We start from the raw sequence: 261787 nt of genomic DNA on the forward strand, positions 1-261787 counted from the left end.
TTTTGATATAGTTGATTATTTTTACAACGTATGATTATACACATTTCTGACATTCAAGAACCCTAGAATATCTGAACAAAAACTTTTACAAAATTCCATTTTTACAAATATGTAACAAGTCAAATAAAAGTGCTTAAAAGTAATTTAAATGCAGTTTCAAATATTTTCAATATAACCTAATGAATAAATATATAGACATAAATAAGCTCCAATGAATTGCAATAATTGTAATGAATATATTCATAAGGTAAATCTGTTGTTGTTTTTTTGTAAAAATGCTTAATTAATTCGTTAAATTAGTCATTTCATTAAACGTTTACATTTTTCAGAAAATTACAACAATTCTGACAACATGGTACAATGCTGTCAATAAGAATTCATTATGCATTTCATTCACGCGTTAATTCATATTTATCCTTGTCTAGACGCTGAAACTTAATTATGAATTTACTGACATTAGCTGTCTAGAATAATGATGGAACTTTATTAGCTTAAAGGAAAAAAAATTGTATTTGGATAAAGCCACTAAACAAGTTTATTTTAAAAGAAATCTTCATTATTAAACAAATTGATGTATGTTTACTTCTTTAGATCTCGAGAAAAAAATATGACTAATAAAGGGAAAGTTTATTATAAGATGAATTATTTGTAAATAGTAAAACTAATGTAATTAATAGAAAATTCTGATTTTATTTAAACAATTGTACTCTATAAGAAGTTTATATTAAATCCATATATATATATCACTAAGAAGTAGATGGTAAAATAATAATGCCATATTGGCTTTAAAATTTATTTTGCATGAATTTTTAAATATAATAAATAAATAACATGATGGATAATTAAAGGAGATATTTTCATTCTTCATATTAAACAGATAATGATGATTTATCAATTGCCATTTATTAAATCAAAATCCATTTTCTAATTTTCAACACCCAGAATGCCGTAAAAGCTGTTCCTAGTTACATTCATCGACGGATGCAATTAGAGCGAAATTAATTTAATAGTTCTATGATAAATGATTGCTAAATGAGATTTTCGTCCTACAGTCTAAATATTCAATTGAAAAGCATCATTTGAATCATAGTTGCTTTTTTATTGGTAACATGTATTTAAAATGAAAGTCACACAATTACTGAATTTTTGTTTCTCGTTCAGTATCTTATAATAGAGAGTGTTTATAATGCTACGATAAACATTAACTGACTAATTATAAATCTTATCAAAAACTTCATTACATCCATGTATTACATGCAATTAAGGAAAAATAATATTAATAATAAATAAAAAATAAATAAAAAAATCTTGGCAGTTTTCTCTCCAAAACATTAACTGTTACTCGCCTTGCATGGCGTTGGCATACAATAACTACAAAATATTAACTTTTGGCGCAAATTGAGCTTTTTACAGAATCTTTCGCTTTATCCTTGACGAGTTATTTGATGATTAATATCTGGCATGCGGTTAATAGCATCCAAAAATCAAATTTCTGTTTTAGACGCGTTTTTTCCACAGCCGATTGAAAAAAAATTGACAGAGAACTAACTGCAATTTCAGTCACAAAATCCCATGCCAAATGTGATATATTTAAGTCATTACAACTCTGAGTTAACCCATTTATTCGTCTCTAAAATTATAGACCGACAGACGATCAATTCCTGGTTGGATTTGATTAAAAATTTGATAGGTGTCTAAATTATAGATTTTAAATATGTGTATTGAATTTTATTTATCTAGCTCTCTTCATTTTGTTATTATCAGCGTTAGGTTATATTCGAAACGCCGGACAGATACACTTCCTATGAACATAATTTACTGAAAATTTGATAGAAAACTGCATATTTAGTGTAAATACCGAATACCAAAATAGCTCAGATTGTTTTAAAACTATCTTTGTCACAGACAGACAGACGGACGGGCATTTCCCAAAAATGTGTTTTTCGAACTCAGGGAGTTCTAAAATGTATAGATTCATCAAAATCTGGAGTTCGAATTTTTTTTGAAAATTCACTATACATTCTCTATACTACGTACACGAGAAGGTAAAAAGATACAATATTATGATTTTTTTTCGTTATTAGCTTCAAGAGAAATCTAAATGTTTTTGAAAAAAATTGTCATTGAAATTAAATAAATTATCATGTTAATTTTATTTTTAATTTATCAATTCTTTCATAAAATCCTAAACGGGCAACTTTCCTAACATGTCTTAATATCATTAACATAATCAAATTTTTAAATTTATGAAAGTATTTTAAATAAACAAATTTTGATGTAAGATATGAGTTTAAAACCAAAGTTCAATTCACTTAACACCAACTGATTAGAGTAACGTAAAACACTTTGCATTAAACTAAAACGTTAGACAAAACGTTTCAAAAACCGCATTGTTTCTGTAAAATAGTAGTTAAATATCAGCGAAATTCTTATTCTAATAATAATTTAAATAATTAATTTAGCTAAGAATATAGGAAATGCGGAAACTCACATCCCAAATAAATTTATTTTTGGTTCATTTAATGATTTTTTCGTAAGACAATACAAAATAGCTGAAAAGTATTTCTAAGTGAATGCAAATATAAATAATAATGTATCCAGGCAAACGAAAAAAAGAATTATTCAACTACTAAAAATGCAAAATGATGTAGAAATAATGCATATTCTGCAATTTTCTTCTAAAATTACGAAGGAAAAGACATATATAATAAAAAAAAATCCGTTAAAAGAGAAATGAAAAGTTATATCAAAAGTTAAATTTAATTAAATCCTGAAAATGCATTTTAAGAAAAGTTGCTGACAAAGACAAATTCCATCGAGAATGACAACAAATAAAATGTGCGAGCAAAGAGAAAATGGTTGAAGGTAAGACTTTTAAGTTGTTGTCGTAGGCTGCATTTGATGAAATTTTTGCTCGCCAAGTGGCGCCAATCTGTAATTCGTCTCGTGTATCATACTTTTCTCGTCTTCAGATTCGCTAGAACTTCGCTGTTGCCAACGTCGTTGGTAAATTTCTCCGGTGATTTGAAAACGATCTAATGAAATGTGCGTTATTTAATTGCAAATTTGATTGAAAAGTGTGTTTTAGGTTTTTGCGAAGTATAATTAAACATAAATAAAATCAACCTTTAGAACTATGTGATTGTCATTTTTAGAAGCATTACATTATACAAAACATTTATTTTCTCTTGTGTGAACGCATTTCGGAAATGATTTACTGTTTCGAAACTTGAAATAGCAAAACGATGTGGTCAAAAGTTAAGGTAAGTAGATGTTTTATTCAAAATATTCTTTAGTGAAGTTATTTCATCTTATAAATATGACTTAAATATCAATTCATCATTAAGAAATATTACTGAACAGATGATGTGCAGAAATAAAGGAAAAAATTTTCAAAACAGAATAAATATTTTATACATTAATCGTTTGTTAAATGAAATACATAAATATTTTATGAAATATATTTATATATTTCATAAAAATATAAATATAAAAGAAAAATATAAATATTTTTATATATTTCTTTTATATGAATATTATTACTAACAATTAATTTTTATTTTATATATTAAAAACTGCAAAAAAGTTTCATTTTATGATAAAGAAACAATGATGTTAAACATTAATGATTTGGAATTATTCTAATATACATTCATTTCAGGTTTTAATGAAAACAATAATAACGAACACAAATGTATAAATATTATTTTAATAAAAACATTTCAAAAGTATTTATAAATACAAAAATGAAATAATTGCCGTTTATCACATTTTTGATATTTGTAATAAAAATTACTTTTCATTTTAATTATTATGTTATTTTCTGTACTTATGTTATTAATGGATTTTAAATAATTATATTTATTTGTATTTTTGATTTCCCATCAGAAATATTTAATTTATTGATTATTTAAAAAAAAAATATTTTTACTAACAAAACGAGTTTAAAGATTTTTTTTTTCTTAATTTCATACGTAATTTGAATCCTTTATTGTTAATTCGGATTATCGGAATAATATTATTTTCAACAAGAGCTGATGTTTAAACTAACAAAATATGCAAGTAGAACATATTAACTGAGAAATATTTCTCTTATTATCAAGCAAAACTTTTATTATTAAGTTGTATATATTTTCCTTATATGTGCAATAATAAGGAAAAAACATTTTGAGAAAAGAGTAGAGATTAAATAAAGGTAATTAAAAAGCCTATTATTGAAAATGTATGTTTTAAATATTTTTTTTAAAAGAACAATAATAAAGAAAAGATAATTTCAATAGTGAAATAAAAAATAACTTATAAATGAAAAGTAAAATTGATACAAGTATTGATGAAGTTGACAAATTTTGTGAAAAAATCGTTCAGATACATTTTGAATAAATTGATAAAAACATTTTTATAAATTAAAAATAATAAACATTTTAAAATAATTTTTATTGTTTTTTTTGTATTTTTTTAACAAAAAAAAATGCAAGTAAAAAAAATTGAAAATTTCTTTAAACATTTTTGACGTCTATTTATATTCTGATAAAAGTATTATTTAAATTTTTTTGTTGGTGGTGGTCTAGAGAAAAACATATTTCATAACTGTCTATAAAACATTCAAAATGCTACTGAGTTTTTTTATTATTATTATTACGTGGGACATTCCTTTACTGCTTTAATATTTCAAAGCAATCTTTCTTCTATTCTTGTTTATAGATATCTGAATTCGCAATGCAAAAATATAGCGCACTTTCTCGTCGAAAGGAATCTGTCGGGACGCATCAATCTAAAATAAGCCTCTTTCAGATTCGTTCGTGCGTTGCTATTTTCGAAATATTTTCCGAAAATATATTATTTAAAAATGATAGTCTGCTTCCGATTGTTTTCAAAGAAAATAAAATGTCAGAGCCTCCTTTTCGTTTTGCTTTAGCTTAAATAACGTACAATTTTCAAAATAAACTATGTTAATTTTGGAATGGATTCCATCTTTTCTATATTTGAACAGATAATTTTGATGTCACCTGAACCAATATTCCCCTCTATAAACTTTTGCATCCCACTAAAGGTTTATATTGATTGCATATTTATAAACAATGCAATCAATAATAGTTCTCAGTCTTTTAGTATACATGTCTCGGATTGCAATAAAGTTTGATGTACAGAATGTTAGCCTCTAACGCGTTTTGCGTTTATAGTTTATTTTTGTACGAGTAATTAGAATATTTCTAAAAGGCGCATTATCATGGACAATTATTTCCTCTAAAGTTGTCATTCCACTTAACCTTCGAGAAGTTAATTTCTAATTTTATATTATAAGAATTTTTATATTAATCGCATGTTATAATTACATATTTTATTCATTGTTTGAACTTTAGTTTCATGTTTTCGTCGATTATTGATATATTTTGTAGTGTCTTGTTTGTCGAATAAATTAATTATGACTCGCGAATCTAAGGAAAATGTTTAAATTCTGTGATATCAGTGAATATAAAATTTTGGAGATCGTCTTATAATTGATCGTTGGTTGATTAACGTTTGAAGATAATTCTTACATGTAGAATTTAAAAAGTTAATTCAGATTTTCTTATTAATTATAAATTCCTTTTTATATCGAATATAATTGACAAATTTTAAAAGACTTATTTTTCTTTTGCTGAAATACAATATTTATAATTCTAGTTTCTGTCAAAATTAGGGCATATTATTGGTTACTTTTCAATCATAAAATTAGTTATATCACGTTTGTGGGGTTTAATACATTTGAAAAATAACTTATTTTGCGAACACGTTTATGTAACGATTTCCTTTATTTATATATTTCAGTTTTAAGAGTGCAAAGGTTTATTTTTGTTTTTTTTCTTTGATTAAAATAAAATGTAATGCTACATAAGGTATCATTTGGAAGACATCTATGTATTGTGCACTGAATGGAATATGAACTGGAACCCTCATCCTCAAACTTCAATATCAGAAAGGCATTTTACAATTTGTGGATTTAGAAAAAGTATTTTTTCTGTATATGATGTTTATTATTCATAAATTTGTCTCTTGCACTCTCGATTCACTGGTTGGAAGAAAATGATCAAAAGTGATGCTACCAAGGATCCAAAAATTTATTAGAAACAAAACTGTTTTCACATCAGTGGCCACTATGAAAAGATGATCAAAATATTTATCTAAAAATATTTCATTTTAAAAATTATCATCTATATACAATAATGCATAAATTTATTTCAAAGTTTTCAATCAAAAATTCAATTACCATTCAAATTGTAACAGTAAAAAATGCAATATAAGTAATATTTTCAAAATAAGTAATAGAGTTAGTTGTTGATTTCATTGCTTGGGGTAAATCGAAATATTTCATATTTGTTCTCATATATTATAATATAGAGAGGAAGTCGCTTCTTTCATCATAGAATGAGCAAACTAAAATTTTTAATTCTCATCCAATATACCTAAAGACTATGATCTGTTTGTTTTGATTATTATGTAATAAAAAATATGTAAAATAGAAAATTTTTCACTCATATCATAATATGAAGTCTTGATACAGCCAATATACCCATCAACGCTGAACGAAGCAGAAGTGGCATATAATATGGAATCTATAAGAGCAAAAGCATTTAAAGTCATATCTATTTTTTTTCTGTAAAATATAAGTATTTCAAAGTGCGCGTTTTTGCTATATTTTCATTATATCCTTCAAAACTTTTTGATATATCAATTATTTTACCTTTTGAAGTAATATTTAAATTAAATATTTTTTCTAAAAATTAATGAAACTTTTTTTTAAAAAAAAATTCAAAATCATCTTCATTTTTGTTTATTATTTTATACGAAATAGACAATGATTTTGAATATAAAGTGACTTTTGAATTCGAAAGAGATATTTATGTAGTTTCTATGGATATTTATAAAATCCTACTGTCTAAAGTGATTTTTCTTGAGGAAAATATCATTAGAAATTCAATCAAAACTAAATCTTTCTAGTATTTATCATATTGAAAAACTCAAGACCAAGTATCATATGACTTTGTACATTCTCATAACATTTCTATTTTTATGCTTCTGAATACCTCAAGTGTTTCGTTTCGAATTTCTGGAAATATATTTGGAAAAAGTAGTCCAATTTAACTAACCAGTACTAATTTTATTCAGTTGTGTTGCATATTGAAACTCACAAAATATAATTGATACTTCAATCTACAATACAAATTTTACTTTGTGATTTAGGAAAATAATCATATGAAGTAAAAGCATTCGGAAATCAGAAATGGTTGCATTAATCATATCAAATGTTTCAAAAACAAATACTTTTTTTCATAAAGAACATGATATTTTTAAGAAATCAAATTACATTTAAAAGTTAAACTCAAATATTTTCATTCTATTATTGAAGGATTTGTGTACTTAGAAACCTTAAATTCTGATGATACATTCTCTGTTAGTTAATAGCTGATTGAAAAAGTAATAAAAATGAGCAAATTTAGTAAAAAAGTAAAGCTACAAGATTCAGAACAGTAAATAAAAAAAATTCAGTTACATGAATATTTCAAGAAATATATTTTATAAAATCTTGACATATCTATTATGTAATTCCTCTTCATATGGAAATATTTATTTGAATAGAAAATCATTCCAGATTTAATACTCTTAATATTAAAAATATTTTGATATGTACACTACTCTAGAACTAGTTTGTCTAGATTTATTCATCCCCCAAATAAAAGCTCTCTTTTGAAACAACAAAAAAATATTCCACAAAATATTTTCATCAACTTTGCTGCACCATTCCTTTATATTTAAATAAGAATATATGACCAACAACCACCGACATTGAAATTGGCACTGAAACTGCCTCCGGATATTTGCTGAAGCGCGGTTACAGTAAACGTAAATCCAGGTTACTGATGTTGCTGAATGTATTTTTGATCGGCCATAAACTGTTCCAGAAGATTACACAGGGGCAACCGTAGGCAACATAAATCTAGATTACTGGCTTGCATCAACAAATTTTTGATTTACCATCAAATTATTATAATGGATTCGCCTATCGATATTCAACACAGCATGTTGGAATCCATTATTTATTTAACATAATGGCATTTGATTTGTTGCTGATATTAAAATGAAACAAATTTATTGAGTTAATTTATATGAGAATCTTTAGTATCTATTATAAAAGTTTATCAATTATCACTCATTATGGCTTTTTTTGTTTATCATAAACATTTAGAGAAATTATCATTATATTTACATTATCATGCATATCAACTTCTTATGTTATTCTTATACAATTAATATGTATGATAATTTACATTATCATACATATTTGAATTGAAATATTTAAATTCAAATGACATTTAATGTTATGCTGGAAATAATGAAAAATACGAAGAAAAAAATTGAAATCAACCTTATTTGACATGAAACACTTTCGCCTGACGTTTTAAAATTTTAATATGGATATCACGTAAACCTTTCCGGAAAAAAATAGGAAAATGAATCATTAAGATCCATTATAAAAGTTATTATTCACTATCAGTTATCATTCATTACGATTTTGTTTATCACTCAAATTTATAATTTTGCATGTTAATCACACAAAATTATAATTTTGGAATCAGATTTCATTTTAGATATGATATTTCATGTTATGTTTGCACTAATAAAAAATAGAAAGAATTGAAATCCACCTTATTTGACATGAAACCCTTTTGTTTGACATTTTAAAATATCCAAGTTGGATTTTACATAAATTTTGATGTTCCTCTGAAAAATTTGAAAACAAAACTTTAGTAATAATTCATACTTTGAAAAAATTTAAAAATGAATCTGGAGATATCTTTTTAAAATGATTATTATCATTTAAAACTTTTCGATTAAGCTTAAATATTTAAATCTGAGATAAGAGTTGTTTTCTGGTATTTCTGTAAATTAAGTAATTAGAGTATTAATAATTAGCTAATTTCGAGGTTAAATATTAAATTTTAATGATTTACAGATATAAAATGTGTATTATAATTTACACAAAAACATTATATTAATGTACTTTTGTGTGATTTGTAAGAGAAAATGGTAATGCAAAAATGTTTTTGAATGATTTTCTAAGTTTCAATTTGCATTTTTTTCAGATTAAATTGAATATATCCGAATTGTATATAACCAAAATATTTTACATTGCATTAATATAAATCTTTATCCAATTTGAATTAAAAGATCACAAATAAAGTTTGGTAGAGATATTCCTAAATCTAGTATTGAAGAATAATTCACAATATTTACAGATTTCTTTTATAAAATAATAGACCCATAACACACAATTTCATCATTCGTACTTTTTAATGGCATTTATAATAGATACATGTGAAATTTCCTAAACATGAAGTTGTATGTATTATCTGTAAATATTAAACTGTAGGTCATCAAAATGCTTTATTGATACATGTCTGATGCTAATTTATATCTGTGTCAAATTTTAGTTACTTCTTTTCTTTAATCTTCTATTTTTTACGATATAAAATGCAAAACAAGTTCTCACTTTGTCGAACACATTAAGTTCATAAATTGAAATAAGGGAAATCAAAAACTTGAAAAATCAAAGCAAGCACTGAAGATTTAAGTCATAGTCATAGTTAAAAAATGGTAACTTTTGATAAAATAAAAAAAAATCATCAAAAAGCAATAATATTCATTTAATATTTCTTTATTTTCCCCAAATATTTAATTATATTAAAAATGTGAATAAAAAATACTTTGATATTTTCATGTTATTTTATTTCTTCTTATTAAACAAATTATGGGATCAAGTTTGAAGGTGGGCAATCCCTTGTTTAAAATTATTATTAACACAATTTGCAAGAATAGTTGAAGAACTAGAATTATTTCTCATGTGAAATTAAAAAATAAGACATGTTTGTTACAAAAAAGATAAAAGCTCCTTATTGAAAGATTATACTCTTTCTAAAAATTGATAGCCCACGCATTATCAATGTTAATATTCTTTTTTACAGAATGGATAATGCTACTGTTACTTTTATTTTTAATATTGGAAGAAAAATGAAATCGTAATGATTTTGACTATTAATTCCATTACAATTTCGTTAATGGATGCGCTTATCAAAGCTTGTATCATGTCATTTAAATTTGGATGCTTATAATAAAACATTTGAAATTTTTCTTCCATGCTTGCTTTTAAAATTATCCGGAAAGAAATTTATTTTATGCTAAGAATAAATATATTTCTTTCAAAACTTTTATACAAAAATAAACAGAGTTAAGAAATATATTGGAATAGTGGACTTTTTCATCAATTCGATAAATGGAAATTAATGGATTTTTTTTCTATCCCTTACGGTTTCCATTCAGGCTTGTGAAATATGAAGAATAAATTCATTCTGTCATTAGAATACATTATCAGATTACTATTCGTTCCATATAATGGCAGATATATTAAACTAACGAAAAACAAAATTAAGACGAACATAACATTATTAAGGTAGAAATTTATTAAAAGTGGAACATTAGTTGCGCTTTTTTTTCTTTTAATACATTAATGATTTTTCAGTAACTACGTTTCAGTTTAATTCCGTTCTTGTAATTTAATCGATAATCATTAAAATGCTGATTTTAAAAGTATATACATTTCCTAAATTGAATTCTTGATAAATCACGATTTTACATGCTTACATTTTGATAACTAAAGGCATTTTAGAGTTTATAGATAGAAACAAAAGTAGGAAGCAATGAAAAGCCTTTGTTTTTTTCGCAAAGGTTTGAAGCTTAAAAATTATTATAGGTTTCCTTTTTAAGCTACCGAGTTTACTTAAATTATTAACTTCAATTTTCCACATATGAAAAAAAAATATTTCAAATAATTAAAATCACATAGATTAAAAAAAAAAACATAACGATACAAATTTGAGATAAGATCAAATCAATAGGCGTTGTGAATATGTGATAAGTTTGAATTAAACCAGCTAAAAAATGTTTTCACACATATGGCCTGGAAATTTATATGCTGTGATGTCAATTTAGGTATAGTATTTTCCATTATAAATGGATCAAAACTTTTACTTTTGTCACAAAATATATAGTTATATTATCGTTACTTCCTAATAGTTACAAATTTATGTAATAAATCAGAAAAGTATATTCAATAAACAATTGTTTATAAATTTCTTAAAATAAAAGGCAACACACAAGAATCACAAAATTGCACATCATATTAGCATATGATATTGTATGATATCTCTAAGATACAGTTTAAGATTTTGAAAAATTGTGAAAATAATCGTTTGTCATTTTTCTCTGCAAATAAATGTAATTGTGTTTAAAAATAAAATTAATATTTTCAGCAAACTTAAATAAATATTCAGCATTATTCTCAGATGAAAGCGGTGGTTTATTTTTAGAAGATTAGATTTCTTTGTGTGAAATTAGATTTCAATATTTGTTTGGAATTAACTAATTTTTAACAATTACAACATTTTTAGAATTCTTTCTAAAATTTATAAAACACGTATCTTACTTTTACTTATCATTTTTTAGTTAAATCAAGATATTTCAATCAACAATAGGGATGAAAATTATGTATATTTCATAACGACTAAAACAATTATCGCTTTACCATTAACATTATCTCCATAATACCAAAAATCATATTGTAATACTAGATGTTTTCATATAATTCATTGAAATATTTATATCGCATATCATTTGGTGATATAAAATCTGCAGCCCAATTAATTGGTAAATTAGTAAGTAATTTTTGGAAAGAATTTATCTTCATAAATAGCATTTTTTTTTTTTTTGCCAAAGGTCAGATGTAGCAAGTAAAGCATTTCCTCGTGAAAGCTACAACTTTAGAAGTCTTGATTTAACTCACTGCTAATTCAATAACTATATTGAGATGCAATTAAAATTCCAAGTCCCTCTTTTATTGATCTAAAAGATTTCAGCTTTACTGATCTAAAAGGTAACTTTATTCCCCTATTTTACATAGTTACATACTGATACTTAAAAATGTATAAATAGAAACTCCATTAGTAATAATCTCAACCACAATTATTAGATTTCACTTTTCCATTAATGAGAGATAATTTCTCCTCTTTTTCTTTAAAAATCAGCATCATAAAAGAATAAAACGCCTTCATTTTCTAATTCTATTTGCAAAATCAAATAATTTGCATTGCTATAATTTCTGATTAAATTTAAAATTATTAAAATGTTGCAAACTTGCATATTGTAAATCGAACGTCTGTACAGTTTTTTTATTTAAAAAAATCTGAATAAGCGAAAATTTCTTATATATATATATATATACCTCTCAAGCATTCCTCTTTTACATGCTTTATCTAAATTCATTTCTTTCATTCATTATAAAGAAATGTGTCTTCAGAAAACATACACCATTATAAGAAAATGGATTTTATTTCTTTTATATAGAATTTTACTGTCCAATTCATTAAGTCCGATAATATTTTTATGTTTTACCCATTTATACTTTTCTTTCATCGTGACCATTCATCAGTTTCCTTTTTTTTCAGTATAGACACTTTTTCTACAAAGGAATCGAAAATCCTACTGACTGAACGACAAGAGATAAGTCTGTGGTATTGAGATAGTAACCACGGTAACGAAAGAGATCAGTTTCATTAGACGGAAGAGATTTCTACCTTTTTTTTTAAGTTTTCCCTTTTTAGTTCTTTTAATTCCTTTTGTCCAAAGTTACAATTTTTTTTCTATTTTTTTGCTAAGAACAAAGTATAGTGCTTTGAAATGAAGTGATTTTAGTCTTCTTTTCGAGTTCTTTTTCATTTCTTCCATTGTTATGATCCTTGATTTAAAGCTTGAAGCACACGATAACAGAAATACGAAAGTTGGAAGTCAATAAAATGTATTATTAGAGATCTTGCTGATAAGTCTTTTGTCCAAGTAATTAGTCGTATTCTATTGATTGTAAAGAACTAAGAGAAAGTGCAGACTTTTCATTGATGTTAATAGAATTAAAAAAGAAAAGTGAAAATGTTAGTGATATTTATTTTAATGAGGATCGTTTGAATACAGAATATAAGAAACTGTCAAAAGTAATGTCAATAAAATTAAAACAATAAAAACTTACATTAGAGTTCATATATTTCTCTGCGGATGTTTAAATTTACTCAGCGTAAATAAACAAATAAAATTGAAATACTATAAAACCTGAGATAAATTACAAAAAAAAAAATGGAAGAAATGATATCTGAATATTTAAAATAATAAATCGATGTTCTGAAATCGTAATCAAACTTTTGATTTGATAGATTTTAAGAAAATAACTGTTATAATTTATATGCATGTTTTTGATATGCAATATGTTGATATCAAAAATGTGTGAAAAATAATATGAAGAAATTCTGTTTCCAACCTTAATGAAGTTTTATTCAATTCATCATCGTAAGTTTTCAAAAAAGTGAAAAGTGAGTTTGAATTCTGTTATAATGAGGTCAGATAGAATTTTATATTTATTCCTTTTATAAGTCCTGCTTTTTAAAAAATAATAGCGTGTATATTTTCATACATCAAATAAGAAATAAATTCTTAATCACATAACAAACGTAAACGTAATAAAGAGTAATTTTAAAATTTGAATCTATAACGCATGATGCATTTGCTACTTCAATGGGAGTGAAAATTATTTTATTCAATGAAATAATTGCTTCATTTTATTAAATTTTAGTCGAATATATAAATTTTAAATTAGAATTCTATTTTTTTAAATTTATATCTTTGAATTTGCCCAGTATATTTAATGTAGTATTCTGATGGTATTAGTATAATTTTTGTTTATTTTAAGTTAACACACACAATATAAATTACATAATATTTTAGAACGATGTAAATTGTATTTAATAAATCATTGCAGAAAGTTTCTTGAATTATTTGAAGAAAAAAATTATTTTTTTATAAAACTGTATATTGAGTGTTATCAGTGTACTGCTTAACATTATTTTGACTAAACATTATATTAACTAAAGGAAGACCGTGAAAAAAAATATGCTATCAATTAAATCACATGGACCCTGCCTTTAATATTGCAAGGATGTTAAGTGTAAAATTGAAAGAGGTTTTTGCGCAGCAATTCTGTACTTCTGGCATAAACACAATTAAATTCCAAATCATAAATCATTCTTCTATTCAAAATGTAAATGAAGCACAAACTCCTAACCAACCACATCTGAATTATAGGATACAGATGGATATTTAGGTTGCAATTACATTTGTAATAGTATTCATATTTCTCATATATGTTTTAATTAGTATTAATACTTCTTTGTTTGATTTTATTTTTTTAAATAATATATTAAATTCCATTTTTTTAAAAATTATCATAATTATTTTTGAATTTTTTTTTAATATTTTAAACTTAAATTCCATTTTTAAAAATTTACCATAATTTTTTTTTTTAGAAAAAATAATTTTCTTCTATTTTGAATTTATTTTCTTTTGCAAGCTTAAATATATAAAAATGAATCTACTATTTAATATCACATTATAAAGCAAAATATTAACAAATCTAAGAATCAAATCATAATAATAATAGTTCTGGATAGTTATAAAAGGCATCAGCATCTAAAACTGGCACACGGAATGAAATCAGAGTTTATATACATACTATCGAAAAAATAATGGGAATGAGATGAAAGAGGATGACGAAAAAAAGAAGTTGGCGACGGAAAAAAAAATGGGCAAAGAAAAAAAAAGTCACAAAAGTCGCCGGTAAAATAAATTTCGTAGTCGTTGTTGCTGGTAATATCGAAATCGATAATTACAAAGAACATACTGAAAATGAGTTACGTATTATTTCATTAATGTTCAAATGACAAGGCATACACATGCAAGAATAATTGAAATTTATTATAATTGGTTGATTTTGTTGAATTTTTTGATTGAAGAGCCATTCTGTTAACTATATTGGGTCAAGCCAAATAGTAAAATTAAGTAGAATTTAAATATAATGATGTTGTAATAAATAACAAGTAGCTTTCAATGAAAACTAAATAATGTTTAAACTAAATTCTATAGATTTAAACAATTCTAAAGGTTACGCAATAAGACGTTTTTACAAGTAATTCAGGTAACATACTTTTTTTTAATGTTCAAATGACAAAATACACAAAGACAGAAATTATTTACATGTAGTGTGAGGAAAATATCCGGAGAAAATATTTTTTGTTAATTCGCATTAAGGTTACATTTTCAATGTACTTTATCTTATTTATGAGACTTATTGTGTCCAGATATTTTTTTGTGGATTTCCATTTTTAACATACATTCTCTACCTGCAAATGAAATTTGATTTCATCCCGTTTTTTAGTTTCCATTTCAAGTGCTTCCATGTAGGAAACTTACATAATCTACTCCTTCTGTGCAAGAATATGTAATTCGAGTATAAAAATATACATGCGTATATAAATTTTTTAAAAGTAGACAATTGTACTAATAAATTGAGAAAAAAAATTATTTCGACCTCCCTATTGTCCTGAGTACAAAAAAAGATACTTTAGAGAAGATTTTTTTTTTTTTTACTTTTTACCACAAGCTACAATGGAAGAAGTATGGCTTTGGGTATTCTTTGAGTTCTTTTAGATAAAGTTGAAAGCTTTAGATAAAGTTCTTTAGAACTCCCCGAAACTGCAACTTGTATTTCAGAGATGCTTCACTAAGCTAAATTTAAGGTTATATCGTTTATTGTTATAAACAATTCAATGTTATCGTTTCATTAATCTTACACTTTATTGTTATCATTTCATTATTCTTAAAGCAGTTAATTATTATCGTTTCATTATTTTTAAAACAATTCATTGTTATTATTTCGTTATTTCTAAAACAATTAAATTTTGTCGTTTCTTTATTCTTAAAACAATTCATTGTTATCATTACGTCATTTTTAAAACAATTCATTGTTATCGTTTCATTATTCTTAAAACAATTCATTGTTATCATTACGTCATTTTTAAAACAATTCATTGTTATCGTTTCATTATTCTTAAAACAATTCATTGTTATCATTACGTCATTTTTAAAACAATTCATTGTTATCGTTTCATTATTCTTAAAATAATCCATTGTTAAATTTTCATTATTTTTAAAACAATTAATTGTTATCGTTTTATTAATTCTAAAACAATTAGTTGTTTTAAAAATAATAAAACATAACAAGCAGCTACATTATTCATTCGGCAGACAATGAAAAATTAGCTATTTACAAGGAAATGTTTACGAAAGCTAAGGAATGTTCTTATAAAACCATGAGTTGAATTATCGCATCTTATCGTTTTATAAAGTGAGCTAAAATCAGAAACATCCAAAGGAAAAAGAATAAGGTTGAAGAAGTGAACAAAGACTCATTAGGTAAAAAGTAATTACATTAAAAGTGTTTAATTACAACCTAATTTTAATAATTAACGTTTTAAACACTTATATTTTATAACTATGAAATATCCACAGCTTTTTATGTTAGCATAGAAGGCGTGCTTTTAGAAAGATTCATTTAACACAAGCACCTATGGTATAAAAGATATTTAGGACGCGATATAGTTTTAATCTGTTTGCAATACAGAAGGAAAATTTCTCAAAGCCTTTGGTTTGAACAGAACATTTCCTTTGTTAATTTACACAGAACACTTGATTGCAGATTCGCTAAATAAACCATAGTTACTGTAGAAATAAGTGCTACGGACTGGTAAAGAATTAAGCACTTAAGCAGAAATAAACATTCAACACACGTTCGTACTATTGACGGTGAATAGTAGAGCATGCAGTTTATTCAGCGGGAAATTTTTCTCGGCAGAATCTTAATCGTGAGTTGAAGCAGGTAGGTGAAAGGAATGTTCACGAAAGGTGTAGTTTAGCGCAGTATGTTCTTGTTGAAGAAGATTAAGAAAGTTTATCACGATTCGGAAGGAACTATTTCCAGATTCCTGTTTCGGAAGAGTGAATTTATCGACTTAATAAAGATCATTTGATGAATACACGGAAATATTTAGTAGAACATAAGTGAAGAGAACAGAGATGCCTTTTCAGAAAATTTATGTATTTAACAGAAATATAACTCTCTAATTACCGATGACACATATACTTAAGAAAATACACGAAATACATGAAATAATTTTTATTTTTAAGGAAATTTTAAGGATATGCCGCGTACCTGAATTGCCAATAATATTGATTACGTTTGATTTTAATCAAATTCCTTAAGCATGAATTCATATTTACGATTTAAATAAAAGAACTTTTACGCATTAAATTCTGAAAGACTTAATTGCTCTGTTATTTTAATAGCCATATACCTATTTTGTTTTTGAGCAAATAAGGAGTCAGATTTAATTATATCATAGCTTCATTAATACTGTTTTTGGTTGTTCTTTTTCAATTCCACGTTATCTTTTAAGATTATATTGGATTTTTTTTATTCCTTGTATAAACTGCGCATATAATTCGCAAAATCTTTCTTCTTTACCTTCTCTAGTTAAATATCTTTACAATAATGAAAAATATTGGAGAAAATCATGCAGGATATTATAACATTTAGAAAAGAAAACATTACTCAAGAAATATATTGTCAGCAATAGAAAAAGTAATTTTTTTTTTAATTTTAAAAAGGTGAAAAAAATAAAAGTTTAAAGTTTATTGTAGAAACCGTCTAAATTTTGCCTAACTTTTAATTAATTAAAATTTATAACGCGCTTTTAGATTTTGTCATTACGATAAAGAAAATACATTATGCTTCTCAAAGAATATTTTTATGAAATTTGGTAGCTTTAAAGGAAATGGTCTGGCCTATACAACTTGAACATATACACGCACGTATCCATATGCACACATGCATTATTATTAGTTGAAATAACAGAAGTATTTACAAGTCAGAATAGCGTACAACTACTGTGGAAGGAATACAAATAGTTAATTTTTTTTCATATTTTGTACAAGGGCACTAAAATTAATGCTTGCAAGATTAGAAAATTTTACAATATTGAATTATATTAAATCTTGATATTGGGAAAAAATATTTCATATTTTATAAAAACTGTATATTCTACCTATGAAAAAATATATGGAATGAAGCATTTTTTTAAGATTCGATTAATTCTTTTATCAAGAGCATTCTGAAATTGAACATTAATTAGAATTCCAAAAACTCAAGGAAAATTTACATTACAAAATACACTAGTGATCTTAAAAAAGAATTAACATTTTTTTTTAAATTTTAAAACGATGTAAGAATTAATTTTATATAATAATACTTTTTTTGAAATTATCGTAGTGAAACGTCAAAATATAGAAAACCAAAAAATAGAAATATTTCTTTTTTTTTCAAAAGAATTAGAATAGTTTGATGATAATCGAGATTTCATCGGAATATCCTGCATACATTTACTGATTAATTGGTTTGCTTACTAATTAGGTCGTAGATGATTAAGGATTCAAGAAATTTAGATAAAAATACTTTGTCTTATATGAGCTTAAAAGAAAAGAACATTAGTTCTAAATTTTTTTTTTTTTTTTTTACATTTGTAACACACAACTTTTGGTTTCGTTACGAGATAAAATAGTTATTTACTTCATTTATCTAAAAGGGAATTTCTTCGAGACTGAAATTCATTTTTATAAAAATATAAAATAGAGTAATTTCAGGAAAAGATTTATTTTTATTATTTAATTTTATAACAAATGTCAACAATTAGCATATTCTGATTATTTAAAATAAGATAATTACATTATAATTGCAAGATCGAAATTGAATTCCGGATTAACTTAAGCAAATTTCTAATAAGAATTATCTAATATATAAAAATGAATTTTTATTTGTTTGTACCTTATGCGCTACCCTGCCGTTCTACCAATTATGGTGAAACTTAGTTAACTTATTGCTTGAATCAGCGTGAAGGTTCTAGGAATAGTACAATCATCATATCTAATATATAAAATTGATTAGATATGATGATTGTACTATTCCTATAATTTATTTGGTCGTTCTTTATACAGTGCCGTACCGTTCAACCGATTATGCTGAAAGTTGATCAAATTATTTCTTGCAATTGCGCGAAAGTTATATTTTAAAATTGACAATTGACAAAAGACAAACAGTAAATGGCAAACGTCATTCGGAGTTAATCGCACATATATGAAACAAAATAAAATTATTATGATTTATGTCAATCAATGTGAGTGAAATAAAATTTAGTGCAAGTGCTAATTCTTTTCTTCTCATTAATGAATAGTCATCTATACAGGACAAAATACAGGACCTGTATAGTACCTAAGAACCTGTATAGTACCTGTAATCTATACAGGACCTGTATAGTCATCTATACAGGATGTTGTCATTCAGCGTGGACAATATTTTGTCTGCAGCAAACCACAAATATTACTCAGAGTTTATGTCACGCTTACGAAATAGAATTATTACTATTGATACCGATCAAGTTAAATTATATATATAATGGTAATTTTCCAGTGCAAACAGAAAGATTTTTTATTTATTCAATGAATCTGCAAACAATATTTCCTTTATAAAAGCGTACACCATGTTGACTGCTTCGACAAAAAATTTGCAACCAAACGTTTGTAACTTAATATATCTACCAGAGCAGCATGCAGAAATAAGCTGATTCGAGCTTTTCAGACAAAAGAGGAACGACAAGCGAGCAATAAAGTTGATCGTTTATGAAGAATCGAAAGACAACGTTTATATGTTACCTGATCACTCGCATCAGAATCAAAAAAGCAATATGCGACAAAAAGCGAGACATGTATTCTTAGAAGAAAATCCATCGGAGAAGATGTGCTCATTCCACGCATTCCCATTAGTCCCACCGACATGCTTTTTGATATCAAATGACAATTCCTGTGTCATTTGATATCAAAAAGGATTTATCAAGTGTGTGGATTGAACCTAGAAAATCCATGTTTTTCTCATGGCCAGTTGTAAGCTGGGTGCTTAAGAGTAGGACAGCCAAGAAATTTATTTGCTTTTGCTACAGACAGAAAAACAAAAACATATTGTCCACTCTAAAGCCCTTGAATAATAAAGTAAAAAAAACATAGTAAATATTATTTGTATTTCTCCTTTAAATATCATTAAATTTCTATGAATGTATTCATTGCCGATAAGAAAATAAATATAATTCTTTCTATCATTCAGAATTAAACAAGATAGCTACTTCAAATTTCAAATGATATTTCCAAAATTAATTCTTCAGGGCAGCAACGTGCCGTGTACAAGCTAGTAAAATAATAAAAAAGTAAAATTTTAACTTTGTTGCAATATTTCACATGAAAGCTGCTTTTGTCTGTGTAGAGAAACAGTGAGATTTCTTTATTAATAAAAGGAAGGCTTGTGTGTTTTTAGCTACCGTTTATATTATATATATATATATATATATATATATATATATATATATATATAGAAGAAAGGAGGCTCTTGTAATATGTCATTTTTTTAAAAATTATGATGTTGATAAAATATATCGTCCGATAAAATTTAAGAAATAACTGAATTATATATTGCAATTTTGTATAAAATATTATAATTTTATTTTGCTCCTATAATAGTTATTCTCCTCTTTAAACATCTTTCATTATTTTGCTTTTGCGAGGAATCTTTATTCGGCAAATTTAATTGAAAGTGAATATAAAAATATAAACTTTTGTTGTTTTATATTCCCTTTATCTCTTTGTCAAAACATAAAAGACAGTAATTTTTAGTAAGCCATAATATTTACTTATTTTGAAATCAAGAAATAATGAAAATATGACCAAACAATTCTTTTTTCAATAAGGAAACGCACAAAAAAAGTTCAAAATACATAAAATGTAGGGTACAATCAACTTAGAATTTTGCATGTTATCATCTTGCCTTCAAAGAAAAAATTAAAAAAAAAACTGTATAATGGCAAGAAAGAAACTTTGAAAGGTTAAGATGAAATTTTAGACTATTGCATAAAAATAAAAAATATATATATCATTTCAGACAAAAAAAGAAACTAAATGGTAAATATCAAGTGTCTTAAGAAAATCGACATACCCTAGAAACATTGCTAGCTTTAACAAAATTAATATGTCATTTCATTATGGACATTTAGTTGAAAAAATTCAACTTAATGCAAATTAGAGATGTCTTCATTACTTTTCCTATCGGGTTATGTTTTCGTGTAACCATGGAAACGGGGTAATTTAATCCCCTTCAAAACAGAAATGAATGATGATGCTAACAGTATGGAAACTCAAAATTAACTTCCAATTCAATAGATTCAAAATGTCACAAAAATGAGCTTAATTTAAACCCACAAATATATATTAACAGATGCCAAGAGGCATTTTATCACAAATGGAATTATCATCAATTGAATCAGATGTGGTAAGGTTGAAATTAATTCATTAGATTAGGCTTTTTTTGAATTTTTTGGGGTAACTCGAGCTACTTTTTGAATTTTTTTCGTACATTTGTATGATAATTATACATTTAAATTAATTATTTTGGATGTAGAAATTTTACATATAAGGCACTTTCCTATCTAACATTTTAATGACGAAATGAATAATGAAAATTTTTGAATTAGTTTACCGGTTATCATGGGTATTTTAATCTGTAAAAAACACCGATTTTTAAAAACATTTCGTATAGTATTAGTACGAACATTCTAAATAATTACCTGCAGGAAGTAATATCCTTCTTAATAATTTTTCTCGTTTAATTTCAAAAGAGAATTTCTATTAAAACCATTGAAACCCTTACATATATAATAGTAATTTTTTCTTTGTTGTAATGAACCAATTAAACATTAGTTTTTAATTTAACTATATTTACTTCCCGTTTGAAAACAACGCCAGAACTATTTTAAAACGGATCTCAAAATTTAAAAAACTGACCAATTGATAATGACGAAACCTGATTAGGCACTCCACTCCAAATCCCGCCCTCACTAGTGGGAGGACATTTGGTTGATGACGTCAGAATTACCTTTCATTAAATCATATACATAACGAATCTTTAATGTAACCTGGTTAACAAACCTTTAGCCCTAAAAACACGAAGTCAAGACCTTACCACTAGGTCAAATGAAATTCAGTTATAAGTATTGTAACTAGAGCTGGACGATCTCCGAACTTCATCATTGGATATATCGTGCACCATGTATCGATATATCGTGATATCTTTATTTATTTGTAGCTATTGTAAGTTATAATTAGCATCTCTTAACATATCAGAACGACTCCAAATAAAAGGAAGTTTCAATTTACATAATAAAAATATTCGTTTACTTTTGAATAAAAATAGTTAGAAAATAATTGTGTTAAAACCCTTTTAATAAAGTGTGTCAAGTGCTGAAGAAATGTCTGCATGTTACAATTTAAAATATTGTGTTATTTCAATATATTTGTTTTTAAAATTTTACCCTTTTTCACTGCTGACTTAAAAGAAATTCAAGTGAACTAAATTGGAATAAATAAAGTGAAATAAATTGGAGTAATGAAATTTATCCATTATAGATAATCTTTATCTTAAATAAAAAAACAATATATTATAATGAAACAAAAAAAAGAACTTTAAAAAAATATAAAACAAGAAAAATTGTACACTTTTAGAAAATAAAAGCGCATACTACATCATACAGAGCATACTGTACTAAAAGCGCATACAGTACAGATTAAAAAGATAAAGAAAAGAACAATACATGTTTTCCACCGATATGCAAGACAATGCTTTGAAATCCCCCAAAAATATTTGTTTGTAAAAATTGCCAGGACTGATTCTCAATAATCTTGTAAATTCGATCACTATCGAAATCTCGAAATTACCCAAAATTCGGTAAGTATCGAAAATACAACATATATCGGAAATTGGATAAGTATGGAAAATTCGATAAATATCGGCAATTCGATATATATCAGTACGCTTGAGTGCGAAAATGCGAGCTGCAAATAAGATTGTGATTTAATCTGAATTCATCCTTTTGGTTTTTATTTCTGAAGGTGAATATTTAGCGAATAAACAAAGGACAGTCAACAAGTTTTTGATAACGGCAATTCTTTTTTTTTTCCATATTGATATCATTCAGTTAGGGAACAGAAAACGGTTTATTCCAAAATGACATGCTTGAAGCGAGTATTTTTATATATTAGAATATAGCAGTATTTATAGAAATATTGACAGAAATTATGTATGAAGTTAAAAAAGAATGAAGAGGAACAAAATAACCAATAATCAAAACGAAATAAAAAACGCAAATTAATTGTGAATATTTATTTATAGTATCGTGATTCATCGTGAATCATCATTATTCATGATTATGATACCGATAGATCGATATTTTTCAAAAACTTGCATTAAAAAAATCGATTTTTCAAAAATATTGATTTTTTTCGTTAAATCGAAAATCGGAGCATCTCTAATAGTAGCAGCTATAATTTGCAGATAACGTATGTATGAAGTAATGCATTGTTAAGTTTTTCTTATAAACGGAGATCTTGAAATTGAATTTCTTGGTCTTATCTCTAATTTTTTGTCAGTACTTTAATTTTGATCAAACATGTATTAAACATTATATTTCTGATTGCGTCATTTAGCGAAGTCTATTTTACCGATATAACTATTGTTTCTAGTAAAAAAAAAATAGAGTTTTTATCATGTATGATTTGTTAATAGTATAATTGATATTTCATGATTATTATTTCTAATAATAACTTATTATTATCCTAGCGTCATTTATTTTGATTTAGATTAATATTTTTGAAGTTCATGTCCATGTCATGTGCTTCATCTCTGTAAAAGAAATCCCTTCGCCTGTTTAAAGTAGATTCTTGTTCAATTAATTTTGATTTCAGAATAAACAATTGAATATATCTATACTTATAATAAAGCTCAATGTGTGTGTGTGTGTGTGTTGGCGCTCTACAGGCCAGGTCATTTGACATACAGCTATCAAATTTGGTACATGTATACCTTAGAGGTCGGGAATGTGCACCTGGGTTCCCTTTTTTTTGAAATTTTAATTAGAATTTTAATTATTAATTAAAAACTAACTTTCCCGCCAAAAAAATCTTCCATTTTCCCCACCGCCAACTTTTCCGCCAAAAAAATCTTCCATTTTCCCCACCGCCAAATGAGTAAGGCTCCAGTTTCTTTTTTCTCCCAACAGTAATGAGGCTAGGGTTAATATTTTTCGGCGGATTATTTTAAACGATTCTGTTTATTTTTTTAATGTTTTATGCATTTAAAATTAAACATTGTTAATTAATCCATGTTTCAGATTCATTCTGAAGTACTTTTGAATTAAAATAACACAGAATAAAGGAAATTAAAAGTGTATAATCTGCATAGCGTTACCCCAACTGGCGTAGAAAAATTCACCATTTGCGTTACCTAACTGGCGAAGAAAATTCACGCATGCGCATTGTTCTGATTGTTGTCATGACAACCACTTTCAACGGATTATTTAAATTATTTTTAGGTTAGTTGCATGCTTTTGTAAGTAAATTGTATTTATGTTAGTTATATATTTTTTGTATATGCTTATAGTTTTAAGTACATCGTTTTTTAAGTAGTTTTTTTTAACCTGTTTTCAATGATTTAAATTATTTTTAGGTTAGTTGCATGCTTTTGTAATTATATTTATTTTAGTTATATATTTTTGTATATGCTTATAGTTTTAAGTACATCGTTTTTGAAGTAGTTTTTTTAAACCTGTTTTCGACCGATTATTTTAAACGATTCATTTTATTTTCTTAGTGTTTGATGCATTTAAAATTAAACATTGTTAATGAATCAATCTGTTCCTGATGAATCTGAGAAAATTTTGTTGACAAATTCTTGAGATATTACATAAATTAAGAAAGATATTCTTTAGTGCCCATAAAGTTTAAAAGCTCAGTGACTCTGTTATCAGTAATCATATTATAAAAAAATGCTTTGTTCCAGTAAAAAATATTATTATATTAATTGCAGATTAATTCTTTCCATTTTAATTTAAAGCATAAATTCTAAGAGAGGCAACAGAAAATTAGAAAGATACATATCACGTTATGACTGAAGGCCTTTATAATATTATGAGTGAATTATATGACTATCAAAATTTGAAGTTTTAATATATTTTGATGAAGAATCTATTAAAGTTGGAATTGCGTAAAACATTTAATTATTAAAATTTAAACGAACATTAAGATTGGCGAACCGGCTGGTCGCCAAAGGCGGCTGGTACTAAATAATTACCAAAAGGCAAGTCAATGAAACATGTTTATATGAATCATCTATGAAAAAGAGAATTTATTTTAAGTTAAGTAAAAGATAAATTTAGAGGAAAAAAACTAAAAATTTAATCTTTATATTATTTTTACTATTAGAAATTTAGAATTCATTAAAAAAAAATCAATAAAAATCGGGACGCTAATACTTTATGAAGACTTTTCAGAAGATATTGGAAAGAAGCTAACCTTTCTGTCAGTTCTGCTCAAGTCATTAGCATGTCAGTTAGTAAATTAATTTTTAGAATATTTTTTTTGTAAATCTTTAGCATTCTTGGAATAAAAATCAAATATAGGGCTCTAACATTTTTTTCAACATTAATTATTTTTGTGTGAAAGACTTCTCTTAAATATGTATATGATCCAGTTTTTTCGTTAGACTGATACTTTTATGTTTGCTCCAAAGGCTTCTGATGCCAAGAAAAATAGTAATTAACAGACAGCTCATGGACGAAATACTGATAATAATTGTTTTATCATTAATTTAATTAACTAAATTGTAATCATTAGATTTGCTTTTGGTTCATGTTTCAAAATTAATTATCCAAAAAAATTCCGGATGTTCCGAGAATAATATTTAGATTATAATTTTATTATAATGTTTTATTATGTCATTTTTAAGCGAGTTATTAGCACGTTTCAATTTTGTGTTCCTAATAAGTCTCCAAAAGTACAATTATAACTTTCAAATAAAATAGCAATTTTGTTCCAAAATTTAAGAAAAAAGCTTTAATAATTAAAAAATTTATATAATCAGAATCAAAAATTAACACAACCATAAAATATATTTCAATATAAAAAAAAGATTTTTTTTAAAAACCTAAAACACTCGTTTTTGTGCTTTCGAAAGTATTTTAGCTGAATAGAAGAAACATTTACTTTCTCTTAATGTGTTTTGAAATCCCAATAACCTAGATATGTGACTGTGTTTGAGATGATTTTTTTTAAATGACATAGGATATTAAAAAAGCATTCATGAAATAAAGATATAATAGTTAAAATCTAAATTCTTCGGAAATAAGTAAAAATAAGGATTTTACACGATATAAAGCTCTAAAAAGTGATATAAATCAAAAATCTTCTAGTAAAAATATGATTAAATATTTCTACAAAACTTTAATAAATATTAATTTAAGAAATATATTAAGACAATTTAAGAAATATATTGAATTGTTCCTGAATTGAACAAGTAAGTAACATTTTAATCCAGTTTTTAAATACTGAGATTTGGCTGACAAACAATGCACACATTTTCTATACATTTTCATTAAGAAGCATTAAAGCTCTTTAACATATTGATAAAGTGCTATGCTAGTTTGAGCCAAACAGACAACTTAAATTTCAATTCAGGAGTTTAGTTAAATTAACGTCCTGTTTTAAAGAAACACTAGGGCTATTTTGAGACTAATCTTGTAATTTTGAATCGCGGTGAAATGATGAGGATGTCACCTGAGCTGGCACCCGCTCTCCAACTTTCTACACCACACTACACTAGCTGGAGGAGGCATGCCCCCGATGGATTTAAATTGGAACAGGCCCTCTTACATTACGATTCTCTGGTGGAATCAGTCTCGAACCTGAAACCCTCCGGATCCTAAGCCTAGACCTTACCTCTAAGCCAGCGAGGCCCTTCACCTTAGCAGATGTTTTTGTAAAAAAGACTTTACAGAATAGAAGAATTTGAAAAAACAGCGCTTAAAGAAAATGTATTATAACTAAAACGCTAATTTTACATAAAAAGATAAGGATAAAAGATACATTTCTAAAGAAAGCAGCACAGAAAATAAGAATATTGTAGAATTAAAAAAAATTGATATTTTAGGCAGATACAAAAATTAGATATTTGGCTAAGAAATCGAGTTTTTAACGCTATCACCTACCTCAATGAGAAGTTTTTCTACATATATATAAATATTCTTATCCTTTATATTGTGAATAATAAGTCACTGAAGGTGCATGAAGTGAGAATTCTTGTTCAAAGTATCATTGAATTAAAATAAAATACCCAATATCATAAATTTCGAGGTATCAAAGATCAAGAAGGGACTCTAAAATAGCTAAAAAATAGGCTTAAATGTAATTTTCTAAGTAAATGTGTCAGTAGTTGAGCATCAAGCATTTATTAAACTTACGTAGATCCATAAAACGGAAATCATACCACTAATGACCGTCGCAAGCATTTATTTTATTTATAATCAACTTCGTTGTTTGATTTATTATTTTGTTCTAGAAACAGATTATTCTATTTTTACAGAGCTGGGAATTCGATGAAGCAATTCTTTAGAAGTTCTTCAACCAATAATATAATTAATTTATGATTAAAAATTTAAATATTTTTCATAAATAGACTAATTTGAAGTAACCATGAATGAAATCAATTGGTTAACCTTTTAAAGGGCCATTTTTTTCTAATAATATTATGTTGAAATATTTTTTAGGCTTCAAATTAGAATAAGAAAAGGGATTCATTTAGCTTATTAGATAAATTTAATTTGATTAATTAATTAATTGGTTAATTAATAATTTAGTGACAAACCAAGACACATCATTTTGTTTAAGATAAAGAACTGAAGCATCTAAGTTTCTGTCTTTCTAAAAAATTTGTCATTTGGTTAAGGTGATAAAGTTTTGTATCAGCTTTACTTGTCTATCCAAAATAAATTATATTTTCTTTTCAGATTAATGTTGAAATGTTTCTTCCTTTGGTGGAGAAATGAATTTAAGTGAAAAATTTTGACACCAAATTAAAGAATTTTAAATAGCGATTAGTTTTAATGAAGTTCAAATATTTCAACTTAGCTATAGTTGAAACTCAGTTTAAGGAAGTAAACAGGCAAACGTAAAATGAAGAATAACAAATTGTGTTTTATTTGACAAGAACTTTTTAAATTTTTGTGAAGTAAAAGTTTTATATCATTCATTAAATGAAATATATTTTTCTCAGTACACTATACTCAGCAGCTTTTATTTGTCATTAATTTGTAGCTGATAAAAAGTTTCATTTTAATATGAAATAAAAACTTTTGGGATTAATATATTATATACTCTGGTGACTAAATGCTATAAATGCTGAAGCTAAATAGCTACTAAATTCTATATCTTTTTTTATCCAGATGGGATGTGAAATTACTTATTGCCTTTAGTTCAAATCCTTCTATTCAACATAAATTAAATAACCTAGAATAACTAGATTGTAACTAAGTATCTATTTAATCCCTTCCATTTTTCTAAAGATTATTTAAACATTTTATATGAGGAAACAAAATTTCTGTTTTACATGCACATTTCGTTATGAAATATCATCTGGTTGTATGTCTATAAATATTGCTGAAAGCTAATTTAAAAACTTACCATGTATCACTAAATTAATTATTAAGCATATATGCTAACTTATTATTTAATTTTTGAAGTAGAATACATTTTGAAATGGATCAATAAATAAATATTAACATGATTATGCTTTCACGAAGTCTTGAGTCTGTTTATAATTACACAATAATAGGTTATTTTCTGCTAATTTTTTAAAATCAGAAAAAAATGCTTGTTTAAATTATCAAAATAATTACCGATTTTTTAAAAGCAAATATAAAAGCATATATTACACTTAAGAAATCTGCTATCTCTAAAAGTTGGTGTACCAAATGAGCAAAATAATTATTTATATTTTATTTAATTTTCTATATGACAACCCTGAAATGATTGTGCGCTTAAAATTAAACATTATGACTGAATAAAATCAAATGATTATTAATCTATTTTTTGTTAATGCAGCTTTGTCACTTTCTCAAATATTTGGTTTAACTTTACTCCATAAAAGGGAAAGACAGAAAAAGTATCAAATTATTTACATTTTTTTTTAAATTCCAACAATTAATTAATGTTTATTTAATCTTTATAAATCAAAATAAATAATTTTGACCAAATCTAAATTAACCTGAAAACGATTAAATTCACTTCCTTTTATGTTTAGTACACAGTTTTAAAGAATTTTAACGTTTATCTAAATAATTTCGAGTATTTACTCATTTAATTAGCATCAAACTCTTTATCTTATTTTAATGTAGACTACGCGAAAAGAATAATAGAAATAATGAGTTTCTAGCAATTATAATCTGTACTTTCTTCTTCTTTTATATACATTTACAGAGTAGTTGTTAATTATACTTTACATGATCCCCCGGATGTGAGCGATATGTTTCCTCACATCATTTTCAAATATTACTACAACTTTCTTCTCGTCCGTATAAGCAGAGATACATGTTCAGAAATATGCAAAAGATATTAGAAACTACATTTAATTTGAAAATGCTCTTGTATATTGTACTTTAGTTGCGCATGTTATTTCAGATATTGGTTATTCGATCTTCATTCAACAATAAAAAGTATGTAAATAAAATAAAACTGCTTTTCTTTTAACTAAAACCAATAAATTTAGTGGTGAGGGAAAAGATAGCAATTTTTAAAGATTAACAATATATAGTTTACCATTTATCGATGAATTTTTTTTTGAAAATTCATGATAACACATCAAAATGTATTATATTTTTATTATTAATGATTAAAATTATTTTTTATTATGAAACCGGTAACCAACTAAAATTTTAATACTTCAAAAAAATTTAAACGAGTATTCAGGCTGTTAATTACGAAGGATCAAAAAGCAATGTTTGGTTCCTTTCCACGTGCGCTTTAGTAAATTCTATATGTTTGAAATTAATTTTATGCGTATAGCTTTAAATTTATATACCTAAATAGAGACATAAATTCCTTCGTTTTCTCTTTTATAAATATCTATAATACTGCTATTAAAAATATTTTTTTTTTCGTGGGACCAACATCTTTTTCAAAATATTTATTTCATGAATCTATTTAGCTGAACACTGCTTTCCTCAATTTTTTTCCAAACCAGAATTTCAATTCATAATATCCTGTTCATGAAATTTACTACACTGTGAACATAAGTTATGAATCTGAAGCTTAAATGTTACATTGGAAATAGAGTCATAAATATTTGTTTTACATCTAATTTAATTAGCATGTTTTACTGTAATATTTTATTAATTCATTTCCGTAAAGGTATACAAAATATTCAGATGTTTATTGATTTCACACTGACGTGTTACGGAATTAGCAACATAAATAACAGTTTTACATTTTACACTGCCAGTCTATAAATATTACAATTAGCAGTATATATGACGCATGAATTAAGAATTTAATATGAAAAATAATATCACGCTATCATTATTTTATCAGGAACTTATCAAAAATTCATTCACTTTCCCTTATTTGCTCCGCTAAGACAAACTTTCAGGAAATGGAATATTCTGTATTAACTTGTTTTTATATTCAAAGAAATATACTTTATCCTCACTGGTGTATGATAATGAAACGAATGATTGTTAGCGTTTTTCATAAATATTTATGAATTCTTCCAGGTAAATTGATTTTTTCCTCGAAACCCATACATAATGAAGTAAAAATGAATATTATTTTCTTAGAAAAAATCGTTTTTTTCTTCAGTAACGGAGATCTATTTCCCTTTCTATTTTTATTCGCATAATCATCTTTTATTGGAAAGCTCCCTCAGAGAAAAATGTTTTATCTTTCCTTTTTATATATTTAATTATTTTTTATAAATCATTTTTACATAGTACTGACTGGGTAAATAAGTTAAAGATAGAACTGAAATCTAAATCTCTATAAAATACCACCTATACATATAATATAATATTATTTTGTTACATTTCATGTTTCTGAAAACTTAGAGTACTTGTTTTCATATTTATATATTCCATTTTAATGTATTTCTCATGAATTTATTTTTGATATTATACTTATTTTTTTATATAAGTTGTAAACATTAGTATTAATAAAATAAGAAAGCATTTCACATAAATCTACAATTCGGCTTCAATTGCCATTTAGCTTTGAAACAAATATCCAATTCACATTTCAGGATCCTTTTATGTTTTTTTATAAACGTTTTAAGCATCTATTAAACAGTGGAGTAAAAAAAAACTTCGCGAAAATCATTTATTAAAGATTATAAGATATTTATTATTTGCATAAGGAATCTTGGGAAGATGTACTTCAAATTCAATAGACATAAGTTCATTAATGTAACAAATGTAGATAGGATATTATTGGTGAAAACGCTTATACGCTTCAAATATATTAAATAGTTTTAGAAATAATTCGTAATCAGGAAAACACTTACCTATCATTTTCTATTGTCTGCCATGTTGATATTTTGGCATTACGTTGTTACCTCTTAAGGTCCAAGGATCTAATATATTGAAATGGAGATTTTCACTTTTGTAAATTCAAACATGTATTCACATCAGACACTTTATAATCTCTATATTTAAAGCATGCATTTCTTTATGCAATAGCATTGATAATTAAGCGCATTTTTTTATTATGAGAATATTTATAAGATTGCAGAATACTTAAAAAGAACCGTTCACGTTTTATTTTCTAAATGTTTTACCTGTCTATTGAATCAAGAATCAAGTTGGAGAGGAAACTATTTATATGAAATATTTAAGAAGTTTTTTCAAGGATTACATCCTTGCTATCTGGAGAATCTTGTTTTGGATTGGAAGATTCTTCCATTGAAGGTATAAAATATCAAGCTATTATCAATAACATAGAAAGTTAAGTATAGGCTTTAAATTTTAATTTTTTTACATAAGACATACTTTATAAATTATTTTATCTAAAATATTGTTAAAAAGAATTTAAAAAACGATATTCTCTTTCATGTAGAAATAAATTTTTCTCAAGAATAACAAGTCTCAAATTTTATTCAGAAAACTCACCACTTAAAGCTTTTAAGTGGAAAATACTAACTTATATTACATATATTATTGTTTTAGGAAAATTGAAATCACTTTTATTGAATACATAATTATTTCAGAGAAACACTATCATAAATTATATATAACATATATTTATAATACCCAAATTGTTATTTTAGAAATTATTCAATTTATTTCAGCCCTACCCGAACTATAGAATCGATGTCCGAAAACACTTAGCATACATATTGCTTGCTCTTTTTCAAAAAAAAAAAAAAAAACAAACAACTGTTAAAGTTTCCCGAAAGCTTCCAGGGAACGAATTTTCGGTGAAACATTTCTCAACATTTGTTTCTCATGTTGAGTTCTAGGAAATTGGAATTTTTTGTAAAAGTGTGAAAACCAAGTACGAACGCAAAGGACTTCGAGAAGCAAAATTTCCCTTTAGGGGAAATCTTACATGGAGGTTTGACGAAACTAATTTTTGAATGTTATCTGTCTGCATAAAATTATCATATTGCAAATATATACGATGCTATAATACATTAAGATGCCACAAATTAAAAACCTTATCTTTTTTCTTTATCTTTAAAATTTCATCTTAAAGTTTCTAAGAAAATTTTAAAATTATCCATGAATTTGTTTGTCATTGAACTGCAACGAAATGTCCAAAGAATATAACATGAATAGTATTTTTGTTCATACATATTTTATAGTTTAAAATTTCAATTTAAAAAAAATTATTTGATAATAATTCCAAAATTTAGTTTTTCTATACAAAGTTAACATTTAATTAATCACTGATTATCATAATATAATTATTTAAATAATTTATTAATCACATTATGCATACACTTTCAATTTAGAATTCTATGAGTTCAGTTTTGAGATTTTTCATAACCAAAATAAATCCTGGCAAAATTCTTTTTTAATGTGATAAGAAACAATAGACACAATTCAGAATTGTAAACCAAGATCATCTGTTTAAGATACAAACAATTAAATGACATATTTACTTCGGATTTAAGAACTTATAAAAGACGTGCAGAGATTGATTGATATAGGAAGAAAGAAGAAGCATTTGACTAAATTGCTAAATGTCAATTTCAAGGTCATATAATAAAAATAAATAGCAACTAGCTCAAATATTTTCATAATCCGTATTAAAAACACAATTCAAAACTCAAACAAGATATTAAAAATTAATGCAAATAATATTTGCTTAATCTAAAAAAAATAACGAAAAGTTTGAGCAATCTCAGAAGACAGAAAATTAATTTCATGACAAAAATATCGAAAAAATGTAAAACATTTTAATAACTATAGTTTAGAATTTAATTATGAATAATTATAAAAATAATTATTTAGAATAATTATAGTTTAGGTATATATTTTTTAAATAATTATAGTAAAATAATTTACTTTGTTATTATTCATCAGATTATATAAGTGAATAATGTTTTATCATACTCCATTCGATATCTCAAATGAGAAAAATCTATTTTTATCTTATCAAACAAGAAGAATCAAGAAACAATCAACAACGAATCGTCAACAAACAAGAATCTTTAAAAAGATAATTTAATATTTGATGATAAAAGATACTAGAAAATACTTTTCAAGAAAAGTACCCAAACAGCAGTAATTCAGTTAGTAGTTTCATCAAAATACAACTTAGAAAGAGCTTTTAGCACTCTTTCTGTTTGCAGTTATTTTCGAATCTCAAACGATTTATTTTTAAGGATGACATTTCAAGATAGTTGAAAGAAGAAAACTTATTCCTTTTACCAGTATCTATTTGTAAGGCGAATCTGAATGTTTCGGTAAATGTAGGCTGATGCTTTTAAAGGTCCTCTTTCAACAGCAGTTAAATAGAGATAAAAATATTTTCTTATACCAATCTCTACTTTAAGTACAAATGTAAAATGTTTCAGTAAATATAAACTGACAGATGAAATGCAAGCGTTTCAGATATAAAAGATCGTATGACAGAAATAGTGATGTCTGTATGCGTTTTTATTTTATTGAAATGGAGAAATATTTTTAGATAATAGAAAAAAATGATATACAAAAGGAAGTTAACTGAATAGAAAAAAATCGTTTTAAAATCTGTAATATGATTTTTTTTGGTTCAAACATTTATTGATGATTTTCAAATATTTATTTAAAGTCAATTTTGCTTTCGCTTATATGAATAAAATTTTATCCTAATGAACTAAAAAATAAAAAATAAAAATATTTTTAAAAAATGTATTGAATATTATTATCATACTAAGTAATTTACTTTTTAAATATTATAGCTTTTATTAATCCTTTTATTATTCAGGACATTCTATGTTTAAAAATCTTTGATATTGAGGATATATATTAATTTCTTTTATTGAAATTTATCAAGTTTAAAAACATATCAAAACGTTCCAAAAATTTCAAAACATTTTTGTAGCTTTTTTTATGATTTGGTATTTGAATCATTATTTATATCTAAATACAATTCCAAACTTCGTTACTTTTTTCTTGTTTATGAAATAATATAAACGTTACATGTCGGATATTATATTAAATGTTATCTTTTAGTTTCTTGTATGAATATTTTGTAAACCAAACCTGATAAATTTTAAATTGGTTTATATTTATTCATTTTAACTGCTGATGGAAAAATAAATCTAAATAATCTAACTCAGTTTTTTTTAATCTTGGGAAGAAATGGTGATAAATTCCTAATACACAAGACAGAAATTCTGAATTTCTACTCATATATAGAAGTCCATCGTTATTTCCATAACAACAATGTTTTTTTTTTTTTTTTTTTTTTTTGCACTAGCAGTAATTTTTTCAGAAATGCTGTAATAATATAGAAACAAATCAAAACAAGAAGTTGAATGAATTCTGTATAATCTTCATTTAGTCTCGATGTTGCACTCCAATGCAATCAGATATCCTCATTTTGTTTTTTTAAATTTGATTGTTGATTTCCTGTCTACGCCATAAAAGACTCATCTAGCTCCATTATAAGCAGATATAGCATTCTAGCAGAATTGGTATTAAAACACACCTTTTATATTTACTGTTATTTATAAGCGCTATTGAAAAATAACATGCATTTACGAAGGATTATATGTGTGTTTATTTCTATATTTATAGATCAGTAAATAAATAGACATATTTATGGAAAAGTAAACCTGTTAAATAGATGCCTTTTCATTGTAATTAGATTAAGCAGATTAAGCAGACGAGACTACGGGGAATTAAAGGCACCAGTAGTTCAATAGACACACTTTTGGGGAATTAGTTGCATTAGAAGGTAAACTGATGAGCTTATGGATAATTAATCAAAAATTCAAGATTTTGTATCTTACAGTTTCTAAAGTAGGAGGGAAAATAGATTGACTAGGAGTATTAAGTTAAAACGTAGAAGTATAAACCAAAAATGTATCTACATATTAGCAGTGAAAAAAACTAATATACTTCAATTTAGATTTAGAAAATAAGAATTGGGCCTGGAAAAGAAAATGCAATTCATATCAAACTCTTTCAGCATATTAAGAAAATAATATATATCCACCCAATTAAAATAGTGAAAGATTAAAAACAAACAATACGCAAAATCACCCATTTTAGAGACTTAAAAATACTTAAGAACACACAAAAAGTAAAAGTTCCAGTAAACTTGAACTAACTCTCAAGGTGTCAAAAAGCTAAACGAGTTCATTCTTACAAGAACTTTAAAAGCATTTAGGCCCTTTCAATATCTGGTATACAATATGCATAAGAAGGATACAGCATTAAAAAAATCAAATAGAGTAACTCATAACACTACCTTTAAATGAATTAGATCAAATTCCAGATTCTCCAAAAGTTCAGTCCATATAAGTACATTCATCGTTCAGTGTTGAAGACTGCTGTCTGACGCATCCTTTCGGCCAAACAAACTTAGGCTGCAAAGGATAATAGTTCATGAAGACGAGTTTACTATTCAAACCAAGGGCATTTTTACTACATTAGTCAAAAGTAAAATAAACACCAAAGAACATAATCAAGTTGTATTAAAAACTCCAAGGAGGCGTCTCTTTAATAGTATGTCAAATTTTCTAAACATTTACAAATTTTATTCCAGGAATTCATTAGTGGCCGCGAAGTGAATACATTCATATAATGTATTCCAGCAAATTCGGTTCATCATATAAACTGGAGTCCAGTCATTGTCTTTTTGTGAAACGCCCGTTACCTGTATTTATATCATTTACAATAATCAAAAATATCTGTCCTTTATTTTCGCTTCTATCGTTTTTACGAAGGATCATAGAAGCCTCATAGCAAAGTCTTGGATTCATTCTTTGAGATCATTGGATCTTCTTAGATTGTATCAATGTCTTGGATGCATTCATTTTGTGTAAGATCACCATGATTACAAATCTAATACTAAGATCGGCAATCTGAGGAATACGATGTACTCGGACCTAAGATCCTCAGATGGCTATCATGACCTCGTGAAGAAGCATTTTAAATAATATTTAAAATGCTTCTTTTTATTAACATTCTTAAAAATATAAGATTATATAACAAGGTTTTTCTGATTAGGTTATAATCCAAATACACATGTGGAAAGGAACCTAACATAAGGTTATTGTTAGAGGATGTGATAAACGTATAGTCAGAAAGTGGATCACCTTCACATTCGATCAGTGATTTTGATCCAGATGACTCGTTTCCATGATAGTTACAACTTTATATGACACTTCTTTGGCACATTTGAGGATAACAATACTGAATTATTAAATTGTGTGTGAATAACACTTTTTAAGAACACAATATTAAAAAATAAAGGTATATCAAAAAGCAAATTTTCGCACTTGGTTCCGTCGCGTGTTCTATAACTTTAAAAGCAATAAATTGATAATATTTTATAATTATAATGCTTCAGACGTCTCAAGCCTTAAAAGTCGTGCACTTCAAAAATCCAATATAAAAAATATTTAAAAATTATATATTTCATCAAATTTGTTGATTTTGATCCGTTTTATTTTTATCTTTGAAAAAAAAATTAGGACTCCAAAGATTTTTTTGTACCCTGGTCCTTTTATAAAGATTGCCCTTTCTGCCTGGTACATATAAAATATTTCAAAATTCAAGCTAGCTCCTGCTCTGTAGTGAAAAATTTTGAAGGGAGGACTAAGTTTCAGAGGAGATCACGTGTAACACTTATCATTTGAACGAGATTCAGATTTAAAATATCCCTCTCAAGATATCCATTGCGAAGATCCAAGAAAGTTTCGGGGAGCAAACTAATTAAACTAACTACAATAAACTAACTAAATTCTTAAACTAACTTTTTAGAAAGATGGCATAATTATTATAGATTATATATTAGAAAAATCTTCTACTGAACTACTTTTTTCATCATTTATTTTATTCAATTCGATTTTCTTTATTACAGGACGATGGTTTATCTATTTTAGTTTGGTACACCTTACCATCTTATAGCTTTCTTTTGTTTGAAAAATTAATTTTTTTTTATTGAATTAGAAATCCATCGATTTCATCTTATCATTTTGATAAACTTTTAGGAGAGTGAATAACTTTATTTTAAGTTATAAATTTCATATAACAATACCATCACTGCAAGAGTTGTGGATAGGAAATATCAGCCAAAGGATTACAGTGTCTGTACATACTCAGAAGTAGTCCTCATAGTTCTCTAAAATATTTAAGAACTTCATTTATAGTCTAATTAATGTGTATATTTTTTTTATATGTTTTAAATTATTTTTTAATAGCGAAAGTGGCCTACAGAAAAAGGATATTTACAAAAATTCAATAAAATGCTATAGAAATTCTGTGTTCATCTACTGAATGTTTTTTATGAAACTGTCAAATTTTCGTATTTCTGCCTCTAACGATGACAGGTCTTGAAGCAGCTTTAATAAGCAATGTTATAAAAAGACGAGGCTATTATTTATAATGATTTCAGGTATATCATAATTTTTTTATGAATATTTGATTAAAAATTCATATTAATTGATCTATAAACTAATAATCAAACTTCATTCAAAATACTTAATTAGATTTAAAGAAGAAGAAAAGATTAGATTTGTCATCGCATAAATCATTAAACTAAATTTTATTCAAATTGAAGGCAATCTCTATTTTATAAAAATTCCATACACATTGCTTCATTTTTCATGCTCTAAAATATTGTTTAACTTTTCAGAACTGCATGAAGGGCGCCTTATTTTTTGTTAAAAATTTCTAATTTTTACTATCAACAAATAACTGAAACAAAATATCGAAGACTGTTTCGCGCATACCTTCTTTAGTAAAAAAGGGACAGTATTTTAAAGAAAATGTCTGGATCTAATCGGTTTTTCTTCTCCGTTGAACACTTTGACACGGACGGAATTTTTTCTACAGTATTTTCTGTAGGAGAATTTCGAGGGCGTAATAAGGACATTACGAAGAGTCCTTTGTGGCATTTTCGAATGCGTCGCGTGACTGTTTTCTACTATTTTGGTTGCAAGAAAGACCTCTTTTCTAGGATTATTGCACTTATTCTGGGGAATAAAAGGAAAGGAGTTTGCGGAACAACTTGGCACATTTCTGTTTTTATTATCCATTATTGCACTTTAGCCGTGCTTTTTCCGATGATGCATTTTATTTAATATTTTTTGTGCCACTTGTTTAAAATAAAAAGAACTTACAACTTACTTTCATCGATAAAGAGACACGTTTTGGGGATAAGAGTTCGACATATAACTACACGTATTCTGAAACCTCTCTACCTCAGTATTTGTGAGCTAAATATTTCATTTTTAAAGTTTTAAACAGAAAATAACATTTTCTCTTTCTGATTTCAATGTATAATATAATTTTATTTCCGCTGATTAAAAATTCGAGCGTTGATTTGTGAATCTTCCTGAAAGAAGTAATTGACACGGTTTAACCCCTTAACCGGTTTGCCCGTACGTATGCGTGCATCAATTAAGCTCATTTTTACTCATTCAAACAACAAATAAACTATTCCTAATTGTTTTAAGGATATACAAATATTACATAGAATAAATAAATATCCCAAGCGTTCTTTTTTATTTTTTTAAATGAACCGAAACTACAAAACATTCAAAAATTGAAGACCTCATCTAATTTCATATTAAAGAAAATAAATCAGTGAAGGGGTTCAGATTCTCTAAAATGAGATTTACATTTTAGAGAAAACATTCTCGAGTCGAAAAAGTGTTTATCTCTTATGATTTAAAAAATTAGTTTATGGATCAGTTACATATTTTTCTTGGGTTGTAAAGTAGTATACGAAAAAGGTCAATAACGAATAACGATAATTATTCTATATGAAAACGTGAATATAAAGTAACAGTACACAGCTGAAGCATACACTAGAATAACTACACTTGGAGTAAATAACAGCACACAAGCAGTAGTTTCTATTGAAACAATCGTAACGACATTGGAAATTCAGATATTTTATTTCGACTCGATTATTCGATCATTGACTGATAACCTCAGCTCTGTTTCTCTGCTTTTTGTAATTTCTGTTATAGAGCAATTCGAGTCCTAATAAAAACATTATCAAAATTTTGAGATATTCTGAGTCATGCAATTTTTCCCCAAAATGTGTTTGCAAATGGTTGCTAAGTGCAATTCAGAGATCGTTAATCATTACTTGGAATCCATTCAGGGACATTTTTTTTGTGTAAAACTGTCTTCCTTATTAAGAGAGTTACTGCTTATAGAAGACCTTTTTGATATTGCAAATTTGAAAAAACTTTCTGGCTAACGGTGTTAAACTAATAAAAACATCTGTTATATTTAACCATCTCATTTCTTTGTGCATTTTATTTCAAATATCTCAGAATACTGAGAGCCCAAGCATCAGTCTCAAAGATAAGAAAAACTGACAGCCCCTATTCTTAAGTCGTTGTTATGCAAAAGAGGTTTAGCTGATTATTATTAATCAAATGTATGTATGGACATTCCCTTATTTGTTCTTATAAAACATCCCTGTCCCCTTAAATTCATTTGGGCGAGCATCTCTAACGAACAAAGTAAACTTTGGCAGATATATTCAATCAATCACACTTAAAGAAAAGATGAGGAATTTAACATTGACATTTTAGCAGCTCGGACGATCTCCCTGCTTCGTTAATGGGAATTTGTGGCCTATTCTTATTTACGGAGTTAATAAACCACTTAAATTACAAATTTCATCTAAATATTTACTCTCTCTAAATACAATTTCTTAGTACAATAAGTTTCATTGCAGTATCTATAAACAAATTTTTGATTCCTTTAACAATATAATAACCTTACAATCTTAAAGCCTTTAAGCAGGATTAGAATAGCAAAATCACGTTCTGTATATTAAAATATTCAGTAAGTATAAATAAAAAAAAATATCTTAGAATTATAAACGTGAACTGAAGCAGGTAAATAAAAATGAATATTCTTGAGAAGGGAATTTTAGTATAATATCTTCTTGCTATAGAAGATCAAAAAAATGTTCAGAACAATGTATCAAAACGATTTTGAACTTCGCATTTTAACCAACTGAATTTAACCAAACACCAAATAACAAAAAAAAATAAAATATTATTGCTTATTTTTAAGACTAGAATTTTTATATAAAAACAATTTAACACAATGTATTATAAGTAGGAAAGAAATTCTCTAAGCACTCTTTTCACTTAAAAGTTCAAAAAGTAACATTTCTAATCTTCTACTTCGTGAGCTACTTTTCAATTAAGAACATTCTTTTTTCACTAAGAATGAGCGTTAAATCAGAATAAAGAACCATGATGTCATAAATTTAAAGGTATCAGAGGAATAAAAAGGACTTTGAAATCGGTAAAAGAAGCTTGAAAAATGACTTTCTAAATAAAATGCATCATTTGTTGAGCTTCGAACATTCCTTAAGGTCTCAGAAGACCTATAAAAAAGGGGTATTCTTAAGATACCAGCCATTGGTACATTTTCAGTTTACTGTAGATTTTTTTTGTTTGTTTTATCTAATGTTTTCGGCTTTAGATTCTTTGTTTTGCTTTTGAGATACTTGGAAATCGATAAAGAAAGAATGCTTGAAGAATCGAAAATGTGAGATTTTCTTCTCAAAAACACCACATTTAATTATTGCATTCAAAGAAATTTGAATCAAAGTACCAAAAATATTATAGATAATGATTAAAAATGGAAACTTAGAAATTTATAGATACTCATCGATGAATGTTTCTCTTAAATTGGTTAATATAGAAGGATATTGTTACGAAATTTCCGGCTTCGTTTGGATAGTGGAAGTGATATGGTGTGGAGAACGCTCAATCAGCAGCGGCAGTAGAAAATAAAACAACGATGTTTATTTACACGAAGACACACAGGACAGCACAAAGACGACAACTATATACAGCACAACAGACGATTATCTTCAGCCGAGACTTGCAGCATACAACAGCATACACTGCAGCATACAAAACAGCAACATACAACAAGTCTCTACTGTAGACAGTAGCGCACAGCTTAGTTCAGTACTAGCTTCACTCCGTCGCAGCTCCGCGTATCTCTGGAAGGCCAATTCTTAACCCTCGATCCCGACTACTCTACCCTAGCAGCAGCTGCCTCCTCCTTTTATAGGTCCCAGGAGGCGGGGCTTAGAAGCCTCTCAACTAATCAGGAACGTTCGAGGCATATCTCGGTTCCTACTGGACGGATCGGGAGAATTCTATTTTGGGTATAATCTATTTTGACGCCAAATTCGCCAAATTCGTCGCCAAGTTTGTTGCCAAGCTCTGGAGCCTCCGACGCGACACCGGGCTCCGTCCAGTAGAGATGACTGTAAAACATTCTTTCCGATGGTGGAACCAACTATGCTGGGAAGCAGCATTACAGATTCATAACAATATGAATATTTACTGCAAAGTTAAAAAATATTTTCATTGAAAAATAATGATTATTTATTTTCAAGCCCTTTACACTTTATAAGTTACTTTTGCTATCTAAATATTTGTGCATAAAGAAAAAAAAACAAAAATTCTTAATGGAGGAAATACATCCACAGAAATACAAGGCTTTAATTATAGGGGCCGGGATAGCCTGGTTTGTATGGAGTTGGATTCGCATGCCTTGGGTTGCGAGTTTGAACTCCTCCTGCCGAAGCCTCCCCGTGTGTGTGGTGGCTGACGCACTTATAAATCTGTTATGGTCACAAAGTCCTCCATATCGAGAGTAATACCACTGGGGCTACTGGTATTAATTAATATTTAATTAATGGTAATATTAATATATCATGTCAATAACAACGTTACAACAAAATACGTTATTATTATATTCTCAGAGCTGTAGAGTAATATTTCAATTATTTAAATTTTGATTCCTTTGACTAGAACTGAATTTAGTAACAAATTTATTTCAAAATTTACTAATATTTTGAAATAAATAAATTGATAATTAAATGAAAAAACTAAAGAGTAAAAACTCATTAAAATAGAAGAATTATGCTTCCGATTATACAACTAAAATTGTGTTTTCATTAAAGATGAAGACTAGTAAAATCCCAAAGGAATTAAATTTTTAATTTCACAATGTATTGAAACAATAGCCTGTCATTATAAAAAATGATGTTAGTTTTGTTTTTTATTTAAATTAATCGAAATTTTCATCTGATTTTTATAAGCGCACTTATCATTTATGATGTTGAAGTATTTCAAAACACTTTTGAAACTCTTCCCCATTTCATATTTTCAATCTTTCTAAAAGTAATATGAAACATCGAATTCGAAGTATGCGAGAAGTACAAAGGAGTTAATGAAATTTACTTTTCGAATTAATTTAATTAAAACTCCAAGCTTCTTCCCTGTCAGCATGAATTCACCGTATCAGCATTAATTAAACTTTAAATGATCCTTTAATAGAAACTAAATGCTTCGAATCACGATTCTTAAACATTAGTACAGCTTCCCCCTCTTTAGCTTTATCATTGATTCATGTTCGGAAACTCGTAAAATAAACGTTTACAACAGTCTTTTGTTTGTTTATATTTTTACTCCGCACTCATTTCATTGTTTGCATTGCTTCGAACATATGGTTATTGGATGTTCAGAAAGTATGTATTTGTTTCGATTAAACGAAAGAATAATAAAAATAAACTTTCCTTTAACTGAAATCGATAAATTTAATGTTGGAAAAAGAATAATAAATTTTGAGGAATAACTGAAGAAAGTTTAGCATTTTCTGAAAGATAAAAATAAATAAAATCATAACCAAAGTGAATTGTAGTGTTATTCGGCATGTATGAGAAAAATATTTTATGATGGATTACCTTTAGCTTTTCTTTTTCTTGAGAAATAATATTATTTTAATGTCATTTACTTCTTTTATTCTGTGGTTTAATGAAGCAAAAGAACTAATTAAAAAATAATTACCCATATCTGCTTAAAGTAATCATATGTAGATACTTTTCTAGATTTTAAAATATTTTTGTATTTAATATACACAGACAGATCGTTTGGCAGGAACTTTAATTTATTTTATAAAAAAATGACAAACGATTTTAGTAATTTATTTGGTTGAATATAGGCATATGATCTAAAATTCAAGCAAAATATAATCATATCTGAGAACTAATAATTTCTAGCAAAGCTGGACTAAAATTTTTGATTAAAAATTCGTGAATCATGATTTTTGTTCTATACCAATTCTTTTTAACCTATTTTTTATTTTTACACCCGAACTCGGAATATCTAAGGGCATTTTTCATCTGAATGCATACACAGTTCTTCCATGTATAAAAAATACTCTTAATTTTTAAAGTCTTTATTAAATTAATAATAATTTTTTTATCTTCTTTTCAAGATTAGTATTAAATCTCACAAACTATCAGACTTCTTTATTTTAACTTTTATTTCTTTTGATTTCTATTGTCGTTTTTGTCAATTATTTGCCGATATGATGGTATTTTTAACAAGAAAGAAAATTTCTAGGAAAGCAGAATAAATCCATAAAATCTCATGATTTATACAAAACAGAAACATTTTAAATAAATTTTATAACATATAAAATAGTCAATTATTAATTTTAGAGAGAAAAATTAATATGTTGACAACACTCACAGTGTAAGTTCAAATTAGAGACATAAAAGTAAATTAAGCAATTTGAAGTAATATTGAAAAGGAGAGTTAAAATATGCACTAGTAATAATCACAACAAAATTCTACTATTTTGGGAGGTGGTCTGAAAAACACAAATAACTGCATATTTTTTTTAAAAAAAAGAATAGCTTGTTTGCTTTTTTCCGAAGTTTATCTGAATTTTATTCTACGAAGATCTTATGTTACTGATATATTACAATCTCATTATTATAGTTATGTACGTAATTTTCTTTACATCTTCTAAATATAAATTCAGAATATTTTTTTTTCGATTTTTAAATTCGCATAGGTATCAGAATATTCTTAATATATACATATTGCTTCAGGTACATAGACTAATAATATCTTTAATTTCTAAGAACACATTACAGCGAGAAAGATATTTTATTTTTTTGCAATGTAGAGTTCAAGAGAAATTGAAACTCTCTTCTAAGAGTTGAAATTTCACATACAAGATTCAAACTATACCCAAGTCGAAGCTAAACGAGAAAAAAGGGCTTCTTCGAAGCAGTAGAAAAATGCCAAAAGAAATGGCAGGCTAACAAAGGTTAAAACTGAGGAGCGACAGCCGGCTAGCTCATACTTAGGCCCTTTGAAAAGTTGAACAATGGAATCAAGCAGTAGATAATTAAAATAAATACTAAAAATAAGAAAATAAAAAAAAGTAGGAAAACAAAATAGTAAAAGGAAATAGAAATAGCAAACAATTGTAAAAAAAAAATATTTAAAATATATACATAAAGCAACGCATTATTTGAAAAAAATCGTAAGGGTGACGATATTTATTGATGATTAATAATTGTGTAATTTTTTGTTCGATAGTTTCTCCATAATCGCTAAGGCAGAGTCGCTAACAATTTGAAATTTCAGAAAGGTGTTCGGTTCCAATCTCAATCAATCAGAGGGTCATTGTTTAAGTTCATTATTATAAATAATCACACACTTCGATAATGTGTGGAATTGTCCATACTGCTTCTCCTACAGAAATACTTATCATCTCTGCCAAAATCTCTGATCTGATGAAAATTAAACCACAATCAGTGATTATTTTGTTAAAGTAAAAGGTTCCCAGAACCTTTTGACATTGGCGCTATTGAAAAACGCTTTCTAATCTGACATTGAGACATCTGTTTTGGCTTGAAATTGCCATTTTCACATTGTCTTCATTTTTAATTTGAATACACTGTTTATGGAAATTGATATATATTAGTTTTTTTTAGAATAGTTCTTTCTAGGGTATCTACTCCTTCATTTATAAAAAATACCATATGAGCATTCATACAGAATAGTTTGAAATTTCATATGCAATGTAAAAAGACATCGAACAGCAATATTTTCTATTAGAAGACCATACAATTCATGAATTTCTAAAAAAAAAAAAAAAAAAACCCAAGAAAAGAAAAGCAAATCCTTCACCAGTGATTTCAATGCAGCATCTTTTTGGGTATCACAAACATTTGAAATATTGTATATGAAATACAACAGACACTTCAAATAAAATTTCTTCCGCTTCCTCTAGGAATTTAAATTTTAAATTCAATAAAAAAGAATATATAAGGTATGATATATATCATATTTCTGATATATTATACTACTTGACCAATATGTCATAAAAATTTCATATTTTATTTTTCATGCTGAAAAAGTAGATAAATATGTATCTCATGTAGATTAAACATTTAAACATCTGGATCAGAAAAATTTCTATTTTGAAGTTGAAGAATTTCATGTCAGAATAGAAATTTTGAAGTTGATATACTTGACTTTCTGCTAGGTGACTTTCTGCTTTCTAGGCTAAAAGCCAGAAAACTTATCACTATTGCATTATAATATTTCAACATTTTGGCTCAGGAAATATTACATATTCGTCTTCATGCATTTAGAATAAAAAATTGTTAACAGATTTAATGCACATTTCATTTAATTAAAAACTGAATATTCCATTTTCTTAATAACTACATGAAGGCTTATATAAACATTGCTATTGAAATAATTTTTAAATTTTAAATATATTTATTATTTACATTAAAATAACAATTAGCATTTACATTAAAATAATAATTAGTATTTACATTAAAATGATAATTAGTATTTACATTAAAATAATAATTATTTTTATTAAAATATTATTATTTGTTATTTACATTAAAATAATAAAAGAAAATTAAAAAACATATAAAAAATTGAATATAATAGCTCTTGAAGGAAAATAACAGATAGCTCTCTTTTCTTTCACAAAATAAAGCTTGTACAATAACTTTTTAAAAAGTAAGAAAAAAAAATCAAAGAATTCTTATTTTTTTATAATCTCAAATGTAGCTTTTAAAACCAAAAGCTTAAAAAAAATTTTTTTAGTATAAATAAGTCATTTTTTCTAATCAAAATGTAGAAATGCTAATGCTTTATTTGTGCTGGATATTTGAAATCATTTTTAGTACAAATGAAGTTATTTCCGTAATCGAAAGCCAAATTTGTTCAAGTAAATGAAAAGAAATCTTTATTAATACTTTTAATATTTCTTACTCCTCATTACTTTATATTTAACTGCTGGAAAAATTAGGATAAATGGGTTCTGATTCTATAATTCTCATGAAATGAAATGTATTCTTAAACAACTTAAGAATGTAATTCATGCTTGAATTGTGTATTTGCAATAAGAATTTTATCAATGAGATTCGGATAAGAATATTAAATATAAAAAATTTGGTTACCTCTTTCTCTAGAAATTTAATTACTTGCACATTGAAATACTATTGCTCAATATAAAATAAAATTAGAATAAATATACTCATTTTATTTTTTACAAAAAATTAATTATTATCTGAAAGTAAATAGTGTTTAATAAAACTGACAGTAAAAGCAATCATATATTTTCATAAAGAATATAAATAACTGCATTATTACGTGCGTTTCTGGATACTGATTAAACTATTAGAAAATTATTTTGTCCAACATTTGTTTAAGTATAAAATAAAATTAAGTATAAAATTTTATTCAATATGCACGAATAACTTATATAGAATTTTTGTTTCAAAAAGCTGTCGAATATTTATTTTGATACTATTGCATTAATATATTTTGTTAAATTTTGAACATTTTGTCGTAGACATTCCTCATTTTGTACTTTATTTTTATTCCTAAATTAAACATTATAAATGATATTTTATCTTTCTCTGTAACATAAAATTATCCTAGTATTTAAATAAGCTAATTTCAAAAACTAATTAGAAGCAAAGTGTTTTGAAGATATTTCTTATACGTTCCATTTACGTAAATTTGTAATTTTTTTTAATGCCTTGCTTTGAAAATCCATCCATTCGCATGCATATTTGTATTGTTCATTAGAATAATCTCAAATTACTACTACAAATACATCACCCGAAAGCATACGGGGTTTGATGAATGAATTATCTGGACGTCGCAACAGCAATAGTGGAGTAAATGTTGAGTCATAAGCGCCTTCACCGATCAGGAGAGAAACCTCCCACAAGAGGTGCGCTCCGTCATTGGTAGGGGGAACCAACCCCACATCATTATATATCTATTAAGGTCGTGAGCCCCAGTCCCTATACAAAAATATTCTCATCCAGTATTTGAGTCACCCCCCCCCCGGTTGATTGCTTAATACAGAAAGTTTCAATCTAGTGTTTACCAGTCAAGCTTTTTTGATTAAAAAAATCTCAGACATTTATTTGATATTTAGAACTGGTCGAAATTGATGCAAAATAACATTAAAATTCTGAAATTCATATTTTGCAACATTTAAGCTTTATAATTCTGTTACTAAAGTGAATAAAGTTTGAAACCAGTATTTTATAAATTAAATTTTGCTGATGAAATAAACTTAACCTGAGTAAACGAATCTTATAAAATATATAAATTGATCATTTTAAATACTTATTTTATTGAATGAATTCATCTTTGAGGAAAAACGAAGATGAATATTTCACATCTTCTTTCTTTAATAGACCTTGTCAACATTTCCATTGACGATTTATTTGACCTAATGTGTATTTCTCCACTATCAGATTGTTTAGCTTTGCCAAAAAACTCTTCTTTACTGTCATTGTGACATTTGACATCTTTTTAACAAGGACGTTACTCAGAGCTCTGTGTGGTCGGAATTTGACTCTAATCGTCTAGTTCGGGTGGGAAAAAATCCTATGTTGGATTATTAAAGAATTTTACGAAGCAGAACGAGAAAAAATTGTTGAATATCTGAACCTTTACTGTCCTTAACGCACATTAGGGTCGTTTTTATCATGGCATTTCCGTGACAGGTGTGTGTAGTTCCTTTTTTTATTTTGTTACTTTATTTGTTTATTCTTCTCGCTTAGTCTATTGCAAAGTGAAAATATTATATATATAAAACACAACACTAGCTATCTTAAGGAAAGAAGATATATTAATTCCAGATAAATTATATACTCAGATATAAAAAAAATATATATATTTTTAGACCGAGACAATTCGCAATATTTTGTATTTTAATTATAAAATATAAAAATTGATGCAACTTTTTGATTGCATTGTATTGTTATTATAATTAAACTTTTTGACTTTAAAGTATATTCAAAACTCTGGCTTCAATCGAAGGTTCTGGCTTCCTGTAGAAAATTGTTTTACTATTTGAAAACAAGTTTTGACTCGTATCATAAGAAAAATACTTAAATGTAAAGCATAACTGCTTGAATGAAAGTAATAGAAAATGGATTTATCCTGATGCTAAATATAACATGGAGAATAACATGGTAAAATCGATACTTTCAAATAAATGGCATTGAAATTTTTCTTAACACCCTATATTTCACAACTTGATTCTTATAATTATTGAATAAATGCGCAGGAGTGATGTGACGAAAATTAAAATAAGGAATTCTCCTTTCGTAAAACTGATATAGAAAATTAGAAATGGATCTCGATATAAATTGCTAGAAATTATTTAGTGAATTTTAGCTTCAAGATTTGCCAAAATTTTTGGCAATACAAGTACATTTTTAGGATTTTAGAAAACTTCTTAAGGAAGATTAGGTTATCTTTGTTATATTATTTTTTAAATAAGAACATAAGAGTGTGGGTAACATTTTTTTTTTCTTTCTCAAATTTATTGAAATAGCAAACTATATGGTTGTCACTTTTTTCTCTGATCAAGAGCTGGCAAATTAAATATAATGTATGTAAATTATTGCATATAATGCATTTTAAGTTGCATATATCTTGTAGTTTCTATATTACGTTTTCTTATGAAATGCTATAATTGTATTGATGGAGTTCTAATAGATATTGCATAATTTCACGCAATTTAAGAAAAATTAATATGTTGCCTTTAAAATATATATAATTTCTTTCATTCCTCTTGAATGGCGATGCTAAATTTATCATAGTGAATTATGAATAATGTTTCTGAATTTTCCTTATGACTAAACGAACACAACATTTCTTGTTAAAAGAATTTAATTGAAGTCGCATGAATAGTTTTGTCTTGATTGAAAAAGTCCGTTATTTTAATTTTTGTTATTCAATGAATTTTTAATACGAAATTATTAAAGATTCTAAAGATAAGAATTACAAAATAAAGAAATGCTAGAAAATGAAAGCATTTATTATTTTGGGCAATAGAGAAATTTCTGTTAGATGGTTTGTAGTATCCAATTTTTAATGAATAAGTATAAAAAAATAACGAATTGTGACATAAATTTTTATCAAAGTAAAGAATAAAATTTAAAAAAAGGAGATATTGGAACATATTAGAAAATTATTTAGTTTTGCAGTTCAAAAAATTATTTTGATGCCTGCATTCTTATAACGCATGCATTATTCCATTTCAATAAAATAGTAAATATCGTTTTTATAAAATGATGATATAAAATTTATAAAATAGACTAAGATCATGAAGCTCAAACAAGTTATGCGTATAGTTTATATTTATTAATAGAATTTAAATAAAAGCGTGCTAAGAATTTAGTTTTTAGTTAAATTATACTCAACAAACACATTTTCCCAGTCAATTATCGAATTAATTTTATCAGTTTTATTTTCCTTAAACATTTTGTGCTCTCTCTTTTAAAATTTCAAACAAAAGGAATATCTCTTTTAAGAATTAAACATTGTTGAATTTGAAGGATTTTGATAGAAATCAAAAATATTTTGTTAATATTGATAAATAATTCAATTTTTTAATGTTAATTCTAAGTGAGGATTTTAAATTCTTGATATAAGTCTTTTCTTTTTATTACCTTTTCCGTTATTTTATTTCATTTCTATATGCTATTATACCCACACGAAATGATATTTCTTTTTCAAAAATTTAGAAAAATCAACATTTTCTCCGAGCAAAAAATAATTTGTTTTGCTCGGAACGTTTGCGTTTAACAAAGAGTTTATGTAATTGCTTTCATATTTCAATTCCAGATAAATATAAAGACTTAAATGTTTCAAATGAATCTTTTAATATTGTAAACTATTAGAATATTTATTTTATTTCATTTTTTTAACATTTATTTGATTCATTTTTCTAATTTAATTTTTCTTTGTAAGATACTTTAGAATAAGCGATTGTTAATATCCCAAAGGAGTAAATATTACCAAATTGAACTGCATTTTTCGAAAAGAATATTTCTTAATTTGAACTGTAAAGAACCATGCCTTTCTTATTTTTAAGTGAATATTTTAGAAAACATGTTACATTTCAAATGATTTAGCAGAAATAAAATAAAATTTTATTTTTTTTAATTTAAATGTTCTTTGCAAACTAATTATGTTTACATATTTACAACAAAGATACAAGCTAAAATATATTGAAAAAAAAAGATAAGAAACTATAATTCAGAAAGTGTAATATCATCTATAATACCAATTTCAACAGTACCAATACCAATACATACCAAAACAGTACCGATACAGTAACAATACCAATTTTCATCTATAATACCAATTTTTTTAGAAATATAAAATTTCTAAAAAAGATTAATTTGGAAATTTGAATTTATTGTACTAAAAAAAATTCTTCCAAATTATTTTTCAGCTTTGTAAATATTCGGAACTATTTTATTTTAAATAAAAATATTTTAGAATTCTATTTGTAATAGAAAATATAAATCAATAGAAACAGGAATATTTTATGATGTATCGAATATTCCACGGATTTTTTTCCGTTTTGATTATAAGTTCCTTGAAATGTAAATCTCTTATTTTTCTTTAAAAAAAATAAAATACGCCATTTTGAAAAAAATCAAAAGTTTAAATCACGTGTATTATTTATAAATGTGAGAAACTGAATAACAGTAAACCTCATTATTATAGCCAACAATATTTAATTGTTAACTCAAAACGCCTGTAAACCTTTGATGTTTTCGCCAATAATGCGTGTATCATGTTTTTAACAATTTCAAAAATCCAAAATACTTACAACAATGCAAGTGTACTCAATTTTTTGTATAAAGCTGTCTATCTAATTAAAAATTTCGAGAAAAAATTAGGTTAAAATATCAATAAAGTAACTCTACCTTTGAAATTAACTCACAATTAGGAGGCTAAGTAACTTCTAAACTAAAGAAGCTTACACACACAGGGAGCAAAAATTTATCACAAGTTAGTAACAAACTTTTACACAGAATATTAAAGTAAAAGATTGCTCCATTCAAGCCTGCATAAGAACAGGTAACGCTTTAGGTAAGTTATGACTTCGTTGGTATTATATATCGCTATGTACCTAGTTGCACATTATGCTAAGACTGAATTGAAGGACTATGGAAATATATTTCTGGTACTACCAATGGATTGCAGTAATTATATGGTTTTTACTATTTAATTTCCAACTTCTTTGAATTTTTAAAACAGCCCATTTTATATAGAGAAATAGAATTCTTCTCGGCAATCAATCTTCGTTTAATGTTTTTTTTTTCATAAAAACTTTGAAAACTCTATAAAAATAAAATCTAGAACGAAAAAAATATAGGCAAATGTTGTTCTTTTAGTTTTTTTAGTAAATAAAAAATAATATTTATTTATGCTTTAGACAACTTGGAATGTCATTAATATCATCTGTCATCTGTTTTCTGAGATAAATCTTTACTTTACATATTAGAAATACTGATGGACGATGCAATGAACCAAAATTTTAACATTATAAAGATTGGGAAATTTTAATATTTATGTATTTTTACATCTTTGTCTGTCTACGATGAAGAGACAAAAACACCTTCAGCCACTATATTTAATAGTTCTAAACGTTAGTCAAAATAAAAATTGTAAGTAACTTTTTTGCCCATTTTATACATTTATTTGTCTTTCATTTACTATCATAAATTCTATCTTTATTGAATTTACCTATTTATTAAATTTAAATAATAAAAACCGTCATATTATTATATATATATATATATATATATATATATATATATATATATATATATATATATATATATATATATATATATATATATATATATATATATATATATATGCAAAATCATGCAAGATATCCATACAATAGTGCAAATTTTATAGGATTATTGATGATCATATTAATACTTATTTTTATTATTTGCATTCATATATAATAATGATTATTACTAATAATTTATATTATTAATACTTCATACTTTTATAGTTCTAAAAATAATAAAATTACTGCATAATTTCGATCATTGTAAGAATCTATTTGTATGTTTTAAAATTAAGAACTGACTCATATTTTGCATTCATCATTTTACTAGTTACATTTATATAAAAAATTCAAATACTTATTTCAGTTATTTTATTATGAGTTAAATACTTATTTAAGTTATTTATAAAGGATAATTTAGCTGAAAGATTCCAGATGACTTTAATTAAAGGACAATATGATTAACAAGGAAAATTTTGTTATCCTACTCTTACAATACTTTCTGCGGTCGGCAGAAAGATAAAAGCATCTAGTATATGTCGAGCAACATTTATCAGATGGAAATGTTGAAACTCTGCATTGCGTAAGTTGAATAAACAGAATTTCATTTGGAACTTAACCAATATTAATTAAGAGTGGGAGTCACAATCTGCATAAATAAACCTTGCTCACTTGTAACAGGTTTACTTACTGAATATTCAGGTTGTCTGGTGCTGGAATTACGAAATGAGCACAGTTGAATTTCAAATTCCTTCCAGAGTGCTATCAGTGAGAGCACAGGAGTTTGTTATTAAATAAATGAGAAGCGTGATGAAGGAATTCGATAAAGAAAAAGCAAAATTGAATTATTTTAAAAAGATTGGTTTTATTTTTTATTATATTATAATTTTTTGTTTCATGTGCGATATTCAATTACATTCATTATTTTTAAAGTAATCAATTTTAAACATCAAAACATCATAAAAGATTCGGTAAAACAAATAATGAAGTTCTGATAAATATAATTGAGATTTAATACGTGTTATTTTACTCGTTTTTTTCTTTTTATTAACATAAATTCAAAAGCATATGTTTAGACTTTATTGTGCTAATTTTATAGTGATGGTAATTGCAAGAATGTATATCATTATTTACGACTTATTATATAATTTAAATAAACTCCCCACTGAAATCGGAATACTTTTATAGCAAATTCTGTGATTATTTTATTTAAATAAAATAATCACAGCAATTTTCTTTCTTAACCCTTTAAACGACCATTTTTTTCTATTTTATTAAAACATTTTTAGGCTTGAAATTAAAATAAGAAAAGGGATTCATTTAGCTTATTAGATAAATTTAATTTGATTACTTAATTAATTTGGTTAATTAATAATTTAGTAACAAATCAAGACACATCACTTTGTGTAAGATAAAGAACTAAAGCATCTAAATTTCTGTCTTTCTGAAAAAAATTTGTCAGAACTGATGCCAACCTACATAAATTCATACAAAGATTGATAAAGTTGGTGGGAAGCATATTTCCCACGGCCCTAGAAAGGGTTAAAATGTTAATATTAAGATAAAACGAATAATCAAAGATGAAATTTAATTTCTCCTTTTATATTTCATCATAATAATCATAGTAATTTATTTTGCCAATTAAATACCGAATGTAACGATAGAATACAAATATGTGAAGCAATGAATAAGGCTAGCACTGTTACAACATATCTATGTACAATTTCAAATATAAATATAATATTTTTACTCGGCTTTCATAATCATAAAGAAGACTCTGCCTAGCCACAAGAACATTAAGAAAATCTGAATAGTACAAGCACCACAGATAGCAATACGATAATTTTGAACATCTCATCATATGACTTTCACTTGAGTGGAAACAATTTGTCAATACTTCCATTAATAAACCGCGAAGATAATTGAGAATTCGTTTACATGACGATTTCTCATCCTCGAATTCTTAATGGACCTGCCTGCTCTCAAAAGTATTTTTTCTTTTACAATAACAAAGATATGATTATTACTCGTTTCAGGAACCTTCTTGCTATTTTGAAATGTACTTAAATAGGAAACTAGAAGATGGGAATACATGTTGCATAGATTAATTCAAAAGTTCCAGATGACAAAACGTCTAATAATTTTGACATCAGAACGCTTATTAATATTTCTCTCCAGGCATTCTTTAAGTAAAAGATTAAAAGTCTTAGATGATGTTTGAATGTATGAGAATTGCTTTAAAACGAATTGTGAAGATGTTACAATTTTGATAATTAATGATTGAATTTGTATAAAAGAAGTAAATCTTCTTAATCCATTTTCTTCTTTAATTATTTTTGCTGATCCTAAAAATGCTGTTCTAGCTGTGAATTAAAATATTTATTGCAGTTGTTATTCTTATTCTTCGTATATCTTGATTTTCGAATTCAGATCCACATATAAAAATTGGTATACCGGATTTTACTTGTTTTAGAGTGTGATTGTGCTGCTTCAAGAACTTCTGATTAAAAATGTTATTTGCAATATAATAATAAATAGAGTTAGCTTAAATTCAAATAATGTACGAAATTTAACTTAAATTCATGTTTCTTTGAGAATAAAATTTAAATCAAGAACAAAGTTCAGTTTCTATAATCAGCATAAAAACTCTCGAACAATTTATAAGAGTTTTATGTAGTTCCAAAGTCATTTCATAAATTTTATTTTCTTCGAATTTATTTGATTAAAACGCACTCTGCCATTAAAATAATAGGCAACTATCTTGCAAGCAAGAATTAAGTTTGGAATACTTCGTGAATGGAGAAAGAAATAGGTTGACGCACGAATTTTATATATTAGCTTATTTTTTATTTTTTCCTTTAACATAAGCGTTTTCAAGCTTAATGAACTTTCATAACCGTTTTTATTAGCAAATATTTTCCTTCCCTGAACATTATATGGCTACTTTAGTCAAAGCAAATGGTTATTGAATGCTCTGAAAATGTGTTCTCCTGGTATAAAATAATATACCAATAAAGTGAAGGTAAATTTGTTTAGATGTAACGATAAAATGGATGGTAAAAAGCTTTAAAAATTTAGGTGGATTAAAAGGCACTTAATAAGTTAGTTGTCGGAGTATTAAAGATTCTGTAAATTAAAAAATATATATAATTTACTTGCATTTTTTTAAAATGCCATTATAACAATGAGACTAAAAATGATGAGAATAAATATGCAGAAAAGAATATATTCATAGATTTTTAAAATTAATTCCTTGGTAACTGAGCGTGTAATATTACGGTTAGTCATTAGCCAATTAATATGAACAATTACCGGCAAAATTATTAATTGATTTATCGTATTTAATTAATAATTCAATAATAATAGTCCATATAACTTAATAATTCATATTAACCCATTAGTCATATCATATAAATTTCTTTCTTTTTTTTCATTTTCATTACTTTTTCTATATGTCTTGAGAAATAGCATACAAAAATTCAAATTTCTTTAAATAAATATCATACATAAGAGTGTTTATATCATATTCTGGATTTAAACTTTGCGTAAAGTTCGTTATTAAATAATAGTAAATACAATTTGAATTATTTTTTTCGTTATTATCATTTTTCATATCCTGTAAAATTTTAGATTTGAATTACTTTAAATATAAAATGCAAGAACCTTAAGAAAATTTTAGAAATCAATGCATACTATATCATAATCTGAGCGGAAAATCAAACCAAGCTTTTTTTTCTTTATTCTGATTCTTTTTTTTTTTTGTATAAATTATTCATTTTTTGATATATTTTCTAATTTTTCCTTCATAATGTATTAGAAGAAAATGTCAGCTACAGAATTACACTTGACCCCTAAAGTTAGGGTAAATATTTGATTATAAAACATACGGAGCAATATCTGTAGTTCTCCTTAATGTGTTCAATATATTTAGAGTAGCTATAAACAGCCACTATCATCAAATTATGTCCTGTCTGAACATAAAATTAAATCTGTTTGTTAAAGTAACCTCCAGTTCATCTCTTCTTCTTTTCATTTTCATCCAATTTGACAGTTATGCTCTATCACAGTAAATCCCTATCACTTCTTCAAAGCTGATCACTTTAACAGCTGTCACGTTTATGAAAAATTACGATCATGAAGTAGACACAAAAGATATGTCATAGCTTTCTAATTATCTCTCTTTGTCTAAAAAAACATACGTGTATTTCTCCAATAGTAACCAAGACGTTTCAAGAATCTGATACACATCCTTCATAAAATCTAGTCATTAATTATAGTTTTAAGCTATGTTTCATCTCCCCTTAAAAAGTAATACTATATATTTGTTATATATGTTTCATTTTTAAAGAAATTTGTAAAAGATAAATTTTTAATGTTTGCCACTGTTATTTTTCACTGTCCTACCAACCAAGTGATCATTGTTCAATACTAAGTTTCAGGTCTAAGCAGCTAAAAGAATGGAAAAGGTGTAAAATTAATATATATGATAATGACAAATATACTAAAGAGTTACTAGGTTGCAAAAAACCTTTTCCTGTAAAAATTGGATATTAATTTCTGATCCAAAAATTAAGTTCAAACTATGAAGATTCCAAAGTGATCATTATTTTTAATTTATGTAAGATAGAACTGTAGATACAACAATTACAATAACACTTAACTTATGAAATCAAAACAGGGAATAACGATATTACAAATTGATAATGAATAATTAATATTATTTTTTTCAACAAAATTCATTTAAAAATAATAAAATGTGCATGTGTACTTTCTACTGACCCAGCCAAAATTTGCTTATTTCAAGCAGTTCCTTAAAAACCTTGGTTAAACTAGCAAACCTTAATTAAATCTTGAAAGTAGCATTTGTATTTATTAGATTAATTGAAGTGCAAGTGCACTTTTTAATGTGTATTCTAAAAATTGTGTAGTTCGTAGTGATTATCTCATGAAAAATATGAATTTAGTATGCATATAGACTGCGGATTTTAAAACAACTTCATTTAATTATATTATACAGTTACTTATAGTTAGAAACAAAGATCAGTGTTTGCAAAAATTTTTATTAACAGCAAATTCGAATTTGCACAAATTATTTAAGTGAAAATTTTATTACTATATTCTTCATTTCTCTGTGATCTCCATTAATGGCTGTTGTGTAATCTACAATTTGATAGATTAATATCAGCGTGAAATTTATAACACTGATATCAATATGAAATTTTCTTTAGAAAAGCGCATTCATAAATTAGTTAAAATATTTAGAAAATAAAACTGTACAAAATACACAATCGATAAAAAAACGATTCAAATTAACTTGATTCGAACTTTCAATTTACTGAATTATGTGCCAATTATTTTTTTATATAAAAGAAATCGAGAAAACACTTTCGCTGCGATAGGATAAATTAAAAGCATTTTATATAATTATTAAAATTCTGAATATGTATTTCAAAAATTTTAATTCCTCTTCATTTTATACAATTGATAAACTAAATGCGTTTCCAAAGCATAAAAAATATTATGTATTATTTTTATCGCATTTTATATCAAGATTGTGTAATGTGTCTTTATATGTTGCTAATTTGGTGATCGCTAAGCCTTTAGAGGTCAGAATGTCAATGCATTGCTATTAGATTATGTAAATAATTGCACTTAATTGAGGAGAAAATTAGTCTTTCTGAAAATTAGATTTATTTTTATCAAGTTAACGATTGTTGACCTAGATTGTCAGGACTAATGGGATTTCGAATTCATCTACGCTATCGATTTATGAATATTGCGTAAATTTGGCTAGTCATTTTTGGCATCCTAAATTTAATTATAATTATATTAATGTTTTTTTTTACATTTTTAGGAACATGACATAGAAAATAAACATTTGATTAAAAATTGTCAGAGTCCGGCAAGTCAAACAATAAGCAAAACAAGAACAAAATTAGAGAAAAAGAAAACTGAAGTCTTCTATCACAAACTTCATATTATCATGTGGGAACGTCATTATTTTTAAGTCCTTACTGGTATTAATTAATTTAAGTCAGTAACCAGTTGAAACTGGTTAGAAAGAATCACGTGACTACGAGATTATGCATGTGTCAATTGTTAAAAAACGATGTGTTTTTTTTCTTTCCCGAAACATTTTCTCAAGGCATATATATATGTTTTAAACTGGTTCTCAATGATCACATAATTATTACATTGCCCAAAAAAATATTTAAAAAAAACGATATTTTTTTTAAATTTCAAAATCTTTTTTTTTCTATTAAAAAATTTGAGCTCTATTTTTTGCGAATTAAAAAAAGTAATGAAATTTTTAAAAAAATATTATTATATTATATACCTTTTGATACCTCGTCTCGCTGTTTCGTGTTGATTCCAGTATTCCCGTTTAATTCTCTATGCTTCTTCGGGCGATAACTTCTTACGGCCCGGCCCTTTATTGGCCAAATAAAAGAATCGGGTACATGCCGGACATTTACGCCACGTAGTTACTTTTCGTTGGCGATAAGTTGCCAAATTTAACAACCATCTTTATAATATTCTAATAACCCTAAAAGTGAAAAATTAATGCCTCAAATCGATAAATCGTCAATTTTGTGCCCATGCATTTTGTGGCTTCAAAAACCTCAAACCAAAACATCATTCTATCACATGATAATATGTTTTCGAAAGAACCAATGTTTTTCATTTGATGGTTTTTACTACCAACAACTACAGTGACAAGTGCAATATCAAATTTGGAATAAATGTAAGGTAAATAAAATAAAATTTAATATAAAACCTTCTAGTTTTTAAATTTAAGCAATTTTTATCAAAATACTCGAGTTTTAAATAATCATTTTTATTAATTTAAAAAAGAATTAAATTCGAAAATCATATGGATAAATGTTTTTGGGGAATGTCAAAAAACGCTAAATTTGTATTTTAACTCTTTGAAAAGCTATTTATTGCTGAGAATAATTGATATAAAATTTTAAAAAAAGCTGTGCAAAATTATTTTCTTATTGAATACATTTTTCGTTTCCTCTTTTATTCTGAACTAGTTTCAATAAAAGTAAACATTCGAAATACATGGTAGGTTTTATATAAAATAAAATTTAATATAAAACCTTCTAGTTTTTAAATTTAAGCAATTTTTATCAAAATACTCGAGTTTTAAATAATAATTTTTATTAATTTAAAAAAGAATTAAATTCGAAAATCATATGGATAAATGTTTTTGGAGAATGTCAAAAAACGCTAAATTTGTATTTTAACTCTTTGAAAAGCTATTTATTGCTGAGATTAATTGATATAAAATTTTTTTAAAAAAAGCTGTGCAAAATTATTTTCTTATTGAATACATTTTTCGTTTCCTCTTTTATTCTGAACTAGTTTCAATAAAAGTAAACATTCGAAATACATGGAAGGTTCTGCGCACAAATGTCAACATTCCAAATCGAAATCTTTCACGTCTGACAAGTTTGCTTTATATCCTTAGGATTTAAACTACAGTATAATCTTCTTGAAACATTCGCATTCTTTTGACAAACAAATCTTGGGGGAAAAAAAGGCGAAAACTTCCTGCAAAGCTGTTTGTTTAACAACCTTTTAGAGTGGATCTTTAAGTATACAAGATGTGCTTCAACTCAGGAGAGTCGAACTAAATCTAACGTTAAAAGCTTTATCTGAGTTTACATGTAGGTTGGGATTTTAAGCTTCTTTAAAGTGGGTATGAAAGAAGAAATATAAAACCTTTATTCAGTACAACATGGTGGATGTATTTCTCATATAACTTTATTCAAATGTCAGTCTTGAAGCAATCGTTTAAACTTTTTTCAACATCATGTTAGTAGAGATAGCATACTGCAGAGTATTTTTTTTTTTTTTAATTTTGCAAATTCAGATTTTATTTCCTCGCAGGGATAATCTTTTTGACTTCCAAATGATTCACCACATAGGTTTGTTGGTTATCGAACTGCGACGCTAAATACTTGATGGCAATGGTTAATTGTAATGAAAAAAAAAGTAACTTCAGTGCTATAGAAAGGAACTTTTAATTCTATCTCTTAGTTGTTTGAAATGGATCAAACCACAATCTGTTTCTCCATTAGAATTTCATATTTTAATGCGTACTTTGAGACCTCATATAATAATGAACTAACGATATCAATTGACAATCTATAATGTTACAAACCTGTTATTTCGCTTCCCAGCACGGTTAGTTCAATCAATGGAAAGACCGTTTTATGATCAACTCTGTTGGGTGCTGATCGGGTGCCGCATCAGTGATCTCATAGCATTCCGACAAACTTGGCAACCATTTGGTGATTTGGCAACGAATTCGGTGACTTTGACAACAAAATAGGTATTACTGGAAACTTCAAGAATTTCAACGATTCATCCAATAGAATCCGATATTCACCTGATTGGTCCAGATCCTTCTTTGTCCAAGTCCCAGGAATTCAACGTCCCAGGCCGGCAGTCTCAAGCTGCAATTAGTCGCAGTCATGAAACGAGTCGTCGAGAGGATAACGAAGCAACGGCGGAATATTCCAGCAAAGGAACAAGCGCTGTGTGGAGCTCAAGCGATTGTTAAACTGAGCTGTGTGCCGAGCCCTGGTGTTTATTGTGGAAACAGCCTCGAATCCTCTGAGGAGTAGCCAATCGCACAGTAGTGTGTTGGCAGTTGGTTACAACTAAAGCGGGAAGACAGTGGAGAATTGCAGACATTTGGAGAGGCTACGTAGATTATTTCCTTCTGATGAATCCTGTCTGGTCGCTTTGCTTGCTGTGGTCGTTATTACTATCGATTATTACTTGTGGGCTACTGTTTGTTGCAGTGTGCTGCTGTGTATTGCCTGTGTTCGTCTTGACTGTATATATCTGTCGCCTTTGTTTTCGCGTCCTTCGTGTTTAATAAAAATCGTCGTTCGTTATTGAGGTATGCCGATTGTTTTTACACCATACAAGCTACATTTACCACTACAAGCGACTTTAGACTTAGTGGAATTGAAGTTCAGTATCATTTGGAGTAAAAAGGAGCTAAAATTCTCGAAGTTTCTAGTAATATCTATTTTGTCGCTGAATCTGTCACCAAGTAATATTAAATATACGATGAAAAGCATTAAAACACGTGTAGCTACTGAAAATTTCTTATCAAGTTTTACATAATGTTAACAATAAATATTTCTGTTCTTTCATTTATATTTATTTGACAGGTTTTTATTAAACTATCCAGGTGCATTTAATCACTTTCGAAATAAGGAAATGAAGAAGATATTTATTATTTTTTTCTTTTTTTTAATAAATAATAAATAAGACGATATTTAAACGATAAATTTATTTCATAAAAGCTAAAACGCCATAAAAGGTCTTGTTACCTTATTGAAATTTTTTCATCCTATTTCGATATAACATATGAACTAAACGAATGTAGTAATGTAATGAATGCATTAAAATGTAACAAAACTACAAATATGTATAAAATAGCACAGCGTATTATTTTGTACACAAGAATTAAATGATTAAAGAAGTACACATATTTTCGTTTACTGTTACATTTTAATTCGCTACATTTAGCTGTTTAACTGATTTGCAGGTACGGATAACAACAATTTGGATGTTTCTGTAATATTTTGTCTATACCTTTCTTTATTTGACTTATTAACCTTCCAAGAAATACCACTAAAAATAGATAATATTTCTCAGGTTTAAATGATTCGAGAAATATCGTATTTTCCAGATTTAATTTGTTACATAATATTAGTGAGCCATATGAGTGACTATATTTCGTATTCTAAGGAAATTATATGGGCTAGTCGTCTTTGGTGACCAGTTTATTCGCACAGATTGACTTTTTAAGCTATTAAATAATTTATGGATTGCATTTTTAAAAGAAAATATTTCACCTTGTTATTTGGTTGATGGAACTAAAAGAATATAAATCCATTTGAAGCAGCTTACTTCAAATTAAAAATTGTATATATTGCGAAATAAAAGAGCGGCAAAAATTATATTACAAAGTTAACATTGACAAAAATACGCAATTGAATATTTTTTTATCCACGCTTTACAGTATTTGAGTAACAAAATAACAGGAGTTTATGATAAGTCTTACCGTAGAGTATCCATAGAAATATTGCTTAGTATCACGTTAAAGTATCTTTGATTCAGTCGGTACTTTTTTCATTATCGCCTTACGAGAAGCTAATGTAAAAAATATTGGTTGGTATCTTCTTTACGGAGCCATTTGAAGCTTCATGGAAGGAGCGTTGGTAAGCATTTTTTGCGGTATTTACTGTTACATCACATGACCATGATCTCCTGTTCCGTTGGAGGAAAGGTTTTTCCTCAGGATATCATTGAAGCCACTCTAGAGAAGGGTATGTTGAAAATCATATTAAATTAGCTGAATTTAGTGATTATTTTTTCTTTCTTCCGGAAATTATTTGCATTGCAGTATTTGTGTCTAATTGCTGTGCTTTTTCTCTTATAATTATTTTTTGAATCAACATCAAAATAAAATAGTTAGAAGTCATAATAAAAAGCTAATTCTAAGTTGAAAAACTATAAGGAGAAACGTATATCATTAGCCAGGTAGCACAGTCAGTAGCACAATTTTGTATGATATCATATGACATTATTCAATGTTAAACTATATTATACAATATTGCGAATGTTGTTTTATATCATAAAATATTATACACTATATGTGTACTACTAAAGTAGCTGATCTTTAGGTAACAAATAATAAACAAAAATATTTTTCCAATAAGTAATAAATACAAATAGCATTGCAGCAAAATTCAATTAAACTTTAGCATTAATTTCTCATTCTCTTTGTAATCAATAGATATTTTCAGTTCTAGCTTTTAATGATTTTAATGAATTGATGCTTTCGAACTATAAAGTAAAAAAAATGAATGATTGTAGATATTCTTTTTTTTTTTATTTCAATCATTAAAATGGGTAATAGTGAAAATGCTTTTAGTATTTTGTTTGCAATACAAAAAAAAAATACTAAATACTAAAGAATACTATTTAAATGTTTTTTTAACAAAGAAAATTCGTAATATAAAAAATCAATATTGCAATTGTAGTATGAAATGCGTCTCTTTACTTTTGAAGCTTTTTATATTTACTAATTAATTATGAAATTCAATTTCAGTTAATTCGAAATCTAAAGTTTTATTTCTTAACAAATTAAAAACCTTTAAAAATCTAAATGAAGCAACTGCACATTGCCTAAAATTTTTATAAAATATTTCCTTTCACCATTTCTTACAACAGAATACACAGACAAAATCTGATTGATTTCTAGTAATCTCTCTATTTATAGTCACTATTTCAATTTAAATAGTGAAATGAAAATAACTTTGACGTATTCTCTAATTTTGGAAAATTTCAGCCTTTAAGAAAGTTTTTTAGTTTAAATCAGTTTTTTTCTCATAATTCAGAATTTGAAACAGCTCCACAGGAAGATCAAAACTAAAGAGGTTTTTTTATAAGCCAGTATTTCCTATTACATAAAAGAGTAAATTTAATATATTTCGAAGCATTTTTGGACGTTTATATTTAATCTGACGTTCATTTCTATTGGAATGTATGTACTTTTTAAAATTCTGAAGTTAATTCAAAGTTATTACTTTATTTAATTGAAAAAAATATTAAAAAAGTATTCCCGAATATTTTTGTCCATTTCTTCTGTTTGATTTCTCTTATCATTCATTAGAAAATTTATAGCCCATAACCTTTGAGTTCAATTATCGTCTTTTTTATTAAAAATATTTATACAAAATTATATTCTCAAATAGAAGTGTGGTTTTTGTCGAAATGAAAATAGTCAATTTTATAAAAAAGTTGGTTAAATAATTAACATTTAAAAATAATTATATGAAGAAAACTTCTATAATTAATGGACTGCAGCTCATAAGCATTCCACTAAACAGTTTCAGAACTAGAAAGCGTAATAAAAATATAAAAAAAATATGCGAATGATTAATCTCTTCCCTAAATTATGTACACATAAATTACATGTTTGTTTCATAATTAATTTCTATAATTTTTATCATCTTACAATCATTCATTGTTTAAGTAAGATGCTATATGTTGAGAATTCTCAGTGTCTATCTCCAAAGAAAAATAGTTTGTATGCATGTCTCATATGAAAATTTCTACTCTGTAAATAATTCCTTTGAAAAACCCATCAATTATGAGGACATTAAAGCAGTCTATATTCTAGCAAAAAAAGGTTATGCAGCAAGAAAAATGTATTCCTTGAAGACAGTTAAAATTATTTTTTCAATCACTTTCACCTAATACATTTTTAGATTCAATTTGAAGAACGTGGTGAAAGGCTGTTGATTAGATGAGGCATTTGCCTCATAGATTCATCACCACCAAATGGAACCATTTCTTGACCGTTTTTTTATATGTGATGAGAAGTGGCCCTTAGACAGAAATCCAAAAACATCGCATCATTGATTGTCATCCCCTGAGGCTGTGCCACAGACCAGCAAACCGAATATCCATCTGCAGAAGGTTTTATTGTGTGTATAGTGGCTTGCAAATTGAATTATTCACTATAAAATTTTACCATATGGCCAGAGTTTTAATGCTAAAGTCTACAGTATTTAACTAAGTCGAGTTCACTAATCGTTTTTGAAATAAAAGCCAGCTTTAGCAAGACGTAAAGGCGTCCTATTCTACACGACTATGTGCGTGTGATCTCTAACTCAGTTCAAACTTTTGGATGGAAACTTTTTGCACCTACCTTATTCCCTTGACATTAAATCATCAGACTATCACTCCTTTTAAAGTTTAGATAATCATTTGCAAAATCGACCCTTCAGAAATATCTAGGCTATCGAAACTGAATTAGAGAACTTTTTCACCTTTTCTAAAGATCGCGCCTTTTTATAAAAATGGAATTTATAAGCTTTTTTCCCATTGGGAAAAGGTTACTCAATGCGAGAATGGTCATTTTGATAAACGAATTGTGTTATTTTCTATTTGTTTCCTATCTGCTTTCTTTCTACAAATAATGATAAAACCTTTTTGGTTACCTGATGCATCTTCTTCAGAATGAGAAAGACATTTTCAAAGCTCAATCTAGATCTAACTAACTTGCACCACATTATTCAACATATAGTTTCATATAAATAATGACTATTTTTAAAGCCTCATAAACTTTAACTATTTCACATCTTTTCAATATTTTATTGTCTTTTTTTTCAATTTGCGTATTTTTAATTTTAATTTTAATTTTTTTAAGTGTAATGAATTCCTTTTTCCTTGTTTGTTTATTTTTTCAAGTTGAGTATAAGAATTCTTTTTCAGTTATAATTATGCACATTTTTTACATTCTACATGCTTCCTATTTATGATTCTTTTTATATTAATTTTGCTATTATATTTGCATTCATTTTTTTATTTTTATATTAAATTTCCCAGATTAGGTTTTTTTTATATTTATGTTTTTTACATATATACATTTTCTTTCAATTTCTTTTATATTAGTTTCTTCAACTTCGTGCTCACTTAAATAATCAGGAGTCTGAATGATTCGTGCACAAAGTTTTTTTTGATTTATTTGAGAACCTCATTGCGAAAATAATCCTCTTTCTCCATGCTATAGCAAACAAATATAAAAATGCCCACAGTATTAATAAGAACAGACATATGAAGAATTTTTTCTTTTCTTATATAAGGTATATAAAGATATACAATTTATTGCGCATATTTAAAGTGTTTAGAAATAGAATCCAAAGAAGCTTAACAATCTCTCTTAGTTAAATATCATTTCAACCACATATCACTAAAAATTACTTAATTATTAAATTTATTTTTAAAAAATAAAATGGACTTCCATGCACATAAAATTACGATTGCTACTTAGAAAATTTGCATTGAAATTCTTAGGAGGAGGCGTTATTATTAGAGTCGCTGTATATAAATGAAAATGGCTATTTCATTTATCAAATATTTTACAAATTGAATCGATATATATTTAATTATTGATGTTATAAAATGTCAAACAGAGGATAAAACAAAATTCATGGCATGAAAGACCACACAAAACAAGATTTAAAGATCTTTGGATTAATTCCACGTTCTGTCCCTCTTCCTTTTATCTCAAAGCGAAACAAAAGGAATTTCTAACATTTCTTCCCCAAGGGCAGAATCTTCTTAAGAACTGCAGAATATCTCACAAAAAAGTTTCTTTGCTCCAATCAGTATTTCTTCATCATCGCACCTTTTGAGACAGCTCCGCTATCAGAGAAAATCTTCTTCGGCATTTTCTTTACGGCGCTATTTGGAGCTACATAAAAGGAAAGTCGCTAAGCATCTTTTGCGGTATTTCTCGAATGATCACCTGAACTTCGGATCCTATTTTTATTGGATAATATAGTTTTCCTGGAATATTATTGCAGTTATTCCATAAGTAATTTGCTGGACATCTTATCTGAAATGCTATACTTAATGTCTCTTATCATCTCTTCGGTAGCTCATCAAGTAACAGATTTACTCTAAATGCAGATGCATTTATTATCAATGTTTATCAGGGGCAGAGATTTTGGGATTCTTTTTTTAACCATGTGAGAACATGAAGTTGTTTTAGTTTGGGATTTTGAATCCTTAAAATACACGAGCGGAAAAGTGGCGATTTATCCTTTTGAGGCATCAATTTTTCACTTTTAGGGTTATTAGAAGATGACAAAAAATTTTGTCACATTTGGCAACTTATAACCAACAAAAAGTCACAGCTTGGCACGAATGTCCGTCATTTATCCGATTCTTCTTTCTGGCCAGTAAAAGGCAGGTCCGTAAGAAGTTATCGCCTGAAGAAGCACTGAGAAGAAATTGCAAATGAGTGCAAAACAGCGAGAAGAGTTATCAGAGAATTATCAAAAACTCTCTCTCTATATATATTTTTTTAAATTTTCAATTTTTCTAGACGTTTTGGGAATCAAACGATCTGAGATGGAGAGAGAGAAAAAAAACCATCGCTTTTTTAAAAATTGACGATTGCACAATACAATAGTCATGTGATTATTCCAAACCAGTTTAAATCGGATTTTCAAAAATAAATAAATAAATGGCCTTGAAATAAAGTTTTAGAGCTCGAATGATTTTTAGATAATAATAATAAAAAACATCGTTTTTTTAAATATCGGCGCATGCGTAATCTGATAGTCACGTGACTGCGTAAATCCAGTTTAAACTGTTTAATGACTTAAATTAATTAAGACAAACAATGACTTAAAATATTAATGTTTTTAAATGATAACATAAAATTTGCTACAGCAAATTTCAATTTTTTGTGTTCATTTATTTATTTTTACTCTTGGAATAAATCGAAAAAATGCAAATCATAGCCAACTGAAGTCGCCAGTCATCGTAGAAGAACTTGTTATCCTATATATATAAAGGAAGTTTTTGCTATTATTTGAAAAGCACTAAGTAAACCGGAAAGCAACCATACTGCCAAAATCTGAGCATCTTATGTATAAGAGAACTTGGCAATCTATGCGTAATCTGAAAATACATCAAATAAACCCGTGGACTTGGAATCCTTAGCGTAATCTGAAAATTGTCTAGTAAACAAATGAATCTTACAAATTAAAAATTACTTTTCTAAAATTACAAAAAAGTTTTTTCTAGTCGATATCGAAACATAGTTCCTTAAATCCTCGAATAAAGAAAAACATACATTTGAGATTTATAGATCAATGGGATTTTATTTATCTGATTAAGTTAACGGAATTCTATATTTACACAATACACCTCATTTTGTTTTAGTCTGAAAAGTGTGATAAGGAATATTGATTATGGATATTGTAACTAATTTTTCTAAACAACTAAGCCCTGAATTTCATACAGATTTTGAATATCGCGTCAAGATCATTTACCAAATTTCTTTTACCAATGTTGCGTTTTTCCTTAACGTTCTCAAATATAAAAAAGTAGATCAAAATGTTGTTCATAGGATGTTTTTTAAAAACGACTAATTTATATTAAATACAAATTAAACATAATCGCACAATGTTTTTACTAAGATGATATACAAAGGTTAAAGGTCTAAGTTATTATCATCTTTGTCAGAAAGATGATAATAAGAAAGGAAATAACAATAGCTATTTCTTAGAGGTATTTAAACCAAATTTTGACACATATTAGTCGCTCTTATATGAGTAAATCCTTGCGACATATCTCTTATGCACTTCCACTTGTTTTTATTTATTTTCCTAGTTCAAATATACATACATGAGTAAACAGATTGGGTCGTTGTTTTTTTTCAAATCAGAATATATTCGAAATATTTAAATAAGTATTTGACCAAGATTAGGATTTCATTCGAACTATGTAAAGTGTCAAACGATTTATTAATAATATAGTGTGACAATTTGAAAGAGAAGATTAGTGATGAAGCTATAAAAAGATATAAACTTATCATAAAATATATTATTTATCCTTATTTGACCTTTAAATATTTATCTATTTTCAGGATCAAGTCACACTATCAGTTCAAAATCATTTTAATTTATTCAGTTCTAAAATTGATGTTCTACGGGAACTAAAATGATATTTAACTCTCTTGGTCAATGTAAGAACATCAGAATATTTTTATAAAATTTAATTTTTTGTAGATTTTGAATACATGTATAAGGCTTCAAGTAAGAAACTACAGGTTCATATATTATAACTTTGAGATAAGCATCGACTTTTAATGCAAGTGGAAAATGCGGTAAGAAATAATGACTGAAATCCATCATCGACCAAATTTATCTCTCGCTACACTAAATCAAACTGCTGGTCGATTACAATAGTTTATTATACTTCACTAGATGGCGTAGTTATCAAGATACTTTATAATTATTCAGAAGTAATCTGGCAATGTTAACTTCCGATTGTTTAAAAATTTTTACGCGTAACTGGATTTCAATTCTGGTCCGATATGAGCCTCCTTTACATGCGAAAGAAACGTAAAAGTAGAGCTAGAAAAATTATCATTTTTCTAATATTAAAATGATTTCTATAAATACTCAGATCCCATAAGATTTTTAAAAAAAAGAAATCAAACTTTTTACAAATAAATATATTTGAAAATTTCCAAAACAAATAAAAAATAGCCTTTTTTTTCTCTTTGTATAAAATAATTAAATAATAATTATATTTTAATTTCAAGTATTTCCTGTAAGATTGCAAAAAATATATGTTTAAATTCAAGGCAATGTGTACTACTTCAACGTTCTATCTTGGCGAGTGTAAAATTACGCAGACACATCTTTTACTATTACTTGAGATTTGAAATGATTTACCTGATATTAAATATTCAATATGGATTCGAGTACAAATGCATCTGGAATTTTATAATTATTTTGTGTCAAATAAATTTCTCCAACTTCTATTTATTGGCTTTCAATCTGTTTCTAAAGAGAAATATTAAAAGGATTTATCATACTGAAAGTCTCCACTGTATCTGAATAATAAGTTTGATTAGATGGAGAAATATGATGAATCAATAAACGACCAATTGAAATTAGATATGAAACTTAACTCAACATTCTGAATGAAATTTGCAATTAATTTTATTCTCGAAGAAAGTACTGAACGACCTGAACTATATGAATCACGAATAAATAATTTAATCGATGAAATATTTACTAGTTAAGTTATATTCATCACTAAATCAAATATGCAATTGAACTTTATTTAAAGTTTTGTTAAAAGAGAAAATGTGAAATCATTAAAAGATTTAATTTGTATTGTAATTTAACTTAATTTCAGATAATTTTAAATCAAGTCATCATGATACTCTGAAGAATAAGAAAAACATTTAATGCAAGATTTGTGTTAAAACTTTTGAGTTGATTCATCTTAATCAATTTGTTTTTAATTTGTGAGTTCAATTAATCTCAATTGATATATTTAATAATAAGTTCTCAATTAATATAATATTTGATCTATAATTTTTTTGTATTATCTTATAATTTGAAACAAAATTAAAAAAGTGCTAATTATTGAATTGTCATGAGGGGAAATATTGTAATGGAAAATTGAGAATATTTACTTGAAAAAGTTTAATTTAAAACAAGGTACGATTTCATCTATTTTATACTTTATAAACAAAGCGAAACATGAAAAATTAATTTGTTTGATCTAGGAAAAATGAATATTAATATAATGTAACTTTAACAAATTAAATAAAATTTTTATTATTTTTTTTATTGTTTTTAACCAAGATTTTTTTCATATCATCATAATTTAATTTTATAACTAGAAATCTTTTCTCCTACTTTTGAAAATCAGTTTTTTATTAATGACGAATATATCAAACTTTTCTTTAAAAATATTTTTCATATAATGTCAAAATTCTGGTGCGCATAAAAGAATAACAGATGAATTTCCATATGTTATCGAGAGTATTGTGCAAAATAACTAAGCTTGGTTCTTATGTCAAAAATGTTAAACATTATCTCCGAAAATATTACAAAAGAATAAAATATATTTATTTTCTTTACAACAAATTATTTAACTATTCATTAATGCGCTTTATTCATAAGCTTAATATTATAGACTTTTATTTTAGAGTTTTAGCAAGAATATTTCATAAATAATATAGTTAATAATGTTATTGCTATTTACAGGTTAAAATATTTCAGCAAAGTGTTAAAGTAATATTAAGAAATTATTTTTAATTTTACATTATTTAGTGTCAAAGTAATACTTTTTATTTTACACAGAAAACGACAATATAATTTCATAAGCTTAATCACCCTACTGATACATCCTACCTACATGTCTTTTTAAAAAACTACTATATTACTTTGAATTTAGTTTCTGTTTAGAAGTAAGTAATGTTTAAAAGTATTTCCATGTCTTACTTCTTAGATTATATGCCATGAGCTTAAATTATATTGCAAAGATTATATTAATATATCGAATAGAGAAAAGGAAAATATTTAAAGTTTATACATAGCTGAAGATAGTGATGTTTTAAGATTTTGAAAATGCTAAATTTTGCCCATAAATAAACGGTATTTCCTATATCATTATTTTTTTCCCCTTTCAGTTTAAATACTTTAGCAAGACATATAAAAGCATATTTTATTTAATGTATTCAAATTAATGGATAATTTTCTAATGCAATTAATACATTGTCAATAAAAGCTAAAAGTTTTTTTTTTTTTTTTTTTTTTTTTTTTTTTTTTTTTTTTAAGTTAAAAAGGATTTATCGTTTGATACTTGATCTATACAATCAAATATTTTATGTTATTGATAATCTGACAACTTCTGCTTTGTTTCTTTTTTTAATGCAACTAAAGTATGTGCAACTTTTAATTTAATGTTTCTAAAAATTATTTTTTTAAAAAATATTTTACTAATTTCTTGTGATTAGCATTTTTATAAAAAAATATTTGAAAAAAAAAGATTAAAGGAATATCATTAAACTTTATTTCAATAAAAATACTTAATAATTGGTTTAATATTGAAATTTTCTGCTCTGAAGTTTGTATTTGCTAATTTATGCAAGTGGTTCAATTCCTTCAGTTTTTGTTTTCGTTTTTCTATTATTATATTGGTGATTTCTATGATCCGATTTGAAATAAAGAATCTGCAATGAAATAATTTTAAATGAATGTTTTCTTTTCCTTAATTATGTTTTAAATAAATAAATGTGTTAAAAAGTCGAATTTTGTTCAGCATATCGAATGCTTTTTTAATTCAATAAACATGCGTTATTTAACATGTTAATTAATTTAATTTTAATTAATTAATTCTTAATTTATAAACATGTTTTTATAAAAGCTTTTGAATTTAGTTTTTATGTTCATTCTTTGAGCTTTATTTATTTATTTTTTATTTTTGGATCATTTGCAATTAGTTCCTTTATATTTTTAAATACTATTTTCACAAATTATAAATTTTATTTCAATATTTTCTTGTTTGAAAATGAAAAAAATAAAAAAAATCTTACCTAACTTGGTACAGCAGTTTTTAAAGATTTTCCGAATTTCTCGCAAAATTGTAAAATGTTTTAAAATTAAAAATGTTTTTACACTATTTTAGAATTTCATAATGTGATAAAAATTAATTATCACACCAGCATTTAAAGATTGAATAAAAATATTTTTTTTTCCTTACATCAAGATCTAAGGTAATGCGCTTCTTAAAATATCTAAAAACTTTGCAGAAATGATTGAGAAAGATTGTTATATATTTTTCTTTAAGCTAAGAAATAAATACTTATATCATTTTATAACTACTTTTAGCTCGTAATTGATATGTTTTGTATCATATGTATTATATCTGGAATTTAAAAGCAAAAAAAAAAAAATGTTTATATTTCTCAAAACATTCATTCCAAATTTAACCGCATACCTTAATGCAATATTTGATAATTATTTTCGAGTCATTACCAAGAAACAATTGATATCAAGTACTCTAAAAACTAATATCAATATTTTGTTTAGATGGTAAAAAAAATGTTCTAAGTTAGTGGATTAAATTTAAAATAAAGCGAAAAATGATTCATGATTTCCTTTCAAAAATGACTTGTACATTATTACTGAGTTCATTGAAAATTTATTAATCTATTACCAAGTTCGATTTTAAACTTGTTTATTCTGTTCAAAGCGCCTGTACTTGCTCCGGTGCTATCTGCAGCAATCGAACGCGAATCTGCAAACATGTGTTACAATAATGAAGCGAAGTATGGCTGATTAAAGCGTAATTACATATGCTGTTACTCGGCACAGGTATTAATGTGAATGTAACAGAACTCTCTGCCCGCATCATCAAGTGGCATGTTCTTGGATGAATAATCCAGGTTATCAGATTTCTGGTAGCTACATCAATCAATATCTTGCGTAAATATCCATGCGTAGGATTGCTGTGAAATATCAATATGAGTAATTTAATTGTTAATTCGCATATTCTCATATGAAATAAAATGGTGTGCAAATGAAGTAAATTCGCCAAAACATATTAGACATAAAAATTATAACTATAAAAGAAAATAAAGGATATTTCGCTTACGATCTATTAATTGATAAAATAATATTTATGGGTAATTTTGCATAGTTTTCATTTTACGAAATTTTTATAAACCTCATCATTTAAGACAAGATATCAATAAGTTTCATATTTACAAAGACGTAATTTAATAGTTGGTTTTATATTCATTTCCTAATATGATGGATATTTTACTTGTTATCGAATTAATTTTAATGTTTTCAGGAATTTATTATAAGTTAATTTATTTATTTAATTACCCTTAAGCGTGAAGGTATGTGGTAATGAGAAACATTTATTTCGAAATGTCATAATATTAATCAAAATGAATTATAAATTATATATTAAGAATATGAATAATAAATAAAATAAAAATATTAATGTACAAATATAAGATTTTGTCAACAACAAATATTTTACTTAAAAGTGTTATTATTTGTCATCCAATAAATGTTTTAAATGAATATATCTGTTACGAATAAATAAATTGATATAAAAAAATGGTATGGTATTGTCTTATATTCTTGTCTGTTTTAAAAAAATAAACAATTAAAAAGAACTTTGTAATCAAGATAACAAAATGAAAAAAAAGGACAAATAAAATCTGTTTAATCTCAAGTAATATTCCTTTACTATTATATGCTCTTATAAATTTGAAAATGTTAATAGCTGCACTCGTCTCCGATGCGGAATAAATATTTCGCCTTTGAAACATATCGCATCATCATTTAATAGTTACTATTACTTGGAAATGAGATAAATCAATCCTGGCTCCAAAGGTTAATTGTTTTTAATTTGGATTTTATAAATTTAAAAATAAATCTGAAATCTAAAATGATCAAGTATGAAACTAAATTCTTACTGTGAAAATTTGCTGCCCGACGCAATCTGACCTACTTTGTAATGACATGTGACTATGACATTTTGCAATGGCATAGTGTTTGAGTTTGGAAACAATTGTTTGACAGAAAATAAATTTCTTACTTATTTATTTTAAATAGATGGGGATGAGAAGATATAATTATAAGTTATAAGGTAGTTTTAATAATATTATATATATATATATAGTAGAAATATCAAAGAATTGGATTCCCGCCCTATTCTTCTGTTCGATTGATAATTTTTTTTTCAAATTTTACATGGAAACTTATAAGCCCGGGCTTAAATATTAATGATAATCTGTCTTCCACTTTCACTCATTATTCAAGAAAAATTTCTTCTTTATTATACATTCTTTATGGGGAAACTTTCTTGAAAAATTTTGTTTCATATGAAAGATCATGAAGCTCAAATGAGTTATCCTCCTAAGTTCATATCTCCCTTTTCTAGTGATATAATAAAATAAAGCACAGATCCTACTTCCAACCCTCATAACTGTTCGAATTTGCCGATTTTATGCGTTAACTAATTTCCTTAATTTGTGAGCATAGCTAAACTATCAGAATTGCTATATATTTATCGTGCAGATATAAATTTCATTCATTGTAATAAAACATAGTTTGAAAATTCATAGACATTTCTAATGTAATTCTATTACTGAGGCTACTGAAACTCTCCAAACTCCGAATCAGATGAAGTGGGTACACGATGAGAAAAGTCCACTAGGATCAACAACAAATAACGACTCTTTTTTTTCTGTACAAAATCACGAGTAGAAATACAAAGCACATAGCTAACACATACACCAGGACAGTACTTGAAATAAATAGCAGCACACAAAAAGCAAATCAATAATAAAATAAAACTATAACAACACAAAGCACTCAGAGAAAACATGCAGAAAAGAGACTTCGCTCAACTATCCATCTATCTAATCGTCTTCTACTCTCGGCTGACTATTCGCTAGAGTTGAACTCAAATTACGACTCATTATCGATTCAATATTCGACTGAATATTTCGTCTTTCCCCTTTCTATATTTGTGGGCAGTGTATAGACATTTAGGCATAACTATAGTCCTAAGATTGCTTCAATAGGACGATAACTCGAGTCCTATTGAAGCAATCGCCAAGGTTCTTGTACTTTCTGAAATTTTAGATTTTTCACCGAAATCACAAGATGGCTGTCAAGTTTATCTCCAAAGGCCGGAGGTAATTGTGTCAACACTCAGTAATCACCCAAAAGAACTATCTAGGAAACTGCCTTCAATACTAATTGAGCTGGGAAGCAAAATTGCAACTTCATAACAAAATTGTGGTTGAGCAACAGTTACCTAAACGTTTAATATTTCAAAAATTGTGTATGGCATGTTATGCCTAGCCGATTGAGCATGTATTTAGAAATATCATTCTTTCAAAACACGGGCAAAGCTTTCATCCAAGAGAAAAATCGAAAGTTGAAGAATTAACAGAAACGATAGGTGTTTTATTCTTATTAAATTAATTAATTGGAGATGTGTCAATAAGAATAGATAAAGCTAACTTTTTAAGATGAACAGTATTTAATCTAAGCTATGGAATCACTGACGACGACAATGATATAATGTATGCAAAGGACCAGTGCATAGATTTTTGAAAATTTCGTTCCAAATTTTTTATATCCCCTGATAAAATAAATGCAAACCATTTTTATGTTCTTCCATAAATCTGAAATGCTTTCCAAACCAATAAAGGAATGAAAAGTTACATACTTTTTATGAAGGGAGTGAATACATAAAAAAAAGAGTATTCCTCATGTGTGTAAAAAAAGGAATGGGACTTGATGTCGTAAATTTCCAAAGCACCAAAATTTACTTTTTTACTTGTTCATCTTAAGATTTGAAATCTTTTCATAAATACTACCTGTAAGCTTACTTTATATCTAAATCTAAGTACCATTTCGTGAATTTTCTAAAAGCATTATGCTTTAAAACGTTCTCAACTGAACAATATTTAATTTTAAAAAAATATCAAGCAATATTTAATTTAAAAAAATATCAAGCAATATTTAATTTAAAAAAAATATCAAGCAATATTTAATTTTAAAAAACATCAGGTTTTATTCAAAAATTCTCTAAGAAGTTTCAGAAATATTTTGCACTGATTTTCAATTTTTACGATTTTAAGAATTTTTTTGCAACATGATCCAAGTAATCCTAGTGAAAGTGCAGCAAATAAATAAATAGATTCCAAATTGATGTTCCCAATAGAAAATTTAGCTAAGTTGCCATTTATAATCGTTTTCATTTCTAAAAAAAAATATTTGATTTCGTTTCAAAATTATGGCATCCATTATAAAATAGATTTAGTGTAATTTCAAAATAATTATATTTAAGAAAACGATTTAAATTAATTTAAAGTTTTTAAATAGTTTCATTATAAGTTTTTTTAATACAGTCATTACATACCAATAAATAAATTAAATAAAAACAACATATTTTGTTTAGTAGCATTTTGCATCCATGGTCCAGATATCGTTTAGTGATTAAGCATCACATTTCATGATATATTAAAAATCCTTTCTTGTGATAAGACAGATTATTAGTTAAAAAATTTCACTTACTGTTTCTCATTGGAAATCCTGACAGGTAGATGATACATATTATACGTTAAACCTCTTTACTTCATTATTCCAATGAATTATTGTAACCTCTGCAACATACAGCTCTTGAAACTGAAAAAAAAATGATATTTTAAATAATACACTATACACTATTCGATTACCAGCTATTAAAAAAAATGAGGCTATATCATACACGATTGTCAGGTGATGATATCATATTTCCCGAAGCATAAAACAACATGTTTGAATATTTAACAGATAATGACGCAGAAATGATTGTTATTTTTAAGAAAAGTATGTTTCTTGTGAACACTTGTATTCCCTATTGGAAAAAGGCATATTAAACATTTAAAAACACTATTCCAATGAAAGTCTTATCCTAAAAGAGTGCATTTCCAAAAATATATGTTGTTTTAAATTTTATATTATGCTAAAACTATATTTCGATTAACTAAAAAAATAAATTTATGTCACACACGAATGTCAGGCGTGGATATAGTATATTTCGTAACTGGAAAATACTATTTCTAATGATGTGGGAAATATAATTACTTTCGTGATAAAGTATATTTTTCATCTGAACTTCTGTTCCTGGATGTTAAACTTTTCTATGTGACTAATCCGATGATTGTCTTACATTGAAAAGTGTAGCTGAAAAAATACAAGGATGTTTAAGTTGAAAGCTATGCTGCAAATAAATTGTTTATTTCATTATAAAGATGTGTGCTTTCAATTCAGTCTTTTTTATGCAAATGGCATAATCCTACCTTCCTTCATTTCACAATTACTGATTTTTAAAATTTTTCTAAGCTTTTGAATCATTATACGCTTAAACTCTAATAACAAAGATAGAAGTTTATATAATGCCAAATAAATTTGTTTTAATTTATCATTCGAAATTATAGAATTCGTGGGAAGTATTTGAAGCAACAGATGGTTTTGAAATGGAATTTTTGAGAGATCAATCAAAAAGAGAAATTCAATTTTAGAAGCAGAAGACTAAAATGACAGATAAGATAGTACTATAAGGAATTTCAGCTAAGTTGATCTATTTTTGAATATTTGGTTATGCACCTGAAGTATAATATTTGGAAGAAAATAAGAGTTTCGAAACTAAATTATCGGGAAAATGCTATTTTATGAGATCATACATATAATGAAGAATATAATAGAAAATTTTAGTTCCTCAAATAAAATTTTTAAAGAATTTTGATATGAAATATTATTTTAAAGAAATTTTTCAATAACTAACACTTTTTTTCTTATAAAGTTCATAGGAAACAAATCAGCTTTCCGTATTTGAAAAATTGGATATATTGTGTCATTTTCCTTATTCTATTAATTTTTATAGTAACACATTTTATTGCTCTAAATGTGATTATTATTTAAATTTTGTATTATCTTAGTTTTGGAATGTTTCATAAAAATGTATTAACATTTTTGAATACAATGTTAGAATATTTTCTAAGCCAGTCTGAATTCTGAAATGCGTTTTTTAATTGAAAAAGATATTTAAAAGAAAGATAAATTATCTGATTTGTTAATAATGATTAAATAATGCATTAATGATAAATTTAATAATGCATTAAGATAAGTGCTGAGCACTCACTATCATTTTATACTATGCCAATGAAGTCATGTATTTTAAAATGTAATATTACTGAGGGAACACCAGAATTGGCATGGTGGATATCGCAAAGCTGGATTTCTAACTTGCTAATTCCTCGCAGTTTATGCTAACAAATTATTCACTGAATGCTGTGCTAGATTCTACCATTAATTTCCAGTCTGATTGGTTGGAAGAAAAAAGGGGATGTCTTAATGCTCTATCCTTTCATTGGGATGATGTGAAGAAAACTTACCATGGTATAAACAGGGTATGTGGAGAAAACATGGGGAAAATTGGTATGATATAGTGTACTGATTTTTCATCGGTAGGGCATGGAGTAATCGTGAAAGACCTAAAACCTAAAACAATGGGTAAAGAAATGGAATGGCATGGATTTCCTCCAATCAAGTAGTCAACTGGTGTGGAGTGTAAATGGTTAGGAGGAAAATACAGAAAGACTTAGAGTGCCACTATTCCATTGACGTAGTTGGGAGTAATTTAGAGATAGAATTTTGAGGGCATGCTCCCACTTTTCTATATTAATTTTTGCTCTGTTGTACAGATTTTTTATTTTTTAAGTCCACATGATGTTTTGTTTGTTTGTTTCTTATGGCACTTGCCACTGACAAGCCCGCTGTTACGAAGACAGCGATTTAAGCCTGAGGTGGAACGTCTCTTATTTTTTATAGCAGCGCCAACTAGGGCCAAGAGTACGACTTTGCCACTCACGCATCACTCATTCGCTTGCACAACCCCTTTTTACAGGAGGGCACATTCACACATCTCACAGATAGAACAACAGAAGAACAACCATGCCCAAACCGGGACTCGAACCCGGGACGACCAGATCACGGGGAAGACGCGCTACCCCTATGCCAGGACGCCGGCAGTCCACATGATAACCATCAACATTATTTATTCACTATGAATGATTTGGTTTAGTCCAGTCTTTGGAATATCTATAATAATTTTAATATAATCCAAATTATACACATAAAAATATTGCAAAATATGGCATTCATTAATTAACTTCTATTTGTACAAGATTATATTAAAATTATATCACACAATATTATATCACATTTTTTACCAATTTTTCTTCAATATATTATCCACAATATATTTCATTTATTCATACATCGCAATATATTACATATATTGCGATGATTACTTGCCATTCCGGACAGCTTTTAGTTATAAAACTTTGATAAGAGAAAATATGACCTTTGAGATCATATTATTAAAAATATCGCAATAATGCTCATTTCATTGTTGGAATAATTATCTTCTAATATTTTAGAAACATGATTCAAATTCAGTTTACCAAGAACACGTTATTTTTTCAACTTTCATAAAAAAAATCATTTTATGTTATTCATTAATATAAGAAAGAAGTACCAGAACGTATGTAAAAATGACAGAACAAAACGCCATCTCATACCCACGTATCCATGACTATTCTGGTCACTGAACGGTTTGGTGGGCATGTAAAGAGAATTTTATTTAATTAACAAAATATTTACAGTAGAAAAACGAAACAAAAATAACTATTTACAATTATATAAGAAATTATATTAAGCTGAAACCGTTTACAAACTTTTTCAACTTAGAAATATAATCTGTTCTGTTACAGCGTTCTGTTTTATCATTCTTATATTAATGAATAACATAAAATGAATTTTTATATTTATTTTCAGTTTTAATTATGGACATTTTTTTTAAAGAAAGACATACATTTTATTTTCCCGAGTTTTGTTTATCTTACAAGGTGATAAGATATTTGAACATAAACACACTTTTGAAAGCAGAGTATTAAGGTAATGTGCGTTTCTCGCTGGTTATCGTTTTATTCTAAGAAGAACAGAAGCGTATAATTCGAATAAATTCTAAAAAATCCCATGAACTGACGTAGTTTATCTTCCGAAATTCAGAAAATTGAAAATAAAAGGAACTGTGCAAAATAGTTAAAAACAACATTTTCTACAAACTAATTGCGTGAAAAGGAAGCAAAAAATTTCCAAATTAAATAAACAAGCTTCGTTTATTGGAAAGATTATATCCTTCTACCATTCTGAAGATCGAAATATTTTTACTGATTGTAGTTCTGCTTTTTTTATTAAGAGCAAACATCAGAATCATTTTCTTATAATAGTTGGATATTCTATATGCACTGAGACATGAGAAAAGAAAGCATTTAAAATAAGTGATATATTATTTTTCTATGTATACAAAAATAAATCTTCATATTGTGATTCCTGTATACAATGGAAATTATATGAAGTAGGAACTCTACATGAGGCAATCTTTTATGTTTCAGCCATACTTTCATACGTTGAATTAAAGATGAGTTTCTTCAGAAGAATTTATAGGAAGAGAAACACTCTTATTGTTTTCTTCTCTTTATTTTTATCATAAAAAGAAAGAAAAATACTGCGTTTGGATTTTCTAACAATCTATTTTCCGTTAATTATTCTTCACTCGTATCTAAGAAAAATCAGAAAAATATGAATAAAATTAGCAAAACTTTTCCTAATATCTCCCAAATTTATCGTTTATCATCCTAAATAATGAATACTAAGCATCATAAAAAGGCAATGAATGCTATTAAATTATTAAAATCATCAATCATTTCATAGACTAATTATTTCAGCAGATTGATGAATCATCATGTTTTCCATGCCCATGAGATCGAAAAATATATTTTTTTCTTAGCTCTATGAAAACGATAATAAAAATACAGAACAAGCTACAAAGATGTAATTTTATGCTTTTCCTATAACGACTATATATATATATATATATATATATATATATATATATATATATATTTGGTGTAATCTGTTAGCAAGAGCGTTGTTTAACTATTCATGTGCATTTGAAAATTATAATTTAAAAATCCCACAAGCTAAAAAATTCTTGGAGAAGTTTGAAATCATAAACAAATAAAACGTTGAAGAATTTAAACTCAAATGGTAACATTGGCAAATTATTTAAATTGTGCTTGACGCATAACAGGTTTTCGAATTTAATCATTGTTTTGGATTCTTACACCAAAAGAATAAATTAACGTAAAATCTATCTATACACATTTTAAGAGAAATTTAAAGTCCCACTTCCTCAATATTTTTTCTGTCCCATTTTCAATATTTAAAATATAATAAAATCTAGATTTAGTATTAAACTTGTTCTCATTTTCTTAATCAATTCATGAATATTTATTTCTACAAGCATAAGATTGTTTCCAGTCCGGCATATACTCCCATTAATAAACAAAACTGTGAATCTTTAACTTATTATTAATAAGACGGATTGACAAATAAAATGGGACCATATGGAATGTATTGATATTTCCCGACGCCCTTTGCTATTTGCCGTAAAAGACAAAGTATTTCGCTTATCTGTAGAATTATCTTCCATCAGTTGCACCCCGGAAGCAATATTGAGAATAAATACAATAATCAACTCTCCGCTCCTATGCGAAAAAAAAAAAAAAAATACAAGCACTCCAGGTTATTGTTTTTCCAGTTATCCTGTGTTGAAGATATGATTTCTTTTTCTGGGGCGTCAGATTCAGAGAGGAATCTTTACTTATCAGAATAGGGTAATAAACTTGTATTTTATCAGTCGTGAGATGTTACAGTGTACGCCTGCTGTTTGTGAAGAAATATCGTTTCCAGCAATTGGTGAGAATATTCCTTGTCATGATAATATCCAAACATTATTTCTGCCAGGAAAAAAGTATCTGTTAGAGGAAATGTGCAAAAATTTCATTTTTATACTATATTTTTTAAAATTCTTTTTTCTCTTTCTTTTGCTAATTCGTATTGACAAAACAAACCATAATCCTTTTGTCATTCAGACATATTCTGTATTGTTATAATATTTTCTTTTAATACTAAACAATATAATAGAAAAGAGCAAAATATATTTTTAAATAAAATTCATTTAAGGTGTTTTATTTCTATTTTTAGACATATATATTGAGCAAAAAAATATTATTTCAACCTAATCTAGATTTATTTATTAATCCGGAAATATAGTATCTGAAACTTCATCAAATTTAGGATCTTCTAACAAAAATAAACTCAATCATTGTTTTGTATGGAAATTTGAATGTAATTATTTTTCTGACGTAATAAATATACATCATGATGAAATTTTCCATACCATTAGAATAATTCATCAAGATTATCAATTCGTAAAATATTCTTTATAATATGGAAATTAAAATATCAGCTACATATGACTTCTATCGGAATCCCATTTTCGATTTTATGAAATACTGAATTTTTTTTTTTTTTTTTTTGAGAAAAGGATTCTTAATGCTAAATAATCTTTAACAGAATTATCTTGGAAAAACCTCATTTTTTCTTTTCATAAAAAATTCGATGTTGTCGCAATAAAAAGTTTTTTTCCTCTCTTTTCAAGTAATTAGAAGATAATGTATTGTATTTATCAACTGCTTATTGAGTTACTCTTCCCTTTTCTTTCATTCATGGCAAATTGCTTAAAGCATATTACGATGTGTGTATGTGAAAAAGAGAATAAACATGCGTGTGTATATAGTGTATTGCTTCTACTACAATTTTACCTGACACTAACAAAAATTAAAAAAAAAAATATCGATAGAGTATTTATTCCCTCCGTAAGAAGAATGCGTAACTTTTTCCGGTGGACTTAAAAATATTCTACTAAGAGAATAAATTTTTGAAATACTATTCAAAATGTTTTGGACTGTAAATTTGTAAGATTTGATTTTCTATGTGGAATTAATTGGCTTCCTTCCACTTTTTACACTCTTTGTCCAATAAAAGTCCCGCATGATATAAATTTTATTTGTAAATACAGTGTTGGTAATAATGGGCGAACTAAAAAATGGGTGATTTAATTGATGTGTTCTACTTTTTACTAAAGAAACTTATATAATTCTAATATTTGTAACAGACAAAAATATTTTTCTACTTCTACAATAAATTAAGTTTATTCTAAATACTGTATTCTGATTTCAGAAACCAGAATAAATTATTTTAATATTAAAATTCCAGTTTGTAATTATTAAGCAAGAGCCGATATTTATTTTTATTGAAGATGATTCCTTTCTAAGTGAATAAGTTGTGCATATTTAATTACATAATCATTATAAGTAAAATAATTATTTTACAAAATTCATGATAAGTGTAATCATGATGTACCTTAAATATTTTTTTTTAAATACTGGGATCGAAATTTTATTTAATTATCTTGGATGCTTTTCAATTTTATTCATTTAATAGTCGTAGTCAGAAAGCATTTTTTTTTTAATTCTAAGTCCCTTCAATTTTTATGCTTGGTTTTCAGAGTGGAATTTTAATTAAATATGAACGTTTGGTTTCTCAATTTTGTTAAAGGAATATTAATGTGAAGAGGATAACCTTGGTAACACACAAATACTGTATAATATTGTACGACATTGATCAATATTCGCAATAATGTATAAAATTGTGAAATATTATTTGATATAATTTCGCACAATATTGCTCATCAGGCTGCGCTACATGGGAAGCTCGTTCTCAAAATGAAAATGGGTAATTTGAATTAAAATATCAAAAGTATAGGTAGCATTTTTTTATTATCTACTAAATTTGGGGTATAGTCACCAAAAGATCACAAATTGATGGTTATATTATTTAAAATTGAAAAACCATGAAAAATAACCAAGTTATATTTCAAATATTTAAGGAATCTAAAAGATGAGATATTTTCGAAAATTTTATTTAGTGGAATAAACGTAAAGGACAGAATATTTAATCGAGTCATAACGAACAGGAAACGTCATTGAGAATACAGGTATAGAATATATTTCTCAAACGTAGTATTTCTGCACTGTTTCTGAGCACATCCCCCATGCCCCTGATTGTAAATAAATAGAAGTTTCTACGCAAGAAAAATCAGGAAACAGTTTTCTTAACTAGTCATCTATTTATTCACATCGATCCACATTTTATTTTTATACATTTTTCCAATAAGCAATTCCATATCACGGTTACGAATATTTCTTACAGACAATCAAAATTATTTTTTTTCATAAACCACTATTTTCACAAGATGCTCGCTGGGTTTCCGTGTGATCATTAAAATGAATTTGCTCTGCTTTTTCTCACGACCTTCTGATAGCTCACACTCCACGTGAACGTCTACATTTCTTGACTGCCAAGCAAAAAATAAATCATGACTACCAAACAGATAATAAATCTTTTCTGAATAACTTTCAAGACAACGGGAATGCACTGCCATCTGGGATTAGGAAGGGAAACTAATCATGACAACATGTACAAAATCTTCATCAAATGAAAGGACAAATTATTTTAAAATATAATTTTCTGCTTTATGACACTATTTCACTTGAAAAATTATTCTCTCTTCTAGGCATGAAAAGAAACCTGTCGATATTAAACAGTTAGGAATACTTTTTCATTTTTAACATTGATTAACTTAGAATTAAATTTTTATGTGCTTTTATATTTATATTCAAGCTTTAAATTTTCTAATAAATCATTATAGGAATTATAATCTCTATAGGTGTAAAATATCATAGATGATGATCGAATAACAACAATAATAATACAATTCTACCATTTAGTACTTAAATTTGAATACTTGATAGAATTCTAATATGTAACTATTATAAAATGTGACGCTATTATTATAATTCCAGCATGGAACTTTCCATCAAGAAGTTTTGAGTTTGGTATCTTTGTCTTAGATTTTAATTAGAAGTGATGGGATTATCATTATAATTATCAGCTACATACAATAATCGAATCGTGATATTTATAAAAGTATAACGTTATCCATTTTGAATGTGAAAATACATGTTTATTAGCCTTTTCCTTTAGAGAGTATAAATAATGTATCAACAATTTATTTTTGTTACATAGAAACTAGTTTACATGTAATATGCTAATTTCTGTATCATTTATATGAAAAGCAGAAATAAAGGAATAGGTGTACTGCAAAACTTATTTAAAAAGACATTTGAATTCAAGATCAAATTACTTTCTTCACATACTGTATATTCACATAAAAATATTCATTTACAAAACCAATAATTGTGTGATGAAGAGAGAATTAGATGGCACATAATTTCTGCTTTCATGGGAAAAAAATAATGCTTTTATATTTCGATAATAAAAATAGACGAAACTATACTACTATAAATACCATGTATTATTTCAGATACAATGAGCAGTTTATAATTATATCCTAAATCCATTGCTTTTAATTTGGAGTCAGTCTCATTATGTCATCGTGCATAAAAGTTTAAAAATGCAATTGTTTTCTATTAGAAATTGTATTTCAGACATAACCTTAATTCATTTCTATTTTGCTTGACTGTAGAAATTTAAAGTATGAAATAACGATTGAAATTTCATTTTGAAAATCCTATGATACAAAAGTAATCTTATATAATACACAACAAGCAAATAACAATTATAGTAAATATTAAAATACACATAAGTTATATGAGTAGTAAAAATAATGACACATAAATTATATGCGGATATAATTATACGATCTATAGAGTCTTAAATCTAAAATTTTATTCATAAAATATCTAATAACCTTTCTAAAATTTTTATTATAAAATATTTAATAACCTTGTTAAAATACGTATCATAAAATAACTAATATATATTTATTAACCTTTTCCTTTAGAAAGTATAAATAATATATCAACAATTTATTTTTGTTACATAGAAGCTAGTATACATGTGATATGCTACTTTCTAAATTCTGTACATTCTGTATCTGTTCTGTATATGCATCTTCAAGATATTATCCTACATTCAAAATATCGGACAGCAACGTGTTGATATCATAAAAAATATGTTAGGACATTAAGATAATTCAAAATTTATTGAAGATAAAAAGAATAGGTTCATTTCATGGATACGATATAAAAGTCTATTGATTTATTTAAAAGAGGAAAACAAATCTTGTTTTTCCATCAAATTTACCGTTTTCAAAATAATAATTCATTTAAATTATACACATAATTTGATAATTATACATCGACATAATTCTACAATAATTTTTTATAAGAATATAATGATAATGTCATTAACGAAACTTTTATTGGGATGGCAATAGGATTTTTAAAGTATAAATTTCCTTTCACTTTCTACAAAGCTCAGTGTAAAGGAAATGCCATTTGAAATTCTTTAAATAAATGAACTTTTACAACACATCTGAAATCACTCCATCACGATTAACAAAGAAACAAGGACACCTCAATATCAAAAAGATCTTTTACTAAAAAAACTTCTACATAACAAGATATTATTACTTATTTTATCAAACGCATGATTAAGTTTTAGTTTTATTTTGTGGGCTACCTAAGGACCAAGTGAAATTTCGATACATAATATTTTCATCTGGGAATTTTGTTAGATATATTTAAAAAGATTTTTTTTTCAGTTGTACTTTTTGAGAATAATCATTTAAAAAAATGCACGCATTCTTTCAGTGCCGTTTTATTATTATGAAATTATAGGGGAATATACCAGAAAAAAAACACGATTTCACATGAATAAAAAAATAATTTTATTTAGATAAACTGTCAAAACAATTTGACATGTGAAACTTAAATATGATATCAAACCAGCTTTTACATTTTATATAATTTAGCCTGAAATAATACAGAGTGTCTCTGATATATAAATTTGATTTTAAAAGAATTTTCGAAAACTATATTCCAATATTCCTTGATTGATTGAAAGTTTTGGTATTTTTGAAGAGATAATTTAATACATCACATATTTTTGAATCTATCATCTTTATAATCGGTTCAATAAATTTATGAAATTAAAAAAAGTGACTCTTTAGTTTTCGAAGACCTCCTCACTTCCATCTCCAATTTTCAATAATTCAAAATAATGTATATTATGTATTTTCCAGTATCAACTAAATAAAGGAAAAAGAACTTTTTTTCCATCCTATAAAAAGTCATATTGTGGTATTGTTACTGCCTTTTTTTTTACACTTTAACCATTCGTGTTAAAATAACACATTCTGGTTTCATTTTTTTTATATCTTCTATCATTACTGAAAATATCAACAACTTAAATTATAAAAGCTACTCGTTTCCAATTTTTCAGCAAAAGCAACTCAAAATAAATAAATAGAAAAAAACTTCCGGTGTTCTCACATTTACCAAAAGAATCAACAACTTAAATTTAAAAAGACGTTTTTCACTCTCCTCAAGAAAAGCAAAAGATCTATTAGATATTACATTCCAAGTCTAAAAACAAATTTAATGTGGCCATTCTTTTCCTACGTCGGACAGCCCATAGACAGACAGAAAAGAAATAATCCATTCTTCTCAAAACAAACCCCTCGTTGCGGTGTTGGTCACATCGATTCAAGACTTTGAAATCATACACCATAAGCCCTCGCATCGCTACCACCCACGCAAGAATGGGATCGTATCCAGGACGACGTATTTCACCATCCTTCCTTCGTGGTAGGTAAAGGGGGTGGTCGAGGGACTGTGCGATGGCCTATCATCTCGGCGCTCCCGCCAATGCCCAATCAGCAGACTCGGAAAAATAACACACTTCTGAGATGAGGTACCGCTTTATGAAATGATGAAAGAGACCGGAATTCCAAGGAAAAGTCTTCACGGCATTCTCTCGTGTTCGCTGTTTTAAGAAGGAAGACTTTTTTGGCCTCCGGAAAAGTAAGTGTTGATTTTTCTCCCTGATTGCATGTTAGTGGTAGAAAAGGGCAAGGTTCTGTAACTTGAAGCTGAAGATGCGTCAGTTGCGAAATTCAAGCATTTATTTTGCTTCCCTTGTAGTTCCTTGTGATTAGTGATTAATGAGTATGAGAATTAAATAAGAGGTTTTTGTTTTTTATTTGAATGAATTTATTTGAATTTATTCAATATGGCGTCTGCGTTCTATGAGTTTTTATTTCTTTTTTATTCTCTACACAGAAATAAAAAGCAAAATTTTTGTTGAAATATACATATATAAATATAAGGTTTCTTTTTATCATTCTAAAGAACAAAAGATTAGTTTTTATAAACTTTTGAGTCTCATAGAAGGTCTTTTTTTGAAACTTGAAAAGGAGGAAACGACAGTTTCCAATAACTTAACTGGTATAAGTTTATTGTTTTTGTTTGAAGAAAAATGCAATTTAAGCCGTTTCATTAATTTATTTTTTAATACTTTTTTTCTTTCTATAATATGAAATCAAAGGTAGATTTTAGCTGGTGTTTAATTAATATTTTTAAATTAAAATATATAGATGTAGGTTACAGTTAAAATTATCTTGAGAGCCTAAAATAGATTCCTTTTGGTTGAGGAAGAAAAGAATTTATTTAATTGCATACGATATTTTTCTAAATACCGTATTCTATTTTTTGTTGGTGTTATTCAAAAGAATGAATAAATTCTGCATTTTAAACTATAATAACGAATTTAATTTGGATTTAAAGAACTGCGAAGAGATTCAAACATTGTTGCTATTAGAATTAGATTTTATTTCGTAGAGACATTCAGTGGTGTGTTACATTTTTTTTTTAATTTTATCATTATTCTCTGAAATATCTGAAGACATTTATTTTAATGGACATAGGTTTCTAAATAAATGTATAATGTTGGATTTATGTTGGATTAAATATGTTATCTGACATTCTTTCTCTAAGATCTTTAAGTTGTTTGAAGTGGAAACGAAAAAAATAATACAATTAATCATTTTAAATACTGAATGAAATGATCATAGAAAATACTGAATGTTGATTTAAAACAACTTGAGTGAATTAGTTGTGATTAGTTTATCTCTAAATAATCTTTATATATATATATATTATTCGGAAAGGACAGAAGTAATGTAGAAACATTCGCAAAAAACTTATGGAGATAATAGTTTAATCTTCACTTCAAAGTCGAAATTCTACTTATAGAATTATAAAATAAATGTTGCTCATGAAGGGACTTCAGTGACCTTTAAATATATGATGTTAAAAATTCTGATGTCCAGTTGTAATTCAAAACATATATTTGTAATATATATTAATGTATATATTATTATTATTACTTTCTATTTACTATTATTATTTCTATTTATTATCAAAAATTTGTTAATTATTGTCAAGTAACAAAACAATTAAGATAATCAAGGGAATTTAACATTTGGATTTTATTAATAATATACAAGATTTATTTAATGATACTATATTGGATTAGTTATATTTTAAACTAACTATATCTTAACGGATGTGGGTTTTTTGGAATATTAGGCAATTGATTAAGCACATGGAACGCAATAAACACTTTTTGCTAATAAAATATCGCTTACACCAAAAATAAACTTCAGTTTGTTAAAAAGGAATATAAATGAAATCATTATATTCGACATGGATTATTTTCGTTCTTTTATCGAACATTAATAATGTAGGGTATTAATAATAAAAAACGCTGAATGCATCATGCGGGGTGCATTAAATCTGATGTGAAAGCTCACAGTTACGATTACAGTGATCAAATTTCAAAATTTTGAAATGGCCGATTCTATATATTTTACTATTAAACTCTTATTTTCCCCAAGGAATTTATAACATGCGATCCTTGAATTTAACCCGCGAGCACTCGCACCCATTTTCGAACACGAGAACTCGCTCCGGGTATCTCATACCCTAATTCATTTCTGCTATTTAAATATTAATTAATACTGTTTATAAGCAAACCTTAGGTAGTTAAATATTACAAAACAATGCATTTAAGAATTTAAGTGAATTTAATAATAATTACTTACATGTTTAGAGACATTTTTTACAAATTACATACTGATGCTCTACACAGAGACTCCTTTCACATTTTTGGCACATAAACCTTGATTTTCTGTCTTTATTACATGGACAAAATGCACATCGTTTATAGTTTCCTTTGAGCTTTTTTGCAGGCGGTTCACTATTAGTAAATCCCAATTCCTTAGAAATGCTTGAATTTGTTATTATTCCTTGAGGCTTACGGTTTCTGTGTTGTTCTGAAACAGCGAGTCCCAGTGTTTTCAGAAGCGACATTTCTTGAATAAGGTGTATTACCTAGAAGCTTGCTAATTATATTCCTTGAAGGCTTCCTAACATTTTGCCGATATTTTGTCTTTTCCTATTTTGTTACTTTATCTTTATCTATATAACAATCTGTTGTTGACAGTGAACATTCATCTTCTATTTCTGTCTCAATTTCAGTGGAAGAATCGTGATCGCTGCAGTATTTTTCATCCTCAGAGGCAACACTATCGTCAGATAACGGTTCATCGTCACTAGAAACAGTTTCTATAAGATGTCGTAACTATTCACTTTCTTCCTCGTAATTCATATAGCGCGTCATACTGTACTAAACTAAGAGACAGAAATGGAAACGTTTGACGAACACGAGGACTCGCATGGGTATGACATGCCCCCAACCCCTCTTTCTCAAAATCTATTTTTAGAACAGAACTCGTTTTTCCCCTAATGAAAGAATGTGGCCTTGGATGCAGCTACATGAAATTCTGGCCTAATCCGAAAAACAGGAAGTAACAAAATCGCTGAATGAAAATGGATCGGGCATGTCATACCCGGTGCGAGTGCTCGCGGGTTAAGAATTTAAAATGGAGGTCGTACGGTATTTTTATCGCGAAAAGAATAATAGCCTAGTAAATAATGGGGAGATCTAATGTGGAAGAAAATACAGATTGCTTTTCCATCAGTGTCATAGTCGACATCTTATCCTTTCCTCTATTTTTAATTTACTGATTCTCTCAGGAATCTAATAAAAGGTACGAAGGTATCCAATTTTCCAGATCTGACGAAGGATACTATAATAGCTAATGTCATCGAGTTTCGTATCTTGCTATCTTGTCCTTTAATTTAAACAACGTATTTCCTACAAAGAACAGCAAAATCTTTAATAACAACTGAAAAAATACCTCAAAGACATCGCGTGTCAACTATAGAAAACATTAAGGATCACCATCCTCTCAACTAGATTTATATTCAAAACAATCTACAAAGAATTTGGTACACAAATTTGAAAAAAAGAACCCTAGTTATGAATGTAATTTTTTATCCTGTACGAACCTTCGTTACATACCATAACTAGGGGTAAAGAACGCATTGCAAATGCAGGAGAAATTTCACACCTGCTGAATACGACGAATAGAATCAAAATTTTGCGTTCTATTTGACATATATCTCAACAGTAGTTTCAGTGTAATCGGACGTTGCAAGCAGATGGTCGGTTACCATTGAAATTTAAAATCAATCATTTTGCTTTATTTTTATGACAGCTACTTCTACACATTCTTTGAACTCGGGAAGTTTATTTCTCGACGGCGGTAACCTTAATTCAAAGAACTGCAAGAACATTAGATTTAACCTAAGAAAATTGGGAACGCAATCGGATTGATATCCATATGATGTGGTCACAAGAATATACTTTTGTGTATTATTCATTGAGCAACTTGTTGAAAAGATTATTTTCCAAGATTTATATCTTGGAAAGTAGATATAAATCTACTTTCCAAGTTGTAGTTGTACAGTAACAAGTTGGGGTGTAAATAAACAATCACCTTATTTTCGGTTTGAAACTGCGCAATATTCTGATTGGCACTCTGTGGATACAAAATTGTGCTGTCCAAAATGTTGAGTCGTTTAAATAATTTGTGAGAAAAAAATTTAGAGACTGGATTATCACTCGCCATTTCATGGGGCCTTAAACATCCAAGTCCCTAATATCTCTTTAGAAGATTACTTATTGTAGATATACACGGAATCCAAAATGTATGCAACAAATCCACAAACTGTGCTTTTTTTTTCGAGGTACTTTCATTGAATTTGAGTTTTCTTTCCCCTTATGCATGAGGTACTAGTGTCACAATGGTCTACTATATCAAAATGCTATCATATTAAGATGAGCGAAAAGGATGTTGGAACTTTGTAGCACAGAAATACTTGTCTTACTATTTCTTCCCTAACTTTTATGGCTGTATTTGCTTTTATATTTGTCTCTACTTAAAGGATTTCTTTTTCACGTCAAACACACATTCCAGCTCCACTATGAGTTTGTTTTTTCGTATGAGGAACATACGAAAAAATCCTAAAAAATCGATGTTTCCTTTCTAAAATTTCAAAATTGCGTCTCTTTAACCGTAACTATTTGAGATTTGGAGTTTCTTCAGCATTCTTTTCATAGGCATATTATATAACACCTGCATGTAAATTTATATTTTTTCCCAGCAGTTTGCTTTCCAGGATAAGAAGAAATAGTGTGTCTATAAAGTTCATTTTATAGTCACTTTGCAAATTGTTTTTTTTTTTTAATAATTTTTAGGATTTATTTGGTTGAATGAATTCATTTTTAAAACCCCCAAAATAGAAAAATATTAGTAAGACTATATTAAGAGCTTAAAAAAAAAATGTTCGACAGAATTATGGCTCAGTCGCTGCAATGGAATATTGAATTTTATCTTCTCTATAGTTATTTACAGAACTGAATTCTGTTTTTGTAATTTAAATATGAATTGTTAAATTGCATTTTGACAAATATGTTGAAATTTGGCTCTAATACAGCTTAGTCTTTCATATGCGATCCAGTTCATAAGCTTAGAATCTGTTGAAAAACAAATGTATCATCTTTCATTGGTCAAAGTGACACGAATAGTTATATAATATCTGAAGTATAATATATGGATCCAATAGATGGATATTCTAAAGGTCTTTCAGAAGAAATTGATTATCTTTTATGTTTAGTGTGGAGAAAATCCACAATTCGGACGTACAATATTCTAATTTTAATAAATTTTAAAATTAATATACCATTCTATTGGGTATAAATTTTCTTCTTCCACTTAAAATTACATTATTGGGTTAAAAATATTAAAGCTAAAATATATTTGCAAAAAATTACATCATTGGAAATTTAGAAAAATCTTTTTACAATTAACTTTCTCAAATTAGTTCAAATGTTTCTTTCAAATAACTTGTATTACATCCGGGTCACCACTATGGAGTTTGGTAATTATGATCTCCATATTAGATATTAAATACATATCTCTATATTAAAGCTTCATAAAATGTAGTTCGCAGTGAAGAATTAACTTGTTTAAGGAAATTGCATTTCCATCATTTTAACTACAAGTTTATTTATTATTATCATCTCCGAAGAACATCGTGCATATAAGAACTCCACAGAGAATAAGAATAAAATACAGGCGAAGCTGAAAAAAAGGGAAAACGTTCTGTGTCACAGTTAATCAATTGCTTGTGTAGAAATAATAATAATACAGTTAAGAATAAAAAAATAGTAAAATAAAATCTATATAAAAGAGTTAATAAATTAAATATTTTTCAATTTTGTTGTTGTCAATCAACTAAATAAGCAATTATTTTAAAATGTACTTCAATAAGTTATAATTTTATAAAAACTATAAGTTATTGTATATTTTAGAAAGATTTCCCCCGAAAAAATATTTAAATAAATAATTTCCAGTTTAACTTAGCAATAGTTATATACCAAATGTTTTACCAACTTTAAAAAATACATCATTTTGTTGAAAGTTATTTAGAAATCCATATATACAGTAATGTTTAAAATAAAATTGCTTATTGAACCACAGTATTTACATCTGTATATTCATTTTGTATTATTTTCCTTGGAATTGGAAAAGCCATAATTATCCCAAAACATTTATCTAAAGCTATTTAATTAAAAGTCTGTAAGAGAAGCTCTGAAACTCAATTTGTTTTATTTCATTTTCAAATAAATAAGAGAAGTTCTAATTTATAAAACTGAAAGAGGAACGACAATTAGATGGAACTATAATGAAAACAATAACAATGGGCTTAAAACAAACCTTTGTTATTATGAATTGAAGTTTAAAATAACAACTGTGTAGAACTTTCAGTCTAAAACGATTTATAGAACAAAGCAAATAAATACGAAAGGAACTTTCTAATCTAATTTTAATTGGCATCAATTGTAAACAAGTGTCTTGTCTTAGAAAGGTAGAACCTCAAAATAATGAGTTATTTTAAGTATCAATAAAATAGTAGTAGCTCTTTAGAAAGAGATTTTTGTTATTTTAAATTAATTTTTCCACTAATTATTTATGGATTATATTAAAACATGAAAAATAATTCAAGACTTAAGGAATTTTAATGAGATCTTATTTATTGTCTTCAAAATGCAAGCTCCATTCCAGCAATGCTATTTTTGTTAATTGAGATACAAGCACTGGATTATATTTAAATATAATTGCAGTATATTTATAATTATGCATGTATGTTCTATGACTCTGGTTATAATGAGCCATCATATTTTATATCATCGTTTTGAAAACAATACCACCTGTGATATGGTAACAACTTATTTAAAAGCCTTCGCCATTGAGGAATGTTTTGAAAGGAAAGTCTTTAGCCGTCAAAAAATAAAAATGGGAGATGAATAAATCTGGATTCTAAAGGGGTGGAGGAAATAAATATTTCTCAACTGAAACTTTTTTTTTTGTATTTTTTCCTCTATAAAATTGAACTTCGTTGTAGATTAAAAGAAGCCTTACATCTCGCCAGTGATACAGTCGTGATTTACTCACAATGCGTGTTAATGTTATACGTTACTCATTATTGATACGTTCTGGATATCCAAATTCTTTCTCTCAGCAGTTTTCAATTCAATTTTATCGAAACTCAATATTATTATCAATGTTTGCTTTCGTCCCTACCAACTCTCATCAGAAGGCCAATCAGAAAAGAAGATGAGAAACTTCTTGTATTTTGGTTGTTACTCGTCAACCTGGTAGATACAGAAAGGACGAGGGTCGGCTACCTTCTATCGATGACGGAACATGCTTTCCACGGAAAGTGTTGTACCGTAGCTGGTGATGGCTCTTAGGACTCAGCCATTGTTCCCATTAGTGTTGCTATAGCGGCGGTCCGGTCATTCAGATTTTTCCGTGTGCCTTCAGGTGGCTTGGAACAATCGGTTATGGTCATCTCTAGCATTTAATAATCTCTGTATTGGAGTTTATTTGAGCTGATTGGTGCTTGTGCGTAATGCATGACGAACGCAATCGATAATAGAACTTTTTATCTAGAATACCATGTACTTGCTGGAGTGATAACATAATCACGTAATGTAGTACCAAATCCGTATTTGAAATTTTGATATGTACTTTCTAACGTAAAATAATTTCATAAAAACTCAAATTATTAATTATTAAAAAATAATTATTCCATTATCAGAAACTTCGCAGTTGGAAAATGTCAACAAGCACCATTCTGAATGGCCTAATAAACCTTTATATATACATAAATATTTCAAGGTTTCAAGGTTATATATATATATATATATATATATATATATATTAAATGTTTAATTTGCCATTCTGTAAATCCAAAATCTTAAAAATTGTAATGGTGCTGTAAAACAATTTAGTAGTATATTTTTCCAAAATTAGATAGAGCTTTATCAGAAATGTCTTATATAAAAAGTTGAAAATAGTAATATGGACAGTAGCTGTATAAAAAAAATTAAACTTTAACATGAAGTCGAGAAACAAAACAAAAAAAATATGGATAATTTTTAATGATAATATCTAATTTTCACGTATAAGCTGCAGGATATAGATAATACAATAATATAATTAAATTTCACAAGATGATACAGGGCTTATTAACTCATTTTATTAATGTATGATATAAGGCAGTGTTATTGAAGGTACTAATTCTTTTCAAATGGACACAAACAATTTAATACCTCACAACATATTACTAAACAAAATTTGCAAGATAATACTTATTTTCATGAGACAATTTCAAATAAGAAAAAAAAATATGACTGCAAAGTAAAAATTCTTGCATTATTTATCAGTATATCAAAATGTTTCATATATTTTCTGATTTTAAAATTAAATCTAAAGAATTCAATAATAAGATAATATCTTGATATGTATCTGAGCAAAATATTTTCGAATGTTATTGAAAATATCATACTTTGATATATAATACGTTGCTTATTTTCTATTTTCTTGAATTTTATGTTTATGCAGATATTTCTATTTTGTATGAAACATTGAATCCCTCTTGGCCTCGAATTTCAATGCTAGCATGATACTCTAAAAACACTCCCTTTCCCATTTCTTTGTTTTCAATATTTTAACATGCACTTTGGGAAGACTTTTAAGATTTACGATGCCTATATTGCTAGATTTAGCAGTAAAGATTTAAATAAGAAAGTTTGAACCACGTGATAAATAAATATTGCCATAAGTAAATGTTATGTATTTTGCTAAATTTTATTTAGTTTGATATGTCATTCATATAAAGATTGAATTTTTTTATCGCATTTTCAATCAACTGCGTATAAGCGAAAACACTGAAAAAAAATTCACTTATAGTCAATGATACTTTTTTAATTTTTCAGAAATTAAATGCCAATTTATTGATTTACTTAATAAACTTTAATTCTCTAATGATATTAGAATCTGCTAATGAATTAGGGAATGTACTGATTTTAAGATTTATTAACGTTTACACTAATAAATAGCGATTAAAGACGAATTTGTAGAAAATAACTGAAACTTTTACATAATGTGTACTTATAAAATTCCATTCTTTATTTCTACTTGGATTATTTGACTTAAAAGTATAAATTCATCTATTACTTCTCGATTGTTTCTAATAATTTAAATTTAATTAATTTTTAACAAATTTAATTTTTATTAATAAATTTTAATGAATGATAATGTAAAAGCATTTTATTTCCTAACAGTTACCCTGCATATGGCATTATGAAATTTCACATTGAGTATTATAGACTTAAGATATCGGGAAATATTAAACATTGTTATTTATTTATAATATTGCTTCCAGGACAGTTTCTTTCATAATAAGGAAGATAGTTTTACAGACAGCCCTAACGGAATTTGAATGGATGTCGAGTCAATGACCCTAGCATTTAAAAAAAAAAAAATGGCAATTTTGGTGAAAAAAAAATAATTTCAAAATATGCAAAGTTTTTTTTTTTTTTTTTCTTTTTTTTGCGATATATTTATTAAGAATGAAAATACGATACCCTTCTATTAGCGTCTTTATCATACCACGGAAACTAGAAAGAGCCGCGAGCCAGAGCTGACTGTCAAGCGTAGAGATCAACTGAAATATGTAAACAGTTGAATTAAGCTCAAGCAAGTAGTTGAGCGAGTTCGCCCTAAGCAATTTTTCCTATTTCAATTGTTTGCTATCGATTTGCTACTTGACGGTTACTGCAAGTGCTGTTCCTGTTTTGTTGCTTGTGTATCTTGTCTTCAGAATAAAATGTCGATTTTTGTTATTGGGCCTGTTTGGCGTTTTACTTATAATCCACGAATGGAGTTCTGGAAATATTTTCCGTTAAAGTGTGAAATAATAATTTCTTATATTGAATAAACTATTTATAAATTTGCAATTTAAGGCTATATTATTTACATTTTGAATTTTATAACTGTTGTATCTGCTATTTCGTGTTAATATTTTATTTGAATAAGAATTTCGTTGACAATAAAAAGTTTTGTCTTTCTTAAAACTTCATTAATTATTCTTCTCCTTTTTAAACTACCTGAATTAAAGCATTATAATGCTATATTATTACAGTAGGAAGAATATCATTACTTTGATTGATTTATTAGTATATCAATATTTATTTCATTGAATTATTAGTATATCAATATTAATTTCATTGAATTATTAGTATATCAATATTTATTTCATTGAATTATTAGTATATCAATATTTATTTCATTGAATTATTAGTATATCAATATTTATTTCATTGAATTATTAGTATATAATATTTATATGCTAATGAATCAATGAAATAATCCCAACTCAGATATTGCCTTCTCTCGATAGGATACCAAAGTTTAAAGGTCGATAACGATATAATTTAACAGTTATTTAATAAAAATTCTAGAGATTAAAGATACACAAAAAAAATTTCAGTATCAGCATTATTTGAAGATAATCAAAGAGCAGCTTTCTAAATTCCACAATAAATGTTAATTACGAATTTTAAAAAAAATAGAATTTTCAGCATTGAAACAGTGAATTCAGAAACGTATTCACGAAAGCATCCGAATCCTCCTATGAGCTTAGAAACTTGAAGGGATTAAAGTGGATTATGGTGATAAAGAGTGCTTTTAAGCGAATCAGTTTCGAAAGCGGATTTTGTTAAGTTAGTTTAACTAATTAACATAATATGAATTGCCCTTTCTCATTTAAAAACAAATAAAACATTGGGAACAGAAAAAATTAAATAATATTTTTCTAACAATATAAACATAGTGTTGAAGCATCGGAATTATTTACCCAATTTCAAATACATAATTTTCTTTTCAACAATCTGTTTTCACATGAATATTAGAATTATTATTATCACTTATCATTATTTCATATGTTATATTTCAATACTAAATGTTAAAGGATTATTTTTTCTAAAATAAACCGAATAAAACTTATTGTACGATAGGTATAGTTAATTATTTCCAACTTTAATAAAGTTATATTTAAATAATTGAGCTCTTTCTACTCTAGATTTTTATACGTTTATGATCTAACTTTTTGCATTTTTTTTTAATTTAGAAGTCTGCATATAGAGCATCATTAACTTAATGAATAGTATGGTTGGTTCAATGAATAGATTATATGAGGAATTATTTTTTTCATCTGCTTTAAATTTTTATGGAATTTATATATTTATTAAAATGTTGGATTTACAGTGAGTATTGTTGTTATCAGCTAATTATTATTAAATAGGTTTTATAACATATACGTTAAAAAGTGCTAACCTAACGGAGGACGTGATTGTGAAATGTATTTCATTGTACGACTTCTCTTAAAGACCTCATATGGCATTTCTTGCTTTAAAACATATTCAAGCTTTAGTTGTTATAAAGAACATATAACTAATCCTCGATAATATTATATGTTTTGTATAATTGTATTTATGAATAGTAAACAAGGAGAAAATAATCTACTGAAGTTCTCTCTTATTTTTCATGTATTACTATATATTATTTTATAGAGGAATAAAAAAATCTCTAATTCCTTATAAATTCTGGTAAAATAATGATATTTCTAAGAAAACAAAATATCATAATCTTTTCATTCGTCTTTTCTGTATAAATCTACTGCATTCAATATACTAATGGAATAGATAATATGTTTCATAGATACGTATAGTTATTAGCTAACAGAGAAAAAGGCATTTCTTTCAATGGTTGTCGAAGCCTCGTAATAATTGTTTAATTTATCTAGCTGTTAATAAGCTGATATTTCTAGCTAAAAAAGACGATTCGTCAATAAATCTGCAATTATCTCATTACTGTTATTTATTTCTATATAATGGTTTTGGAACAAGGCTAAGGAAATATTATGTGACCTAAAATTTCATTTTCGAACTTTTCAATATTCTGATTTGCATTTTCATTCAGTTTTTTACCTATACCTTTTGCAATTAAAACGATATTATTCTCGGAAATATTAAAATATTTAATCCAAATACCTAAAATATTTAATTTTTATATGAGATATATTTTTTACTTCTAAATAAAATTTCATTTATTTATTGAAGTACATCTCTGATTTAACGCAAAGAAAGCAATGGTAATGTGGTGGTAGACGTTCGACTTCAAAATTTTATTTTTAAAAATGTTCTTCGTATGCGTGACGTCCCTCTTATTTATTAGAATAAGTAAAATACTTTGCTTCCTTCTTAGCTAATTGGAAGGGATACACATACAAAACTTATAAATAATTTATATATGAAATGAAAATATTTATATTATAATTAACGAGAATACAAAAATGTATATGATAAATAATAAGGAAATTGAGATTTTTCTTTTTTACCTAATTGAAAGGCGATGAAATTTATTTGATAGTAATTGATTTATTCCCAAGACGAAAATTCATCCAATTAACGTCAGATTTCCATCTTAACATCATCCCTTAGATTTGGGGAATAATTGAGCAATAATATATTTTATAAAAACTGTTTTTAAAAGTACACGTATATATTAGTATTCCAAAAAGTATTTTTTATTTCAATTTCTTTTAATTTTCGTATCTTTTCTTATTCGTTATTAAAATATAATCGTCTTTGTCGATCAGCTGTTCCACCGGCGATATTAGAATTATTTAACTTTAATTAAATCTGATAGACATAATACCATGGCCAAGATTCCAACAACAAATGGATTTTGAACCAGAAAGGATCAGAAAAATTAAACTAGTGACATTTTAATAGTCTTGCACATATTTAGTTTACCCTTAACTAATCATATCATATTATATTATAGTGCTAGATGGATGGATCAAATGTAATTACTTGGTCTTTCTATCTTCATGTAGTTTCACTTTTTCATTCTTCTAGCAAACGATACAGATAATCAGAAACATAATACTTCTTTAGTTTTCAACAGTGGTAGAAAACACACGTCAAAATGCTTAATTAAAAATAACATTTTGAATTTTCGGTCAATAATATAATCTATTGTTCGAAGTTTGTCAAAAACGATTTCTAACAAATTGCAAATATTTTAAGAAAAATTTTCACAGTTTCTAAATTAATGCACTGATTTTTTTTTTTAAATTTTGAAAAGGTGATTCATTTGTCTTTATGTTCAATAATAAATTTGAATGTTATTGCTGAAAAAGCACAAAATTCAGCTTAATATTTAATTAGTTAAAATTTTCACATTTTCAACTTCCATGGAATATATGTTACAAATTTTGTAGCTATAGATCAAACGTTCTGGTCTGTAGAGAGTCAGCACATTCACATACAGAAACGCTAATATTAATATTTCTCCTTGGAGATAGATATGGATTACGGGAGACGAGTTACCCCTCATATGGATTACGGGAGTCTCATAAATATATCCGATTTTAAAGAGAACCTTTCTTTCTTAATTTTCAAAAATGGAAGAAAATCACGTGATCAGTCAATTCATAAAACATTGAAACTGTTTGAATTACATGCCAACGATGTAATGCTCGACAAAAATTAGACAAATATTTTTAAAAATGCCGAAATTCAGAAACAAAATTTCATGATTATAAAATGCATATTATTAAAAAGGCAATGTTTTAAATTTTGAAATGGTGTAAAAAATCATTTTTCTGTAATAATAATTTAAGAAGGTATCGCAGAATTCACCTTAAATTTTAATTAACTAAAATTTGAATTAAATTTTGAAAACATTGCTTCGAGATGCACATTCTCTATCCTGCAAAGCATATATGTGCAAAATATGATAGCTATAGGTCAAATGGTTTGGTCCTCAGAGAGCCATTACACACACACACACACACAGCATAAGTAGATATAATGGTTTGTTAGCCTAGCTACAAGATGGCGCTTCTCATACAATGATACACCTTGATTAGTTTATGGAATAACTGATAAATTAATAATGAACATGGCTACCTGATGGGTAAAAATGCAGTTCATTTACTCTGCTTTTTGAAGTTCGTCCCAAAATAGCCCAAGTGTTGATTTAAAACGGGACGTTAATAAAACTAAACTAAACGATAAATTAAATCCTAAATACATTAAGATAGTGTATTGTCATTTAAAATTCACAAGTGTTCTAAAGTCTAGCACGTCAAATAGCCACTAACAAATCGATTACAAAATTTTCTTCTTAAATGCATCAAACATTTCAAATAAAAAATTGTAATAAAATGATCAAACATAGCAGCATACTATATGGCTTAAAATAACGAAAATTATTATTAGAATCGTTTCTGTAAATGACAGCATCTGTGTCTTTCTCAATAGATGCTAAAAATATAGTATTACGTCGCAGAAACGAGTAAACATCTCATAAAGAAATTCCTATAAGACTGCTGAAAAAACGTGACTAGAATACTGTTTCGAAAAGAAGGAAATATTTTGCTTCGTGTTCTTCTTCACAAAAATTCGAATAGATTTAGGTGCTTTAAGCTCTTTTTCTTTTTTTATTTGCAACTGCGTAGGAAGAAATTCTTTAGAATTTTCTTTCCTTTGTACGAGCTAGTAATTTATATTATCGTTTTGTTCTTAAATCATCAGCAATATAGAAAGAATACCGATATTAGTTTCTGGGTACTAAATACTGTTATTATATTGAGTTTTTATTTAGAACATTGTAGCATTGTAGAACAAACCAGGAGCATTTCCGATATGTGTATGGCATTGCAATTAATAGTATATTAGGATTGTGCGTTCAAATTACCTACACTTCCATGATGAGATAGATCTCCCATGAAATGGATTGTAACGTGACCAGTGACAATCATTAGAACTCAACTTTAATTTTCGTCTCAATGTTGAAGCGAAGCAACCGTTCAGATTACACGGAATGCTTTGACAGGGCGAGGGCAGTCCCGAACTGCTAGTTGGAATTATATTATCTTTAATAATTAAAATTTTATTTCCCTCAAAATACACTTTTTTATTTTTGAAATACTTATGATATATTTTTCACAAAAATGATGTACAGATATTGATTTTTGAAATAATTCGAGAGCATGAAAATAACTTTTTTTATGTATACATAATCGAATATGTGTAAGGACAATTCACATATACTATTAAACCCCTTGTACACTTTTGAAAGGACCAAGAAATAATGGTATAAACAGGAAAAAAACATAAACAGCATGGAAACCACAATTGAACTTCACTTGATTCAATCAACAGATAATGCTATAAATGTCTAGAAACCTTTGAAGTATTACCCAATTAGTATAATTTTCGAAAGACCAGAAAAAGAGTGGTGTAAATGGGGGAAAGCATATACCGCATGTAAACTATTTCCTTAATGACTTATAAAACTTACTTTCAGGAGATTAATAAAAGGTATTTAAATGATATTAAAACTTTTATAAAGTTACAGATGGTAAAATTTTCAATGAACAGAACATTAGTGTCGCAGATAGTTATAAACCTGAAAAGAGAGAAGTAAAATTAATTATAAGATAAAAGCGAAAGAATATCGTAAACGATGGGGAAAGAATAGAACGTACATAAGTGGGTTAATGCTGTATTTGAATTGGCGAAGTGAAACCATAATAATTGATTTCTCAAACCATTTTATTATAAAATCTGAAAGTAACACTTCAGAATTGATGGAAGCACATTAATTATCTTATCACCATGTTAGTGAGAGACATATTTAAATTATAATATCCTTTTATTCTGATTTGTAAGTTGTTACATAGTATTCAGTTTCTATAATTACATTCTTGTACATGAAGTATTGTAAAAGTACTGTCAAAGAATTATCAAAAAAAAATTTTAAATACGATTTTAACTTTTTTTCCCATTTTTCAACTAATAAAGTTGGAAAAATTTGTAGAATTTTGTGTTTTTTTTTCGAGTATGATAATTTAAAAACACAATGAGATAGATAATTCAAATTTGTGGCGTTATCATTATGCTAAATTTGTGGATTATTTTTTAAAATTTTGAACGAAATTTCCTCTCAGAAAATTGTTTATCTGAATTTAAATGATCACGCTAGCCATAAAAACGATTTAAAATAGAAGATAGATAAATAAAATAATGTAGGTAGTTTTAGCATCGTAAATGTAGAATTTTCTGTATATATGTATATAAGCCAATATGTATGAAAACGCGAAAACCGCAAAGCATAAATCATTAAATAAAAAGAAAGCGTTATGCGATAAACTGATTGTTCATAAACTAAAAAACTGGTTTCATGCCAAATTTTGGTTTCAAAATGTTGATGAAAAGGCATCCAAAAATCCATACTCGAACTTTTTTACGACATCACAAAGCACAAAGGCATCATGCTCCGTATTCTAAAACTAAATATCTCAGCACTCATTACATTCACGACATAATCATAGTACATATTTTTTAAGCTGCCGCCGGCAGGGAAACACTTTTATTCAGGAGTATGAGTGAAAATTTTGGAGAGACCTCTCCTGCTGATTTTTTGGTTATTAAAATTGAAACAATACACATTTTAATTTAAAGTAATTAAATTCATAATTAAAATAGATAAAAATTTAAATTTTATCAGAGAATTTCTCGATATATGATGGAAACCGATGCATTTCCAAACATTTTATTGAAGTTTTAGGAAAACACGTAATTTGAGATAAAAATAACTGAAATACGTCCATCCTTAAATTTGCACATTATTTGAAACGTTCTTTGGAATTGCACTTAAACATTAACTGCAGAGTTGTCTGGGCGAAATAATCTCCCTCATTTAGTGACTTGACTAGAATTCCCTAATGAGATGCACACGCAAATAATGAAAATGCAAATTGAAACTGAGACATGCGAAAACACGCGGAAATGAGCATTCTAGTATGTGCATTATTCGAGAGTGTTTGTGTAACAAAATTTGTTTGAAGCAGTAATTGCAAAAATATATTAAAACTCAATTGAGATTATTATTAAAAACTTTATTTCAATAGGCATACATTATTATCAACTGAAATTATTTCAATTGACTTTAATTATTATCAAATGAAATTATCTCAATTGGCATTAATTATATATGCAGATATAATGTTCTATTTGTCAAAATTTATTATCTTCTTTTGCTTATTTTATTATCAATTATATCATAGCAAAAGTAAGAATATTGGTATTGTCCTAAAGTTAAGATATTTTTTTTTTCAAAAAATTGCATCCTTTTCTATGTGAACTCGAACATATATTAGAGATGTGATTATTGTTTTTGGATAGTGTTATTTCAGAATACATTAATTTCTTTAAAAAAATTAAATTTATTTATAATTAATGTACATTCTGTACAATTTAGTTTTTCACTCATAAGATCAAATAAGTAGATCTCGAAAAAAATATACAGGATATCCTAAATAAATGTACGCACTTTTCAGTGGGTTGTGAATTATATTAAGTAGCATCTCAAAAAGCAAAATATTTAACAAAGTATCTCTACAGTATCATCGTGATGTAATAGTACATCTTGATGAGAATTTGCAAACAGATGGCTTGAACGATAATGTCCCTTAAAATACCCTTCCCATTTTCCGACCTGACACCACATTATTATTTTTTCCTTTGGGAATACTTTAAAAATTTCTATGCCAGAAAACAGGTCGATTAGGATTAGAAGCAGTAATTTATCAAGAAGGCTCAGTTCACAAAATGAACATTTTGATGAAGTTTGTATTTTAATTAACTACCATCACCAGTAGTGTATTGACCAGAAAAGTAAAAATGTAAATGTCTGAAGAAATGCTATGCCTTTTATATAGATTCTTTTGCAACGTAAATAATAGTTTTATGTTCACAAAACCAAAATGATAACGATTCAAACAGAGCATACATGTTTTGTGTTACCTTTTATATATTTACTAGCCGCCTTTGGCGACCAGCCGGTTCGCCAATCTTAATGTTTGTTAAAATTTTAATAACTAAATATTTTATGCAATTCCTACTTTAATAGCTTCTTCATCAAAATATTTTAAAACTTCAAATTTTGATAGTCATATAATTCTCTCATAATATTATAAACCACTTCAGTCATAACATAATATGTATATCTCTAATTTTCTGTTAGTTCCCGTTGAATTTGTACTATAAATTAAAGTGGAAAGGATTAATCTGCAATTAATATAATAATATTTTTTACTGATACAAAGTATTTTTTTTGTAATATGATTACTCAAAACAGTCACTGAGCGTTTAAACTTTATCGGCAGTAAAGAATATCTTTCCTAATTTATGTAATATTTCAAGAATTTGTCAACAAAATATTCTCAGATTCATTATGACCAGAACGATTAATTGACAATGTTTAATTTTAAATGCATCAAACACTAAGAAAATAAAACGAATCGTTTAAAATAATCGGTTGAAAACAGGTTAAAAAACTTAAAAAACGATGTACTTAAAACCATAAGCGTATACAAAATATATATAACTAACATAAATACAATTTAATTACAAAAACATGCAACTAACCTAAAAATAATTTAAATCGTCCGTTGATAATGGTTGTCATGTCAACAATCAGAACACAATGCGCATGCGTGAATTTTCAACGCCAGTTACGGTAACACAAATGCGTGAGTTTTTCTACGCCAGTTGGGCGTTTTAATTTCCCTTATTCTGTTTTATTTTAATTCAAAAGTACTTAAGAATGAATCTGAAAGATCGATTAATTAACAATGTTTAATTTTAAATGCATCAAACATTAAGAAAATAAATAGAATGTTTCAAATAATCAGCCGAAAAATTTTAAGCCTAGCCTCATAACTGTTGGGGAAAAACACTGAAGCCGTACTCATTTGGCGGTGGGGAAAATGAAAAGATTTTTTTGGCGGGAAAGTTAGTTTTTAATTAATAATTAAAATTCTAATTAAAAATTCAAAAAAATGGCTATCCTATCTTTTAAGTTAGATCAAACTGCACACGGTGAGCAAATTTGATTAAAATCGGTTAAGTAGTTTAGGAGTCCATCGCGGACAAACAACGTGACACGTAATTTATATATATTAAGATATGTATATAATCTTAAATACAAGTAATGTGGAAAAGGGGGGAATAATAGGAGTTTTGAAAGAAGAATCTGAAAACGAAATACCTATGGTGAAAGCATCAAAATCTAATAAAATACTGAATTTTACAAGCATGACTTTTAAAAATAACTAAAAATACGACTTTTTAAAGAGATTTGTCTATTATTTGTGAGAAGAATAAAAGTACTCATGTTGGTGGCTGAAATAAAGCCTTTGACCTCCATGCAATTAAGCCTTCATTACTGATTATGTCATATATTACTGATAGTAAAAGGCAAGATGTTATTTAGTTTTCATCTATACTTCTCTCGTTTTCTAAAATTTTTATTTTTACTAACAGAGCATTTTTTCTGTTAGAAAAAGTTCTTTATCTACGGTATTATACGCGCATTTAAATTATTAACATTGTATTTCATTAACTACGAAGAGATGTTAAAAGTTTCATGGCAAAATATTTAAGATTATGCATATCGTCAGAAATGGAATTTTTATTTCTATCTATAGCAGACCAAAAAGTTCAACCTTAACGTTCGATGATCCAATAAAAGTATAGTAAATAAAATTAAATGAAGAAATACTAATTACTAAAACCGAATTAAATGAGAATCAAAAGAGTCGAATATCTTCTACGTTTAGTTTAGTTATATTAACATCCCGTTTTAAAGCAACAATATGGCTATTTTGGGACGGACCTCGTCATTTTGAACCGAGGTCAGATGATGAGGACGACACCTGATCTGGCACTCGCTTTCCAAACTTCCACACCAAATCAGCGGGAGAGCGTCTGGCTTCGACGGATGTAACGCACACCAGACCTCTTACACGACGGTTCTTCGTTGGAATCGGGTCTTACCTTACCACCAGGCCACGGTGGCCCCAAATATTTTCTAAGAGATGCTGACACATCTGGTTAAAGTAGCATTAACCTTTCTTTTAATAAGCTGATGAATCTTAAGTTCAAAAGAATTATTTCCTATAGTTAAAATGCACTTTCTTTCTTCCCCAATGAAAAGCTTCTTCCATTGATTTTATTTATAAATACCTTTTTTATATATTTATAATTTATTTTTCAGTTTCTTTGGTAAGATGACATTTGGCTACAAGGGTCATTTACAAACAAGGCTAGAAATTTTATTTTATACAAAAAAATAACACTCACTAGCAATAGATAAATTCTCATTATTGGAATTCCATTGCATAAAACAGTGAAAATATTTCATATTAAATTCATTTTTAGTATGATATTGTTCTCAATGTAATTAAAAGAGATATACCCGTGTCTCAATGTAATTAAAAGAGATATACCCGTGTCTCAATGTAATTAACTTATAAATATACTGATAACAATTCAATTAATTGATTATTGCAATTCACACGAATGAATTGATACTAACACGTTTAGCCCCACAGCACCAATATATATATATTAATTTACAGAAAATCAGGAAAAATCTGATTCATTTTAAGTATTTATTATACGTATCATATTCATTATATTTGTATATGAAGCATATACGATTCATAATGTCTGATTACACGCTTAAACTGCAAAACACACGTGCATCAAGTGACGATTCTCTGATAATAAAACTTTATTCTTAAATATTTTTTTAGAGAATCCAATATATATCTTTACTAAAGTGTGATTATTTTTTGAAATCAGCAATCCATAATCCATCCAATTTCGGCACTACATAATGATTTGTTAAATAAAAGTTTTGCAAATATTTATCCCATGCTTTGACTTAATAGAGTCTTGAAAAATACCGTCTTCTATATGCAACAGTTTCTAAAATTGCTGAGAAAACATCCATTCTCTTGGAGAAAATAGGAAAAGAAAATTACTATTTTTAGACAGAGAAACTTTATTTCTAGAACAAGAGAAAAAGAATGGCGTTAAAGTAATAAGTTTCTTTCACAAAGCTGGGGAGTACCATACGCTATAAATCTTTCGTTTGTATTGAACAAAAGCCATCAATGTTGAAATAATCGATATTTACGAATGTTTCTATAGCAACAATTCCCTCGAGTTGCCTGGAATCCGACATTTTACAAAAATATATATAAAAAAATCATCCACTGTTATCAACTAATACTATTTTTGATCATCATTTCTCAATTGAATTCATAAAAATGTTCTTATTTAGTGAGAAAAAAATTGCTTCGAAGTAGTTGATTTCATATTTTATCTGATATCTTCCTAAATTTCGTAACATTTTTTATTAGTCGATAGAATATGGCATAGAGATTATGTAATATAATCATTAATAAATAGAAATAACTGAGGATTTGTTGCATTTGTATTCTAATAGATTAAAATAAATTCTTCTTACATTTGTTTGAACATAAAAATGTATATTCAAATTTTACAGTTAATGTTTTATACGTATATTTGGAAGTGCATTTCAGGAAAATCGAAATCATGATAAAAAAAAGTTAATATCAAATCAATGCGTGTTTATGAGGTGATTCATGAATTTCTTTAAATCGAAATTAGTGTTATAACCTTTAAAACCAGCTTTAAGTTCCACGTTACTACCTCCTTAAATTGTTAACGGATATAGCAAATCAATTCTACTATATTTTATTTCAATTCAAATAATAAACGGCATTCAAAAGAAGACTATAATATGTAATAAAAATATAAAGTTACCTTTGTTTCTTACAATAAATTAAAAGTACTATGTAGAAATTTTTATATTAAAATACTATAGGGTATAAATGGAAATAATTTTAACACTTTCATAAAAATACAATTTTTTGTATTTTTATATGTGTATTACAATATATTACAGAGATAAAGAAAGATACAAATCAATAAATGATTTATATGAAAATCATACATAAATCGAAAAAAGAAATTGGCACCCAAATGTATTTTCGAGAAAAACTTTCCGAAAACTTCATTACAAGAAATTTTTCTAAAATTTCTCAATCCTGGAGGTAGTATTGAAAAATAAATTAAAACTGTTCATTTGCATTTCAATTCATAAATTGATTTTTCTATTCGAAAATTTTCTATACCAAATAAAAATATATAAAAGTATCCAACTTTAGACAATTAGAGAGAATATATCTTGACAAATATTATTCGTTCTGATAGATGAGAAATTCAGGATTATTCGATTTGATATCTGGAAAATCCGAATACCTTACTGAGAATATCTTAATATTTTCTGAATCCTTTTAATAGTTTGAACCATTCGGTGTTCAGCAGAATATTTTGATTCGATATGCAATAAATATGATATTATGAACAACACGAAATATTCCATTTCAGTAAAAATAGCTTTTGTACATTGCAAATTTAAAAAAAAAAAACGTTTACAACAATCTTGAAAAGCGTAAAAAAAACGTAGACTAAATAAATAAATAAATAATAAACAATTGCAACATTATTTGAATAAATATTTCCAACAATCACCATGATTGAGAAATATAAAGCAAAACATTTTTTGTGGCATTCTTGAAAACACAATATATTGATTTTATTTTTCTGTATATTAATTAAAGAATAGTAAAATTTTGAATTAAACCAAGACATAACAAATATTCATTCATTCCGATTTATTAATGGAACCTCTTCTCAAATATTTGCTGGGAATATTGCTTTCAAACTTTTGATTAAATTTAAAGTTAATTTTATAGTTATCAAAGGAGTAACTCTTAATTAATTTTGATATGCTTATTATTTTTTTGAGAAATCCATTTTTATGCTAATAATTTCTTTTAACTATCAGACTTCTTTTTTTCATTCAGTGTAAATATTCATAAAATGAAAAACAAATAGTTGTTTTTCTATAAATACATCATTATGAAAAGATCTGCATATTTTTTATTATTTCTCTGAAATACTTTTTTTTTAAATAGGCAACATAAAAAGAACTTCAAAGATATTTGAATAACATTTGCCTTTGAAATAATGACTGAGTTATAATTAATACTTTAATGATTTTTTTTCCATTTTTTTTAATTCAATCCATTATATAACTAACTATTTTGGCTATTAATTTCTTTACCTGAATGATGGCTTTCGTAGCTATATATAATTAATATGGAAAACATTTATACAAAATTTAACTTTTTTGTTTGATAATATTGAAATGTAAGGATAATTAAAACAACAGAATTAATGAGTAAATAAATTAGTGTCTCAAGAACTGATTTAGAAATAAAATATTTTATTATTAAATTTACATATGACATTTTCTTATCCATGTAATAATTTACATTTACTGGCATTTTCATGTTCAAATTCCGTCCCTAGTTACTAAATGGTTACATCCATTAGAAATTTTCATTTGAATATTATCAAAATTTCAGTTTAATTTTTTAATTAAGTCATTAATTTAGTCAGTTTCATTTTGATTTGAGTTTTTGAAATACGAGTACAACTATTCATGGAAGTTTGATTATGAATGAAACAGTGAAGTCTTATTTAATAACCAATAAAGTCAATTTCCTAATAAAGTCAGTCAATTGTTTAATTAAATCATTAATTTAGTCAGTTTCATTTTGATTTGAGTTCTTGAAATACGAGCACAACTATTCATGGAAATTTGCTTATGAATGAAATGAGCTGAACATTTCCCTTTCTTATTCCAATATGGAATGGTGCAAAAACTAGAACATATTAACTAATTGACTGATACAGATTTGTATTCAGTTTCAACAGGTACTAATCTTCTTTAAGCAGAAGAAGATGCGCTAGAATGGAGAAAAACAATTCAGCACTATTAAATGCGAATGAGACTCTTCGACACTTGAATTCTGTTTGGGAAAATCAAAATTCCGATTAACTTAACAAATTCCAAATTTGACCAGTATACCAAGAAGACTAGTGACGGGTAGACATCAAAGTATTATAGCAGTTGAAATACTAACTAACTGGGGTTAATCTCTATTTGGATTATCGAAGAAATTCGTTAAGATTAATCTTGGTATACCATATTCAAGAGAATAGACAACGGTTGCTTTGTAAAAAAAAGTGGAAGAACTGCGGATATTCCTGTATATTCTAAGCTGTCCTATAGTCTATTAATCTTGGTATACCATATTCAAGAGAATAGACAACGGTTGCTTTGTAAAAAAAAGTGGAGGAACTGCGGATATTCCTGTATATTCTAAGCTGTCCTATAGTCTATTAATCTTGGTATACCATATTCAAGAGAATAGACAATGGTTGCTTTGTAAAAAAAAGTGGAAGAACTGCGGATATTCATGTATATTCTAAGCTGTCCTATAGTCTATTAATCTTGGTATACCATATTCAAGAGAATAGACAACGGTTGCTTTGTAAAAAAAAGTGGAAGAACTGCGGATATTCCTGTATATTCTAAGCTGTCCTATAGTCTATTAATCTTGGTATACCATATTCAAGAGAATAGACAACGGTTGCTTTGTAAAAAAAAGTGGAGGAACTGCGGATATTCCTGTATATTCTAAGCTGTCCTATAGTCTATTAATCTTGGTATACCATATTCAAGAGAATAGACAATGGTTGCTTTGTAAAAAAAAGTGGAGGAACTGCGGATATTCCTGTATATTCTAAGCTGTCCTATAGTCTATTAATCTTGGTATACTATATTCAAGAGAATAGACAATGGTTGCTTTGTAAAAAAAAGTGGAAGAACTGCGGATATTCCTGTATATTCTAAGCTGGCCTATAGTCTATTAATCTTGGTATACCATATTCAAGAGAATAGACAACGGTTGCTTTGTAAAAAAAAGTGGAGGAACTGCGGATATTCCTGTATATTCTAAGCTGTCCTATAGTCTATTAATCTTGGTATACCATATTCAAGAGAATAGACAATGGTGGCTTTGTAAAAAAAAGTGGAAGAACTGCGGATATTCCTGTATATTCTAAGCTGTCCTATAGTCTATTAATCTTGGTATACCATATTCAAGAGAATAGACAACGGTTGCTTTGTAAAAAAAAGTGGAGGAACTGCGGATATTCCTGTATATTCTAAGCTGTCCTATAGTCTATTAATCTTGGTATACCATATTCAAGAGAATAGACAATGGTTGCTTTGTAAAAAAAAGTGGAAGAACTGCGGATATTCCTGTATATTCTAAGCTGTCCTATAGTCTATTAATCTTGGTATACCATATTCAAGAGAATAGACAACGGTTGCTTTGTAAAAAAAAGTGGAAGAACTGCGGATATTCCTGTATATTCTAAGCTGTCCTATAGTCTATTAATCTTGGTATACCATATTCAAGAGAATAGACAACGGTTGCTTTGTAAAAAAAAGTGGAAGAACTGCGGATATTCCTGTATATTCTAAGCTGTCCTATAGTCTATATAATAGAACTGTAAGCAATCTAATTGTGATAGTGGTTTCTCCTGGTGATTATTATGATAATACATGCTTTATTAAAAGTAGCAGTGTTTCTTTTACTTGTCTAGTCTGCTTAAGTCAAAGCAGTATTTATTTCACCAATCTGATAATACAGTATTTATTCTCAAATAGCTATTCAAATGTTGATTTCCTTTAAACTAGGAATACATATTAAACTCCCTTCTGATTTTTAATTACTGCTTTTCATTAAATTCAAATAAAATATTTCAAAAACATAAAAATGATAATTGGGTTATTTCAATATTTAGAATCCTTCAATACTCTTTACTTTGTCTCATACATATAGAAAGTCTTCTAATTGACAAAAATTGAATCTCGAGATTTGGACGAATCTCTACGTTCCAGGCCTCCCAGAATCAGAAAAATGAATTTTTGGAATTATGTCTGCTTACGATAATTAATGAAAAATATTGAAAGATAACTATTATTATTGAAATAACTTAAAAATGTGTCCGATTTAGACTTATAACATTTAATATAGGATGGTGATGTCGTGTCCGCGTTACCACGGAAAGGGGTTGCAGTAGCTTCTGAGGGTAAAGACCCCTGAGCATCCGAGGGCAGAAGTCTGACTTCTAGCTCATATGAAGATGAAACTCACATATTCGCTTGCACAACCCCTTTTTGCAGGAGGGCACATTCACACACCTCACAGACAGAACACAGATGAAGAATAACCATGCCCGAACCGCGATTCGAACCCTGGACAGCCAGATCACGGGGAAGATTCGCTACCCCTATGCAAGGACGCCGGCGCATTTAATATATGTTCTTTAGAACAAATTGGTAGACTTCTATCTAACATGAATCGAAATCAGTTCCAATGTCTGTCTGTCTTTGTGTCTGAATACGAGTTAACACGATAACAGCAAAACTAAGAAAGTCGGAATGTAATTTCTTTCTTAGATATGTGTCGAATTAGGAACCAAATTCGTCAAACAATTGACCATCTTTCAGTTTGCTTCTTTACTACCATATAAAAATATAAATGCAATTTGGTTCTCAGGCTTAGCATTTAATGTTCAGATATTTGCCGAATTTTAAACTACATCTGTCAAAAGGTTGACCATCTGTCGATCTGTACCATCATAAAATCATACGCTATAACTAAAAAAAACTGTCCCTTAAATCTATGAAATTCGGTATGTGAACTTGTGAATGCAACTATAAGAGGTCTGGTAAAATTTTTGTTTCAATCGGTTTAAAAAAGACCTCCAAAATACGTATAATGATATGTAAATAAAGACAAATACAATTTGTCTTTATGGTACTTATGCATTAACCGTATCCCAGGATTGCACTTATGAGGTGCCTTTTTAAATATTGATCACTAATCATACTCGATTAATTATGTATTTATTAGAGAATATGTCAGAAAATGGTAGGGAGGTTAGTTATGGTTACTAGAATTTATTAAATTGCTGCTAATCATTTTTGCATATATAATAATTCTTGTTGCAGGCCGGTGTGTGATGGGCTGCTGCGGCCGGCTATGGACTTGGAAGAGCTGCATTTTGCGGACGACTCTGCAGACGAGCCTTACGAGGTCATCCTGTTACCAGAAAATAATCGCAAAATAGCACCAGAGAATAGACTCTCGCCGGCACATGCCTGCTTACCTCTGAAAGGTAAGCACATTCTTTTTATAGAAGATCGAAAATTCTGTTGATAGTTGAAATTAATTTGATTTCAAATGCTTAAAAATAGTTGGGATATTTCTATTTCTGGTTTTATTTCTTAGTTTATACACTTTTTAATTTACACTCACTGTAATTTGAGCAGATAGATTAAATCCAATTCATGTTTTTCAGCCACAACAAATAAGATGAAATTTCTTTTAAATTTATTTTTTTTTTGTATATTAATCATTTAACAATCTAAAAAGTCAATAATCTTTGGGGCAAGTTGGTCATTATTGCATATTTTATGATCATTTGTCATATGGGAGAAGCCTTTTTTTATGAAAGTAAAATTAAAAATAATCGTTTATAGAAAAAATAAATATTCCATTTTAATATAAATGAAATGTTAATAGAGCATTAATAATAAATATAATATGATGTACTAACAATATATGTTGCTAAATTTTACATGCATTATTAATTATCAAAAATCCCAAATGCACTGCTGTTACCGCGTTTGATGAAAAGCATAAGTAACAAAGCTATTTCATGAAAAAAATAAGAATAGCTACTTTAATTATTCCTGTAATTATAAATATAGGGTGGTTATTATTCAATTTAAATGATTCTTTAAAAATATAAAGTTTTTTCAACGATATTTGCAGAAACTTCAACGTTTCCAGTATTTGTATGTAAAAATTTTAAAAAAATACTTTTCCTTGAAATTTGTTGCAAATATTTAACTCCGAATAACTGAACTGTTCAACGTGAGCTGAGAATTTCCAAAGTGGTCCAGTAAATTCTAAGACGCTCTTTCCACCCCACCCCACCTCCCACAACAGAAATTTATAGGTTCTCGATTTGCCAGAGGACTCCTTGTTCAAGTACAGCCCATCTCATTAAATTAGTCCATAAATCCTACATTGTATCCATGTCTGTAAGATAAGTTGACTACTCCATATGTTTGATACTCTGTTCAGAAAGTCAGTGACTATCTCTGAAGTAGATGATACTTGTTATATCTGGAATAGCAGTGCATTAAAATAAACATATGAATCGCCAGTAATTACAGCATATGGTAAAGCAAAGGCCTAGGAAATACGTTCTTTGAAAGTCTGTCCAACTAATAGTTATTCTGAACGACTTATAGGAATATAGATATATTTGAAATTATTTCCAAGCAAATCATTAACTTAAAGAATTTATTCCGTTTTCAATCACGCAACACAAATTATTTGTCCTTCAATTCTCTCTGAACAACAACAACAGCAACAAAATACAATGATTACCTGGTTCTGAATAGAATTTCGAAAAAGGGCACTATGGAGGCAATTGTAATCTTCATCTGACGTTTCTGAAAAAAACATTTTGTCTTCCCGCTAAAGAATTACAACCAAAAGATATAAATGTATATAGGCCATACCTTTATCACATTGATTTAGATAATTTTATACAGGTTGTATTGGCACGTTTCGATCTGCAACCCGGAAAAAGTCCCTTTGCAAATTACCTTTTTGATATGGGTCTATTCAAGCTATAGCATGAATGATTTGTCTTTCTACGAATAATGTAATTAGGTTCAGTTCGCATCCAAATTACATTTTGAAACACATTTGTGAAGTATCGTACTTTTTTTTTTCTGTTAAGTATTTTTTTCTAGTTGACCGGTCTTTCATGAGCTATTCACACTGGCATATCGTGGAATTGAGATATTGTTTGAGATCTTTCGGTAAAATGTATCAAAGAATTGGAATATTGTAGCGGATTGTGATGAGCGAGGGTAGAACCTGGACTTTGTTTTTTCTCAGCCGAGTAACATGACCACAATACAAAAGCAATTGCCCATGTAGCGTAGATGTTAACTGGCTTATAAGCTATTCACTATAGATTCTCCTTCCAGTGAGTCGGAGGTTAGACGAACGATATGGTTGTTGAGTGGTGAACTATTAGCTGTTGATTCTAATGCACCTGTACCCATTTGAGCAGCGCCAAGCGTTATGGTGAGCGTGTGTGTGGTGGTTGCTGCGTCAAGTGAGTCTGACGACTTTGGTTTGCTGTGGGTAGATGATTCCACAACAGCTGTGCGGAGGTTGAAGGATCATCGTCCGAGGTCACTAATGTGCAGGATTGGTATGAGCGAGGATAGAACCTGGGACCTCGTGGTTCGCAGCCTAGTAACATGACCACAATACAAAAGCAATTGCCCGTGTAGCGTAGCTGTTAACTGGCTTATAAGCTATTCACTACAATATATATAAAAGAATTCTGACAAATGTTTTAATACGGCAGATTCTAACAAATATTTTTTTTGTTTATATTAACTTCTTTAATGTAAAAGAAATTCTTTTTTAATTCTAAAATTTATATTTGTTCCCAACGATGCTAAAATCACTTCCCTTCATGGCTTGATTTAAAGTTGATCTGTGTTTGTTTCTTAATAAAACACTAAATGGTATAAGCTTGGGAAGAAGATGAAGAAAATTTCGATTTCTTATTCTGTCCTTCATTACAGCATAAAATGATGAATATTTTTCCAGAAATTTTAATATAAAAATGGGGATATATAAGCTTTTAAATCAATTCCAATTCTTATATTAGCTTCTGAATACAGTATTCAAATGAATAATAAATTATACAACTTATGAAAGATGATTTTTCTAAAAAATATTCCTTCCTTAGAAAAGGCATCAAATTTTTTTTTTTTATAAATTAAGCTAACTTTCAAATTTTGACTTGGGAAAAAATGTGAAAAACATGCTACTCATACTTCAATGGAAGATAAAGTAAATTGATTTGCATTAAGTTGTATCAGTAAAGAATATACGAATAAGTAATAAAAAAATGTTTCCCATTCATATTTTATATTCTCTTCCCATTTGTATATTTCATTATAATGGTATTAAATATTGATGATTTGAAAATTTTATATGCTTAAATTTTGATATTAGTTTAATATTTATGAAAAATATCAGGAATTTTTTTGTCATGTAAGCGAATTAAAAACTGAATAAAATAGAGAATTTTTCAATTTCTTTACATTCGAACATTTTTTTTATAAAAATTACTCTAAATTATCTTAACTTGATGAAATTTATTTTGCTCAACAAAAAGTCTGAATTTAAAATATCTGTTTTTCTGAAGTAAAAACTATTACATATGTTCATAATCATGCATGCTTCATTTATGCATATTATTAAAATATAAATACATTAAATATATGTAAAGAAAAAACTCTTCGAAAAGGAATTTATTGAAAATAGTAAAATATTTATAATTTTTAATAATTTTAAATTATCCCATGTGACTTAATTGATTCCAAGTCACCTTATGAACTTAATTTAAATATATTAATGATGTCCTAATTTTTTATAAATTTTCCCCTTAAATTTCTATATATATTTATATGGAATAAAATTATCTTTGTTTTCGCGATTCGAATTAAATAATAAGTTTTTAGAAATATTTTAATGCCCACGCTGTATTTTCATAAGAATTTTATGTATTTCTGAACTAAATTTGACTTTTAAATATCTAAAAAATTGATAAAAAATGCATACCCTGCTTTCTTTTAATATTTAGCTGATATCTTTATAATGAATTTAATTTAATTTCTACCAAAATTAGGATTTTTGGTACATTTCAATCTAATTAGAATATCGTCTTGAGAAAACTCCTTAAAACGCACTTATATTCCATTCACCCTTCAAATATTCATTTTATTAAACAATACATTTATATGCTATTTCGTTGAAAATAAACATATATCTAAAAAAAAAAAAAAAATATTTTTTAAAAAAATTTCATGTTTTCATCATTTATTTTGTATGTATTTCATAGAAAATTGCTATCCTCTTAAAATAGAAATAGTATATATTAGTAAAGGTTTAAATCAAGTTTTATTTCTGCAACAGATTTTGAAGAAAGCTGCAACATTTGTAATTTGACAATTTTTGTCTCTCACAATAAAAAAACACTATTTTTCCTTTTTAAGTATTTCCACTTTTTAAAATTATTCTTTACCGTTTTTCAAATTATTAGTTATAAGATACAGACCAAAATATCTTCCAAAAAATTCCTCCTTCTTATATAAAAAATATGTATTTAATCTGTATTTCTTCTACGCTTTTAAAAAGGAGAAAGAAAAATACCATTTACTATTGTTAGTATTTAAAAATGCCACCTTTATTACTTCCTATGGCTATCACAACACCGTAGCAATAAGAAAGTAATTAGAAGAAAAGAGGAAACTTGAAAAGTTTACCACTTTCCCCAGGTAATAAACAATGAATTAGTTTTCTCTTTTGAAACACTATGTCACTTCATTTGATGCAAATTCGAACACTGAAGCAAAGAAAAGAAATCAGAAAAAGAACTTTGCCGGTTAGTTTCTTCAGTGAATTAGAAGAGAAGATTATTGAGCTTTCAAACAGAACTAAGCAAATCAATGCATTCTTAATCTGATTAAGGATAATCATTTTCGGCACAGTATATCGAAAGTTGTATTGTTTCTGTAATTACTTTTCGTCTTTGAATCTGTCGAAACATTATCCGATTTCTACAGAGTTATTATTAGTTTTCTTCTTTAAAACCTAATTGAAAGCACAACAATGCAATGAAAAGAAAGTAATCTTTCCAATTCATTTGAGGGTGTCAGTGGAATCTAAGGACTTTAATTAATTTATGATTGTGAACTTTCTTTGCCGCATAGAACATATACATTGTACAAAAGATTTAAGTTGAAGAGTAATTATCACTATCAATTAAACCACCAAAATCTATTTCAATTTGAAAATGTTCCAAACACGTAATAAACCAATTAATCGTGGAATCTGCCAATCGGCATAGTTAAATGAATAATATTGTACATCGCACAAGATATTTGAAATTGCGTATAGGTAATGATATGTCATAATTTAATCTAAATCTTAATTTCCTAATTTTTCTCTTAATTTATCCCATATTAACTTTATTCTAAATTGTTCTCTTATTTCCTGATCCAATTCCCACTTTATTTATTTCTAACACGAGCTTAAAAAAGTTGCTTATTCTGTGGTTCCCCAGACAGGAATAAAGGCATAAAAATCCTTAACATTTGCTCATCTATTTTTTCTTTCTTGTTTCTTTTTTGCCTAAATTGACATGGCGTCCCTATCAGGATTTCATGATAAAATCACTGGGGGGGAAATATTTCTACCACTTTTTGCTTATATCACGATGTAAATAGACATCATTTTGTTATCGCCTATCTCTTTTATACAAATTGTGACTCCATGTAAAAGGTATTAAAGTTGAATTTCCATAAGTTTGTAAGTATTGTTCAAAACATTTTCAAATTTATGCTTACATATTTATATATATATATATAGTATATATAAAGTTATGTATATGGGATTGATTATGTCTAGAGTGTATGAAATAATAATGGAAAAAGAATAATCGCTAAAATCAAATACAGACAAGGCTCCCTTCTTGAAACTTTTCTATCCAATATTTAATATCACATTTGCTTATATACTGTTAACAAAAAAGAGTATTTCTGGATTTGGAAAGAAAATAATTATTATTACAGTTTCAGTTAGTAACAATAATTTGAACAATCTAGAAGAAAGAGAATTTTTTGGCAACTAGCTATAGCCGAATAAGAACTAACGGCCTTTCGCTTCCAAGTCAGCGCGCTGTTGACAAAGTCATGGCTTTATAAATGAAAAAAAAACAAGGATAAATTTTTCTGCGGTATGTTTAGGATAAGCAAAACTTGACCACAATCCAAATTTTCTTTAATACCGTTAGACTGAACTGTTTAGTGTGGTGACAAAATTTAGTGTGATAAAGTTTAAAAAATTTACTATATATGCAATGCAATTTGATAATATCACGTGCGTGCACAGAAAAATATTGCTCAGAAAATCTTGCGAATGTATGCGATATTTCGATAGGCTTCTTTCACGAATTCCCCGACATGTATATAGTCTTCATCCACACCGTCTTTTCAACTACAAAACTTTTCTTCTTTCTTTCGTCATATTCAATAATTCCGTCATCACAAAGAAAGATATAACAAAAATAAAATTCCCATCATCTCCACAAGCTTGTGCCTTCTTGATACAACAGTACTAAATTTCTCCGAAAATAAAATTAAATTTAAGGTAAAGGACATGGACACAAACGTATTCTTATACAAAAAAATAGCAATCCTTGATCATTGTCATGTTGTTAGATTATTATTAATTTGTATCTCATATTTTTTTTTTCAAATTCAAATCTAGACTTTCAAAAGGGTTGTTATTTTGATATTGTTATTTATTTGAAGACCGATTTCAAAAAATTTTATGAATGAAATTTCAAAAAAATTTTTGTAAGTGAGTGAGAGAAAATATAATTTTCTTCGTGTAATTACTCTGTCAATTAGCGCAATGTTTGTTTCTTCATATGCCTTGTATATATATTTATTTTACTAGTTAGTTATTGTAGCAATAAAAATATGTTGCAAAAATAACTTAATTTGAAAAAAATAATGTTTAAAATTTAAATAAGTCTAATTTAGATAATAATTTACACGCTTTATTAGCGCATGAATATTTAAGTAATCTGAAAGGAACGGCTCATTTTGAGAAGTGAAATTGATTCCAATTTTGCCACTTTCTATAGTAATTAATTATTAACATTCAAGAATCACTTTACTAACAAATATCAAGCATTTAACTTTGAAGGAATTCCTGCTTTTTAAAAAGTACATATTATTTTAGTTTCTTTAAAGAAAAATGCTTATCGGACTTGCACTACTTTTAAATAAAATCATATTAAATAATCACATATGAAGCTTATACATTCCTTAGAAATGGAATCACAGTTTAGTTTTCACGCATCTACCATTTATCTTGCTCAATTTGAATAATTATATTTTCCTTTTTCCGAACTTCTCCTATTCTATTCGAACTTATCTGAACATTTATTTCTGTACAGAGAGTAAACCAAACTCATTTTCCATAAATAAAATTCATTTCTTCAAAAAATGTTTTTGAAGAAATGAATTCATTCCAATTTTAAAAGAGAAAGAAATCTTTACTATTAATGCGAAACTTAACATCAGCGTCCCCTATTGGATCAGCACTGTTATAACGTAAATAATTGGAAGAAAAGACCCAAAAAGTTTTACCACTTTTCTCTGCTCATTAACTAGACCTTGAGTTTCTACTTTAAAACATTATGGCAGTTTCCTTTTAGTGGAAATCTCAGTATTGGAATAATGAAGAAAAATCAACAAAGAAAATACTGTTCTTGGTTAGTCGTTACTGCGAACGAAAAGTGATGATAATTACACTCCCAAACTTCATTAGACAAACCAATGCATTCGTAATATAATCAAGGGAAAACTTTATACATCTATTGCATCGGAAATTGTATTGTTTCTGTAATTACATTTCACCTTTAAACTTGCAGAACCATTATCTCGTTTGTGCTTCGGGGTGATTTTTTACCCCGTCGATCTGATCACCGAACTGCATTAGAATTACAAGTACCAACCCTACAGTTTCCATTCTAACCGTCTGTGGTTTCTCAAACCAATAATACAATTACTATTATAAAATTAACATCGGCAGATTGAAATAGATTCTGTATAATAATTATTTGGCGAACTTTGTTATGCTATAGGAATACATGTTAATATTAAATTTATTGAAAGTACTCTTTACTATGAGTTTAAAAATGTTATTTTAATCATTTGATACTGATTATCAATAATATAGCACCGTTTTTTTTTACCTCTACAATGGATTGAAATGTTGCAACATTCTCTCACTAAAACAAACTTTAATCAACATTATTACTAGGTACATGTTTCCCCATTTGATGGAATTATTTTTAAAAAACATGAAACTAGAACTAAGTAAATATGCAAGACGGATTAAATAAACGAAAAATTATTAAATATTGTTAAAATATTGTTATTAACTTGTTGTAGAAAGTTTTAATTAATTTAGAGGAAAATTTATTATTAAATATAAAATATATAAATTAATATATGAAATTAAAATTAAATTTAATACTAAAATTTAGAGGAAAAATATTATTTCAATGTTACAAAATTATTTCTATTTTAAAGAAGAATTTTATTTAAAAGCGTTAATATTTTTTTAATTATCTGATAAGATGACACTTCCCATTTCGGAAAAAATTGTCTTCTGGATTTGACATAAAGAATATTCGAAATGGAATTATGCATAACTTTTCATCGAACTAAAGCGACTTTGAATATTTTCAATTTTCTCAAAATTGAAAGTCAATAATTCGATATTCGTATAACACATTGGTGCAAAGATTAAAATCTTAAAGGTTTTTCTTTTTAATACCCCGTGTCCTTAAATCCAAGAAGGTAACCTACTTAATGGAATATGAATGGAAGGAAGATGGGCATGAGTTTATATGCACTGTGTCAGTGTTTACCACTCATATGTAAATAGATATATCATTAAAAATCACATTATTTATATGAATAGCTGCTGGAAATTTCCTGATTTTCCTCCAAATAAATATAAATGTTATCCATTTTTCTTGAATCCTAAAGGAAGCGATGCCAAGTCTAGGAAGAAGTACTATGATCATACAGCCTCCACTAAAGTTAAACTGCAATACCAAATCCACAAAAAATATTATGTTTGTTCTAAATCTACTTTATTTTTAGTAAAAAGTGGCAACATTGCTTTTTCTGCTGACGAAAATTATCCCGCTTTTGTAAAAATAAATGAGAAGTCGATTGGTCAAATGTGGGTGTTACTGACCTCGAATCTTATAAACGTGTTATTATTTTTTTTTCTATTTTTATGCATTGATTATAAAAATTCATAAACGGTTTTCGTTTATAAAGATACTCCTTTTCTATTTTAGTATCTGGATCAGGAGACAAACTTTTTAATATATTAAACACATGTTACGAGAATCATCTTCTTGAAAATAATGCATCCATCACTACTTAATAGATACATGTGGGAAGCTTACTGTGGGAAATATAGATGAAGGAATTATCAGAAATCTAATCTAAAATTTTTATGGTCTTATAATCCTTAAACCAAAATCCAGAATTCTTCATTGTGGGAAAGCAATCGCTTCTATTTTATATTTTCCATTAATAAAAGATCACTTACGAAAAAGTGTTAATTAATTGTTGTTAATCAATGCCATTACTGGATTTCGATACGATTTCTTGCTATTCAGAATAATATAATGCAAACCATTATATTTCCCAACTTTTCACAATTATTTTTTTCTTAAGTAAATCAATCAAATACTATTTTTTCAAAACAAAATTTTGTTTACTGAATAGGGGTACATTTCCAACTCATTTTCGAAATAGAAAGAAAAAAAGATATACTGAAAAAGGAAATTCAATTATTTCTCCAAACTTCACGATAAGCAGCTTTTCTGAGTAGTTCGATCAACGTCGATATAAAATGAATAACTAGAAGGGAAGAAAAACCTGGAAAGTTTTACCATAATTCTCTTCTAATAATCCACACCCTAGTTCTCTGCCTTCAAACATTTCTCGTCCGTTTAATGCAAATTCTCGTATTATAACAATTAAGAGGATTCAAGAAAAGAAAAAGAACTATCCTGCGATAGTATTTTTCTTTTTTTTTTTTTTACGTGAATAAAGGGAAAAGATCATTAGTGCTTCCAAACAGCATTAGGCAAACGAATGTACTCTGAATCTGATTAAGAACAAACTTAATCTGTCTATTGCAACGGAAGCTGTATTGCTTCAGTAATTACGTTTCCCCTTTAAACATCACCTCATTTGCGCTTAGGGGCATTTTTTTTACGCGAAACAAAACTTTAATTAAAACCTTGGATCAGCAATCGAATTATAGACATCGTAGATCTTTCCTTTAGATGATCTGAAGCTCTACAAATCTATAATCCATTCACCATTATAAAGTTAACTTCGGCAGAGTGATTGAAAATTATTACGGCAGAATTATAATTTTATCGAAAAACCCAATTTATTACTTTTATAATCTCTCTCCAGTAAAATCAGTAATTATTTTGAATCTGTTCTTATACCAATTAGCTGTTATATTCATTCTTGGAGCGAAGAATATCATGTCACACTCTGTGCGACTCCAGCTAAAGGGTTTGAAACAATTTTAAAGATTTTATACTAATTTTGATTTTTTTGTTACATTTAATATCACAAATTTGTAAAATCTTGATATATTTGTTTTGAGAACTAAGCATAGAATGAAAAATAAATCTACTTATCAGCAAATCTTTGCTGATCATCGTTAAAAATATTGTTAATTCTACCCTATTTTTACAGATGATTCTAGATGTTTCGATCATACTTCTTGTCATACTTGTTCGATCATACTTCGATCATACTTGTTCGATCGCTTGTCACATTTCCACAATATTTCAAATTCTACAATAGCTTATAAAATTCTCATTTATTTTGTTTCACTTTTACAGCAGAAGTAACTGCTATTTTAAAAGCTTTATCATTTATTTCAGATTGTTCTGTAGATAGCTATATAATATACACTGACTCACTGAGCGCTCTGGAATCCCTCTCATCTTTACATGCACGCAGCCATCTTTTGCTTTTCAACATTTTAAACTTGTATGATAAGATTATTTGGAAGTACTTCCAAATTATTTTATGCTGGGTCCCCGCACGTGGTGGAATTCCGAGAAATGAAAAGGCTGATATGGCAGCTAAATTAGCTACTATTTTCTTGCCAACTCAGATTTCTCTTTCTGATTATAAGAAATACATTTGACATTTTGCATTCCAAATGGGAAATTGAATGGGACGCGCAGATTCGTAATAAGCTTCATACAGTTAAGCCTACAATAGGTTTCTGGCCCACTTTACACAGCATAAAACTGGACACAATTTTAAAGGATTGGGGACACTCGATTCACACACAGACATCTGTTGATGGGCGAGCCAACACCATTTTGCTCAATTTGTAATAGAACTATGTCTATTTTACACATTCTTGTAGAATGTCCATGGTTTTCTTTTCAGCGTCTTGCATATTTTCAGAAATCTCACCCTAATTTGTGAGGGTTGTTTTCCAAAACACCGCATGTTAAGTTTTGTATTTTTTTTTTTAAATATTGGTTTTTATAATCATATATAAACATTAGATGCGCTTTTCATGACAGTCCCATCCCTTATATCATTGTTGCGCTTTTTCATGACTCACAGTTTTATGTTTTTAGACATCTGGAGTTTGTAAATATTCCATGTATTGGTTTTATTAAAAATTGATAAATATTTTAATCTCGTGAATTTGGCGCAGCTTAGCCAAAGATGCCTTTGTGCCATAAAAAACCCAACTCAAGTCCATTCAACTCTATCTAAAGATTTAACACTCATACAATAGACTGATCCATGGATTAAATGGAGAAAAAGAAAAAAAAAATATTGTTTATATACTCTCGCTTGAAACTTACTATTAATTTACTCAGAACTACAAACCCATATCTAATAATTTATACAGGTTGAATTTATACATAATTAATACATAATAACTTAATTAATAATTTAAAAATCGTACTTGTGCATGAATTTTTCAAACTTTTTTTTAACCCAAAACTGCAAACACATGAATCTAATAACTTATACTCTCCTTAAAAATTATCCGAAGTAAGTTTTCTTTTAATGCAATGCTTTTTTATTATGAATCTTTGATTAAAAATTTAAATAAATGTATTATATCATGTAGGAATAAAAGTATCAAAACCGAAATTGAAATTCGGATTGAACCCTTGAGTAATGTATCCAGTTGTCAATTTAATTCTCATAATTTTTTTAACTGATTGCATCATGAGAAATACCTCCGCCTTATCAGTATCATTCAAGCGAAATCGAAGAAGCTAGACAAAAAAAAAATGTTGCTCCTTTATTTTATTGCCTTAACAGTTTTTGATGGCACAGAATAGCATAAACAATACCGGTAGCGTTACGCAGTATTTATCGGATCACATGGTAAACAATCAAATGGTCGAAATGATCCCAGTCAAGCATAAATTATACTGGCAGCCTTTAAAGCTAAAGTATTCAGTTCTGTCCTTTTGACGTTTACCATAAGGACTTGTATTTGTGCTGAAGGCAAAAATAGTAAGGAGTCCGGGTATCGTTTTCAAATATGCGCTTCTCATTTTGTATTAACTCAAGTTATACAAAATATATTTTATATTTGTGAAAATGCATTAATGTTACTTGCATTTAAAAATGTTTAAAAGTAATATAAATACATATATTTGCATTAGAAATGCATGCTCCTTAATCTTCTATTATCAGTACCATTCGTGTGAAATCTTTACAGAAGCTGGGCAAATGCCTGTTATGATCAGAATTTTTTGCCCCTTATTTTTATTGGTCAGCTTTTTTTAGGGCACAAAATAACATAACAATACTGATGATGACTTTCTGATGAAGGCTGATGATGATGATTACTTTCTATCACCCCACATGCCGAACAATCGAATTGTTGAATTCATCTTGAACAAGTATGACGAAGTGCACAATTCTACCTTTCTGAAGTTTTCCGTAAGGACTTTGTATCTATGCCGGAGACAAAAATAGTGTTAAGTCATTATCGTTTGCGAATCTATGATTCTCATTTTGCATTAATTCAAGTTTTCATATTTGTGAAAATGCATTAATATTACATGTATTTCAAAATGTTTTAAAATGATATGAATACGGATATTTGCATTATAAATAAATGCTCTTTAACCTTCTATTATCAGTACCATTCGTGTGAAACTTTAACAGAAGCTGGGCAAATACCTGTTATGATCAGAATTTTTAGCCCCTTTATCTTATTGTTCAACATTTTTTTAAAAAAAATTATAGAATACACAACAATATCGGTGCTTTTCTTCAATTTTTATCATCCCACATGGCAAACAATCGAATTGTCGAATTCATCTCAAACAGGTATAAACTGTATTGACAATGGTTGCGACTGAAGAGTACAATTCTGACTTTCTGACGTTTACTGTAAGAACTTTGTATCTATGCCGGAGACAAAAATAGTATTAAGTTGTGTTGTGTGTGAATCTGGGATTCTCATTTTCATTAACTCAAAGTTTACATATTTCTAAATCCATTAATATTGCATGCATTTCAAAATGTTTTAAAGTAACATGAAAATGGTTATTTGCATTATCCAATCACATATATTAAGTAATCCAATTGAAAATATAAAATAATGTATATGTAGTAGCCATATAATGTTCATTACCGTTAAGTATGAATGTTGGTAGTTATAGTTGTCTAAATGTCTAATCGGTCATTTGAAAAATAATAAACATAAGAAATATAAATTTACTGATTCATTTAATAGACAAATACAGCATAAACAATTTCATTAATTCAGTGGTAACTAATCATTTGCTTTTGAACAGATTATTAAGATTGATCCAGAAGGGCACCACAATGCCAGTTCATGATTAATAAATATTTTTATTAATGATAATATTTTCTGTTATTAATACATATTTAAAACTTGACTTAATACAATAAATCCATAGGTTTCACGGACAAAGTACGTATGTCTCGTGAAAACTATGCATGCATTTTTAATCAATTTCACAGCTAGTAGATAATGATTATCTTAAAAAGTAAGATCGATTTAAAACTTTCACTGTGTCTTTCACGAATTAATGCTTTCTTCATTGAAAATAAACAACATTTCCCGACTCAATTTCTTCCCATTCTCATTCAGAAAATACGTATACTTATCAAAACATTCTGCTTGTAAACTTCATCTCTTTCAATTTCTGAGTCCCACTTCAGCATTGATTGGGTTGCTTTTAAACAAAACACTTTTGCCTTCAGGCCCTGCTTCCGCTCAAAGCTGAGCCTTCATTATAATGAAGAACCTCCAAGGTTTGTTCAAATGAAACCACAAACGACAAAAGAGATATGACTTAATTAAAGATAACCAAAGCAGTGTCAGGGTTTGTGAATGACAACCTCACTCAAAAAGCATAATTTCATTTTGAAGGGGCACGTTTTCTTTAAAAGAATTCTTTGAGCGTGATTCAAGTAATGGAGAACTGAGAGCTCTTTTCATGAAACTCAAAATGGATCGCAAATGACTAATGACTTTACCTAACGAGGAAAAGGTTTGTTATAGGGAGAGCAGAATATTATGATTCGATGCCAGAAACACTTGAGAATATATTACGAAGATGAAATAGCTATGGGTTATTAGAAAAAACAGTTTTAAACATTTATTTGAAAACGTATGTGTTTTTGACATTAGATGCTTAGTAAATATTCTTAAGAGAAATTTTATGCTTTTATATTTTACAGGTATAGTGTGGATATACAAAGTAAAAAGTAAACATGTTTCCTTGCAAATATTAATGCTATTACAAGTAACAATTTAAAATATACATAATTATTAGAATATATATCATTGTTGTTAAAATAAATTGTTATTGTTGTAATTATATATGTTTGACTATCAATTGATTCATCGTAATAAATGGCTGTTATAAATGTGTTTGGTGTATATTGGTCTTGATAGCTTCTTAACAAATAATTTTAAAACTACGGATTTTAATGTAATTCATAGCATTTTAGAACCATTTAGACACTGTTCTGTTCATTGTGCTATGCATTCCCACATTTTTTTTCTTTATATCTGTATATGAAATAGAACATTACCACTGAAATAGCATGAATGTTCAAAAACGAATGCATCTTAAAACTTCTTCACGATTTTCTAATTCTGAAGGTAAACTGTAATTATAAGTGTAACTGAATTTCAATAATGTTATCAATCGCATACCTTACATTGAAATTTACATAGAGAAATAAGGCAAATATTCGCAAGTTAAGCCTCATCAACAGAAAAAAGCCAGGACGAACTATTAATACAATAATGAAAAAAAAAATTACAACTAGTAAACTCTATTGTGGTGAAATACACTTTAAATCACTTTAAATATTTTTTAAAAATGTATAAAAAAACAGGAACTTATATGACAAAAACTGATCTTATTGAAAACAACCTTTTTAAAATGTAAGAGGATATAATTTTTTTTATTTAAAATTTTTAAAAATCGGAGAGGAAAAACTCTACAAATTTCACATATATTTTAATAAATTAAAATACAATTTATTTATTTTTTTAAAATCACATTAAAATATATTTTAACAACCCTCCAAAGTATACAAGTGTCACGCTTGGGTACATACACATATTAATTATTATCATTATAAAAGGCAGAGTTTTCTAAATTATAAAGGCAGAGTTTTATCCATTTTATATCACTGTAACTTCCTTGCTCAAATTACTCACATACTTTAAATTCTGAGAGTTTTCTTTATGCATTTTGCTCAATTCTGACTTTTAAAGTAATTTTAAAATAAGACTGAATATCTGTCAATAGGATTCATATAAAAATGTTATTACTTTTCTTCATATACATGACATTACGAATGAAAAACAAAGAATAAATTGAAATTATTTTATATGAGACAGTATGCTATTTTTGTCTCATTCCTGTGATTACGAACAATATATTTTATACACTAGTGTTTCAATTAGTGTCGGGCTTGAGAAATGTCATTTAATTTAAATTAATCATTAAAGATAAATTTTTATGCAAATTAGACCTAACGTTATGGATTGATAACAAGCTGTTTTTATTTCCTCAACCACTGTTTCCCCTTATTTATTTAAAGGAACAACAACATTATAATCAATTAAAAAACAAATATTTAAGGTTAACAGAGTTTTAAATGCAATTGAAAGTGTATTAAAGATGTATATAGCTTTCGAGTTATAGAGTGCATGACTGGAACATATTTTCAACTTCAATTGAAAAATTATTACATTTCTTAATATAAATGATTTATACTAATATTTGAGTCTACTCCCTTCGGGTACAGCTAAAGCAAACATCAATATGTGACATATCTTTTTAGGATCTTTACTTATTTAAACCATCAGTTTGATCCAGACAAAGTAAATTACTTTAAGGCATAACTTACAATTATTTACCTAAGAAATTCAAAATAAATACAAAAGATGAGAAATAATTTTGTTAGTCACTCGCTTAAGTAAACAACATACCGTGAGTTTTCATGCTATAAAGTGCAATAGACCGAACGTTTATATAATGCACATTAAATAAAAATTACTAGTGCTGAAATTACAGACAATTTTCGAGAAGTAAATTAATTAGTTACATAATATGCGTACAGATATAGTGAGCAAAAGTAATAATGATATTTATTTTTTGTGAATAAGCACTAATATAAAAATTACAATCTGATATTAGAATATTAATTTCTGTTTAATCACCTATAATCATGAAGAAATCTCTCTTTAATCGAGATGAAATAGTTAATTTCTAATTCTTGAGAGATAATGATTTCCAAATAGAAAAATGCTTTTAATGACATAAAACAATTATACTATGTTGCTTGATCCAATAAATTAATTTTTGCTTAGCTACAATTAAATTTTATACAAATCATCATTTCTATTAATTATATTCAAGAAACAAATTCCTGACACAATAATATTTGAAACAAAATAAATCACATTTTTTTATCACACGAATTGAAGAAGTTATGATGCCTGCAATACTTACATTTTAGACAATTTCAGTCCACTTCAGTGGCTGTCTGGAGGAAATTTAACAATTCAACTAGCGATTCTTGCACAATTTGTTGATTTGCCTAAAATTTAAAAAAAGAATAAATTAAGGCTTCAAAATTTTATCAGTTTGGGTTGCAGAAGAGTTAGACTTTTCTTATTTAAAGTGTAATTGGTCAATCAACATAATATATAATTTTTTGCTTCAATTAAAGTATTATTAAAGGCAAAATCCATTGTTGGCCACGATAAAAGTGAATACTCTCTGATATATAATTATATATAACTGCTTCAAGTATTATTAAATTTATTAAGTTTTTTTATAACATACCGTAAGTCATACATTTAAAGTAATCAAAATGCAAATGTCAACCATTCTCGAGTAAAATGCCGGAAATTACCAGGAAATTGAGTTATTATTTCTTCTACTCTCGACCCCGATGCTCGTCCATGAGAAATAGAAAGTTCGATTTAATGTTTGTGAAATAACTTTTTGTCTACATCAGTGAGTTTATACTGTTTGTCATACTAACTTACAGTTTTTGAAATATAAAATCAAAATATTTGAGAACTAGTAGCAAACTCGAGCCACAACATCAATGAAAGAAAGAAATACTAATGAATATATAAGGCTATAATAAATATATCATTTAATTATTACCTTTATTTACTGCTTCTTATTTCTCAATGGGGGGTATAACATTTATTACATATTTGAGAGTTAATCGTTAAATTTAAATCGCCTAGAATACTTGTTTTTAAAAATATTTCCTGATTCTACCATAGGATATCGATATTTTCTCTATTTAGTTGTTTTATTTTTTTAAAAATTATTGAATGCTTAAAATATTTGTAAAGAAACCTGTTGAAAAAGAGCTACTAAGTTTGTAAAGAATCTCATTGTCTGATAAAAAAATTATTTTCCCTATTTTTTTCACTTTATAATATTTTGTTTATTAATAAAAATTAACAATTTCTTCATAAAGTATTTGTAAACATTATTTTAAAATTTTCTTTTCTATATCCACATTATTTTACTTCTGAGTAATTGACATTTACTCTTTGAGTCCTTTAAATACACGTGCATAACATTTTACAAGAAGCAATAACTTTTTATTTATCACTGAAAACAGAAAAATTAAAATGTATTGAAAGGCTTTGTCTATTTCCATTTAAAATAAAAAAAAAGAACATTGCGTAACAATTTGTAAATCTTGTGAAAGAACAATTATAAAGAGAAGAAGTGAAACAAAAATTAAATGATATTGAGCGCAGTTAATAAGGATTGCAAAATAAGCACATAATCATCTGATATTTCTGGTTTACTACAAAAGATGATTGATATTATTGAATTACTTATATTATATGTATCTTAATATCGTTTCTGTGATTTAGCACTGCCATGGTAAATTATATTTGAACTTTCTAAGTAATTAAGCAAATGGTCCCCAGACTTTCTTGTCTGACAAGAATGCATAAAATCTGCATCTCCAAATAACCTATTTTTGAATGATGTATGCGCATTAAATGTTCTAAAACGATGGCAAATATTTGGAGATCTTTCTCGAAAACTCTTACCTATATAAAACTATATTTGGAGGGAGTGTCTAAAAGCTTTGATTAATGATAATTTATGAGGCTAGGAGAAATTATATCGTCCATGAATTATTTGTGACATAAAAATAATAGCAAAGATAATTTGTTTCTGATTACAAAATGAAAGTAAATCCTCTTTGCTAGTATTAAACAATTTAAAAAATATGTATATTTAAACAAATTATTATTGTCTAACTTTATTTTTTCTATTCCAAAAACATGAAAAGTACAATTCTTATTAATGACTGTATTTTTTAAAAATACTTATAATAATCGTCATATCAACCAATTAATTTTAGATATTTCCTAATAATCAACATTATACATTAAAAAAACTTTTAAAAACATACTTTATACATATTTTAACATTAAATAAACAAAAGAAACTTTATGAAAACTTTATATTTTAACAACAAAAACATACTTTATACATATGTTAACATTAAACAAAACAAAATAAACTTTACGAAAACTTTATATTTTAATGAAAAAAACCACACTTCATACATTAAAAAACGCTGTATTACTACTCTGCAGTATTGTTATGGGATAGAACTGAGTTGTATTGGCATAAAAATGAAAATGTGCAATGCTGCAACAATGAATACGTCAGCCCACACCCGTTCTATTACAACAAGATTTGGTTAAACATTCAATCAAATTATATTGGTAATTTTAATTCATAATAGATATATTTTCACATTCAGAAATGTTTCTTTTTTCCCTCTGAACACAAATAAATATTGAGCTTTATGTATTAAACCAAGTATTATTTTATCAATCTCAGTTTAATTTTAATGCAATTAATCTTATGATGATTAACACATAACAGTTAATTCATATAAAATGAGATAAGGGATATAATAATGCATATAACAGCAATATAGGTAATTTATGTATTACGGACCCTGAAAAATTGTAGAGCAGTAAACATATGTGACATATATATTTTTGATTAACACCTTAGAAGCTGTTGCTTAAATCTATGGTTGATTCAATGCAATTCTATGATTCCTATGTTTTACACGTGAAACTTGTGCAAATGTAATAATAATTCTCTTTTTTTTCTTAAATAAAAATTTTAAGTTAAATAAATAAAAGATTAAATAAATAAAAGTTAAATAAAAATAAAAAATTTTATTTAAGAAAATTTTCTATAGCTAGCTATAGCTAAAAATCTATTTAATAAATAGCTATAGCTAAAAAATCTATTTAATAAAAGTGTTTTTAAAATTTTATTTATGGGTGCTTAAAAATCAACAAAAAAAATTATAACACTTTTCGTTTATATAAAGTTTTACTAATGCAATAACACATTTTTAATAAAAATGACATTCATAAGGAATAAATTATATATATGTTTTTCTCTTCCTAATTTTTAGTTAAAAAAATTATTTCAGATTTGTGACATCGCAAAACAAAGAATTATGATTAATAAAACCCACACAAGCCCTACTTGACTGCTTTAAAAAAAATCTTGACCAGGAAAAATAAATTTAAAAAAAATACATAGTAATCATGCACAGCTGCTGTCCATGCATTAATGAAAGAACTTCTTGAGTATTGCACTGAAACTTCAAATAAAATGGATTTCATGTCAAGCGTCAAATTAAAAAGAGAAAAAAATATTATAAAAAAATTGTTGTTGAACTTTTAGAACGACGTAATCGTCTTTCCTAACAATGATAGCATGGTTCTTGAAGATATGCAAATGAGATTTTAGCCTAAAGCTTCTTGTCGAAAAACATCCATCGTCCTCTTTTTCAAGAATAATAAAGGGAAAGAAAAGAAATATTTGATGAAGGATATAAAATGTAAGATTAATAAGAGAAAAATATTTAAAAATTTAAATTTTGACTTTTAGAAATATTCTTAATTTTTTATTGCAAAAATCATTTATAATATTTTCTCTCTAATTCATAGTTTTGAAAATGTTTTTTCTACTACTGAAAGTGAAAAAGTAAAAAAGAGAAAAATACGGCTCATTGTGCTGAATTTATTTTTAAATGTTTATTCTTAAATCAAAAACCGTACATATCAATATATTTGAAGTATATATTGTTGGATGGTTTTTGCATTGTTATGCGTGGTTTTTCTTATTATAGAAATGGCATTAATCATTGGTACAGCCTCAATATTTTTTACTATTTTTCTCTTCTCCGTTGATAGGATTTAATTTTGTACAAATGATTTAATTTTTCGAAATTTTTTAAAATTAACTTTGAAAATTATACCCAAAATCTTTATGAAAAAATATTTCTAGTTTTTTTTAATCTATTAGTCAAATATAGTGCTTCAAACTACTATTTTTTTAAGGAATTTTGTATTATTTAACTTAAATTTTCTGAAAGAATATTCAAAATTTTAGAGAAGAATACGAAATCTCTTTCAAAAATTAAAGAACAAAGCATGTTTAAATTTTATATATATTTGACTCTAATTCCTTTTCGTTAATATTTTCTATTTCATAAAATAAAGTAATGTTAAGTTACAAAATAATTATTGATATTATATTATAAATTATTATTATTATTATTATTGAAAAGTTATAATTTATTGATATTGGAGCAAGTCTTTGTGTTTCATCATCTAGTGCATTTTTTGATAGTGAAAAAAATTAATTAATAAGCCGCAATCAGAAATATTTTTTTCTTCGGAATTTGTTAGAAAAAAAATTTGACAAGGAACCTTGCATCTTTAATTTTTTGCTCTAATTGTCTATCAATTAGTATATTCTTCTGATAGATTTTTTTTCGAAATTTTTAATTCTAACACTCCAAAACTCTTTTACTGATATTCTACAAATTTCCATCCGAAACTATATTACCTACAGAAATATTGCAAATTTTCAATGTAATCATTTATTTCACTGCTTCATTCATCTTTTTTTCTTCTCAAATATCGTTTTAAAAAGTAATTCCAGATATTCTTGCCGATGATCGAAAATTTCTCAAACTTTTTTTATAGTTAAATGTAGTATTAAAAGTCAATCAAGGCATCAATACAAGAGATTTGCACATAAAAACTTAAGTTTGAAACTTAACTTTGGTAGAACAATAAATCTTCCGCTCTTTTCTGAACATGGATAAAACTTGATCAATCCCTTAGTTTTATTTTGACTCACTTCGATGTGTTTCTACTTTTTTTTGTAGTTTCTGGGTTACGTATTCTCATTTTTTATGTTCCTGATTGATGTTAGTACATTATGCAGATTAACTTTAAGTTTCTAAATTCTCTTCTGTTAAACGTTTTCTAATTTTTAAACATTTAGCAAGGAAATTAAGAGGTATATAAGTTTGCGTTGCTAAAATTAAATACAACAAAACAGTAAAATGTTTAAATTCTCTTTAAATAAATGTTAATATGTCTCATAATTCGAAACCTTCCTATTTAGATAGATCACACTTCATTTTGAAAATTTATTGTTCACTTTTTTTTAAACTTAAATATTACGCCAATCGAATGATGAATAAATAAACGCATTATTCATTAATTTATGCTCATCAGCAGTGAAAATCAGTAATGGTCTCACCAAACTTTCTTCCCCTAATAAAGATGTTATCTTGGAATTCTCCTTGTATGGCTTTGGCGAACAATAGGTACGAAATATTAACTATTTGTGTGAATTTAGCCAATACTAAATCAATTGAGTGATTCTTAGGACAATTTTTGGAGTTTAATTCCTGACATCCTTTATAGTTCCCGAAAATCAAATTTGTGTTTTAGACTCGCCTTTTCAGCCGATTGAATCCAAAATTTGGCATTCACAAAATTGCATACCAAATTTGATATATTTAAGTCATTGGGTTTCCGATTTATCGTGGTTGGATGTTTCTGAAAGTACAGATAGACAGACCTCTTATTGGATTTGACACAAAATTTGATAGGCGTCTTCAATGTAACAATATATACCGAGTGATATCCAATATAAAAGTATATATAATATAACAATTCTGTGTACCGAGTATAATCCATCTAGCTCTTTTGGTTTTGTAATTTTTCTGTTAACTTGTATTTGAGGAGCCGGGCAAACAAATTTCCTCCGGATGGATTTTGCTCAGTATTTAATAGAAATCTATATATTTGTGAAAGATTTTATACCAAATTATATCGGTCTATTTCAAAGTGTTTGAGTTATTTGTCACAGGCAAGTAAACGGTTAAGTGGACATTTTTATAATGTTATTTTAAAGCTCAATGTATTCTATTCTTTAAAGATTCGCCAAAACCTCGAGTTGGAATTTTTTCGACGATTACAACATTTTGTCTATATTTTGGATATGCGAGAAAGTAAAAATGTAAGTTTAATTTTATAGCCCAGTAATTTCAAACTATGATTTTCTTCAAAAACATGATTTTCATTTTGGAACCACGATTTTCAATTTTATTTTATAAGAACTTGAACAGAGAACTGTCCATTTAAAATATTGTAAACATGATGAATTCACTAAGATTAAATTTCCCCACTCGCTTTGTTTGGGTTGTTATTAAGATTATTTCTGACTGTAAATTGGCTTATCTCTTTTAGCCTTTTTGAATTATCAAAGGTATTTTTTTCTCTTTTGTTTGGAAAACAATAGTACTTAAATGGTAAAATGATTTCAGGTAGGAATAAAATTTTTAAAAACAGCTACATATATTCAACTTAGAAAATCTTCAGTTAAATTTCCGGAATTATCTTAATATCAATAGTTTTAATATTTCAAAGTATTCCTACTCTTTTACCAATTTATAAATCTATACTACTTACTGACACTTATCGAATTTGAAACAACTCAAGGAAAGAAAACACAAATAATCCATTAAGTATAATAATAATATCTTCACGATTTAATAATTAATTTGTTTTTATATCCATTTCTTCAAGAAATCATTCTAAAAGAAACTCAACGTATAAATGGAAAATCTAGTTTTAAAATTTAGTAATCATAATTTCAAATCATAACTTTGAATTAATTACTAAGTACAAATTTACTTTGAGTTAAACTTCTGTTAGGCACTGCGATATATAAGGTACGCTTATTTTTACTAATTAATTTTATAAAAATTAGCCACATTAATAGCCTATACACCTATAATTAATATAATTTTTTTAATTTTTATAATTAAATGCATAAAATGTGATTTTTTCGCAACATTGATTACATTGTTATAATTTTATGAAAATAGCAATATTTCAGAATTAATGATAATAAAGTAACTTCAAAAACTTTTAAGTAAATAGGACGTAAATAAGTAAAGTTTAAGTAAGATACGCCAAGTAATATTGAAAAAAAAATCTTAATTATGGAGTCTAAAAGTCTTTAAAATATGTTAGAAAATTATTTTCAGTTTTAAATTTAATACATATTTTGTAATTTACACCTTACACTTACATAATACATATCTTGTATTTTTGTTTTTATATCTACATATTTTGTCAATTTCACTTAGGGTAATAATTATATTGGTATTGCAGATAATAAAATGATAGATCTCTTAAAGCATATTAATTTTATTAAGCTTATTATTAAATTGAAGGGTGGAAAAGTAGAAAATATTTACAATGAAAATTATATGGAGGAGAGGTTAGACGAAAATATCAATGGCAATTTTTCGTTACTCAGGTGCATTAATTGGTGATGGTTAATTTCCCCCTATAATTAATATTTATGAATATTTCAAAATTATTTGATTTTAAACAGCAAATCCTGAATAGTTACAGAGCATTCATCTTTATTTTTAGACAAATTTGTACTTTCATCAAACACACACTAATCATTCTTTTGATGACCCTGCTGTCTATTGCTGTAGATACAAGTAATAATAATTAATAACTCTGATTATTAAAATAATGTATTTTTTTTCTTCTGGGATTTAAAAAAATATTTAAAATGTAAATGAAATATGATGTCATAATTTTCACACAATAGATCCTGTTATCATACATGAATAAATAGCTTATTCCTCCAACTTTTTTCCACAGACTAAGACACAATATGGAAGCCCAAATATTTCAGTAGATACCCAAAACGCCACGAATAATTTCTGCTTTAATGATAATTCAGCATTTCCACGCGAAACTCCATTAGCAGTTGTTCTAATGAAGCTAAAGGTAATTAAAAGGCGATTCAAATTATCTTTTCGACAAATTCATGGAAAATTAACAAGGCTTTGACCTATAAATTAAGATATGCAACGGGGCACGTAAAACGAAATTAATTTTAAAGCTTTTAGCTGTTTGATAACGCTCTACGGAGTGCAATTAAAGTTCCTAGATTAAGCTCCCAGAAAATTTAATTAAATGTACAATTGCCAAGAAATTTTCTCCATAAAGAGATTAGGAATTAATTTTCATTCCGAATAAAAGGATTAAGAGGAATTATCTTAAACTTATAACAGACTTTAAACTCTATATTAAATGTCATTATGTGAGTTTCGCAAATTAAAAAAAAATTGATGATTTTTCGTTGTTTTAATTATGTTGTGTGTTTTTTCGTTGATGTGGAGGAAATAATTTTAATCAAACAATATGTCAAAGCCATGTGTCAACATGTAATATTGAAAATTCAATCAATATAAATTATAAAACAAGAATGTAGAAAATTTCAGTTTTATTTTTTAGTATAAAATCATTGTGATGCAATACAACACGGAGATTTTTGAAAAACAGCCAATTAATTTTCCATTTAATTTGCATAATTAACTAAAAATCTGATTTCAAATTCAGTCATATTGTTCAAGGAATACTTTTCTCAACATTTCAAGATTGAATATACAATTAAAATATACCAAAAAATTAAATAAAAATATTATTTGAATCTTAGAGTATAAAGATAACTTTAAACAATTCATTTTAATTATTAGAAAATCATAATAATGAATATAATCAGAATTTAAAAAAACTATTTTAAGAAGTATTTACTCATTAAAAGTATCAAAAAATAGATAAATCGAAAGTAATTGAACCTTATTATGGCCATAATATATGTAGGAAAAAAGTTCTTTTTAATATCTAATTTTATTATTATGCCAGAAAATATTTTATATGATGCATATTCAACGTCATTTAAATACCATTTTCACAATTACTTTATCTTTTAGACATTTAACTGACTTCTTCAAAATATTACACGCTATTGAAGATTTGATTATCTTTGTTTTTTATTGACTATCTTTTGTTTACTGATGTTTAATTGTGTATTACTAATGATGAAGTTTTGACTGATATTGTCTATTACTTTCATCTTTATCATGAAGCAGTTTTTTCTCACCTTTTAATGATAACCCTATATCTGGCTTCCCTATATTGCATTTAATTATGATGTGTAATGTTAATAAGCTATAAAATTTCTTGCCAATGGAACTCTTTTACAAGCACTTCATAATTTCTGGTCAACGAATAACTTATGATGATGAATCCTTACGTAGCCACATCTGATTTCTCCGTTACCTGCTGTATTATCTTCTAAAAAGTAACAACTTATAGAGAAGTCTTTTAGGGAAGATGAAATATGCATTATAAATTTGAAACCAGTCTTTATCGATATAATATTACACAAATTTATTCGAAATACAGTAAACTAGCCTTGAAACCGTAAGATATTTGTAAGGTGCATACATAAGCTTTCAATCAAAATTCCATATCATGTATTGCACTAGTAGAATTTCGATATTTATTAGAAAGATTCAAATTATCGAACTTTAATGACCAGATGTTTTAGATCCAGCCAATCGTAGGAGCTGCAAAGGGTGCTAAATATGTCATTATCGTTGGATATTTTCAATTTGTTGTCTTAGATACGTATATGATCATATAAATAAGATATGAGAATTATATTCCAAATACTTCCGCAAAAGGCAAACAATGAGCGTTTAAATGAAAGCTAGGATGTTCAATATTACGTTTACATTTTAATCATCATGAAGATACGTACTTATAACGCTATAATTGTGTGTAATAATAAATTTTGTTAAATTTTCTAAAAATTAAGTTTGCTTAAATAAACTAAATAATGAATTTATGAATGAATTTTAACACTGAATTTACCACGATCGTCAAATTATCTCTTTTAAAAAGTAAGTTTAATTTATCGGAAAAATTAAATTGATTCTTAGCAATATATCTAAAAATGAAAACAATCTGCAAATGCAACATTCTTTTTCAAAGGAATTGAAATATACCCTTAAACAAAAACCTCTTACTAAATAATATGGAAAATGTTGCTGTAGAAAAGCTTTCTATTTTTATTAAAAGTATAACTCACTTTCTCTAGACCAATTTTCTGAAATAATACAAAATTTAATCATTAGATTTGAAATTATCATTTCAACATTCACTTAAAAAAACTTAGCAATGTTTTATTATTTGAATTAATTATTAGTTATATTCAAAAAATAACATATAAGCATTTAAATTAATGAATAAATCCTTAGATGCTAAATTATCATTTCAATAAATATGAGGAATGATCTAAAAACTTTAAAAAATTATTGTTGAGGAATGGCGTTAAGGAAAGATTTCATGTAGGCTTTTATGTTATAAAAATAAAATAGAAATATCTATCAATATGAATCGGTTTTACATAAATATCATCCCAATTGTTGAAAGGTACATACTTAAAATATTACTTCCTTTGCATTTTTCGATTCAATACCATCAATATATCACTCAATAACCTGTAAATAATCTCATTTTGGTCGAATAATCACGAATTCCTCAACATTATTCGTCTCGTGATCATATTTGAAGCACTCTCCACATCTAAATACCGATTTCAATCTTCCGAATCAGCAGCATGCCACTCGAAAATCTTTCCTCATCATTGGAATACCTCTTTGCATATGCGATTGCGCGCAGACGATTTTGAGATGATTGCCAAATACTCGCTGCTAAAAACAACATAAGATATCTGGGAGCACATAACAGCATATTTCAGATAATGGATTTCCACCTGCTTTTGAAATCCTATGAAGACTTGCATTAGAATCCCGATCAGACCTTAGAGATGTTGGATATGCACTGATGAAATGTCGTTGGCAAGCACGCTTTCATTATGGAGAATTAAAAGGAATGTTAAGTGTGGCCTACAATCTGGAATCCAATAGGTTTTGAGAACTAATTTCAATAGGAATGACAAATATGGGTTTGAAGTATGATAAAATCTTATCAGGATAAAATTCACTAAGATAACTTAAAAAATAATTCAATTAATATTTTGAAACTGGAATTTTAGTATATTTTTAAATTATAGATAAGAAAATTTAATGAAAAAAATAATGAGATATATAAGATTTAACAAACTACATGTAATGGTATGTTTCGGCTTTCTAAGAATAAGATGTGCCATTCCGTTAGTATAATATTAAAAATAATTGTCTTATTTTTGAAAATTTATAAATATGAGGTCTTGTATTTTATGTATAAACAACAAAGAAGCATAATTTTATTTTCTTTAAAATACTAAGCATGCGTATAAGCTCTCCAATCTCAGTATTCCAATATATCTCATTTATTTCATAAAAAAAAATTTCATTCATAACTCCTTTCTGTTATCAAATGCTGATAAAATATAATAGTTTTAAAACTTCTGTATAAAAATTAAATTTCTTGGATTTCAAAAATCTTTACTTTTTCAAAATATGTTTTTTTAGTTTCATATATTTTAGCTTTCTTTTTTTATATTCATACATTTTTATCTCATTAAATATTTTTTTCTATATATATATATTTATCTTTAAAAAATTGATTCTATCTTTTCTTGAGATGCATCAATTTTTGAAAAAAAAAATAAGACAGTGTCATCTAAAATCCGTTAGCTTTTATAACAGCAAATAAGTGATTTTGCAATCATTGAATTTCAAAAGATTCCACCGCTGATGTTGTGCTAAATTTGAAATGCTTTTTTTTGGGGGGGGGGATTGCAACTCAGATGTTATCCTCATCATCATATTGAAATTCGAAATTGCGAAGTTCGTCCGAAAAAAGCTAACCCTTTATGCTGCTACGAATTCGAGCATTAAAAATATAAAAATTCATTAAACTAAGCTTTCAAAAACTGATAAAAGTACTAATCATTATTTAATATCTGGAATTACAGAATTATATCTATATCGTTCAAACGCATAGACTTATATCTATGACACTCCTTGGTTTAAGTATCTTAAGTATACAAACATGTCTTTTGTCTTCATTTGTCTCTAAAATCTATTTTTGAGAACCCAATGTATTATTTGCATATTCTTATTATAACTAAATTATTTCTTAGATTGTCCTGACTGTTGCTGGATAGTTTAATTTTAAAAACACTGAAGAGATTTATTTTCCACATAAGTAATTGTTAGAATCTGTATAAGAGGAAAAATTTTTTATCGAAAAAGCACTTTTCCAAAGTGTCGTCATTAAATCGCATGTTATGCCAAAAAATTCAAAATCACAATAGAAAACTCAAAACAATGAAAGTAAGGAAAAAAATAGAGAAATAAATAAAACAAGGAGACTTTTTTTAAGTTTTGCCATTTATGGATGAATGCCAAAGTGGGTCCATTAACGAAAATAATTCGTAAAAATAAAGAAAAATATACTTTGTCTTCTTTTTCCTGGAGTACTAATTTAATTTTCTAAAGAAACATAGGGAAGATAATAAATTTCCGGTTGTCCCGCTGATACCTTTATCACCTAATTTATCTCATTGTTAAAAGAACTGTTTTTCATCAAGGCTATCTGATTGTTTGATAGATTATTAAAGACAGCTGGGTAACTGGGAAATGTCTTAACTAATGGAGTATCTTTTTTAACGTTAAAACTCATTATGTTAACGTTAAACTATTTCTTAATTCTACATCACTTATAAAAAGATATTTTTCCGTGATCGTCAGTTTTTAAAATCTTCCAAATCTTTAAGATTTTTCTTGTTTTATTGCTGCTCTAAATAATTTTTTTACTTTTAAGAATTTGAAAAAAAAATTTTATCATCATCATGACGGAACAATAAATAACCATTGTGAGGTAGGATATTTTTTCTAAACCAATTTTACTTAAGAGAAAGAAAATTCCATGGGAAAATTTTACTCTGTTTCTGCACCATTTTGTTGGATTGTAGAACAAATTACAATCAATGTATTATTTTTTGTTATCGAATTTTAAATGTAAAATGACATTGCTCCGAAAATTCATTTCTTAATATTTCCTTTTCATGATAGAGAAAATTGTATATTAAATTTCGACAGATTATAACAATTACTTAATTTAAAAATATAAAATGACAATAAATAAATTCATTTTGAAATTAGAACTATGTAACAAAACTAATTATTATTGGCCATTTTTGACTACAAGCTGGTACCCTAGAAATATTGATCGAGTTTAATTTCAATTTACTTTTTTACGCAAAACATAAAATTCATGATCCTTCAATAAAATAATACTTTTATGCATCAAATTGTGGAAGATATAATTTTCCTGTTATTATATCAACATATTCAGAAATGTTCATCAGATTGTTTTCCTCCTAACTGAATAGTCACATGACATTATAATGTCATTAAATACCTAAGTTTATATATAATCTTCTTCAAAGTGATCGTTGTCTTTTGCATCAATATAATTTCACTTTCAGATTTCTCATGCAAACTGCATTGACAGGTACTAAAATTTATCTTCATAAATTTACAATAATGAAAGAAATTACCGTGATTAAAGATATGATGAAACAATGAAAATAATTAGCAGTATAAATTATGCAAAAATTACTTTTTTAAAAAAATTTGAAATTCAGGGAAATAATGCGCAGCATTATATTTTTGTAATAATTTTTGAAATCAGCTTGAACGAATTTAAAGAATAACACAAATAAAAGTGAAAAAATGATCAAAGAATAAAAGATATCAAAGAATGTTTTCAATAAACAGATTCAATTACAAAATTAAAAAGAATATAAAAGTATTTTTAACCACTTAACTGTTTTACCCGAGTGTCGTACGTGCTTCGATTTATCGAATTTTGATAGTTGTAAGCAAAAATTAAACAATTCATAACGATTTTAATTCAAAATTAAAATTATTATTCAATAGATTTCCATTTGAATCAAAATAAGAAAATATTCCCAAAACAGAAGGTGTCATCTTATTAGATAGCAAAGAAAACAGTTAAGGGGTTAAAAGATGTATGAAATAAAGATACAATAATAAGATTAAGATATATGAAACGTAGAAGATTAATGTACCTAAAAAATGATTTTCATTTCTGGTATTTTCTTATTGTGAGTAAGTAATTTCTTTCACTTTAATGCTTAATATATATATATATATATATATATATATATATATATATATATATATATATATATATATATATATATATATATTTTAACTTACAAAAATAATGTTTTCTGTAAAACCTAATTAAGTTGCTTTGATTAATATAAAAGTGATACCAAAATAAGTTACTTGAAAAAGATATAATAAAACATTTAAAAAATAATGAATTTTCGTCTTATAAAAGTTGAGAAAAAAAAGCAAAGAAAATGTGAAATACTTAGTGGAATTTCATTTTAAAGAAAGCGGAAATGTTATCTAATTCTAACACTGAATAAAGTTTTAAGAAATATTTTGAAATAGAAGAAAAGAAATGTTCACTCAGAAGAAGAAAAGAAATTTTCACTCAAAAGAAGAAATGGAATCTTCACTATTTCATAACATTCTTTAGAAACTCTTTCTCAATTCAGTGACGAAAATATTTTTTCCTCTTAAAAGTTAAAATAATTATAATGTTTCATTTTACTTTGTTCCGAAGATATGGTTTTGGAAAAAGAGCTTTATATTGCGCTATTTCTGTTTCTTAACTTCCCTTATTCCATTTTTCTTATAAAACAGTTTCCTAACGTAATGAAACATAGAGATAAAAAGATTATTTTTGTGTATGTATGAAAATAATTATATTTATGAGATGTTGGTAAAGCAAACTAAGTTATTTAAAGATTAAAGGTTTAAATAAAAAAGTGTTAAATAATCTTCTAATATTTAAACGAAAAATATAACCGATAGTAAAAAGTGCAGTTTTTTTTCTCCCTCTCTCTTTTCTTTCTGATATCACTTATTGACCAAAATTGTTTTTCCTCTCTATGTAGCCGAAGAAGCTCTTCTCTTTTTTTATTATTTAATTTAGAGTTTTATTCTAGGCATGAAATTTTCTTTAGATTTCAAATATTTGATCAATTCCAATATCGTTTAGTTTAGACATTAGTTTTTTTAGAACTCAAAATTATGATCAGATTATTCGAGCTCGCATATCAAAATTTACTTTCAAATAAAATTTAACGTGTTCATAATATTTAACCCTTTTGCACTTGGAAAAGCAACTAGATGCATAATTATTCATATAATACAAAGATTAGTTTATTGCTCTGAAATATGAATATACATAATTGTTTAAAGAGGAATTTCTCTGAAAAACTAATCTACATCTTTTTCCCCTATTGAAGGCATTTTTAGCAGTCAAAATTGAAAAATAAATAAAACGTCAAAATGATGCACCCTCTTAAATTATGAGCGATAGACACCATCCTATTACAAAGAGTTAATATTATTTAATATTTAGTTTTTCTTCAAATAACCGAAAGCACTTTCAAAAATATCAATATCTGTGTTCAATAAATTCATAGTTTTTGTAAGATTGTGAAAAAAAAAGCATTTAATTTTAGTCCTTCTTCCAATCCTTTTTTGAGAATTATTCTTTACAAATCAGAAGAGGGTTCCTTATTATTAACACCTTTGCTTATAAAATGGGAAATTGAGAATCTTTCTGAATGGTTACAAAACCTTTTATTTTAACGCTAAAAACTATTGAGTAAAAAGTACTCATCGAATCATATTCAAAAAGTTTATATCACATTTTTTTTTATAATTCTTGTGGTTAAATAGAATTCGCACACATATGTTATATAAAATTCCAGATCAATCAACAAATGCTAATTCAACCGCATGTTATTCTTAGTATACTGATTAGTTCATAATTTGTTGGTACCTCTATAACAGATCATAAAATGCAATTCCCTCCTATCCCAGAGACAGAGTAAAAAAACGAAATGCTCTATTACTGCAAGTAACAATATGATGTCTACGAACTATTACAGTAGTGTCACACACACCCTCCATTATAAGAGTTCGTGTGAGGAATTCTAATAAGAGAGTACGCACCGCTATCAGCAGTCGGAATGCTAATCATTTTAACTCTCCATTATAAGTTGCAAATTTCTTTCTTGTAAGAGATTCTTCTCATTTATACAAGAATTACTCACATATGATTCTCTAGATGTCTTATCTCTCCTTATCCTATGTGGGCAATTTTATTGGATGTATAAATATGGCTTCTTTTTTTTATAAGTCAGAAAATTACATTTGTTTATTATAAAAATTTAAGATTTATTTATTTAATATACTTAACCTAAATAAACTACTATATATTTCTCTCTTTCGGGCAAAAAACAAACTTCACGTAGAAATATCTGCGTTTTTTTTAAAGTCAAATCAATTTTTATATTTGATTATAAGTGGAATCCTTTTTAGACAAGACACTGCATAGAGACAAATAGTAGCCTGAAAGAGTAATATTTGATGAATATGGTAGATAAGACATCACATCTCATCGAAGTGATTTTAAAATTTCTTTTACCGACTAAGCAATATGTGGTTGAGTATTGCAATATTGAAAAATAACCTTGTCATGTCTTCAGCCATTTTCTCATACAATGATTGATTAATTGCTCAACTTTTTCGAAATTATCAACTGTTTCATAGATTATCCACCATTAATGATTGTTTTAAATAATCCTTCCAAATTTGCATCTCTTTAGCATGCGTGATGAAATCTTCCTTTTGAAATCGTTTACACCACTCTTTGCAAGTTAATTTGCATGGAGCATATTGACCATAAATACCCAGCAGAAGACATTGTGTTTCTACAATAAGATTCTTTGCAATCAAATAATGCAACACAGCTTCGCGTAAATGTCGTTCATTTAGCACAAAACTTGATATGTTTTCTAAGCTAAAAATTGACCATAGCCATATTAGATGTACATAATTAACTATTTTTTAAAAGTTGACATCAAATCTTTCAAACACAGCTTTCTGAATTTTTTTACATGCAAGCAATATTACTATCGTTATTATTTAAAAATTAATGGATTCATATTTATACAGCGAATAGTCATTATACACAGAATACATTTGGAGCATGCTGTATTCAAATTGACTAAAATATTTCACTTCTTTTACTGTTGAATTAATATATACATTCAATTTACTGCTATTTCAAATGTAGTACTTTTGGAAAATGCACACCCATCCAATAGTTATTCCAATCGATAGTGGTTCTTTTGGTATTCTGAAAAAAGCCTTATATAGCGTCTTGAAGGTTGTGAATCCCAAACTCGATTACACATAATTTTAGCTAATGTGGAAGTTTACATAATATATTATTTTATAATACACAATATTTGAGTGGTGATTTGCCTAAATCCTTCAATGGCCAAGTTTTCTCCTGCTAATGTGATTTGGAAATTCAGAGAGTGTACTTCGTTTCAAATATCCCTCTTCTGACAACCGATCAAAACTAAGATATCTGCACCAAAATAAACCTCGAATAGATTCAAAATAGAACCTTAATCAAACTAAAGTGATTGTTTTGCATGCAAATTCTTTTCACTTATCAATAAAAATACATTTTTTTTTTACCTTATCTAATTCAACAAATGTTTTTAAAAATTATTCTATTCATTAAACGTTCTAATAATTTTAACAAATTTCCAAAGTATTTAATTTCTTTTTCTTATGCTCATTTTTACACTGATTGAAAAATTATTAAAAAACTATCTAACAAATAGTTTTCAATAAAACAGTCATATTTAAATACAAGTTAATAAAGCATTATTCTCTTTCTTCATATCCCTGAAATAAGGAAAAGTTTCTGATAAAAAACATAGTTCGGATAAATGACGACTGGAAAATTGTAATAAATGAGTATAATATTTTAAAAATTAAAATAATATTTAGTTTTAAATGTTTGCTTTCCCTCTACTTAGATTTTAAGATAAAAATATATTTCCTAAAGCTTTATTTTCAAATTTTAATGTGCTACTATAAAAAAAAAACAACATACAAATATCTTCCAATTCTTTACTTTATGTAATATTTATAAATATTATCATTATATATATGTTATAGTATCTTTATATATAGTATATATAGATAATATAAATAAATAGTATCCTTCTATATAGTATATATAGATAATATTAATAAATAGTATCCTTCTATATAGTATATATAGATAATATTTATAAATAGTATCCTTCTATATAGTATATATAGATAATATTTATAAATAGTATCCTTCTATATAGTATATATAGATAATATTAATAAATAGTATCCTTCTATATAATATATATAGATAATATTTATAAATAGTATCCCTTCTGTATAGTATATATAGATAATATTAATAAATAGTATCCTTCTATATAGTATATATAGATAATATTAATAAATAGTATCCTTCTATATAGTATATATAGATAATATTTATAAATAGTATCCTTCTATATAGTATATATAGATATTTATAAATAGTATCCTTCTATATAATATATATAGATAATATTTATAAATAGAATCCTTCTGTATAGTATATATAGATAATATTTATAAATAGTATCGCTTCTTTATAGTATATATAGATAATATTTATAAATAGTATCGCTTCTTTATAGTATATATAGATAATATTTATAAATAGTATACTTCTGTATAGTATATATAGATAATATTTATAAATAGTATCCTTCTATATAGATAATATTTATGAATAGTATCTTTAAAAAAAGAATATTTATTTTAAGTTCTTTCTGGAATAAAAACAACACTTTATTTCCAGGAAAGTTATAATTGTAACGTAAAATTAAAAATAAATTCTTTAATATACAAAATTGCATGTATAAGTTAAATGTATAAGTAATGTATAAGTAATTCAATTTTGTTATGTGTCCTATATGTAACTATCTAGAAACAATGTAACTAAAAGCAATTTTGTTACACTTTAGCTTTGTTTAAGCTGTAAATTTTTAAAGAAAGTAATAAAACTCTTTTGCACATGATAATAAAAATGGGCTTTCGAAGCTAAAGCAAAAAAGTAAAATGCTAAGATATTTTTATATAAATTTTCTTTAAATAAAAGAACTACTCCTAAGTAGTTATTTAAATATTTAAGCATCCCAATTACATCGCATTATCTGGATTTTAAGTAAACGTTATCAATGCACTTTCAAGAAAAGAAAAGAAAATTTTCTACGAAAATATATATAAGTACTGAAAGAAGGAATGTTCTTAAATCCTTCTAAAGAAAAGGAAGTGATAACGCCTTGGGCATAGAAAGTGCGAAATGCTTTGTTTTTTAAGCAATTTAAACTTCTTTCTCTATTCCCTTGAAACAAAAGCCATATACTTTTAGTACTCGAAGCGCTTCAGTTTCGAAATTGTTGAAGCATGGATTTTGAGCGCATAGCATTAAGTGTTTTTCAAAGTATTAACACTCAAACGAAAATATGATAACTAAAATAAAATTCGCTGAGTTTTTATCTGAATAATTAAATACACTGCAAAATACTTTAAATGTCTGAAATATTTAAATTAGTTTTTTTTCTTAAAGATCCTGTTAGCTATCTGATTTCAAATGGTTATACTTTTTTTGCTGAAATACATACTAAATTGCTTGGATTTTAAATAAATTCACTGTAATTAATTTTTCTGTTTATTTAATCTTCATATGACACTATTGGATTAAACAGAATTCAATAAGAACTGAATTTTTTCCCCAAATGCTCATCTAAACTTTTTATTTCAATACAACCAAGAAAATTAACTTGTAATCCATTAGAGATAAAAGTTCCGCCCATTAGAGATAAAAGTTCTTTATTATATATTAGTAGAGATTTAAATTATATATTTATAAAATTAAAATACATAAATTTAATACAAGCATACTGTTACATGTTTAATATAGCATTTATATAAAAGTTTTAATACATTCATACATATAAGTTTTGTATAATCTTTCAGATCATTTAAATTCCTTAAGTCGTCTGTACTGTAATATGTAACATCAGAACTCCTAATATGGAATCATAATTTTACTAATCGATTTTTGTAGATACCTTGTTTTATCAGCAATCGTATATTTTATGTCGTATTCTCTTCATCGTATCTCTTGCAGGGTGCCATTAACGGCTATGCATCTTACGTGACTGACATGTTAACTGAAATTTAATGATTTATATTATCAGAACCAAGCATTATATACTAACGTTGTTAAATATTATCTCAAGTTCACGTTATGTCATCAACGTAAGAGGTGATCTCGGAATTTTTTTAAAAATCTTTACCTGAAGAAGTAATAAGCCTGATGTCATTAACAGCTACGCATAGTATGTTATCGATATGCATGATCTGGTTACCATTAACAGTAACAATTCGCAAAGGTATTTTTACCACCTCATACGCATATTAAGTGACAGACTTGTAAGATAATTTAAAAAAAAATTTCTAAAGCTATATGTGATGATACAAGCCTGGAAGTAAAACATCCTCCTGGTCTTTCAATCAAATAGAAAATATTATATTCATATAAAAAATTAACATTATGTTACAGATCTACCACAGGGACTTACAGATGTGTCTTTATTGACATTGAATTTAGACAGTATTTTAAATTTTGTAACAGACTGCCATTTCTTAAATATCTAGTGTACCTCAGATTATTTGTTTCACTCTTATACGTCACATAGTACACATTACTAAACCAATCTGTTGGAGAAGCGTGGGTTGATATGGTCGGCCAACCGAATATATGTATTTTAACAGATTTTATGTGCGTTCGCCTAACGGTCAGAACAATATGTAGAAAAGACATTTGCTAAATCATTCGTAAATACAATAGGCTTGTACCATTGGTATGCTGATGTACCATTGGTACCATTTCCCAATATTGGTATGCTGATAACATTTTTAAATAATGTATATACCATAAATAACTTTAATTATTTTTGAATTTTTATTAATTACTTTCGAAGATATAAATAAAATATGTAGCAATAAAATACCCGATTCCATTTCTTTTCAACGTCGTTCACATCAAGAGAAAAAAAGTATAACGCTAAAGAATATAAGCATTATTGGTAAATCAAAACTTAAAAGTAAAGGAAAGTATTTTAATATCATTTATAAAAGGAAAATTGCACTGACAAAATTGGTGATATTTTTTTTATAGAAAGAAAATATTTTTACAAAAATAATATAAAGCCCGTATAGTAAGAAAAAAAAAGAAACTATAAATCCTAACTAAACCTTAATATCTTTCTGATCCAATTCTTAAAGATATCAAATGTCTTTCTTTTGAAATGAATGCTAATTTTTGACATTTCTGAAGGTGGTATTTGTAACCTTTATTTTCAGTCGCGAATCTCAATTCTGCACAAAAGGGAGAAAGGGAAAAAATGTACCTAATTGTTATGATAACCTTCTGATAGATTCCATTCCAAAGAGGTTTTTCACAGAATTCAGATCAAGAATTCTGGTTAGGCTTGAAGTTTTAAGATTCTCAATAAGGAACTATTGTTTGGTTAAATAAATTTCATGTATAGGTACATTATTTTTTTGCTGGATAGCAAAATCACTTGCTTGATGCAACTTTAGTTTTTTAAGTGTAGTTATATTAACGTCTCGTTTTAAAGCAACACTAGGTCTATTTTGGGACTGATTTCGAAATTTTAAACCGCTTTCAGATGACACCTAGCTGACTCCTTTCCTCCTCTCCAAACTTCCACACCACAGCAGCAGGAGGACGACGTTTTGTCCCGATGGATTTAGCGTGCACCAGACCCGCTTACACGACGATTCTCTGGTGGAATCGGGTCGTGAACCCGAAACCCTCTTGTTCCGAAGCCGAGACATTACCACTAGGTCATCACGGCCTTTGGTGCAGCTTTAACTTCGTGTTTTTTAAAAGTACTTTTGTATAAATGTGTATTCCGTTCTTCAGAAAATAATGCAAGAGTCTATATAAAATTAAGAGATACGCAGCTCTCTGTCATGATACTTTTAATACCTAATGAATTTCAGAGAACACTTCATTTATCTTTTTTAAATAACACTATTAATATGAAAGAATTCCATACGAATAGCTATTAATATGAAGGAATTTCAATAATAGGAAGATAATTTTCCACACAATAATAAAAAAAATCAATGAATGATAAAATGAAACAGAAATTAAATTATTACTAATATATTACTTTCCCATTTAAATGCTATGCATGTTGAGGCATTTATCTTAGCTGAAGATCAACCTGAAAATCTCAGTTTCACAAACCACCCTTAGAAGAAGTCATTGTCGATTCATACTTCTGACCATCTAGAAACTTCTTGGATCCAAGGAAATGAAAATCTGAGGGTTCCAAGTCCGTGCTGGAGGATGAGTGCTTCCAAACTTCTCAACTGAATCCTTTTGTTCTTTCCCCTTCATTTTTGTAGTTTTAAAATACTTTCATTTGTATTTTATATTGTCATTCATTGCAATTTTTATTATTTTCAAAACAAATATTTTCATTCAAAATTATTTGCATTGCTTATTGACAATCCGTCGTATTTCCAGCCATCAGGGAAGCCATTTTTTCCCTCACCTCAGAGGCATTCACTATCAACCATTTATCTTCTCGTAAAATTAAAGGCATTGCGCTTGATATCTGGTTAGTGCACGACGTTAACACATATATACTCTGTACTAGAAATTCCCAGCTAGTATTATTTTATTAAATAGTTTTCTTGCAAATATTTCAGTCAGTGAATTGCATATTTTTTGTATCCGTGAATTTTCTTCCTAATAACAACAACAAAAGTTTCTTTTCATTTCTGAATGATAATATTTTGTCTATATCCATTATGCACTTTTTCCTGTATTCTTAGTTTATTATTTAGTTTGTTGATAATATCGTTTCAGGTGTTTCATGCTGCAATGATTCTCTTTGATTTTCATATTCCTCTTGAAGGTTATTTTCTATTCTTTGGTGTTTATTAAATCTGTGTATTTAATTATTTTTTATGTGTTTTAGTATTTAATTATTTTCAAATGAAAATAATTAAAAAAATGCAATCTTTAAAATTGTATTGAAAGAATTAAAAATGAAGTGATCTGAAAGTATTTTGTATAAATCTGCAGCACACACATATTTGGAAGTGACTAAAATAAAAATAACAAAATTCCATCTGTATGAAAAAAGAAACCAAGTTTAATAAAAATATGACAAAGTGCAAGCAATCAACGGCAGCTTAAATTGAATTATATTTAAAAGATAATATTTTCATAACGCAATTATCCTCTATATGAATATTATTCTATTAAATATGATTCAATCATACTTAAAAGAATATATTTTCAAAGTATGAAAAATACTTATTATAATACTGCATAAAATTCAATTTTTTAATTATATTTTCCAATCAATTGTTAAACTAAATTCGGTGATTTTAAACCTTTTGAGATATATTTAATATACAAATTTACGAACAGACATGCATTTATCTGATTTAAAGGATTGCTTGTAAATTCTCAAACATTTATATAAATAAAATTATTAAGGTATTTATTATAAACCCTAATTTACCCTATTTAGCAATTAATGAAACTTTAAATCTATAACATTTAATTATTATAATAAGTTAATGGAATTAATTTTATTAATTTAGAAAACAATGGAATTATATGAATATAATTAAATATTTGCATTTTTTAATCTTTATGTTTAATTAATGATTCAATACTTTTATTAAAAGTTTTGAAACATCACTTTTGAGTTTTTACTTTATATTGTGCAGTGATTTTCATTTAAAAAATATCGAACTTGCATTTTATACATGCTTTAAAAAAAATTAAATTAAGGCTCTAAGTAAAAAAGCTAAATTAAAGCATATATATTACACTAAGAGAAAAAGAAATAAATTCCATATTAATTTCAACATTTTATCCATATATTATTAAATTTGAGCAATATATAAGGGTATAGGTGGCAAAAAATATTAATAAAATAATTTGAGTTCATTGTTTCCTTTTTGTAAGCAATTAGTATTATATTTAAATACTGTCTAGACAGTTCATTATTTTTCTTGGAGTAATATTTGTTCTCAGAATCCTCACTAAGTTGTCATTATATATTCATTTTTTTTATTTTGTATATCGGATTAAATTTCGCTTTAGAAACCATTCAAAATTTTTTTACTAATTTAATGCTATTTTCAAGGGAATAAAACTACAAATTAAAAATCAAATTAAAGGTCTTACGCATTACGAACAATAAACTAAACAATTATTTATTGGAATTAAGCATTTTGAAAGTGTCTGTGGTATTTAAGATTTAAAGAAATTTTATTTAAGATTTTCCAAGTAATCTGAAACTGCATTCTTTGATAAAATCCATGTATTATTTCTTCCAGAAATACGCGATTAGTTCTTTTTCAAGGTAAACTAACATATAAATTATAGCATGCGATTTTTTTTGCATTGTTAACTAAAAAATTTTGAAAGGGAAAAAAATTAATTGAAATAAACGAATGTAAAAGATGACAATGTCAAAAACAATACTTTTGCAGAATTTGATTTTGGCCGATTAGTTTATAAAACATTATTTTTATCATTCATAAATATAAGAAATTCCATTTTATTCTGATGAAGTTAATTATCACCACTTCATTTTATTACATTATTTTATTGAATTTTCTTTTGATTTCGTTTGATCTGAAGAAAAAAATAATTGTGAATTTTAAAAATAAAACAAGAATTAATAATTTAATTTCCAGCTTATTAAGTGTTTAAGATTTTTTTAAAAATTTTTTAAGCAGTTGCACCAATCATTTTAAAATAGAAAAAAAAGTTGTTTTTCTCTTTATATGTTTTTAAAAACATATTGTGCCTGGACTCAGGTTTTTATTCGATGCTATTTTAATTAAATCAAAAATAATTAATCAATAATCAAGAAATAATTAAGGATAAATAAAGGAAATGTAGTTATTCATAAGCAAGTGTTATTTCGGAGATATTATCAGAAATCTACAAGTTTTAACAATACAAAATCCTTAATTATTCATAATAAAAAAAATTAAATGAATTAAAAGATTGCTTCGGGATTTTTTTTTAATTTTTTTATTTTGGGATTATTATTATGAATACGTAATGAAAGTAAACACTACTGTCAATAAACTAAGAAGAATAAGGTTTAAAAGTTTACTATAAACGAACTATTAACTTCACATTATTAAATTCAATAACCTTATCAAAGCCATAATTTTGACGCATATGGCATATACTAATAGATACAAGACTTTTGAAAATTATTTAATTTAGTTTGACGTCTGAGTATATTAACGAAAATGCCTCAGATTGGAAATATTTTTATACATCTAGGTATTATATAAAATTACTCTACAACAGCATCACATATATGGTAGAATATTATACGATATTTCAAAAGTATTATCAATAATGTACATTAGTATGGAATATAATATAAAGTAAAGCAATATAATATTTGTGCAATATTGTACAACATGTTGGGCTACCTTGGAAAATTCACATAATTCATTACTTAACAAAATATAGGATTTATTGCGTCACGTTCTCAAACCTGAGATTTTGAAATTATGAACTTAAAAACAAAAATTGGGAATATTGTATGATAATTATCTTTCAGAATTTAATAAAATATGAGGTAGTCGAATCTAATTCATAACGTAATTAACTCTTCATATCATTTTTTTTTAATTTATAAAAAAATAAGCATGCGAAGAATTTGATGAATATATAATTAATTGAAGGTTCACCTCTTTAGAATAAACATTATCTTCTTTGTATTGAATTCACAGAATATTACAAGTAACGCAAGAATAGTTATATGATAATAATTCTTAAATGCAAAATAAATAAGTGTATTCAATATATCATAATCATTTCAATGCGATTTGACGCAATTGTATTAATTAATAATGCGATTCTAACGAATACTAGTATCTTATCGATATTCCTGTATTGATCCAAGAATATCAATTTAGCCTAATATCGTTAGTAATATAAATATGAATCGAACGGAGATGAATATGACCATTTTTTAAAAATAATTCTACTTTGATCAATTCTAGAATTTTTGATTTAAACAATACAGTCAATGTAACAAAGCCTACATATGGTAAATTTTATTTAAAAAAAAAAGACATAAAAAACGCTTTTATTGCTTTACTGAAAAATAGAATTTTTATAATAAGGATTTAAATTCAATTTTTTATTTCTAATTCAGTTTCATTTATGAATTAACAATTCGAGGAATGAATTATACAAAAATAATATTTAGAAAAAAAATACAAATATCTGCTACCGTTTTTGATTATTACTTTCTTTGCCAATTTTTATATGATGTACATTACGTAAGTGGTGTTCGCTTCTTTTTTTATAGTTGAATTTGTATCTCATTACGGTAACGCATACCAGTACGGAAAAGAAAGAAAATCCCAGTTTTAGATTTATTTTGGACGATTATTTCTTTCATTAAATCAATATTTCAAATATATGTAATCTGATAATCATATTTTTTTTTCAAATTCATAATAAAGTGGCGCCACGCATGAAGTGTAAAAATTTCATTATATTAGGATCTAAAAATATTAATATAAAGAATTAGCATCAAGGACGGAGAAATATAAAGCATTTAAAAACTCGTTATTACTTATATTGGAAAGAAAAATAAAATTCGACTTCAAATTCTAATCTTTAAAATTACGAAATAAGTCGAGTTAAATAAAAATGATACAAAGTAAATCGAAATTTCGCATTTTCTGCGACATATTTCCTCTAATTTATAATCAAAATTAAATTTTTCTCTTGGAATATAAAAGCGTTTCATACATTAAGAGTTTTTACTAATAATAAAATGTTATTTTATTATTAAATTTGTGAGGCATGGGTAATTCTCAAAAGAAAATTACTCGTTTCTCACTTTACCTTATAAAGTAGGAAATAAGTAAATATTAAATAATTGTTAAAAACTTTATTTAAATAAATGAATTATTTTCAGTTTACAAAAGGGCCAGTAATCATTCAATGTATTTCACCTACTTATTTATTTTATGTTAATACATCATATAGAGAGCCCATCCAGTACAGATTTCTATAGCTTTTCGAAAAAATATCATTTTTTTAATTAATGAATAAATTTATATGTGATCAATTAGAGTATTTACTCAAAACGTTAAAAAGAAATTTCTAACTGAATATAAGATCTTGACGTAGAGCTTTTCGTATCGTAGAAACCATTTCTGCCGCATGGGAATGGGAAATAATATTGAATCCCAAACGGCATGAAGTATTAGCATGGATGATATATTGAATGAATTTCAAGTGTTAGCATTTTCACACTTATCGTCTTAGAAGAGAAATGTTTCCGAACAAATGGATCTGAATCCAACGTTGGTAGTTTGAATAAATATATATATAATTTTTCATTTTTGCAATTTGAACATAAAAATGAAAGACTTATTTTATCTTAAGAAAAATGTTTGCCTAGTGCATATTTTTTCAAATAGCTGACTTAAATATGTGTTTGCATTCTTCATGAGAATGCTCAATATTAGTGAAATAAGTATCAGGCTATTGATTGTATGAACTAAGGAACTAATAAGACAGTATAAGAAGAAATATAAAGGAGGATTCTCAACCCTTATGTTTAAAGCATTAAAAATTCTTGGCATGCTAAGGTATTTAGTGCTTGAAATACGGAGCAAATATGTCCTTATGCAAATACGTTCATTTATAAGTATTGATCAAACTACAGAATTCAGTAATTTTACAAATATTAATTTTTCTTTTATATATAAGTCTGAAAAAGATTTAAAAATTTGTTGCTTAAATTCAAAACATCAACATAAAATATAATGACTGAGTGAATGTAAAATTTTTAAATTCATATTTCTCTCTAATTTTTTTCCTGCCAAATATGTAGAATAAATCAAATATAAACGCGAGCAGAAAATAGAAAAAAAAAAAAAAACCTTTTTGTTACGAATAGAAAACCATTCAAGTTTCAGCCATGAAAGTTAAAACAAAGTATCTAATTACATTTATATAAAAGTCACTATCATTGAGGAAATACTCAATAAATTACTACACTATAAGCAAAATAATTAGTTTATTGATAATATCAATTAACCAATAATTTTTAGTTTAAAAGGTTTGGTATTGAAGGAATAAGCAAAGAAAATGCATATCAATTTTGAATACATCTTCTCACTTATGAAGATGCTTCTATAGTAGTTATATTAGATTTCAAAATTTATTTAATCACAAAAACCTAGCATACATTATAAATATAAAAAATTGTTAGAATTGTTAATGTTCTAACATTATCTACAATCATTTGCCATCATTTCCAAGTGGAAATTATTATAAAGGTGGAAGTGTTATGCCTCAATTTATTTTCGTCATTACGAATATAGCTAAAGTTTTTTATTGTGTCTATCGTTAGATTTAGCTATGCGAGAATAAATTTAAGCATGAATAACAATTAATTGCTAGATTATAAACTATCCATTCTATACACATAATTTTTACTTTGAATTGTAGCAAACATTTCCTGAACTGAGGTCTGCCATATATTATATATCAAAAATATAAAATTGTAATATATATATGTTTATTTATTATATTCTAGTTTCAAGCCAAGTTCGAAATTATTGCTAATAGTTTCCTTCGGCATTTTTTTTTAAAATTTGGTATATAGCAATACATCTTTTTATTGTTATTGAATCACTTTTGTTTTCTATTTGATTTTAAAGATTAGTTTTAATCCGAATCTTCATAAACATTACATACAAAAAAGATGCAACAAGAAAGGGATTTGTACAATGGAGAACAAAAAAAAAAAACGAATGTTATTTAATCGGTTTGGTTTGGTTATATTAAGTCCCGTTTGAAGCAACACTAGGGCTATTTTGGGACGGACCTCGTAATTTTGAACCGCGGTCAGATGACGAGGACGACACCTGAGCTGGCACCCCCCTCTCCACACCACGCCACACCAGTGGGAGGACATTTGGTCATGACGGATTTCGGTGGAATCGGGTCACGAACCTGAAACCCTCCGGTTCCGAAGCCGTGTTATTTAATCGGATTTGAGATCTTGATAATAATCTGACATTCAAGTCTTTTAATTAATGGAAAAACAATTGTATAACATTTACAATTTTGTTTCATTTCAGCCTTAAGTAATATTCAGGAGTTCGTAGAGACGACAATAGTATTGAAGAAGGATAAGAAAAACGAACTGGGAATCAGCATAGCTGGTGGGCATGACTCTTATTTAGTAAGTAAACTTTCTCTTTTGAAAAATTATCAACTTATGATCTTATATTCTTTTTAATTTTTCAATTATGTAAAAAATATTATTTCAATTTTTTTTTAATGTTTTGTCTAAAAGAGTCTGAAAGTGATGGAAGAGTTTCAACTTTTCATAATTTGAAAAAAAAAGTGAAAGAATTCGCAAAATAAAGTTCTTTGTAACATAATACACAGTTAACATATGTTTTCCAACTTCTCTGAAAATAGTGTTTATTAATTACTAGTTTCTTCTTTTAGCATAAATTATTTAATTTAAAGAAACTTTAAACATTTTAATTATTACCCGAATTATTTGAGATCTAAATTAATAGAATTGTTAATACAAATATACAATTTACTCCAAAAAAAGAGGAATAAGTGTTTATTTCTTAAATATTGAATTTAGATGTATATTTCATGTTATTTTATTAAATAAAATAGGCAATTATATGTTTTATTAATTATATTATTTAATTAGTAATATATTATATATTACATTCATCTATTCACGCATAAGGTTTCACGCCTCTATTAATAAAATTACAAAACTATTACAAGCAAATTTGATGATTCAGGCCACTTTCTCCTACTTCTGGCATGTATTTAAAAAAGTCTTACAATACAATTCAGAAATAATACACATATTACAGTTCATTATTTAAAGGGTAGAATCAAGAAACTCATTTATTATTTTTTATTGAATTTTTTAAATTAAATATTTGATCGTTTTTTCAAAATCTTCACAAAACTTGTTCAAAATGAGCAATTTTGATACCTCACAAAGTTGCATTCTTTTACAATACTTGCATATACATATAACTGTATGATATTACATAGAATACAAATCATCAGAATTTCAAAATTGTTCTAATTATAAGATGCAATTATCTTCTTAGAAATGTGCAATATCAGGCAAATGATTGCGAGCAAGGAATTTTCTTTGTTCGGAATTGTACTTTTTGTCTGAGACACAAAAAATTTACAATTTCTCAAGTTCCTCTTCACTTTTTAATTAAAAATTAAAAACTTAAAAAATGTCGAAATTACAACCGTCGTCCGTTCAACATTCCGAGTCATAAGAAAATTTCTATCACATCATGATTTTAAAATGATATATTACTTTGCATATAATTGCATATGACAATTTTATTTTTTACATTTTATGATTTTGTATTCCTAAAATAAATGTTTCCATTTGCGATGAATCTCTCTAATTAGTAAAATTAAAATATTTCTCAAGATATTATCGGTAGAAACTTTAAACTTTTTTTTGTATATAAATTAATGTATAATTTTATTCTAAGTATATTTAGAAAATTTAATTCTAATTATATTTGGAATTTCTTTTTGCTAATATCACTTTTATACCATGACACTGAATACAAATTTAACTTTTAATTTTCTTTGAAGCCAAAATATTCAAATACAATTGCTTATCTTATTTAACCCTTTCTAAAGCCATGGGAAGTATCCTTCCCACCAAATTTATCAATCTTTGTATGAAATTACGTAGGTTGGCATAAGTTCTGACACATTTTTTTAGAAAGACAGAAACTTAGATGCTTCAGTTCTTTATCTCACACAAAATGACGTGTCTTGGTTTGTCTCTTAATTATTAATTAACCAAATTAAATAATTAATCAAATTATATTTATCTAATAAGCTAAATGAATCTCTTTTCTTATTTCAATTTCAAGCCAAAAAATATTTTAACATAAAATGACTAGAAAAAAAATGGCCGTTTAAAGGGTAAAAAGAATTTTGTTATTGAAATATTTAACAGTGCAACATTTACAGAAAAAAAAACCACTTGTTCCACTTTATAGTCCATTCGGTATCTTTCTATGTATATTGATTTCTCTTTTATGCTGAATGAAAGTGATATGTTTAAGACGAATAAAACTGTAACGAAAGCATACATTAAGCAAAATGTATATATATTTTTTTTAAATATGAATAGATAGAAATGGCTGTATTGAAAAGTGAATTGAACAAACTCGCTCTGAAAAAATTCTGAAATCCATCCCAATATATGCATTTAAGTCTTCATTTTAAATTCCTTTTCTTATTTTAAATGAATTTCGAAGTGAAATTTTAATGGAGGCTATTAAAATAAGTTTCCTTTTAGTCTTTTCTTTTTATTCGTATGCAAAGTAATAAATCATATGACTTTTTAATTGGAAAAACCTTTTAGACGAGATTAAAACGTCATTTTAAATATAGATGAACTTAGAATGGTGAAGTACTTCCGTCAAAAAATGTACATCCCTTTTAAACTTTTTTTAATAGAACACAAGAAAATGGTATTATAAAGGAAAAACTTTTATATTTTTTCAAAAGTTTTATCAAATTTTTTTGATGGAAATAGTTTTTCTTTTACAACATTTTCGTCGGAAAGTGTCAGTTTTAATTGAGACTTTTCTCTAGACAATATATTATTTTTTCATTGTTTTTGAATAAAAATCAATAACAGATTATTTTTCAATATATAGTATTTTAGATTTTTTACTTTCATTCCAGGAATTTTTCAAAGAGAAACGATTGTTTATTCATTAAACGCATCGCTTTTCAGCTTGTGAGGTTAAAGCTGCATTTAGTTTTTATCATTTTAAATAATATATATAAGTTCGGAACAAAAATCATTAAAATGTCTTCAAAGCCTTTGTCGTTCAATACCTGATTATTTATAAACCTTTAATAAACAAATTACAGTTATTTTTTTATTACTGTAGTTATAGTTAATTTTTTTGTAAAATTATTAAAAGCAGCTTTTTTTTCATTTTTCACAATATTTAAGTAAAATCTACCCATACTGTTTTCCTTTTTAAAAAAACCCACACTTATGTTAAAGTTATATTCGAGATGCTTTAAACAATAATAGAGCAACTTTTTATAAGCAATTTCCTCCGGTGATAATCTCAAGCACTAGGACGGGAAATCAACATATAAAAGATTAGGTTTCTTGTATAGGGTAAAATATGTAAGTGATGAACTGTTTAAAAAGGCTTTATCAGAAGATGCTTCAATAAACCTATTTGAAAGGTACGCATTTTGCAATTGTGTCAGAAGTTACATTTATAATATGGAGAATAACATCAAAATCTTAGTTCTATTGCATATCAGTTTACTTTTTAGTATTTAACTATAGTTGGGTTAATATTAGATGGAGAGTTAACTTACAACTATATTATAAGAAATATGACATTGATATTCATAACAAAATGAACATCTAAATATTGTTTTCAGTGAAAACGTTCATAATTAGCCTGGATCAAAAGTATTTCTTCTGCAATTATCGTACCATTTGAAGTGTGTTCTATGTCAAATCATTAAAAATGTTTTGATAACTAATATTCATTTAGTTCTAATTATTTTAATATAAAAATCAAATTATTTGTAGAACAATTACTTCAAATATTGAGTTTACCAGTTATTTTCAAATATTTCATAAAAGATACTATTTGGAATTTTTCCAAACAAATTACTTGATTAATCACTTAATAATCATCTTAAAACAATATATTTCGATGCAAGCTTTTAGAATTAGTACACCGGTTATTCGTTTATATATTAGAATAAAAATATATTGAATCGCATGGAAATTCAAGAGAGTACATATATATGTTTTCTGTTCATTCTTCTCATATTTTAAAAATATTCTGCATCTGAAACTAATGACAAACTACGGAAATTTTGAAATATATTTTTATTAGAATAATATAATAATGATTAATGCTATTTTAATCGGATGTTTTTTCTGCCTGTATTCATAGTTTACAAAAACGGAATATAGTTACATATGTAAATTCTATTATATCCTTATTACAGCTTCGAAAAATTATGGCATTATTCGTTTCAGGCAATTTGTAGTTTCTTGAAAATATCATGTATGTACAACGAATGGAATTAAAAATGCAGCTTTTTGAAAATTGAAGGATTAAGCCTATTTTCCACGTGACAGATGATGAGTAAAAAATAATGCCAATCCATCACCTCATTATTTGTGAATTATTACCAATTGTAATAATTTGAATATAAAATAAATAACTACATTCATTGATATTTATTTAATTTAATTGGAAAAATTTCTGATCATCTTTTGAGAAAGCAAAATGTTAGAATGTTTCCCATTTATCATTTTTTGTCACTTAAAAGTTCGTTTTAAAAGCAATATAATGAATATAATACATTAAATCCATTATAGCTTTGTTTTACATTCGAACTTATTGAAAATTCTGATTTGCTTTTGATTCTGTATGAAAAAATCTTTAAATAAATAAAGATTTTTCTTTGTCACTTTAAATGAAAACTGCAAAAATGCAAGAAGAATTTGAAGGGACGGGCTCATTTGAAAAGACTTTATCTTTCATCGATTATTTCTTTCCAATAATTATTTACTCCTTAAGGCAGTTGGCAGATATAAACTACTGAAATCGTTAATGCATTATTTGTTCCTGAAATTGCTGTATTTATTTACGATAAAGTGATGACAATCAACTTTATGTAGCTTTGTTTGTTCCGATATTTCCCCATTGATTATCGTTATCCATGTTTTATTTCCTGTTATTATTACTACACAAAACAGATTCTTTATATTTCAGGAGCAAATATGTGTCATAGAAGTCCATAGAGACGGCATAGCTTATTCGGATGGTCGGTTGAGGAAAGGTGACGTCATACTGGCAGTAAGTATAGCAGAATTTTTCAATAAAAATTTATAAATACGCGTAAATATTCTACAATGAGAATTTATAACTTTAGAGAAGATTATAATAAGAAATAAAATAAAATATTTAAAGTACTTATTTCTTACAATACGTTATCTATTAAATTTCTATTTAATTTTCGAAGTCTAAGATTTTATTATTATAAAAATATGTTGATGATTACGATCAGTTATGGTATTTGGGATTTTCTAAAAATTTTTTTCCCTTCAGTTTGAAATTATGAGATAAAAAATAGACCTATAATTTATATGAGTGTCTAATCATATTCTAAATAGATCATTAAACATCGTCTTTTTTAATGGAAGAAAAATAAGTTTTTATTGCTATAAAAGTATGCTCTAATTTTTCGATGATGGAAATAGTCAAAGGTAATTAAGAAAATTATCCTGTTTCTTTGGTGACAATCCAAATATAAAAAAATGAATTTTTCTCTATTAATCATTATATCCTAGAAATCGACGATATGTATAACTTTGCAAATTATCTTGAAATAACCGATGTAAGGAATAAAAAATGACTTAAGAATCTTGAAATTTTTTCCCTCTTTAGGTAGATTCCTGTAGAAACTACCTATTTCAATTGTTCTCATGACAGGACTTCGGGAAAAATTTCTTCCCTTCTTTAACGATCATGGTCCCTAGAATTCAAAATCACCCTTTCTTTCAAAATCTTATATATACATATTAGTATAATTCTTTGCCCAAGTTATCTTCTGAACAGGATAACTAGAGTAATTTTGTTTAAATTTTACCTGGCTCTGAATATGTTTTTATAAATGTAAAAATATAGGACGGGTTCGTAAATGGCTCATCTAGTTCAAAGGCGGGAGGGGGGGGAGTGAAATTTCACATTCGCTACAATTATATTGAAAATGGGAAAATATATCGAAATAGCCAAATTAGAGCCTCATTAAGACAAACAACTTTGGGATTTCAAGTTTTTTGATAACTGCAATGTCTTAGAAGTTAGAGGCAGAAAAGTGATTTTCAAGCTCTAGCTTTGATTGTTTCTAATATCAATAATTTATGTCACTAGATAGCAACTTGGATGTAAATTAATCTACCATTGCCTTCCAGCTTGCCGAAAGGAATTTTAAGATATGGTTGCAATTAAATTAATCAAACTTTTAAAAGCTGGGGAAAGCCTGAGAAAAGCGGGAACATATTGGAAAGTAAATATTCTCAGTGCACTAAGATTTTACTGGTTTGCTGTGTAGTCGTCGTTCGTAATTACTCTTTAATCCTAATTACCTTTTTAAACACTATACCAAGATCAGATGTTACTTGTATATCGCAAAGGATAGAAAATGTTTTTTCAAACCTAAAAGCTAAAATGAATGCTTATTTTATTTTTGAGTATCTATGTCAAAGAATCATACATTAATAAAAATATTGAAATAATACAACTGCAAACTCCTAACTTTAAAAAAATGCTAAAATAATTATAATAAGTTCTATAAATTTACCATAATAACGAATGACACTTTCTAGTATATAGTAATATTTGCAAATGCTATTCACTTTTACATCATCCCTCCGTCCCTAAAAAAAGTTTTTTTAATATATCACAAACTAAATCTAATTGGGACATTTTGTTTTAAAAGTTTATATAGAGTTCAAGATTTTGATCAAAATGGTAAAATTTATCGATCGTTTTCTTTGTTTTGGGAAGAATTTATCACTGTATAAATAACCTTTAAGTAAAGAAAAGTTGAATATATTTCTTTTGACTCTTAAATTAATATATTGTAAAATATATCAAGAAGAAATATATTTTTCATCAGAGCATATTCATGCCTGAAAAAATCATTCATAGAAAATTCATTGGACCTTTCATATTCATTGATTTCATTTGACCTTTTTGATTTCATTGGACCTTTCATATTCATTGATTTCATTTGACCTTTTTGATTTCATTGGACCTTTCATATTCATTTCGATATTCATTGGACCTTTTGTTTTAAGAAAAGTATTTTTTGTTCTTCCTTAGTACAAAATAAAAATAAAAATTACTTTTCTTTTTCTAAAATAAATGTTACCAATATTTAAAGCAGGAGTTCTAGTTTGAAATATGTTCAAGTATTTAAAAAATTATATTTTTCCTGTTATGTATGAAAAATCATTGTCTTATAAACATTAGTCAACATTCAGCAATCCTAGAAGTTTTATTTTCTCAGATTTATAATTTTTCTACGATAAATGGTTTCATGTGAAAAAAGCCGAAATACTAAAGGGCGATGTCTTGTGTTAAGAAAGTCACGGTTCTAAGGTATTTGTTTAAGTGAAAAAGGAATTTCTTCACAAAATTTGGAATTATATAATATAGAAATCCTTTTTAATATTTAAAGAAACCACGTTAAAAATTATTACTTTGTCTTCTGTCACTTCCAAATTAGTTCCAATTAGTTCCAAACAAGTTATAATGAAATTATTTCCTTTACTTAGGGCATCTAAACATGAAGCATCTTCCATAAAATACTACTTAATCTCTTCCTCTCTTCTTATTCAGCGGTTTTTTTTTTCGCATTCTTCATATGAGAATTACTTTCAAAAATATTAATAAACGATTATATTATATGATAAATTTCAAATATGCTTTTAAAATTTTTGTCTTTAAGTTGACTTGTCTTTTTTATGGTATACTGCAACTAAGAATCAATTTTCATTTTTATTGCATTTATGCGATTTCGACATGTACAAATACAATGACTGAAAGCAATAAATTCATGAGCATATATTATTTTTCGACTCAAAATGAACTTACGTAATTGCTAAATTCCTTGCCGTAGAATTACTTCATTTAAATCCTCTTCCCCGCATCGCATCTTAATTAAAAGAAATATGTTTTCTTCTGCATATTACTTAGGAAATGTTTTTAAAACATACATCATTATTAAGCATATATAATTCCCACTTTATGCTTAAACATATATGGTATAACGTCTGTAAATAATTCCTATGGATAATCATGTCTTGTGGTATGGAAACTATTATTTTATTTAAACTTAATTAACAGTGTTATTACCAATATTTTTCAATGCCTAGATTTTACTTTACTATCTTTTTTCTTTTTATCGCAACTGTAAGGAATTATTTTAAACACTTCTTACAAGCATTGTCGTCTATGATCCGAAATACTAATGGCGCATATACCGATAAAGATAGATTACGTGTTCATCGTATATTCCGCAATATAATCTCAATAGCATAGACTTTTACTAGATTCAGGCTGATTCACGATAAAAGAATATAAATCCACCCTTAAGTTTTAATTTAATTAAGCACAAACACAATTTAATAAAGTAGTTTTTTTATAAGTTTATATTTTTGAAGGAATTAATTTCTTTAATGTATCGCATATGAATATTTCAGCATTGTATACGTCACTGATTAGTTGCTGGATGCTCCTTTCATTTATTTGTTGTTAGGCATATATAACAGAAATGGGAAATGCTATCTTAATTATTATTTCTTTAAAATTTTAGGGTCACTTGTGATTTCGTATTAAGATAGCAATTTCCAGATCCAAGCCCCACCCCAATTCCATTGAAAAGATACTGCATAAATTGGCTTGGTGTACGTTAAACCAGTTGGTTTCCAAATGTTTTCCTCTAATGGGTTACGGAAGTATGAAGTGAAAGGTGTGCCAGCTTAGGCATCGTGTTGGTCATATGATCGCTGCTCAAAATTCAACATCCATCAACTGATTAGAAAGTTCGTCTAAAATAGGCCTAGTATTGCTTCTTAACGGAATGTTAACATGGCTGAATAGAACTAAGTTAACTAACTTTGCAATTTAAATCATTTCACTCATGTTAACACTATTGAGTTTATTTATTGATAGTACATTTCTGACAAATATTACAGCTACCAAATGATTATATTATCAAATTTTCAGAAGATATATATTGAAAGCTATAAATTTGGCAAAAATAAAACAAAGAAGCAGAAAAATGGCAATTGGATAATAAAAGTGGTCAAATTAAATGCAGTTGAATAAAAAGTCTTTGTAAGATAGTAATACAATAGACAGTCAAACATAAATAATTTAAATCTTTTCACGTCAGATAAATGATAAAGTTTCTTTTAACATCAAGAATATACATCTTACCTTTTATAGTCTGGCTGAATTGATATAGTTTATTTATGTTTTTAATAATAAACTACCCAGAATTAACGTAAATTCTTTTAGATCAAAGTTTAAACAATTAACCAAAATACTTCATACAAAATTTCATAAATCAGACAGTAAAATATGTAAAAATATTTCAAAAACTAAATATGAAGTGTCACAGCACAATGAATGTACATCGCCACTCGATTATCCATCACCCAGAGCAGCAACCAGAAATGATTGTAATTGAGCAAATCCTTTCTTAGAATTTGTTCTATTACGATCATAATTAATTATGCTCCTGAGAAAATTGCATAAAAGAAGCAAAATGATTTTTACTGGGCTATAAAATTTATCAATGTCTTACGATACAGAAAATAGTCTTGAACATTCTTAAATATATAAGTGAGATACGCATAATCATTTCAACGATTATACAGATGTTAAATTTCAAAAAAAAAATTAACTTTTTACTTTTTACCTTTTTTTACGGGATTGTACATCTTCTAAATCAATAAACAAGCCACTCCTCCCATTTAAACAATCTATCTCATTACCAATACATTCAGCTGATCGTTCTGCTCCCAGAACCTATTAAACACTAGGTAAGTTATCAGCTCAGAAACGAGTTCAACAGAACAGAAATTTCCCTCAATAGAATAGGTTACAATTTAATCTTTTGAAAAATTCAACGAAAGAGGTATCATTGATACTGTATGGTATGCTCTCTAGTAAAGTTTTATTCCTTTTTCTCCCCATAAAAAATTCTGGAACGTGAGAAATACCTAGAATGCCATCAATCCCACACATTCTATTTTCTAAATACCGGACAATAGAATTTAGTTTTTTTTTTTTTTTTGGTAATGTAATGAAAACCGAAAAACATTTTGGACACCTTTCTAACTACTTGGTAAAACCAAAAATTAGTCTAGAATTATAGTTTTTACACTAAGATTATGAATAAAATTTTATTTAATTACGCTATTGCATTTTTGAATTATCGCTTTTCCGTGCGTAAATACAGACAAATGGTCGATTTTATGACAAATTTGGTCCAAAATTTGGATGTACCGGAGTTTAATCCCCTTCTTCGCCAAGTTGCGATAACGCGCCAAAGCTGGCAATCTTTATTATGCGCTATGATTGGACATCTGCTCCCTCGCTTTTAAAGATCGTTGTTGGCGATTTTTGAAAATTGCGCCAAGCAGGGGATTAAACTCCGTAAGCGCACCCATAATTTGATATGAATCTCCCTTTTAGATGTTTAATATGTGTACAAATTTCTTGTATCTTTTTTGTTGCATTTTTAGTTATTGCGTTTACATGCATATGAAAGTACAGATAGACAGCTTCTTTAGGAACTTCGTTATACATTTGATATGGGTCTTCATTTGGAATGTTTAATTTCAGAAAGAAATATGCATTTTGTAATTTCCTCTTAATTTATTTCGCTTAAATTTTGGCAGGACGTAAGCATTTAATGTAAAGACTATATATCAAATTTTAGCCATGTTTATAAGTTATCGTTTTCTCACACAGACGCAATTCCAGAAACATGTTTTTCAGACACAGTAAAATTTAGAACTTTGAAATTCGTCGGGTTTATTTTTTTTTCGGTTATAATACTTTTTCTCTGTATTTCAACAATTACAAACAGTAACTTTCCCTTCTAAATAATACTCGATTTTCAATTTAGATATTTGAATTTTATTTAAGAATATTATTGAGGTTTCTATTTCCTACGAGTGAACTCCAAGAAAAGAAAATTAATGCCTATTGAAATCAGATGCAATTTATATATGAGAAGTATGAAAGCAGAACAAAAATTGTTAAATAGTGAATGAGAAAAAGTGAAAGAAAAAGATTAAACTACTTCGAATGAGAGAGAAAAATTCGATTTCTTAGCCAATTCTTCACTTTGCTAAGGTATTTTTTGAAGAATGTATGTGTATCAAATTATCAGTACTAATATTATAGAAAAACAAATATCACAAACAAGCCATAAAAAAGGATCTATTTATATAAATTTATCCTATGAAGCTTTAACAAATATCGCTTATATACGGGGTATCCACTAAAATCCTTCTTCTCACACATTAACTTGAGAATGGCGAAAACAATTGTCATAAGGCAGGTAAAAATGATTCTGGTAATAAAAAGTGCGATCAGTTACTATACAGTACTATATACGGAGGAAAAAATCCATTACCAAATTGTAGAGTTTTTATTTTGCACCAAAGGTAACTTGAGTAATATAATAACAAAGCGTGTAATACACGTATTTGTTTGGGAGCAAATGCCAACGCTGTTACGCCAGTAACGCTTTAGAAATAAAATATTAGAAATAAAGCATTTATTTCCTGCTGGCGCCAAAGACTACGACAATAGGTCGACGTTTATAGCTCAAAATATTTTCTTTTCTCCGGTAATCGATTGTTATGTCACAGGTGCGGAAAATAGTGACCAAAATAATGAGAATTTCAGAGGTTTTGCGCTCTTATCCTAATTACGCTCAAAATGTCTTTTCGCACTAAATTGAAAGCGTTCTACAAATTTGTAATTAATTATTTCCCTTACTTCATACCATTTTCGATATAGGAACATTAACTCTTCTGTTTGCCGCTAAATGACGTTGTACCCCATTTCATTGTGAAGCGCTGAAATACTTTATTATAACTACACAACATTTTTTTGCAAAATTTGTTGCCGTTCTCATATGTATGAGGTGCAAATTTTACACCATAGGACACCAAATTAGGTACACCATATATGGCTTATTTATTTTTAGTATCATGCCTTTAACTAATTCCAGTTAATTTACGCTAAGAAGTGGGGGGAAATACTATAAAAGTATAAATTAGCTATAAGCTGTTTCCCAGTAACTTATTAATAATATATTTGCTTGCTGTAGATTGCCTCAGTCCGTACATGAAAAAATAAACCAGACAGTGAAATGGGTTTATATAAATTGCTTATTAAATAAGTTTGTATTGTAAAAAAGAAATACATTTTTATAGTAATAAAATCTATGCTTATTTGGTCTTTAAGTATCGTATTAAGGTAAACTGACTACATTAAAGATTCGTTTTTAATGAAATTATCAAAAAAAATTTCATTCAAAATCTTTACTATTTGAACAGGTCTTTTCTTATGTAACTACTTGGATTTCGTTTATATGTTCGTTCTTTGGAAAGTTATATTTTAATTTTTGCTTTTAAATACATTAAGTTTTTAACTCTATTTTAAATTCTGAAATGCTATTTTACATCTTTAAATGCTATTTTCCACAACTCTAAATTTTGGTAATTTCTTTTCACGGTAAACTTCATAAAATAAAATATGATGCACATTTTTTTCAAATTGAAATTCTATATAATGTTCTCAAACTATCTTTTGCTCTTCTTAAATTACAGAGAAAACAATATGTCCATTTGAAAAATGTTAGATTTTTATATAATAATGTTTCGATTATTTGATATTTTTAATGCTTAATTATCTCTCAGTCGTTCCACAGTATTTAAAGATTGGATCTAAGTATTATTTATTTCTTACATTAAGAATTAGGTCATGCATTTCTTAAGTGATCTGCGAAATTTTGAAGAAATTCTTTGATAAATTTCCAAACTATCAAATTATTGCTTTCTATTAGAATTTAATCAAAAATGACCAAATTCTTTTAATTTTTAAGACATCCCCTCCCATTTTAAATAATATATTTATTCCATAGATGTTTTTTCAATTCCATTTTGTGCAAAAAAAAATTTAAAAAATAATGTTTTATGATATTTTATAAAATAATTAATCCCTCAACCGCGGTCACATACCTTCATTTATCGGTACTAAATTTCCAGGTGAACGACATCTCGTTCCGGGAGGCCAACCTGGCCGACGCCGTGCGCTGCCTGAAGGAGACCCCTTCCCCCGTCCGCCTGATCATCCTGAGGGAGAATCCACAGGCCCTGTTCACCACCAACGAGAGTACGTGTTCAGGATCGAGGCAAGACTTGCTACTCTCTCGATACTGTAAACAACCTGATCCCTTATATTCAACTTGTACTATCTCATGTAAATCACATTTAATATGAAAAATGCCGGGCTCATATCACGATCTTTCTTTATGGGGGAAATATTTTAATACTTAATGACACAGCCCATTTCAATCGACAGAGTGATATTTTTCAGTCTACTTATACACTAATTCAAGCAAATTCTGGGAGTGTTGGGCTCATATCATAATTTTTCTTTTGGGGGAAGTGTTTTAACTCTTTTAATATATTATCTTCCACTCTCACAATACTATAAGCATTTTTATTTGTTTCTTCTTTGCGTTACTTTTACACTATCTCGCGCATTTTGCACTTTCTTGGGTATATATCGGGTTTGTTTCACATATTTTTTTTCTTTTGATGGACGTGTCTTAGTTGTCATATAACAAGCATTCATTCCTTTTAAAAAATTACATCCCATAAATGTAGCAAATAAAATTTAATAGTATTAACCATATAACAATATAATACGATTTCAAAAATAAAATCAGCCTTGATATTCTGATAAGAAAGATTTCACTTACCCTCGAATAAAACTTACAATAGACTTTTGAATATAATTGAATTTATTGGATAACATAAATTTATAGACCTATTAATGTATCTGATTCCTAATGAATAATTTGAATTTCATTATGTCATTTAGAAACAAAGCCCCAATGCTTTAGATTAAAAAAATCCACTATTTTTATTCCGCGTTAAATTGAACTCATACACAGCAGTTTTAATAAGACACAATAGATAGAATTAAAATGGGAAGAAATGATATTTTAAACCCATGATGAAGGATTTAATCATTTCTAACTTCACAATAAAATTTCCCATTTATAATATTTAAAATGTTTATATTCAAACTTTCTGCCTACCCTGCCTCGGTGAGCTTTCTTCGATCATTTCTGTTAAAAAGGACTAGAAACCATATTTTTCTGCTATGTTTAGTATAAACTATCTTGAAAATAAAATGTTTTGAAGAAAAAAATATTTCATGAAAACCAGATGAGAAAAATAAAAAACGAGAACAGAGGAGTATTTATATCTCGATAAAATGTAATAAAATTTGCTATGCAGGCATCAAAATCTTGTATGGATATAATAGATAACAGATTTTAAGATATATTCATTTTATCATATTTTACAATCAATTTCAGCTTCAAACAAATTAGCCTTGTCAAAAAAAAACATCATTAAGGACAACTTGGAATATTCATAATACACTTATTCATAAAAAATTTTATGTTATGGCTTATTGCATTTTTATAATATTGAGAAGTACTAGTATTAAGAGGTATTGTATTATATTGAGAAGTACTTAATGAAAGTTAAATACGCCGACCATCATCTTGAAAATGTTGTTTCCTTCTTACTATGAAATTTTTTGCTGAAGTTTCTTTAAGTACTTTCTTCAAATAAAAAAAATAATAAAAAACCCCTTGAAATACAATTTTTTTTCTAATTTCGATTTTATTTTTTAGCATAATAGGTTTTGTTATACATTATTTTAATTGAATTTTACACTTTTTTTAATTGGAAGAGTTGAATAAATTTGTGAAGTTTGAGCCGTTGGTTATTTAGTATAATAAACAAAGATATTTTTCTTCTCATTTATCAATGCTTTTCCATATTCATAACTAGTTTAGCGTTTATCTTGTTTCAGCAAATGATTAGAAACAATTTAGAAAGGTTTATAAGAACAACAAAGATTTAAAGAACATACAATGTTTCATCGTTATATTATTAAAAATAAGATCAATTAGAATAAATCAGAATTTTCTTAGGCTGAATTAAGGTAACGTTTTCTTTAAAACAGGCAAATAGTGACTTTTTTTTCCATCTCAAATAGTCCTTATAATTTGTGTTATTAGATTTTAAATTCTAATATATGTATATCACATGACATATAAGAAAACTTTTAAAATAGTTGATATTAATTTTCATTTTTATTAATTACATATAATAATATCCAAAATATTCTTTGTCTAATTCTACAGGAGAATATAATTCATGATTGAAATATACTAAACTCAGAAAAATTCAGATATTTTTACAAATATTTTACTATAAATACTTTTTTTATTTGCACAATTATTTCAGAATTTTTATGCTCTGCTCAAACAAATTGATAATATATTTTTTCTTATCGACTCAAGAATTAGCATAATACAATTTATATTAATAAAAAAATGTATTAGTTCTAAGCATTTTTTAACAAAAAGAACTAGTACTTGTCCCCAATTTACGAAATCTAGCATTTATAACGAATGAGATTCTAAAGTAATTGCCTAGAATTTTAAAGAAAAATCTAAGATTGTCGAAAGCATAAATAAATAATATTTTGAATTAAAAAGGTAATATCGATAGAATGCGCTAATATGGGCGGAACTCGAGTAAAAAAAACAGACTGCTACTCTGTGAATTAAGTATATTTACGAAAACTGATAGTTATACTTCGGATAAGAGATTTTTTTGAAATATTTGAAAATCTATTAAATGCACACCATCCGAGCAATTTTTTTCTTCGTTTCTCAAGGTAAGGAATTTTTAAGAGATTAAAATTTTTAAAAACATTAAGAGATTTAAAAGATTGAACTTATTAAGGCTTTACTATTTTTTTTTATAAAATTAAAAAAAAAAATAAACTGAATATTTGATACGCATTTATCAAAAACTTTGATCTATTCTAGAAAATTTTTAAAATGAGCTAAGCATCTTAATTATTTTAGAACAGATTGTATTTAATTTAAATATAGTTCATAAGAATTCTTATTAATTGTATTCAATCTACATCTCATGACCCACATAACTTCCAACTAGTGGTATTTATTCTACATCTTACAGCTCATCTTTTCATACTAATTGGTTTTCGATATCAGCATCCTTGCAATTTACATGAATTATCTGTAACTGTAATTTTTCAACAGCTCCCACGAAATTCATCACAGTGGAACTGAGAAAATTCAGCATCAAAGACAGCATTGGAATCAGTATCATGCAAAGGACGTAAGTTTCTATGTATATCTCCTTTTTTTCAACTATATCGAATTACTTTTATTATTTAATAATATTTGTTAACGTTTCAATCAAACATTTTGAGCATTCTTTAAAATAACTTTTTACTGCTATAAATTTGTCGTTACTACAAATTAAATTAATACAGTTCATTTCAAAACTTATTCGTTATACTTTCAAGTCTGAAAGAGTGAACCGAAAGAAGCTCTATTAATCATTCAATGCATGATCCATGCAAGATATAAAAAATGGGTTTTTTCCTGTGTGAAATATAAAAAGGTGGTAGGTGTCACACTCAAAATCTTTCTAAACTTGGAACGTACCCATAATTCAGTATGAGCAAGAAGAACATACATACTGATTCTTTATCAGTAAATCTGCCAATATTGTTCCAATATAATAGGGATAAATTATCTGTTTGTCCTATTTCAAAGACAATACATCGATCGATTGAATTCCAGATCCAATTATGTTTTTTTATATAGAATTATCTCATGATATTTATATATTGCACTAGCATTGTCCGAATGAGTAGCCAGTTGACTAAATTTTCGTGGAGAGAAAAGTCTAGGAAGCATTTAAAAATTAAAAATGAATAGTAATTTTAGTTTCAACGATGTTATACTTTTGTCAAAAGAGGAATAGTTCTTCAAATAATTGGTAATAAAGTAGACATTGAATATAAGTTGATAGTTTCTTGCGTACTTTGTTCTCGTGCATCGGTCAGGTCATACATACTTTGGTTACCTTGTAGTCTATGGTAAGAAGTAAATGTTTCAATATTTTTTCCAATAGTGTAAAATGTTTTTGTTTGCCTCAATTATGAATCATCTCCTCGGTATTTTAATACAAGCAGCTACATTACATCATATGTATTGTACTAAAGTTCTGCCCCTTTAAATCCTTTGTCATCAATAAAAAAAGATTGTATGCTATTATAAAAATATTGTATCAATATTAAAATTATTTTAATAGGCTTTAATAATTTTCCATTTCAAGTGAACAATTTATAAAGAAACGACATTTGCATCATAATATTAAAATATTCAATGAATTGTACAAGTGTTTAATGACTACTGAAGAAGAGAAAAATGCATTTTCAGAAGAAACGAATTTCCGTCAGATAATAATATTTATTCTTGAAAGATTTAAATAATTCCTTTTTTTATACTGCTTAATAAATTGGTGTGCAAGCTGACACTATATGTCAGTTCCATTTACAATTGCTTACACGATAATTGAAAAAAATCAGTCATAATTCTGTTTTAGTTATTTATTAAAATTATTTCTTTAAAAATTCAAAAGAAAAAAATGTAAAAATAAAATTTATTTTTTTAATATGCTCTTTACTATTTAACTCTTACAATTTTTAGTACAATTTCTTTACATATTTTTTTTTCAGGAACGGCCGAGGTGTCTTTGTCACTTATGTGGTAGGTATTATTTTTATATTACTGGGAAAATGTACAGTTTTCAATAATTTCATTTTAGAAAAACGTATTGATACTTTTATATTTGTATTGAAGGCAAAATCTTTGCATCCATGTACTTCTTATAACTTACCCTGAATCCTCAATTTCAATTTCACAGAATAAAATATTAATTGCAGCTATCTAATCTGCTATTTCAATAGGAAATAAAAACATATAAAAAAACTGCACTGGAATCATTAACTTAATTTTAGTGATATTTTTCTCTATCCCAGAAGTTTTCGACAGTTAATGGATTCCGCCAAAGGACCCATACTTGCTTTGAAATGATTAACTAAGAATGCGGTACGTACTTTATTTGTTAAGAAAAGGAACAACCCAGCATCTGTCAAGAGAAAGAGCTCTTAATTCATTTTAAAATCATTTATAAGTCTCACCAGAATGCAAGTGATTCTTTGGTTCTTTCGGCTTATTCCATGAGGTAGATTTTAGATTTATTAAGTGAATGAATGGATGTTTCAGAATAAATATGGAATAATGTGAGTAATTGTGACTGGTTTTTAAGTAATAGTAAAATCAACAAAACAAATATCATCGTATAGTAATTCTGTTTAAAAGGCTTTGAGCTCAACAATCCTATTCTTCTAGAAAGAAGTTATAAGTAAACAAATGAATGGATATCATGTATGATATTGAAAATAATTCACATAGTGCAATTTGACAATGGTGCTAGTATTTCTGTAATAGTGATTAAGTCTAATTATCATGGGGACTTCAATTATATTACTCATCCAGAGTATCCACGAAAAATGCCACTACATGGCATAATTATCATGGGGACGTCAACTATGTTACTGATCCAGAGTATCCACGAAAAATTCCACTACATGGCATAATTATCATGGGGATGTCAACTGTATTACTCATCCAGAGTACTCACGAAAAATTCCACTACATGGCATTTATTCAGTCCCATACACACTTTTCGGTCATTTCTAAATATTCATTAGAAGCTATTCCATCTACAAATTCTAACTACAAAAAAATGGTTATGACGTATTAATCCAGTTTGCATCTATTGAACAATCCGGTAAACAATCTTGATCCGTTGTTGGGCGACTTCCGCACTTTCGGTGATGACATCATTTACTAAATTGGAGACAGCTAAAAATTCTACCAAACTTTCTCACTGCCTTTGGCTTACACTTCGTCGTTTCGGACTGTACATCCAAACTTGATCCCTTTCTTTAAAATGTAAGGTATCCCATGCAGCCACTTTTTGTATCGTAACAAATCTCTGAAACGAATTCTAACCATGCTGTCTATTACTCACTTGAAACTTTTTCTATCGAATTCTACGAATATCAGGATGGTCCAAAGGTTCCTTCGGGAGTTCACTTGAAAACTAAGGATTCGCCTTCATCGCCAAAGCTTCCACGGTAATATTTCTACCTATTCCCGGCTTATTCTCGACACTTGAGAATTGTCGAACTGCCAATTCGTCACAAAGCTGTCGCGAAGTCAGTCGCCAAGCTCTCAGATTACTGACGCGGCACCCGATCAGCACCCACAGGGCTGATCGTAAATCGGTCTTTCCAGTGATTCAACTAACCGTGCTGGGAAGCAACTTTACAGGTTTGTAACAATATTTTCTTGAATATTTATTTCGTATATGGCAGATGCCGCATCGATAGATACTCCTGTAGAAATAGCACAGAATAGTGAAGCAAGAAGTATATAGCATCTTGTATATGAGTGTAACTACCGCAAAAGATCACTACTCTTTAAAAACCTATTTTTCACACCGAGATATCCATATTCAAATAGCAGTTTCAGGAGCTATTAAACAAAGAAGTTGAAAGTTGCTGCTTTAAACACAAAGACATTTGTTCGGATGTCTTCTCCAAAGGGACACATTCGAAAATAACAGCATAAATCTCATAACAATGTTATTTTCACACGCGTTTCTCTTAAACATATTTATTTAACAAAGAGTTTCAAAAGTATTCTTCCAATAAATGTATCAAATGGGTCTTTCATTCACAGAATTTCTATTATAATATCGTTCTTCACTCCTCCAGCACGCACAATCAATTAATTAATCCATCGTTGCCTTTAATGAAGGGTTTCCCCGAATCTTCGATTAAACTGTTGTGAAAGAGAACTGGATTTATTGTCAGAGTAATTAATTCCATTGAGAGTTATTGCATGACAATAAAATCTGTTTGGTTACGGATTTCGCAGAATAGTCACAAATTTGGAGGAAAATTGTGAAACTGTTAATTATTTATTCAAATAGGGAGAGTTTTCAATTAAATCGTTCCGAACTTAGTTCTGTAGTAATGGACCCATGTAATATTTTTCATTTATTATAATAAAGGAAATATATTTATAGGTAACTGAAACTATAATTTTAGAAATAAATGTTATAAAAGGTCAATTTTTTTATTATTTTGTTAAAATAATTAATTCGAAGAAAGTTTATTACAAAAGTTAAAAAGTTCTATGTAAAAAATTATTTCATGATTGAAATTATAATACTATGGTTATTATTTTTACATGTGAGTGGTTTTCTTAAAAATTAACTTGAAATATAATAATGGATTTTACTATCTTGATAAAATGCTAATTTAATTTTCAAAGTTATAATGTTATTTGTAAAAACTATAAAATATAATGTAAACTAAATAATGGATCCTGTAATTAAGAGATTTTTTTTGAGAGTGAAATATTTTATTTTAGTGTCTTAATAATATTAAAGGTTTGAAAGTACTTTCAAACAATTATAATTTATTGCAAATTACAAATTTACTTTTTTTATAAGACTTCTAACAATTTACATGATCCAAAAATTTCATCTCTCAGAAATTCAGTACATGACTGAAAAATTTCAGCATTTATCCATTGGCTCTAATAAGATTTTAAATTTTAACTCCAATTATTGATTTATTGATTTTGTTAGTCAATTTTTATCCTTACTGTGTACACCCAGGTCATTTAATATATTGGCACCGAATTTGAATCAGCAATAAATTATTGCTGATTAAATAAGTGGAAGATAGCGCCGTAAAAATTTTGTAATTTGTAACTATTTTTTTTAAATTTTATACCATAAATCCGTTTGCTGTTGTAGATTTACACATATTTTCCTCGTGTATCCTAATTGAATAAATACGATTCCTTTTTATCATCGCAAAATTTAAAAAAAAATCCTTTCTAAACTTAAAGTTCAAGTATGTAACGTTTCTGCTTTTTAAATATCCTTTTTTTATTTTTACGAAGTAACTTCCTTTCTCAAACATTTACATTATAAGGAATTATTTCCATGCTGGGAAAACGATTTACATAATAATTATTGCCGCATCAGATAATAAATTATCTGTGATTTAATTTTTTTTTCGGGTTATTCATTTTGCCATTCCGTGCTTTATTTTTCATTGTTTTATGCCCTGACCCATATTATTTAACAACGTTTTGCTGATTCGAATGATTTTTTAAAAATTTATCATCCGAAATAAGCTCTGATGTTATATTGCTAATGCCTAATACTTAGTCATTTATTAATGTGTTTTTACATATAAGAGAAATGGTAATATTAAATCTTGAATCTATTGAAAAATTTTTGGTAAATATTCAGTAATTCAAGTTAAACAATTTAAATCAATCATCCGAAGCGGATAAACAAAGCAGAAAAAAAATCGAACAAAAACTGAGAAAAAAAAGTGATTCAAAGATAGCGATATATTTCCCAAGAGACACAGGAAAATGTAAAGAGCGATATATTTCCTAAGAAACAGAGAAAAATGTAAAGAGTGGACAGTTTAGAGAGATTCTCTGCATTCCTTTTAGATGTACTTTAAAAGAAATGTAGAGAGGACAGTTAGAGACTGCAGAAGAACAAGAATACAGAAAATGCAGGAAGAGCAACTGATTGAAAATAGCGAGTGAAACTGATGAACAACATAATATATGAATTCAGACTGAAAGATGCTAGAAGTGCTTACCTGTGAATTCTATCTAAGCCCACTTTAAACGTTGAATGCCCTGCAAGCTCATTTTAAGTATGAATACTTTGCGATGAAATATGAATGATAACTATCAAATCAATTCTACTTATGAATATGAAAGAAGTAAATATACTGATGTCAAGTGTTATTTCATTTTCAGTATTACAGAATTACAATTTACCTCCTTTGCAAGAAAAGAAAAATGTATTTGCGACTTCCACTGTAATTGCCTGAACCTTTAAAAATTTATTGAAAGGAATGTTTTGATAAGTTGAATTGAACAAGAAAGAATTCAAAGAAGTTTCATACTTTTTGGAGAAAGCGAAGGACATATTTGTAGAAAACGAATGATTTATAAAAAATGTTAAATTTCGAGAAACATACATGAACTAAAAAATTCATAAAAGGTGTTATCATATTTTAGATCAGAACGTCATTAAAATTCAACATTTACTATATCAAAATTTTCAGTTTTGTTTCCGTGTGAATGTTTTGAAACGTTTTAATATATAGTTCGCAATTTATTAATATTTAAATTTACGATTCGCTCATAATCAGGTTATTATAATTAGGCTTCTTATACCCAAAAGAATTTGAATGTTTTTCCTATCCTTATAGAAAATATCAAATCGTGTTTTCTCGGAAAAAATAAGATTGAAATAATTTCTATGGGTATTAGAAGGGATTTTAATTGAATGCAGACTCTTCTAATGCTTTATTACTCTAATAATAATGTATTTGGACATAATTTATCTCTAAGGATGCTTTAATGGAATTTTGTAAACAGGAAACAACTTCAATATGCATTCAAAATTACGTTTTCTTCGTTAAGAAGTGAATAAAGTATTTGGACAATAATAGGGAATAACTAGGATATATTTGAAATGTTTGTAGAGTGGGAAGATTCCGATATGAATAATTTATAAGGAATGGATCTCTAGTGGCTAATTCTTTTCTATATCTTCAGAATATTCACTTAATATTACAGAAATACATATTATTTTTAATTGTTCCTGGAAATTACTTTTGAATATATATTTCTCTGGTATATAAATTAGTCTTATTACATTAAAAGCTTTTGCATTCTTATTACTTATTCACTTTTATTATAATCAGTTAAATTTACTTTTTCACAAGTAATGTTATTCGTTACGATATTTCCACTTTATTTCTCGTTATCCAGAATGACTCACACTATTGTCACGTAGATACTTTAGTGTGGAACTCAATGACGCCCATAAGAAGTAGAGCTAAATCAATTTATTAACTCAACTCTGAACACCGTGACTGACAGATCTTCTGCTTTTATACTAACAGGAAAAGTTCCAGAATACTTTTCTGGAGACAGTAAGCAAAGTCCAGAACAGTTATCTGGTAAACTAAAGAAAGGTCCAGAATCTTCTGTAACACGAAATAAAGTAAGATATAAAATCAAGGAATTAAATATTTACACAAACTGTTCAATACATTGCCGCTAGCGGGATTCTAACACACGATCTTTTGATTATGAGACCAGTGCTATGACCATTCGGCCATGGAGAGTCAACTGCCTCTTTTCAATGCGGCAATATACTGAAGAAAGTGTAACAATATTGGCCAATTTATGTTAAAAAGTAATAATTGTTTTAAAAAGGTAAGTTAGATCAGAGCTTGCTTTTTGACTACAGTGTAGTTGTTCGTTGCAGCAGCCGGGAAGTATCGCCGCCAGACATGGGCGCCGAATCTCACAGGGGGACCAAATTCTCGAGATCAACGGACACAATGTGAGGGAGAGCAACCAGAAGGATGTGGCCCATATGATACAGGTAGGTTTTTTAACTCTAGAATGTTTTTTCTCAACAAAATAATTATATATGTTTCACGATAGTTACAGTAGAAAGGTATAAACCCATGGTCTTAAAGCATTCTCAGGAAAGACAATCCAGCAGCTTAAAGCATTGCAAAGAATTTAGACACAAGTTGAGGAAGTCTAATCTTTGCGCATGCCTGTTTTTTTTTTTTTTTTTTTTTTTTTTTTTTAGTTTGAGATAATTTTATTGATACATTACTTCGTAAATTGATAGTTATAAAAATGTATTAAACTTTATCTCACATTTAGACAAGTGAGAATATATACTGGGAAAAATATGAATGGAAAGAGAAAATCATTTTCAATCAAGCGAAAAAAGGTTCTGATAATTATCTCAATAATTCATGAAATTTTATTCATGTTAGGTTTATTATTTATTATTTGGTTCATTACAACCAATCTAGATTGTGAATTGGATAATCTGTCAATTAAATTAAAACTTTCATGTCTCTTCAATGTAGTAAAGGAGTCCTCTAATTAGAAAGAAGGTATTAATTCAGACATTTCGTAAAGAAGTGCATATTTAAATTTAGCAATAAAAGCTTCAATTTTTTTTTTTTTTTCCATTTCATATGACCGCATTTAAGAATCTTTGAACATTTATTTTAAAATTGCACTTTAATTGTATTTTATCTTAAATCATAATTTAAAGCGTAATTATCCATCTCAAAATAAGCGACTAAATTCTATAAAAACTAGGTAAACATGCTTTATAGTTTATTAAATAGGCATAAAATATTATAAGTCTACATCACAAAATAAATAGAAAAAAAGCGGAAAATCCATTTTCAAAATAATTTTTTTTCGAAATGAAAGCTGTGTTCAAAAACAAATTTCAAAATTAAAGTTCTATTGAAATAAATACAGAAAAAATTAATGCTAATTTTAAACAAAACGCGATAATTCCATGATATGGAAAAAAAAAGTCTGAAAATAATTGTTCACATATCGAATGTTTTGATAATGTAATCCTAGAACAAAACCGTTGTTCTATTTTGAAATATAAATTTTAAATATCACTTTTTCTCTGTATTTTATCGTAAAGGACGTAAATATATGTTATCGTAAATTATGTTTAAATGTGTTTAAATTGTGAGAAGGCAAAATTTACGAATCTAGAAATTCCTAGTTAAAGTTAAAACTAGCCATCTCTACTAGATCTTTAGGATTATAGAAATTAGAAAAACCATATAATTTTTAATTGATTTTGATTTCGGTTGATAAATATTCTATACCATGGGCTTTAATTCATATTGTTATGGAATTTATGCCGACTTTCAATCTATTTATGAGTATATGGTGAAGACTAAATAATAATATAGTTAATATTGAAAGAGAATTTTTAGTTTATTTCGAATTGTTGTTTATAAAAAGCGTATCTTTTTATATGTTTTAGAACCTCGATGGTGCAATTGTCTTGCTCCTGGGTAGAGTTCCTGCCTTGCACAGCTCTATACAGGAGTGGGTAAAGTGGAAAGCTCAGCAGTGCTTAAGGACCAGGACTTCTACCTGGTCTTCATACACCGCCAACACGAAAGAGAAACTTCAAGTGCAAAGACCCAGGTAACGAATAACATATTAAATTCGCATTAATTAAAATGTTATGATATTTAAAAGATTTCTTTTGTTTGAAATCTCATTTTTGTTAAGATTTAGGTATCTTCACGGCGATAATATCGAAAAGAGATATCATAGCATCCACAAGAAAACAATGAAATTTTGGTTCAAGATTCATATGAGAAACAGTGAAGCTCTAACAGTGACGGTGACAGTGACAAAATTTCGAAATTTTTAAACAGCAACACAAACTTTTTTTTTTTATTGGAATGTGTTCACCATAGCAAAAAGCGATAAAAATGTTTTCAAACGATACCTGTAGCATGAAAATCACCAGCGCTATATAGATTAAAAAGAAAAGAGAAAACAATAGACGTGTGCTTATCAGAGACATGAAGTTCAGCAGGATTCCTTTCAGTATGGTACATGCTTTGGTTCCCGACACCATTTTCAGCATGTAAATTGTCAGCGTGGCTGAAGTAGGTCAAGTAAAAAATTTGTGAAACATAATAAAACGTTTTCATTTCTGTTGCTTCTCTTCTATTATTTTCTCTTTTCTTCTTAGTCTATCTACCGCTGATAATTTTCGTGCTACAGGTACTGTACCAAAGCGATTAATTGTTTTTTTTCTATGGAGAAAACATTCCAATAAAAAAAAGTTTGTGTTGTTATTTGAAAATTTTGCCATTGTAACCATAACGTTAGAATTTAACTGCTGTTCTTAATATGATTTTTCAGCGTATACCTTAAAATACTTTGAACCAAAACTTTATACTGTTCCTGTAAACGATATGATAATTACGATCACTTATATCAGTATAGGTTTTCTTTAACAATCACTCAGAAAATTTCTCATAACCTTTCATAAGATTTCATTTCATTCTCTGCGCTTTTCATTAGGCCCTTAGGAACTTGAAAAAAATGAATGGCCTTCACAGATTATAGTGGGTATATTATAACTGGGAAAATAATTAGAAACATCTTTTTTACTAAACGATCAATATGGTTTATTTTCTTTTCAGTTTACCTGTCAGCAAAGAAAGTCCTGCTTTGGGTTTCGCGAATACCATCGCTACAGTGATCGCAACCGTGATGCCAGACCTCTCCAACGTGATGAAAAGTCCGTGTCACAGCCCCAGTTCCAGTCTCAGACGATCAAGACTGAGCATACCAGAAGACACTTCAAAATTCAAAAGAGATGGACAAAGATTGATTGAGGAATTCAAACCTTCCCAAGCAACGGAGAAACCAAAAGTGCCAAGCATTTTGGTGACCAGTTTCTAGACTCATACTCCCTTGGGTCCTTGTTATCAAGACGCGTTTTAATAAAACTATGCATCATGAACAAATGCAGGAATACGTCTGAACTGTTGTGGTGAGAGTTTCACCTTTTCAGTGATTTTATTAATGGCATAACTTTGATAGTAGCCATTGCTTTATAAAAACGTATTTTTAATCAAACTTTTATAGCGCTGGTGACAGACAAAGTGATTTTCTCAGCATGGGTTTATAAACCTACATAATTGTAGTATTTACTTCTTTAAAAAGATAAACTTTTAGTTAGATTGAGAAAAATGGTTTATTTCTTTCTTAATTTGTGAAATCATTTTAAGTAGATTGAACTTCAAAAAAAATTTAATGTTTAAAAAGTATTCATTCATTCATTAAAGTATCATACAGATACTTTAGTATCCAGTATCAAATATCATATGGGATATATAAGTAAATTCAAATTACATTCTATAGTAGCACTTCAGAACATAATATTTATTTATTTGCTATTACCGTATTAAAAATAATAAACTTTCCTAAATTTATAGAACTGCATGATAAATTCTTTGTATTCTTATAAAAATATCTTAAGAGATTATTACAGTATATGGTCCCTAAGAAACAGTTTTTTTAAAGCCTATGTAGGAAATATCCAGACATTATTGAAAATAAGCATTTTATATTTCAGCTTTAATAGTTCAGTACAATAAAAAATGTAAAAATTTAGTTTTTTTTTTAAACAAAATATAATTGATTTTCTTTATAAATTAATTTTAGAAACAAGAAACAAGTAAAATTAATTAAAAAATCGTTTATCAGTTATCAAGAATTATATCAAGAAATCAGTTATTAAGTTTATTATAATTGAAAATTAAATTTCACGATTTAAAAATTTTGCAATTATTTTTTTAATTTCTATGTGGGATGCCACTTTATTGCATTATATTTCAGAACTATTCATATTATAGTATTTTTAGAAATTTCATTTCACCTCCGTTCTTTCTGCATCCAAAATTATATCCAGATATTAAATTTCTAACTAATAAAAATAAACTAATAAAATCACTGAAAAATTAAAAAAAATATCTGATAATTCTTTTGATTTTCCATTAATATGCCACAAATGAGGAAAAATTTAAATTATCAAATGATTTTCTGTTTAGAATGAGGTCCTAAACGGACAATTATATGAAATAAATTTGGATCTAACAGATTCGGAGATAGAGACATTTCAAAGATTTTATAAAGTTCAAGAATTATCTGAAAAAACTTCAGACACAGAGAAGCGTTTTTAAATTATCAATTTATAAATGATAAAGTTCACATGAAATTAAAACTATGTTTTTAATTCATAAATAATTATGTTTTATTCTTGAATAAAAAAAACATTTTACAGAAAACAATTAATACTGTAAGTTTTCATAGAAAAGAAACCCAAAAAATTATTTATAAAAGGTTAATACAAAAAAAAGGTATAACAATTATATATTTTGCACAAAATTCGTATAATTGGACAGTCAGTAGTTGGAGATTGATAAAATTAAGTATAAGATAATTTCAGTTATGTGTAAATTAAGTTTCTAATAAATGAACATTAAATAATTTGAAATACAGATAACTGGACTTCGAATAACATAAGATTCTTGCATAAATAACAGGAGACTTTCGGATAGTTGGAGATTTTTTAAATTGGAATTTGTAAAAATCAAAGTTTTACCATAATGAAATTGTTTAAATAACAGTTTGAAATTTTACATTGTCTTTTTTATGCTAAAAAAATATTTATTAGCTACAGAAAACCAATCGTATATAAAAACTACCTAGAAAATATTTTGAACTTAAAATATAAATTCGCTTTTTGAAATATGCTTTTATTAGAAGTTAGAAGTTTTAGTAGCAACTTGTAGCTGAATCGGTTACAGTGAATCATATGTGCATAACCTCATAACAGTAATGACGCGTTTTATCGTGTGATATTGCGACATTTTAATTTAATATTTCGCATACTTTAACACGACATATCCTTAAACGAAAACTGTTGTTTGAAACATGTTTTTGTCAGACTTCAAGACTTTTCATACTTTTGCTCGGAACTTTCATATAAAGTCGTGACTGCTCCTTGACTATCAGAAAAAAGAGGAAAAGGTAGAACGAAAAATACAGAAACTTATTTTCTTCGGAAGTTTCCATTCTTGTGGTGGATATCAATTTAAATGCAAACAAGGTATTTAACTGTATATTTTCATAAAAATACATAAATAGTCCAAAATTTGAAAATGTCGGTAGTGTGAAATCCTCTAAATAATAGTAAGTAGATTATTCATTAAAATGTTTTGACTTTAGTCTTTCAGTCATTTAACTTAAAATAAACTTCTGCAATACGAATTCCATGGCACTTCTAAGAGGCAGAAAAGGAGCTTACATTTTCTACACAATATTTGATCTTTGATTCTATTATGAGAATCCTTTGTAAATTTTGGAGTTGCAAATTTGGGATTACAATTATTTTAGAATATTACATGTCGTAACTATATTATTTCAAGTTTAACTCTATCAATACTGAACGATTCCACAAATATATAGTCAACGAAATTATGGCTATGACTGTGCAATTTCCTCCCTCATTTGTTAGTTATGATTGATTAAATACCTGTAGTGCATGCTTTCTCCGCCGGAAACGCTCTCCCAGATAATTGTGGTGATAGGGAAGTTTCCTGAGAAATTTCAAAGGAAATCTAATTATATATTTGCTTAGCATGCATCTTGTAGTGGGTTCCTCCTTTTTACATCAATCCCTTAAGTATGGTCTATTATTGAAGTTTTTGAAGAGGGAAAGAATTCTTATCATTGAAAGAAAAAAACGTGCATATTCCAGTATTCTGTGGTATTGAATATCTTTTGAACGAGAGGCTAAATAAACTATATGAATGAAATGTAAAAGAAAAATCTGTTCTGAAAAGTTTTGAGTAAAATTCAAATTAGTTTGAATAGTCTTTAAGAATTGATTTTTGGAAGTGTTGTTGAGAATATTTTGTAAAATTTTATATGTTTTATAATATTTTTTTATTTATTATTATTTCGTTCTAAACAATTTTCGGGCATTATGAAACATTTCGCTATGAAATAAGTTGAATAAACGTTAAATATTTCTATTATTATATTAAAAATTTTATAAGTCATCTTGCTCAATGATGCAATAGAAGCAATTACCTTCAATCAAATGCCAATAAAAAAATATAATTTGCACCTTCTAAGATTTTAATTATATTTTCAAAGAAAGATATCAAATATGCACTTATGCTCTAAAACAAATATAAAGTATATTTAAATTTTACAACTGAATTTTTTTAAATATATTTTTAACAACAGTTTTTCAAAGTGAATAAAGTTTAATTATTATCAATTATATTAATCTTTTGAAATTTTGTATTTTTTCATTTAAAAACCTAAATCATGTTTTTTAGATTGATTAATTCCGTTTTAAAAGTTTTCAAACCCCAGTAAAACCATCATATATTTATAATAGGAAGTATAAAAATAATTTCAATAAATTATCTTTACGTGACACTGATTTTTTTTCATATAATAAAGAGAACTTTTGCGACCAAAAGGTTCAAATAAATAGTTTTTTTCGAATTTGAAACTCCAAAGTATCTATGAGAGAAATACTTGAGAAAAAATATTATAATACCATAAGAATTCATAACAATTCTCAGTGTAGTTACTTATATGAATTAATCATTTGCATATATTTATAGATCATGATTCATTTATTAGAATACTATGTTCAATGTGTGTTATTGCTGTATTTGCGAAAAATGCGTTCAAAGTAATTTGTAGTGATATGTCTGTATTTTTCTTGTTTAGTATAGTTTTGAGTGCAATATGTTCGAGATGTAATAAATATTTCAACAATGATTTCCGTAGCCAGTCTGTTCAATTTTGTATTGATTTCCAGAACATAATTTTTTTCACTCACATACAGATAACATTTTAAATATCACTTACTGCATTTTTATAAATCTTTTTATTTCACTTTCAACTCATTATTTCTTATTGAAAAATAATTTAATTAAAATAATATCCTGAAATTTGAAACGAATTGCAAAATAAATTTCTCGTGTTATTGAAGACTACAAACCCTATTCAGGATAAGCTATTTAATAAAAAGATAGGAAATTAAAATTGATAAACTATAATATCATCAGCAATTGCTACTCATCAAAATACTTTTATAAATCCTTTATAAAATTTGCATATTAGTTCAGAAAAAAATAGAATTTTCAACATTAAATCAGCTCATTTCAAAACTCATTCGAGAAAGTTTATTAATATTTTTTAGAAACTTTGAAAGTTGAGAAAATTAAAGTATAATTTTATGATAAAAATTCAAATAATGATGTGGGCGAAATTTTCCAGAATATTTTAGTAACGTCTTCTCTTATTAATACCAGATGGATTTTGTTTTTTAAAATATTGATAGATTTGCATTTTTTAATGACAAATCACTTTTCTTAAAGGTTTTTGATCATGGCATTTAAAAATTTTATGCATGTAATAATTTCTTTTTGTCAGCAATTTAATTTTTTTTTTCTAATCATTCGAATTTAAGCTACGCTTTGAATTCGGAAAGCACTAATTTTTTCAAAGTAATCGACACTATTGTCATCCGAAAATGCCCCTTCTGTAAAATTTCATTCTCAAACTACAAAAATTCAAAATATTTTCGCGTCGTCCTTTTATAACTTTCTGCTTTTCTATTCTATGCATGATTTTTCCAAAGTAATCGCCACTGACGTGAACCAAAAATAATAAAAATTATCTGCAAAATTTCATTCTAAACCAATAAAAATTCCAAATATTTGTACACGTATATGTGAAAGAATAGTGAAAGTCATGAAATGTCATGAAAGTCATGAATAATGTGAAAGTCATGAAAGAATGTGAAAGTCATGAATAATGTGAAAGTCATGAATAATGTGAAAGTCATGAAATGTCATGAAAGTCATGAATAATGTGAAAGTCATGAAATGTCATGAAAGTCATGAATAATGTGAAAGTCATGAATAATGTGAAAGTCATGAATAATGTGAAAGTCATGAAATGTCATGAAAGTCATGAATAATGTGAAAGTCATGAATAATGTGAAAGTCATGAATAATGTGAAAGTCATGAATAATGTGAAAGTCATGAAATGTCATGAAAGTCATGAATAATGTGAAAGTCATGAAATGTCATGAAAGTCATGAATAATGTGAAAGTCATGAAAGAATGTGATATATTTTGTAATAATATATCACATTCTTTCATGACTTTCCGCTTTTCTATTTCATCAACAATCATGTCTGGCTAGGCCTGTTCCATTAAAAATTGAGTTCATTCCGCCACATTCTGAAGAATAAATAATATTGTTAAAAGAACTCAATACCTGTTTTTCTTTCATTCAAAAAAATTTTACAATCATTCTTTATATATATATATATATATATATATATATATATATATATATATATTGAGTCCGGATTTATAACTGGTTGTTGTTCTTATTAGAATATGAGAAACAGAGATACAGGACTGGTTAACTTGAACACCATCATCACTTGAGACAAAATGCCTGATCTGCCCTCGTTTTTACATTTTAAAAAAGGGAATAAAATGTCGTCAGTTGAGCTATCCAATTAATACCGACAGGTGTTAATTGGATACTATAAATTAGATAGAAAAGTAAAGGTTATTTAAACTAAGTACATCAAACGATGCCAAAATGGGAAGAACAATAGAGAATTAGATGTTGAGATTGACTAGAGACAGAAAGTAAATCCCAAGAGAATTGAAGTTTAGACTATCTCAAATTGAAATAAAAATTTCAGGAAAAAACATTCATGCCATGCTATGTTAATTTTCAACGATAACACGAGTTCGTTATTTGTGTTCTCGAATTTTCATTTTTTTTATATGAGATTTTTTTCTTTATTTATATGAACAATCAATTCATTTCAATAGATGAATTTAAAAAAAAAGACATATTTGCCTTGTTGGAAAACACCACATAAGAAACATCACGTTTCAAAATGTATTAAGCGCATTAATGTCAAAAATAGAAGCAATTCCTTTGAATTTAAGTGCTATACTTCGATATGAAAAACATTCTATGCCATAAAAATGGCCATAAATTTAAAAATATTTTATTATCATTATTAATATTAGTTTTCAAAATTTTTTGAAGATTTAAAATATATTTTCTAGTTGACTCCTTTTTGGTAATATCACTAAGTGTTTCAATTAAACTATAATAACAGTAAGGAGTGCGTTTTTCTTTTCTAAAAATTTGTATGCCATTGCATGCAAATTATTTCTACTCTTTAGAAAACATAAATGAAATACAAGCAAAACAAACTAACACCAATTATAATGCATTGAGAAACTAAGAGTGCAATCTATGTAAAATTTGTAGCAAATTGGTTTGAGCGAGGATAGAACCTGGGACATTGTGCTTTGCAGCCCAGTAACATGACCACGATACAAAAGCAATTGCTCGAGTGGCGTAGTTGTTAACTGGCTTATAAGCTATTCACCACAAATTTAATTTGTTCAATTTTACATTTAGGCTAAATATGCATATGACAAAGGAAAAAAAACTGAACTGAAGAAAAAAAGGACTTTTCTATGCCACAGAATTTTTTCTTTTTACATTTTACATTAAAGAGACCAATAGTAATTTCTACAAAATCCTCTTCGCAACAGACTTTTTTTTTTTTTTTTGCTTTGTAGTCATCCGGTAGTTTATTTTATCATTCTGTACTGTTTAGAATCCAGTGTGGTAAATGTTATTCTGTTACTAATAAATTAAGAGCGGGTTACCTAGAACAGCGATAAACAAGGACAGAGAACCAATAATTTTATGGCTGTTTAAACCTTTAATTATAATTCCTGTTTAATGGTAATATTTTGAGTTTTCTGTCTCTTGCATTCTAAAATTTATTTTGTTAGATTATTTTTACTTTAAATGACTGTTGCACGCCATATTTCTTTATAAATATTAAAAAAATTCAAAATGAGAGCAATATTGAATGAATGAAATCATTTTTCTTGTTTAACATAATGAATAAATATTTAATTAAAGATATATCGCATTAAAGAGAGATTAATATATAATTAGTTAAATATTTTATGCCAATCAATAAAAATCTTACAGGTAAAGGGGAAAGATCAGGAGCATGTGAATGATAAGTTGCCAGACTGAATTTCCATGCTTTTGTCTCTACCGGAGATACAACAATTATGGCGACGTTGATAAACATTTCCATTGCTGGCAGTGCGATATACTGCTTTAGAACATCGTAATCAACTGATCGTAATGGAGTTGTTTCGCCCGAATATATTTATCAGTATTATTATCTATGCGGTTAGGATCATTAAGATTGTAGCAGGAAACAGTGTTAGATAGAACATTTCTTAATGATACTTAAGCTAGAAAAAAAATCTTTAAAAGTGTTAAAAAAAATCTTAAGTGTTTTTATCAAAAAGTAAAATTGCTTTCGAATTCCTAATTCGATTTTCTAATTTTAAAACAAAGCCAAAATATTGGGAAAATGGAACAAATTTGTGAGATAAGAAATACTTTTAATTTTTGTGCAAGGAATATCCACTGATACAAAAAAAATGGTAAGAAATTATACAGAGTTTTATATCAGAGATATTCAGTATTCATTCCAGAATTAAAGACAGAACATACAAAATAACGAAATTAGTAATATTTCTTCAAGACGGAAAAGTTTCACATTTATAATATTAAATTATTACTTTAAAATTCTATTTCATTTGGATAAAATTCGATGAGTATTGCAATAGGTCTAAATTTTGAATATTTAAATCTTGCATGGGTGGCAGTGGCATGAAAAAAAATATTTCGAAAGGCAACTAAATTTCGTACTCGAAATTTTTATAAAAAGAAATAATATTTTAATATATGTTAATTGAAATCACAGTTACTTCTTATTTAGCCTTAAAACAAAGTAACTTGCACATTTATAATTACTGATTAATATAGAAATAAAAAGGCACTTGAATCATTCATTTATTAGTTATTTGTTATTTTATCTTATTATTTTTCAAAATATACAATAAAGATTCAAATCTTTTTATTCTCAATGTAAGTGATTTCAATACATAGAAGTTATCAAATAATTTTCCAAAACTATCTGAAATGTTTATTTGAGCTTAGTAATAGCCATCTTCCATGAGATAAAAATTTCCTATAGATATGCCGGAAATTTAAAAAAATTTCAGTAGTTTATTCTTCTGGTATACTTATGTTGAATACTTTTTCAAGTTATAAATATTCTATATCTGATTCAAACTCGCTAACACGATAAAGATTGAAGCAAATAAAAGTATCCAAAGATATAGATGAAAATAAGAATTTTGATAGCTTAAATTAGTCATAATTTATAATCAGCTATTGAAAGTGAGTGCAACAACAAATTTAATTTGCCATATTAATGTCAAATTTCTTAATGTCCTTAAAATAGCCATAAAGGCTTTTTTTAGATAACCAACATTTTTTATTTTTCGCAGAATAATCATTTTTTGGTAAACAATCGTTAATTTCCCAATTCAGAAAAATCGAATTCCAATCAGAATTTTCAAACGTTCTTAATCGGCTTATAATGCGGTAAATAACATAATTGGTATTTCATCACTCTTGTCTTCTTATTTCAAGCTCTGGGATTGCTAGAATCATTTTACCTTATAATTAACTACATATAATTAGCAATTAGAAAGGGACAGCATGTCTTAAAATATTTATTCAAGATATTGAATTAATATAATTGCTGCCAGTTGCAGGATTCGGTCTACAAACGCTGTGGCATATACCTATCTTAAATTTTCATTTTCTTCTTTAATTAATCAGTCCTTAACAGGAATTTTATATCTATATCTTTTTATGTTTACCTTTTCTTGAGAATAATTACAAAAATACGTTTTTGTAATTCGTATGCATCATATAAGAATAAATTCAAAAATACATCGTCATTTCATATTATTTTCACTTCGGCTGCAGAAGATTTTTTTTTTTTTTTGCTTAAGGAATATGAAACTATATTAGATAAAGATAAAATCAATCCGCCAGGTCCTCTTACTTCTAACAATGTTATTAATTAGAATATAAAATAAATTTTTCCGGTATTCTTTTTTATCTGATATTTTTTTTTACATATTTGATTCTTGAATGTATATTTAAAAAAAATAATTCCTTAATAGATAAAACTTATGGTAAATAAAGAGTATCTTAAGAAGAGTCTCTTCAAGCCAAAAAAATAGGCAATGTCTTGGGAGACATATTATAGATATTCTGTTTATAGTATATCGATCCAAAAGACTGACTATAAGAGAAAATTCCCGTTGTGAAGCTTAAGTTATCAAATAAGATATAAAAAGCCATTTTATTTTCCAGTAATATCTAAAGCCCCGAGATATTTCAAATTTTCAAATCCAATGGTAGTTTAATAATATTCCTAAGACCAGTAAAATACTATTTATAGTATCGATACCATATAAATAATTGTCCCATAAGCTTTATTTATCGACCTTCAAAACCAACAGCTTTTATGGCAAGTTAACAGATACCATACGGCGCATTCCGTGACATGATGAATGTTGACAAATCAAAATGGCAAGAAATAATCATGACATAAAAACAAATATAGGAAAAACAAGTCGAGAAATAATCATGACATAAAAACAAATATAGGAAAAACAAGTCGAGAAATAATCATGACATAAAAACAAATATAGGAAAAATAAGTCGAGAAATAATCATGACTAAAACAAATATAGGAAAAGAAGTCAATTCCAAAAAACAATGATGTAGAATGTTTAGTTTTCTTCCCGACATGTAAGAAATATAATTCAAATAAATATCTTCTGAAAGCGAAAACATTTAGAATTTAACTATTAATACTTAAAGTCACCAAACACCTGTCTAACGAAACTACGGCGGACACCCAAGACACCTGAATATCACTGAAAATTCTCTCTCTTGAGTTAAGCATGACTGATTGAAAACACCCAGAGCATCCTGTCTGATACGCTTGCTCAGACATATTTAATAAATAGGAAAGTTTTCTGAGAACTTTAAAAAAAAATGTTTTGGCAGGATTTGCTTAAGTCATCAAATATGCCTGATCTTGTATTATACATTAACCCCTTAAGAACAAGGGTCGTTATTATAGTTTTTTAGGGGAGGAGTTATTATGAAATGCTTTTATTCTTCGGAAGAAAAACTCTAGCATACTTTTATTTTGCAATACTGAACTCAACTGATCTTAAAGATAAGAGTTCAATCAGGTAGAAATAATTTTCAAATTTCTTGGGAATATCAATAAATTAATTCCTTAAAAACTGCTAAATGATTCACTTTAAGTTTATTAAATAAAACCCTTAGTCTTTTCTACAAATGATGATTACTATTTCTGGCATCAGTTATTTTTAGTTAAAGCCAACAAAAAGAATAACATAAAAAGATAGTTTTGCACCAATTATTTTTGAAATATTATAATACAAATATAATTATTTTTCCAATTATATTTGCTCCATTATTTTTCATAAAAGGAAACAAAGATTTGTAAGAACAAAATTAGAAACCAAATCAAATATTCAAAAAAAAAACAATTTAATAAAATTTTGAATGGGTTCAAACGAATCATTATATATCACAAAGCTAAAATGGCATAAATTCTATAAAATTCATATAAATCCAATATCAATCCCAAAAAATAATAGGTGAAATGCTTGGATTGATCAGTTTAAATCTTCATTATGTAAATAGGAGGATTTTGTTTTCTTACTTATCTTTGACTATTAACTTTTTTCCAATTTATATTAAATGCATATTTTTCTGCCGTATCATAAATCAAAAGTGCAAACTTTTATAGTTGTATATTAGAAATTAAAAGTTAGCAACCAAGTCAAGTGGCATTCCTAATGAACACATTTGTCGAAAACGACGGCAAGTATTTTATAAAACTTTATTTAGATCATGACACAATTTCCTTTAAGGGTGTGAGAGCATAATTTCACCATAAAGTAGCTCATCCATAATCATATAACATTTAAAACAAAAATCATATAACAAATGTGTTTATTTTGCATATTATTTAATACCTTCTTCCTTAGTGCAGTAAAGCAGAGATTTCAGAATTTTCTGGTAGAAAATTGCTCTTCTCATTAAAGGGACTTTGCTGGATTTTGGGATTTAAAATGACGGATACATATGCGATAATGAAATGCAAATCCAGAATTAAACTAGAGAAGCTTGCGCCCTAGTAGCGATTTTAGTTCTCCTGTCATTCTAGAATATTTCTATAACAAAGCTTATTTGAAGCAGCCGTGGAGGCAGTATACTAAAATGCGATTAAATTTCTAATTAACATTGAATACTGTTTTGATTATAGCATTATTTCTTCACATAAATTGGTATTTATCACTATCCAATGTCTATTATACACCTCTTTTTCGTTTTATAATGCATATAATTTTTCTAAACTAAAAAACATTGTTAAGAACAAATATCAAACTTATGTGGGTTAAAGTCCATAAAGGTATCAGAGAGGCAGTAGGTATTATGGCTACTAAAAAGGTAGCAGATATTATGACTACAAAAAAGGTAGCAGGTATTATAACTACAAAAAAGGTAGCAGGTATTATGGCTACAAAAAAGGTAGCAGGTATTATGGCTACAAAAAATGTAGCAGGTATTATGGCTACAAAAAAGGTAGCAGGTATTATGGCTACAAAAAAAGGTAGCAGGTATTATGGCTACAAAAAAGGTAGCAGGTATTATGGCTACAAAAAAGGTAGCAGGTATTATGGCTACAAAAAAGGTAGCAGGTATTATGGCTACAAAAAAGGACGATATTAATTGCGTGTTCAATCCTGGCGACAAAGGATTCAAACAAAACTTTAAAAAAATTGATTAACAAGCAATGGCAAAGTAGAAAAATTCAGAATACTTTCAGTATTTTATATGGACTTACAGCAGAAATTAAGGTGGAAGGTGTTTTGGAGATTTTTGCTTGAATCGAATACTTATTTCACGAACATTCTCCCACTTTATCAAAAAAAAATTCTTTTAAAAATGGAAAATGCAGATGGGGATTAGTTAATGATACCCACGATACACCTATATCCATAAAGAATACTTTCCGAAACATTTCCACCAGCTCTTAAATCTTTATTAAATCTGATGGTTCATACCATGTCAAAAAAAAAAGGATTTAATTTTATAATTCGGGACCTGTAAAAGGATTGCTTACATGACTTATATTTTTGGACAGCTTGAAGAAAGGATTGTAAATTATAGAATATTTATTGTTTGAGACCATTTAATCAGTTTATTTTCTTTGGGATTAGTTTTATAAATGGAAAGAAAGCATACGGTCTGATAAGGTGTGATTTTTTTTTCTGACTTACTATGGCAGTTTACTGAAGTTAGAGGTATTTCTTTCAGAAAATAACTTTACCATGCTCATTTAGTAACCACATTAAAGATCTGTTCCTCGATAAGTCTTCACAGAACTCGGATGCCATGGCTGGAAGGGATCTTATCTTTCTCGATATGACATTTTTCTATTAATAAGAAAAATGACTTAAGGCTATTAAGTTAATTTAAACTTTAAAAATTGCGACATTTTAAAAAATACCAATATATTGGAATAGAAAAGATGAATAGTGCACTTTCATCCGTTTATTTCTCATTGAAAACAATATGTTTTAAAGGTTCTAAATTAAGATTCGAAATATTTTTAACTGCTATTAATTTGGAATTCCGATGTTAGAGAATTTAAATTTCATTAAATGGTGTCATGCTACTACTTTCATATTGATTTAGTAGCATCATTTTAAACATAATAGATTAAACAAATTAGACGTTCGAAAATTTGATATAAAGCAAATCTATTTTGAAGAGTAAAAAACCATTGCATTCTGTTAAAATGTGTTTTTTTCAGTAAAATAATTTAGCTTAAATTAGAATGTTTATTATATGATTTAAAATAAAATTTAAAAAATCTAAGAAAGCGCACATTAATAATCCATTATTTTAATATTAGTTAGCATTAATGTATTTCTTAAATCAATGAATAGAAAAATATATTTTACTTTCATTGATATTAAATTTTATAATATTCCTTTGATTTACGAAATATAAAAATTTACTGAAATGGGAATATTTCCATGAGATTTTATATACATTTTATTCATTTTTACGTCACTTCGTTTTATAATATGTGAATAATCTTTCCAAGATCAATATTTATGAAATTGAACAATTGAAACAATAAACAATTGAGTACAATAAAGCTTCTCAAATTTCATTCATAGAATGAAAAATTTCATTCATAGAATGAAATTTGAGTAGTTTTATAAATGCCTTATTTTTATATATGGAATTTTAAATATTCCCTTATTTTTATATATGAAAAATGCATTAACAGAACATTTTTCACAAATCTGGAGAACACCAAATATTATAAATGTGATTTTATTGGGCTAATCGAAAGCCATCAGTGCATAAATAATTGATATTTAGACGTTTCTATAGCGATGATTCCCTCGACCCTTCTGGAATATTACATTTCACAAAAATATGCAAAAAAATTTATTATACACCTAATATTTATTTAGTTCATCTTTTCCCTTATTATATAAATGAGAATATTTTATCAAACAAGAAAAAAGTGTTTCCTACGTTGTGTATCTCAGTTTATTTTATGTTCTTTTAAGTGCTTTGGCATAAATTTAATAATCTATGACACACAACATATATTTCAGGCTGTAAAATTAAATTTAATAACTGTAAAATTTTCTAACTACAGTTACAGTTACTAAATTTTTAAAAAAATTAAAATTAAAATTTAGTAATTGTAATAAATTGATTGTTTTTGTTTTCTAATACGGAAGAAAGGAAAACATTTCATATATACATATTTTTTTCAATTTGAAGAAGCGATAGCAAGATTTTAGTATTCCCAATTTCCCACATTATTTCGGCATAATTAGAATCTGATTAGCTAACTGATAAAACATATTGTAGCAAAAAAGTGAATTAAAATAATAATTGAGCAATTCATTAAAATTTAAACTAAACAGGAATTTTAAGAAATGTTACCTCCCACAATGAACAGTATTGTAATTACTGGGCTCTATACAAACTTTAAAATATACGATGTAGTTCAGTTACAGAATCGTTTGCTTATTTTATTGGGAATAATAAAATAATGCCACAGCGTAGAACAAGACATAGATTAAAAGACAATATTACACTGTTAAATATATCGTGCTATTAAACTGGCTAACATGTGAAACAAAGTTATGATTATTATTATTTTGTTAGATCTAGAAAAATGTTGTAACTTAATTTTTGCTGAGCAATGCAAATGCTAATAAAAAATTAATTAATCCAAATGTTCAACTATTTTTATTATATTTGAAAGGTTCTGTCATGAATCATAAAATAAAGATTTCTTTCATAAATAACAGAAATAGGCTCTTTCATATTTCAATTTACATATTTATCTTGCATTGTTGAATGGAAAAGACAATTATACGCATTTTTTCATTATTTGCTTCTCAATGTGCTTGGTTTAAATAATATCAAAACTAGCATAACTATTTATGTGCAGGTTCCTTTAAACTGAAAAACAATGATAAGTGAAAACTGTAGTTATTTTAAAGTTGCAATATCAAAGTATATAGCACTTATTCAAATCTTATATTATATTAATGGCAACAACTAAACGAATAGTTTAATTTAGAAACTTGAATTTGCATTAAATTGATAATTTGAATGTTTTAAGTTCTATGAAACAAGTTTTCTTCAGTCTTTCAAATTATATAAAGTAACTTTAAATGGGTGGTAGAAAAGAAAGTAATGATTAAAAATATATTACTTAGATATTTTTTCTTTAATTTAAAAAAATTATATTGCTCAAAATTACTATTTTTTCAATAAGTAACGCATATGTAAAAATCTACGTAGCAAAAAAAATTGATGTATAAAATATTTAAAGAAGCATATGATAAGAATACATTGGATTTTCTCATCTCATTTTACTTTTTTAATATTATTTTAAATCAGAAATTTAATATATTTAAAAGAAAGTATCATATTTCTTAAGAACTTTTGGACCTTACAGATATTGAGATAAAGAAAAGATAATTTTGAAGATTTCACCTCTTTACTACATGAACAGCATTCCACAAAAAGAAATTAAAAGAGATTTTTTTCCAAGCATTGAATAATTTTACTAAAACTTTAAAGAAGTTCATTTAAGTTTCCATTAGCAAGCAGTTGTTTAATGTGAAGTTCTCAACTCAGCTGTTTTTTTACGAACTATAATATGCAGAATGGACATTTAAAAGTGAAGAAAAATTGGTGGATCATTTCCTGTTTCCATCGAAAAATTACTAAAAGCAGTTTTATCCTTACAGAAATATATTCATTTTAAAGTTCTTAAAACATCAACTTAGATTTACAGTAATCAAATTAATGATGCGATAAGAAGAAAGAATTTAATGTTTAACTTCCATCTATAGAAAGGAAAGAGAACATGCATCGATAAAATTTCCGTTGGGAAAATTAGGATTTGGAAGTAATCACTACCTGCAATACCATTTATTTTTTCTCGTAAAAATGGAAATTAAAGTAAAAAAGACCATTGAAATATATGTGGCATGACAATTCATACAGAAGAAAGTTCCAAACCCAGCATTATTTTTGTTGAATCGGAAGGATAATTTTCGAATTATCTTTAAAACTTTTTAGAGTGTGTTAAGGAAAAACAGCAACAAAAAAAATTGAATTGCTTTCTGTATAAGTAGTATGAGTTGTCGGTATTTTGTACGTAATCAATTTCATGAAACATATCTTCTCCTTGAATCGAGTTTTATTTCATTATCAATCAAATGTTATAAAAAGTGTCATTATGATTTAAAAAACATATGCGAACCAAGATATTTCGAATATTTGTGAAACGTATAAAAAAATGGAAATTTATTATTCTTCATTACTTTGATATATTGCACTGATTATAATTAAAAAAGAATTAAAAACACAATATACACAGAACATGATAGCGTTAAAAAAAACAGATGAAGAGATAAAGATATAAAATGGCCCTGTATAAAATATTTTCCAAAGTAAAAGATAAATTTCAGGATACGACTTCATTAAAGATAGAATAATCTCAAATTTATTCAGAGCTAGAAAGTTTTATTCGTATAGATCTTAAGAATAGTTCCATAAATAATTCAGAATAATGAATATTCATTCTGAAATCATAATTACATTCTGTACTCAATAACACATTTTAGTTCTAAATTATCAGAACAAATGTTAATTTATAATGAAGAATGTTTTGTAAACATAAACTTTAGGAATGGAATTTTCGATAAAAAACATCTTCTTAAGGATAATTAAATGCAGCTCAGTTAATATATTTTACAAAATATTTCTTGCAAAATCCGACAGTCCGTTAAAGTAAGAGTTTCGTTGTAGTGGGCACAAGGTGAAATAGTCCAAAAAGCTCAATAACATATAATATCGACGAAGAAATGAACATGAAGTATTCAGCAGAAACATTAAAAAAAGAACAAAGAGCAAACTTATAGTAAACAGCAACACACAATTAGCAAATCATTATTAAGCAATCGTAACAGGACAAACCATCCTAGGCGGTCCACAGGAAGATAGAATTTATAAGATAATTCATGTCTATCAACCCCCTGCTAATCTTTACTGTCTACTCACTTTTGCTGAACTTGATTCCCGATACATTATTGACTTCACTATACAGTTGGTTACTCAGCACATGGCTTGATGCTGCCCCAGTAATTGAATGCGTGATTCAGCACACAACTCAACATTCAACTCATGACTGACAAATCGCTTAAGATCAACTGAATTGACTAAATACCAGCTAGGTCTCCCGGCTTATTATAGATTACGAAACAGTGTATAGAAAATTCTAGATGGATTGGCACACTTAGAGTCCTAATAGTTCTTTCATCAGCATTCCTATTAACTAGAATCTTACATTTCATCGCCAAGTCTTCAAATCTCGTTAAGCAACATTACAAATGAAACGATATACGGGTTCAACGATCTGACACCGTTAGAGCTCCCCAATAAAAGGCCACCCTTACAATGAGATTCAATGGACTGAAAAAAAAACATTAAAAATTCGCAACATTGCCCCACTCTTCAAGGACTGATTCCCCCTCAGTCTCATTACGTAAGCAAATAAATAGTAAAATGTATGGTGCTAGCCGGTCTCTGTGAATAACTCCGTGATTCACTTTTTTTGTGCGTGTTTTGTCCCCTTTCTTGGCGATAACAATTTCCTTCCCAAGCCTTTCGCAACTTCGGTCTCACTTCTGTTCGTCGATTCTGTTTTTATATCCAGACTAGACACATAAGGATTCCAAAAGAAACAAGCAATGGACCGTAACAGGACATTCCGTAGTGAAATTTTGCCAAGATGATTGGTCATCTGGATTCAGCGTCATTCACAGAACCATTCTTCAATATCAAGATGCTCGAACATTTCCTTCCGGGCATCACTCAGGCTGCCGTCGACCCATCACTGTCATCGCGAATTCACGGAACCTCACGTCCACAAAAAACAAAATATCAAAGGCTTAAAACATTATAAAAATTGTTTTCACAATCAAAGTTTCAATATTATTTCTCATATATTTAATGACTGACCATCGAAATGTTTGATTCAATATTGTGAAAAGTTATTATAGTTATATATTTTATTGAAAATTTTTTATCAGATTTATTTATGATCTCATTGATAAAGATATTAACAAGATTGATTAAATTAGTTATTATATATGGATGATGTATATATATGGTTATTATATATGGATGATGTATATATTTGGATGATATGAAAATAAGTTTTGACTATACAAACTACCTTTGAGTATCAAAAATCAGAAAAAAAAAATGTGTTACAAAAAATCATTTGCGTATATACAAAGAATTGTATAGAATGTTCAAGTAACCATTTAAACAAAAAGTAACGCCGTTTTAAAAAAGAAAGTAAGACGCCAAGAAAACACGAAACATAGGTAGTAAAACAGTAGAAACGTATATAGACAACACTTGCACAAAGGAATAGTAAATTGTTACTGAGACATGATCAAAAACTCCCAAGAGAAAATTCATTTAAATATTTCCTTCCGCTCTGGATTTGGTATCTGGTTTTTATAGTCTGTGGAACATATCATCGATTTTTTCTATTAGGCCCGGATATTACCTCCGAATAAGTATATCACGAAATTTCCTGTATATTCCTGAATTTTCTTTTTTTTTTTTTTGCCAAAGTCATCGAATTTGTCGCCAAGTCTAGGAATCATTGATCTGGCATCTGTTCAATATCCATTAAAATTATATTTGAATCTATCTTTCCAGGAGCTGGACTAATTTTGCATGAAAGCAAAATTACAGATTTGGAAAAGTGCTACACTAATATGTGAAAAAATAGTTTGAATTTATCTTAGCAGGAAATTAAAAAAACAGTTACATGAATGAAATATTTATGAAAAAATTTTGCTCAAAAAGATTTATTTATTGTACAGAATCAAATGTTGAAATCCTCTGATTATAATATTCCAAGAAGTAATTTATCCTAATTTTTTTTCATCAAAATGAGGTAAGAACATTAAAAACTGCAGAAGCATATAAAATCCAGATTATTTATAAAAAACATAGGAAAGTCAAATTAAATACAAAAATTCTAAGCTTGCATTAATAATGAAAGCAGAAAGAATTGAAATAGATTTCACGGAACATAAACTAGATTCTGATTTTGAATAGCATTATGTTTACTCCTTTTGAATGCTATTCCGAGAATATTTCAAAATAAAGCATTGATACAAAACATATAAAGCATAAACAAATAAAACAAACAAATAAATAAAGCATTGAAACATATTTTCATCATGCGAAAATATACATATTTTCATCATGCGAAAATATACATATTTTCATTTATTCAATAATTTTCAGAGGTTTTCTTTTTCATAAAATTAATCTTCAGTGATTAAAATTTATAAAAAAGAAGAAATCGTATTACGAAATTGGATATAAAGTATCAAAATTTTTATTAACTTTCCATTTTTTTTTCTGCTAATAAAGATAAAGCTTTCTGATTTCATATTAAATTTAAATATTTTAAGAAAAAAAAAATTGTTAAACTTAAAATTTCATGTTGTAACTTGTATATATTCCTAAAGTTTCCTACTATTCTTTTTTACTTAAATAATGAATTTCCATGCAATTAAGAAATTATTTAATAAAGTTTCCATTTAATTAGCAATAATGAACATTACTTCAAGTTAATATATTTAATTTTAAACCGGTTCATTTCTGTTTTTTTTTTCCTATTTTTTTTCCTATTATTTCCTATTTCCTATTTTTTTTTCCTATTTTCCTATTTTTTTTTCCTATTTTCCTATTTTTTTTCCTATTTTCCTATTTTTTTCCTATTTTCCTATTTTTTTCCCTATTTTCCTATTTTTTTCCTATTTTCCTATTTTTTTCCTATTTTCCTATTTTTTTCCTATTTTCCTATTTTTTTCCTATTTTCCTATTTTTTTCCTATTTTCCTATTTTTTTCCTATTTTCCTAATTTTTTTCCTATTTTCCTAATTTTTTTCCTATTTTCCTAATTTTTTTTCCTATTTTCCTAATTTTTTTTCCTATTTTCCTAATTTTTTTTCCTATTTTCCTAATTTTTTTTCCTATTTTCCTAATTTTTTTTCCTATTTTCCTAATTTTTTTTCCTATTTTCCTATTTTTTTTCCTATTTTCCTATTTTTTTTCCTATTTTTCCGATTCCTATTTTTTTTTCCTATTTCCTATTATTTTTTTTTTCCTATTCCTAAAGATGAATATAGAAAGAGTCGATGTCAATATGTTTCAGTTTGTTGCTACTTGCCAGAAAATATTTGTATCTGAAAATGAATAACCGATTTAATGTTTAGTAAATTCTCTTTAAATAAAATTCATTTAAGGAGAGTATTCTAATTCATTTGAACAAAGCAGCGTTATATGCATTCTGAGCAGATTAATTATATGTTAAATAAGAATTTTTTTTAGGTCTTTTAAACTCAAAATATTTTATCAGTTTCATAAGGTCATATCCTTACAACTTAATTAAAATTACATTTTAAGAAAAACTAAGCAGTGTAATCTAAATAGTATAAATATATAAAAGACTTTCATTTATTATCTGGTATTGTCACCAAATTTATACTCAGAAACTCCTGAACGATTTTCTCCCTTTAATTTAAATGATTAATGCTTCCCTTTTCTGCTATTTTTTTTTCCGAAATTCCTATCATCTCTTCTGATAGATACGTACGTCAGGCAAACAACACATTTTCTTAAAACTGTTTCGTTTTCTGAAATAAAGAAATGTATTTATCCATTCCTAAATTAGAGACAAACGCATTATTTTTTTTCGTTGTATTTAAATATTAAACTTTCACTTTCACTTCTTGTTAATTCAGAGTAAATGATGGAAATGTAATCAGATTAAAGTAAGAAACACAAAATAATTCAACACATTACTCTATTGATTAGTCATCTAGGAAATATTAAGAAACATTTAGGCTTAACGCTTCAGCACACGCATCCAATCTTTTTTAAACAGTAGGATTATCGTGGAGTCATTTTGACCCCAAATTGTCATGCATTTACTCATTATTGGCTATTGGTATAAAAATGAATTGATTAGATTATACAAATATTTTCCCATGGAAATAGGCTCTTATTTAAGATAATGTGATTTTTAATAAGAAAAACCTAACTTGAACGTATCCCCTTTTTTCCATACTTTTTCTACATTCGTTTCCTTTTTTCCCCATTCCATTCATATAAAACTTATTTTTAATATATAAGTAGACTTTTCACGTATAAAAATAAGAAGATCTACATTTTACATGTAGTTTACATTTGAAATTTCTTTAGAAAAAGAAGTTTATAACCCATACCACTTTGAAAATTTATATCTTTTATATATATATATATATATATATATATATATATATATATATATATATATATATATATATATATATATATATATATATATATATATAATACTGAAAAATTGTTTAGTTATTTCTCATTCAGAATAAAAGAAATTGTTAATATAAATTTTAAGATAATTTATTCATATTATAAAAGAATGCTTTTTTATATATTTATTTGATACCTTTTACAGGCAAGAAAAGATAAGATCAGATTATCTGGAATAATCAGAATCTGCATATTATTTCGATTCTTTATCATGATCTCATTCCAGAATTTCATGAATATATGATGAATCTGAGCTATCATCATTTATCGATAAAATCACTGAACATATTCATAACATTAAAAGAATCTGAAACGCTAACACACGCAGGGGTCAATTTGACCTCAACTTTTTTGTAAAAAATAAAAACGAGGTACATCATTTAATTGATTTCTGTTTTTCTAATCTACTTCTTCTAGTTCCCATGAAGGTATAGATAGTAACAAGTATAAACCTTTATAAATTCCTAGAATTTCTCAACAAAAGAGAAAAGTCGGGGTCAAAAAGACCCCGTGCCTGTGCTGACGTGTTAATGTTGTTATAGTTCGGACAGTTTCATGTATTATTCATTTTATTTACAATAGCTATCTACGAATATTTGCAGTAGTAGAGAAAACGAAATTCAACCTCCAGTAGGTTACAACATTTATGCACTACCTCACTCACAGATCAAAAGAAAATCTTAAGACGCCACAGTCAAATCGGCTCCGCTTTTAGCTAAATTCAGTAATCTTAAAGAAGTATCACCAGATATACCGAATACAGCCAAATGTAGCCAAAAATACCGAAAATCGCTTGCCACACTTGCTCAATGAAAGACCAATGGTGACTCCTTCAGAGGCAATGGCATTGCTTTTATGTACTCACTGAAGCCGGCTGAATATTATAGAAAATAGAAAACATTTTTAAAAGCCAAGTTTCTAAATAATTCGAAATAATTTCGATTTGTAGAATTCGTAACATTGCAGAAAGAAATTCTGGAAATATTCAGAAAAATAATTCAAAACATCAACCCAAATCTGATTTTTAAAAAATAAATCATTGCTCTGCTTCTAAAGAATATTAAACACATCTCTGGGCTCTGACTGATATTAAACATTGTTTCTCGAATTTGTTTTTTTCTTACCTTTGAAGTTGCTAGTAATCTATTATATCTTTAGATGTTTATCAACTTTAATTATTCAAAGTGGAATTAGTTAATTATCATAATTCTCTTAATTATCAAGCAAGTTCAAGCAACACTTTATACTTTGCTAACGATATTCTAAATTAATTTATTTTACGTTCTACCTTTGTAATGTTTTCTAGTAAGGAATTTCATCTTGAAATATTAACGAAATATATTTGAAAAGACTTATGGTCTAACTGAGATCAGATGGCTGAAGTAGGATAAAGAAATAAGAAGCGAAACAATAGACATGTTTTTGTCGGAAATTAATTGATTTCAGAATTTATCATTAAAATTGTCCTATAAACACCTGTAGTCTGTAAGAATCATAATTTTTGACTTGACTGCAATAAATATTTTACACTGAAAAAATTATCCCAGAAGATTTATTTTTTAAAACTTTATCTAAAATACTAATAAGTTTGCACTGGCATTAAAAATGAAGAGAATGAAAGAATTATAGCACAATAATTAAGGAAAAAAGATATTTAAATAATTAAAGAAGTACTATTTCGTTTTTAATATTTTAAACACAAATTAAAACAGAATGAATGTATTCATGATATTTTTCTCGCAATTCATGCATATCTATTCTGCTGTGTTTCCTCTTAGACCTTTTCCATTCTTCTAAATTTATTCTTCATTCTTTCTGCTATTCCAAATTCATTCTTTTTATTATCTTTTTGTCAGGCATTTTCTTAAAGAGAATAAATCAAAATTTTTCTTCCAGCAGATGTTAAATTTCTAAACAAATTCGCACATTACAACGAAAACACCATTTACCTTTCTTAATATTTCGAAAAATGTCTTTATTATCTTTCTTCGGAAAATCTAATCACCATAGCAACAGTGGACAAAATTAGTAGAGTAAAGAGGAAACTTTTGAAAATTCCTTTGATAATGAGTTAATTTTTTGTTACTTTCAAGCATTGTCATATCCTCGTTTAATGTAAATCCCAGTATTAGAATAATTAAGGAAAATCTGAGGAAGAGACATTGTTTTTAGTTAGTTGTCTCGGTGAAAACGGGACAACAAGTGTTGCATTCTAAAACAGCATTAAACTAATGCATTCTGAATCTGATTAAGGGAAATCATTATATCTGCGCTCTATAGTAAGCTGTTTTGCAATTACTCTGCGCCTTCAAATTTGTTGGAGCATTATCTGGTTTGCACTTAGGGTAATTTTCCTATTCAATTCAGAATTTAATTAAATACTCGAAGTAGTAATAAATGCATTAATATAGCCCTGTTCCGATTCAATCCTGTGTGGTACCACAAGCCTGTAATTTACTCATAAAATTGGTTTCGGTACATGGAAACAAAGCACCTTTTCTTCTGTCCAAATTAGAGTACTTCAATAACCATGACATTCAGACAAATTATTGTAATACAGGGAAAGGACAAATTCCAACCTGTTATAAACTCTTGAAGTTGTAGTACAATAAAATTGGGTATTCAGTTAAAATGAGAAATTTTGTAGGAACGAAGGTGATTTCCATCTATTTCTATTATTTATTTTCTTCGACTTTTTTCCTTAGCTTTAAATAGTAATTTTTAAATAATTTATTATGTTTTTCACCTTGATTTTCAACATGTTTTTTTCGAAAAACGCAGTTTTTGAGAAATAAAACAAAATCAATATTTTTCCAAATAAATATTAAAAATTAAACCATTAAACGGTTATTGAATTTAATTCAATGCATTTGTAACATCTATAATAAATCTTTCATGATGAACCTACTAAAGCTTAATACCTTCATAAGAAATTACTTTTTAACTGCATACATAGATAAAAGATTTACTGTTGGTTAAAAACTAATGCATTACTCGGGTAAAACATAACTTAATTTTGAGACCAGTACGATTGGTATAGTATAATTAGACTAATAGATTATCAAACTATTAGTCTCATTAGTTATAGAACTATTATAGACTAATAGTTCCTCAAATTTTAATGATATCAAAATAATGAAAACTGAATTTTTGATAAATTCTGATTAATATTTTATTTATTATAATATTTATAATAGCAGTTCTGATTATAGATTATAATATTTAAAATCAAGAACTGCTTCTTGCGGCTTTAGGACATGGCATAGGAAGAAATGAATAGAGTACAATTGCTTGAATCAATAGTCCGAGGCACAGTATGAAATGAAATACATACAAAAGATTAGAATTGCCTAACGTTTTTAAAAAGAATTTCAAAGCTTCTTGTCGATTTATTTAGATTATTTTAGAAGATTATTTTAATTTATATTTATTGATAGCAAATTCCATCCTAGCCAACCTTGCTTTGAAGGTTTTAAAGAAGACTTCCTCCATTAAAATACTATTGAAAAAGATAACTTTAGACGTAAATTATTTAAAAAATCCTTCTATTATAATTAGAGATACAGGACATAGATTAGAAGCATTTAAATAAAATTGGCTAATTAAATGACTTTGTGCTTCGAAATTGAACGAGAAATAACAAACGCTCACACAAACTGCGGTAGGGACTCTAAGAATACTCGTGTCTCTTAAAGGATGGAAAAACATAACATCGCCCTACACCCATTGTCAGAAAAAGTTATTTAAATATGAAATATTACATTGTAAGGAGATAATGCTTCAATTTTTAAAATTTAAAGTGAAATAATTTTGCAATCTAGTACTATTTAAAAGATTAAAAGTTAAGAAATGGCAGTTTGAGTATTTTGAGAACTCGTGCCCGGTTTCTTAATTTATTTATGTAGACATCCTAGAAAAAGAAAGATTAATATCAAACTATTTAAAAGTTATATTGATTCAAAAAATTTATTAAAGAATATTTTGAATTTTTGAATATAAAAATTAGATTTCTGTTAAAAGAAAACTGTGACGTGTCGGTACTAATTTTATAAAATCTCTCAAACATTACTGTAGAAAAAGCGTAAAATCAAACAAACTATTTTTTTTAAAAAAGGAATGATTTTCCTTCTTAATTTATTGAAACTAAAGAAAACGCTCTGTAGAATTCTAAATTAAAACTCCAAAAATTTACATAATATAACAAAAAATACTAGAAGATCCATTTTTTAACGACATTGAATAATAAAAATAATAATGACTGAATGAATGAATAAATAAACAGGAGGTTTTAAAAATCCCCAAATAATAGATTCTGTAATGTGTGTGAACAGGAAGTTGACGTTTTTCAAAAAAGAGCAATGCAAAATCCCACGGCTATACTTTCAAACATATGGCAATTTGATACTAATTATTCACTTTTGAACTTATCACTGTCCATTTTCGTGTGTTGTTGCTTTTTTAACACAAAAGGCCTGCAAGAAAATTAAAATAAATTTTAAATAATTTGCCCTTGATATAATCCAAAGTTTCACAATTCCCAGTAGTAAGAAAGGTGAAGACTACAATAAAAGGCCAAGAAATTATTTTGAAAAGAACTAAAATTTCTTATAAATGCTTTTATCTATCAATGGTTAGAAAAACAAAGCAATTTTGTAAAAAAATATAATAAACAGGCTTTGAGAATAATGATTCTATAATATGTTGGATAATATGACATCATTGAACTTCATAAATATTTTTTGTTAAGAATATATTCTTGTGTAACTAGAATTGATTCTATAATCACCGAGAATAGATGTGGTTTTTAAATATAGTTATTTTTGCATATATGTGGAAACAATGGTAAAAGGGATGCAACACATTTTTTCGCATTTTCACATTACTCATCTCAACACATGTTCTCCACAGTTAGTACTGCTCTTCCAGTTTCATTCATGATTCAAACTTAGTATTTATTTTGAACTTTGAAAATCACTCCGTCAATATTTTCTATAAAATTCATTCATTCATTCATTTTGTTTTATTTCAAACCATTTCCAACTTTAAGTACAAGTTTTAATTAATTAAACTTTTTCATCTCATAAGCATGTGAGGAGTACTATATTTCGGTTTCTGAATTCCACTTTAACTTTGATTAAATTGGGTCCATACAGAAGTGTTTTACCTGAAGGATTTACTTTTTTATTCAAAACTAAGTTTTTATATTGATGAAAGAATTTCAAAGTTTATTTAAATCATCCAACTAAAGATAAATATATACACGTTAATTAAACATAACTAAAGTAGTTTACATTCGTGCAAACGACAGCGTTCCTCAAATGTATTTAGCCCTGAAGAGATAACTTTTAATTGAAAGAATTCTTTTAATGTGATTTGGGAAAAGGACAGCAGAGATTTCTTTTCATCAAATTAAGTTCGAGATCAGTAAGATAAGTAACGTTCTTACGTTGTGATAAAAAGCTGATTATCTTGAGAGAGTATCATATTACGATCTGTTGCTTAAAACTCTTAAAAGTATTTTATTATCGTAATTAGGGGCAAAGATAAAAAAAATATTTAAAAAAATATTCATAACATTTAGATCTATTTTATTTCTTTAAATTTAAATGTGTTTTTTAATTATTTTAAATATTTTTTAATTTTTTTAAATTTTTTTTAATTATTATTTTGAAACATATTTTTATTCTTATTTAAACGTAAATTTATTTGTTTTTAAAAACATGGAAGAAATTTCTTCATTCCGGAGTTCTTACATATAATTTAAATTTGCATGTGCATACTAATACTGAAATTCGCTTTACAATATCATATGCATACTAATAAAGAACAAATAATATCTCAGAACTTCATGTGATTAAATTGTGTCAGATATTAAAATTAATTCTCGGAAAAATCAAACTTAAAATTTATTGTATGTATATTTATATTATCATGTGTAAGATTTACCCTAAAGGTTTCTTCATAAATTGTTAAATATACTCAATTCAAAAATTTCCAATTAATGTAAGTATGTATATTTATGTTATGTGAATCAATAAATATACTATTGAAAAACGTTTTTCAATTTCTTACCTCTCTACCCAATATTTTTAAGATATTTTTTTAGAAAAATATGTTTGACTAACATTTTAAATAAAGTTCCATCTTCTGTACCTACAAAAAAACTGAGTAGTAAATCTTTGAATTTCATCATTTTAACCCATTCAGCGGCCATCTCTATAAAACTATGATAGCTCAACTTCTTCGAAGTGGTTATTGAAATACTTTAACACCTTCTAAAAAAGCGATAGTTAAGTAATTATAACTCCGTTAATTTTGATCGCAAAACACAGTCTCTAGCTTATTTAATTTAAAATTTCTGCAAAGAATAATTTACTTTTATTTAATAATCTAATAAAACTGAGATTGTATAAAGAATTAGAATTCGATTTTTCTATAAATTCACATTTTTTACTGAAATAATATAGAATATAATTATTTATGTGTGTCAAACCATCTCCCATTTGTAAGTACATTTCTATTTCTAGTAGTTTAGAAAAGAATATTTGATCCAAGACTAGAGTGAACTCGCTAAATACTCCTTATGCATAAGTATACTGAGTTCAATGAATCAATATAATATTGATTAGATTAACAGAATCTATGCTATAAAATCTTAGCATAATAAGACACTAATACTGAAACCAAGCATAAGCTAGGCACTGTTTCGAAACAGCTGAAAGATTATTCCTTAAAATGTTAAATTGAATAAGAAATTTTAATTCTCATGACTGTTCGACATTTGGTTTAAACGTATATTAAATTTCTGAATTAAATTGATTTGTATTACAATTTTGAATACTGCCCTTTCAATATAGTTGATTCAATTAACTGTATGTGCAACAGACATTGTGTGAATCTTAGCTTAGTTGAAATATCAGATATAGTCTAAGCAGATTTAATTACATAGAGTCTTTGCTTTCAAAGTATTAAATTAGGAAATCGAATAAAAGTGTAAAAGTTAAAATCTAATTTTATTGGTCTTTGATGTAAGCCATCTACAATGGATGAATTTTCATCTAATATTCAATATCTGAATCTGCGTTTAATCTAGAACATGTATTTCTAGAAGGCAATTACAGGATACAACATAAACTTCACTTCTAAATTAGAGATGATTCTTTTAAAGTTACTATACTAGGTGGATGTATATATTACAAATTTAAGTAAGAGAGAAGAGTTTCCATTGCCTCAAGCGTGAATAAAACCTTAAAACAAATTAAACATATAATATGTATTGTCTACTTTTCAAAAGTCAAAATATTTAATAAATTTAATTTCTCCTTTAACTTTATTTCGTTCTTAAAATAATAAAAGGAAGTGAATTAAAATGTCGTAGAATTCACTAAAAGGCATTTCTCACAAAATGCAAAGATGCTGGCTTTGCAAGCATAGAAGTTACATTTTTGTGTTTGTTATTTAATATTATATAGATATTTTTATTTGATAACGAATAAACTGCACTACATGCCTATAATGTAATGTAAATACATGTCTTCAAGAATAAAAATCGAAGCCAAGTGAGTAAAAATTAATAGCAATCTTTATTAATAACTAGCCGCTTTTGGTGATCAGCCGGTTCACCAGAATTAATGCTCGCTAAAATATTCAATTAATATTTTATGTAACTTCTCAAAATAGCTTTTTTCAGCAAAACATTTTTAATTTTCATATTTTAATAGTCCTGTTATTCAATCTAAAAATAAGTACTTAACACAGTTTCAAAAAATATATGAAAATTAAATTTTATGGACATAAAGGTTGCAAAAAATAAGAAAATAGCCTGCTGAGGATGTGTTTCTTGTCTAGTTAATCTCTAAATTTTCCACATTCAAACAATATTGTTAACCCCAAAGAAATAAAAGAAAATCCAAAATAAGCACACAAAAAAATAGCTTCAATCCACATTTAATGGAATTAGGAAAAGTACTATATTAAAATTTAGGTCACATACTCGTAATGACTCCACACAGACAAATATTAAAAATAGATTTTAGAAGAAACAGTATGTAGATATTCTCTATTTTTTGAAGGAAATGATATCATTTAATATAACATTCAATAATTTAAAAGTAAACATCTATTAAAATACAATAAAATTATTCTAAAAAACAGGTTTCAAGCAACTTGTGTCTGAATATGCTCCAAAAAAGCGAAATAACATTGTTTATTAATCCTTGGATCCCGTTTTCAGCACTTATCCAAGAGAGACATTAACATCTAATACATCTTCCTTCTTTGGAGATATAAATCTGTTTTGTAGGTGACGTTTATGGTCTTTAATAAAGACATCATGCCGCGGTTTCCTGACAGATTCTGCTCCTTAGCGGTATGACTTGGCGAACATTAATCAGTGTCAACTATTATTCATAGAATATTTATGGATCCCTAGAAACCTTAATGGGTAAACTATAAATGAAACATAAGGCGATGCTCAGAAGATGTATTAAGTTTATTTTTATAAATGTATTCTTTCAGAAATTTGTTCAAAAATGTTTTACTTATAAAATTAAATACGATTGTTAAAAAACAAATGTATAAATGATGATATGTAAAAAGACTTTTTCGAACCATTAAATTTGCTATTAGTAGTTTGATGCCCAATCTTTAAATATTGAAAACGAATATGTACTATAAGTATAAGATGAAAAGTTAAATTTTGTCGATTCCAACAAAAAAGAAATGTTTTTACCATAAAATATATTTTTATGCTCTAAGAATTCAACTAAAACTTTGTCTTAGTTTAGATGTTATACTGAAACATTTCGATACTATAAGGGAAGACACCAGAAATTAGAAATATTTATTTCCAAATTTGTATTATTGAAAGATATTCTGTGTTTATATAAACATATACTGAGATAAATAGATATGCTTGAATGAAAATGATTTAAACCCTGCAATTTTTCGTATAATTAGCAAGTAAAATGGCACTCTTGTTCAGGTATATTTCGTTAAGGTGTAACTCATCTTACTCGGTTTTTAAATGGATAAAAATGCATTAATATTTTATATTCATTGCATCCTCTGCTGGTGTATTCAAACAAGAACTTCAAGCACACATACCGCCATGAACATATCCAACCCGTTCCATGATGGTCGATAGCGTAAATTTTAGGTCATTGATATTGATTCGAATCTTTGGATTTACTTTTAAGCTAGCATTTTTAAAAATTAAGCGCCAATGTGAGAATTTCTTTAAATTGTGTGAGTGCTAAAGGAATTATTGTTTTTTCAAAAAAAAAAGCTCAAATTTGGTCCTGTTTCCTATATAAACATTCCAGGATTTTAATTGCATCCTTGTTTATTAATGTCAGACTTCAAGATCTGATAATACTTTGATATTACAATGTCATTTTGATCCACAAGTCATGCCTGCATTCTTTAATCAAGAGCTCTTAACTCATGCATTAATTGCATATCTAAGCATCTTAACTGAATGGCTGGCTTATGAAAAATACTTTTTAATTGTTAGTTTTATATATGTCCTTCAATATTTAAGTTCGTTTTTAGAATATAATACAATTTATAATCAGAATATTTATAAATATACCATGAGTATTCTGAAGAAGAATTTATAGAAACAGAAAACAAGCAACTATGTATTTAAATTTATTGCTTAATAAATTGGAAAGATATAAAATAAGAGATGGAATCATTCAAATGCAAAGTTTTAATAAATAAGTTAATCAACTCCTTTATCTGGATTCTACTTTTGTCTTCCTAAATTCTTTTAAATTCAATACATATAGTACATATAATAAAGAAATATATAAAATAAAATTACATACGGGGAAAAAAATTCGCATTCATTGTATTATTCCATAAAAGCTCTTAAAACTAATAGTTATTTTTTTAATAAGCATAAAAATATATTTCAATAATAAAATTAATAAACTCATATACAAGATATATTCTAGAATATTATTTAAAAAATGAAAGTAATGATTTGCCCTCTTACTGACATTCCATAAAAAGTCGAAACTTAATAAGACATGGAAACGTACTACCGGAGAAAATAATTCTCTCTTGAAAATTTATAAACGCAAAGAAGAAACTGCAATTTAAATAGTGTGGTTTTTTTTTACTTACTTACTTACTGCCAAGGAGGAAATATTTCATTTTACATTAGTGACAAAGTGCACTGGAATGGTACTTTTAATAAAATCCACGAAACCACGCTTGATTGCTTTTATGAGTCTCCTTGAAGAAAAAAGTGTATCACTGGTACATAGGCTGCACATATATTACAAATAGAAAGTTCTTGATCATTGCGAAGAAACTTTTTAAATTAAATGAATTTTAACGTATGCGTATTAACGTATGCGTCACGTATGCGTATTAAAACTTTCGTTAAATGAGTAAGAAAATAACTCTTTATTCCTTTTTTATGACTAAATGTTCGATTTTTTTTCAGCATATAATTTCCTTTTGTTTAATCTATGACTAGGGAGCAATGTTTTCATCATAGTAAGATAGAAATATGAAAAAGAAGGTATCGTAACATATCCCCAATTTATGTAGTTTCCAATGAGAAGTTTTGAGCAATTTAGATGAGAAAACACTTATTTAATTGTATGGTTTTCACGCGATATTGTAATAAAGTTACAGGAATTAGATTTTGAAAGTATGGGAAATTTGTGCTCGGAAGACACAATTTAAATGATTAGAAAATAATCAATGTTTCAAGAGCTCTAAACACATATGCAACGTGCGAATACACACACTCACAAGCGTACATTATATATGTATTTTAGATATATTGAGGTGACAAAAATCATGAGATACCTCCTTGTGTCGAACCTTTATTTTTATCCGACAAAGGGCAACAACTCGGTATGGCATCTAATCAACAACTCATTGAAGGCTCCCCGCAGAAATATGAGCCTTGAGGCTTCTATACACGTTCTTAATTGAGAAACTGTTGCCGGTGCAGCATTTTGTACAAGAACTGACTTCTTGATTATGCTCCATAAATATTCGAAGGTATTAATATTCAGCTATCATGGTGGACAAATTATGGCATATTGTCATTCAGAAAAATTCCATCATTGTTCGGGCACATGAAATTCATGAATAGCTGCAAGTGATCTTGAAATAGCTTAACATAACCATTTCTAGTTAATGGCTGGTTCAACTGGACCAGAAGACCCAGTCTATTCCATGTAAAAAGAACTCACTCCATTATGGACACACCAGCCTACAAAGAGCCTTTTTAAATACTTGGGTCCATTGCTTCGTGGGGTCTGCGCCATACACAAACTCTCCTTTTAGCTCATACTAACTGAAATCGTAACCCATCTGACAAAGCCCCGCTTTTCCAAACATCTAAAGTCCCAACCCCAGTCAGGTTACATTTAATCATTTTTGGGGTAAAAAGTAGAAATTTTATTATTTATATTTCAAAGTAGCAATATTATATAATTTTACGGCAATTGTTCTACAGTTATTTTAAAATCTACCAAAATGAGGCTATATTTTTAGATTATAAAATAAAATTTCTTTTGCAAAAAAGCACCTTTTTAATCTAATCCGGTTCCTTAATTCTATAACTTTCTAAAATTAATATCCAATATTAATGCTACGTAACCGGCAAATTAATTGTATATTTAATTAACATAGTTTAATATAGAACTTTGTTCAAATTCATCAAATTGTTAAAACGATTTGAAATTAAGTTCGTTTTCCTTGGCCTCTAACATTTCATTATAATTTATCGGTCAGAGGGCAATTCATTTTAGATGAAGGCGTCCGAAAGATAATTCTAATTATCTTCGAATTACCTTAAGCCTCATCACAAAACTTGTTAATGGAATTCCGGTCGGAAATAATGAAGTAACATGGAGGGAACAATTATAGCATTTATTTTAAGTGCCTTCTGTAACATTTCGATTAAGAACACCTGGAATTTCCTTCTGCCGAAATAAAATGTGGGAAATACGCAACCTCTTTGTTATTAATATGGGAGAAATTATCGATTCAAATATTAATTTGTGATGCAAGTTTCATTCTCTTGTTATTCTCATACTGAATGTTTATAGGGGTTAAAGCAGTTTTCAGTGAAGTCAACTTACATATTTATATCTAAATTACAAAATAACCTATACCAATTATATTTTATTCGCAGATGTGTTTTACTTATTTGAAATTGTATGAGAATTAAAATTTTATACTGGTATATCTTTAAAAATTGATATACAGCTCTTTATTTCTCCCAGTTTGTTAAAAATATGTTTTGCCATCAGCCTTAGTAATCAGTTTCTGAGAGAAAGTAAAGAATTCGCGTGGTATATACTAGAGAGCTCGCTTTCGCTCGCCAATCCCGATTTTGTCCTATGCTGCGCGATGTTCATCAGTTTCAATGTTTAGAGTTTTTAAACTCTATTGGCTATTCATTCAATGCTGGATGCTTAATCTTTTCATTATGGGAACAATTTCCCATTGGCCTACTTCTTATTCAAAACTCACAGCCTCACAATGACAACATTGTTAAATTATATCTCCAACAATTGAACAGCTTCACGATCAGCTTTTCTTTTTAAATTGTCAAATTCTTTCTAGGTCTTTTTTTTCTAATATTTTTCTCCATCTGATACCACTGAATATCCCTTTACTATTAAAAAAAACAGTTCAGGGTTAGCACGTGTATTGAAACCCCCGGGGGGGCACCTCGAAATGAGGATGAGATGCTTCCGATATGGTGGTTGGAGCTCACCACCATGGAGGGTACACAAAAATGTGATGATCTGGCTCCTCCCATCGATGACGGAACATACGTCCTTCGGGAAGGGTTGTAACGTGGCCGGTGATGGCCCTTAGAACTCAACCACAGTTCCCGCCAGTGTTGCTGTTGCGGCGGTCCAGTCATTCAGTACTTTTATCCGTGTGCCTTCTGGCGGGTTGGAGAGTCAGAAGTTAGACTTAACACGTAAGTATTCAGGCGATTGCTAGGGGAAAGTTGAAGCATTTCCGTTACCCGAAAAAGAAACAAACCGGAAACAAAATCAATTTCTTTAATTTCCGATTTTTTCCGAATTTTCTGATGTTTTTTAAAGAATAATCATCAAATTAAAATCTATAACAGCTATTTTTCTACAATTCAGATATGATGACTAGGTTATAAAATTCACGCTTTCATTGAAATATTAGATTAGTTTTAGAAATTACCTAAATTCTATCACTAATATATCTTATGTTCTCTTTATAATGTATTTCTGAATTAATAAGTTAAATCAAAATTAATTCGAATGACATGGAACCAAGCTCCTTTTGGACAAATAATCACAAATTCCTGAACCTTATTTATCCCCAGCTTTTTTTTTCAAGTACCTTCTCAATAACCAGGTGCTGATTTCAATCATCCTAATCAGAAGTTTGGCCACTCGAAACCACCCTTCGTCATTCGAATACCTCCTTGCATATGCATTTGCGCGCAGACGATTCCGAGATGATTGCCCTTCGCTCGCTGTTAAAAGTAGCATGAAATTTACCTCGAGTATAGCCCAGGAAGTTCTGGTAAATGGATTTTCACCCGTTCTCGACTGGAATTCCGAAATCCTATCAAAACTCGTACAAGAATCGTGATCTCCTATTAGTTGAATGTTGGGGGTGGAAAGGGGCTGATGAACTTTAGTCGTCAAGCACGTTTTCCTCTCATGGAATTTAAATCAATATTCAGTTTAGTATTCCTCTATTCCTATAGGAATTGAAAATTTTATCCGAGTTTGTTGTTAAACTCTTTGAAAGATTGCATTGTATACTTAATGTTTTGAAAATTTACGATGAAATTTGAGGAAATAGAATAAAAAGGCTATTAAGTCATTGAAATAGGTTTTAAGTTCAGTCTTGTTGCTTTCCTATTGCAGTGTGAAATTCAAACTTATTTAAAACACATTTCTTTTTTATTGATCTGTTTTAATTTTAAATTTTAATAATTTTATGAAAATTAATCATTTTGCTTATATAATTTAAATTAAATGAGAAAAAAATAAATTTCAAAATAATAACTGCTAGATTAATTTTGTTGCATTATTTTGCTTATACTTATCCATATAGATGCTTTATTTCTGTCTTAAAAACATCCAAATTTTTTTCCGAATAAAATAGAAGAAAATAAAATGAGAATAAAGTAAACAATTTGTTTGTAAATTTTATTAACATATCGCTTTAAAATATCTATATGTACTTTTACATCCATTATCACTGTTTAAGAAATCTAATTAATATGATCATTTTTACTCAAAAATAATTTGTATTTAGTAATGCCCCCCCCCCATTAATGACCATTTTTACGCAAGGTAATTTGCATTTAGTAATGTCCACCATTATTTTCTATTACTTTTTCCAAAGATTTACAGCAATATTGCATTGTAGCCATTCAAAAATTGATCACTCAGTTAAAAAAAAACAAATTTTGACATATACTACTCAACCTTAAACATAAAATGTTTTCCTTCTGGAATGATCCTGTAAAAAATGAATAAAAGAGAACCAATATGTAAAAACTCAGTAATGATTTTTTTTGTATTTTATAAAATTGGATACAACAAGCGAGTGTTTAGTACATAATCCATCATATAGTTTGTTTTAATTTTACTATTAAGAATTGTTCTCAATAAGTATTTTTAGAAAAATAATTTTAAAAAAACAATTTCTTCTGAATTAGATTTATATTTTTTAAAAAGTCAAATTAGTAAATCATAGAATATGATTTTACAAATTATATTGTTATTAGCATTTAAATCCAGCACAGTACGATTCCTTAGACTCGGTGAATAGAAATCGAACTTGAGCCCTACTAATTTGATCTTTAGTTTTTAACAAATTTTCAATAACAAAATATATGGTTCATCGAAAAATATTAATTTAAAATGTGAAAATTACATCTCCTAAATTTTTACAAAACCATTTATTTCAAAGAATTTTATCTATCGAAATTCAATTGTAACATAAATAGAAAGAAATGAAATTTATGCAGCCTAAATATTTATTAAAACTCCATTTTTAAAACGGCTCAGTACATTATTTCATTGAACATCCACTTACTTCATTATACATTGCACTATTTCATTGTACATCCACTTACTTCATTGAACATTGCACTATTTCATTGCACGTCCACTTACTTCATTGAACATTGCACTATTTCATTGCACGTCCACTTACTTCATTGAACATTGCACTATTTCATTGTACGTCCACTTACTTCATTGAACATTGTACTATTTAATTCAGATCCATTCTTGTACCTCTATATATATGCTCATACTTTGATGTACAAGATGATAATTTCAAAAATTACTACTTTTAATACCATGCATGTGTCATTATTTTTCTTAAAATTGATCGAAAACGATATTCAGGAAAATTAGTGGTCATAAAGGTGTGATTCTTTAGACCGTTTTCAACCCCTGAGAATGAAGAATTTCACTAATCCGAATTTATGTAGTTGGGGGACTGTTTATATAACTAAAAAAATTCAATAATAATCAATTATAACAGATGCGCCACGAAAAAAAAACCCATCGCAGTGTAAATAAAATTCCTGTTTGGGAGATAACAACATCAACTATTATTAAATATCCCCTCGCCATAACGCAGAATTTTAAAAGATTATTAGTATTATCAAATATGTTTCTGAAATTACAAGATTCTCATTGACAAAGCAATTGAACAAAATGCAAATCAGTAGAAAAATTAAATATTTTTACATTTTTTAAAGTCAGTATAATATCGATTACCAATTTTATAATAATAAATACTTATTCATTCAGTATATTCATTGAAAAAAATGACAGTTTCATTTTATTTAGCATATGTTTCTATTTTCATGACAAAAAGCCAAATTTGTCTTTCTTAAAGTTAAAAAAAAAGAAATCATCCATTTCTTGGCAAATTCGCCCTTTATTTAAATATTTACGATACTAAAATGAAACAAATTTAATACCTTCTACAAATCTATTTAAATAACAGAAGTTTCCAGACTTATTAATGTATTTATCAACGTTCTTGCAAACTGGTAAATTTTTAAATAACCGTTAACAGTGAACTTTTAGTATAAATTTTACTTCTAAGAAAATGAAAACTATGATTTTTCCATTAAAAGAATGCTTAAAATTTGGATATTTTAAACAACATGATTATTTTTTATATTTCAATTCAATTATATAAAGTTTAATAATAAAAGCACCTCAATGTGGATAGTTAACGAGAATCCAGCACCTCAATGTGGATAGTTAACGAGAATCCAGCACCTCAATGTGGATAGTTAACGAGAATCCAGCACCTCAATGTGGATAGTTAACGAGAATCCAGCACCTCAATGTGGATAGTTAACGAGAATCCAGCACCTCAATGTGGATAGTTAACGAGAATCCAGCACCTCAATGTGGATAGTTAACGAGAATCCAGCACCTCAATGTGGATAGTTAACGAGAATCCAGCACCTCAATGTGGATAGTTAACAAGAATCCAGCACCTCAATGTGGATAGTTAACAAGAATCCAGCACCTCAATGTGGATAGTTAACAAGAATCCAGCACCTCAATGTGGATAGTTAACAAGAATCCAGCACCTCAATGTGGATAGTTAACAAGAATCCAGCACCTCAATGTGGATAGTTAACAAGAATCCAGCACCTCAATGTGGATAGTTAACAAGAATCCAGCACCTCAATGTGGATAGTTAACAAGAATCCAGCACCTCAATGTGGATAGTTAACAAGAATCCAGCACCTCAATGTGGATAGTTAACAAGAATCCAGCACCTCAATGTGGACAGTTAACAAGAATCCAGCACCTCAATGTGGACAGTTAACAAGAATCCAGCACCTCAATGTGGACAGTTAACAAGAATCCAGCACCTCAATGTGGACAGTTAACAAGAATCCAGCACCTCAATGTGGACAGTTAACAAGAATCCAGCACCTCAATGTGGACAGTTAACAAGAATCCAGCACCTCAATGTGGACAGTTAACAAGAATCCAGCACCTCAATATGGACAGTTAACAAGAATCCAGCAACTCAATATGGACAGTTAACAAGAATCCAGCAACTCAATATGGACAGTTAACAAGAATTCAGCAACTCAATATGGACAGTTAACAAGAATTCAGCAACTCAATATGGACAGTTAGAGAATTTTTTTATTAATTTTTTAACAATTTTTCAATTTTTTAGAGAATTTTTTTATTAATTTTTTAACAATTTTTCAATTTTTTAGAGAATTTTTTTATTAATTTTTTAACAATTTTTCAATTTTTTAGACAATTTTTTTGTTAAATAGTTAAACAATTCAATAAAAAAATATAACATTAAATTACATTTTCTTAGAGATGCACAGTCTTATATAGATGACAAACTAAAAATGCAGGAGCTCTGCATAATTTCAATCAGATATCTATAGATATCATTCATTAAGAGTAACCGCATTTTATAATTTCAAAAATTACATATTCTGATCAGTTATGTTAAAAAACCGCTAACACTTTTTTTTTATTCTAGCAACATAGCAAAAGTATTACCGAAGTTAACCTCATTATAGCATCTATCGTGAAAGACAAAATAAACACTTGCAAAAAAAAAAAAAAAACCTGTACAAGCATTAAAAATCCCCATCATCAAATCGCGTGTAATACCAAAGGATCAAGATAACTATGAAAAGTACAACATGATGGTGAAAGTTCTTTAAGCGCGAAATGAAGCAAAAAAGGACAGAAAAAATTTGCAGTTCTTCTTTAAATTGAGTAATTTATGCCTGAATGGGAAAACGTGCCCATTAATGAGAATAATACGCAAATGAAAGAAAAAAATATTTTTAGCGAAGAGCCAAACTGAATTTCCTGGAGAAACATAGAAAAGATAATGAAATTTGAATTCTTTTTTTTTATCTTTTTTATCCTATTAAAAGTAGAACTTCAACCCTGACAGTTTAATAGATCTTCTTGTTTGCAGAAACATTTTTCACCAGTTATCTGCAATATCCAATGATTTATTAATAACAAAATCGGTAAGAATTACTTAAAAAAGGAACTTTTCTTTTTGGTTTTAATTTGAGCCTTCTTCATATCTTTAAAAAAATTATCCGTTAAACATGCTGTCCATATTAACTTTTCCTGTTCACGCTGTAAAAAAAAAATTACCGGTTCATAATGACTTAAAAGATGCACCTTTAAGTAATCAATACAATTTCTGAAATGTTTTTTTTTTATTTTCATTTCCACATTTAAGAGAAGTTTTTGCAAAATAAATAATGGGAATTTTAAAATGACATTAAAATTTGAATTAAAATTTTCAATAAATATGGTTTTAGATCCAAGCTGAAAGATTTCTTATACATTTTTAAAAATAAACTAATGCCGTATTGGAAATTTCGAAATTAAATTCAAATAGAAAATGAAAGAATTTCGATTTTCCAATAACATCGAATGGATTTTTAAAAGTTTTGAAAGAATTTTTAAATTCAGAGTAATTTATGCGACACGGAATATTTAAAAGTTCTTTATAATCCCCTTATTTTATTCGATTTGAAACATATATTTATAAACAAACAGAACAAAAATAATTTAAGCAAGAATGCAAATAAAATACTGATTAATTTTAGATTTGAAATTCTAATTTAATCTTGAAGATAGATTTTAAAACATAACTTTATACACACACATATATGTAAATATACATAAATTTTATAAATTTTCTTTCAATAAATTAAATCTAATTGCTTTCATTTATAACGAAACAAAAATAGTCAGTTCTCTACGAAAATAAATCTTTTTAGTGTAAAAATAAGAAGCAAATAACACAGATAATTTATATGAATAGAAAAGCAATTATTTGAGCAGAAATATATCTTCCTCCTCAGAATGATATATTGGAACATAATACATCAAAATAATCTTGAAAACATGTATGCTCGGAATTTTTAAAGCAGAATAATTTTCTGTACTATATATTCTACATCAGCCCATTTATCACATTGGTGGGAAACGTCTTTGAATAAAACAAGCGAATATTTGGAAAATATCTGAAATGTGAAGTTTCAGCTTTGAATAATTCATTAACTATAAAAAAAAATCTTCCCAAGACAAATTTATTGATCCGTTTGAAAATTGTTTACTTTTCTATCTTACCAGAAACGAAAATAAATTATTACAGGGAACTTGGTTATTATCAGATTTCAGCTCATATATCTTTGCAATATATTATGATATGTGCATAATTTATTCTACTTGGAACTTATGAGTGGTAGAAGATTCTCATTTAAATATATAACGTTTATAAATATTAAGACTCTAAAAGATGAAAATAATTTATTTACATAAAGTACAGAATGACATAAATCACTGGAAGAAACAATTGGCTAGAGTAGAATCGAAGGCCTGCTGGCCATTCGGCATAATTTGTAATGTTTTATCTATAAAGCATCTTATCTTAAAGAAATTGATTAAAGGCGTAAGGGGAAACCTAATGGCATGTCCATATTTTTAAGAGCCTGAGCAAAGTTCCTATACTCTGCCTTTGCCCATGTATACCCAAAAAATATTTTATCTGTCATGAATAAAGCTGTGTATAGTCTTAGTAGAGATGCTGTACAGTGTCAAGTCGGACAAAAGCATAAGTCGTTCGAGCAATATTCTTGTATAATTAGCATCCCTTTTAAGTGATTTGAAGATGAAGCTGGCTTTAAGTTCTATATATACTTAATTGATTGAATGAATGAATTCAGGAGTTGCAAAAATAGTGTAAAATAATAGCATAAATTTTGTAGGAAGTCATAAATATTCATAGAATAGTATAACGGGAAGCATCTTTCAGACTTGTAGGAATACCCAGTTTGATTATTGGAAGGATCCTTGTCTATTTGATAAAAAATAGCAATAATGCTTAGCAACTTTAATTTAATCATTGTAACAAGCCATTTGTGATCGCATAATAACTTAGGATCCATTGTGAATTTGAAATTCGAGAAATGACAAATAATTAAAATTCAAACTTTGAACTAAGACTTGACATTATAATTTCTAATGATCAAAATCTGAAAATTCGGAATTTTACTATTCAATACAGAATTCAGCTTTCATATTAGGTATTGAGAAATATTCTGATCACTCTGAAAATTCTATCGACACATGCGAGATGGTAAAAGTGACTACCATCATTTGGTAGTCACTTTTACCATCAGATGTTTATATGTTCAGAAGGATGCAATGTTTACTATCAGATGCCTTATTATGTTCAGAGGGATGTGACTGAATCGTGTGAAACAGGAACATTCTATTACGAAAGACTTAGAATGCCTCTAAATTTTACAAAAACAGGTGGTGCAATTTTTGAAGAATTAGATGCAGTCTTTCAGACTAGAAGGCCAAATAAATCTACCCTTTATTAATGGAAATCTATCCATAGATGTTCCACCAGGATAATAGAGTGAATAAATACTGCTTAAAATAAATTTTCTAAAACCTGTCGGGAAGTACGGACATAAAATCTGCTAAATAATTTCAACTTTGATCCAAATAAAAGTTTAATATTATTTTAGTTTCAATCTTCAGTCAATCTTTATCAAAAATTTAAGATATTGTTTTAAGACCATTTTTTAGACAAAATTTCATAACAAATTAATTGATAGTTTAATTAAGCTACATGAAGAAAGGTATCCGAAACAACGTTGGAATTACCTTAAACATGCTTGATAACTGTCAAAGACTGGGACAGAAATCATTACTAAATATCAATTGGTGTCCTGTTTCTATATAAGATTAATCAAATAAACAGTTAGAAAACTTTTAGAAAGGCGTTAAATGTCATGCCCTTTGAAACTCGATTTTAAACGCTTTTAATTTTTTCTATGCGAGTCATGTGTTTAATGAACATCAGATGTCTTTTAAACAGTATGTAATGATTACTTAAATGGTTTAATGGTATAAAGTTGAATGTAGATAAGAATAAGACTAAAACAACAAAGCAATCATTGAATAGGCAAATGCATAAAATGGACTTCCACCAATTGATAAACCACTGAAAGTTTTATTACTTACCTAAAGGGTAAATGAACCTATGAATTGGTCCAGTAATTTTAATATCGATATGCATTTCAAATCTTTTTTAAAATACTAAGTACAAAATTGGTTGAGAAATATCTGCAGTAATAGAATTAAAAAATAGTATAAAGGAAAATCCAAAGTTAACACTAAAGAGTCCGACATTTTACCGATGCATTTGAACTGCCATTGGAAGATAATCATTTGATTACTCGCGGTAATTTCAATATTAAGTGGCCAAAACAGTAAATTCAGATAACTAATTGAACGAAAACATTGATATACGAGTTTTAAATTTGATTAAGAAACTAGAAAAAAACCGCATTACCAGCTATCGAAATGTTAAGTTTAGATTTGTGATCTTAATGGTTTAAGTGGTTCCACAGATTATAATCATCAAAAGATGCTACACATGACCAGTTTTAATGTTTTTCGTGTAAGAACATATTACCATGCACTTTCCGATTTTATAATATTAAAACCTTTAATCAATGTGGCATGTATAATATCAACATTTTTTAGTATTAGTTCCTATGGTGGAACTTAATCCAGAATTTGATGTCAAACCTCTAGGCTACCTCTAAAAGATAATTGTGCAAATATTCACTGAACCTGCTTACGTAGCATCAATTTTTACTTTTCGCTTTATTAAAGAAGGACTGTTGATATCTTACTAATTACAAATGTACTAATAGTTACTTAGAAGTTTTATCTGCAATTTGTGATAATTCCAACATATAATCATCAAATATTTAAAAACAACGTAATTAACATGTTCCATTATTAAGTTCTTTAATTTGTAAGTTATCTAAGTTGCAAGTATTTAAATAGCGCTCTAACATTTCAAGCTAATAACATGTTTAAAAGTGTGTACGTTATTTTATTTTACGGTCTAAATTTACATAAGGAGTATTGGAAGCAGAGACTCGAATGAGGTTGTTTACATAAGTCAAAATATCACAATCCAAAATAAGTATTACACGATAAAAAAATGCTTTATAAATCTATATCATCTATAATAAACTAAGATTATTCTTTTAAGAAGTCACCATTCCATAATAATTTTCCCAAAAAAATGAGATGTTCTAAATTAATGTGATATAATTAAAAAATACTTTTGTACTAAGTAGGAGTAAGAGCACGATCTAATGCAAAAGTTAAAAAGGATTAAAAAATAAAAATACCTGGAATTTAAAATTGATAGAAGAAACTTCCACTTGATGAAGCAATAACCAATATCAAATATGGCTCACCATTCTTGAAAAGAAAAGAAATTCCAATTAAATGGTCAATGATTCAAAAATTCTACGGCTTTGATTTAAGAGATAATTTTCGGAGGTCAGCTATAATATACGTTATACAGCGAAGTTAAGATATAGTACGAATATTACAGAAAAAAAGATAAATTAAAGTAGAAGTAGAAATATTTTACTTAAGTAGGAAAAATATTGAACATCGGCCGCCAAGTTGGCATAATTGATAATGAAAAGACGCCACATACGCTTAAATCAAAACATATTTTTTTAAGCTTTAGCTTATTCTTGAAATGCAGGCAAAAAAAAACAATTAAGGTATTGTGGTGAATGATTATCAAAAATCATATATACCTATTATAAATCATATATATCTAACATAAATCATATAAATCATATCAGATATCTGTAAACTACAGGCTCCGTCGAGGCTGTGTGTGACGTAATTACAGCGCCGCTCATCATCCGGGTATTGCTAAAAAGCTATCCTCTGCGGAACTCTCTCGCACACTGCCTCAATGAAGTTCGTAGTAAACATTTTTAGTCAAAATGTAAATAAAATTATTTTTTTGAAAACGTTGCAATAAATGGAGTCACAACACATACACGTAACCCTAATTACAACAGTATCAAAATTTAAAAGTAGGGCGAATTAATTCTGTAATACAGCATTTTACGTAAATGTGTATCGATATAAAGTTGCGATTTGATTAACAATTTTCTAGAATAGTAACTGGGACCGAAATTTTTTTTTAAAGTTTCTTTAAGGAATGAACAAAGTGCTTGAGATAAATGGAGTCACAACACATACACGTAACCTTAACTACAACAGTATCAAAATTTAAAAGTTAGGCGAATTAATTCTGTAATACAGCATTTTACGTAAATGTGTATCGATATAAAGTTGCGATTTGATTAACAATTTTCTAGAATATTAACTGGGACCGAAATTTTTTAAAAAAAGTTTCTTTAAAGAATGAACCAAATGCTTGAGATAAATAACTTTTAATAATAGAATACTCTTAAGAGTCATTAATCCAGTGTAACAGTAAAAATATGACACATCTGATACAATAGACAATGATTATCAAGAGGATTTGTTTACCAAGATAAGCTTTTTGCGTTCAATCATGTCTTCTAATTTTGTCAAGTGAATATTTACATTTTTAAAATGTAACTGATAGTTAAAAGTGTAATATTGTATCAAATGAAACGTTATAGATTTTTAAACGACAATCATACATTTCAGTAACATCCAATACAGGTAAATAAATAACAAATATTCAATTCATTGGTTCTAATGCCAGACGAAAATAAAGTTCAACATCGTCACTGAAGCTGAGTCTTAAAAGGATTCAAGCCTTCTTTAAAGATGAATAAACAGAAAGAAGATTTAATTCTTTCTTTCTGTTTAAGGGATGCAAAAATTATCTGATTACCGAAAACAAACTTTAAAAATAAATAAGCACATAGATTTTAAGATGCAGCAAATTTTGCTATTAGATGCTAATTAAAAAATTTTGAGAAAAAAATAAAATAAGCAAACATTTTGTTAACAACTAATCATTTAATAACTTCTAAAATTATCTGAAAAATCTACTTTTATCTTTTGTAGAAAATAAAATAATCGATTTAAATCATAAAAAAATTGATATGAGTATGTTTATTATGTCTTTTGATTTTTTGCAATATTTCTTAATTTAAATATTTCTTTGTTAGCAATATACAGGGTGTTTATAAAGTCCCGGACCCATTTTGATGTTTAATAACTCATAAAATAATAAAGATATAAACACACTTATGACATTTATTGATGGAATAACTCATATATTTTCCTTTTCAGGTTTGAATATTTTTACTTTTGTAAATATCGTCTGCGCGTGTGGTTAATTTCAGATAATTTCATTTTCCAGTCTAAATATCTGTAATTTTCTGAATATTGTCTGCTTATTAATTGCATTTTTCTCTCTTTTGTTTTTGGCAGCTATTGCAATGTTATGTTTACTTTTGATGTGTTTGTTCTATGTAGTACTTTTATATGTGATGTCTTATTCGAGCGGATATTAAGGAGAATGCATACACCACAAGAGAAAGCACAGATTTTGTGGTGGTTCATGGAAATGAAATCGATAGTGCAAGCACAGAGAAATTTCAGAAGAATTTACCAAAAAGATCCTCCATCCAAAAACAGCATCTTGCGGTGGAAAAAGAATTTTCTAGAAATTGGAAGTATCGAAGATAAGAAACGTTCCAGACGTCCTTGCACAAGTGATTTTGATGTTGAGTGGGTCAGTACACAATCCTAGAATATCTGTTAGATCAGCGGCAACAGAATTGGATATGCCAATTTCGACGGTGTACAAGGTTATTAAGAAAAAATTAAGACTGCATGCATACAAAGTTCAAATTGTTCAAGTTTTGGAACCGAACGATAGGTCTAGGAGGATGGCCTTTGCAACAGATATGCTAAGGAGGATAGAAGATGCTGCTGATTTTCTGAAGAGCATAATGTTCTCCGATGAAGCATCCTTTCATGTTTCTGGCATTGTTAATCGCCATAAAGTGCGCAAATGGCTCTGTGGATGCCGACATGCTTGTCGCTACCTGGCGTGAAATTGACTATCGACTTGATATTCTCCGTGCGACGAAGGGGGCACACGTGGAAGTTCATTGACAAGGGTCATGAAACTTTTTGAGTCTATTTAACCATTTATGTTATTAATTTAAATCTATCTTTATTATTTTATGAGTTATTAAACATCAAAATGGGTCCGGGACTTTATAAACACCCTGTATATTTCGAAAAATCAATGAAAACCATTGTTTTTAAATAAAAATAAAGAGTAATTTTAGATAATCAAATTCGCAGAGGTTTCGAAAGTTATATAATATCGAATAAAAAATTCAAAAGAAGAAAATTTTGTTAAATCCACGGCACACTACATTTAACTTTACTTCTAACATTTATGTTAGCACCTTTTGATACACGAGCTCCACTGTTATTCATTTATTTATTTTTAAATATAAGTATGTAAAGAAACTTCTGTTATCCAAATCCACGCCAGGCAAGTGAAATTGATGGATGTATGCTACAATCACTTAGATAAATTAAAAGATACTAACAAACAGATAATTGATTGCAGTCATTGATGAATTGCACAAATGTTGGGCTATATCTTGATATATTACACTCAAAATCACTTTATTTAATCACAAATGCCTCAGTGGATATCCTGAGTGAAAGATCACATGTTTATTCAAACAATCATAACTTAGTCTTCATCGGTGATAAAGATTTTATGTAAATAGAAGAATAGTTTTAACATCATATCTTGGGGCTATTCTTTAAAGAAAAAAATATTAAATCGCCAAAAATATTAAAATTGATATTTTATTTCATTCTTCTTAGTAATTTTTAATTAAATTATTGAAAATAGAATTATACAATTTGATATATTTGCACCCCAGGCTTTGTTGAATTATATTTCTCATGCCATAGGTTACACATATAATATATTTTAAAACATATTTAAAATGGTTATCTGAAAATTATTTTAAAAAGTAAAATTTTAAGATTCTTATTTTTCAAAATTCATAATTATGTAAATGTTTTTATACCTTTTCAACCCTAAAAGTTGTAATAAGATTTTTCATTCTGCATGACTTGCCTTTTATAAATCTCATGAGAAATTCGTAACATTGATTTCAACTATGGTGCCAATCTCTCTCCAAAGCAATGAAAAAACATTTTGCATTATAAAAATCAGGCAAATCAAAGAACATATCGCGATACAACTTTAATGGAATAGCAACAAAATAAATGGGTCATTGAAGTATTTTAATCATTTTAAGTTTAACAAAAAAGCGTAGCGCAGCGTATTTGATAATCAATTTAGAAACATGCTAAATTTCATGCTGGTAAAATCTATTTGATAACCATTTTTGCCATATCAAATACCGGTTGAAAATGGTACTCTATTTTTCCTGATACTTTTATCTTTTACTTTTGTATTTGATATTGTAGGTAGCTATTTTTTCCTGTCGAAATATAATCGAATATTTGGTGACTTTCGGTTCTAGCATTTGCTCCGATTGGAAGCTGATAATAATACGAATACAATTCCAAATTGTAATTTTGTTTCTTTGGAAGAGGTATTGATAATGATATGGTATTGTCTTTGATTTAGACAAACAAGGTATGTTGGGAAGTAGAAAGAAAGGGGCTAGACAGATAAAATGAATATAATTAAAAGTATCTTGCGTACTCATAGTGTCTCCAAGGTAGAACGAGGAACTGGGTTATATCTATAACTAAATACTTTGTGTAAGACTGATATATTATCGTCCAAATGAAAATGAATTAATTACTAATCAGTATCAATTGAATCCAAAAACTGATATTGACTCCTGATTGTTTTAATCTGATACATTTCACATGCCTGATTCGTTGATTGGTTAGTTCATGGAGTTTATTGGCGCAAGAACCATTTTTGATTAAACTGCGTCAAACATATGGTAAGATTTCATATTATTTTAAAAGTTTTAAAAATTTTTTTCTAAATTGCATCATTTTCCTGGATCTGTCAACCTGTAAAATCTACAAAAAGTAATACCATGGTAAAAAACAATCTAAAAGTTATTTAAGAATCAAATCGAAAAGTAAAAGCCAATCATTTTTAAAAAGATAGAAAGATTGGGATAGGGAAGTTTATGAAGAATATCTTTTAATTCGATGTGGGGTGATTGAAAGTAGCGAATTCGTTCATTATTAAATTGTGGACATTCTATTAAGATGTGAAGAACCGTCATAGGACACTGACATATTGTACTTCGGGGTGCGAGTTCCCCTAACAGCAAATGTTTATGTGTTAGCAGGTGTGGCCAATTCTTAATCTGATAAGAATGGTATCAAATTTTGTATTAGGGAAACAGGGCAAACAGAAAATTAGATGTTTTATTGTTTTAAGTTTATTTGCCTCTGTAAGATCCCACTAGGTTTGCCATTTTAAATGCAGACTGGATTTAACGATTTAGCGGCCTGATTCGTAGTATCGAGTTAATAAAGTATAAATTAAATCTACATTATAATAATTAGAATAAAGCTTTAATAAAGCTGTATTTTATTAATAAGTACAGATTAGTTCAATCGCGCACAGCGGTATTGATAAGATTTTTAACTTTTTAGAGATTTAATATTAACACAATTTGGATAGCATATATTTATTTAATTACACTGACATTTTAAAAATAAATTTATATAGAACTGGTGGCAGCAAAATTAATGTTTTTCAATATTTATATATATATATTTATATCTAATTTGAGATTATGTTATCTCATAATTGTATTGAATAACAAAATAGGTTCTTGCGAAAATGCAGGATAAAAATTAATTTTTCATAATATAAATAAATTAACAAAATTCTGTAAGCATGCATCTACAATATCATGATAAAATTTTGATTGGATCTTATTAAATAAACTAATAATTACAATTTTCATAAATTAAAAATTACAAATCTATGAAATAACACAATTTCCAGTATTTTTTTTCATTGCTACTTTATCTTTAAAAAACCTTACGATAGACAATCCAATTGTTCTCATTCATTTAAAAAAATTCTTGAAGCAAACTCTTAATGGTTTACATTCGTATATGATTTGTCAAGTGCTTTTACAGCCAATTTAAAACCATAAATTACCAAATTTTAAAAGGAAGTTTATTATTATGAACACGATTCGATGAAACAAATGATCTTACTCTTTAGTTTTCAACTCAATTTTTATAGAGCAAACAATACACGAAAACATTTGTGAGCGCATACAAACCAGCTGAAATTCATTCACAAGAACGGAAAAATAAATTTGTTTCAAATGGATTGTTCAATCAAGTTTTCTCATTTCCGACGTTTTCGGGCTCACGGAAATATTCTCCCAGAGGAAATATGTCACCCATCTAGATATTTGAATTTGCTTTTTGAAGAAATATGCAAATATTTGAACTGTTCTGTGCCAGAACACATTAGAAAACTTGTTTCTGAGGTAGCAAAAGGATTGATTTTCAAGCTATTGCAAGGATGGTTTGAACCAGATACTCCTCAAATTTCAGCTGTTTTTTCTCCCCTGTCATTTTTAGACTCTTTATTAGAAAGAAATGGTAAGCTTTGATTTCCCTCAGGTATTTAGAAGATAAGGTGTCGCTAAGCTATGCCCATGAGTATTTGTCATTTCTAAAGATATTTATATATTGAGGCTGGTAGAATTTCGTTTATTCTTCGTGAAAGTTTATTTTGCTTCCTTTTTTTTAAACTTTTAACGGTATTTTAGTATATTTTTTATAATATTATCACTATCATTAGACTTTTTTGAGAAAAGAATTAGGATATTTTACTTAAATATATATGATCATTCTTAATCAGCATGAAAATATACTTAATAACTTAATAAACTTCAATAACTTAATAAAAATATAGATACAGATCTAAAATTGTACAGACACATTTAGAAAGTTTCAATTTATCATAGGAGATAATAAAACATTTTTCGATATTTTTTAATATTTTAGATACCGAATTGATTTAAACAATAATAAACTAGCAAACTAACCAACCAAATCATATTACATACTCTTTCATATAATCTTTTTATCTCTCGAAACTGGAAATTTTTTATTAAAGACCAAGCAGTCAGTCAGTTTCTAATATACTTTACCAACTCATATATACCACCGAAGATATGTAAAATAATTACTATGGGATAATTCCAGTCCTTTTTAATTTGATTTGTAAATACAACATTATTTAATTAATCATATTAAATTGAATGTACACTTTTCGTCTTTCAATATTGGAACACTTTTATAAGAGACCAAACAGCCATTTTCCGGAATGTTTAAAAAAAATCATGTATTCCGTCCTGAGCATGTAAAGTAATGAAATAATTCAATATGCATTCGATTTCGTTTGATTGGATTGGTGGGATTCATAAAACTAATATTTATTTATTACGTATATTTATTTATTAGTCATGAACTTACCAAAAGTATATGTTCTTAAAAGTCTTGAAAAAAATTATCATTTATTTTCCGTAATAGGATTTATCCTCTATTTTAAACCTACTGGAGTATGTGTGGATATAATGAGTACTGGTATCTATATATATCCATCTATCTATGCATATATATATATATATATATATATATATATATATATATATATATATATATATATATATATATATATATATATATATATATATATATATATATATATATATATATATATATATATATATATATATATATATATATGTATGTATGTATGTATGTATATATATTGATTTTTTTTTTTAATTCTACACTTTTCTTAATTGAGCAGGTGCAATTTTTAAATCAATTTCCTTCATTTTTTTAAGCACTTCTTTAAAACTCTCATTAAAGTTAATTTATAATTTTAAAAGTCGTTTCTAATAAAATTATCTATGACTTAATGGTTGCATTACACATATCAGAATATTTATTACAGGTGATCTGTATTAATTTCAACAATTTGTACATATGGTAGTTTATTTCACGGTAATTTTTAAAAATGAATTAAATAATTTCGTAAATATAGTCGTTTATTACATGGTAACTTAAAAAAAATAATTTGAATAATTCTATAATATAGTGATTTTTTTGGATAAGTTAGCTTCATAGAAAATTAGAAATTTTAGAATTTTAGAAATTGTCTAAAAATAAATTTCTTCACATTTTCCCTCATTTTTCACCAATTTTAAATCAATATGATGATATTATTAGACAATAGAGACTTAATAATTTCCAAAATATCAATTTAGTTGTAGTATCTTCTATGACTACATATATTACAAAATTCTTTCTGACATTGTTAAGTATATAATTAATAAATAGTTTAGAAAGATGGTTTGATTAAATTGATTTGATAAAACCAATTCATCATTAGATTATTTTATTAATATTACAAAAATAAGCTAATATATTTCTATTTATCTTTATAAAAATATTTTATATACATATAATAACCATGTATTATTTCCTGTATTGTATCTTAAGTTGATTTACTTTTTATAGTTGAACAATTACATAAAAACATACTTGAAATATAGTAAGATGGTTAGTAAATACACTACAGCCTTTTCTTTTTTATTAATGTCGTTTGCTAGTTATAAATAAGAAAGTAATATTCTCAACTAAATTGTTTCTCCTATCTATAAAGAATTATCTAGGTATTGTTTCATGGAAGAATAAAGAAAAATTAATTCCTTTATCGAAGCGGCTTAGAATAGCCTTAATATATTTCTTCCAAAAATAAAAATAAAAATGCTGCAACCTTTTGAGCGGTTTCTGGGTACAGCCCTTGAGTTTCCAAGGAGATGATTAGAGGGGAAATAAAATGCTCTGTAATCAGGCTTAAGACATCAACAACTTCGAAAGAAATCATTGCTCTTTTTACTCTTTTACGTTTAAAGGCCTGTTTGTGGTTCATTTTTTCTACCCTGTGATGGCCTTGAAGATTGTTATTACAATCTCAAGAATGTTATTAAAATTATAATGTACTTAATCTTATTTCCGACCAAGAGCAAGAATTATTAAGAAAAATCGCTTATAGGACATTTTCTTTAAAAAAATTATACTATGCTAAAGAATAGGCATGCCTCAAAATTTCTATAAAGATTAGAAACATCCAAGAGTGTAATACAGAAAATAATTTTTAAAAATTGAGAAATTAAATAAATTAAATTATTTAGTTGAAATCAAGCTTAGCTTAATTGGAGTTGAAATCAGATTTAATTTAATTGGAGTTTAATCAGATTTAGTTTAATAACTACCAAAATTTTACAAAAATTAATTTTAGAAATTTATAATATGCACAAAAAAGAGATTTGTTCTGAAAATTTTAATTAGAAATTTAATTAGTAAAAAGTTAAGTAGAGTTTGCATGCTTACTCACCATAACTTCACGTGTTAAATTTTCTTTTTAAATAACTATCTATTCAATAATACCAGTAGCAATATTATTTATATTCAGTAATAGTAGTAGGACATATTTCACAACAATATATTTCATTGTGATAAGGGAATTTAAATCGTTTTCATATTGAATACCAATAATTAATCTTGAATGTATTTGTTATTACTGAAAATCAAGATAAGAAAATAATCAACAATGAATAAATAGCGGAGGATCCTACATCATATAGAAATGATTACCTTAAAATAAGATTGTTTTATGCAAAATGATAAGCAATGACACAAATTTCCATTGAATTTTACAAACCAAAAATTTAATTCGTTTATTGATTGTTTATACTTAAAAAGTGTACCAATTAGATGAATGAAAATGTTAATTTTTCTAATAAGCAGAAATAGAAAAGGATTCTTAAAAACTCATTTATTTATAAATAATTTGATTGATCATTTGATCAATTCTTATATGAGAGACATTAACAATCATTAACAAATGTAGCGAATATATCCAAATATAAAGTAATACAACAAAGTTTAAGCTAATTTTAACAATTAGATCCATAACTATAAACAAAACCGTATGTGAAGGAAATGAACAGCTTCTTTAAAAAAGAGAGAAGGAAATGTCTGCCTTATTGTTAACAGAATGTAATTAGAATGCCATGTTTTATAATGAGAAATATTTTACTTATTGTTCTTTCTAAACTATAAAAATCTGTGAAAACCGTGGGCTTTGAAATAATACTGCTTTTGATTCAAAATGTACAGAATGAAATTAGATTAATATTTTATCTTCCCATATCAATTACGAATATATAATTTATTGATTTTGTTCATAAGTAATCCTTTTTCTTAAATTCAAATGGTATTTTAATTGATAAATGTAAATAAGAATTGACAAAAATCACATCATAAAGATGAAAGAACTTCAATACATGCAACTTCTCAATTTCATGATGATAAGGAATCCATCGATAGAAGTTCCTACTTGTTCGAATACATGACCAACTATTTCGACCGAGAAACTTTAGTTTCTGAATGAAAGCCTTATGAATATTAATTAATTTTCAAACATTGAAAGAATTCCTTCTCAAATATTTGTTCAAGTTAGTGTCCCTATATATGATTAAATTTAGAATGAATCAAATTTTTGTGCCGGCCCATGTCTCTAATAAACACAGCTTTTATTATACTTTCTTTGAAAAAACAACTGCTTTTTATATATGTAATCTTTTATTTATCCTTACCATTTTCTAACTATCATATTTTGTGTAATTTCTTTTTTTTTATTATTGTCTATATTTTTAATAAAAATTTGTTAAAAATACTCTTGTAAAAGATATGAGGCTCGTTCATTATTATTAACAAATTCTTCTAAAATTCACAAGTTATTCATAAACCTTTTTAATAATATTTCAATTAAAATTGATTGTTAATATGTTTTGAGCTTTTTTTAATATATCTTAATTTGTATCATGGACTTTAATTCGCAAGGTCATATTTTATTCTTAATATTCTTCAGCCGTTTTTAAAGACAATTTTAATTTGAACATGTTGCTGATAGATTAAAAGTAATGAGAGATGAAATTTGCCTTTCTGTGCGAGGAGGAGTTTTTTCCACAAAACTCAGTATCTATATGAACTGCATTTTTAAAGAAATAACTGCATTTTAAACAACTTAAAACAAATGACCACCATAAAATTGCAATTTTCTGATTGAAATCACCTAGTATATTTTTTTCTCTTCTTTTTTCTTTAAAGAGAGTAAAGCTAAATATTAAACTATCCTTCATTTTTATGGTATCATTTACTAGATTCCTATCCATATAACCCAACGTTCCACAATTTTTAAAAGAAAATATTTATTCAAATAGAAAAAGATCTTTATTCATTATTCACTCAAAATAAATGAGAGTCACCTATTTTTCATCGCTCATTTTTTTTAAAATGTAGAAAAAATGCTTCAGTTAAAAATTTCATATTAAAACTTCTGGCTTCATGAGTGCTTGAGCTGACTTCGCAAATATAGACTGTAATAAACTGCAGTTGAAAAACCATTCATTTTAATTAATTTATTTTTAATGTGTTGCGATGTTTGGAGAAATACCATTTTTCATTGCCTAAAAAATGGTTTCGTTAATGGCCTAAAACACTTCATACTAAATGTTTCGCAATCCATTCTCGTAAATCAGCGGTAATTCTGTATATTATAATCACGTGAAGCTTTGAAGAATCCAAAATATATATTTTTAACTAAACAACTTCTTAAATACGGATGTCAATGAATGATAAGAAATTTGAAGAAATGTAATATTTGAACCACTTCCATTATTCTATAAAATTATTGTTGCGCAAATTATTTGAAACTGAATCTTGTTTATGTGAAATAGTACATATTTACTTTTTAAAATCCTAAGCTACAAATCATTACCATACAACTCAATATTAAAATAAAATGATTCAATGTCATATCCCATTTTAAATTAAATTCAGTTTACTTAATTGATAAACTCAAGTAAATCTCTAATATTTAATTTAAATATTTTAATCGTTTGTGACCAAATATAATAAGCATTTTTTATAAAAAAAGAAATTTTTAAAGCTTGTAAATGGAAGAGATTCAATAGAAATAAATTTAAAGAAAACAAAAAAAAAACATTGAATTCTTTAATTAACTTTTTTATATGAAATCCAAGATTATGAAGATTTCCTAAATCAATACAGAAAGGAATCTATTGAAAATAAATGTTTAATATTTATTTGTTAATAATTGTTTAATAATAAACGTCAATATACAAGTGATTGATATTTGCTTGTAAGTTGGGAAATGGATTAAACCATGGTTTCCAAACATTTCTTTGTCAAGTATATCCTAATTATAATTTTATCTCTTCTTAATTATCACACATAATTAATAAAATATCTTCTTTTAATTAAGGCATTACATATATTTAATAGATATCGTTGTTAAATTAATAATTAATTTTGATTTCTGAATACTTTGATGAATACGTTATAGTTGTCATTTGTAACATAAAAAGCTTCTCCTACATTATTACGATTCAGAAAACATTTTAACATTAACACAATTTAAAAGATTTTCAAATACGTAAATACCACTTTTGTACTAAAGAATTACTTTTGTACTATTTTAGAAGCGTTTATAGGAAACAATTTTCAGTGGAATTTCCTCAGAATTTTCAATAATTCTATTCCATTCTTTGTTAAATTTAAATTGAATTACCAGATCAGTTCAGCCGAACACAGTTTTGAATTCAATAAATGTATAGCAGAAATTTGAGATTCAATGTCTGGAACTATTAGATATTCAACGAATTTGATTATTTTTTTTATTTAGCTTGCATTCATTACAAATTTAGCTTTGAATTAATAACTGTATCTCAAAATATATTATTGCTTAAGATCTCTTTAAAATTCACTTATTATTACTAATTTAAATTAAATTTTTTAGTTGCAATTTCACATTAAATGACTTCCAATGATTTAAAAATCAATATTTATCCTTTTTTGTATACTGCAGCAGATTGATAAAAAAATCATAAATTTTGCATTCATTTAATTTTAACATTTCATTTTAAATTAATGTTTATTTAGAAATGTACTTACTATAGGCATTAACTTTATTCATTTTTGCAGGCATTTTATATTATAAAAATGACATTATTTTACATTTAATTTACTTTTTTGCTATTTTTCTATTCAGTTGTTAGTTTTTGGAATCTTATCCTTAATTTTTCACGTTACATTAACCTTACTTTCTGTAGTTACATAATATACATTAATTTTTAGATTTATTATTATTATGCTTTATCTATTAGGCCCCAATACTCTTTTCAATTATTGTCGCTAATTCTTTTAAGTTAATTCTATTGATAATTTTCGAATTTATTATTATTAAGTATTAGCGTTATCAAATATAATGCTGAAAATGTTGTTAAAGAAGGTTTGATAGTAAAGAACTATTTTATCAGCATCAATTTCATAAAAATAAATCCATAACATCTTAAAGATCCTTTAATTTCTTTAAAAAAATATAGCAATGTACGTTATTCCTTCCAAGAAAGAAAAACTTAAGAAATCATTTCCAAAAATTATTTCAACTTAATATACAAGCACCAACGAATAAAGAATTTTTCTCGTTCCTTTTAAATAATTTCTTCTCCCCTTTCAGAGAATTTCTGCTCCTTTAAAAGATTTTTCACTTTGTCTATTTGACAATTATTTAAAAAGAACAGACCCAAAGAATCTTCAGGAAACTTTTCATTTTCTTAAATGAAAGCAATATATTTCTTTACCACTTTAAAGAAGAGAAGAAGAATGTTTTCTTTTTGCAGTTTTTAAAATTCCTCCTTCATGGCTTATTCTAATTAATCCAACACCATAGCAACAACACGTGTAATAATTAAAGGAGTCATCCAGAACTGGTTTATTATTTTTCTCTGATTAAAAGCTCAGTCGCTGTTTTCTGCTTTGAAGGATTGAGATAATTTCTCTTTTAATACGAACTCAAACAGTAAGGTAATTAGAAAATATCAAAAAGAATATATATATTCTCAATTATATTTATCAGCAAATGAGAGGAAAGGATTACTACACTTTTAAATAAATCTAGAAAATGCATTTTAATCTTTATTGAATTGAATTTGAATCATTTCTGAAATAGTTTTTCACATCCCAAATTGTCGAAGTATTATTTTATTTACTGTTAGAATAATTTTTTATTGTGTAGTAATTTAATTATGAGCAGGATGTCAGTCTCCATTAATAATAAAAATAAATGTGTGTCTGTGTTGGAGCACTACATTCCAGACAGTCTGACGTGCAGATATGAAGTTTAAAACATATATTTCTTAAATAGTTGGAATAAGTGTCTCGAAGCGATTTTATTTTTGAAATTCTGATTAGAATATTAATTATTTAAAAATTAATCTAAATTCTTGCGTTTTTCCAATCTAATTTCTGAAAATATTGTTGAAAAAAATAGAATTTTATACCGTTTGAAACAATAATTTAAAAAAAGCGTATATTTTTCCTAAAATGTAACAATATTTTTAAAAATATTTTGCTTAATTTGCTTAATTTCCAAAGATACATTACATTTTTACTCTGAAATTCAAACTGCTTTCATTTTTTAATCAAATATTCAACGCAAATATATTTTTCGATTACTGAATGTTAAATAACAATGTTTATCTGTTTAATAACAGGGCAAATTACAAAACGAATAAAAATGAAGTAACAGCTCTGCAAAAATTAAAAAAACAGATGAGCCAGACATTTATTTTTTTTAATAGCTCTATAATGTCATGGGTCTGGTCTCTTTTAGAAATGTTCATGCACACAATGAACAGTACATATGTAAAACAAATTAATACAACTTTAATTTCTGATAATTTGATGGTATTACGGGCATGACTTTATATTTAATGGATTTGTTTAAAATGAAGTAAATCAAATATCCCTGGCGAACCAGGTGGTCATCAAAAGCGATCAATAATCCAATAAAAATAAAAAGGCTCAACACTTTTTTTTCTCGCTTAACAAGCAAGAAGGAAAGTCTTTAATTTTTCTAGCTTTTAGCATTCCTTATCTACAACTTATTCGTATTAATCAAGTACCATATCAACAGCAAGGACCTTACTAGTATCAATCTAGTGCCATATCAGCAGCAAATATCTTGTACCAATCTAATACCATATCAATAGCAAATATCTTGTATTAATCTAGCACCATATCAACATCAAGTATGATAATTAGAAAAATGAGCAATGAAAATGATATCATTTTTATCTGATAGTAAACTCAAGTGAACTTTGCTATTTTAAAAGATTGGGAACTTTTTCTTTTGATAAAAATTCAAATTCTGGAGTAATTAGAAGATATCAGAAAAGACAAATTTACTCTCAGTTTTTCTCACTGTGAAAGAAAGGGAAATAATAAAGCTCTTCGAAATGGCACTGAAATAAGCAATCTCTCTTTGATTAATAAGTTGTTATGGATGAAATATATGGCAGATTAAATCAATTCTGGAACAACATTCCTCTTTGATTTGTGGAACCATTAATTTATTTGCAGTTAATTTGAAATTTTCTTCTTCTGTAGTAATATAATTACGATCAAAGTAATGCAATAAAAATAAGATATCGTAAGATTTGAATTGACAAAATAAAAATTAGTCATTTCGATTTTGTAATATCTAACCATTATGAAACTGGTTTTTACAAGTTGCCAGGAAATTAATTTAAAAAAACATCTTTATCACAAATCCTTAATAAAATGTTCATTTCTTCAAATAAAGAAATATATTTTTTTTTCAGAACAGAACACTAATTTTTGGAACAAAAATAGAATATTACTGTAATTAATAAATTAAATGGAATTACAAATCTATATTGGTATTTGTGGATGGTGTCTAATTGTGTCTAATACATTTAATATAGCTATTATTCTAAGCGATTTGTATAATGTATAAATAATATTCTATTTTTCAGTAAAACTTAGTCATTTGTCTAAATAAAAGTTTTGTTTTCAAAGTAATTTCATCTCATACCCATTTTATATTTCTCTATCTCCACTGCTGTAGATTAGTTATTTAGCTTTTTTTTTAATCGCAGTAACTTGTTTTTATTTAAGAACTGAATTTTTACTATCCGTAATTTAAATTTAATCCCATTCGAGATTCCCATTTAATTCCCTTTTAATCGAGATGGAACTTTAAGAGGAATAGAAAAAATTGACAGTTAAAAAGATAGGACTATCTGTATCAAAAGTGGATCCGATTACGTTGCTGTTGCCATAGAATTAGAATTCATTATTTATTGTTAACAACTGAAAAGTTTTACACTGATTTCACCTAATCAACGTATTTTTAAATTACAAGTTTTGCATCTTTTGTGTAGAAAATAAATTGCTGAATTTCTTGCTGCCTTTTCCTATACCGGAAATAATTAATACATTCCTAAACATAAAATTTTTAACAAGATAATTCCATAATTATTAGCGTTATTGAAAAAAATGCTTATTACGAATAGAAATAAATGTTTCCAGTTTCCTGTAAAAAAATTTTATACATCATTTTGTTAACTAGCATCAATTATTTTTCACTGATAATAAAAACTTTTCAAAACTGCTTGGTAAAATAAATCAAACAATAGATTCCAAACTTGGGAAAATCAATTAATGAATTCAAAATGTGGTAAAATCAAATAGCAAAATCCAATAATATTTCCTAAATACATTTTGCCAAAGAGTTTCATAATTACTATTTATGATTCCTCTTTGAATAGAAAACACATTTAAAACTTTATCCATTATTTCAACCATTATTTTATTATTTTTAGTAACCTACTCTTCTAACTTCGCAAAGGAAGAAATCAGACTTTTGATTTCCATGGATTTTCATAATCCGTAAAAATATATCAAAACCTTCTACTAGCAAATTCTCTGCTTCGTATTTAAGGATTTTACTTTACTGCTGATTGAGTTACTTTTAAACTAAAAACTCTTACTTTGAGAGAGAATTTTAACTCGGACAAGTTTTTATTTTTAAAATGTTTCATAAGTTTCTTGAATCGAAGCACGAAAGACTAATAATTAATTAAAGATAAACAAAGCAGTGTCAATAAAAAAAATTGTTTCTGTTAAATAATTCTTTGAACATAACTGAAGTGATGGAGAAATGAAAATTATTTTCATGTAATTTAAAATAAATGTTGAATGAATGAAGAATTTTTCTCTTATTATAAAGTTGTTCTATGGAAAGAAGATTATTATGATTTTATGTCAAACATTTCAGAATTTTTTGTGAAACGAAATTGAATTTAATACTGGAAATTGGTGGGGAGGGGGGATTAAAAATATTCATTTAAAACTTTTGTCATTTTGAAATGGGATTAATTTTATTGTGAAATTTATTGCAGGAAATAAATTCATATTCAATTTTATACTGGTATATTGTAGAGTAAATGTAATCAGTGGTCAATTTTGGGAAGCAAAATAAATATGAAATTTCATTCTGAGTTGCCATATATCTGTGTGACACACTTGAAAGGTATAAGAGACATAAAGAGATTCTTAATTGCATACATTATAGGATCGGAAATGCAACCAAAAAGAAGTAAAAAGCAAAGTAACTATAAAAGAAGTAAAGAGAAGACTAAAATAAACAAACACCAAATTATATAATCAAATCAAAGCATTCTAATCGCATAATATACATTTACAATATAAACTATAAATGATAAGAGCTTTATGAAAAATGAGTAAATTGGGATGAATCGGGTATGTTATGGTGCTAAAATAAAAAGGAAAGGTTACACAGCCTGAGAAATAATCTCTCTCAACAAATTCGAGCGTGATTTACTTGCAATAGAATTACTAAATTTTAAGATTGTGGATTGTTATATAGTTTTAAAACGGAATATCATCATAAAAGAATATATAAAATTACAATACTGTGGATTTATACAGAATGTACAATATTATTTACTTCAAATAATTCAATACTATAAAGCCATAACTACAGAATCAAAACAGAGAGCTCATATTGTATGTCTGATTAAATTTGCTTTTATTTAACTACCATCGAATAAATACTGTTGCTTACAAAGATGGATCAGCAATTCCCTTAATTTACTTTCTGCGTCATTTAGTGACAAAGATGCCTCTAAAATTTGCTTACATATTCTGAATGACACGGTTGAAAAGTCGAATTTGATATCTCAATATTACCATTAGTCCCTTAGTGTAGTTTTAAAAAGGAATATTACTATAAAAGAATGTATCAAATTACAATACAGAGGATCTACATAGTTTGCATAATATTATTTACTTTAAATAGTTCTATTTTAAAAGGCAAAAAAGAATCAAGTCAAAGAGTATATCTTAATCAAGTTGTATGTCTGATTCAAGTTGCTTGTTTAACTTACATCAAATAAACATTTAGAAGAAAAATTTAAAATTATTATAAATTTCGAAATTATCAATGTAGTCAAAATTATTTATTAAATAATTAAAGTATTTAATATTTATTGTAATTCTTATAGAAAATAGAGAATGATCATTTTATTGGAAAATTGCATAGAGTTTAAAGATTATTTAAATATTTAAAAAATTGCTCTATCAACCCCAAAAGAAAAATACTCTAACATAATTATGTTGTTATCTATATAGATATAAAAAACAAAGAAAATGCAATATTGAATTCAAACAATATTTACAATGGCAAGACATCAATTACTGTGTAACAAGAATATTTATCCAAATATAATGATCTTATAAGGTAACAAAAAATTCTAGATTATTTTTTGACGATAAAAACAATAACATTGTAATTTGCAGCTAATGAACTGGTACGTAATTTTACATGTAAATTCAAATAATTAAGAATGTAAAACTAAAATGAGGAAAGGGAAATGATAATATCTCGAGGTTAATTTAATAATCTCTCGATGAAATAATAATCTATCGAGCCTTGTTTTGAAATTATATTCCATATAGCACACCATGCTCTGAAGACCATCGTACATCATGGGATGCTTCCCTATCCTTCCGATGTCGAAATCTAACGAAGTGCACTCATAGCAATGAAAAAGGAGTATAAAATGTCCACTATTAAATGTCTATGCGCTTTAAAAAGTAATATTAATCCAACGTTAATTTTTTATCGATATGTAAGCTGCATACTTAAAAAATTTTTATTGATAAATATAGTTGCTTTTATACGGTACAATCTTTTTTTAAAATAAAGATGACTTTCTTTAAATTAAATTTTTTAAATACGAAACTTAATTTCAAGTTTTATAGCTGTAAATGAAGCTTTTAGAATGAGAAGAATATCAATTCTCCATTGTCGTGGTTTATCGATCATGTTCAATATTGGGCGGCCCATCTTGAAACAGACTTCCTGTTGCTTCAATATGAAACGTCAATGTTTTTAAATTTAACGCAATAATATAATTCATAAATGAGTGAGAAAAGAATTCTAAAATAATGTAACTTTATAAAAAGTCATTGTTTTCACATTTTGTAAAATTCTTTGAAACAACAAAACCCAATTATAGTGATGCATTAATAAACAGTTATTCATTATTAATTTTAATAACTTTTCAATGTTCAATAAAGAATATTATTGATTATTTAGTATTTTTTGCATAGAACATTATTTTTTTTAGCATGAATTTCTACATTCATCTTTCTTTTTCTTAAAACCAATAAATATTTCTTATATTTAAGTCCAGTGGTTCTTAACCTTTTTAAGCTGCGACCCAAATTTGAGAAATATTTGAGAAAAAGTCAAAATTTTTTCATTGCTTTATTTTAGATTGTATTTTTAAAAAATCTTCAATCCTACGATGATGAGTTTTTTTAACTTACAAATTTTTTATTTATTTTTTTAATAATAAAGATAAACAAAAGTACTTTTCGATCCAAGGAAAATTTAATTAATAATCAAGTGCTTTTAATAATTTGTATTGACCAAATTAAAATATATTTATAACTTTTTGAAAATAATTGACATTTTGATTAGCACATAGATGCTAATGGGTGTATCTTTTCTATCAAAAATAATTCGACTTCTGTCCGTAATGATAATACTCTTTGAACAACTTTGCCCCGGGACAGCCATCTAACTTCAGAATAATATAAATGTTCGTATTCTGCACCAAATTCGAAACACAGTTCTCGGAAAATTCTACAGTTAAGAGCTCTTGATTTGATAAAATTCACTACCGCAACAATTTCATCCAAAACGATACATAATTCGGGTGATAATTTTTTTGAAGCAAGATTTTGTCTATGTAACAATGAATCGATATAATTTGTGGATTCATTTGTTTTGCTCTTGTCGAAAATCTCTTTTTAGATGTTGTCATGGCAGCTGCACCGTCGGTGCAAATACTGAAACACTGATTCCAATTTAATCCTTCTTTAAAAAATGAATCGACCATAAGAAAAATATCTTCACCTCTAGTTGTTGTAGACATTGGTTTGTAAAATAAAATGTCCTCCTGTATATCTGTTAAACCTGGATACCGCACGTAAACCATGAGTTGAGCATCTTTACTTACATCTGTCGCTACCCAAGAAATATGCTTCGCGACCCAATTTTGGGTCGCGACCCATAGGTTAAGAACCGCTGATTTAAGTGTTAGTAGTTTCTATGGATAGTTTTTTTTTCTTTTTTTTATTTTCCCTTGTACAAATACTTACAAGAAATTGACTTAAAATTTTTTATTAAGTATGATTATTGTATTTATTTATTTAAGTGTTTAGATATTAAATGTATTGATTTATAAAATACAATAAAGTATTGAATTACAAACGTAAGAATTCATTTTTTTTTGTTTTACTTGCCTGCTTAAAAAATAATAGTTATAGTTTTATTAGAAAAAACTGTAATTAATTTAAATGAACTTCGTTTTCTATAAAATCTGATAAAAAATAAGAATATCTTTCATGACATTTTTTCTATAATTTTTCTATGTACCATTTTTATTTAAGTGATGATGAGCATTACGATACAAAACGACGATAACGATTTTTAACGATGCAAAAATTTCCTCGGTTTTTCTAATTAAAGGATTAAATTAATCTAAACTTTCTTACCTTCGTAGACGTAAATGCTATAGTTATCATTTTTGATAATTGAAAACATTTAAAATAAGTTTATCATACACATTATTACTATCTCAACTTAATTTTTGTAGATTTACATGTACTTAAAAATAATTGCTGATAAAATCCATTGCTATTTTTGAATTTTTACCTAATTTTTTTTTCTGTTTGCAAACATACTGATTAAAAAATGCCTACATTTTATAAGAATTTCTTTTAACCAAATTTTCATGAATTATTTTAACACATTTTAATCAAAGTTATTGTGAAATAAACAAATAATTAGCATTTTACTACAAAACATTTATAAATAAAGTGAAAAATATGAAACCAAATCTGAAGTTATTGGTAATTTGTTTGACTACGAAAGGCATGATAGAAAACTAAAAGGATTACTGTTGCAGAATTATATAAACAGAAGTGAATTAATACTGATAACAAAACCCAATTGGTTTATATACGAATTTTATAGGGAAAAATGCTCAGATAAATTTTACATAGACGTTTTGATTTGTGACAGATATATATACCGAAACGATGTGAAAGTGCAGCCATTCTCGAACAAAATGCCGGAAATTACCAGGAAATTGAACTACTAAGTCTTCAACTCAAAGTATCTGATTAGTTTTTCTTGCGTCCGTCAAAAAAAAAGGAGAAATACTTTTCTTGTCTACAAAAGAACATTTCTTCCCAATAAGCTTTGTTTTACTAGTCCTAAGAGACAAGAAACATTCCCTATAAGCATTCTGAAGGAAATAAAGATGTCGGATTTAAATCGCATTCAAAAACATCCTAAATAATGTCGTTATAAGAATGAAAATCCTACTTCTGTTATGGACCATTAATTATTTTTAAATTTCCATATAATAATAACATAATATTATTGGAAACGATTTATTTCTTACGTTTAACTTAGTTTATTTTGATTTATTAGAAATTACATCATATGAAAAAAAGTTGCATTTACTTAGCAACAAACAGAATTCTTATATCTTTTAGACTGTATGTCATTATTTATCTCATTATTTCTACTCATTTCCTAACAAGAAATGATGATTATTCAAAAGAATTATAAAGTCAAATTTAAAATTAAAATTAATATTACTAATTTACGATTAAATTACTATTTATCATAATTTTATTCTACTTATATATTGATATTTCATTCATGTAAACAATACATAGACAACCGGATATAATCATAGTTCTTAAAGCCAGTATTTAGCCAACGGTAGAATAGAATTAAGATTTTTATATAACATAAGATATCTGAAATTTGAATATATGATCTAGCAAGATATTACACTGACTAGAGGGTTATTTTTCATAACTTTCTACTTATTTCTTTTTTATATTTTTGAGTGATCAGTTATTCTCCGGAAATATTTGAATTAATTACACAATCAAAGTGTATTGATTAAAAATTAATTTTTAAAAAATGTACATTTGAAAAATTTAGAGAATGTTTCCATATACAAAAAATAATAAAATAATTATAGCATAAATGGAACATAGCATATTATAAAATAAGTGTAACATAGAGCACATTTAAAATTATATTATATTGCAAAATTATATCAAAAGCCTCAAAATTTTATTGAAAACTATAATTATCATGTTGAAAATATTAATCTAAACTAAAAAAAGATTATAAAAAAAATAAAAAATAAAAACCTTAAATTATTTGGTAACAGGATTTTTTTGTTAAAAGTATTCCGTTGTTACTGTCATTAGCTATTCAGTTATTTCTATTTAAAATTGCAGAAAGTTCTAAAAGTGATGACAAGACATATAAAGATTGCAGAAAGATAATTAAAGTAGGCAGCAGATTTTTTTATAAACTTTATGCTTCGGTTTTTCTAAAGTCTTTTAAATTTATTTCTTGCCAAACGTTCTACTTTGAAAGGAATAAACAAAAAAATTTGTTTCGAGTAAAATTATTTTTAAACATGTTTCCCTCATTAAGTCTTCCTATAATTTAACAAAGACATAAAGGTTTTATTTTCAAAATATCTCCTTGCTGCATAGAAGTACAATTCACTAAGAATATATTTTGGGATTAAAGAATAATTAGAAGTAACATCTATTGAAAATTTAAATTCAGCAAAAGGTTTAGTTTGTTGTTTATCATAAATTTACTTTAAATTTCTTGTTAAAGCAACTTCGGTTAATTTATTTTGAAAATAATAATAAAATATTTTAATTTCGAAAATGAAAATTTGATTTTAAACTCTTATAAATATTTGTCATCAAATAATTATAAGAATAATAACTTGGCCTCAATAATTAAATTGCTAGAATTTTCAATCAATGTCTAGTTTTGAATCGATACTCATAACAACACAATTGAACAATTACTCCTAAAAAAATCATAGTTTCAAGCCTTAGGTCATAGTCAAAAGTTCATACGAAAAAGAAAAAGGTATTGAAGATGATAAATGTTGATTTAATGTAATGATTTATTTGCTTGCCTTTATTACAAACAACACAACAGAAGTATAAATATTGGATAATTTTATAAGGAAATGAGGAAAAATTTCCTTTAACTTTATAAATATAAAGAATTAGATTCCGGTTCTATATTTTAATGGAAATTAAAAACATTACTTTTTGACAAATCTTTTAATGTGCCTAGATTTATATACCAAGAAAAGTATGTTTCAAATATATTGTTACAAACCTGTAACTTTTGCTTCCCAGCACGAGTAGTGTCATCGTAAGAAAGACCGTTTTAAGATCAGACCTGTGGGTGCTGATCGGGTGTCGCGTCAGTTGATGACAAAGTGAAACTACTGGAAACTTTTATCGATTCATCCAATAGGAGCTGAGATACGCCTGATTGGTCCGAAAACATTCTCGGCCCGTTCCACGGGAACTATAAAAGGCCGGCAGTCTCAATCCGGAAGGAATTGGAATCGGAATCGGAGTTGGAGTCGTAAACAAGAGAGGATAGCGAAGCAATGGTGGTATAGTCCGGCGAAGTGTCAGCATTGTGTGGAACTCAAGCGATTGCTGTACTGAGCTGTGTGCTGAGTCCTTGTGTTTATTGTGGAAGCAGCATCGTGTCCTTTGAGGAGTAAGTAGCCAGTCATGCAGTAGTGTGTCGGCAGCTGAATACAGCTAAAGCGAAGAGACAGTGAAGAATTCCAACCGTTTGGAGACACCTACTTGAGACCTACTAGAGCGAATCTACGATGATTCCCTCTCCTGCTGAATTCTGTCTGACCGTTTTGTGTGCTGTAGCTGCTATTACTACCTTTACGACTTGTAAGCTATTGTTTGCTATAGTGTGCTCTGTTGTGTTCGTCTCGGCTATACATATTTGTATGTCTGTGTATTAATCGTTTCTGTGTTAGTGTCATCGTGTTAAATAAACATCGTCGTAGTTTTCTACTAAAGGAACTGTTTATTTCTGCATCGACCATCAAATCTGAAAAGAAACCCGACGGAGGAAATAGTAAATCCTTAACAATATGTTAAAGAATATTGAAATCAAATAAAAATGCCAACAAGTTTAATAAGATATATAAAACAGAAAACATAGTTCCATATTCATAAATTATTATTACCATAATATTACTTTATTTTCTAGATCATACAAAAAAATTAATGAAATTAATTAAAGTTAAAGGTTATCACTTCGATTTCGAACTAATAGTTTTATGTAATTTTTTTGTTATGTTTTAAAGGAACATTCGGGACAATTTTTGAAAACTATTCTACCAATTTTTATTAAAATTTTAATTAAATATTTAAAATAAATAATATTGAGAATTAATTAAAAATCCTCAATAATTTACACCATTTTTAATGAAAATGTATTTCAAATTTCAAACAGAGTTACTTTAAAAAAAGCAGAACATTTCAAAAATAATTCTTAGATTTCTTCTTTTCCTTCCAAGAAATAAAAAATTAAATATGAACACGAATCATGTTTAAGAAAAATAATATAAAATTCAAAGAAATCTCATTCGTAGAGAAATAACTGGATAAAAGCTTAAGTTTTTATTTTTTTTTTTTTTTTTTTTATAATTTCGATTAAGAAACTTTTCTTTTGACATTTGTGACAAAGTTCAGCAAAGTATTGCCTTTAATAAATTCAGCTCAAGCAACGCTTTATTACTTGCAAATATTTCGGAAAAAATTATAATTGAACGAAATATTTGAATTATATTCCCAGCTATTGGAACATATATTAACTAAAGAAAGTTCTTGAGTCTTGTAATGGAGTTGGAAATAAATTGAATTTAATTATCAGCTTCAAATAAGGAGAGAGTTAAGTAGTATAGAAAAAGGGGGAAGAGATTTTCTGACGATACGATAAAGTAATCGTTTGCATACATTAAGTTCAATGTAGCAAATTGAAGTATATAAATAAGATTTCGTGTCTATACATGTGGTCCCTGTAAATCCAGTAAACTGCAAATAAACAAACAGCTTTAAATAACTAAAAATATTGTTCTTGCTGTTTTTATCCTGATAGGTATCTTATATTAAAACTTTTGGCAATATTTATAAATTTTTTCAGTTAAAATAAAAGAGATTAAATAAACAGATCTTATTGAATGCAAGAGTTTTAGGAAGGACATTGTTTTGGAACGCCTTTTTCTCTCTTTCCTTTAGTATTTGCATGTTAGTAGAAATCTTTATTCAAAGAGTTAATGCAATAAGTTTTTGAATTACTTATTTTCATAAATGCATGCACATAATTTTTATTATAAATCATAATACCGCAGTGTTTAAAAACCAAAACTGAATTTAACGGAAAACCTTATATTCCTTTTGCAATTATTTCATTGTAAAATTTATATGGAAATATTTAGTGTTTATTTATTTAAGAAGATTATCCCGATAATATCAGGATAATTTTCCCCAGAACTTCCGTGGCGAAACGAAACATATGTTAGCGATTCTTCCATGGTTTTTCTAAAAAGTCAATATGTCTTCCCAATGTCTCAAACAATCTTTAACCGGCATATACCACCTCTTAGCTAGGTATTTAAATATATTTCAATTATTGTCCTCTTTTGTTCGTTTTCTTTTGCTTTGCCACATTTTAAAAACAATTTATAATTTATTTATTTATTTTTAAAAAAATTAAATCAATTTCAAAAAGTTTTCTGAAATGACTTTTACGATATAAAACGATACAAGACGAAGAAAACTTTTTCTTTGAAATTTAGTTGCATTTAATAGTTATATTAAGCCGGCGTCCTGGCATAGGGGTAGCGCGTCTTCCCCGTAATCTGGGCGTCCCGGGTTCGAGTCCCGGTTTGGGCATGGTTGTTCTATCTGTGAGATGTGTGAATGTGCCCTCCTGTAAAAAGGGGTTGTGCAAGCGAATGAATGATGCGTGAGTGGCAAAGTCGTACTCTTGGCCCTAGTTGGCGCTGCTATAAAAAATAAGAGACGTTCCCCCTCAGGCTTAAATCGCTGTCTTCGTAACAGCGGGCTTGTCAGTGGCAAGTGCCATAAGAAACAAACAAACAAACAGTTATATTAATATTTCTGTTTCATAATTTAACAAAAATTTACTCAAATCAATATTTTAAGTTGAGCGTCAAGCAAACCATAAAATTTTAATTTATTTGATACTTCAAATATGAATGCATTAGCTTTGATTTATGTTCCACAGTATATTATCGTGATGAAATATACTCAAAGATTATCACTTTTCAAATTCCATTCAAACTTAGATTGTTTTTAGACTGATAATAATGAACTTTCAATAAAAAAATGAAAAAAAAAATATTCTCACCGAAAGCTTTATAGTATCATACTTACACTTGTTCTTCGATCATGAAAAGTGTCGAATAAAATAAATATTCTAGTTTTGAAGTTATAATTTGTGCCTCAATTTTATATTCTTCATCGATTATTTATTTTCTTATTTGTATTTTATTTCATTACAAGGATCCAAACTGAAGAGTAGATTTCTCTTTTGATTTCTGTAGCATATCTGAAAATTCTTAATCAATTTACTTAAATTAGATTTGAGATTACTATAAATCAAATCCATCATTAATCATTGAAGGCAAGAAAAAGTATTTCACTTTTCTGTAAATATGCAAAGAAATGCATTTTTAAATGTTTACACATAAAAAATTATGCAAAATAAGAAAATAATTCAATAATTTTGCATCTTATTTATTTCAATATTAAGCGAATTGTAAAAAAGTCTTCTACAATTCTTAAAATTTATTTCATAACTTAAGTAAATTTTTAATCCTGTCCATCGATTAACCTATTAATAGGTTATAAGAGAAAGGCAACCATTGAATATACAGGGTGGTCATAATTAAAGTTCAGCTTTGAAATAGTAATAAAAGGAAAACTACTGGACCAAATTTTATCAAACTTGGTAATAGTTTAAAGGAGGTCACGGGAATTTCTTTTCCTCCAAAAAACCTTTCAAAAAGTCACCATCAAAAGAGAAATAGCACTGTATGCAATATTGTTAAGCAAAATAGGACATGAAGACAATTATCCAGATTGGTATTCTTTAAGTATATAGATTGAAGGAATGGTTTTGAAAATTCATTTGAAAATAGGCTATAAAAGAAAGGCAACCATTGAATATACAGGGTGGTAATAATTTAAGTTCCACTTTGAAATAGTCATAAAAGGAAAACTACTGGACCAAATATTATCAAACTTGGTTATAGTTTAACGGAGGTTATGGGAATTTCTTTTCCTCCAAAAAAAAGTTCAAAAAGTTACCAACAGAAGAGAAATAGCGCTGTGTGCAATATTGTTAAGCAAAATAGGATATGAAGACACCGGTTTAAAATGTGTTTAATCATTTCTGAAAGGTGTTACAAAGCATATTCAATGTGGCTTCCGTCATTTTCGGAAAGCAACTTAAATCGCATTACTGCATTTTCAATAGTGGCTTTTAGCATATCAGGAAGAATGTTACGCACATGTCTGAGTATCGCATCTTTCTATTCTGCCAATTGTTTAGATTATCACCATAAATAGTGCCTTTGATACAACACACATTGAACATGATTTGTAACACGTTTCAGAAACTATTATACACATTTTAAATTGGTGTCTTCATGTCCTATTTTGCTTAACAATATTGCATACAACGCCCTTTCTCCTTTGGTGGTGAGTTTTCAAGCTTCTTTTTTTTTACTGGAGCAAAAGAAATTCCCATGACCTTATTTAAACTATTACCAAGAGTTTTATAACATTTGGGCAGACAATTACCACTGATACCACTGATATTGCTTACAAGTGTTATGATTATTACTCTGTTATGTGAAAGTATCATTTTTTGGTCGATTCAAATTTATTTCTATTGTAATTAATTTTTAGAAAAATATTTTAAATTCATTTTGCAGCAAAATATTTCAACTCTGGAGTGAAAGTTAATAATTTATGATCAATATATAAAAATATGGTTTATTTTTCCATGCTAAGTAAGATTCGGCATACTAAAGCATGCTTTTGATAAAAAATTTGAAATTTTATAGTACTTACAAAAAAAAGTTTTAGCTTCAGAATCAAGCACTCTTAAAGTGTGGTCATGTTTAAATAGTGCAATTCTTCCTAGTCATCTAATTCGATGTATAGAGATATAGATAAATATACCGAGAGAAATAGATAGCACAATGAATAGAATAGAGTAAGACTTCATAAATAGTATGTCTTTTATATCTATCAAAACATAAAATTTATTAAATATTTTGCTAACTATGCAATTAAGATATATTTAAAAAACAATTAAGCAATTATTGATTCTAGCAAACCAGTTGATCATCATAACCGGCTGGAATTTTTAAAAAAATTGAAAATAATTATAAAAACAATAATTTGGCATTTGTTATTGCATCATTGTAAACCAATGTAATCCAAGCCTTATTTGGGGTTTTTAATTAATTTTCCACGTTATTAATTGAGTGAGTGAAACTCTGAAATTATATGTTGCTTTTACCTTCAGATAGGCTAAAAAGTAACTTTAAAACCAGTGAAATCCACTTTTAAAAATGAGGTTTTACTGCTATTAATAGAATATCAACCAACAGATCCTTGTTTTCAATAGCTCTTCCAAAAATATGCAAACTCAAAGTTTCGGGGAATTTTTACGGATATCCTTCATATTCGCAATGCAAATTTTGTGAGCTCAAAAGCATTGTAAATTTTCTCCGTAATCGTTTATTTGGCAGTTTCGTTCTTCTTTTAGTTTTCCAGACATCGATTTAAAAAGCAATTCTGAACTTCTCACCAGAGATCGGAAATTTTACACTCCTTTTCAAGCACTAAGCACGGTATTAAAAGTCGATCAAGACATCAATAAAAGAGATTTGCACAGAAATGAGGAACTTAACTTTGGAACTTTTAAAAACTCGGTCTGTTATGAAGATAGATTCCGGTAAAAGTTTCTTTTACTTTTCTTACATTCATTTTGCTGTTTCAGAAACTTTTAAGCAGAATATTTCTGATTTCTTATTAATGGATTATATTATGAAATTATAATTATGCTTATTCAATAAAAAATGGTGAAGATTAGATCTTTAAACCTAATACCACAATATGATAATACTTTAGGGTTGATTTATTTATGACTTTCTAGTATACGGTGCACAGAGGAAGTATTGTATCAAAATCTTTGCACTCCAGATTTTGACGAATCTCGAGATTTCAGACTCATCTAAGTTCAAAAAATACAGTTATGCCATTATATCTGTCTATGAGTCTATGAGCCCGATAATTGATAATGCTTTGAGCTAGAAGGCTGAAATTTGGTATACGGAATTGCTACCAAATTTGTAGATTTCTATTAATTTTTAAACGAAATCTATTTACAAGAGGTCTGTTTGTCCAGTTGTTCCAATACAAGTGAATTCGATTACTATAAAAACGTAAAGAGCTAAGTAGATAAAATTTGGTACACAGGGTGAGAAATTAAAGAATAGATTAATATCAAAATTTTTGAAGCAAACCCGTAAAAAGGATGACCGTCTGTCGGTCCGTACTATAGTATGCAATTAAATACTTTAACTCATACAACTTAATCAATGAAATTCGGTATGTTGTATTTTTGACAACAACATTTGTCCATTCGTATAAATTTGGTTCCAATCATCCGGTAAAAAACGTCCAAAAGTGACATATTCTCGCTTTAGATTCTCGTGATAGATTCACTGAAAATACTAGAATTATGTTAAATATCTATGTATCATAAATATCGTTCATCCATGCCATGCAAGTTAATTGTGGTCTTATTGAAGTTTCACAATTTTATGAGGAAGGGAATAATACTTTATTGGAGCATATACAAGAAAGTTTCGGAACAAGAACAAAGATTATGTGCACTTTTATATTTAATAATAACACTTCAAGGCGCTTGAGAATAAATACTGTAACTAAAGCATTAAAACATATATTTTTAAAATTATTTTTCTAATTTTATTAAATTTCTAGAAAATAATTGAACAGAAAAGAAATATCTCTAAAGAGGTTACTTTTGTGAAACTTTACTGTGAATTGAAATGACTTTTTTTTGAGATGGAACAGGATTATTAAAAAGAAAGAGCCAATTTAAAATATATATTTCTACCACTGGCAATAGAGAGAGACACATACAAAATATATCTGGATAGAAGTAAGTTCGCAGGGTTTTTTTTTAATCGACATTCAATATGAGCTCTATTCGTTATTCGACAAACATAGAATTAGGAAGTTCATTTTTTGCTCTGCATGAAATAACTGGTTCCTTGTTTATTGAAAATTATAACGATTCGATATCACAAAACTTTCATGTATCCGCACAAACAGGACTACGATCGAAATTACTTCAAATAAGATCACTGTTTTCATCTTACATCTTAGTATAAGTATTACTTTTTAATATGTATATGTAACAATTTCCTACGAAATTTAAGAAAACATGCAACCAGTAGCACACATCATTATACAGTATTGCTTCACATTAAGCATTATTCGCAATTTAGTGGAAATTGTGCAATATTGGCAATATCATAATAATATTGTTCAAAATAAGGCAATATTGGACAATACCATATAATATTGTTCTAAATAATGCAATATTGGACAATACCATATAATATTGTTCAAAATAATGCAATATTGGACAATACCATATAATATTGTTCAATATTATTCACACGAAATTATCAGGATGCATAAATAAAATTTTGAACTTTCTTCTATCCACTGATGTACGTACGATACGTGTCTGTATTTATTGTTACAATGCGTGTCTGTATCGTTAGAAATAAATGTTTTAAATATGCATTTGGAATAACTTAGTCTTATTCAAAATTATCGGGGAAATTAATTTACAAATATTTAACTTTTTAATTTTAAATCTAATTGAAATTTTGAAGGGATTTTTCTGATTGAGTATATTAAGACCAAGAAATAACTGTGAGCTAATTTTGGTTGCTCCAGAAAAAAAATATTTTGAAGTACTCATCGTCTTAACTTTTTTAACATGCATGGAGCATTATAGCATGACGTAACGTGCTGTTAGTATGTCAGTCTATAAGCTTAATAATATTAAAATAGAACAATGCATAAAAACTTAAGACTTTGAAATCTTACAACAAAATTCAAGGAAGAAAATGGAAAAGAAGGCATTAATATTCTGTATATTAAGAAGTCACAGGAATAGTAGAAAGCGTTATGCTAGAGGAAGTTAAATATATTAAGAGAAATTATTGTAATTAAATTTGTATTATTAAATATATACAAAAGAGAGTGGATA

The 261787-nt window shown here is 27.0% G+C and overlaps 1 protein-coding gene and 1 long non-coding RNA gene across 4 annotated transcripts; one reads left to right on the plus strand and one right to left on the minus strand.

Moving 5' to 3' along the window:
* The first annotated feature begins 2995 nt into the window (after positions 1–2995).
* LOC129981291 (multiple PDZ domain protein-like) lies at positions 2996–187232 on the plus strand. Of its 3 annotated transcripts, none has more exons than XM_056092065.1 (10): positions 2996–3263; positions 115101–115267; positions 160815–160918; positions 165534–165617; positions 173624–173750; positions 176737–176815; positions 178227–178257; positions 183947–184066; positions 185507–185673; positions 186690–187232. In XM_056092065.1, the coding sequence occupies exons 2-10, from the start codon at positions 115132–115134 to the stop codon at positions 186949–186951; spliced, it is 1110 nt and encodes a 369-aa protein (XP_055948040.1). In that variant the 5' UTR covers positions 2996–3263; positions 115101–115131; the 3' UTR covers positions 186952–187232. The 3 variants fall into 3 exon arrangements, with proteins under 3 accessions (XP_055948040.1, XP_055948042.1, XP_055948041.1); XM_056092067.1 differs by having other exon boundaries at positions 183950–184066; XM_056092066.1 differs by lacking the exon at positions 2996–3263 and adding an exon at positions 88344–88413.
* LOC129981292 (uncharacterized) lies at positions 127204–230503 on the minus strand. The gene is made up of 3 exons (XR_008785300.1): positions 230358–230503; positions 131888–131975; positions 127204–127832 (listed from the first exon to the last, which is right to left on the minus strand). It is a non-coding gene; the product is annotated as an uncharacterized LOC129981292 (long non-coding RNA).
* Positions 230504–261787: the final 31284 nt, after the last annotated feature.

The sequence above is a fragment of the Argiope bruennichi genome, chromosome 8 (assembly GCF_947563725.1).
Source record: "Argiope bruennichi chromosome 8, qqArgBrue1.1, whole genome shotgun sequence".
Lineage (NCBI taxonomy): Eukaryota > Metazoa > Arthropoda > Arachnida > Araneae > Araneidae > Argiope > Argiope bruennichi.

Bases quoted from the DNA above. Each gene is read 5' to 3' on its own strand.
- LOC129981291 (XM_056092065.1), top strand. From the start codon at position 115,132: ATGGACTTGGAAGAGCTGCATTTTGCGGACGACTCTGCAGACGAGCCT. The intron at 165,618-173,623 runs GTAAGTATAGCA...CTAAATTTCCAG, and splicing joins AAGGTGACGTCATACTGGCA to GTGAACGACATCTCGTTCCG. The intron at 184,067-185,506 runs GTAGGTTTTTTA...TATATGTTTTAG, and splicing joins ATGTGGCCCATATGATACAG to AACCTCGATGGTGCAATTGT.